This window comes from Xiphias gladius, chromosome 19 (assembly GCF_016859285.1).
Source record: "Xiphias gladius isolate SHS-SW01 ecotype Sanya breed wild chromosome 19, ASM1685928v1, whole genome shotgun sequence".
NCBI lineage: Eukaryota > Metazoa > Chordata > Actinopteri > Istiophoriformes > Xiphiidae > Xiphias > Xiphias gladius.
The window spans coordinates 19065629-19353986 of NC_053418.1; the positions used below are offsets into that span (position 1 = coordinate 19065629).

General features: G+C 40.1%; 13 protein-coding genes and 1 long non-coding RNA gene across 23 annotated transcripts in view; 7 read left to right on the forward strand and 7 right to left on the reverse strand.

Moving 5' to 3' along the window:
* Positions 1–3368: 3368 nt before the first annotated feature.
* Positions 3369–6309, forward strand: ela3l (elastase 3 like). Its single transcript, XM_040155459.1, has 8 exons — positions 3369–3413; positions 3638–3726; positions 3954–4051; positions 4434–4562; positions 4954–5090; positions 5467–5612; positions 6034–6186; positions 6292–6309. The coding sequence occupies exons 1-8, from the start codon at positions 3374–3376 to the stop codon at positions 6307–6309; spliced, it is 810 nt and encodes a 269-aa protein (XP_040011393.1). The 5' UTR covers positions 3369–3373.
* Positions 6310–19827: 13518 nt separating this feature from the next.
* Positions 19828–27765, forward strand: fam219ab (family with sequence similarity 219 member Ab). The gene is made up of 6 exons (XM_040155820.1): positions 19828–19975; positions 21229–21328; positions 23496–23601; positions 24132–24212; positions 24336–24390; positions 26363–27765. The coding sequence occupies exons 1-6, from the start codon at positions 19898–19900 to the stop codon at positions 26519–26521; spliced, it is 579 nt and encodes a 192-aa protein (XP_040011754.1). The 5' UTR covers positions 19828–19897; the 3' UTR covers positions 26522–27765.
* A 1924-nt stretch (positions 27766–29689) lies between these two features.
* Positions 29690–34683, reverse strand: klf9 (Kruppel-like factor 9). Its single transcript, XM_040156138.1, has 2 exons — positions 33854–34683; positions 29690–31934 (listed from the first exon to the last, which is right to left on the reverse strand). Exons 1-2 carry the CDS (start codon positions 34254–34256, stop codon positions 31657–31659), a joined length of 681 nt encoding a protein of 226 aa, XP_040012072.1. The 5' UTR covers positions 34257–34683; the 3' UTR covers positions 29690–31656.
* Positions 34684–45360: 10677 nt separating this feature from the next.
* Positions 45361–173722, reverse strand: trpm3 (transient receptor potential cation channel, subfamily M, member 3). 2 transcript variants are annotated; one of them, XM_040155150.1, is made up of 27 exons: positions 173519–173722; positions 103086–103165; positions 101544–101745; positions 100606–100819; positions 98946–99070; positions 97630–97801; positions 86389–86563; positions 85626–85749; positions 77629–77701; positions 73578–73678; positions 72919–73053; positions 72632–72682; positions 69582–69617; positions 69270–69410; positions 67226–67255; positions 63807–64099; positions 61157–61385; positions 58387–58590; positions 55981–56121; positions 54070–54198; positions 53117–53368; positions 51746–51924; positions 51078–51196; positions 49286–49436; positions 48339–48532; positions 47924–48056; positions 45361–46981 (listed from the first exon to the last, which is right to left on the reverse strand). In XM_040155150.1, the coding sequence occupies exons 1-27, from the start codon at positions 173720–173722 to the stop codon at positions 45361–45363; spliced, it is 5508 nt and encodes a 1835-aa protein (XP_040011084.1). The 2 variants fall into 2 exon arrangements, with proteins under 2 accessions (XP_040011084.1, XP_040011086.1); XM_040155152.1 differs by lacking the exons at positions 51078–51196; positions 69582–69617 and having other exon boundaries at positions 51750–51924.
* A 16642-nt stretch (positions 173723–190364) lies between these two features.
* Positions 190365–216220, reverse strand: cemip2 (cell migration inducing hyaluronidase 2). 7 transcript variants are annotated; one of them, XM_040155661.1, is made up of 24 exons: positions 216054–216220; positions 213130–213481; positions 212792–212932; positions 212049–212616; positions 208265–208434; positions 207003–207194; positions 205704–205873; positions 204111–204323; positions 203232–203437; positions 202050–202119; positions 201281–201409; positions 200674–200762; positions 198960–199091; positions 198390–198425; positions 197924–198079; positions 195969–196146; positions 194612–194827; positions 194292–194503; positions 193796–193978; positions 193229–193448; positions 193042–193143; positions 192788–192933; positions 192482–192588; positions 190365–192392 (listed from the first exon to the last, which is right to left on the reverse strand). In XM_040155661.1, the coding sequence occupies exons 2-24, from the start codon at positions 213461–213463 to the stop codon at positions 192193–192195; spliced, it is 4170 nt and encodes a 1389-aa protein (XP_040011595.1). In that variant the 5' UTR covers positions 213464–213481; positions 216054–216220; the 3' UTR covers positions 190365–192192. The 7 variants fall into 7 exon arrangements, with proteins under 7 accessions (XP_040011595.1, XP_040011593.1, XP_040011594.1 ...); XM_040155659.1 differs by having other exon boundaries at positions 215971–216220; XM_040155660.1 differs by having other exon boundaries at positions 215925–216220.
* A 4302-nt stretch (positions 216221–220522) lies between these two features.
* Positions 220523–233788, reverse strand: abhd17b (abhydrolase domain containing 17B, depalmitoylase). The gene is made up of 4 exons (XM_040156344.1): positions 233194–233788; positions 230453–230929; positions 221543–221722; positions 220523–221004 (listed from the first exon to the last, which is right to left on the reverse strand). Exons 2-4 carry the CDS (start codon positions 230917–230919, stop codon positions 220785–220787), a joined length of 867 nt encoding a protein of 288 aa, XP_040012278.1. The 5' UTR covers positions 230920–230929; positions 233194–233788; the 3' UTR covers positions 220523–220784.
* A 164-nt stretch (positions 233789–233952) lies between these two features.
* c19h9orf85 (chromosome 19 C9orf85 homolog) lies at positions 233953–236138 on the forward strand. Of its 2 annotated transcripts, XM_040156345.1 has the most exons (4): positions 233965–234337; positions 234500–234606; positions 235051–235164; positions 235789–236138. In XM_040156345.1, the coding sequence occupies exons 1-4, from the start codon at positions 234236–234238 to the stop codon at positions 236018–236020; spliced, it is 555 nt and encodes a 184-aa protein (XP_040012279.1). In that variant the 5' UTR covers positions 233965–234235; the 3' UTR covers positions 236021–236138. The 2 variants fall into 2 exon arrangements, with proteins under 2 accessions (XP_040012280.1, XP_040012279.1); XM_040156346.1 differs by lacking the exons at positions 235051–235164; positions 235789–236138 and adding an exon at positions 234703–234777 and having other exon boundaries at positions 233953–234337.
* A 3763-nt stretch (positions 236139–239901) lies between these two features.
* gda (guanine deaminase) lies at positions 239902–248548 on the forward strand. Its single transcript, XM_040156277.1, has 14 exons — positions 239902–240056; positions 240316–240404; positions 240619–240790; positions 241076–241163; positions 243456–243561; positions 244226–244253; positions 244400–244507; positions 244799–244906; positions 245029–245126; positions 245294–245361; positions 245814–245960; positions 246254–246372; positions 246515–246542; positions 246639–248548. Exons 1-14 carry the CDS (start codon positions 239928–239930, stop codon positions 246710–246712), a joined length of 1362 nt encoding a protein of 453 aa, XP_040012211.1. The 5' UTR covers positions 239902–239927; the 3' UTR covers positions 246713–248548.
* Positions 248549–250060: 1512 nt separating this feature from the next.
* si:ch211-214j8.12 (uncharacterized protein LOC100000539 homolog) lies at positions 250061–253618 on the forward strand. Its single transcript, XM_040155032.1, has 4 exons — positions 250061–250331; positions 250760–250926; positions 251018–252285; positions 252812–253618. The coding sequence occupies exons 1-4, from the start codon at positions 250082–250084 to the stop codon at positions 253203–253205; spliced, it is 2079 nt and encodes a 692-aa protein (XP_040010966.1). The 5' UTR covers positions 250061–250081; the 3' UTR covers positions 253206–253618.
* On the reverse strand, positions 253139–255036 carry LOC120805130. The gene is made up of 3 exons (XR_005709517.1): positions 254935–255036; positions 254096–254189; positions 253139–253239 (listed from the first exon to the last, which is right to left on the reverse strand). It is a non-coding gene; the product is annotated as an uncharacterized LOC120805130 (long non-coding RNA).
* On the forward strand, positions 254194–261231 carry entpd4 (ectonucleoside triphosphate diphosphohydrolase 4). Of its 2 annotated transcripts, none has more exons than XM_040155035.1 (13): positions 254194–254396; positions 254757–254884; positions 254991–255188; positions 255278–255483; positions 255674–255824; positions 255981–256084; positions 256382–256441; positions 256653–256783; positions 257416–257582; positions 257695–258019; positions 258468–258553; positions 258667–258828; positions 260064–261231. In XM_040155035.1, the coding sequence occupies exons 2-13, from the start codon at positions 254877–254879 to the stop codon at positions 260296–260298; spliced, it is 1833 nt and encodes a 610-aa protein (XP_040010969.1). In that variant the 5' UTR covers positions 254194–254396; positions 254757–254876; the 3' UTR covers positions 260299–261231. The 2 variants fall into 2 exon arrangements, with proteins under 2 accessions (XP_040010969.1, XP_040010967.1); XM_040155033.1 differs by having other exon boundaries at positions 254196–254396; positions 256653–256807.
* A 3024-nt stretch (positions 261232–264255) lies between these two features.
* slc25a37 (solute carrier family 25 member 37) lies at positions 264256–271294 on the forward strand. Its single transcript, XM_040154338.1, has 4 exons — positions 264256–264570; positions 268775–269003; positions 269345–269401; positions 270499–271294. The coding sequence occupies exons 1-4, from the start codon at positions 264376–264378 to the stop codon at positions 271026–271028; spliced, it is 1011 nt and encodes a 336-aa protein (XP_040010272.1). The 5' UTR covers positions 264256–264375; the 3' UTR covers positions 271029–271294.
* A 9615-nt stretch (positions 271295–280909) lies between these two features.
* On the reverse strand, positions 280910–281853 carry nkx3-1 (NK3 homeobox 1). The gene is made up of 2 exons (XM_040156141.1): positions 281661–281853; positions 280910–281310 (listed from the first exon to the last, which is right to left on the reverse strand). The coding sequence occupies exons 1-2, from the start codon at positions 281851–281853 to the stop codon at positions 280910–280912; spliced, it is 594 nt and encodes a 197-aa protein (XP_040012075.1).
* A 5842-nt stretch (positions 281854–287695) lies between these two features.
* Positions 287696–288358, reverse strand: part of nkx2.7 (NK2 transcription factor related 7) — a 1821-nt gene continuing 1158 nt past the window's right edge. Inside the window, exon 2 of the mRNA XM_040154714.1 lies at positions 287696–288261. Within this exon, the coding sequence (XP_040010648.1) occupies positions 287696–288261 (566 nt within the window). The remainder of the gene's footprint in view (positions 288262–288358) is intronic.

Genomic DNA, 288358 nt, shown 5'->3' on the forward strand with positions numbered 1-288358 from the left:
CAAGTGTTTTATAAATATTTTTGTTTTTGTTTGAGGTATTAACATTTAAAATAGAGTAAAGCTGAGGCATAACAGAGAAATAAGGATAATATATATATACAAATATCTTATTGTGGTTGCTAAATTGAGTTACTTTATAGTTCATTTATTTGCTACAGAAATAAATGACAAAGGATATTTTCTGGTGAAAACAGACACACTGAGTGACTGTAAATTACTGGCACGTGAATATACAAGGCACAAACACCAAATCAGATATATAACATGTTCAAGCAGTAAGCGGTTATTAATGCACTGTAGCCCTGTATGTGGTGAGACAGGCTGCACCTAGTCCCACTACTCCCCTGCTACTCTCTCCCACTCAACATGAAAGAATAGAAACCTGGCAAGTACATACAAGACCTGTAGGAAGACCAGTTGGGTCATGATGTGCTAATGAGATTTAATGAAATCAGTAGTTCCCAACCTGGGAGTTTCTAAGGGATGACAAACCAAAAATTGTTGAGAAGCAGAAAATTAAAACTGCTGTAAACAAAGATATCAAAATGAAATAAATATATCCATTGACAGTTGGAAAGCGAAGGCAGGGAAAGCCTTCTGTTAACATCAGTAGGAGGGATAATGATAAAAGCAAATCAGCAGCAGACAGCCGATGTTTGGATTTACTTCAGCCCTCCGGCTCACAACACACTGCCTGTGGCAAATAAAGCAGCCACTGGGAAATACAGCAGTATATTTTTTAAAGGCAAAAAAGCTTAACAATATGGACATTAGTGGCCTCAGAATGGGCTAAACATTAGACTGTTTCTACAAACCGCAAGATCCAGCCCACTTTCCAGAGGCGTACTACATACCAGTGGTGGTCATGTTGGATACAAAGAGGTATGCAAGGAAAAAAAGTTAAAAACCACACAGCTGAGGGCAGCCAAAAGCACTGACCTGTCAAAATAATATTTATACATTATTGCAAAATCGCTCTCCTTTGCTCCACATGGGGAATGGCAATGGCCGGTACAGTGTTTACTGGCCGAAAGAGACATAAACCAACCATAAACCTCACACAGAGTGTCATTCAGAGTTCAGCTGCTGTTCTGACAGGGAAAACAGGTTTACGTGTAAGCTACCTGTTACAAACCCCTGGGGGGTTTCAGTCATTGCTCAGCCATGAATCTAGTAAACTCATCTCAGAATATGACAGACTACATCTGACTGCTTATAAATATATACGTATTTCAGTGGTAAGGAGCAAATTTTGGAGATCAGAGGTTTTGAACTCAATATGAATGGTTGGTGATATTTCAGGTCAGGCTGATATGCTTTGCTACAAAAAACTGCATTCGCTGAGATAATTTACTTATTCTATTTTCATCTTTTTTTCCTGTTTAATGTAGTTATATACACTTCAGTGCATACCTCAGTTCATTATCTTGTGTCATCTGGCCACTATAAATTTAATGAATAGGATTAGCTAGAAAATGGGAAAGGGAAGCATCTATTTTGGACACTGCCCTGTAATAAGCTTAAGAATGTTTTACAGAGTTGAAGAGTACTTTTGATTAGCATTCAATTAATTGCATACCGCAGCTGTAGAGAAGCTCACATACGCAGGGCAGGGATAGAGGCACACGCACACATTAGTACATTTAGACACACACATACACACACACACACACACACACACACACACACACACACACACACACACACACACACACAAGCTGAGTGTGTCTAGCTTGTTTTGTTGTACTTGCCTTTCAAGTGTTTTTCCATCCTATCAAGTATTTTTTCCTGTCTGTAAACTATAGATGGGTAGCTCTAACCAAACTTTGGAACAAAACTTTAAAAACAGCACAGTTTTGTAGATTCAGCTATTATAAGTTGTAAAGAATTCTCTGTGGTGTATGAAGGGCTCCTACTATCATTTTCAATGTCAAAGTTTTGTCTGACCTCATTTTGAGGTGCTGCAGCCCAGTTAGATTGAAAATTGATTTCCTAAATGACTCACTTTACAAAGTTTGGATGTAGTTTCTTTTAAGCAAACAGACACAAAATATAAACCTTAATTTTTATCTTTTGTAAAAGAATGTAACTCAGTTCTGTGTCCTAATAGATAAATTGTCCCATCTAGTGGTGAACTGGGAAACTAAATGATTCATGAAGAAGAAGTCCAGTCTGTCATCGGAATTAGTCTGATGAAAATGTTCTTTTTATCTCTGAAATACTTTGTATTACAGCACAATGTTTGTTTAAAGTGGTCACAGACCAGTGATGAAGCTCTTATAACAGCTGAAAAAAATTTCTGGCCTAAACGACCTGATTTTTGTATAAACTAATGTCAGGTTCTCTCATCAGCCTTTTTTTCATCAAATACTGACATTTCCTCAACATCTTTTCTACTGACTCAACATGTTTATCGCACCGTTACACCTTTATTGTGTCAGTGAATATTACTCAGGCTTTGACAGATTTACAATGTCTACATGCTGAGTCACCTCAGGCCTGCACACACTGACATTTTCATACTCAGGAGTTTTGTCTGTGTCCTCCAAGTCTCATAACTTATTCAAGTTCTGTTCATTCAAGTTGTTACTAACAACCTCATGACACACTGGGCCAGAGTTTCAAGCAGTACATTTGACCTCACAGATATACTGCATAGAAAAATACCAAGAATGTTTGAATATGAAATATATTGACTGAAACGTTTGTTTATATATACGGTCATACAATATGTCTCACACCGCAGAATTCACTCCAGAACTGTGCACATTGTAAGATGCCAAAAAGATTGCGGTGTAGCTGACAGTATTTTCTGCACCAATGACACCATCTGTTACTCATTGTCCTGGTTATTTATCATAGTCATGCCTCTTAGTTTGATTTTCTGTTTTACATTTCGGAGAAAATGGGTCACTGCCAGTAATCCAGATGCTAGCTTCCCATGCTGTTATGCAAGCATTTAATTCCAGGTTTCAGGGAAGAGACTTTGTCATGGAAAGGAGTAAAGGTAAGTTAAAATGCAGATCATGATGTGGAGGTTTTCTGGAATGTGCCCTCTGCAATCACAAACATACATTCGCTCTGCATATATACATCTGAAAGCTGTTGAAGACACATATCGGATGCATGGTAGTGGAGCATAGATTGTCGCTCTACATTAAGGTCATGGGAAATGTTCCTGAAAACACACCTGTGTGATTCGTCAGCCGCCCGGTGGTACTGACCCTCATTGCCATTGGTCCATCTTCATCCCCTGGAGGCCTTGACAAACCAATAGGAGTGTGTGTTCCCACATTCAGAGCGGGCGTTGCCTGTGGTGGAAAGTTTAAAAGAGACTGTGTCGTGCTGTCCCTCAGCGGAAGCATCAATCAACATGATCCCCATTGTGCTGGCCTCAGTCCTCATTGCTAGTGGTAAGAACATCAGGCGTTCTCTAACTCTGTGTGCAATGTTTCTGAGTGTTTTCAAGTTTCTGTGAGTGATTGTGCATGCTCGCCCATTACCAGTACCTGGCACTCAATCCTCTGCAATTCTTTGTTGAAGAGAGAAAATTATGCAGTTTGTGCCTGATGTGGGAATCAAACTATTTCCAATCTCTCATGTCCATCACACTCATAACTGTCTCCTCTTTGTCCAGCCCTTGGGTGCGGCACCCCACCCATTGAGCCCCTGACTTCCCGTGTGGTCAATGGAGTAGATGCCAAGCCCTACAGCTGGCCCTGGCAGGTATGCTGATATGTACACGTCTGTCAATGTTTTTATATTTACTGGCAAACCTTTTAGGTCCAGCATCTGGTCATTAGATGCCAGACCCAGTGGCGTTTGAAAATTCTGTGTTTAAAGCTTCTGTGTTTTAGTTGTTTTTGAATCAAATCAGCAGATTATGCCCTCCATCTACACATCCACGACCTGCTTCTCACTGTATCCTTTACCTTGTCCTTTTTCGTCTCCAGATCTCTCTGCAGTACGAGAGGGGTGGTGTATGGAGGCACACTTGTGGAGGATCTCTGATTGCTGCCAACTGGGTCATGACTGCTGCCCACTGCATCAAGTATGAGCAGCAGATGAACATAAGCACACAAACACAAAAACACAACCACTACACACATCTGCAAATCGCGCCCAAACAGCTCTCTTGTTAGCTGTACTGTACTTACTCTGTACTGCACTACTTGCCTTATTCCAGACCCTAAACCCTTATTAACCCTGGTAAAAATGGAGATTGGACACGTCATGAAGTCTAAAGGCTTAAAAACCAAGGGTCACATTCAAAAAAAAAAAAGTACACTCAAGGTCATCTGGACTGCTGCACAGTTCAAATTTCTCATCTTGCCACAACTAATCATCAATTTGAACTCATCAAACCCTTCATCTCTGCACCAAATCGTCTGTCTGGTTTAACTTGGGCCTCAACGGTCTGCTCTGTCCCACAGCACCAAGCTCTCCTACAGAGTGTTTGTGGGCAAATACAACCTGGTTGAGGAAGAGGCTGGCTCCCAGGCCATCCTGCCCGAGAAGATCATCGTCAATGAGAAATGGAACCCCATCTTCGTGGCCCTCGGGTAAGACCAGCACCACCGTACAAAGAGCGGGCTCAGTCTCCTGCTGTGACACACAGTCCACCATTATCTCAGCTGTTCTGTGTCAGGGTGGCAAAGTCATAGATTTATAAAAAAATTCTATTTATCCACTTCGGTCCAGCCCTAGTTCTGCATCTTCAGCATAAATAAAGGCAACAAAAGTAAGAGTGGATCCTTTTTTAATCATACTACTACTGTATATTGTTCATCCTCAAATAAGCGGCTGGGCTTTTTCCACAGTGAAAAGATGTGAGTGATTAGACTAGCCATTAAGTTGATTTATTTCTATATTGCAACATGAAAACCCTATGAAAGAATGCAGAAATACAGATTGCACTCAGTCCTTCTCTCTCTCTTCCTGTCTTTCTTGCAGTAATGACATTGCCCTCATTAAGCTGTCAGAGTCTGTGACTTTGAGCAACCAGGTGCAGTTGGCATGTATCCCTCCTGCTGGCAATGTGCTGCCCAACGGCTACCCCTGCTACATCACCGGATGGGGCAGGCTTTACAGTAAGTCACTGTTTGTGGAAGGCTTGGCTGTGTTAATGTGCCTGTCATTGTATTTTTTTTTTTAAGCTTAGCATCTCCGAAATGTCTTCGTGTTACTGTCCTTTAGGGTGTTCAACTTGTGTGCAAGTTTGAGGTTTGGATTTATAACCAGCTGTATGTGAGCGTGTGTGATCGGGGTACCCAGGGAAAAGTTGGTATGAAAATCACATGCATGAGATTTTAGCTGAAACTTTTTTTTTGGGGGGGGGGGATTACTCATAAATTGAAAATTTGGGTCAGACTGTGAATTTGGCGCTTGGGGAAATGCTGTAAAGCAGATTTGACAGACGGGTAGTGTATGTGGATGATGGTAATAGACCGTGCCTGTTTGTTTTAGCCGGAGGCCCCATAGCTGATAAGCTGCAGCAGGCTTTGATGCCTGTGGTTGACCATGCCATCTGCTCCCAGCCTGACTGGTGGGGTATTGCTGTCAGGACCACCATGGTCTGTGCCGGTGGGGATGGACTTGTGGCCGGATGCAACGTAAGTTTACTCTCTGTGTGTGTTTGTGTGTGTGAGTAAAAAGAAAAGTATTCTCAGTTATGTGTTTTTAGCTATTTCTTTTTGTTTTTCTAAAAAATAAACTGAATTATTACTTACATTGCAAAGCTTATACCATCTGTTTTGGCAATAATGCACTCAATTATGCCGCCAAAGTAGATTTCAATATACGTAAATGCAGTTAGTCTCTTCAAATGAAGACATGTCCGAGGAATCAGAGGGGGATTTTTTTCATCACACTCAAGTGTTATCTAGCTGCCAAGAAACAATGTCTCTTGTGTTCCCATTATACTTGGAGAGACAAGGATTCTGATTGTGATTCTCACAGTTGTGCCTTGCCAGTCTCCCATGCATCCACCGAATGAATAAAACATAAGCCCTCCTCCTCTCTTTCTGTGTCCAGGGCGATTCCGGTGGCCCCCTTAACTGTAAGAACACCGAGGGTGTCTGGGAGGTCCATGGCATTGCCAGCTTCGTCTCTGGCCTTGGCTGCAACTATGAGAAGAAACCCACAGTCTTCACCCGTGTCTCCGCTTTCAACGAATGGATCGACAAGGTAAAAAAGACCTACAAACAGAATTAAGCTCTATTTTGAATTAACATCTTAAAGCTGTTTCCTTATTTAATTTTTCAAATAATGACTAAATCATTGTCTTCTCAGGTTATGATGAACAACTAAAGAAGACGAAGTTTCAATAAAAAAGACTCATGAAACCGCATTTGTCTTCTGTGTGATGTGTGTGTTTCATTACCCACGAGATTATATCAAACCTCACATCTGATAAACTACATCCAGATGACCAGTAAATGAATCATGGGCCGTATTTAGCCACGGTACAGAATCTGATTCTGCCCTGTACTTTGAAGTGTGCCAGAAATGGAACAATGTCAGCAAATTTCCAGCAGGTGTCCTCATACACTCATGATAGGGAATTGGTTCTGACAGCTTTCCAGAACAGGATACTGTGCAATGTTTCTGCCTGGAAAACAGCAACAATAAATAGATGTGATTCACTACAGATAGGCGACATAAAACAAACATGTGATCCCAACAAAACTGTCCATCCCTATGTGTAATAACACCGAGCTGCATATTGGATGATTAGAGTGAATGGTGCATGTGTATGTGTGTGTGTGTGTGTGTGTGTGTGTGTGTGTGTGTGTGTGTGTGTCATTATGAAACAGCTCCTTCGCATAAAATTTGAATGTAATATCCCTGCTTGAAACTGACCTGGTTTGTCTCCGTGCCCTCTCAACAGGAGGGCTTTATGAAAACCATAATACTCAGGGGGGAAGTCTATCTTTCCTTATGATAACAGCACTCAGAAGTAGGCTAGAATGACAAATTTGAGATTAACATTACTGTCAGTTTTTTTTTTTCCCACACTGTGATGAGATTAGGATGAGAGAGTAGAGGGGAAAAAGTTAAGAAAGAACTTAAATTGACATTGACTTTTTTCCTTTCTATCGCACTCTTTCTCCTTTCTCTGTGTCACATTTGCAAGTTGCAATTTGTGTGTCTCACAGGAAGACACAATAGCTGAGAAGTTTTGACAGGGTAATGGAGGTGTGCAAGGGTGTTTTTTGACATGAGAAGCATTGATCAGACATGTATCGTCCTGCAAGAGTAAGTAATAGTGACTGTTTGTGTGTGCCAGCATGCACGTGTGTCTGTGTGTGTGCGTATTTGTATATATCAAGAGCAGACAGAAGGAGAGGCAGAGAGACACAGCGAGTTTCACTGTATCTCCACGATTCTCTCAGGCTATATTTGAGCGCATTTCTCTGATATGATGAATCACACCTTTGAAGCAGCTTTCTTAGGAGTATCGGCCTGTGATCAGTGATAACCGTCCCATCTAAGCTGTCATGTAGGCTACGGCGCAAGTGATGCTCCCCAACTAATTCTCTCTGATTGTGACAAAAAGTCAAGGAATCCATGAGAACCGACTATCGACTTTGAACTGCATCCATAAAAAATAAGCCTATACAGCACTTTGCTTTGTTACAGTGCACAGTACTGATAACATAAAGCTGAATGAATATTTAATAATTTATTATTGAGTGCAATAATTCATTAAAATATAATAAAGACAACTAGGTTAAAAATATAGTTAAACCTCCTGATGTTACTGGCTAGGTCTTGACACCATTCCAACTGTATGGCAATCTGATGTTTCAAGTTTAATTACATTTTTGGCTCAGTTTTGCTGCATTCAATTACATTTATCGAGTTAATACATAATTTGGCAGTTATTACATTGTCAGTCACTATAATTAAATTTAATTCAATAATTCAGCCTTTGAATTACTGCAAACATGTGCAAGAGTGTCTGCAGCACTTTCATAAACTGCTGTTCCTTAGATCTGATCCCCCGCAAAACTTTTGTCTCAATCCAGTGGAGAGGGTGAGTGTGAGGCCTCGAAAGAATGCTGCTTTGTCTCTGTCTGAACTCTGTGGGTCAGGGTACCCCACTCGCATCACACACTCTCACACACATACACAAAGAGAGGGAGCGAGAGAGAGCTGAGCATAGTCCCCGAAGGGACACCCTTCTGTGTTGCTGAATGCAAATGAGGGAAAAAGGGGGCAACAAGTTTGAAGTTTGTGCAGCTGCTATTCAGCTTTGTGCAACTCGGATTAAGTGTAGTAGCAGGAAAGAAGGTGTTTGTAATTCACTGCACCTTCAAGACTAACATACTCTCAATGCTGTGTAGTTTTCAAATGAGTCTTTTTGCATTTAATTTGAAAAAATTCACATTGTTTCATAAAACTCTGTATTTAATTCAAAGGCATAAAGTTTAACCAATTACTGCATCTGACATGTATTTTCACATTTTTTCGCATATTTTGAAACATACCTCATACACACTGTATATTCTGACTGCATAAAGGGGTTTTACTCAATGTGGTATGACAGGGTGGACAGGTGAGAAGAGAAGCTGTATCTGGAGTATATAAGTAAGTATATGGAAAATGCCTTCAGCTGAATCCAACATGTTCCTTCAGGATCAAGGAAAATCACATTTTTGTTAGCATTTATAGATGCGCCCTGTATCTCTTCAACCCCCTTTATTTGACCCTTTTCTTGTTTAACGTCTCTTTCTTTTCCAGGTTGAATAATGCCTTGATGTATGGTGTAGGCTAACGTATCTTTTATTCTGCCGGTCTGTACTTTTGCTCACAGTTTTGCGGCGACCTTTTGCGCTGTGCAAAAGTCTTCACAGCGGGATCTTCGCAGAGGTGAGAGGAAACGCCCTTAATGGGATGTTCCAGGAGCGTCTTTATATAAACAGCACAGCAGTAACAGACTGGGATGGGTGGGGGAAGGACCGGGGGATGATGAGCAGCGACACTGACGGCAGTATCCCCGCTCTGTCGCCCTGCGCCTGTCAGCAGTCACTGGGAGCCGGCCGGGACACCGCCAGCTGCCGGCGCGACTTCGTCAACAGTCCGGCGCCGACGCCCCCCGAGCGCTGCTGGGCCCCTTCCGCCAAACGGTCGCTCGTCGTGCGGCACCAGATCGCGCTTCAGAAACGGCTCGGCGAAGTTCTCTGGAGACTGGGGTTCGTTCTGGAAAAAATGTATCTCAGCCCGCCTTGCAGCTGAGGCGCGGAGGATACGGGGCTACAATCGCATGGACACAGGACACCGGAGGGAAGCATTAGGTAGGCTGCTGTAGGAGGTGTTCATGCGCTTGAAGTACAAGTGCAAAAAGTAAACAACACATTTGAATGTAGGGCAACGGCCACCATCATTTTTTGATGTTTATAATTTCGAAAAGGACTTTAGTTTGTGTTTGCGTGACTAGATGTTTTTATATTTGTTACGTATTTACAACATAATACATCGATCTTATTCATATCGAACTAAATGTGCTTGTATGGGTTCTATGTACAGTATCCAAAATGAAAGCAGCACTAGGCTACTGGGGTGTAACCCCTGTAAGGACAACCTATAATTCACCATTTGATTATGCCCAGGTTGACAGAAAAACCAACAGTCAAGTGTATTAGGTAGTGTCAGCAGTCTCCAACTCATGGTGAAGTTGTGGCCATGCAGCTGGTGTTTTCAAATGAGGAAGGGAGGGAGTTCAGTCACATGAGATGGAGGCCACTCATTCTGATAGTCCACTGCAAAGTGATGCATTATGCACAAGTCTCTGCCTGCTTTCCATGTGGTCACCGCAGGTTCGGGTCTGTGAGTGTGTTTGTGTGCTGGCATGCAGTGCCCATATGCCTGCCCCTGTAATAAAGCAGTCTTTGGCACATGTAGTATTTGCATAAATTTACATTGGATTGTTTTCATGCTTACACAAAAGGCCTTTCGTCGGTAAATGACACCATTCACAAATACACACATGCAAGCTCAAGTACACGAGCATGCTGCAGTTTGCTGTTGTACGACTCCAGTTTTCGGGCCTAAAGCTTAACTATATCCTGCTACAACCACAGAGCACAGACTCATTACGTAATAGATACACTGAAGTTATCTTTGTATTGACCGTGGCATCAGAGAGTGCGTGTGTTTGTGTGGTGGGTCAGTCATGTGCTCTTCTCATCCTGATCTTTGAACCTCTGAATCTACAAAGACAAATATTCAGTGATTCAGTTAACTGAACTCAGAGCAATCGCACAATAGCAATAGCAGTGGTGCATTATCAACTTTGCTAGAGTTCAAATGCACAAAGGAAAAGGATTTTCTTTATATGTAATGCTGGGATGCACAAACATGTAGGTACCCTGACTGTGCAAAAGTAACATAATCCCAGTTAAAACTTTTATTCTAATTTAGGTTGTGCATGTTCTGTTTGACTTTGGAATACATTTGGTCCCCTCTAGTGTGGCCAATAATTGAAACATAGCTATTGCAGTGTTAAGAGAAAATGCATATATATTGCAAATGAGCACAAATTATTGTTGGAGTTAATAAGACATGAATAACAATCATCTTCTCTGGGAAGTATAAATTATTCAAATGTTTTATAATTGGTGTTAATGAATAGTTAGTGTGATGGTTGTGTTTTTTCTTGTTATATGCGTCAAAGATTGTCTGAAATCAATATAAGTATGCAAACATTCCTCTGTTCCAATACATTACTCACACTAATTTGATTTATTTCTCTCTCTAGCAAACGCGCGCACACACACACACACACACACACACACACACACACACACACACACACACACACACGGAGACTCTCCCCGTCACATCTCTCTGTCATCTAATAGCTTACACATTCCTCGCTTTTGCTCTAATTGAAATTGCAAACTGAATATGCTAGATTTAGTGTCACCTGACTTCTGCAAGTTCCTCAGGATGGTTTGGAAATGTTCAGCAAAACTGTGAGGGCAGTTTTATTGACAGTAATCCCAGTTAGTGATTATGAGCTGAATTTTCCCCACAGTGATGCCACCAGCATTTTGAGAGGGACCCATCTGGTACAAACAGAGACCGACAGCATAAGCTGGAGAGCAGATCAAATGCATCACTGCCACCTACTCTGACTAGTACCTATCCATCTTTATGTGGCTTGGTGATAAAATGCCTATAAAGGGAAGCATAAGTTTGAAATGAGTTCTCAACGGCAGGTTTGGACTGTTGCAGTATATCCTTCAGTGGGACAGAGGAGGAAATATGTGGTCTCATTAGAAGTGCATTAGAGGTAAGGGAGACAGGTACAGAAGAAAGGAGATGAGCTGGAGTTTTTATCTGTTAAACTCTGAGAGGGAATATATTCACACTCTATATCTCATGCTTGAAGTGACGTCTCTCTCTCACTCTCTCTCTCGCACACACACACACCAGTACACGTCAGTGACCCATTTAATATCAGCTACAAAAATGGCCCTCCTGTAAACACATTACTGCTGGAACTCATTCAACATAATTCAGTGACAAAAGTGCTTACTGGCACTTTCTTTATCAGTTTAATAACTTCATAGCTCTCTGCCAGTATAAAGGAACCAAGAATTTAAAAAAAGATGCTTCAACATGCAACTGCAGCCAGAAAGTACTTTCTTGTTCCGTAATACTCTCCTATCATGCACAGATTATGAGACACAATGAAGTCCGTGGAATTAATTTTTCTCTGCATCTGATGGTTTTCTTGTGCATTACTAGTACTGAAATATTATATTATTACTCCATTGTGTAGCTTTATTAGAGACCCTTGTAATGCTCTGTATATAAAACCTACTCATGCAGGTGCTGTACTGGACATACTGTACATAGGTTCCTCCATATATAGCATCAGCAGGGATAAAGCTATCTTGGCCCAGTGAATAGCTTGTCAGAGGGAAAGTAATCTTTACTGAGCTGACCTCACCAGTGGACTCAGCAGGCCCATGTGACAGGCAGGTTAACTGTGGCCAAGTATACCAAACTGTGTGTGTGTGCAGGGGGTTTGTGAGCAAGTGCCTGGAAATTCTATGCTCAAGAGAGACATTTTCTTTTCTTTCAGGGACATATGGTGGAATTGAAGTGACCGGCATCGCACCAGGTGCAGATCTCAGACAACCCCTCTGAAGTCTGATGTGAGTCTGGAGGCAGCCATCCAGTCTGCCATGGAGCATGATCTAAGAATGGGCCTATCTGTATGGGCTATCATGGCCATCGTTTGTAACTCTGTGGTGGGCGTCCTCATCCTCATCCTCTTTGTTATCCTCTACAAGGCCTGCAAAGTGCCTTCACACCAAGAGAAAGTGCCAGTTTTCACAGCGGAGCCGCAGCAGAGGAAGGAACAGAGGTACCTGCTGACTGCAGCCTAATCATGACTTGGAGACACAGACTTCTGATGGAAACAAAATTCAACTTCCTGGATCCGCGGGTCAAATGATGACCTTCAGAATGTCAGAAGACCAGCTGGACTTTTTCTCTTCAACCGCTCTTGTCATTATTTTTGCTCAGTCACTCACCTTTTGTCTTACATCTTACTTTGTCTTACATCTCTCCACCGTCAGCCCCATCTCATCTATGCAAGTGAGTGGAGCTCAGAGTAAGCTATCTGCATTAAGAGTTGCGGCAAGACCAACAACAACAACAACAAGTGGTTCCAATCCTCTTATCTCTGCTGTGCGTCTCTGGGACTGTCCATCTGTCAGTCTCTTTGCTTTGCTCTACACAGGCAGAACGTGCTCTCCTCCTCTACTCGTTTCTTTTTCATCCATTCATATGAGACAACTGAAAGGATATGGAGGGGAAAGAGCAAAAAACAGTGAATTGGAATAGAAGAGTTTGGGGTCACGTAGTTGGCTGAAAGTTAAAATAACACGTTAGAAAAGAGAAAATGTACCTCTGCAGAAGTGTTTGCCAGCTGCAGCAAACAGACAACAGGTAGAAACCAACAGCCTGACAGAGTCAGGAAGGAGAGCGATGCAGCTGAGAAAGTGTGTGAGTCAAGACAGATGGAGATAAAGGGCATATATGTGTTGGGGATGATAAAGCGCAGGGGAAGAATTGCTTTGATGTGTTCTTTACAGAAAAGGGAGCTTGCGGCTCTTATTTGGCAGGCTCCCGTGTCTCTGCTTCCACTGATCGAACTCCCACAGGGTTAAAAGTTAACAACATAAATGTTACTCGTTTCCCGCGGTGCCTCTCTTTCATTTTGTCAGCTCCTTTAAAGACTGAATAAGATATTTATAGACAGCCTTAACCAGAAATGACTGACTGAAGACTCACGGTCTCATAGTAACGAGTGAATATTGTATTTATTGTGGTGAATGTACTGCAGCTACTACCTGCTAGATATCAAGATTATTGTACCGGTGGAAGAGAGATGAGAAACACAAGACTTACAAATTCATGAGCCAATCATAACTTCATCTCCACATCATTGGAATAAAAAGAGCTCCATATATGTTTTTGTCTCATATACAGTTTGATTTTAATGAAAGGGCTTAGGAAATTTTTCTTACTTTTGTGTTGGAGAAACATCAGTTTAAATTTGATCTCAGGTATTTGTTAACTTGCCTTTAGTCCGATAAGATAAGAATATGCTGATTTTATTTTCCTTGCAGCACTTTATGCTCTGCTTCATTTATGTGATACTTCTGGGAAAATTAGCGCGTAATGATGCTCACAAACCTAATGCAAATATGTGGAGTCATTTATTGATTAATCTGTCAAAATAAAAAAATTATTGATAACAAGTTTGATATTTCCGTAATAATTTAAGTCATAGTTAAGGTACAGCTTCTGAAGTGTGAAGATTTGCCTCTTTTGTCCCTTTCATTTCATTGCAAATTGAATATCTGGTTTTTTTTTTTTTTTTTTTACTACTAATGGAACAAAACAAGAACTTTGAAAGCATATCTTGGGACTTTGGCAACTGGAGGCAGTGGTTTATCAATATTTTTTACTCACAAATTTGAATACAACAATTAACAAAATAACTTACCTGCATGGCACTGTGGTAATTGGTATTGAGCTCTGTGCTTTGCGATCCTGATGACGGTTGATTTTTTTTACTGATTTAATAAAATTATTCACTGTTGTTTTGGACTAATTTGGTCCACAATCAATGTTGCCAGGCCCCTTCGGTGAGTATTAGCATTAATAGGCTTCCAAAGTCTTTACACATAACAGCTTGAATTAAAATAGCAGTTGACGCCAGCTTCCTGCACTGAAGTAATCAATGTGAAACATATTGACCCAATCGGTGACCCACATCCTGTTTTTAGCAAACTACAGCCATATAATCCTTATCTGCTAACCATGAGCCACCATCATTAAAAAGAGGGGAGGGAGGGACTGCAGAGTGTTAACTGCTGGTATTGTTTTCTCTGACTGACAAGCAGCATCTTCATTATACAGAGTTTAATTGATTTCATTCAGTATCTCTTTCTTTCTTGAGCACACTTAAAGGCAGAATGAATCTCTGTTCTATTACTCAATTTTTAGGTACTTGTACTTCAGTATTTCCATTTTATGCTATACTTCTGCTCCACTACATTTCAGAGAAATTTATTTGATACCTATAGTGACTATAGATACTATACTATACAGATTTCAACATATATATAAAAAAAACATGAGATTATTTTATAAAATACAGGGAACTCTGGTAGATTAAATTACCCAACAGTATACAGAATAAATAAGAGTAATTCCACCTTGACCAGCTGCAACATAAAAAAACGCAGCTTAGATATTAATACACTGCATTCAATTTACAATAAAAATGATAAGAAGGGGCGACTCTGCCTGCATAATGAGTACTTTTAGTCTTGATTCTTTAAGTACATTTTGCTGATTGGTGGTATTTACTTCCGCCAAGGAGTTTATGTTTCCACCCATGTCTGTTTGTTGGTTTGTTTTGATTTATTTGTCTGCAGGATTATGCAATAAATATTGAACCAATTTGCAAAGAACTTGGTGGAGGGGCAAATCCGGATCATTTACAAGGAATTTCAATTTTTTTTCATTGAAGTCTGGTGAATGTTGTTTGACATTGATTTTGGCAGAGGTATAGACTCGACTGAGTGCCATTCTAGTTACATACCATAACATTTTGAATGCAGAATTTTGATATGTAATAGAGTATTTGTACTTTTACTTATGTAAAGCATCTAAATAGTTCTTTCACCACTTCTTAAAGGCAGGAGATTGGTTTTCAGTGATTTCATTTGTTTTAGGGTCCTATAGATGTGAACTACTAACAGGAGTGTAAGAGTCATGGATTTATCACAGATCTTATACTAAAGAACTGTGTAATGTTATTTGTTTATTGTAGAGATACAGTCTACCAGCTACATTTCCAGTGAGTGTGTGTGACAGAAACAGTACAAATACATGTATGCACATGTGTAAAACAGTGGTTTATAGCAGACAGATGGTTCGGGCCTTTGATGGGCTGTTGAGTCGAAAATACTCATCAGAAAGGCGACTCTACAGCTGTTGAGTATTTATCTGGTTCCCTTCTATTTATCTGCCTGCCAGTTTCTCTCTCTCTCTCTCTCTCTCTCGATCTATTTGGCTGTCTTCCTCTTACTTGTTTCTCTACTCCCATCAAGCCAGACCACTGCCAAAGCCATACAAACTGGCCAGCACAGATCCAGTGATCTACTCTGCAATGAGCTGTTTGGATGTGAAGGTCAGTATGTTCTGACTCACAAAATTTATGAAAACCCATCTTCCTGATCTTCTATTCAAGACAGCTAGATTAGTTTATTAAATGATCCAGCATGATACTAATGGAAGAAAACACTTAATAAGGATCAATGTAGTTTAACAAACTGTTGACCAGAGGCTCATCACTCTTACATTGATCCCTACATTTTAGGAGACTGTTTGGATGATGTTTACTGTGACTTCATCCAGTTGAGATTAGACATGGCTGCTGAACTCAGTGTCAGTTACTCCAACCTTCCACTTCAGGGAGTGCATTACACAGCAGCAAAGCATTATCACTGGTCTTCCAATGCTAACTGAGATGGAACAGGGTCACTGAACTCAGTAGGGTGTTATATAATGATCAGTACAAATATTACAGAGAGATTACTAATAAACATATGAAGGGCCAGTAATCTGCAGCTCTATCTGCACCGCTTTAGGGGTTACATAACCCACATCAGCCCAGACTGAGTCATGGGCATTTGTGTCTGCATGTGTGTGTATATATATGTGTGTGTGTGTGTGTGTGTTTGTGTGTGTGTGTGTGTAGATTTTTTTTTTTAAATATTTGAATCTTATGTAATCTATAATTTCATTTAGTTGCTCCAAATAAAGCATTTCAAGAGTGTGCGTGTGAGTGTGTTTGAAACAGAGAGAGAGAATCAATTCACACAAGTGCTATTTTGAGGCTGTCAGTGATTAAGTATGAATTCATGCAGTTTTACTGTGCAGGTGTCTTTGCTCAAGAGTAATGCAAAAATGAGCTGGTATTTTAAATATGAGTCTGTTGATGTCTTACTACTCTTGTGTATGAATTACTAATGAAAAAATTCTAATCACACTTGACTAGATGTTCATACCAGAACCCCTTATAGTCACAAGCTATCATCACAATTACACACAGACCGACACACAGTCATGAAATCGATTTTGACAACAGTGCAGCTCTGATATTGAAATCATTATTATAATTCAGTATAATTTAGTGAGTATGAATATTTATTCTGTTAACAGAGGTCTTATCACAGCATGATAGCAGGAATAATGATGGTGACAGGAAAGCCATCAGCGTGCATGAAAAAAAAACAATAAAACATTGTGAGTGTGTGTCAGATACAAAAGAATAGGAGAGTGAAAAAATTGAAGAAATCAAGTCCTTTAATCTGTAAATTCTCGTTTCTGTCTTTCTCTCTTGCACAAATCCAGTGCCTCACAAAAGACTAGTATCTCACATTTCCCAAACTTAGAGAGCTTCACCTCCAGAAATGCTGCTATAGTCATATCGAATGCATATGTATGACCAGAAGTATGGACCTCAAGCTGCTTGCATTTAGAAAACTGAAACACTATGACCTACGTGACCGTGCACACATCTCATTGTCATTCATCCTCCATCTAGCCTATGTCCCTCTTGTTGTGTAGAATTAGACTGCCACCTGCTGGCTCCACCTTAAACATGTGCTGCCACAAGTTGTAACCACCTGGTGTTGGCTGCAGCAGAGGCCCATTGCTGCCAAAACCCCACTCTATTATTGTGCAGCAGAGCATGCCATTGCTGCTCTCTGCTGGTATTCCCAGGTAAGGACATTGTGCAGTCAAACGTGTCAGTGACTTTCAATGACAACAAGTTACACCGTTGCAGATGTTCTTCCGGTTGGTCATCATTAGCCAGGGGCTATGTTATTTTTCTCACGAGTTTATAATGATGTTCATTTTAATGAACGTCGTGGAGCACATTAATTATTATGTTTAACTTAGTGTTTGTTTAGAGTTGTATGATGAGAGCAACTGTTCATTCTTCTTGTCAAATGTGTGGTCATCCCAAAAATTGTTAGAGACATACTCTGCACAGCTGTAATTTAAAATAGAAAGAAGATTTAATTAGTTTTATAATTAATTTACAGAACTATAATATAGAGAGTAATTGTTTTGTGGGGTGGAAACCCCACAGGTACATACAGGGAATGGGTGGAATAGTGCAATACTCCAGCAATAAATCGAATTTTATGAAGTTTATAATGTTTTCTTTTGTTGACACTTTCAGAGAGGTGCGAATCAACTGTGTGGTCATTTTCCAAGTCATAGTTGCTGTAGTTCAGAGGTGGAAGAAATATTACAAGTAACACTACAGTGTAAAAATACTCCCAATTAAAAATCAAAGTCTTGCATTCGGAAACTCACTTGATTGTTTATTCTATAAAAAGGTTTTATATTCTATAAGATGATCATATGTTTATGTTTTCTAAATCTGCATCTGCAAAGTAGTGGAGCAAAAAGATATTTCCCTCTGAAATGTAGTGGAGTAGAAGTATAAAGTAATATAAAATGGATGTACTCAAGTAAAGTGCAATACCTCAAAACTGTACTGAGGTACATTTACTCTAGTAATGGTATGTACTTTACTTGAGTAAATGTACAAAGTTACATCCACCACTAGTTAATTTGGATTGTGTTGCTGTATATTGTAAGTGTCATTTTAAAAGATTTTGCACCAAAACGTATCATTTAGAGGTATCAATTACAAGGTTTCAAATGTTGATTTAAACATTCATACTGTCCCTCTTTGTTTTTTGTTGTATCTATCATTTATTTACTGTTTTTTAAACCAACTTAAATGTCCCAGCAAGAGTCTTATAGCTTGTTCATAGCCCTTGGTGGAAGAAGACTGAGGCTCTCATATGTAATAGAAGAAATACCACAATGTGAAAATACTGTGTGAGGCAACTATTGTACTTTTTATTCCACAAGTGCATTCAAAATGTACTTAAGGAAAACTACAGAAGTATTATCTGCAAAATGTGGCCTACCTAAAAAATAAAAGTACTCATAACACAATGACCAATTTCAGAATGCTACATACATGTATAGTTTAATCTGTATCATTGCATCACATTTTATGAGCTGATCATATGGTTTTATGAAAAATTTGAATCTATAAAAGTAACTAGACGTCAGATAAAGACAGTGGATTAAAAAGCACAGTTCTGTTGTTGAGTTGAATTGTTAAGGATCAAAAAGGGGAAACAGACCCACTCAAGTAAAAGGTATCTCAAATTGTACTTAAGCTCAGTACTTGAGTTAATGTACTTAGTTACATGTACTTGTACTTGTACTTAGAGCAAGCAGGATGGAGAGTGATCCCATGTGGCAGAAAGCTATCACGTCTGTAGTGTCGTTTTTTGATTTCTTGATCTTGATTGGATTTAAGTTGATTGTAGTCATAAGCAAGTGCAAGTGTAATTGCTAATGTAATGTGGAAACGAAACATATTAGACCTCAGTAAAACTCTACTGGAATTTAAAATTAATACTAAAGTCTATAAGACGGTGATAATTGAATCATTCACTACCACAGACCACAGGTTGCAAATCAGGGATTCATTACACACGTCTCTTTTTTTTTCTTCGTCATACTTATGTTTTGTCCCAGATCAACTGAGAATTTCTGGCGCTGTAATTAATGGGTTCCAAGTTGTTCATTTGACTGAGTAATTTAATCAGTTTGAGCTGAAATCCCACCGGGGAGACGATTGTTAATTGACTTTCCCGAGTGATGAGTATTTAGGAGGTCTGTTCCTTGTCTTTTGTAGTGTTTTGTCGTGAGCATTCACTTGTCTGCGAGGTTTCAATTGAAACATTAAAAGCTGTACTTCAGAGAGCCCCAGAATGGAACCTCCTATTACAGAAGATTTATCAATGGAGATGGTCCATCTTCTGATCCTCTGACTTCATTCATGTGATTTGAAGGTCCTTAGTTATTCTAGCTGTGCATTAGAGAAACAAAAAGAACAAACGTCCTCACATAAAGAGTTCTATCGATATTATGGTGATTCCCTCAAAACTAAATTATATTGGCATTCCTGTATTACTCACTTTGCCGGGGACCACCTTGATCCTCTTCAGGCCCCTTCTGGGTCCTCGGACCCTAGCTTGGGATACCCCACCCGGAAGTGGGTGGCAGAGTCACCGTCACCCAACTGGTCACACCACCGTCGACATACTGCCTGCTGGGATGAGGCTCGCCGCCGGAGCACCACGGAGACTGCTAAAAATCTGAGAGCTCTCGCAGCCTCGGCGATAACTCGTCGGAACGAGCAGTCCCCATCATCTGGTTTCTGGAGGAGAAGGGAGGAAGGAGGCGCGTTGCCAACATGATGGAAGAAATAGACAGATTCCAAGTTCCGAGTGCCGTGCAGGAGGCTGAGATGCAGGCTGAGATGCAGCCGCTGGTAGGTCCGATGTGTTGGCTGTTGTCCGTTGGAGATGATCGGTCGGTGTTTGGGTCTTGTTTTCTTATTTAAAATGACCTTATTAGTCCAGGATGCCTGGTGTATCGGGTCTGCCATTCATCATGTTACGCTTTGGGATCCCAACAAACCCCATCGCCTGCCATGCGTGATACTGGCTGATGTACCAATAGAGCCTTTTCAGCAAGTTTTTTTTTTTTTTTTTCCCGGCTACCAACAGACAGCCAAACGTTCAAACGACAGTGTAACGAGCCAGAGGATGATTGATTTGCCCGTAACCCGGCGTTGTTGTTCCTCTGTGTAATGCGAGCAGCGTCCGGTCTGCTGCGTAGTGAGCAGCATCCGTCATGTCTGGCGAAAAACAAGCATCCCATCCCAGCGCCGCTGCTACATCCTCAGCATCCATGCAGCAAGTTGCTCCGGCCTCGACGCCACTTGCGCGGCCTTAACGTGATGAGTGAGCGGCTCTTAATCTCGAGTAAGTGCTTGTACGGGCCGTTGAACCACTGTCTTTTGAATAATAATTTAAAAAAAAAAAAAAAAAAAATCAGTGGGAAGGATTTGCGCTCCGTGGCCTGTAGCGGGGCCCTGGGTTACTGCAGCCTGCAGGGCGTCCTCTGCTGCCCACGGCCGGGGACAGTAGAGAGCCAGACCAGACCCAAAGCAGCCTGACCTGCTATCTCCAGGCGTCCCCGTCCCTCCTGATTGATAAGGTTTTTGTTTGTTTTTTTTTTTACCGTCCTTACGTTTACCCTGTGGATAGAGGATGTGCATTATTAGGAGTGTTTTCTAAACTGGGATCCAGGAACCGAAGGACTACAGAGCAGCCCGAACAAATCAAGTTCAAAGTTTTGCGTTCCCTTAAAATGTGTTCAAATGAGAAAGTGTAAGAGCTATTTTGATTCACGTTTTCAGTTTCAACCTTATCGGTTGGAGGTACCAATGACAAGACCTAGTTTGTTTAAAATGGTTAAGGTAATCCAGTTCTGGGGAAGTATGTGTATGTAGGTCTAAACATTTTTGAAACAAGCTATCCACATTATGCTTCATACACCGGCATTCATGAGATAGAGAGAGAGACTCTTCCGCACACGTTTTATCTATTTATGAACTGTTTATTCACATTGTCTGGGCATAGAAGGGTCTATTATGCATCACAAAAAGAGATTAATTATTCATTGATTCCCTCAGTAATGCACATCTCTGCTCCATGTGGTCTTCTCATTTGTCTCCAGGACCCGGCCTCGTCCACGGCCTCAGAGGCAGACTCAGACACCAGAGAAGGGGAACCTGTCACCATCAACTACAAGCCCTCACCCCTGCAGATGAAAATAGGTAAGGAAGAGCTACCCTATCTGTAGGCCAAGTGTCTGCCAGAGGGAATCAGTGTATCCTGTAAGTGGCTGTAAATTTAGAGTCCTGAAAAGAGTAAACAACTGTCATGTGTGGATGTGGCATAAATTCTAGACAAGACAGAGGTACTAGGGCAATCAGTTTTCAGAGAACTTTCCTATCACAAGGCAAACCATGAATGTGGTGATATGTTGATATATAATCCTTCTTATGCTCCTAAATTATCGGATAAAATATTATTTTCATTATCAGTTTATCTGATAATTTTGGTTGTTTTTTTTAATTAATCCACTAATTATTAAGTATATTATATGTCACAGAATGGTGAAAAACTAAAATCGCAAGTTTCCAGAGTAAGGTGTTACCAATGTGATGCCGTCAAATTGCTTTTTTCCCCTCAACAACAATCCTATAAAACAAAAACTATTCAGTTTACGCTGAAATTAAATAATGGAAATGGAATAGAAATGGAATAAATCCTCATATTTTAGAAGCTTGAACAACCAAAGGTTTAACAGTTTTGCATCTTAAGTGACTTAAACAAAATGACTTGATTACCAAAGTTGTTGTCGATCACTTAATCAACTAATCGACTGATAGACTGATGGTTTCATCTTATTGTTTGGCTACTGGATATCCATGGAAAAATACATTAGCCACTCTGGCCTGTTTTATGTTTGGGAAAATGAGTCTCTTGTTTTTATGAAAAGCCACAGTCCTTAAAGTCTCATATCAGCACGGTGGACAGATTCCAGTGGTTAGCAGCAGCACTTCTCTATTTTTTCACTCCAGCTGTAATAGCTAGCCTTTAAAGGGGCTAGTACCTCAAGAGGCGGTAGCGAGTCACTGTAGGGTCCAGTCTGCCCTCAGTCCAACATGAGAGGATGAAGAAGTAGTAACTACGTAACTACTATGTCCGACTGTGGCATTTCAGTGTATCTTACGATGGGGTGGACACCCCAACTTTCTAGTAATATGCTGCCCCCTATTTGTTTGGAGTATGAATTGCAATTGGCCAATTCCTACATATTGCCCCTTTAAGAACCAAAACTATTCAAAACAAGTAATGTATTCAGTGACAGAAATGCCTAAGATGTAACTCCAGCGCCCACATGTGCAGTACAACGTCAGCCACTGTATAATTTCTTTTCATTCTTCATCCATCCTGCATGTTGAAAGTGAGACCATAATGTTGACTACAGTAGTACTTCATATAATTCAGTTTAATCTTACTGGTTGTTCATTGTGTTTTTATGACATATAAACACTGTCATAACATTTCCTATCTTTAAAACACAGTCTGAGCATATTCTTTTAATTATACATGCTTATTATAGTAGTCACTTTGCCTTTGTGACCTTGAGATGGAAATGCACATTTTATGTCCTTTTAAAACCCTTTTTTGGGTTAAAACTGTAATGCCATTAATTGGTGGCACAATATAAATTAAATACAACGTTTTCTATTGCCATTTCTGCTCTTCACAACAGTCCCTTATGCATTATATTTAAGTTCATCACTGGCTCAGACTAGAATAACAGTATTAGTTTAGTCATTTGTGATCTGGTCACCGTTGAGAATCAAACAAATGAGAAAGGGGAGATGAGAGCGTTTGATGTCACATTAGGATTCTGTTGTTTCTGAATATATACTCTCATGCTTTTAGGATTTTAATCACCTCAAACACTGCACTCTGTATTGCGTAAACAATAACTGATCTGCCCTGATGTCATTTTCAGAAAGAAAGGTTACAGTCCTCTTAAAATGAAAATTGACTTCAACCAGAAATAAGCCCAGTTCCATTCCCTGATCATCACAGTACCTTATGGGTGTGTGTTTAAATTCTTTTTTTTTTTTTTTTTAATTTTCTTTACGACCTGATCAGACTGCCACGGAGTTTGCAGTGTAACAAAATGTCATGCAGCAGAAATTTGAGAATATGTTTGTCTTATCTTATAGTGTTTGTCTCTAAGCAATGCCATGCTTTACATCAGCTAATTATAAAGGATCCCTGGTTACTTAATTGCAACAGTTAAGTAGATGACACAGGCATTAGTTAAACCTTATTCTATCACCGACTGTGCAGTTTGTGTGTCATTTCAAGCTGAACTGATGTGTTTGTTCCTGTGTCTGCTTGCATATTGTGCAGAGAAACAGAGAGAGCTTGCTAGGAAGGGCTCGTTGAAGAACGGCAACACTGTCGGTAGTCCAGTCAACCAGCAGCCCAAGAAGAACAACGTCATGGCCAGAACACGGTAAGAAGTGAGCGCTGTGGTCTTTGGTTAGTGGAGATTTTGTTTTATGTGGTAAATTCAATTTCAAGTTCTTATTCATCTAAATGATTTGGTTAGCCACCGATAGCTCTCCACAAACAGGCTAATTTTATTTTTTTTTAAATGCAAAATGAAGTTTTTGTGTTCATAAATATTCATGAGAAAATTCCAAAACATGATTTAATGGGCTTGAATAGATAGATTTAATTCTCATGTCCATTGCTTTTCTCTGTCGGTAGGGCTCTAAAGAAAAAAATGTTTAACTGATTCAGGGTAAGATGTCCAAGTGATTACACCTCTTTCACGCTTCTGTTGTTACCTAGTTCAGCTGTGATGCTGTCCCCAGGCTCGCCTTGCTTTTCTTTCAACACCTCTACCAGTCCGTAATCACCTCTTCTTGTTTGTGAATCTTCAGTATATTCTCCTCCACCTCGTCCCCTGTTACACCCTATCTCCTCTGATCATTTCTCCTCTGTCTTCTCTCTCTCTCTCTCTCTCTTCCCTACCCACAGGTTGGTAGTGCCCAATAAAGGCTATTCCTCTTTAGACCAGAGCCCAGATGAGAAGCCCTTGGTGGCCCTAGACACAGACAGGTAAACGCCCAAACACAAACACAAATATAAGTATATTTCTTGCCTCCATTTTTTATTTTTATTTTTGCTAGAGAAGCACATAAACATACGAATGATACATTAACTTATGTTTGTCTTTTTTAGCGATGATGATTTTGACATGTCTAGATACTCATCGTCAGGATACTCCTCTGCTGAGGTGAGTTGTTTGCAAGAGCACTCTGCTTCTCTACCTCACATTTACTCTCTCATTTGCTCCCTCCTTCGCCTTCTTCCTTCCATTTTCCTCGACTGTCAAGAGGCCAAGAGTCAGGATTTTATAAGGCAGTTTTGAAGCAAGTCCATTTTTATCCATCTTGCTCAGCCATGTTAATTCTGTAGGCGTGTGCTGTCCCTGCAAGTGCATGATTACACTGCAGATGCACCTGCACACAAATATATATGAGACACAAAGCAGGCAAACAAATGAAATGTCATCTCTGGGTGTCTGCTCCTGCAAATCCTGTTTTCACCACCGCTGCAGAAGTGCAAACCACTGACACGTGGTCATAGTTATTCCCCAGAGGATTTGTCATTCCCACCCTCTACATCAGTTTTCTGCTGCTGACAAGTCCAGGCTCAAGGATATATTGTAGGTTATATTTACAAGCCCACAAGTGTTCAGATCCCAGAATGTTAATGCCAGCATGTTGTTAGGAATAACCATCTAATACACAGCAAATGTAAACCACTTAAGCATTTCTCTCCTCTTTCGTAGAACAAGCTAACAACGGCATGTAGTGAGTTGATGTGCTGTAGTTTACCAAAGAAGGGAATTGTGGTTTACACAATACATTATAGTACACAGTTTATCCAAAGTAAACTAGACAGTTAGTGCATAAAATGGTAAATGTGGGGATTTTAAATGAAGATATTGCTTCTGTTTTGCAGGCAAACAAAAGAATTGTTTTGCTAAAAAAAAAATCACTCTAGGACAGAGTAGTCATCACATTCATGACAAAGTTCCAATTGAGGATCCTTACATCCATCTGCGATGGTTACCACTCTGACATCTAGCTAGTCTCAGTCATGAGCATAGACAGTCTTAATATTTATACGTAGTACATTGTCTAAATCTGATAAAGTCATGAATGTGTTTTTTGTCATGAAACAGTGACACAAGTCATGGAGGGCTCGGTAAATGAGGCCTTTCAAATCCACAGAAGATCTAATCACAAATTTTGCATCTCATTACAATCAGAATGCTTGTTTTCTTTCCTCTGCCTTTAAATGGCTACCTGTCCTTGTGTTTCCATCTTTATTTTACCTCCCTCTAACCCATGAGTTCCCAACCTTTTTTTTGTGCCACGAACCATCGCTGTTGTTGTCATTGTTGTTGTGGCGCAGCTGATGAGGTGGGGGATCTGTTATGACCCAAATAAACATCAATCTTGCACCTAATATGATATTAAAACACATACAAAAGCACTTTTTTCCTCCAATACCATCTCCGAAGAGACTCTTAAATTAATAGTTTATCAGTTTGGGAATTATTGGACCAGTTGCCAGGCAACCATAGGAGAGTCAAGGAAGTTACTAGCACCAGCCAAGCAATAGTGCCACACTTAAACCTCCGTAATACAGTTTATACACTTCAATTTTTGTAAAGGTTAAACAAACAACATATAATCATGTTAATTTTTGAATTTTAGAGGTGTTGGTGGCTGGATTTTATTACCTTTGGACAGAGCCAAGGTAGCTGTTTCTCCCAGTTTCCGGTCTTTAAGCTAAGCTAACATGTAGCTGGCTCCAGCTACAGACGTGAGAGTGGTATGGATCTTCTCATCTCACCAGGCTAACACAGCAAATTAGCTACAGTATGTACTGTCTCTTTGACTCTTCCCACCGATAATTGTGTATCTACTTTGAACACATGACACAAATTGGCACAGACATGAAACAAATTGGCACAGACACAGAGAGACATTTGTTAATAACCAAGCCTGAACCCGACCTGGGACTCAAATACCATGTAAGCTTATATAATTAGTATGCAGATTTTATTGCACAATCTTAACTTTTTCTTGTGGCCCAGGAGCAAGTGCTCTTTAGCCTGGTACTGGTCCCTGGCCTGGGGTTGGGAGACACTGTTGTTATCCATCAACCTCTTCTGTCTATCATCCCTTCTCCAGCAAATCAATCAGGATCTGAACATCCAGCTGCTGAAAGATGGTTACCGCTTAGATGAGATCCCAGATGACGAGGACCTGGATCTGATCCCACCCAAATCAGTCAACCCTACCTGCATGTGCTGCCAGGCAACCTCCTCTACCACCTGTCAAATACAGTAACGCTGCCCCTCTGACCTTCCACACCCTACCCCATTCCACACAACATAACACATCCGCTCACATCCGCTGTGAGTTTACTTCTCCGCCAGAGCGGCGACAGTGAAACATTGGTAGAATATTGTAATGACAGTCAAGTGCTATGATGATAATGACAATGACAAATAATCAGATTAACATATAGAAACTTTGGTTTAAAATCTAGGAGAAGGAACATGTGAAAATATTGAATATGTATTTAAAATATGATTAAAACTGGTGGTTTCCTCCTATGGTAGGAAGTGCACTTGTGTTTGAGAGCCTTTCTCCTAGTGAACATGATGTAACTTAACACACTGATGTTAGTAGACAGAAAACAAAGGGTAAATTGATGCTGTAAAGTGATTTCAATTTCCCTGAAGAATAAGTAACATTATCATAACTGCCGACTCAACAGTTCTGCTTACCTGATTTCTGGTTTAGATTTTTGCATTTTTGTAGTTTTTTTTTTTTTTTTTTTTAAGTTTTTATTTAAATGTTTACTTTTTTAAACCTGAGGGATCAGTATGATTGTATGTGTTGAAGTGGAGATATTTGAGAAGTGTGGACTGCAGTCTTGGTACCCCAAATTGAGGATATTTGGTACTGTATTAATTTTACTGTACAGGGTTGTTATGTAGCACAGGCCAGGTCATTGCACTCATTCACACCACCCTCAACACTTTTGCTTCCTTTGCCCTACTGGCTTGAGGTGTTTCATTACAGAGTTTAGGGATGAATGTGTAGACATGAATGGCTGAGGAACAAAGTGCATGAAGAGCACCAGACTGAATAATTGAGTTGAAAATGATAATCAAGTAGCTTGTTGCACATTTGATTTTTGCCCCATTTCTGTCGTGCAATCACATGCTACTGTTGTGGCACTAGCTTGACTGGTATTGTTTTGAATTTGCATATTTTTGGTTTTTATTTTTAGAGGCCCATATCTGTGTACTCTTTCCTGCATAACAGTGACAGTGTCATATCTGAAATGAACTGTGTTAAAAGGGAAGATTACATATCGTTGCACCCACCCTCTAACAAATGATGCTCACATGATTCCCATGTCCTCAAGGCCAAAGGGAATGAATGGGGGGCTTTACATACATTTTTCAGCACAGTCTGTTGTGTTACCCCGCGCTGTATATTTTCTCAGTGTCACAGAACCTGACGATCGTTGGACATTCCGTCCTCCCCATTTCTATCTTCACTCCACAGATCATTTAGAGAGCACACATGTTCAGACAGAAAGATTTACCCTCTCTTCTCTCTCCCTCTCTTTCTCACACACACACACACACACACACACACACACACACACACACACACACACACACACACACACACACACACACACACACACATGCATATGCATGCATACAGACATCCAATGCCAAAATAAATAGTGAGATGACATCTATTTGTCTCTTTTGACTTATAGGTTGGACATTGTTTTTTAACTGCAGCATCAAGGATCATTGACTTTGAACACTAATATGCTTCATTTAAAACCCTTCCTTAAATCAGCTGATTACTTGCAATTAGAGTTTGCCTTAACTACAGAGCATTTTAAAAGATGTGTATTTATTCCCATTTTGATAATTTAGTTTATTTGAAGGGCATTTGCTGTCTATGAAGTTGTGTTTCTTTTTTTTTTACATTTAGACACGGGTGATAATTGATTTTCTTTTGTTTTCCTTTTTTAAAGGATTTTCTTGTATTGTAAACACTTCCATTACAGTATTTAACAATGTTATTGTTATGTGCAGTGTATGAAAACAAATAAACACAAAGCTAATGGAGCACTTGTTCTACCTTAGTGTTTTTGTTACACCTCATTTGCACTATATTATCAATTATGGTATTAAAAGATTTCTTTATTTATGAGATACAGTAAGCTCTATGTTCATAGTGTCAGATATGGGTGTTTTATGTGGGAAAGAAGTGATGATCACATGTTTAGGAAGAAAAAAATCATTTTAATGTTAAAACTTTTGAGCAGTGATTATTACACAGCTACAGACGGGTCACATAACTAAATTAAAAAACAACATAAATTGTCTTAGTAAGGTGTTGGGCCACCACGAGCTGCCAGAACAGCTGCAATGCTCCTCGGCATTGATTCTGCGAGTCTCTGGAACTCTACTTGAGGGACGGACACCATTCTTCCAAAAGATATTCCCTCATTTCCTGTTTTGATGATGGTGGTGGAGAGCGCTGTATTAACACATCGGTCCAAAATCTCCCATAGGAGTTCAACTGAATCGAGATTTGGTGAATGCGAAGGTCATAGCATTTGATTCACATAATTTTCATTCTCATCAAATCATTCAGTGACCCCTCGTGCCCTGTGGATGGGGGCACTGTCATCCTGGAAGAGACCACTCCCACCAGGGTAGAAATGTTTCATCATAGGATAAAGGTGATCACTCAGAAAAACTTTGTATTGATTTGCAGTGACCCTTCCCTCTAAGGGGACAAGTGGACTCAAACCATCCCAGCAAAATGCCCCCCACAGCATAACAGAGCTACCGGATTCCCTCACTGTAGGGGTCAAGCATTCAGGCCTGTACCGTTCTCTTGGTGTACGCCAGATATGCAGTTGCCCACTTGTCGAGAACACAATGGAGGATGATTCATCTGACCATATCACTTTTTTCCACATCTCTGTGGACCAGTGCCTGTGGTTTTTGCACCACTGAACTCTCAAATGTGAATTCATCTTTGTAATGAGGGGGCACTGCAACCCTACCATATCCCTCTCTAAGCAATTTTCGAGGGAATGTTTTTGCACACAGTCGGATCAAGTCCTGCATTGACATTCTCAGTCACCTGCAGAAGAGTTGCTCTTCAGTTTCAGAAGAGCATCACGGTCCTCAAATGTGCGCAGTCGACCACAATTTCCAACCCTATTTACTGACGTCTTTCCAATAGATCTAAATGCAGCTGTCATTTTAGTCAATGTTCCTATTGAAACACCAGTCAGTTTAGCAGTCTTTGTGATTGAAGGTCCTGCCACCCGTTCCCCAACAACGAACCCTCTTTCAAAGTCACTTAGATCTTTTCCTCTTGCCATCTTGATACAAAATCAGAATCAACTGGGCTTGCTAATTATTTTTATACATGCCACAGAGCAGGATTGGATGGTAATTACTTAATTGTACCATGCAGTGAACCTGTGTGGAAGCATCTGCATGCGCTGTGTTTCTCCACTCATTTATTCAGGTTTTTTTCTTTTTCACCCGTCTCTATAGATATTGCGATAACATGGGGTCTGTATTGACAGTCCCTGATTACAGTACAGTAGCATCAGAAGTTAGGGCTCTGACCTGAAAGGCACCAACATCTAATCACAGTTGTCATAATGCCAGAAAAGAAAAACAGCATTTCACTTTACAAATGCATGTAGTTTGTGTTCTAAGAGGTTAACTACACCTAACTTTACACTCTATCTGGTTTAATGTTTTAATGCATTATGTGGCAATTATAAAAAGAACACTAATGACATCAACCATGTTTCTGGCTCCTGTAGTGGACGAATAAGACCTCTCATCCCATTAGTATTATTATAAAAAGAATACCAGACAAATAAAAAATACATTGTACCAAACAAATACATACAATCATGCTACATTATGGAAATCATTGACTCACAAACAAACTAATCAAGAGAGTGTACCGTGTCCTAGCGTTAAAACGCTAGGACAGAAAAAAAAAGGGTTTTATGACTTTCACTTGTGCGAAATGTTGTGCTTCCATGTCACCACCAGGGGGTGTATTAATTGAAATGACCATGCATCACATTATTCCCTGATAAAATGCAGTCCAGATACAGAGTAAACAAAAGTTAGTTTCAATGTACAGCAACTGGCACTGTTGGTATATATAATAGACAGTCATTGATATTCAAAGTATTGAATATCAACATAAATAATCTGACAATGTTCATTCAGGTAGTATATCCAAAAACATTGAAAATGTAGAAATTCCCCTCTGCTACAAAACTCTTAAAAGGCACAGACATTATTGTTTGCACGCTTTTACTAAACATTAATAACTGTAGTCATAACACAGAGAAGTGAAAAAGTTACCACTTTACCTTTTAAAGGCTTTACCCTGTTATGTTTTCCTGCGCTACTGATGCAATTCAAGCCTGAAAAAGCAACACGAAAGATGACATTTATTTGCCTATGATGTATTATGGCCTTGCCAAAGTACTGAAAAGGTATTTTGGTGTGATTATTTGCACATTTATCATGATGTGACAATATGCATGATTCAACACAGGAAACACACTGCCTATACCTACAAGCTTACAGTATACCTGATTTACTAAGTCCATGGCCAAATGTACGAAATTAAAAACCCAAGTTCTGTCATTCTCTATAGTATAGCTTTGTCTTATTACTCTCTAACAACACTTAACAACAGTATTTTGAGTATATCATCCACCTGAAAGGTAGTCTGTTTAATCTATTTACATGATAATACTGCTGTACATTTGCCTTGTTCTGGACTGAAGAATAACTGTACAAGTAAAAGTATGCGTTTATGTGTGCAACAATAACATAAATTGAAGGACTATTCCCAAAACTTTTTTTATACACTGGGAATATCTCAGTTATCTCAGGCGTATCTTTATCTAAGATTTTGCTGACTCTTGTCGTCTTCGCTTGTAAAAGAAGTCCGTGGTGCAAAGTGAAAACATATAGTGTTTATGAAAACTATATATATGTACATGAATACCACTTGGATGGCAGATTCTTTCAGAAAAAGAAGTCACACAGACTAACACAAATTAAAATAATTGGCAAAACAACTAGACCTGTCTGACAGGCCCAGAATAACCCTCAATGAATACCAGTCACCTTAAGGAGTAAGAGGGGGAAGCTCTAGTTTGATTACAGTCGGGTTTAAAAAGTTTCTGTTTGCTTTTGGACAACGTTATATGCATAGCAGAAAAACTCTCTGAATTGTGGCCTGGCTGGTTGGGTTGTCTGACTTGAAGGGATTTGTGTGTAGGTGCACACACCACATGTTTGGGTGTGTCCACGTATGTGTATGGCTCTGTATCTACTACATGTACCTTTATGTATATATTTACAGTATGTGGGTGTGTCTCACACCCCTGCAGGGCTTTGGTCTCCAGAATCAGAGGACACAGAAACGGAGCAGCGGCGTCTCTTAGCCGCACTGGAGCCCTGGAGCATGCTGGGATGGAAACCTGCATGTCGCCGGGCATGTTTAGTCAGGTGGTCGCTCCTCATGAAGCACTTGTCACACATTGGACAGTTGAAGCGTTTCTCGCCCGTGTGTGTGCGATAGTGCCGTGTCAGCTCGTCTGATCGGGAGAACTTCTTGCCACAGTCTGGCCAGGTACACTCGAAGGGGCGCTCACCTGAGGAAACACATACACATTTTATATTACCACAGTCTGACTGTATTTATACAATAAGATAACACATTGTTATTACACCAAATAAAGAAATATTAAATTTCTAATATGTTACATGTGCTTTGTATGAACAAATGTATTCATTTTGTTTTCCAAAACATCATTCACAGACAAAGGAATGTATTGTATGTTATTTAGTGATTTTACATAAGGCTTGGGTCAGTTAGCCCCATGTTCTTCTGAACAAACTCTTATAAAAGTCCAGTGACAGAAATACAAATACACTTATTTGAGATTTGGGTGGGATAGTGCTGTGTAAAATGTGCAGTCATCACCAATTACAGATACAGAGCAGATGAAAATCCACTGTATTTTAACCATGTGTTATAGCAGGGTCACTGGAGCCCCAAACAGAAATAAAATTTATAATTTATGTGTCTGAATCAGGTCATCAGGTCAAAAGTGGCAAGATGATAAAACACTGTTCAATATGTTTTTTGAGGTGTTAAAAAGGGCCCGGATATGGCAGGACCCCAAACACAAAATTAGGGTTGACCATCAGTGCCGACCTAAGCTATATCCTTCACTCTAAACTAATCCTTATGAACATTTTCATTCCAACTTTCATTTCAATTCTTATCCCTCGAAAATAGGGAGGGCTGGCAATAAATAGAAACTACACGTAGACAGAAAATGAACCACGTGAAAACAGGAGGAGAAAGTACAGAGCACAAGCTTCAGGAGAAGATTGTGAGTTTTTGTGCTGTTGTTTGTTTTGTGTGTGTGTCTGTGGCTAATCACAATTTTGGGAATGCCTGCATAAACAGTATTTTCTGGGAACAATATCACTGATTTAGAAATGGTGAGTCATGATAAGATCCTCGTGAATTTAAAAAAAAAAAACAAAAAAACAACCCCCACCCCCTCCTCCTCCTCCACGTGCTCCATTGAACCACATGTCCGCTCTTGTTTACAACACGGCGTGAGGGGAGTGGAGGGGGGGGGGGGTGACGTATGAGGAAATAGCGGTACACGGAGTGTTACCTCAGGACAAGAACATGTGGGGACAACAGTGTCGCAGTGACCTGCATGTGAATCATAAGCCCTTAAATGTCGATGTTTACGATAGAGTCACTCGCTGTTAGTACACCTCATATGCTAGAGGCTACATTAACACGAAAACCGATGCGTGTCCCATACGATAGCCCGCCATTAAAAACAATCTTTTGAGGCACGTCGTCCGAAGGCGGTCCAGGACGTCTTATCACAAATGACCGATCTGCCATGGATCACAAACATGGGCGGCGGCAAGCGGTGTTCCCAGCTCGCGGTCACGGTGCGTGTCAATAGCACATTAAAATAGCCCCCCCCCCCCCTCCATCTCACACACACACACACACACGGCCCCTCCTCTCTGTGAGCCAGCCTGTGGCCGGTACGGGCAGGTCAGTCACACACACCCCCCCGCCCCCAGCAGGGACAGATTCATGGGACCACCTTTCCTATAATCTGTTATTCATTTGTAAGAACATGTGGTCTCTCACTTAGACTGCTCGTGTCACATTTCCCACACACGACACGGGCTGTAGGCCGGGTCTATAACATTAAGTATCCTACTCCTAAGTATCAAATCCTGACTTCGTACTGACATCTTTATAAGAGCGTTTTTTTTGGTTTTGTTTTAAATCTCTTACAGTGATTTCTTGAGCAGACTGTTAGGCCTATGCCTCTCATCTTCTCCAACATATTTTGACGCCCTATAAATAGCCACTAAGATCTTAACAGTGATGTCAACGTGCGCCTGAAACGAAACATAATGGCAGAAGTGACGCAGAGCGGTTTCGCTGTCGTCAACAGAACCGAACCCACTGGGCTCGTGGGCGTGTCTCCCAAGCCGCCCACCCAGCGGAGCCTGCACTTACCGGTGTGGACCCTTAGGTGGGCTTTGAGGTGTGACGACTTGCCGTACATCTTCCCACAGCCGGTGAAGGGGCAGCAGTGTCTCTTCTCGGGGGACTCCTGGCCCCTCGTCGCCGCGGCCGCCCTCTTGTTCCGGGACTGTTTGGGTGCCACCGAGCCCCGGCTGTCCCCGGCGTTCAGCCGGCAACTCCCCCGCTCCACCTTCTCCTGCGTGCCGGTGTCGGTGCCCCCGAGACATCTGCTGGCTCCGGTGCTGATAGCATTGGGGCTGCATTTGTTCAAGTCCAATAAAATCATTGCCACCATCAGCAAAGTCCTGTTCTCCTGGTTCTCTTTCAACATGTCCTCTGTCCGCCCCAGTGGTCGGCTGGGGACACGGTCTGCAGAGACATCAACCTCCGACATCGCGGTAGCAGATTCGGACGGAGAAAAGAAACAATGTACCGGGAGTAGCTCTGTAACTTAAAAAAGAATCCGACTACACGGATACAATAACGTGATCAGACCGCAGGAAACATGTGGTCAACCATCCACACGTGTCGTCTTCAATGTGACTATTCCGCAAGGGCTGCGCTTTCTTGTTGTGGTTGCAGGGCGGATAAATTAACACCCCCTCAGGAAAGATAGCAGCTTGAATCGCGTCCCGGCTCTCTTCCTCTCTCCTTCTCCGTCGACTCCTTTTTTTTTCTGCGCGACGGATCAACAAAACACAGCGTTTACAGACTGAGCTATTGTGTCTGCTTTTTATTCCGCCTTAATTTGCAATCCCACACATGCGTCAACTTGTCCTATTTTACTGCTAGCAGCACTTTCTCAACTCCAAGAAACAATTTCGCGGAATCCCGCGGTGTCATAATAAAACAGGGCTGCGATTGGCTGAGAGAAAACGTGACTCGTTTTTTGGGAATCGCCTATTCACAGGAGTGAATGATGGCACAATTGACCAATCACAGACGAGAAAAGGGCTGACCCGGACTGATGCCGCCTTAAAGTACTTAAATCGACTGGGAAATGTGGGCACCGTAACAAAATGAAAGATTTTGAATTTTTAGCAAAAAATGTCTAGAAATGGGAATAGTTTATCTAGAATATGAATACTTTTTTTTTTAATTTTATCATCACATTTTAATAACTTTCACAATGATAATATTACAGTTTGAGTTACATATGGAAAAAGTGTTTGCTCATAATTCAAAATAAAACCTTATTTCAAAGCTGTATTTACAAATTGTTATTAAATGCATCGTCAGAAAATATCAGTTTAGATTTATTTGATGTCCGAAGTTAGTATGTGTGCTAAATATACGACTCATCGTCTTAGATTTTACTTCTGTATTATTATTATTTATTTGTTTGTTTTTGGAAGACAAGAGATAGAGTTACAATTTAGCTTATTTGAACTTTCTTAATTTGATGCTACTAATGGAAGAGTGAAAAAATGTTGAAAAAGTTATGAGCCGTTTATTGATTGTACAAGGAGGAAGGACAGGTGGAGAGCTAAAAAGATTCTTATCATATGTTCATTTTATATTTTTTTTTACCTTGTGTATTTTGTACTATTCAGTCTCCCACAGTATTTCGATTATATATGTTTCTTTACTGCTTATAAACTCCTGTTACCGGGACCATTTTGCGAACCTCCAGTCAAAGAAAAGTCATATTTTCTACGTGCTTTAAAGAGGCACTCGAATGCAACATCAAAACAAGGGAGAGTGGGTACATAACCGCATCAAAGCACGCCCCTAATCCCACACTGTTCACGCAAAACTTTTATGCAGGAGATAGTTGTATGTTGTGGAAGCCTACTTATTTTGATTTTTACATATGTTTTTAGTCTCATATTTGTATAGCAACTCGCTAGGGGATGAATAAGTGGATTTACATTTAGTGGATCCAACATAAGCAAGATCACACTGATTTGCATGGAACAAACATTCATTTTGTGAGGAACAAAAATATAAATAAATAAATAATAAACAACAATAGACTTTAGGATTGCTCAAGAGCATTTGCACATTCATATCGCACACTCAGCAACCCGTGAGACCAGCTTCCACAGGTCATATTTTTCAGTAATTAGATGCACTGCAGCATCCTACCACTGGTCACACGGACCAAAAGAGCTGTTTTTACTTTGAACACACAGGCTGCGGCTGGATGTTGGGATGATATCATTATTAAGAAGCCAGTGGTCGCTGTTGTTACTGAATGTCCCGCCTACGCTTCCTAAACTATTTTCTCTGCCGTTATCAGTGAAGGTCAAAACATGCAAGCAGTTCACGTTTAAGGCAGGGGCATATAATGAAACAGCTGTTTTTTACACCAGTCTTTCTATACATGTTTATATAAGCAGCGATTGTATAGGATTACCTTTGGCCCATAACTTTATAAAGATATAATTGTTATTTTTCATTTAACACACCCTTATAGTTTGGGCATTACATAATTATCAGGTTTATCGTTAGGTTACCATAATGCCCTGTTAAATGAGTAGAAGTTTATGATACCTACCTATTTGGAAAAAGAAACTGGGACTAGTGAGTCCCTAGTGTCAGTACCTAACAGATTACTTGCTTGGTTAATATCCACATATTAGCAGCTGCAGTGGCGTCCAACGAGAGCTGGCAGATCACCATTTAGGTGATAACGCATACATCTCTTTCATGAAGAGAGAGGCATGTGGTTTGTTTTCTTAGATGTAAACCAACCCAGCCACTGCGGCCCAAAACATGTTAGCTGTGGACAGGCCTCACTCTGCATCCCAGTTTCACAACTATGGTCTGATCCTAAATTAGCGCAGTCCTCAACTGCCCTCCAGGCTAGACTTGAACTCTTCATAGCTGATGCAAACTTACACTGTGCAATGAGGTCGGCTCAATTCAACAAGAGAGACAGAAGTGAAAATGTGCAGATGAAAATAAACGTAAAATTACATTAGCTGAATGACCCTATAAAGGTCAACCGGTGGCCTTTCTTCCTTTTCCCTCACTGGTAAAGACAATGTTCAGATGTGTTTGTGTGAAGTTGTATGAGTATACAGTCATACTGTCAATTTAATGTCTAAGATAAGAATAAATGAAAAATACATTTTATTATCACTTTCTGCATAATGTGTAGAAATACATGATATGGAAACCTGCATAACAAATTACAGTACACAAATCCATGTTGTAAGAGGTCTTGATAAGGCATTATGATGTTTAATAGCAACAGTTATAAAGCATTACAATCATGAATATAACAGAGTACTATTTTATGGCATGTATCACAATTACTTTTATTTGCTTTATCTGTTATGCATAAAACGTTATTATGTTTTATAAGCATCCAGGCTCTATGTAGCTGTAATGGGTAGATAGTTTGGTTATGGCTTGCCATAATGCCTTTAAGTCAGCTGTAAATTACATTTTTATGGGGTCTAAATATTTAGAGATGAATGTTTATCACAGTATATTGTGACACATCAACACATCTTCATCATTTTCATTTTTAGACAGTTTGAGTGGAAGAGACAGGAAGACGGGTATGGGGGGATTTGCAGTTAGTCATACATTTTGTATTTTGTGAAGTATCAGCCACCTCCACATGATGCGTTTCTTAATCCTGCCAAGCCAGTATTCCCACTCATTTAACTATAAAAGCTCTTTCAGCAAGGCTGCGGTTCTCTGTGCCTCAACACTTCCAGTCCGGGGGCCGGCTATGCACTCTCAAAAATTTTAAAGTATAGCCTGCTGTCAGGATCAGCAAATAGTACAACGGTCATATCCTGCCGCTATAATGTGCCCTATGCTGTGTTTACTCAGTATCAGAGGAGCCTCACTTCACCTGAAGCAGAAAATGACCTGCCATGAAGTTATCAAGCCATAACCACACTGTCGATTCAACATGGTTACAGGAAACAAATGTTCGCTAATAACTTATAACGTAATATGAAAAATGGGTCCATATAAATAGATACTGTAGATCAACTCTTATGATGCAGTTTTATGTGTTCTAAGGCAGTATTATAGGCTATAATGCATAATAAATGAAAGATTTATTTAGTGTTACTGGTCTTTTTTGCATTCATTTTTCAAAATATGTTTGATATTCAGATTTTAATAAACAACCTATTCTGGAAACTGTTTATTGTTGACAAGGCAGGAATTTCTACAGTTGAAAACTGTTGTCCCCCCGGCTAATCCTTTGTCCGACAGACCATACATGCACTTTCACAGCCTCTCTCTCTCTCTCTCTCTCTCTCTCCATATATATATATATATATAAATATATATATGTGTGTGTGTGTGTGTGTGTGTGTGTATTTATATATATATGTATGTGCACTCTGCAAGTGAGATGGTAATGCAGCCAGTCCACTTGAAAACGTAACAAGACACCCAGCTAAAAAAAATAGGACAGTTTCCAGTGCAATGGGTGCTTCATTCATGGTTCCTTGAAAATCCTACTCAGCACAGGGGGGTGGTGGGATTGAGCAATGCTGCCTAGAGAGTTTTTCGTTGACATGAACTATGTAGACATTATACGGATACATGCTCTTCCACGCGGTTGTTTATAAGAGGGTTCAGTGACTCAGTCACCCATACGCATAGGTGTTTTCCTGCACTTTTTATAGCACATGACCCAAAGCAAAGTAAAGTCCTCGTGTGCCACTGTGCTTCTCTCGGAGATACATCAATGTGTATGTCGATGTGGCATTTTTACATTTTAAACTGTGTGGTTACATCCCCCAACAGGCAGAGGAACGTGCCGCTCCTCTTCTATACAACTGTGCTCTTCATTTGAGGCTAATTCCTGTCTGCACTGCAGCAATGAGTCACTGCCTAAAAGCAGATGTATCGCGATCCCTTAATTTAAATGTCCACTGCTCACACGGCGTGAGAGGCGAAAATGTACAGGAAGGAGGGCTCATGAAGACTACAGGAGTGATAACACAAAGTCTCTATTTGACCACCACAGATGCTGTGTAAACCCAAACACTGCAGGGACTTTTCGCCCTTTTCAGGGGTCGTCCCGTCCGGAAACTCCGCCTCCGCTTTGCTCGATTTCGGTGGCAGAACCTCCAGATTTCCAGGAAAAAAAAAAAAAAGGGAAAAAAAAATGTGTTGATTCTAGGGTCTTGGCCCGACGTGTATAGCCCGCAGCCGCCCTCCTGCTCCTCCTTCAGCAGAGCTGTAAACATTTCCCTGGAAGAGGAGGTGCGTCTGCGGCTTCTGCTGTTGCTGCTCCACCCTTCCCTTCTCTCAAAAGCGGAGGAGTCAAAGAGTGCGCGGAACATCTGGCTGATGTTGTTGTGTTGACATGATATTGGTGATTGTGTCAAAGACTAAGTTTTTCTTTTTTTTTTTTTCTTTGAGTGTGCGGGCTCGTGCGCGTGTGCTCTAACATAGAGAAGGAGGGGGCACGTGCGCAATCTCAGTACAGAATGTACCCTTCCACGTGCGAGCGAGTACGAGCTGACGCACCGCCGCTGACCCGCTGCCTTATATGAACCAACTCACACACCCACAGGCGGACAAACTGGAAGTCCCAGTCCAGACGGGGGCCTTCTCTGTCAGCGCCGTCCCTTTATTCATGCAGAGAGGAACAGGGGGCAGTGCTGTGCAATGGCGACACAACAGACAGGCTACAACAGGGCGGTGTGAGGCCTTCACAGGTTTAATAACCTTGTGGCTGGTGCAAAGTCACTAAACAGAAAATATATAGAAATAAATCATAGGCAACATGCACGCAGTGGTGGAAAATAAGTGGGCATTTACTTAAGGTTTGTAATTGCGTGCTACTTGAATATTTCCATTTTATGCTTCTTTATACTTTTACATCGCCGCATTTCAGACAGAAATAATTGACGTTTTTACTCCACTACATTTATCTGACAGCTGAAGCTCCTGCGTACTTTACACACTACAAATGATCAGCTCATGTAATATAATGCATTGTTACAAATGAATCGAGCTTAGTAATGTAGGCCAAATTAGCTCCAGCGGCTAAAACATTAAAATGCTGGATAAATGTTAATGCATCAATAACAATCATTCAATAGTACACTATAGTAGGCCTACTCTGGGTACAGTATATAATAATACTCAGAGAGGCTGCTCTATATAATGAGTCCTTTTATTTTAGATACTTCAAGTATATTTTGTTGATTTACTTTTACCTTGGTAGAAATATGAATGGAGGACTTCTACTTGAAACAAAGAATTTTTAAAGTGTGTTATTACTACCTTTACTTAAGTTAAGAATTAAGAGTTAAGAAGTTAAGAATTAACATCCTTCCACAACTGTATCCATGAGGATGGTGCAGTTCAATAAATCACTGAAAATATGAAGCTTATAATTTGTGTCAGAGAGGTGTGGATTCAACTCCTAATGTGATTTTTGTGGCCATGTGTAGTATTGCTGATTGCATTATATTTTAGGGATATTGTGCAAAAGGTGAATCGTAGCTTGCATCAATTGTAGCCTGCATCATAAAGGGGGTCAAAGAAATGCAGATGTTCATAATGTATAGCCCCTATAGGTTTTAATTCATTGATCCAATAATTATTTCAAGCAACATGAGTCTTTTTCTCTCCGCCTCTTCCTCTGTGTTGGCTTGTGTGTCTGACAAACAACTCTGCATGTCTTTTCTCATTATAGTAACCTATTAAAACAGACATGATGGTAGTAGACACACTTCTAACTTTACAGACATTTCTCACATCTGTCAGTCACATGATAAGTCTTATTGTCATTGATTAGTTAAAGATCCAGGTGACGTAAAAACAGGCAAGACAGGGAGTACCAATCTATTTGTTTATTTAACAATGCATGCCAGACATGATCCTATTCACATTGAAGAATACAGATTTGTATTTGCATCCAAATACTCACTACTTTGATTTCATGTTATAGTCTCACTCTATCTTTCTCTCAGTCATCTTTACAGGTCTCTGTACACTCTGAGTGGAAGAACTGCATGCATTTAAAGGACATTACATAAAGTGTGACCAGTAGGGGGGTAAGTCCCTTTTGTTTGCAGAAGCACAACATCAGCAATTATTGCAGAAAAGACATGTGCGTGAAACTGTCTTTATCTTATGAGTCATAGGTCATCATAGGAGGGAAGCAGATCTGTTGATTATCATCATTACTCTTGATTCCACAAAACTGTAAGATACAGTATAGGAAAATATTTAAAAAATACTGTACATTGAGATTCTGTTGGGTTGTGTTGTGTTGGCATGCCCCCCTGTTATTGGTGTCATCTACATGTCTGGATTCACACGCAGTTCACGTACACGCACATTCACACATAGGCACACATGCACACCTCCTGTCAATACTTTCCATGACAGCCATGTCAACATATCACAAAACCATTAAAGAATCATGTACATGTGGACATGTATGCTATCTCATATTCCTTACTGTAAGGATAAAGAAATTAGAAATTTTTTTTTTTATTATTTCCTATCACAATAGGGCAAATAGCAGGGCCTAAACTTTTATTCCCACAGTCATGTTTTCATACTGAGCCATGCAAAACTGAGTTGAGCTGTACGACCTTTGCTTGGTTAACCCTGTTTGCCACAGCTGTGTGGACAACAGGTCAGTAGAGCAAGACTCAGCTTGTTTCCATTTGGTTTGGCAAATTTTGGTTTTCGTACAGTATGTAAGGGTCAACTGTTTGTGACCAAAGCCATCTCTATCACAACACAATTCTCAATGAACCAAGAAAAACGCCTCTTTATTGTTTCTACTGTTGGGAAGTGAACCTTCTATGGGTGAACAAGACATTCATTCATATACTATTGCCATTTCTGAAGACATAAAATACAAAATGTACAGCTTCCCTGTGACTCCCAAAGATTCTGGGTTAGACTCATAAAGCACAGTGTTTATACTGGAGGCCTTCTGCTGAAGACAAACTCCTTTCTTTTTTCTTTCTTTCTTTCTTTCCAACATAACTCCATGATATACTTACTACCTTGCATCACTGGGGTAACGTTGTCCCTGAGCATTGACTTGGGGTCAACCTTTCCTCTCTAAAACATACTGTAACCTACACATTTGTTGAGGAAACCTTTTGTAATCTGCAATCTTTTGTACGTATTGACCGGCTACAACACCCTATTTGTCATCTTATGGGTATTTAAATGTGTTACCCCCCAATCTGTCCATCCTACATGATCCATACTGACCATGTGTCCACAATGCAATTTATGTTGGTGTTGTAACTACTGGGTTATATGGGCATTCCCTTGATTTTACAAATAAAGGCCAGTTTACTGGCCATGGACAGTCCTACCGAGCCTTTGACCACAGTTGTATGACTTTCTTAGTTCTGGAGGGAGCTTTCTGAAGTCTGAGAAAATAACCCTGATGTTTAGTTAGACTTGAGACTTCAAATATTTCACAGACAACGTGTGTTTTTAACTGGGGACTAGGAGTTTGAAAGATGAGCACAGTCAGGGGACGTTCTTATCAAAAGATGCTACTGAGCTGCATTATGGGAACTGTAGAGTCGAGCATTTTTGCGGCTTGACCCATACTTAAGACTAAAAATTAGGGCATCTTGGCCTCTGTTGCTTCAATTTGACCATCCTTTTTTAAATCTAAACCCCAACTTTATGGAAGTACAGTAGTAAATCGCTGGTGCAACTCTTTAAGGTTAAGGTCAGGATTAGTGGGCATATGAAGAGTTTGGATCATCCAGCAGACTGGGTTATGACACAGAGATAAGTCAAAGCATTAAATTCAAGCAAGAATATAGAATTACTTCAATGCCACCAACCTTATGGGGATGCTACAGTATATCCTCATACATATGTCTCAGTTTCATGTGCAAATAGATTTTTCTCTTCAGCTATGAAACTATTGTTCTCAATCTGTGTTTGGGTGGATTCAAATAATCGTCCATACAAGCAATGATACAGTCTACTAATAATAACAGTCCTCCTACGCTGTACATCAGATGTGTTTAAATAGAACAACAAAGGTCTATGAGAGTATGCCAAAGCCACATGTTGAATATAATCACTGATATTTGGGCTCTGTGATTAGAGAAATAAAAAGAGACGAGAAATTTCACAGACTTTTGAATCACTTCAGTCCCCACATACTCCAGCGATGCCCACAAGGCACCCTAAGTTTGGTATATTGGCAACTGTGTGTTGCCGTGTCAACTTTACATTAGAAAATTCTCATAAGCTGCTTGATAAAACATACAATAAAAACTACTTTAAATACTCTAAATATGATTGAAATGTACAGTATATCAGACAATTCTATATTTAATAAATAATATAATACATCAGCATTTAGTGCATGTAGATGGTCATCTTTTATTAAATTTAAAAGTTTAATTAGAAAATACTTAAAATTTGACAAAAATATCACTGAGAAGATATAAATATTAATCTTGTAATTCAAACAGGTATTTACTGTAATGATCATTGAGCAAAAAATGTCAATAAATAGAATCAATCTCAAAATAAATGCAACATGATTCAAATGAATTGTAATAGTGAGGAAATATAAAACATAAACATAAAAAAAATCAGTAAGAATTGTATTAATTTCACCTATCTTATCTTCACAAAGCTATCAGAGAGGGACATTTTTTATCCCCTCCAGACTTCTTCCACTAGAATAAAAAAATGAAAAAATTTTAAAACACTGATCTGGCTTTCATCTTTTAATAATAATAGTTCCATTTTCATCCTCCATGTCACCTAAAATGCACACCTTTCTTAAATCTCAGCTAGAATGCATATACTTGACAGCTTATTCTCAAGCTTTTAAAAAAAAAAGTAAATTCATAAATGAGCGCGTTCTTTAGGACCTCTTCCTGAACTGTATATGATTTATAACGGGCTTAGTCATGGGGCACCTGCTTTCTTTTAAAGTCTGCTTTTGCAGGGGCTGGCTTTGAATATAATTTGAAAAACAGTAATGGAGAAAAGCAAATGAACGACAGTTATGGAATAGATGAAGGACGGATCCATTAGGTGTAGGTGGATGTAAAACCATTGCAATATAATGCCACTGCTAAAACCTGAAGGAGGAGGGCTGGGCCACAAGAGAGCTACAATGGATTTTTGGTGTCAGGTACAGGCAAAGAAAGGTTCATATCAGGTTCGCCCAGCAAGCGTTGCTTCTGACATGGGCTCACAGCGCCCTCTTGTCCCCATTTTTTGCAAAATTGCACTTGGTAAAGCTCTCTGGGATCAAGCCTGAAGTTAAGTTTATTTCCAAGTGATATGTAGGATTTCACTGGTCATGTATGTATGTGTGTAGACATGTAAATATACATGTGAATGTCAACTTGCACTTCAAAAACTCTAATATCTCCTTTCCTTTCTTATGCATTGGCCTTATAAGCACTGACTGCCCTCATTCACTTTCCTGATACAGACTCATGCTTCGAATCAGTGCCCCAAGCATGAGCTTCAAAACACTGGATATTGTCACCTGTGGATCTCAGTCTTCATGTCACATTTTCTTTCTCGCTTTTTCCTGATAGCTTTTAGCTATCACTCTCTTTCAAACAAATGCAGATTATATGTTTCCAGTCACTGCAGACACTGAATGCTGATTGGAGACACGTGACAGAGTGATGACCTTTTGTTTGGAGTATGTTTAAACCCTGCTTTCTTTTTGTAGCTGATCTGTCAAAAGAAACAAATACAGTTTTGTAGATAAATTATGCTACAATATGTGATCAAAAGACAAATTCGATATTCCTTTGAAAAAAGAGATAAATATTGATTATTTGAAAGGTGTATTTGTGTATCAAGAGGTAAGTTGTTGCCATGTTACAGCCATCATTTCCAATGCAACCATGAGAGGTTCCAAACACTTCAGTGATTCCTTTATGAAGCAGCCAGAAATGTTAGCTTCTTTCTGTTTGCTTGTGCTGGGGTCTTACAGGGTGGAGTTAGAATTTTATGAAGAGAGGAAAATGTATTTAAGGTGAAAGTTTTGTGACAGTAATGACTCTATGCTAAGACAAAACGACAAAATGAGGTGGTGGTTTTATCTTTCCTTCTCCTCTCTCTCCGTCTCTCAGATCTGACAGTTTCTACCATATAACGCAGCTAGGAGTAAAAGTATACTTTCGCTGACTAACCTGATTGATATATGATGTAACGCAGTGACAGATGTCTACTTGACGTAAAGGTGGTGGGTGGGAGACACCCCATTGAGAGTTACTTAGCTACAAGAGGAGGTCAAAACTAGTCTAGATTCATAGCTCTTTGTATTTGACTGGTGTACATTAGGACCCTTACATTTCCCAATCCTTTCCTTCGATTCATGATCCAGGGTAAAGTTGCCCTCCAGCATGTACTATGAATAAACTTTTATCACCTTTTTTAACCTGAAACATTAGTGAAAAAACTCTAAATCTGGTCCAGATTAGCATCTATAGGCAACTTCACCCTGCTTTCACTTTTGCCTATCGGCCCTTTCAGTTTTCCTCCCTGGTCCTATCAGTGTGTGAGTGTGCTGGCCAGCGTCCTTGTCACGTGTAGTTTTGTCTATCAAAGCTGCGGAAAGCTGACGGAGTTGCCAGCTTCCTCATGGAGAGGCTGTCAGTCTTGGCTGCTTCAGGCCGTGCTCCAGACTTGCTCCTGAGGAAGGGGTTTCTGGTTCCTGCCAGACCCCGGCCCCCCGGCCCAGGCCCCCTGTCTGCCCCCAGACCTGGTCCCCTCTCCATCCTCTCACTCACCGACAGGCTCTTCCGGTGCGGAGGGGCCAGTGTGAGGGAAGGATGGGAGTCATCTGAGGAGCAGCTGTTCGCTCGCTCCAGCCTGGAGAAGGGGGAGCAGAGAGGGGCCCCACTGGGCCCGCCAAGGCCCCCTTGGCGAAGGGTATCAGGGGCTGGAATCAGGTCCTCAGGGTCCTCTGGATCAGACTCTGTGTGACTAAGCTCTGCCTCTCTCTCTGGGTGAGAGGAACCAATGTCTGACGGCTTATCAAAGGGGAATGAGACGGATCCTCCAGGGGAGTGTGAGCGTTCTGCAGGAGTGTATGGGGCTGAGACACAGCGTGTATCGATGCAGTCAGTGATGCTGGTGTACTCTGCAGCTTTTACCTGGACTCCTGCCCCGAGTCCACCATAGCAGCCTCTTGGTGTGAACATGAGGCTGTGGGACTTGACCAGAGAAGGCTCATCCAGGAATGCTGTACCTGCCGTAGAGAGAAAGCGACTGCTCTTAGACCGTTCAAGCAGCCCTGCTGAGGGAGGTGGGGATGGTTCCATGTCCCAAGGGGCTAAGGTGGTGTCTGGTAAGAGGTGGGCTGAGCACAATGACAAATCAGCAGCCGCACTGTCGTCAAACATAGCTCCAGCTGTGCCGCTGCTGCCTGCACCGCCCTCCGAGTGCCTGTCGCCCAAGCCGCTGGTGGCAGCGCTGCTGAAGTCTCGGCCTCCTGGCAGCACCGTCTCCATGATCTCTGACTGCAGCGAGGAGTCTCTCTGGAGTGGTGGAACCACACGGAGAGGATCCAGGAATACCTCCGCAGGCCCCACCTCCTCAGAAGTTGAGACATAGATATCAATGCATGATGATGGACGGTGCTGCTGGGAGACCGACAGCGTCGCCAGGGGGAGGGGCTTAGACTCCTTGGGGGCGGCAGCTGAAGACACAGATTGTGAGCTGTTGGCTCGGTGGAGACTGAGCGAGCGCTCTTTGAAGAAGCTCTCAGCTCGTTCAGCTCCACTAGCACGTTCACCACCACGACCGCCACCTACATAAAATGAGTGGCTCCTTGTCCGTGTGGCCATGCCAGTAGGAGAAGGAGGGGACATGGAGCCCTCAGCTGTTCCCTCCAGTGCCTCGTGTAGACGGTAGGCATTCCCCTCTGTGCTGTTAAAGCTGCTTTGACGGAGGATGTATGCTGCTTCTGGGCACTCACCCTGGCGGAGTATGTATGCAGAGTCTGTGCAGTCAGATGAAGTTCTGGAGCGTGCTTTGTTGACCTCACCACGTTCGACCCCTGTCACACGCTCCAGCGCTACGGCAATTCGTCCAATCAGCTCCTCCATTTGCGCCAGACGAATATCAACAGTCTGCAGTGATGCCTTCATGAAGTGTTCCCTCTCATTGACTTCCTCCAGACGCATTGCCATGTTTTCCACCCTGACAGAGTAGAGAAGAAAGGCGAGAAAAGACATTAAAAGCACTGGAGAGAGGAGTGTAGCAGCGGAGAGTGGTGAAGAAAATAGGTGGCAGAGAGAGACTACCACACTGCAGCCTGACAAAATAATAGCAAACAAAAACAAACAAACACACACAAAAAAACTAAACAAAATACAATAAAAAAGCAAACCCAGGAAACACAGTTTCAGTCACAATATACACAGTATGCTGGATTTAGAAATGCACTGCGATTACACAAAGATATATGAAAAATAAGAAAATACAGGAACGCTGCAATGCACAAACAACACGACGGAAATGTTTCCAGGGACACAAACCGTGTACGCCATGGTATTTGGTTTAAAAAAAATAAATAGCTGAAGCCCCTATCATGCTATCTGAGTGTCAAAACTGGAGTAAACTCTCTGCTTAGTTTAATGACGCTATTGATCTACATACCTTGAAATTGTATGGTTTAGGCTGACAATATTTAGCTTTTCTGATAGGGAAAATAGGCACTAGTTTTATTTCCTGTGTACGTAGGCAGTCGCAGTCCAATTCTTTGTGGTCTTTTAAAAATGAAGAGCAGCAGTTCAGCCATTGGTGTCCCTTAAAACATTTCTGGTATGTGTTTTATCTTAGTTCTGTTGTGCTTTGTACATATTGCAGCATGTATCTTTGCTTCTGTTTACTGTATTTGCACTAAAATTCTAAATGCAATGTATGGGCCATCATAGAGAAAAGAATTGAAATGATACGTTTGAGATCTGCACTATATCACTGGGAGTGCACTATAACATATGATGACTACATTTCTGCTCTGTCACTTCCACTATCCACTATGCTACACAGAGCATTGGACTTATTTGTGTAACAGTTTCCCATAGGCTGAAAGCTATAGGTAGTACACCGACATCATTTTTTGGGGTAGCCATGTCTGACCTTTCAGAAGTGACTCTGATGCGCTCATCATTTGAGGAGTGGAATCTGTCATCTTTTTCTCTGAAGTACTCTTCTATACATTGCTCCTCAAAGTCATGGACTTTCTTCAGCTCCTCCTCTGTGATGAAAAGCTCTGTGGGTGAAAGAGTTTGAGAGGGATAATGCAACAGTGTCATATTTTTTCTGACCGGTAGTATAATAATAGCCAAAGCCCCCAATAACAAAACATATGCTAACTATTAGAGAGTTGGTTTGTGGTTTTTTTAAACAACACTGTTATAGCACTAAAAACAAAATATGAATGAAAATAATTAACGGTGATGTGACACAACTACAACTCTGAAAGTATTGCTGTTCATATTGTCCTGTCCATCCTGAGTTTAACAGGCCTGTTAATGGTTTCTCTGTCACTCACTCAGTCCATAGTCCCTCTCGTCCTCGTCATGCTTGCGCCAGCGACAACACAGGTGCTTGAGGACCATGGTTATGTGACTGAAGATGATGAGTGGTGGAGGAAGGACTGGCCGCTCATGGAAGGTCATTATGAGCTGGTAGCGCTGGAACTTCCAAACCTGGTTGGAGATGGACTTCACCTCGAAGAATGTATTACTATGATGACGGACAATCACAGACAGATATGCCAAACCAACCAAGGATTAGCTTATTGCAGCCAAACCATACATCATGACCTTTTCAGATATACATTCACAGATTTGATTGGTTGATGAACTGATTCTTTCACTTAGCATGCTGCTGCACTACAGAGACAAGTTCAGACACAGAGTATGGTGAGACAGAAATTAATGCAATGCCCAACACAATAAATGTTTGCTTTAATGCCTAATGTGATTAAACCTTCAGCTTAACTATTGTTTCATCCATTGTGCAATTTTTGGTAATTACTCTGACAAATGTGAGCAGGAGGACGAGGAAGAGGATGAGCCGTGTAGCAACATGGATTATTCAAAGGCACAATAACAGATCATTAGCATGGTAATGTCTCTGTGGAAGAAGCACCATCCCGTTATGATAATACAATTTGCAACCAGCCTCTAATGACTGTGGCTTAACAGCAGCCCAAACAGAAACTACTATTTCTCCTTTTCTCTCTCTCTTATGCACACATGAATCTCAAGAAAAGTCTAAAAGGCAGTTGATGTCTACTTTATCTTACTCAGTATAATTAGACACTGTTACGAAGTAACCTTAGTTCTTGTTTTTGTGAAAGTGTTGGAGGTCAGAGATGAATGATTTCTATAATCATGCTGCCAAAATAAGTGTGTTTCAAGTCTGTCTTTAAAGCACTATTTGCTATAGTTTGTTACAAGTGGACAAGCCAAAATTACTAGAGAGTTTACGTACTTGAACACAGCTATGAGAAGATTGACCAGCAGTATGTTGGCAACCAGCAGATAGCAGGCCATGATGGCGGGGACAATCCAGGCACCCGTCTTACAGGGAGGCAGAGCCACTACCACCCCATCCTCCGTAGTGATGTTCTGCCCACAGGGGGCTGCACACCGTGGCAAAATAAATACACACATACAAGTTAATACAAGGTAAAGTATGTCTTTAGACAGAGACTTGAATCCATCAAAATAATATTTTAGTAGAAAAATTTAGATGCACAACAAATTAGAAAGACATGCAGACACATTACATGAACAGAAGACACAGCATAAAGTCAAGAAAAATAAAACCTATAATGAAATAAAACCTAAGCAAATTAAAAGACAAATAAAACATTCAAAGACATGTACACTGAGTTACAAGACCACAAAAACAAAGAGACAAGCAGACCTGAAAATACCAAACAAAATGCATAATTACATATTCTGCAAACAAACAAGAAGCATAATTAATTTTTATGCTTCTTTTCTTAAAGAGGGGGCTGGCAAGAGTGGACACAATAATGGTAGGAGCTCATGTTCAAAAATGTGCATCTGAAAACAAAATACTCATAAAAACACATTCATCATGTGCCATCGCAATTTGTGTTTCCAATATATTTAAACATGTAGTCAATGTTTAAAATATATTGTCCCATATGTGTGCCATAGCTTCATTCAGCAATGGTGGATTGCTCTGCATCATTTGAAATGTATTTAGGATACATAGTATGTTTTTTCCATCTGTGATGGTTCAGTTGCTGTGGCTTATCTGGGGAACATTCAGCATTTGTTCTTTGTTTGCCTTTGAGATTCTTTCTAGTCATGCTCATCATTTCTTGATGTTCAATTGTTTCACACAATGCAGCCCAAAGACAGAGAACTGAAGTAATTTTTCTATTTTTTTTTTTTAATTTTCCCTTTAAAAAATTTGGATTTAAAAACTCTGACAACTGAACCACGTGAAAAAACAGGTTATAGATGATGAAAGGTGGCTGAAAAATATGTTCTGCTGTTGATGTTTGTATGTTTGTGTTTTATTCCAATATGATTTGATATTCATGTTTAAATCTGAATGCTTACTTATGTCAAATGTTGGCTATATTGGTAGAAGTATTTTAGCAATGTTGCAATTGCTCCAGTGAGAAGCTGAGCCGGCGTTAAGGGAGGGTGATATGATTTATGCGACAGACGGTGTTAACATGGCAGGGTCACTTCTTCAAGTAAAACTAACTGAAAGTAAAGAGAAAAAATGGGGGGAACAAACATCAATGGAATATCAAATTTCAAAACTTTGATAGTTCCTCTTGTTGTTTGAACATAAATTCACAAAATAAAGACCATAAATACATTAGAACACATTTGAAAAGTGCTACTGCCATGTAACAGTGCCATTTGCCAGCCAGTGCCAAAATTAGTCAGGGTAAAGTTGCTTACAGGATACAGCCTCAGGTCAAGCTACTTGTCTCATTCAAAGATTTGGAGAAGATAGGTAGCCCCACAGAATTGGGCCTTCTTTCACCTCAGATTCTCTTGCATGGTCTCTGTTATTTACAGAAAGTGCTGCTGATACACAGTAGCTGACCCAAGATACCGAACCATGAGGGCAACTTTAACCTTAGAGCATGTGGAGCCGCATGCACACTTTTGTCTCAAGTGGCCTCTAGTAGTAGGAGTAGGCATGAGATGGTGGTAATGTGAGGATGATGAAGGAGAGGTGGGATAGGTAGATGTGGTTAAACTGAGGTCTATATCTATAGATTTACTGGGATTTTGACTGCACTGGGCAATGTGGAATGGACCATTATTACGCCAGGTTCCGTGAGTTCGAAAGTAATTTTCGACCAGCCAGAGTTTTTCATTCAGCCTTTGCTGTAACTTCCTACTATGCATATCTGAAACAAAGAATGAAAACATTATTTCAGATCTCTTCTCTTTGGGCTACTCCTCGCATTCTTTACACACCATCATATATACTACCATACATATAGACAACAGAACAGCACACAGATACACTCTCATTCTCAGGACATTTTCTCACAGACACTGCTTACAGCCTATTTTTGATTTATTGAGTCAAAATGTCGCTCTGTCTACATGGTATAAAATAATGTGGAGACATAGAAGGTCAAGACAAAATGACAATAGACATTAATGTCCTTATGTAAGAGGCTAAGTTACTTCACAGAAAGACTATACAGACATGGTGGTGTAGAAACAAGATTTGTTAAGAATGTCCCTAATTCATAATCACTGTGATTGCAGATGCAGTTTGTCTTTTTGTAAAGTGTTTTTAATATGTATGTGTTACAAAAGATCATCCTCCAGTAATATTTCAACCTGTGGAAGAATGACTGAAAATTAAATTAGTACCACTGCACTTAATTAACAAAAATGAAGTTTATCCAATAGCTCTGACGCTCTGGCCCTGAACTTACGATCAATCTGGTCGGCAAACACCTCTCCGTAGATCATCCAGTAAGGCATGAAGAAGATGTTCCTAGCTAGCATCCAGGATGGGTCTTCATTTGGGTTGAGGATGGCCTGACGTGCCACCCCAAAACTCATCAGCACCACCAACATGATGATAACGAAATACATCATGTCGATCATCTGGGGGGGGGTGTCGAAGAGAGAAGGGAAGGGGCAAGAAAAAAATGAGGAGCAGTTGGTGAGAATGATTAGAGAAAGGAACGATGATAAAACAAGAAGGAATGGATAAGGCGAACAAAGCAGCAATGAGGCAAAACAGGGGAGCAGGAAGGGAGTGTGCTGGTCTGTTACAGTTGGAGATGTAGTTTAAAAAGTGTGATGAATGATGGTCTGAATTGCATTTTTTGATTCCTATCCCTTGGTTGGCTAATCAAGCCTCAGGTCAGTTTGTTCTGGAATGAAACCTGAAGTCAATATTAAAATGCACTTAATTTATGTGACTTGGGGGAAATCCCTTCCTCTGGGCTAGTTTATATTCCACTAGCCTCTATTACACAGTGTATTTTTTGATTAAAGCTCTCTTCTAATGTCTTTCTGGAGAGCTGAAACACATCTTAGATATATTCATATTTTGAAGCCAAAATTGAGCTACAGTTGTCTCTCTAACCATTATTACTTTGTTAAAATTATGAAGTGCTTACTAATTTGGCAGAAATAAGGCATTATATTGTTTTATTATTTTCCAGAAAGACAGGTAAAAGGCGCCGTTTGTGTAAGTGCAATGTGCAGTTAGCTAGTATACCGGTACTTCAGCTGTATTTACAATGCAGCATTAGTTTTCCTTTATTTCTCTTATCTAACTGCTTTGACTTCAAATCAGTTTATGGTGCTGTAACACCATATACAGTATGCCAATTACCTGACTAAGTCATTGAATGCTAATCCAAGTCTTCCTTTCTCTAACTAATTGCTGATTTTCATATCAAACAGAGTTTGAGTCCAGTGGTACACAGCTCATGTTGAAGCCAGTCAAACATCAGGCAGATACAGATTTGAGCCTTTGATCCCTCTGCATGTATCAGAGGCTCTGATCTTATTCTCTTTGAGATCAAACAATAATGTTTAGAAGCATAGAATTTCTGTTAGGATGGGGCATGCACACCCCATACAAATTAAACCTGTGTAATCAAGGAACCCCGTTAACCAATAATCACTATAAATCATGTTGAAAGTACTGTCAGTTGTAAATGAAGAATACATAATGGGGAAAAAATATATGAGTACTGTATAAACGCTGTGCTTCTACTGTAGAAAGAAAAGAAAGACTGACAGACAAACACACACACACATCATGACCCCTGCCTCTTCTCACCATCTTGCCAATCATCATCACATAGGGACCCAGGTACTTGTTGACCCCAAAGATGTCGAGCAGCCGGATGTACCAATAGATGATGTTAACACAATAGATGACCCGCCCATAGCTCATGAGCGGTGGCTCCTGGAGACGCAGAACCATGCCGACCGAGAATATGAGGATGGCCATGAGGTCTGTGATGTTCCAGTACTCCTGAAGCCACACTTTCACCTTCTGTAATAACTTCCCTGGCTCTGACATCAGGATCTGGAAGAGGTTTAGAGAACAATTAGTCGAAAAAGGAAAACAAGACATGGACGCTAAAATGCGGGAATGATGGTAAGAAGGGCTCATAAACACAGAAATTGAAGGGAAAAACTGAAGTGAGCCCAAAAACTGAATGTAACAGAATAGGAAAATAGAAATGCATTATATCATGACAACCATAGGAGGGCAGTATGAGTTCACCAAACAGAGAATCTAGTCAACTGTCTGAGGAGGCATTGTTGTGCAGCTGAGAACGATGTGACAGTGATTAATGTATTTCATACACTTACAGTACAAACACAGCAACAGAGTGAGACTGAACTTGATAGTCTCATATGGCCACATACCTGTACTTTCTATTTAAACTTTTTTTCTTTGTTTTCCCATCTCTATTTTCTGCCTTCATTTCCACCACCCTCTCCCGCTACCATTCTCTTTCTCTTTGACCCTCTCTTCTGCTTCCAGCTCAATGATCCCTTCACTGTTTTCCCTATTTCCCATAAGCTCTTTGATGATATGGACATAAAGCTTGGCATCTGCCCTCTGACACAGAACTCACAGAACTCAGCTGTAGGCGACATTATGGCGACAAGCCCTGTGTCTTCAGTGGGCAGTGATGATGAAATCATTATTGTGTGTTCATTACAGTTTTACATTCACTGTGCACATTTGCGAGAAGCCACTGCTTGGGTCTAGTGTACCTCTCTCATCTTCTCAATGCCATTGGTGAAGATATAAGCAATGACGATCCACTCCTGAGGAGAAGGCCACAGGTCCATCTTGACCAGGACAATGTAGTTGAACAACATCAGGTAGCCCACATATGCCATCTACATAAACACAATAGTAGAGGGAAATCAGCAGAGACACGTTTATGGTTATGTGCCTGTGTTTTTGTGTGTGTTTGTGCACTTTTCCCATATTAGCAAATCATCAATAAATCAATATACATCAATAAAGTTCAATTCTCTCTCTCGAAGGGCAAGTGTGCAAAGGGTTTTTGTGAGCAACTGCTCACATTAAACACTTATTTTGTGAATGATAGAACCTCATTACACCTCCCTTTAATGCAGTTTTTTCAGATCGGATAATAGAGATTTGATGTCAAGACACCTTATTGCTGTGCCTCCACACTTGGCCTGAAAATGTCTATGACTTGTCTCCCGTGGCTGTATCTATTTAAATCCATGTCAGCTGTCCACTTTCATTTTTCCTGCACCTAATGTGGTTCATTATGATCCAGACTACATAAAATTTTGATCACAATGCAAGCCGAACCATCCAAAGATTAGGCCTGGAAGGTTTGACACATATGCATATAAAATCCATTTTTACATCTATTTCTCATTCATGGGTCCTGAAATTACTGGATTTCAATTAGATATATGATATTTGATAACATTTATGGTTTTCCACAATTAGTAATTCAGTATTCTCTAGGACTATTTAAACTACATGAATATATATGAACAGTGATTTGGACAACTACCGTTAACTGTTTCTCCCTTTAAATTTAGAACAATCATGAAAAGCTTTAACATTTTTAAATTATTATTAAAGTAATAACCATAAGAAAACAACAACAACAAAAAACATGGACAGTTACTTTTACAGTTGTATATTAATAGAAGAGGTGGAGTGAAGAAATAAACAGGTAAAGGGATTTTAATAATGTGTGAGCAGGACTGTTTACATTCAGTCCCATATGCACAGTTGGTTTGTATGATAGTTTCGACTAATATTACTATAAATGGAGCAGTGCTATACAGCAGGAGACAGGTATGAATACTAATCCTGTAATGAGGTAATGACCCTGAGAAAAACCAGCAACTGTTCCACAAATGCACTAATGAAATTCACAGTAGAATATTTTTCTTTAACCTGAAGGGCAGAAAAGAGTGGTGGGGGAGAAGAGTAAGGGAGTAAATAGCCAGAGAAGAGAAAATGGGATGAAACAAAAAGCAGTCAAAATATTTTGTCAGCATAAATAAACAGTGAAATCCCTGTGTTAAAAAGCTGCTTTCACTGGGTAAGCAAATCGAAGACGGTGTATGGAAAACAAAAGATCAGCTTATGTCAACCATTACACTCATGCTCACAGGCAGACACTGTACAAAACACAAGCTACACACAGACTTCAAAGACATCTGCAGTGACGGAATCTAGATGAACGGTGCTGTATAGAGAGATGTAAAGGCAAACATACTAAACACAGTGTTTACCACACATGTAAGCACTCTAAAGCTTAACTTTAAATCAAATAATATTTACTTATTGAAATATTTAATCCAGTGGAAATGTGCTATGATTCAGGGGTTTCATTGTGTTTCAGTACAAAACGTCCTTCTGACTCACTTCTCTTCCTCACTCCCCTGTACTTTTCTCACCATGCTGCTTCCATCAGTCTCCCCATCTCTTTCCCACAAAACTTTTCCCCCCATATAAAGATGGGTAATGGAACAGGATGGGGTGGCGCAGGGGGTTAATGGCGATAGAAGCGGACGCTACACACAGGAAACCAGCAATTGATGCTGTGGCACGGATACAGCAATCATTGACAGAGCCAACAGGAAGCTGAGTATGTGGGTGGCGTTGCTGAAGCCGACACTGACCGTATGGAACCAGAACTTGACAATCGGAGCATTGTAGAACTCATATATCTTGCGTCCCATGGGGATGAGGCGGTGGCGGTTCTGAACCTCCTCAACATCCTTCTTTCTGGATGTCTCTGTGGTTACCTTACCAAGCATGGCCTGGGCAAATGCAAACCCCACACGGAGCGAGGGAGGAAGGAGCGAAAGGTGTGAGGGAAAAAGGGATGGAGAGTGTGGGAAGAGGGAAGTGTGATGGATTGGAAAGGCGGTGGAGGAGAAGTGGAGGGGGAGAGAGAGGATGGAGAGGAAGACAAGTAAGAGGAGGTGGGATGGGAGGCACCAAATAACAAAGAAAAAAGGAGAAAAAGGGAGAACGGGGAGAGGGGTTACATTATGGGCTACAACAAAGTATTAATGTCATAATCAAAGAAGCAAGCACAAGCAATGTTATCATTCCAAAATGTGCAATGTGTGTTTGAGGTGGAGTGTTGGGTGAAGGCTGGTAACACAGTATGACGCAGACACAGACACTCATGGATTGTGTCTCAGACAACAATAAAGAAGCAGAAGAGAGACAAAGATAATGACGGAGAAAGACAGAAAAAGGAAAGGAAAAAGATAAGTAAGACATAGATATCTCGTTTCAATGTGTGACACATTTCCTTATCCATGAGAGAGGGTTCGGAGCCCACTGCTATTATGGGTCATGGTCTTAATGTCAAAGCAACACCAGACCTCTGAGGGAGTTCTTTCATGGAATTGTATTGTATGCCGAGAAGTATAGTTGACCTGGGCAAAGATAAACCATTTCGAAGTCTGTCCAAATTTTTGAAATATGCGATGAGGTGTTAGTTTAAGTTCCCAGGCGGTTGAACAGTTACAATAGTGATAAAACCATTGCTGAGAAATCAGAAAGAAATCAAAGAAGAAATCACCATCAGTAAGGAATCAAGGGATTTCTATTTTTTCCGAATATGTGAAACATGTACAGCCAAAGTTTTGTCCAAGGCACACACGGACAGGGCCTTCAAGGTGAACAAATTCAGATGCCAGTGTGTAAATCACACCATGCCTTTACTGCACTGAACATGCACATTATCTGATCAGCAAGTGGACACAAGCTATCACACAAGCTATTGCATTCATCACAGTGTGGTTTATCTAAAGCATCTGAGGATAGGACAATACAATCTCCCTCTGTGGTGTAGCAGTCTGTGTATCTGTATGAATCTGTATGTGATTCATAAGTATCTGAAGGTGCATTTGTACAGTCAGAAGCCAGGGCAACAGGAAGGGCTCATTACAAATGCATCCTCGGGCAGCAGGATTCTTTAACACCACAGTGCCTCAAGGACTGCACCTGTAAAACGGCCCGTTATGTGAATTTTTTGCACTGGTGTGCTGGCTGTGCTCAATGCAGATGAAGAGTATGTACAGTGGTGCTGAAAGACGTTCAACTTCAGTTCAATCACTTAATGGGACAACCTTAGATCCAGTTTGTGTATTAAATTGCTTTTCAAATTCCAGTCTTAATTTAAACACACAAACTAGATCTTGATATCCTGCCCAGAATTGATTGGATTGAAATGGAACAAGTCCTAATCCTGCTGTACATCCATGTCTATGCAGATGGACCAACTCTTCCACTGTGAGCTGGGAGAAGGTGCTCAGACTCTGCATGATTTAAGCTCTGCAGCAGCAGGCGGACATGGTTATAGAGTATAATGCAAAAGCCTGAGCCTCCCATGCTCAGCAGTCGACATGCTGAGTGGTATGCTGCAGCAAGCCATCACTAATGGGAGAGAGTGAGGGGCAGCAATCGGCTAGCATACAGTACTGTACCTCGATCAGAACTGAGTTTGGAGAGAGGGAGAAAGAGAGAAAGAGCTAGAGAGAGGGGGAGAGCTGCAGAACAAGAGATTGAAAGCAAAATAAAAAAAAATTTAAAAGAAGAAGCAAAAAGAGAGAGCTGGGCAGAGAACAAGAGGGACCAAAGGAGAGGCAGAGAAATAGAGAAGGAGATAGATGGAAGAAGAAAAATACACGAGGGAACCCACAAGCGGCGACAGACTGAGACGCTACAACTCCACGACCATGTCTTTGCTGAGATGACGAGAAACAGGAAAAGGCCGATTTGGCTGGAAGGGTCCAGTTGGCCAGGATAGAGAAAGAAAAATGTGTGTGTTTGTGTGTGTGTGCATGTGTAGAGAACTGTGTGCGTACGTTAGTGCATATCATCATCTCACTGTGGACAACAACAACATTGTATAACAATGGTCCACAAGAGGTAACTACAAAGGACAAAGAATCTGGCCTATGTGGTCAGTGATCGGTTTTATAATCTGAACAAAGTGTATGTCTATTGTCTAAAGTTTGAATATGTGTATAAATTCTGAGATGCGGGGCTGAGGTGGGTTCTCTCACCACGGAGTTGTACTGCGCCTCACAGTAAGATCTTACTGTGAACTCCATGTCTTCTTCCTCCTTCTCCTTGACTGGTTTCTCAGGCTCCTCCTCCTCCTTCTCCTGCAGGTAGGCCTCCTGATCCTGGGGCATGTAAGACATTTCATCCTTGTTCTTGAACTCCAGACTCAGGATGGATGGTGGCAGAAGCAGCCCTAAGATTACCTGGTTGATAAGGGAGAGAGGGGAGTTAGGGAGAAGAGCTGGAAGCGACAAACCACTGATGTGATAACGATGTACAGTTTCATGAGCAGCGCTGCGGAAATTTGAACAAACCTTCATAATCGGCCTGTGACATGCACACGTGAAACTCACATAATATAAATTTACTGTCGTGAACAAGTCCCAATCATGTCCCAGCCTGCGCACGCCTGAATGACAAAGCTTTGGTATTTACGACAGCTCCGGCGGGGGTTCTAATCAATTACAAAAGCATTTGTCCAAAAAGTTAGAAAGGGCACTGTGCTGCCGCAATGGATGTGTGGGGCACACACCCGCAGCAGATAAAGGAGACAGGCATGCTGTAAATACTTCACATACATAACAGTCAAACAAAAAAAGCAAGAGCAAGGCTGCAACTGCAATGGGAAGGTGAAGAACAAGGGAAAGAGAAGATGGAGCACAGCATAATTGAGTTTCTTCTTATCTCTGGAAGCAGCTGCCTTTAACTAATTTAAAAAAAAAAAAAATCTAACTGTTGTCATTGCATTGATGGCTGGCTCAAAAGTAACCCTAAATTAAATCAATTTAAGTTTATTTTACATTAATTTGTGATGAGCTGAGGTATGAAAAAATGTTAAAAAATTGTATAATTTAATAACAACGGTGTCAGTGAAGTTAGTTGACTACGTGAGTTGCCAGGATGATTGAATATATGAAAAGAATAGTTTCAGGGTGAAGGAACTGGGGTAGCGACCAGTGAGAAAAACAATTACAACCAGAGCATAGAAAGCAGTGTTTGAGCTTCTTCTGTCATCAGTCATGTCAAAAGGTCGAGGCAAAGATGTCAGTAGTTTGTCAGACTTATTGACGTGTGAAGACATCAGTATACTCGTCATTGCAATTCATAGTCATTTGTAGCCTCCAGTAAGTATGTTCTGATATGACTTAGAGTGTTGCAGCTGACTGTCCTTGCAACTGCAGCAACTCAAAAATGTGCACACACATTATTTCGACAACATTTTGACAGTGTTATTTGCTGTATACCATGAACTCCTGGGGTCTCGGAATCTTGTTTGTTTCACTTGTGGTTTCCTTTCTGTCTTTCTTCTCCAATGACGCTGCCTTAGCAGCGCACGATCTCCCTCTCTCCTGCAAAGGCCAAACCCCACTCAAAGCACTTAGAGTCTGCCCCTGCTCCCAGAAGCTAGCCAGCCAGACGCATCATCCAGTCTCACTCTGTGTAAGAATGAGTGTGAACCCAGCTGTCCCTTCAGCCACTCCCCTGGCAAACTCCTGATTATAAAAAACCCCAACCTCTCTGATGTGAGCAGCTGCCTCTTATCGCTCTAGCGCCAGATGTCTGGATAACCCACGTGAGCAAAAAAACTGCTCAAAACTCAACGACCAGTCTTAAACGAAACCCCTTCCCTCCACTCAAAAGGATGTTCACCGAATTAATTTTCGGTGTAAAATATGTGGGACACAATTTCAGGTTTTTTCAGTAATTAAGGTCAGCTCTTCTGTCCCCTCTGCCTCAAGAGAAGGCTTTGTGGGCTTTTATTTATGAAGGTATTGAGGAAGTTCAACCACTCGTCACACTCCTAAACCTCTTTCCTCTGGCTAATCCTTCTCCCCACCATCACAAATGACCTTGATTGGCTAAGCTTCAGGTATCACAATCCATCATTCATCAAGTACATAATTTCACCTACATAAACCCATCTGCATTATTAATCTGTTACCAATAAATATTACTCTGCATAGTCCTGTTGCTCTCTGTTATTGAACTAAAGTGTGTATACATATAATTGTGGTATCTCTATTAAGTCAGAAACATGCTGGAAGACTTAACTGAACGAGAACACTTTCTGTTATTAACCAAACTAAAAGATTTAGTGTGTAAGTGTGATTATTTAATAGTAAACAGATTGAGTGCTCCATCAGGAGGCGGACGTGTTGAGTCGAAGGCTCCAACAAACTACAAGATAAAGTATTTTAACTTTCATTGGTGACCTGTCTTTTCACAGTCCAGTGCACACCCTCCACATCCTTGGGAATGAGTCATCATGGCCAAACCATAGTTATGCCCAACCACACTAGTGTGCTTCCTCCTTTAGCTTGTTAACTCCTCGTTACTTGAACGTTGTTTGAATGAAAACTCTTGTTTTTCACCTGTACATTTGGGGTCAAATATAATTACCGAAGATAAATAGGCATGCACTGTACAATAGATGGGTAATTTAAACTGAAGGCTTTTCTTTCAGTACTAGACTGGTGGTGCATGCGATTCAAAAGGGACATGACTATTGTGCTGTATATCTCCTAGTTAAGTGCACACCATTCTGCATTATTTCTATTTGGAACCTAACTGAGGAACTGTTACCAAGAAATGCACTGATTTTACATATTACAGTTACAGTAAAATAAACTTGTCAGTGCTCTCTGGTGGAAAAGCAATGCAACGGGAAATTACCTGCATTTCATACCGCATTTCTTGATGCTTATCTGTAAGTATCCTATACTATACTTTACCCACAGGTATCTCAAACATCTGGCCCACTTCTGTTACCTTCAGTCCGGAGTTCTTGCGCATGCGCAAGCGTCCCATCCACATGTCGGTCAGCAGCATCTGACTGCAGGTGTGAGCGATGAAATCTCTGTGTTTGGCCGCTACTGCCAGCTGCAGGCAGGTGGCGTTACTCCAGTTCTTCAGCTCATACGTCAGCAGCTTCATGGCCATCTGCTCATCCTGTTTATAGGACTGGTCTAGGAGTTCCACTGCCAGCTGGCCAAACTCTCTGGGAGATTATATGCAGGACATATACAGACACAGAGACATGAACAGAGACAGTAAGACACTTTGTCCAAACATGTCAAAATGAAATTAAACTGGTCAAGGTATCACTGACCATCTGGCCAAATTCTGAAGAAGATTAGATTTGCATACACAAACTTGAACGCACATACACATATACACAGATACAATATCATTTTGCATATCAACTCAGCACGTGGGCATGGTCAAAGTCTCACATGACAAGCATATCGTATATTTTTAGTAGATGCATACACATGTAACCAACACAGAGGGGTTAAATAATCACTGGTTATTATATCTGTATCTTTTTCAAGGTGAAGGGGTCTGGAATGCTTGTTTTTCAAGTTTATAATGTATGTATTAAGTATGATCAACAAGAAATGCTCTGAGTAGATTTCAAAGTTATGATTACAGAATTATCGGGCTACTATAAACTATGTCTTTGAGAATGATGCAGAAATATGAGAACAATGTGGAAATATGGGAACATAATATGGCACACAAATCCATTCATCCACACAATGGAGTTTAATGTGTATAACAAGGCAGTAACTCTGCTGGGGTTTGGAGGATTTATAAAACAAGGACTCACAATGTTATGGATACACAACACATGACACAGTTCAGCAATGTTGCATGAATGAATGAATGAGTTTCTGTTTCTGTGAGGTGCTCCTCAAATTACTTATAGGAACTACTACATGGGTGAATATTTCAAAAGTATTTGTATATCTTTTTTGCAATGTAAGAACTCCTTACAGAATTGAAGCATTAGTGTATGTACTTCAACACATACTTCAACACATACTTCCACAGATTATAAATAACAATTGTTCACACAAATATCCCTCAGGTTTATACAAATACACACACACACACACACACACACACACACACACACACACACACACACACGCACACACAACAATTATGTAAAGATTACATGAACGTATAAAAATGTATGTAGTTAAATGAGTTCTTCGAAGGAAGCCAGCCAAATTCTCTGTGGAAAGCAAACTCAAAATATGCCAGTTCTGATGCGGTCCTTGAAACTCTGTGGGCGTGTATGTCTGTGTGTATGTGTGCTGGGGGAGTAGTTGGGCTGGTGTGGCTGTGCTTAATTTATAATATTTGAAAATGTTTCCCCTAATTAACTGGTATTTCCGTAGCCAGTATTTTAATCTCTAGGTGATGACCTTCATTTAAATCCCATATCCTTGAAGGAGGAGTAAGCACTTCTGGAGAAAGATTGATGATATTTGAACTCAACAGCAAAACGAATACACCCCTCCCAGGTGTGCTCCTTCAGAAGCTCCACCCTCCAAACTCATGAATACGCATTGCCAAGGCAACCATACTAGCAACTGGGCTAGCTGAACAAAAGAGAAATATGGCAGAATCCAGAGCGTCTGCTGGTGGCAAAGGTTTTCTTGTAGTACTGGAGAAAGTGTGACAATAAGCCTGTCAATATTTAAATAGGTGTTGAAGCCAAATACTTATCCGAGCAGAAGTCTAAAACAAGGAGTAGCTTAACCTATGTATCGTAACATTATCGCTAGTAACTTCAACAGGAACAGTAACCTACACTCTACCGTCAGTGATACATGGAACAACATTTTTATTGTGAATCTCTGACGTTATTAAGATTTTCCCCTTACTATGGTGTAATTCCACAGAAGAGCATGTGAGATCTGCTGTAGCAGGTAAAATATTTTTATACCAGATTGGTAAGGTAATACCTCCGATGTTATTAACATTTCATTACTATCATGGGGTAGCTCAGTTCCTCGTGTAGCCAAAGGAGCAGAGAAAGAGGCAGAGGTCGGAGTGCGACTGGTTCCAGCAGCCTCTCCTGTGCACAGGTACAAAAGCCCACTGTTGCTTGTTTGCTGGAATAGTGTTTTGTGGCTCAATCCGAGGAACTTTGTTTGTTTCCAATTTACAGAGCCAGGGCTGTGTACAAACACCAGATGTTTTTTTCAGCACACACACAGAACGGACAGCTATTGGACCGTGAGGAAATATTCACTGAATATCTACACAAATTGTATTGGATTAAAATCACTGACTATGCCTTTAACTAATGATGATTCATGTTATTAGATTCCTGTAAGTATGTCACTTACATCCTGTGGCAGTCTTAAACAGGTCAGCTTTTAGAGGGAAAAAGGCACGGTAGTATGTTTGTGTGTGTGCATCTATCTATATGTGCTCGAGATTGGGGGTAAATGTTCTGGTCTAGACTCCCTACTCAACTTTGCATTGCACAGATATATTTCCATGAGATATGTCCTGATCAGAACACTCACTCAGGACAATCACACTCAATTGAAATACCATTTTGAAAAACACAAAAGCAGAGATGCTGTATCTGTCTATGTGCATCATTTGTGTCACTCACCTGGAGTTGTGGTTTAGTTCCTGGGAGATGTCATCCACCATGTCATTCTCTGAGGCTTCGTGTGCCATGGCCTTACAAAGCTTACAGGCTACCAAGGCCTTGGCCATGGCCTCTTCGCCATGCTGCCAAAAGAACAGGGCCATCTTCTGCCGTTTCATAAGCACAGCCCACACCATCAGCTCGTGGAAGGGGAAAGGGAAGTGGTTGATTTCCGGATCGTCCAAATCGATGTCCACCTCCTCCTCTCGTTTACGTGTAGTCTTCTGGCGGCCTCTGCGGATTGGCATGTCATCCTGGTGGAGATCCGTAACAAGTGAGTGGGGTTGAAAGACACAGGCAGCAATGAAGAGATTGATCAGGTGATTTTCCAATGATATTCATTGCCAAACATTCAGTAGAAAAGGACAACCTTAGAGTGTTGATCCTGTGCTGGTTATTGATGTACTTTATGAGGTCAGTGCTTGGGTTCTATCTGTAAATGGTGATTGCAAGTGGCACCCAAGAAAATTGGATTGTACGTATGACTTAAAGCTCTGAAATACTCCTGGTTCGGCCATATTAGACACATATCTAAAGTTGTCATATCCCCCAGTGTAGGTTTTCATACTATATTTATAAAAGGTGTTCACTTTCCGCATGCAGTGGGAAGGTCAGACAGAGGGAGGCACAAAGTGTTACAAACAAAGCATTTTAGAGGAAACATAGCAGGGATGGCCTTACATACCATATAAATTTTATACTACACTTTACTGTTACTTATGAGTAACAAGACACCAAAAAAGGTGAAGCACTCAGTGTCTACAGGTTAGCTCACTGTCTCTGGAGAGATCAACACTGCCAGTTAGGGTCTAAATGGCACGTCAGCAGGGCTGTATTGATCTCCAGTAATTTCAGATTTTAGCATCTGAGGCCTGCTGACAGTTGGTCAATCACATACATCTGATAAATGACTTTGCGACTAGAATCGCTACTTGCTTTGAGAGAGATTATCTGGACAAAGACAGATAATACGTCTGCAGAATATTATTCAGGCAGTGACACTCCATTGATATCCATTTATAAAAAAACAAGTCTGTGTGTTTGTGGATATTTAGAAATGATTGGAGCACTAAACATTTAAATCTCCAATAATTGCAGGTGAGCAGAATTAACAACAGTTAATTAAACATCCTCTGTTTCATGGCCAGGTTGCCACACTGATCGAATGATAAATTGGCTTACAAAAAGGGAGCAAAGCATTAAGGGAACTAAGTAGATTTTAACAGGCACAACAAAGAGAGAACACACACTGACAGGGAGATAGATTTCAAACAGGCAGACATACAAAGGAAAGGACACACATACTGTGTTAAAAGGTTTATGATGTAGATACTTCAAGGTGTGAACACCATGGATAGATCTGAGTACGCAAACCATCCATTATGTAATCGCGTCAGGTCAGACATTACCTATGCAGTTAAACGTAACTGGGCTGCTCTGACATGTGTCATAAGAGTTACAGTTACGTGCGTAAGTATTTGGACAGTGACACAATTTTTGTATTTTTGCCTCTGTACACCACCTCAAAGAATATGAAACAAAGTCATCAAGATGGGATTGACGATTAGACTTTCAGCTTTAATTCAAGGGGTTTCACAAAGATATCGCATTAATAGTTTAGGAATTAAAGACATTTTTACACATAGTCCCTAATTTTTGGAGACTCAGAAGTAATTTGACAATTAACTGACAATCTGTTTCATGGCCTGTCCTGGCCTGTTAAACCATTATTTTATGACAAATTGAGCAGATAAAAGGTCTGAAGTTGATTCGGTGCAAATGAGGGAGGCCATCATTAGGTTGAAAAAACAAAACAAACCTATCAGAGAGATGTCTGAAACTTTAGGAGTGACCCAATCAACAATTCGGTACACTCTTAAATAGAAGGCATGCACTTGTGAGCTCAGCGACACAAAAAGGCCAGGAATACCATGGAAAACAACGAAAGTGGATGATCGCAGAATTCTTTCCCTGGTGAAGAAAAACCCCTTCACAACATCTGGCCAGGTAAAAAACACTCTCAAGCAAGTGGGCCTATCATTGTCAAAGTCTACAATCAAGAGATGCCTTCATTAATGTAAATGCAGAGGGTTTACCTCAAGGTGCAAAACAGTGGTAACACTCAAGAACAGAAAGGCTATATTACACTTTACCAGAAAACATCTAAAAAGGCCTGCCCAGTTCTGGAACAAGATTCTTTGGACAGATGAAACCAAGAGTAACTTGTACCAGAATGATGCAATGAGAAGAGAAGAGTATGGAGAAGAAAAGGAACGGCTCATGATCCCAAGCACACCACATCATCTGTCAAACATGGTGGAGGCAGTCTTATGAATGGGCATAAGTGTTTATGGATGATGTGACTGCTGATAGAGGTAGCAGGATGAATTCTGAAGTGTATAGGGCTAAACTATCTGCTCAGATTCAGCCAAATGCTCAAAAACTGATAGGGCGGTGCTCCAAGGTACAGATGGATAATGACCCAAAACATACTGCGAAAGAAACCCAAGAGCTTCTCAATGCAAAGAAATGGAATACTCTTCAATGACCAATTCAGTCACCTGACTTCAGCCCAATTGAGCATGCTTTTCACTTCCTGAAGACAAAACGGAGGGGAGAAAGACCCATAAACCAGCAACCGAAGGCAGCCGCACTAAAGGCCTGGCAAAGCATCTAATGGGAGGAAACACAGCATTTGGTGATGTCCATGGGGTCCAGACTTCAGGCAGTCATTGACTGCAAAGGATTTTCATCCAGGCATTAAAAATAACCCTAATATTTATAACAATGCTGGTTTGTCCAATAATTTTGAGCCTCTGAAATTGAAGGACTATGCCTTAAAATGGCTGTAATTCATAAACTGTTAATGCAATACCTTTGTGAAACCCCTTGAATTAAAGCTGAAAGTTTAAATGTCAATCACATCTTGATGTGTTTGTTTAAAATCCATTGTGGTGGTGTACAGAGGCAAAATTACAGAAATTGTTTCACTGTCCATATACTTATGCACCTAACTGTATATAAATTTAAGCTGTCTGGAGTCATTAGACTTTATGTGGTCATAAGCATTTTTCCCATTTCATAAATCTCAGGAAATACTTTATACAATGTAGTGTTAAATTTGTGATAATTTTATTTGACAATGAGCCTTCAACTGGCTGAAATGTGTATACAGATTGCCGGCAAAATAAATTAAATATGCCTCTTGGTCTTTCTTTCAAAGACTGCGAGCACACACTTAATGACTCTGTTGCTGAAAAGATTCAGCAGACTGACTGTACACTCAACATATATTACGAGTGAGAAGCCTTTGTTTTAGACACGGGAGAGGGACAGTGAAGGAATGACTGAACAACAACCTTGATGAGATCAACACTCACCTCCATCCCCAGCAGTTTCAGGGCTTTGGGCTAGAAAAGCAACAAAAACATAAACAAACAGAACAACACCTTGGCGAATGTATTTTATAGAGCAATTTACTCTATAAGCACAACACAGCATAGACTGACAGAAAGACAGACTCACTTACATGAGACCGAAAATATTCTTTAATATAGTGACTCATCCATAGTTTAATGGTTTTCTTTAAAATAGCAACAACAATGAGAGATAGCATTTTTTTCTGGTGTGATTGATATAATACTATACATACAGCAATCTCTGATGGTGGTGTGTTTCCGTGTATGTAAGCAGAGTTTATTTGTACATTTGGTACAGTACTGTGTATCTGTATTAAAGCAGGGCATGTATGAATTATGCATTCATGAGCCATCATCTGAACTGGTAAAAATAGCCCAGGTCTCCTGTGGGGATTTTGATATCTGCATCTATTTCAAGGCTTTGTTCTTAGTTAACATGTGTTTGTGTGCGCGTGTGCGAGTGTGTGCACTAGATTATGTGATCGCACATTCATTTCATCTTGAAAATCACAGCTAAATTGGAACTGACTCTCCCTCTCTCTCTCTCTCTGGCTCTCTCTCATTTTGCCTCTTTGCTCGGTCTCTGTCCCATTTCTTTGCTTTCGCTTTATCTGCGTCTTTCCAGCTGCTTTGTGCCAAGGCAGATATTCAATGAGATAAACAGGCACACGAAGACTCACAAACACAAACTCAAAAACATACATACTCACACATAAAAACACAAAGCTGCACCATCAAGCAGAAATTACGGTGTTTCAGACATATCTATTTTCATCACACCTGTGGCCGTGTGTGACGTATTGAGGCAGAATGAGAGAAGCATATGTCAGAACAGCAGAACATGAACGTAAACCATATATATATGTGAGGGGTAAAACACACAACAACCAAAACAATACAGCACAATTTCACTGATAAGTTTCTCCACTTTGGTTGAAAGTGTCTTAATCAGTGAGGTGAGTCTCTCCATTGGTTGCAATGAAGTGTGCATATTCTTGGGTTTATGATGGCAGATGATGAAGAGCCACTGCTTTAGATGGATTATTTGTTGCAACAAGCTAATAATAGCCTGTACTGCCACTCTACTTGATGTGGAAATGAAGAATAATGTGAGGATGACTCTTAAGTTTGACCTCTGCTGATGAACAGATCACAAACTGTGTGGATTAAGTGACTGCTCCGCAGTTGAAAAAATACAATAAATGTCTTAACATTGTGTTGAGTTTTTCTAAATGTGTTTTCGGTGCTTGGGTTTTTCATTTGGGCGGTCAGGCTGAGATATGTAGACTTAGATCCCATCCTTGTGCAACACTAGTAAGCAGTTGCACCCTGAAGACAAACAGCTTAAAACTATTTGTTTACGCTTATATATTGGCTCACCATTACAATAGTAAGTTGATTTCCAAGTATTGCTTTTTTTTCTGGCTGTGAAGCACTTTCTGGTTTTGCTGACAATATGAATAAACAAAGTGCTATATAGATAAAGTTTTACTTACTTACTTGGGCTTACTTCCTAGACAAAGCATTTCTGTCTTGCAATTTCAGTCAAGCATCTTCGTCATATGTTTAAAAACGTAATCATCTGAGCAAAGAAATCCACCTGAAGTCTTAAAATCAACATACATAACAGTGTACTGAAAAGATTTCTGTCATCCTTGCTCCAAAAATCAAGTACCATGCTTCCACCAAACTGTATAATGTTTCATGTACTTCCTGTTCATTCAGTCATGTCACAACTAGTAAATTTATACGTGCATGCTTATTAACAACTTGCATCAGCAAGGTGGAATTTACCCTTGAGTGCAGAATCCCTAATATAATTTTAAATATAAATTAAATATAATTTGCTCATATTATCCATCTTGCCCTTACAGAGCAAATTTGATCGTGAGGCTCATTTCACTGATACTGTTCCTTTGATTAATGGCATTAAATATTTTCAGACATCAGTGTTAAAATGCACTAAATGGTGGGATGCTAATGAAAGTGACAATCATTCACTCACCCTTTTGGGTCCAAAGAGGTTGTGGTATAGAGTTCTGAATCTCTTCCTGGTGTAGTTACAGCGATATGCCCCGCCCATGAGGTATTCAATGACCAGTCCAATGTCGATGAGGCTAATGCGGTAGTCCGGGGGCAGGTTTCCCTAGAAATCCAGACAGTGTTAACAGCCACCAACCCACGCTAACTGATTAATAAAGGAAGGTAAACAAGAGGGAAACAAAGAGTACAAAACAAACCACACAGTCATACACACTCAACAAAATCCATATAAAAACTCTTTGGCTATAAAAGAAAACGTGATTATCGGATTCACCTTGAAGTAGATCCAACTGAACCCTGGATATTCTCGCTTGGAAAGAACACACAATGTCAGTGAGTAAACTGCACGATAAGCAAGAGCAGGGGAAATAAGATACTCAGGCAAGATCTCTCTTCCAGCCTCTTTAATAAATTGTTATCTCAACCAGACTGTGCTTCAGTTTATCTTTTTAGATTCTGAATACTTTAAAACTATGTGGATCTTGGTTTGAAAGCAGAAACTTTGAGTTATTCCTCTGATATCCTAACCCCAAAACTGCTCACAGTTTCAGGTATGGTGTTACTCCCGTAAGCTTTCTAGAACGTGAAACTTTAAAGCCCCCAGCTGTAACTTCTTCTCTTACACTTAATAGAGAAGTAGAAAGTGAGGAGAGAATAACAAATCAGGTGCAGTATGATTTATAAAGAGGATTCACTGTCTGAGGACAATTACAAAGCATGTAAAAAATTAAATGACTTGTCATAATTTGCATTTAGGGAAATAATGAGATCTTCTCAGTGAGGTTCAATGCAGTCTTGAAGAGAGAAAGGGATAGAGACAGTGGTAATGACTAGCCTGGAAGAGAGGGGCAATAGCATAGAAAGACAGACAGACAGCTATTAACGCTGGAGGGGAGAATCATTATTGAAACAGATGAAGACTATAACCATGTCAACACTCACTGCTCCTCCTCAGGCCCTCAACATCAACCCCTGATCCTGCAGTCATTATCCTGACCCCCCACTGCTCCTTTGAGATACACCAATAACGTTACGTATCTCTACACCTACTCTCATACCTTCTCCACCTCTCTGCGGTCAGATGTAATATCGTAGAAATCCTCTCTGTCCCACTCATCCCTAGCCTGACTTCATAGCCAAAGGTTCAATTTCAGTGGTTGCAAAGGTAAGCAACACTGCTGACAATCCCCTGTAGGCCAACTGATACAGCTTCTCTTTTCAACATCCGTGGTTCAAAGCACACAAAGCTTCACCTCCTCATCCTACTGATATATATAGTTCAAATGCAAAAGTCAACAGTCAGCAAAGGCCTCTTTTAATTCCCTGTGGTGGTGGAGCTCAACCTTAAACTGTTTGTTTACACCTCGTCTGAATACACTCTAAGAGCTTAGCACACTGAAGTTTTTAATTCTCCAGTGCAGTTAGTAAATCCTGAGCCCAGGTTGACTTACTAATGGGGAAGCTCCTCTACTGACAAACTCTTTAATTTCTTATCCTGCCTCCATAGAGAATAGCCGTGGCATTAACAGCAACTAGTTAAAAAGCTGACCAACCACTTGGTTTTGTTTAGGTGTCTTTTTTTTTTTTTTTGCTAAACTTTATCATTAGATAATTACAATACAGACAGTATTAAAATATATAATGTAATGTACACTAGGTCAGTATTACTCAACCCAGTTCCCCTGTCAGCTGATGACCTACAGTACTAATATACAACTCAAATATTCTGGCTCATTCCTATAATTTCAGTTAGCACCTTAGTTAGAAACCTTAGTAAAACTGTCCGGTTACATTTGGATTTCCTCCCAGCCCTTCTTGATATTTCAGACTCAATGCGCAATGTGTATTGCTACCAATATTTGGCCACAAAACATTGTTAATTGACTCTGCAGGAAAACAAATTTCTGATTTGGCATCTGCAGTCCAAAAGCCAGTCTTTGTGATTCTACCTGTTTTCTGACTCAACTTTCACACAATCTAATGAATGGACCAGATTAAGCCTGAGAGCAGCATTCATTGGCTCTCAAAGCTGTTATTAGCACAACACCTGCATCGGAATCAAAATAAGAACTGCCAGTTGCTGACAGTATGGCCCACCAATCTACAGAGAACTACGAGAAAAAAAACAGGAAACAGAGATGGTGACTCAACCCAAGCTATAGTAGTTAAATCTAATTAGCATCATACTATGATACAACAATGACACATCAACATTAAGCTACACTATGGCAATTACACACAGCTCTGCAAAAAGAAGATGGTAATGTTATGCCATGCACTACAGTGTGTGTTTTGCATGTTTGTGAAATGGTGTAGTGAGATGTCGTGTATTGTAAACTGCATTTTCTCTGCACCGACTTGAGATCAGGATTGTGTTTAAAGACAGAGAGGAGGTAAAGGACGGGCGATTACAACATAGAGCCTCTTCAGCAACTCCCAGAGGAGAAAACAGCATAACTGTAATCAGCAACAATTTAATTAATGAACAGCTCTTAGTTCTAATGGTGGTGTTGCTGACCTCTCCATCGTCTCTCAACAGTAGGATCACTCCTAATTGGTGTATAGACATGTGCTGAATGTAAAATTCTAGGTTGTTGTCTTCCATCGCCAGTATTTATCAAGCTGCTATAGGAGATGTGCAGCAAAATGTAACTGAGACTGCATAACATTGAAATTTTCTGGCTTTAATGCAGCCAAGACCTACTGACAGTCAATGCCACTATTTCATCGTCTAAACATGAAATGAACACTGTTGTAATACCAAAAAAAAAAAAAAATAAAAATAAATCTATTTCATGTTAGGAATTATGCAATATCACTATTCAAAGCATCAATGGATACTCCAAATCAAAAAGACTTCTATAAATTATGGTATTAATAAAAATAAAAGTTATTCTTTATCAGCCTCACGGCAGTTCCGTGTAGCCTCAGTTTTCTTAAATTCAAGCTCTGTGGATAAAACAATGTTTAAAACATGTAGTGTTTGTTTACCATGGTGGTGCATGCCTTAGAGAAAGAACAGAGTAAATTGCTGAAGAGTCATGGGAGGGATGAGAGTCGTGCATAGCTCTACGCAGCCACTGCAGCACGCAACTCCAGCTGAAAGAGAAAAGCCAGCTTCTATCTGCAGTTAACAGCAACTAGGGCTACCAAAATGTAGACACACAAGTTGATGCAAACAGACTAACAACACGCACTGCAAAAAAGCAACTGAAACGCTATATAGTCAAACATGTCCTCTTTGATGTACACATTCAAGCCAACATTCCCATACAGTGTGCCTGAACAGCCACAGAGCTAAAGGGACGGCAGTAATGCTCATACCTTTTTGACATCTCTGACAAGGTGGTACAGCGTGTTGGATGGTCCATGTCTCTGTTGGAAAATAAATCAAACACCACACATAAAGATGTTGTTATCATCACTGACAGTATCTACAGGTCCTTAGGACAAAACTGATCATGCCTGCTATACTGGTACACTACCAGCTCCATGTTTTTTCTGTGCAAGTAACCTTTCAAACTATTTTCTCAAAGAGGCGCTTCCCTGGTGTGTTGCAAAAAGATGACACAGGTTGCTTCTACAGTCCATTTATGTGCAATTGTTATTACCGTGTTGTAGAGCTCCTCCAGTCTGGAAAGCGTGAGGAAACGGTGCATACTGACTCCATTTTCAATCAGAAGCTTTACAAAGTCAACTCTGTCCAAAACCAGAGCATCCAGCATGGCCTGCTCCAAGGAACCAACCTAAGGCACATAGAATAGAGAAACCCCATAATGACGATAACATACGCAGAAAACACTAACATACTACAGAATACAGGAACACTGCAAGGAATTATTACAGGATTATTATAACAGGAGACTGCAACATGGCAAAGAACATGTCCAAAGTAGTCCTTGATTATTATTTGCAACCATTTGTCAGTTGCTTAACCTTTCACAGACGACTGATCCAGAGTGGCTTTTTGTATCCAAACTGCCTTTTAATTCTGAACGCATCATTTTATTGGCTGTTTAAGTCATCACCTTTCTCTTTCAAATTATTTTAAAGTTATTTTGACAATCTGTAAAGCACTTTGAGCTTTTTATTTCTTCTATGCTGTATCAGTTGTTATTAATATCAGCTGTTGAAGACAGTTATCTAAGTTATCTATACCAAAATGTTAATATCAGTGAAAATGCAGCTAGAACAAAAAGCCCTGTGAATAAAATCAATATTTCTGCTGCAGTATGTATATTCTTTTTTATATGAGGTTTATGGTTCTTACAGGCCACTGTTGTCCGTAGATGAAGATCTGACTGCGGGCAATGTCCACTCTGTTCCACGCCAGTGCTAAACTCAGCTGGTCAGGAGCAGAAGCGTTGGCACCTGAGAGAGGATGCAAGCAAGTTGATGGGCAATGTCATATTTCTGACAAACAAGATTTCTTAAACACAGATACAGGACATAGTAAAATATCCAAACTTGCAACCTGCTAAGATGATTTTTATTAGCTGTTACTTCAGTTGTTCGATATGCTGTGTTGTTTTAATATTTATACTGATAGCTCTTTAGTCCCTATCTTATATTCTCTTTACGTGCTCTCTTTACGTGCGCATCTGCTGGATGCTAACACTGTTCTTGCTGAAAATTATGAGCATGGTGTCATGTTTGATCTCTCTAATCTTGAGAGACAAATATGGAAAAACATATTTTGTCCTATGTTATGCAGTATTTCACAATGTTCATCTCTGTTGTCATCTCTGTATTTATGGGAGACAGAATCAATGTACAGTACCGTTGGGTGTGAGATATATGATGGTGGTTTGGCTGCAGCCTCTCCAATCGTTTAGTATTATTTTGAAAATGTCCAAAAAAATTCTATGTATCGATTTGCAGCTTTTGAGATTGAGGACTTCTTTTGTGGTCTACAGGGGCATCATCTAACTTCAGGTTTGGTGGCTCTTGGCTTTTTTGGCATGTGTCTGATCTGTTTCTGCCTTTGGCTGTGCCTGGTTTTTTTCTGTAGAGAAGAAGACGTCTTCGGAGAATGACAGCTTGTCCTTTGATGTATCACTTAATTTAATGCTCCATCTCATCTTCATAGAATGTGGACTAAAAGTGTACTCCTTTGATTTTCTGTGTTCGAGAACATCATTTACTGTACTTTGGTCCTCTACTAACATCAACGTGGCTGTAAAGTAATCAGCAGAGGAAGAACTAAAGTACATACACACACGAGACAAAACAGAAACATATTAAAACTGAAAACAAAAGATCAAAAAAGTGCCGTTGTGAATAGACCCAATTAGCTCAGAGTAATACTGGATGAGGTAGAGACAAGAAAAAAGACATGTTTTTTACAAGGCACACTGACAATAAAGATAAAATAAAAGTAAATTAAATCTGCTGAGATATTCATAATGCGGGGCTGTTTTTGGGAAACTTCAAGTTCTAAGATCTTATTAAAATAATGCTCGCTGTGGTGTCCTGGTGCCTAGTGATTTAGACAGATATCATATACTGTGATCGCAATGTCCGCGGTTTAATTCTAGTCAGGGACATTTGTTGCATATCATATCATTCCCCCTCTCTCTCTCCTCTTATTTTCTGTTACCTCTCACCTGTTCAATACTGCATCATTACATTTCAGCCATTAATTAATTAATACAGGACAGAAAAAGACTGTATATAACATAAACCTCACTATGTATAATTGATCCGCATAATCCAATGTGAAGCAGCAAAAAGAAAACCACTGTCAGCTGTTTAGATTAATAATTTACCTGTACACTGGGAGGAGAAAGATGAGAAAACAATTCAGGTCAGACTTTAGAAAAATGCAGTGTAATATAAAGTATAATAATACTCCCTTGTGTGTAGAAAAGACTGTGTAATTTTTAATAAGCACACCGGTGTCATTGCTTTACACAGTGCTCTCTCTGACTTAAAAGCCTGTACAGCATTACTGGAGCTTAACGGTGTTTCAGACAGAGCCCTGCTAATAAGATGCAGAGCACACTAATAAGAGCTTTAGTGGAGATATGTGTATATTAAAAGGCAGGGCAGCCTTGCTTTATCAATGGCCCGTGGCTTCACTTTGTCTGCCTACAGGGAGGTTGAACTGCAGGCAACTGACTGTATGGACCCAATCTTCAGGATATTGACTACCTCCGACAGCAAACCATCAATAACACGAATCTCCCCCTCTGTTACACCATGTGTGTTTAGCTGCAGTTTCCTTCCAGATCTGTCTATTAGCACTTCTCTAGGTCTCTCTTTCTCGCACCCAGGCTCACACTCTCCCTCCTTATATTCTTTTTTTCCTGCTCTTGCTGTGTTCTCTTCTCACCATGTATTCCTGACTGTGCCTTGCTTTGTTGAGCTTCAGGCAGTAGCTTAGTTCTTTGGTGAAGGAGTCTAATCCAGTGTTTTAAAAAGCTCTCAGGCAGGATGTGACAGATTTCATTTTACACCAAAAGCCTTAACACGTCTCATTCATTCAGCCACAGAATGAGACTTGCATGTAAAATGACCCTCATGCTGTTTACCATAAAACATTTTTTGCCCCTTTCCATAGTGTTTGTTTCTCATCCTTTCACATCTCTGATCTCTTCCTTTTCAGTCCCCTTTTTTCCATTTTGTCTTCTCTCTTTCATTGATTTCAATTCCTTCCTTCATTCATTCATCTACTGTTAATGCCAAAACAATCACGATGTGAAAAGAATTGAATAGGAAAGGGATAATCAAGTGAACAGAAATCAAAGATACATCAACAGATGAAGTCAACAGAATACATGAGGGAGATGTATATATAAGAAAAGTAATAGTGCAAGAGAGCAAGATAAGGGAGTGGTGCATGGGCCAAAGAAATCATGCATCTTCACTGCTACACATAAATTATGTAAATCAAGCTTCTCTTTACTCTCAGCCTCTCCAAACGCTCTAGCTTAGTCAACTCCTCACTCTCTGGGGAATTAAATGTTTCTCTGAGGAACAATTCCTGAGATAGTCAATCATATTCTCTGAATTGCAAAGCAGTCCCAAAGGACTCACTGTTTCTTTTTCACATGTGCATGAGTATGTGTTCACATGTACGGATGTGTGTGTGCGGGAGAGTATGCGTGCAAACTCCAATTGGGCTGGTTAATGTCATATTCCTTGAAGAGGCAAGAGCAACCATGATCAATACAAGCTATTGAACAACCAATCGAAAGTATGGATCCATGAGAGAGAGAGAGAGTGTGTGTGTGTGTGTGTGTGTGTGTGTGTGTGTGTGTGTGTGTGTGTGTGTGTGTGTGTGTGTGTGTGTGTGTGTATGTGTTTGAGTGTGTGTGTGTGTGTAGAGGGGTGGTTATGGGAGGATGGGGGGCATGGAATACAGTGGGAAATAGGGCAGAGGATGGGGAACAGTGGAGGTTTACTTTAATTTCTATGTCTGCATTGACGGACTTTCAATTCTGGAACTCAGTTTGGTCCCTTACTGGTAAATGATCTTTATGCTGTAACAAACTTACAACATAAAAATCACACGCTACTGCTAACTCTATATCTTCCTGTATATTTCACTGTGTCATACCTTAAGACTATACTAGACTATGCTAGACAATGGTGTATGGATAAGCAGCCTCAGGCTGTGGAGACTGTGAGACCCCAGTCACAATGTGGGCACTTAGAAGTTCCGAGATATGAAAGGCTCATATGGCATGACAGTATATGGTTAGGCCCCTCGGCCAAATAATTATTGACCTCATTAAAAATTAATTTCCTGAATACAAATTAAATTGAAATACATATCTCAAAAGACTTTCAAAGCCAAAGATTGCTGTAAAAAAATTAAACATTTAGCAAGCCAAAAAAGAGTCAGATATTTTTGTTAGTAGTTAGGGGACCAAACCAGTGAACGCTGGACTTATATCGGAAATGCAGTGATATGAGGACTCCAGAATTATGCCCACAGCACTCTGTTTCTGCTAATTCTGTAAATAAGCTTTTGTTTGATAGTCTAATATCAAGACTTGACTCTGCAAGTTTGCGTTGGAGTCTTCCTGCCCTGCAGTGATCAAAAATTGTTTAATGGAGCTTTAAGAGAGGAAAATAAAAGCACAGATGTCTGTTATGTTCCTCAGCTATGAACTATAAAAACAAAAACATACTTGAGTGCTTTGAACATACACCTAAACTAGGACACTGAGAGGAAGGCTTTCTGAAACGATCATCATCCTCCTTTTATGTACCAAAACTTCCAAATAACAACATCCCTGGAGGGTGGCAGTGAAATGGAAGCCACTTACTGTGCACTCATGCTCCAGCACACACATATAAATGCACACACGTACCTTTGAGTAATGCAGTGAGGATGGCAAGGTCTATGTCCTGATGACCCTCTGACCCCATCCGGAAAACTGTTATCTGAGAGACGATGATAGACAGAGGCAAAAAAGAGAGAAAGAGTGAGAGAAAGTTGCATTAATTCTACACCAGCAGCAAACTGTTTGAAAGTGACTTTAGTCTTGGGTCATTCTATTGTTGTTTGCCTGGATGTATTAAGGCTTATAGAAGAAAGAAATTCAGTCACAGTGAGTGAGAGCTCTCATTTGCTGGATTAAACTACTTCAATAAAACCACTGCTATCAAGGTGCTCAGAGGGGGGAAGAGGAGAGGAGAGGAAACATATCACTCTGATATATTATACTGTACTTTCTCCTCTCCAGATACTCCTCTTTTCTTTCGTCTTCTCCTGCAGGGAACACCACAAAACTCTTACATACAGGTTGTCCACCATAGGGAGGGAATGAAGGGATTTGCTGAGAAGGCAACCAAGGAGAATGAGAGCAAAAACCTGACAAAGGGGGAGCTCAAATGAATATGTACTAATTGTGCTCTGCAATTTCAAAAGTCATTTTGTTGTTTTTATTTTGCTGTGTCCAACATTTTTTGGATTAGGCTTTAAGGAAAACAGTTTACTCCAAGGCCAGTTTAAGGCTTCATCTGTGTAATCTGACCTGTCCATTAACTTCATTTTTCTATCCTGTGTGAGATGAACTAATGGTGCGATGGATGAAAACCAAAGTCCACTGAGAAGGAAATCTGACGAATGGCGCAGCTTTTCTGGATTGTTTTTTTTTTTGTGTATGTGTTGACTGGTGTTAACGTTTTTGTGGGCGTTCAAGCTCATATGTGTGCATGTGTGAAGGGCACCTTCTGGGAGCCGTGTACAGGAGAATGCGTGTTCTGAATGCCTGACGAGCTATTCCTCTAATCCTTCTATCCACCAATCCATCTCCTCCCACCTCCCTCTCTTCCCTGCAACCCATCTCCCTTCCCATCTCCCCCCTCTAAATGGCTTCATTTTATGGAATCAGTGGGCTTCGCTGCTGCTGTTGCTGCTGCTGCTTTCCCTTGGGCAATGCTGCAATGTTGTAGGCTAACCCTCCTCTTCCTTCTCTATCCCTATCTCTCTTTCCACACAATCTAAATGCACAAAAGTAATTCAATTAAGTTAGCTCATTCATCATTTGTACACATATGATGATGTAATGTTGGCTCCTTCCTGAGAGAGAAATGAGGAGTAGGGCATCAGGTTAATGCCTAAGCCCTGTGTCATGGATTGCAAATGCAATCACTAATAAGAGGAGCATCTAAGTATGTGTGTCTGCTTATGTGTGTGTGTGTGTGTGTGTGTGTGTGTGTGTGTGTGTGTGTGGTGGTCACATGCCTGTGTAATCAAAAGGTCTTTCTCCAGGTGAAATAGGAGTGCAATGGGTTGTGAAGGTATCAATGAGTTGTTGGGGCAGTGTGTAATTTCATCTGACTCTCTGAGTTTAGTTGTTCTCTCTCTGTGTGTGTGTGTGTGTGTGTGTGTGTGTGTGTGTGTGTGTGTGTGTGTGTGTGTGTGTGTGTGTGTGTGTGTGTGTGTGTGTGTGTGTGTGTGTGTGTATTTGAAAGGTGCAGCCAGTGGCTAGATTAGTATTTATTAGAATGCATCTTTGCCTTCACTCTAACACATTTAGGGAGCCCTCTGTTAAACACACTTGCTAATGTAATGTAGCCAAGCTTGTGTATGTGTGTGTTTAAAAGAGTAATTGTTCTTGTGTGTATGCTTGCAATTTGACTCTAAAAGGTCAAACTATAAGTATAAAATGCTGACTTTCTAACTAGATCCATTTTAGAAATAGCCAATCAGACAGACAAAGAAATAAAGGAGGGAAAAGAAAAAAAGAGACACAGAGAAAGAGAAAGAGAGAAAGAGAGAGAGAGAGGGGAGAGGGAGAGAGGGCAGCTACCTATACTTTTTAAGGGTGTGCTTGTGTGTGAGCTGAATTTCACCCAATAAGCACAGACTCCCAGTCTGGCCACTTACAGTCCCTCACACACAGACAAAAAGAAGTCTTGGCTGCCTTCAGGACTAAAGATGGATGACAGTGTGATAGAGGGAAGATGGTGATTATGGAAGATGTTTGCCATTGTTTCTATTCTCCCCTTTCCCTCCAGGCCTCTGCTCGTCCAACTCCACTCTCTTTCTTCCACCCATCATCTTTCAACCCCCACATCCCCCACCCACCCAACCACTAATCTTACAGCAACCTCCCACGGGCACCCCCCCCCCCCCCCCCCCAACCATTCCTCTCTACTTCTTCCTCCCTCTTCCCTTCCCCCTAACACACCCCCAAGGTGACCCTGTAGATATGCGCTACCTGTTATCGTAGATGCTCTACAATACGTAGGCCAAGCAAAGCACAGCCTCTGTGACAATGCAAGGTTTCTAATTCAATCACAACAATCCCACAGAGAGTCAACAGTAAGTGTTTGCGAAGGTAAACAGACAGCTCCTTCCCTATCTATTTTCATCATCTGGTAAAAGCAAAGGTGCTCTTGAGTGCTTACTGTCAGCAAACAAGTTTAGTCAAACAGCTTTATTTATTATATTTATATTTATTCTTTTATGTTTACTCATGGCATAGACTCATGATAAATGCTTGGTTAATACTGTAGCCTAAAATATCTCTAAAGGCTGAATTTATTTTTGACACCTCTCTGCCTCTACACTGACACATCAGGGGTCAACATCCAAGAGACAGGACATTGACTCGTGTCCGTCACACTCCATCTCTCTGTTGACAACATGGAGAGAGGAAAAGAGTGTCAACGTTAAGGAGAGGGAGACAAGTGGAGGCAGGGATCAGGAGGATAGACGTTAGACAGCCCAAAAGAGGAAGCATGTGTAAAGCAAATGAAGGCAGAAGGAGGGAGATTTGGTGTTGACAAATTGAAAACAGCTATAAGAAAGGAAAAGGGAAGAGGCAGTGCCATCTCCCTCAGTGTGACTGGGTTCCGTCAGAGGACTCCCACATCTTCAGGGATACTAAGCTACATGCTTTAGGGGATCAGAAAACTGCTCTTCATGCTGCAGTGAGCATAGCTGAATGGAAAACATTCATCTTCATTTAACAGGCAAAGACCGTGCTGATGCTGCTACATGTACATGCAAGACACATGGCAGACACCACACATGCACACGCGTATGCTTGTACAGTCCACAGCGGTTTCCAAGGCATCGTCTGCACTCTATACATTAACAATGGTAGCATTTCACATCTGACAGAAACTCTGCTAATGCTTTCATCTTTGTGAATTTGAGCATAAAATATTTAGATGTGTATCTATTACTTTCTGGGATGAACCATAAACCAACCGCTTTCTGTGTGACAGACAAAACAGAGGAAAGAGGGAAATAAGTTTCTCTATTAATGAAATTTTAAACTGATAAACTGCCCTGCTGATAATCAACCAAGGAGATTTTTCTCTCCTGGCAGATTTCTCTGTTTGAGGCTCAAATTCTCTACTGTACCTCATTTTCACATTTGCTCTTCATCCAAATCACAATTTTTTCCTTCTCCTACTTCTTGTTTCATTTCCTTTCACCCACCCTCTTTCCCTCCATCTGTCCCTCCCTTGCACTCTACCACTCTCTCTCTCTCTCTCTCTCTCTCATGGCCCATTTAAGTCACTCTTTCACTCTCCTCGTCTTCCTCCTACTCGTCCTTAGTTTCTCTTGTCAGGGAGGTGGAGGAACATTGTGGGTTGGTGGTTCCTCTTCAATATTTAATCCAAATTAAACATATAAGGACTATTCTACACTCAATTATTCATACCAAGCTGGGAGATACCAGGACAGTCATCTTGCCCCCTCCTCCCCCCACCCCCACTGACCCACAGAGGAAGAGTGAGGGATCTAGAGAGAGGGAGGAGAAGGGAGAAAGTCTAACCATAGAGTGGAATACTTCAAGAAATTTGTTTTATTAATCATAAACTTCAAAGAGCTAGATGGCAATGAAAAGCAACTGAATCTGTTATGAAAGCCACATGCAGCACACTTAGTTGCACAATATGTGACTGCATGTCACAAACTTAGGGACACATAATTAAAACAACATCACCGAATGTGACGTATAATTATCTTGACATAGCCTTATGCATATGGAACACACAGTTTTCTTGTTCTTTTTATCTATTCATTTGTTTTATTTTCCTTACTAATTAACTGTAATTTTTTCTCATCTCATTATTGAATTGTACTACACTTAACACAATATTGTTGACATGACATTCATGGCAAAAAATAACATATTGAATTGAAAAAAAGATGAAGGATGCACTTCTCTTTTAAATAGACCTACAGTAGAATTCACATTAGAGTCACACATTTTTAGCAGAAAAGAGCCTGATAATATTTAAATGCACTGATTGATGCACAGTCTGTAGTCGGTTCAATGCGCTTGTTTGACATTAATATGAAATTCTTCCACCTTTGTGTAGAAGGGTTAAAATAAACAAGATAAGCTATGTGTATATATGACGAAGATAATTTCATTCATTATCCAGACAAATTGATACAAATGCAACCTATGCTTTCTTTTAGTATTTCCTTTCATTGCACTTATATAACACATCATCTATATACTTTACATCTGTTACCCCTCTGTAAAATTCAAGAGCTTGCACATTATTCATTGATTAGCTCAGCAATTATTTCCCCCCTCCCTCCTCCTACTGACTTGGAACCTAATCCTCTATCATCTATTAGAACAGATTTTTTTTTTTTTTTTTTGCTTGGACGTGAGCCAGTAAACTCTTAAATTAGACCAAATGAAAGCAGAAAACAGATAAGTGGGATTACCGTTTGAAGCTGCAAAAAGCATTTCTTATTGTCTAACTAACTTAACAGCATTATATTAATGATAAAATTTGTCATGTGGCATCTGAAAAATGACTGATTTAAAGCAAAAAATGGGAATGAGGCTTGAATACAACTGCCTGTTCCACTTCTGGTAAAACAAAGATAAAAACATAAAGGACAGAGGTATACATTTCAGTGTGCACGCATTAAGGATTGCACGTTTATTGCCTCTTGAAATAAAACATAAACAGCCCAAAGTATGATAAAAAAAGCAGAGGCAACAGGGAAACAACTGAAGCTTAAAATGTCTACATGAATAAACCAACATGCTGAAAGTAAGGAAAAGGCAAGACACAGTCTTTCTTTGGTCTTCCTCCTTCTTTCCTCTTGCCTCTTAAGCAGACATACACACTCTCTTTCCCTCTCTTATATATTATCCCAGCCAGTCACCTTTAGTCTTTCTCTTTTCCTCCTACTCTCTTGCTTTCCTGCTTTCCTGAGCCAGAACAATGAAAGCACAGGCATACTGGCACCGAGACAAACACACACCTTCACTGTCTCTCTCTCTCATACACTTACCACTTTCAGACTGATGCACCAACACAGGACAAAACCCATATTTGCTGCCAGTGTGAATGGGTCACCACATGTTGCCTATCAGGCTGATAACTAAGAAGCTGGTGAGATCACCTCAGTGAGAGAGACAGAAAGGTGCCAGAAAAGACAAAGACAGCAGAGAGATGACACATCACTCTCTCTCTCCATGATCAACTTTGACGTTCTGAGACTCTCTGCATGGTGCATGGGCACTAATGATTGCTGTATGTGTGCGCTACGGAAAGCCTGACTTTTTCTGGAAGACATACAAGGAGTTAGATTAACTTACCTGTGCCTGCACTCTGCTATTTATGATCATACAGATGTATCAGTTATACAAGTTTACACACAAGCAGTATTACCCCACTACATCAACCTGAAGAGTAGTGTAGAGATAAGGGGCTGTCACTTTTTATCTGAAATTTGAACCAAACTGTTCCTGACCTGTTCAAATTCAAATTTGACAGTTTGTAAGTGCCACAGGCCTTTGAAGTAGTTTGCCTTTTGGTCCAGCAGAGGGAGCTCTTAAAAATTAACTATCAGATTGACCAATTGCATGCCCTATTGACCTATCAGTAAACTAGGTTAATAAATAAAAATGGATGACACAGGGCAGCAAAGCTGTGCTGATTGGACTATCATGACACTGGCGCATCCGAGAAGCAGTGTGTGGAAGTATTTTGGGTTTTTTGCTGTAGATGGCCTTATCAAAAGATAAGGATGTTTGTCGACTTTGTAAAAAGCAGCTGCCTTACTCTACCTCAACGGTAGAGTGGAGCAATGTCAGCTGTACAACCTCAGCACTCTTGCGAGAAGCTCGTAAAAAGACGTATTTTTTGAAAATGTGACAGAATTTGAATTATGGACGAAGAGGCGTACATTTTGTTCCCTTGGAAGTAATGGGATTATCAAAAACATACCAGATCGGCTTGTAAAATACAGAGATATTAATGCAAGGTTGAAATGAGATCTGTAGACTTCTATTATGTTGCCAAAACACTCTTATGTGCTCAGTTTCAGTGTGGCAGTGGTAACAGTTTTGAAGGTTCAGAGAGAGGCAGCATCAGATTATCTGGCCTCTACAGCTGCTCCTGCTGAATGATTCACATCCCATTGTTCTGCTCTGGTGTATTGTTTTCAGAAGAGCCATCAGTGTGAACATCAGTCAGCCACTGGAACCCCACTGAGGACACAATCAATCCACTTACATGCTGCGCAACCATGACCAGTGCTGTGCTGCTTGAAAAATACGACATGTACTATGTGTGCACATATATGTGTGCTTTGTGTGATTCAGTGTATTTTGATTATTATAATACTTAAACAAATATTAAAATGATCAACCTACAGTATTTTTAAGAACAGGGAAGAATATCACAGGACCTGGCTGAGACAACTAAAACATTCCAGCCATCATCATGATAAAATAAGGTCCAGGTGTGTATGTGTATGCTATCAATTACAAATTTATTAGCAAAATGTCACTGGCAGCCAGCAGTCCCAATAGTCACTGATGTGACATATATTCCCAAGACTAACAAAAGGCATAGCACACTATGTTCAAATTGAATTGAGGCAAAAACAACCTAGTAGTAAATAAATTAGTACTGCTGCAGAACTAACAAACAATAAAAACTGCTTGTTTGTCCTTTACAGAGGACATGTTGCACTATTATCTTGTGAGTGAATGTAAGGTTGTGTGTGGGTGTATGTGCACTGGATGCACTGCTTTGGTACACGCGTTCACTCATAATGTGAGTACCGTATACAACTTTGTTGACTGTGACAACAAAGCATCATGCCCCCTCCTACCGTGGTAAAAAAACGTGCCATGATTAACACACCCACCCACCCACACACACACACACACACACACACACACACACACACACACACACACACACACACACACACACACACACACACACACACACACCGTCACCCCACATCACCTCTACACATACAGTGTTTACCAGCAATAATAAGAGGTAGGTAGGTTTCACATGACTGAAAGTGCTCTAAGGGGACTGAGACTCCTGCACAGGGAAGAGGGATGTGTGTGACAGCCATGCTTGACAAGACGTGCATCTTGAATTAAACACTGCCAAAGCGGTACCGACTCTCAAGGTGGAGGTAATTTGGTCCCGAACTTCATCTGAATACATTTACATCCACTTAACATTATGTCATACATAAAACATGGGGTAATAATTGGTTCAATAAAAGTTTCACGATGAGCAAGCTTCATTTGACTAATTCATTTATTCTTCCTTCATATATTTTTCATTTTTGTGCTTTACTATACAGTAGAGATCTCAAAACCTTAATGGTGATATTGCTGTTATTCGTGATTGAATGGTTTGTCTGTGCATTTGTCTGCATCTGCCTATGTGAGCCTGGTCGTGCTTCAGTGTCTTATACATATATACTACATATATATACTGTTTATATGTTTGCTTTTTCTGAATCTGCAAATATACCCATGCATGTGCAAATATATGTATGTACATATGCGTTTGCCAGCATGTGTATGTGGACATGTATGAAACTGACACTCACCAGCTCCTTCTTCTTCATGCACTCCATGAGAATGATGAACAGATGTTGGGCCTGTGTGCGGCTGTAGGTGAATGTCTTCTGGATGGTCACCAGCAACTGGTCTCTTAGAGACTCATTAATTATGCTGCGGAGGCAGAGAGGTGTGGAAAAGAGTGGAAAAGACATGAGAGTGTCAGGAAGGGGTTAGATAGAGGTAAGGAGAAGAAAACAGTGATGGGGAAGCGGGTAAATTAGATTTATTTGTCAGTAAGTGAAACCAAGGTTGACTGGGACTCTCAGCAATATTATCTCTGAGTCCTTGGTGAGATGTGATTCTTCAAGTTTAACTTCATTTGTAACAGGATATACGAAGCGATATACAGGATATACGAAAAAAAAAAATCTGAATTAATTATGTGTCTCATTAGGACTGTTTACTTGTGTGTTATTAGAAGTGAAACATGAAGTAATGTGCCGATACACATTGCATCACTTCATGTTTGTATCCTAAATCCATATCCGTTTCCTCAAAAATTCATAGCTACAAAATTACATTGTTGATTCAGCATTAAGTAGATATGCAATATTATGCTTGTTATGTTTGATCTAAGGGACTTAATCATTTAATAATTTTTTTAATTGAATATTATCAGAAATTCTGATTACAAACAATCTTAGCAAGAAAATTTTCACGGTATAAGTGATTTTCCACACTGGATAAAATTTTTATTAGTAAGTGTCTTTTCCTCAGATTAAAGCACCAGGTGTGCATGTGAGTGCATACCCTCCCTCCTCAGAGTATTTGTGTCCAAAGGCCAAGATGTCTGAGGCTCTGCCACTGCCATCACACACCACCACAGGGACTGGAGGAGTGTCCCTGAGGTACTCCAGTACTATAGAGATTACATTAGGACCTCCCTCTACAATCAGAGCCACCACCGGCACACCCTGACCAATGCCTGCACATAAAGAGAGTGGGAGCAGGAGAAATAGGGTAACAGAGTGATTGTAGAGAGGGAAAAAGGGATGAACAATACAGAAAAGGGACAGAAAAGTGAAGAAGGAAAAGACGTGTTAAGGATAGAAAAAACAAAGGGAGGATAGTAAATAAACAGGCTTATTACATCTGCAATACTTGATCCATAAATAGAAAAACTCGATCCAAATTTGTTACAGACGAGGTGAAACTGTGACACCTGTGATGTGTCATGACTCTATTGTCAAGACACTGCACACTTTCTAATTATGGTAGAGCGGTTTTTAAAAAAAGCACATGTACCAAAAATAATCAGCCCACTTTGTGCTTTGTGCTTTGTGCTCTGTTACTGTGGTGTGTGTGCGTTTTTGTGTGAGTGTGTGTGAGAGAGAGAGAGAGAGAGAGAGAAAGGGAGAGCGTTTCACTGATAAATCTAATTTTTCCACACAAAAATGGCACATTGCCTGCTAATCACATGCTATTTAGGGTAATTATACATAATTAGCAGGTGGGTTTTTCTGCATACAATGAGGCTAGGAACGACAGAAGGTACTGCAGATATGAAAGTTATTGCCAAACCGTCAAAGCAATTTCCTATCTTATTCTTTTCCATATTCTGTTTCTCTTTTAATGATTTAACATAGTCTTTAGACACCATAAACCCTGCAAACTCCAGAGTTCCAGTCTCTCTTACCCCCTTATGTTCTTTCCCTTTTTAGTGGTCTCGGTCCAATCCTTTTCCTAAACCCTTCTCCCATCTCTCATCCTGCCCTTTCGCATTCTCTGTCTCACTTCCTGTCTTCCTCTCTACAGTTTTTCTTTGCATAGCCACTCTATTCCTGTCCTCTCCCTCCCATTCTGTTTCATGTGGTTGTGTTTTCTGTCGAGTATTTTGACTCTTCTAATTTAAAAGCTGTGTAACTGCGGATGTTCCCCGCCCTGCACCCTCATCCTGGTCTGCATAATTCACAGAGGAGAAAGCAGAGTCTGTCTCTCAAACACGCAGGCAGACGAGCACATACTAATGCATGCCTACATACTGTATGTACACGCTCACACAAACACAAGCACATGCACACATCCAGAAACATACCCACCACCATTATGCTTTGCCTCACACAGCCTCGTGCGGCCTTGCAACAAGGACAGTTACATAAGGATAATGTTTTAGGTAAAACGTCACTGTGCCACATCACACGACCATACATCAACAGGGCAGAATGTGAGAGAGAAGCAGACTAATGACTTGTATTTTGTGTCTGATTTTTCCATTTCTTTTGGACATCTATTTTTGTTGTTACTTGCATGTGTGTATATGTGTGTGAGTTCGCAGTTGTGTCGGATCAAGCATTGATATTGATGACTAGTGAGCTTTGGAGGCAACGCTGCAGTATCTAAAGCAGATTATTGTTCAACTGAAACCCACCGAGGAGCAGATGAGGAGGGGAGAGCACAGATGTGTCATGGCTAATTGGTGGGAGAAAATTCTTGTGCTTGTGCGAACAAACACACACACACACACACACACACAAAGACACACACACATACACGCACACGCGCTCAATCATAAAATAACATAAATGAAAATAACTGCACACACACATAAACCACCCACAAATGGAACAAGTTTCTCTTTTGCCTGACTACCCAAAAACAGCAGGCACATTGTGGGAGGACTTTTGACCTCCCATTTACAGTTGGTTTTTCTAATTAGCAACAGCCTTAACTAATCTATTTATTCCTGTGGAAACGTGGATGTATTAAAACATGGATGAGGAAGCCAAATATGGAGGCCCATTCATTCTAATTAAAGCTGCCCACCCAGTGGATAAACTGAAAAGGTTTCTCCTGCCTCCAACTGTGGGTGCCAATAACACAAAGGAATGGCACCAAAATCATATTTTGATTCACTTCTTAATTCCTTTAAATTTTATTGGACCTTATGGTTATAATTATGATAATTTAATGAGTAATCTCTCTCTGTGTGATGCCCAGGAAACTCTTAGTTTTAGTTTAGTTTTACACACAATTGTATTATAATGTATATATGAAAAAAAAAAAGTTTTTCTGGCTCAATGGACATATTGTGACTCTAAAAAACTGCCAAACAGTCCAGGCCTGTTCCTGGAGGCTTGTGAGGGAGCTGAGGCCTTAAACTTACCAGAACCGATGCTCCATCAACTGCTACTTCTACTGAATTAAATGTTTTTATTTATTTATCTTTTTTTAAAATTGAGGTTCTGGCAAAAAATTACATCCAGTTCTGAATATGTACAGAACCACTATTCATAGTTTTTGAACCGTTAACAATATACAAAGACAGCAGGAGTCACAACTTTACAGACATGATACAAAACAAAACAAACAACAGGCACACACCGCCAGGCTGACATAATTACATTTATATTAGTAGGGTATGCTGTAGTCAGTTCCAGTGTTGTTAATTAGGCAGAGCGAAGTTCAGTCCAGAGGGATCCACCGTGTCCAAGAGGGATTGCCATATCTCAATGAATCCCTCGACATTGTTATCAAGGGTGCAGGTCAGTTTTTCCAGAGGGAGTATTCTCAGTACTTCCTTATACCAATTACCCAGAGCAGGGATGTCCTTAGAAATCCAGAATTTGAGAAAAGTCTTTCTTGCTATTTATAAGGGTACTCCAATCAATTTACCGTTTGCAGTTGTTCCTTGCACTGTCAACTAAAGCTGCCAAAATACACTGAAGAGGTGACAGCTCTAGGTCATATAAAATCAATGTAACCACCTCATCTTTCACGTCTCTCCAAAATGTTTGTATCTTTTCACATTTCCAAACAGACCCCAATCTTGTTCCATGTATTCAATGTGTTCAGGCCAGTAAAGTTATTTTGAACTACCAGTTTTACCTTCTTATGATTTACAAAAGTGCAGTCCTTTAGTGTCAGACCACCACAGTTTCTAGAATCAATATCAATCCATGTATTTGTAAGTAATTTTATAATTTTTTTAATTTAATCTTGTTATTGTCAAAAAGCTGAGAGTGTTTTGAATTATTTAATCTGTGGAGGCGGATTTAGTGGTCCGAACTCTCCCTTTATATGAAATAAAACACTAAGTATTTGAATACATGTAGTGCAGTTACATGAGTCGGCACTTTCAGAGGAATACCTATTGTTCTAGTTGGAAATGTAAACCCATAGTTGGACAGCTAATACATTCAAGAGAATTTAGTGAGGATGAAACCCTTTTTACTGGAGTTCACAAAGTGTTTACCTCAACCAGAGTGCAACACTGTTATGGAGTGGACTGTTCCTATATGTCTGTGTTTTCTTCTCCTCATTTCTTTCTAGACTTTACTGTGTTTGTTGATGTTTCTTATGACAAGAGTAACATGGGACTCAGTTTTCTATTCATGGAGGAAGAACATGTAACCTCATGACAGAAACTCTTAGGTTAAGTTTAAGATGTTACCATGTGTGCGATGCTACTGTCTGGTTCTAAGCATTCTAACAATGCAAATAATCTATATTTACAGATATTCGCATGTGCACTGTGTGGATCACCGGCCACTCTCCTCTAAACATGTGTCTGCTTTACCTGTTATTAATCAAAATAAAATAAAATAAATAAAATAAACCGTTAAGTCATACATACCTATACACCTAACATAACAACAGTATTTACAGTATATTACATACTGTAGATACATGTTTTTGAAAAAATACGCATTGTGTCTCTCACAATGCATCTGGCCTTTCCACCACTTCTCCTGCTTCTCCTCCTGACTGCACCCATGCACCATTCACACGCTCCAACGTATCAGGTTACACAATCGACACACACCTAATCTCTCTTTTCTCTCTGTCTCTCATTCATAGTTTTGACCCAGAGCCCACACCTTATCTCTCAGGATGGCAACTACCCTGAAAAAGTGTGAAAAAGCAGAGGCAGAAAAAAAAGGAGAGAGGTGTTCGATGAGAATCCATGGCTATCTTTCTATATTTATCCAGCCTGGGAGACGTGGAAGTAACGAGGAACAGGAATTAGGGAGGGAAAGAAGAGCGTGTAAGTGAGACACACATAACATGCTTAAATGGTCCTAATTAAGCATCCAGCAATGACTCATCCTCTGCATGTGTCTGTGTGTGCGAGTGTCTGCAAGTTTGTCCTTGTATGTGTCAAATTAATATCAGCATGACTGGAGGACGTGTGCTACAGTATGTGGGTCATTGTCTTCGCATGCCCCCCCACCCCCAGCAAAAAAAATGAATGAATAAAAAATAACACTCTTACAAACACAGACACACACATACACACTATTATCCAAGCAACAACGAAAGCAGACAGGAAACATCAGATCCATGAAGGCAACATGACTTGACAAACTACAGAACAAAAGGTCAAGGGGTCCTGTACATTAAAAGGGCAAAGCTTCTCTCAAACTACTTTTTCAGTTCTGTTGAGACATCAACATATACTGTCGTTTTTTACTTACTTGCAGGAATTCTGAATGAATCGGAGGCCTGTAGTGCTACCAAGGCTGAGTGAGCCAGAGAGAATCAATCATGAATGGTGTCATTGACCAGTAAAAGACATTTACACTTCGGAAACTGGGGTTAAAGGAATTTTACCCCACTGATTTGTATGTTGATTTGTGTACGTGAGTCTGTGTGTGTGTGTGTGTGTGTGTGTGTGTGTGTGTGAGAGAGAGCTCTCTCACTATATGAGTTAAAATCGTGTACATTGATCTCAAATATTGGACCCCATTTACACGTAGTTACTTCCTGCATCCTGGACTGATCGGATAGCTACTGGATATCAAAAAAAGCTAAGAGTAAATGCATCCAGGAAGCCTTTGTAAGGGATTGGCATCCAGTTGCCCAAACCACCTTGGATGCTCAAATAGTGTAAATGAGTGTAAGCTTTGCTCCCCTAAGTGTATCTATGTCAGTAAGTAGTCTGTGGAAATAGCCACTTCAAGGGTGTGTACCCTGTGAGAATGCCATTACCACCTCCCTCTGGACCGGAGTAGGGCTGACCCTTATATGCATGTAGCCCCAGAAAACCAAGATGGATTGCAATCAGAATTGTGATTTGGCCAACAGGGACTCATAAATGTAGCTAAGTGTAAATGAAAGTGCATTAAATATCATCTACATTTTATTCTGATACCAGTCTTGAATCTGTAAAGTCTGTATGACAAAAGTCTGACTTGTCCTTCCCAAATCATTCTGGATTCAGCTCATATTACTTTGCAACAGCAGCTAATTAGATATGATAAACTGTATATCTCTACTCTGCACTGCCATTAATTTATCCATAAAAGCAACAGTAAACATTTTATTATGCTAGAAATGCTTAGCAACTGGAAATTCTTGAATGTAGTAAGTCAGGTTTATTGTGCAGCTCATTAACATAGCTAAAAATTTCAAGGGGTTGTAACACTTCTATGTGAGACAGTTAGGGAAAATAATAAATGTATTCCACAGAGAGAAATAGAAAGATAAAAAAACAACTTGCTATTTGACTTCTTTAATTGTTTAGTTGTGTACATAAGCCATCTACCAGAACATTTCTGACCTTACTAGTCATTTTTTCCACTCCTATTCTTCCAAAGGACATTTACCACAGTTCACACAACTGATCACGCACTCAGATTCTTTCCACACAACACAATATGTTGTCATCCATGCACAACCTCAACCTGGAACTATACCTGGAGCAGGTCTTGTATCCCACCCACTACTGACTCTCCCTCTTTGTTATCTCTCCACCACAGAGTTGAACACTCTGATGGTTCATGTTTATCATTTTGACTTTTTTTTTTGTATCATTTCGTGCATGAACACACTTTACCCCATTGACTTGATTTGTCCCCACACTGTCTCTGTATGCTTATCCTCATGTGCCTGCAAATAATTTATCTACTGATCCACACTCACAGTGTCAGTTCAACCCCTCTGATTTAACCAGTCATCAACTCAGCACAACCACAGGGTTCAACACCACTGACCAGAGGGCTCAGGAAAAACTAATATTAATTTATGTGATTCATAGTATCGATAGTCTGGAGATCTGAATTAAAATGTAAACATTTCAATGGCTTTTGAATATTTTTTTGAATAATTGCACGGCATAATTTAAAAGCTTTATTAAGATTTACTAAAATTGTCCTGCTATTTGTGCTTTATTTGATACAGTCACATTCAGCAGAGGATGACATTTCAAAGTCAGGTTCAAACTGTGACACTGCAGCTGTAGCTGTGATGTGTCAAAGAACAACAGCCACCAAGTAATCCAGTTGGTCACACATAAAAAAGGCACGACATTATTAGCTTTGTCTAAAAAACAAAAGTTTATCCAAGCATTTGTAGTGCTTCAAAGAAGAGTATTACAACCCTCTTGACTTCCCATGTACCACAGTTGAACTATAATCTCTTCTGTATGGGCTACTCCACAGTGGAGGTCACAATGTCATAGCTAATCTGCAACTCAAGGTCTTATGGCTTCTGGATTCAATTACTCCAGCTACTTCATCTTTGAAGTATGCTGTGATTAATGAAACCACTGCTATAGGAGGGTCAGTGAAGGTTACACAGTAGACACAGAGTTAAAACACACATTCCTACACCTATGCACACATTCAATATACAACGTACTTAAGTGCCCATCTTAATATTCCAAGTAATTAAGGTGAAATGATAGAGGGCACACTCCAGGTGCCTCATGCATTCTCACAGACTTTACCTAAACTTGCACAAATTAATAACTTTAATTCCTCTTTTGGCCTGGAATGTGCATTCAATTTTAAATTGTCATGTGCAAAAACAAAAGGATTTTCTTATTTTTATCTTGTTCAATTTTAAAAGATAAAACAAGAAAAAATACATGGATGAAGCCTATTGGTTCTTTCTCTCACTGCCTTTTCACTTTTTTATGCCTTTTCAGTCAAGATACCTCAAGGTAATATCTCATCTCACTGCCTGCATCCTACTCAGCTGTTTCACATTCATTTCTCTTCCCTCTCTGCTCCCCCTTGTCCCTTTTCCGTTTTCATTTTCTCACTATCCTCTCTTCCTCTTTTATTTTTCCTCTCTCTCTGAGGCAGGTGTGTGAAAAAAAAAGCATTATCGCCACTGCTGGAGACATGTCAAAAGAGCTGTGTGGTGGTTGAGTGAGCTGTGCTAAATCGTGTTAATCAGTTTATTGATTTCCTACATGATCATAAGTCTAACAATCTCAGTTAGCTTCAGGGGATGGTGGGAGATCAAGAGAAAAAAATGTTCCTGAATGTGTGTAATCTTAAAGACCATAATGAGAGTGTGTCGGGGTAGGCAATATATCCAACACTTTTTTAAATCAACAATTACATCTGTATATAATCATGCAATGAATGTTTATGATCACTGGTTATAAGCTCTGATCCTCTTTTCACATGTGAAGTGTCCTGAGCTGAATCCTTGTCATGGTAATCCAGGCTCATTTGCATCCGCATCTCTGTACATGTTCTATCAAGCTAGACCATGTTTGGCTGAATAAGTCATGAGGGGGCCATGCATGTACAGCGGGGCACAGCGCTGAGCATTTACTCTGGCATGGGAATGTGTTGGCTCCATCCACCATATTTATAGTCTCCCAACACCAGTTTCCTGACTGAAGACATTCATTGTGTTTACACCCTGCCAGAGCTGTCTCTTAGATATTCTCGCCCACTTTCCACTGAAGACGATACAAACCCACAGAAAGTGCCACCTTCGACAACATAAAAAATATAAAGTGGAGAAAGGACAAGGTACGCAGTGGGAATACACAAGTCCTCTCACCAAGGGTTGTGTTAAGAGTTATAGGAACTGCACAACTGCAGTGATGGGTTTTGACAGGTTCCAATGGTGCTGCCATAACTTGTGATGGAAATATGCAATGTGCAAAATGACCACAAAAATCTTATGGCAACAGGAAATCAAAATGTTGCAACGTTTGAGAAAAATTATCATGAGTTACAAGTGTGTTTCAGGCAAAATCACCTACTGTATACATTTGTTATATAGAATTGATTCCCATATTTAAAAACTGTACTGTAATATTTTGGAGCCAATTTGATTTGCTACAGCATTTGCGGCAGTCACATGGTGATAGCCGGTGAATGGAAAATTGCACAGAGGCACAGTTGGATTAGCTACAGGATTGCCCAGACGTTAGAAAAATACCACAGGGGGAGATTATGCATATCTGTCCACCACACTTCTTCCATCTTGTGTTTGTGTGCAGTGTGTGTGACTGTGTTTTAAGAAAAAAAAGAGAAAAAAAGCTTGTGTTTGTGTGTGGTTTACAACCAACATGTTAGGACATTCAAACTGAACTGCTTTCTTCCCTCTTTACTTTCTTTATTCTCCTTTCCTTGACAGGACCCCAGGCTACACTTGGATGCCATGGAAGCCCTGCTGTGGAAAATTGATGCGCTCCTTGATTCACCGTGGACAGGTAATCAAATCAAGAAATGGTCCTTGTCTGGCAACCCTACAGCAGTGAATGAGGAAGTAAAGAATGCACATGTACAACAAGGTACAGTATATCATACAGACACAAAAACATACAGTAATCGAACATTGGGGAAGCTGTGCGTATAAATTCACACTACAAGCAAATACATTTGTGGCTTTTTGTCAGTAATGTGTTAGGTCCTTTTGGTAAATGTTACCCTCTTTTGGGGGGTGAAGCTCCCTCTGTTGATATGCATGGCTTCAGGATCAGAGCTGCTCTAGTTCTAGCTTTTTTCTCAAGTTAAGAAGCTTAAAATGATTCATGGCCCTCAAATCTCACAGCCATTAAGATTTAAAACTTAATATTTAATAACTTTCTATGATTTCTTTTCAATGACACCTCTTCTTAATGAGTGCAGTTGCCATACCTGTATTTTTTGCAATAACAATAGAAATTGTTATTCTATTGGCCATGGCCAAATGATCGATATTAACCAGTGGGATGATCATAAATTAGCTTTATGGTTAATGTTGAGGTTTTTGTAAATCTACGAAATTCTGGAATATCTAACCTGGGCACCCTGAATAGCAAGATTTATCACACGATCTCAATTTAAGTTAAAACCAGACAAAAGTAGGTAAACTTGCTTTGATTGTGGAAATGCACTCACTACACGGGTCAAAGATACAAGTACCAAATCACTTCATACTATACAAGCACAGGTATTACAATGATTTTGATTAGGGCTATAGATCAATTTCGGCTGATACAGCACTTCACCTCAAGAGGAAACGGTTGCCAACCCGAGTGGCATGTTATAAAGCTGAAGCTGATTATCAGTGTAACCGCAGACAATGTTATTATGTGAGAGAGTCTGGATGATGGCTCTGTGTTGGATGGTAAGCAGATAGAAATAGTACACTTAGTTACCTATCACCTTCTTTCACTAGCAGATCTTTGTATGTATTAGTGCTCACCTTGGATCTAAACATAGGTTAAAGAAAATCACGTGATGGATATAAATTAGATTTATGTTGGATGCTTGTATGACGACTGGGCGTCCCTTTGCCTTCCCAGCCCCTTTTGTATGAGTCCAGGCATAGGATGACAAAGGGAAGTCCATAGGTCACATGACTGGATGATAACAGGGAGGAAGTACATTTGTGTATCCTGTAAACCCCAGGAATATTTTTTAAAGGCCTGAAGTAAAGGCTTAGGAGGATAAAGTTTCAATCAGTGAACATTAGTGACAGTGAACAAAAATGGTGTTGACAAAGGTAAGGTTTGACACTGTCATGGTACTGACACTGTAACAATCTATCCATTTGGTAACACCTATTTCCTGACACTCAGTTTTTAAAAAAGAACTGGTGGTAAAATGTGTGCATTCATGTCAACCAAACCCAGAGCAAATTACTATAAAAGGGCTTTATGCTAACAACAAAAGAAGACAGAAGAATAAATCATGGCTGCAAACAACATTTCTCTGACTCAGGTTTGTTTGCGGCTATGAAACATTCTAAATAATGCTGCTCGAGGCTATTGAAAAAACTATTTGAAGGGTATCAGATGGTTTTGTGTATGCTTGTGTCTTTATTTGTGTCTGTGTGTGTGTGTGAGAGAGAAAAACACAGAGAAATACATGTTGTATTCATGCAAATCCATTTGGTTTTTAGCTAAGGTATAATGTAGAAATTGAGAACGGAGAAATGCAATGTGAAAAGGACTCGATGTTGGATGAAAACTCCACACGAAGGCAAATATGTGGACATGTAGACTCACATACACATTAATATACAAACAGTACATAAACACCTATGACACTCAAGCATTGGTCAATACACTCTTGCTGCCCTTTTTTATTGCATAATGTACTTCTGATGCAACAAATTTTAAAAAGAAGAAATAGAGAGCTGCAAAGGAATACAGAATAAAGCAAGATTCTGTTGAGTTTCAACATCAGTGTGTTATATATCCTGCTATTGTCTGTCAAAATATTAAAAAATATTGGTTTGTACTATGAAAATAAAAATACTATAAAAACTGCCGGCAAAAAACACATCTGATGTACTTTTCATTCCTTTATGTGTGTGTACCTAAATGCAACTGAATTTACTTAGTGTGTCTGCAGGATACTGTGTTTGCACGTACAGTGGTCGTGTGCTTGTCATTATGTTTGTTAGCTGGTTTGGAAGTTGTGCGCAGTGCCCCAGAACAGGAAGACAAGGATTATCAGCAGGTTTATTTGTGGAAGGAGTTCAACTAAGCTGTCAGGAATCTTTGAAAGAAGATATAAACAAATCATGAAGGGAGGGATAGTTTCAAAGGCTCATTTAATTATGTCACAGCTGGCTAAAAATACACTGTCTGACAGCATGTGTTAAGTATGAAGCAGGTAATGATAATTTAAGTCTGGTTGCAGCTGCAAAATAGACTTTGAACCCAATTAACCCACAGTGGTGTGGCTGATAAAACAAGGATATTGGTTTCATTATGCTGTTATCACTCACTGTATTACTTTAAAACACCCTCTCTAATTTAGGGTATGTAGGTCAGTCTGGTATAGGCCATATCGGAAAGATTCCACTCACGTGTGTTGATCTTCTGCAGGGAGATGTGTTTCTCTAGCTGGCGTCGCAGTTTGACCTCAGCGCCGTATTTTCCCGTGGTACCATTGTCTGCCAGGATGAAGTGGGAATGGAGACTGTTTAGAACGGTCAACTTGCTCATCGGGTTGGACATGGTCTGGTATGGACGCACCACCTAGTCGAGAGAAGATAACTTTTAACAATTATGCAAGCATCAGAGAAGCCCATGGCTGACAGTGGTATGTGGCAACTGGGCCAAGGAAAAATGGATTGATTCATGATAACAAGCGCATGTAAGTTTTGGCAAACAATGTATCTAGGAAACATTACAGTGTTTTTCTCATTTTTAAGTTTTTATTAAAGGAGCACTCCACCAATTTCCTCCTTAAGTTCAATTTACTTGTCATAAAGAACACTACTCAGTCCTAGAAAACAGCTGTATAATGTCCTCTGTGGCTCTGATTGACGTTTTCCGAAGTTTGAGAAGGGGCTTGAAGGCTTAAAAGTTTTCAGGGTATTCTTAAGTTACAAACTGGGACATAGAGTATGAGAGGCATAAGCATTCGCCAGGCAGAAAAAGAGGAATGAACAGACAAAGGTTGCATTATGGGAAATGTAGGCTCCAGCATAGTGCCCAAGTAAGATATCAATATTTAATGGCAGATCTTTTGTCAGGGTGATGAAAGGTGTTTGTTTGGTTATCTATAAATAATTCCCAAAAAATAAACTTTCAGCTTTGCATTTCCAATAGCTGCATGTTAACTTTTTTTTTAGTGCAGGTTCTAGTGCAAGAATAACAGACACCCTGATGCAATCAAACGATCCATCATTTTAAACAACACATTTATTGTACTGGTTTTAAAGCAGCATTATCGACAGTTTCTCAGAGCTTGGATTTGGTCTACTCAGGCATTGCTCGCTATCTGAGGTAAACTCATCTGGTCATTAGGCATACAGTTGAGACCAATCAAGCATGAAAAAACTGCTTCAGCACTTAATCATCTCATTTCAGCAACCAACATCAATCAGCTCTGCTTGACTTGTTCAGTAGGACAGATTTCAGCACATTCTGATGAAATTTTAACTAACATATAACATTGATTCCCGAGATTTGAATGAGTCAGCATGTGATCCTCCAGCTGTCCAACTCACTTTCAACGAGTCTTTATCAGAGACTTGGTTTACTCAGCACCTTAGTTAGTAAGCTGTCATCTGCAATTTACAGGCTATGGCAACGTGCAAACATGTGCAAGAGCATAGAGGTGCCCACTCTGTAACTATTACATTATCGTTTTGTTGGTTTGTTCTCCGAGACTTACATCTTTGCCCACAAGATCCTCCTGATTTTCTACAATGCCCCATGGAGCAATGCCAATGGTGCAGATCTTCCCCCTTGACTTGGAGGCGTGGTCCTTCAGTGCATCACCCACATGGCGAATCACCCCTGTGTGTGTACATGTGTACGCATAAATGAGTGTTTGAAAGACGAATAGAGGAACAGATAAAAAAATCAGTTTTATCATGATCAATACACAGCCTAAAATTAGATAATGATACACTGCTGTGAAAGATAAATATAATCTGTTAGGCACAGAAGACAACAGCATGGGAGCTGATGTGAAAATACACACACAGAGACACCGCACACACACACACACACACACACACACACACACACACACACACACACACACACACACACACAGCTTCAAACATAGACAGGTCGTATCTCCAGGCTTCTAGTTGTCCTCAGGGGAGCAGCAGTCAGACCTGGGGGCCATCTTATCCCATCTCTCCTCCTGACATTCATTCTTTCTCCACCTCTACCCTCAACTGTCCCTCCAATCCATCCCTCCATCCATTATTCAGGCCTCTCTCTTCCTCTTTCTTGTACGTGCACCCATTCTGTCAGTAAATCTTACTTTCTATTCCTTTCTGTATTCAAGTGTGTGCACTCCACAGCATCCAGCGGCGTGTCATTTCTTTCTATCTGTTCTTATCTCACCTATTAAACATTATTATCCCATCTTTCTTCTTATTTCAAGCCTGCTAAATTTAATCAAAGTTACTAAAAATGCTTCTCTTTTTTTGTGACCTAAAAAAAATACAAGAACAATACAAACTGTGATCTGCTATATTGAAGACAAATTTAAACGGGATTTAATAGAATTGCACTATCGCTATTGATGATGTTTGACCAAAGCTAAAGCTAAGAATTAAGCGATCTATATGATCCAAGTATATATAAATGTATTCATTTTGCAACACAGTCAAAATTTTTATATTAGTGCAATATAATTGTTGATACTAAGTTTCAGGATACTACATTTACAGTAAAATGTAAGATGGGAGCAACAAAGCATTTACCAATTTTAAAATTTAACACCACTATCCATAACTTACCAAGATCAGAAACATAATGATGCTCAAGTTCAGTCACAAAGACTACTTTCCGTATGCACGATAATTCCATACTTATACATAATTCATGTGCTGTCAATCTGTCAGCTGACGTTTCGGTTTACACTATTTTTATTTCAACCAATTTTATTTTGTCACAAATACTGTCACCCAATCCTCTTGTTGCTCTCAGACTTTGAAACTGTTTCTTTATGGACTGCTTTTACACTTCCAACCCTCTACCTCCTGTGTTTAAGACCCAGTCCACTGAGCCCCTCATAAATCCTGTTCCAGGCCAATTTCATCCAGCTACTCAGTGTCCCAGGCAGAGATCTTTTGACTAAGCCGATCTTTTCCACACCGGTTACTCATCTAAACTATATACAGGGGAAAATCCCATTTTGCTCTCAATGGGCTACCACTCCTTGAAAAGTAGAGTTCCTGAAGGGCCCTAATTGCTTCCTCAGCCTTTACTGTCATGCAACTAATAAAACATTAATAACTCTTCTCACTTTTTGTTCAAATAGTGTTCCCTGCACGGTCCTCAAAATAAACTGGCCTATTTGTACTGTACTTTACCTGTGTTCACACCTCCAGTGAATATCCAGGCTCCAGTTGTCATGGCAGCCTTGATGAGCCCTTTCCCGAAGACCTGTTTGAGTTTCGGTTGTAATTCAAAGTTCTGCAGGCCCCCATGGACTGAGATGAGCAGCTTGGGCAGGTCCAGCTGCCATTCCTTGGTCATCAGGTGGAGCAGCAGGTCAGGCTTGGTGTCATAAGACACTCGCACATACTGCAAACAGTAGGGAATGTGTCAGTGACGTACAGTAGCACATCTGCTTCACCCTCAGGCACATGGTTACTTAGGGTGTGCATACAGACACACATGCATACAGTACACACACAGTATGATGAAGGTAAAAAAAAAAAAAAAAAAAATATATATATATATATATATATATGAAGGTAAAATTATGAAATAAAAAAAAATATCACATGGACCAGGCTTTCATTTTTCATGCTGCGAAAAAGTATTTAGCAGATGTTTTCTGTAACTGAAGATTTAAGACTGGGAATAAATCAGACAGTAATTTAGCCTTAATCATCTGAATTCCAAGAATGTTGGAGTTGATGTGATTTTGTCACCATGCTTACCAGAGAAGGTGACCATGTTAATAACATGTACAATCATACTACTTTTGGGATGGATCAATTAATCAGCAGAATTTTTATCTGCTGCAGTCTCCAGATACTTATGTCTTCTAAATTATTAATTGTATGCAATCACATAATAATTACACTCTCTGGTTAAATTCTCCTTATCTTCAGGCATGCTGATATGATGCATTTTGTCATTCTACATATATGTGATGCCTTTTAATTTGACCTGTGCTACAACCATGTACTTCAAAGAGGAGCATGTATTACTTGACAAAAGCTTGACAATCACTGACTATCTTGAGAAGCAAGGTGTCTGCAGACAAAATGCACCACAGCAGATTTGTTACGGGAGTCACCATGGCTTTGTTGGAGTGTCCTCCTCCCTGGAACTCAATGGTGCCGAAGGCATCAGTGGGGCTGAGCTGTGTATGTTTGCTGATTGACCACTTCTCTGACAGGCTGTCATTCTTGGCCAAACGCTCTGCTTTATCATTCTGACTGGATGAGATGCCCGGGGGCAGGCCCACATGCTGACCTATCAGACGACCACAGCAGCACCTGGATGAGAGGAGAAAATAAAAGTAAATGTAAGATTGGTATATTACACACTCATTTCCAGAGAATAATTGAAACCTTGAGAGTTCTGAGGACCAAACAAAGCCATTGTAGCACTGAGAGGGAAAAAGGAGTGGGTGAGAGAGATTGTGTGTGACTGAGAGAATAAGAGAAAAAGTGTGAGAGCTGCTGTTGTCATGTACCTAGCAGTAAGAGGTGGCCAAGGCTGAAGTGACAGCTTGTCATTTCATCTCCTGATTGGGAGGAGAGTAGGACATAGATTTGTGGGCCCCTTCATTTCTGTATTGGCTCTGTCTCTTTTTGTTTTCCGCTTTTGACAAACCTCCATCTGTCTCCCTCTCCCTTGTTCTCCTCTCCTTCTTCCTTGGCAGCTCAAGAGTTAGCAGAATGACAATTATATGAATTGTAGTATTCCTACATGAGTACATACTTATTCAGATGTACTGAATGCGGCTTTCATATTTTGTGTTTTAACCTTACAGGATGGAGTAGGAGCCCTAGGAGGAAAGAAAATCAGGAGGCTTTGATTATCACTTCATGTTTCCGTCATCTCTCACCAAAGGTACTATGCCTCCCTCTACCTTATGCATCAAGACAAGTGTTTCTGACTAAAAGGTGCAAAGCTGATTTGATCTTAAGGAAAATCTCTTCCCCTTGCTCCTGCTCATGGCTTCCACCAGCTTCCCTCTAGTTATTCTAATTCTGTTTACCTAACAAACAGTGGCATTTTCTGTGTGTCTGTATATGAGGGCTGGTACTGCAGGAAGTAGACTTGACTTTCACAGTTTGTCACCCTAAGCAACATCAACTGCAGTATTTTTCAACTGCAAGATTTTTGATAACTTCACCATGACGGTGACCTTGTAGAGCAAAATGAGAGGAAAATTGGTAATGGAAATAGTGAGAGTCTTCTTTTATGTACTTGATGTACACTGTATCACGACAATGGTGTTATAGTGTTAGTATTATACAAACAGAGCCCTTATAAATGTACTTTCATATTTATCCTTTCCCATACTGAGTGGATAAGAAGCATGCACCTGTGGACTCTATCATGCGTGTTGCTTAAATGAATAACTTTTTAAAATATAATGTGTAATATTTTACTCTTTTTATGTACTGGCCTGGCCCTGTATTTCAATAATGTCACTAAAGCAGCTAAAATGCTATTTGTGTTTTAATATGTGTAATGGCAGTTTCTTTATCCCTATAATAAAGATGAAGAGCTGGGATTAAGAATATAGTAATGTTATTTACATGTATACAAAATAATGTAATAAACTGAGATTTTTCCCATTTCCTCTACATACATCCTTACTCACCTATGGGGGTCTTTGGCGCTCACTATGATATGAACACATTCTCTCTTGCTGAATGCTCTTTCTATCCACGATTTCTGTGCCTGCAGAAAAGAAGACAGAAGAACGCAGTCAGTCTTTGTCAGATAATGGAGCTGTAACCTGAGCATGCAGGAGTGACAGCAGACAGACAGCAGGAACAGGCTCATATCATGTATAGGCCCGCACTTTACTGTGGAGTTCACCTGTGAAAGAAAATGTTTTCTTGTCCTTCAAGGAATAAAGCGTTCTGCTTAGCAGCCATCTGTCATGTAAATTTAAACAGTCTGAGCCTTGTTATACAAACTTGTCTGCCAGAGTCTATTTCCAAGCAGCAGTCCAGTTTTGAAGGATGGAAAACAGAGCGTACATTGTGAGATGTTGGATCTAATGTCTCAAAAGTACTATGAAAAATTCAGAAATTTAAAGAAAATTCAGCAATTTCACATCCAAAACTGTTACAAGAGAAAAAAATAACAGCACTTTGGGAACGGCATACACCGAACACACAGCACATATAATTCAAACACTGAAGACAATCTGACAGAAATGTTTTATGTTGTTCAGTGACTCCAGCCCAAACCGGATGAGATGAAGAGCTGGGAAAGAGAAAGCGGATGTTAAATGCACCGAGGCATTAAATTACGTCAGAGTTCCAGTCCTTAGATACTTTTATGTGCAGCAAGCTGAGTGTGTGTGTGTGTGTGTGTGTGTGTGTGTGTATAAGCATGTATGTGTGCACATTTATATGAGAAAGTGTGTGTATGTATCTTTGTATGTGCTTTTTGTTATTATATTGTATACAGTATATAAAGACTTCCTCAGCATAATGCAGCCAGTGGAGTGGTGCATGTGTGAAACTGTGATGCTCTGCATTTGCATCTGCTGCAGGTCTGAATGACAGAATGACTGACTGGAGCCAATTATTTTGCTACCGACACAACGAGAAAGACACTGTGGAGCCACAGAGCTATCCTGGGATACACATGTAGAACAGGATTGGAGACTAATACACATCTGTGTAGATGTCGCCACACATACATGCATGAAGCCTCAATATATACAAACAAGGATAACAGGTGATATGCCATATGCCATATGTAGCAAAACCCTCCCAGAGCTAATAAGAAATGGCACTTTGTCCAGAGTTTTATGATAATAGTAAGAATAATATCAAGTCTGCTTATCTTAGTCAACAGGGCATTATATACCACCAATGTCTCCGTGAGCTTTATCAGTTACCATGGAGTTGTGACAGCACTGAACCGCCTCTGGCACAGTTTACAGTGACCTGTAATTAATAATGCTCCCATCACAATAGACAAGAGTACACTAGCTAATAGGCTACAACTGAATTTTCTTTGACATTTGCTTTATATATCCCACCACAACGCTAACAGACAAAAGTGTTGTTTTGGTAGCATCTGCCTGTATGTGTCTGCTTTCTATCACAGATTGCTGCTACTAGAGAGATAATCTTTACATTATAGACACCTGCCTGCATGCATTTGCATATGACATAAATGTGATTTTTAAATACTGTAGCACATTAATACTTTAATGGTGTTGTAAGTATAACTGGTTATGTTCTGGTAATACAGAATATTACAGTGGTTATGGCAGGAAGCCTGGAAGCTTACAAACTAGATACATTTTATCAAATTAAATATTAAATTTCACTTACTGCATCATTAAGAAAAGTTCCTTTAGGGTTAGTGTTGACAGGAGGAAATACATAAACTGCAGTTACTAGTTTGAAATCTGGATTTAAGTTAATAGGCAACCCCCAAAATCCTGCGAGATCACGAATTCTCATGTGAATGTGAATTTACCAAAATAGAAACTGAGAAATCAAAGAGATCAGGTAATTTATACTGTGATCAGCGGTCAAAGGGGATAGAAACACAGGACAAATACAATAATTTTTACACTCTTACTGACAGCACATCGCAGCTTACTGTCAGCTCACTGTTTTTGGACAGTTTTGTTCTTTTAGTTTTTTGTCCTGCTCATACAGTTGATTACAGTTGTAAAAATCATACATCTCCCTACTGCTAACTGACCCAGATTAGAACGGACTTGGTCCAAATTGTTGTAATTGTAAATCATATTTATATTAAGTCAAACATTCATAACATGTATCCGTAATGTGTGATCAATATCTTTCAGTTTCTTCACTTGTCTGTAATACTTTCATGTGTTGTTGTATACTGATTAACTATGGAAATAAAACAGAATACAGTAAAAAAAAAAAAAAAAAATTATGTATTGCATCCTGTATGATGTAAATGATCTGTTTCTGTGATTATGAGAAAGTTACCATTAGACATTTAAATGCACTACTTTTGACTCAGCTCTTTGTGGTTCAAAGGTTGAACTTCCTGGGTTGACACCGCCATTCCAGGAAGTGGACTATGTCTGTGTGAGGTTTTGTGGCGACGGAGCACAGCCCCAGAGGTCCAGAATAGGGCCGAGTGTCACAACGGGACATTCACAGACAACCAGGAGGACACACAGACCAGACTCCCAAACCCACAGCAGAGGGAACACAACAGCCATGAAAACAAAAGGACAGAGTTTTTTTTTCCTGCTTTTTATTCTGGGAGAGCTGCCCCGGCTCTTCTCCCAGCCAGCAGAGCCGAGAGCTGCTTGTACAGGGCTTTCCCCACCGCCACGGCTACAACAACACACGCCCCATCCGCCTGACTGGCCCTGTCACACCACGGCATGCCAAAACCCACCGCATCTGGCCACAAACAGGCTGAGCCTGCACACAGGCACACTTACCCTAACACCAGACTTCCCACGATTAACCATTCCTCTAGGGGGCTGGGGGGCTGCTTTTAGAGATCACCCTGGCCACAATGACTCAGCAGGCCACAACAACGCCCCCAGCCCCATTCTTTCTCTGACATGCTAAAACTGTGTATTCATCCGCCTGCTCATCCTTTCACAAACTAGATCCATTCATCCATTTCAACAGTTATAGTATACACATTTTCTCCCTCTCCCTGTGTCATAGAGTTGCATCTTTTTCTCCCACACTTCCTCTCATGCTCTGTAGTGTTGCTTATGAGATTTGACATGGTATGATGAGATGGCACATGGCCTGCACTCCATTGTGTAATTAAGATTTATCGGCGGGGTGCAATCACATGCACGCCCACACCGACACAAACACACCTCTGGATAGTGTCTTGTGCAAGTGTGTTTGTGTGTGTGTAAAGAGTGACTGTGCAGTAAAGTGAGCAGCATCTGACAGCTTATTAGGGGTCTTGACTCCATTATACTCAACCTCCACCACCACCACACTTTTTTCCCTGTTCTGGCCCCCCCCATACTATTGCAGGTCCTCTTTGTTATTGGCACTGGCAGGGAGCGGAATTGAGAACCATATCCAATCAACAGCCTAATCTCTCTGCTGTCTTGCTTTTTTTTTTCTCTTTTCCTTTTTACAAACTTAAATGACTCAGCTTTTATATGGGCATATAGGTGGGCATATGGGCAGCCTGTAGCACTTTTACATAGAGCATGTTTTACCATTATATATAAATTTCCTCATCAAGAGTTTAACACAGGTAATATACATTTAACACAGGTAATATGCATATTATCACAACACTCTCCGTTTGTTTTCTGCTACATCTATTCCAAAAAGTGATGAAAGCTAAATTGTCAGCTTTCCCTTTGTGCTGCTTTAAGTCTTCATCTTCTCTTTGTACAACTCTTCACTTGTTACACAGTTAATTTGCTTTTACTGCAAGACAAGTGATAAAAGTAGAAAAGAAAGCTGCCTCCTTTTCTCAAATGCATCTTGATTTTCTATTTTTGGTTAACTTTTATTTTAACTTTATTAAGAATGATATCGTGACTCAGAGAGCTATTGAATTTTTAAACAATCAATCTCAGTAGATGGTGATCACATACATGATAAATCATTGATGGTCCAACAATAGACCATGTTTTTTGGATGAGTATCACAAAAGATACATTCAAGTTACAAGATACAATCTTCTTATATTTGATGCACGTTTAGGGTAAAAAAAAATAATGAAGTCAAGAGCTAAACAAAAGACAGAACCAACATCTTAATGCATATTTAGCTCTTATTCCTATGTGGGCTCCAAATAACTGATTAAATCTTTGGTACTGTACAAGGAGAGATTTTTTCTGTTACTTCAAATTAGTCATCATAAAATGAAATAGATGACATACTACTACTGTAAATACTGATAAATAGATATTTAAAAAAAAAAAAAGAGTTATTTCTCTCAAACAGAGCATCCAGATACATACATGAGAGACTGAGACAATAAAATACTCTATACTATCTTAAACAGAGAACATAGTTTTAGATTTTTCATTTAGGTGAATTACTGTAATAAATACCAAGCAGTTAAAAGTAAAATTAAGAGATGGAAATAGATTGGAGAGATCCTAATTAAAATTTAGAATAGAAATAGTTAGTTTGCCCGATTAAGTGTCAAACAAATCAAAAACAAGTTGTGGTAAAAGGTCTTGAGGTCAATACGAAGTCTGAGCAAAAACTGTAAAGCTCATGTGTCTGATGACTCACCTGTATTTTGTGATGTGCTGCATGGTTGTGGTCATCATAATCAAGGTTGACGATAGTGTTAGAGGCATGGTCCTACCTAGAAACTAAAAATGACTAGATGAACCTGATCAGAGCAAACCTGATCAGGCCACCTCTCAGTTCACAGGCAACTGGTCTACTCTGGAACTATTAGCACTGCTGGAATGTGTATATGTGTGTGTGTGTGTGTGTGTGTGTGTGTGTGTGTGTGTGTGTGTGTGTGTGTGTGTGTGTGTGTGTGTGTGTGTGTGTGTGTGTGTGTGTGTGTGTGTGTGTTAGTGTGTTTTCGTGGTGCTGAAGGTACACACTAAGTATATCCTGAAGCTCTCCTACTAAACTACTCTTTACTTATCTCTCACAGTCTTCTTCCCACTCCCAACTCCAAACAGATAAGCCAAGACGTAAAAGTATACGTATAAAATAAAAAATCTCACATCATGACTTAGCTAGTTAACAATCTATACGTAATACCACAATAGAATCGGACCTCTCCTAAATATATAAAAGCTCTGTAGCCTCTCCAGAAAACAGCGTGCTTAGAGAATGAACTGCTGTCCTCTACTTCAGCACCTCACCTGTTTTACATTTAAATTAAAGTTGGACTGTCAGGCTGTGCGTGTATGTGTGTGTGGCTAGGTGTGTGTGTATGTGAGAGCGAGAGAGAGAGAGAGAGAGAAAGAGAGAGTCATCTCCCTCAGCCACGTTTCTGTTAGAGACCAAGACTGAAGAGGGAGTCTGAATGGCAATAGAGCCTATTAGGTGGAGCAATATGACATTTGTCGAGCCTGCTCACCATCCTTATTTTGTCCTAAATGACAGACGCACATACACACATTTGTGTAAATGAGCTTTTGCCATTGCACTTGCGGTTTTCCTGCTGTTATTTCGCAGTATAAGGGTAGTTTCCTACCTGTTTTCTTCAAGGGGATTAACAGACTTGTAGATAATACAGACCAGTCTTAATTAGCAGGAGCAGTGGGGGAAACCAGGAACATAAGACTGTAATCTGAACTAAATGAAGTCTAACAATGCAAAAGCAGGAAAATCACAGAAAGGAGAAAGAATGTACTTTCCAGAAACTGTAATCCTATTTAATGTAAAAACACACACGCACACACACACACACACACACACACACACACACACACACACACACACACACACACACACACACACACACACACACACACACACACACACACACGCACCAACAACAAAATGTGAATGTAAGTGCAATCATCAGAAACAAAACTGCTTCCCCAGATCTGCTGTAAATCTAATCCTTATGTATTCAGTGACCTACTCTGTTTAGAGGAGTGCACCTGAGCACATGAGCTTATACACATGCATATTACCGGTATACAAACGTAACAGCTTTGTAAAGACTGCTCAGTGAACAGCATTTGCACACAAACACACTCCGTTCGCCATCTAAGACAGTCAGCTACATACATAGCATAGTAACGTGTAATTTCAGAGACAACTTCGACATTTTGATATCATTAATCAATGCCCCTATAAATTTATTGCTATTATGTGATGAACCTGATGAAGCCAGTGGTGAAAAACATTGTTCGCATGGCTGCACTCGGGGTATTGTGATATGCTTTCTTTTCTTTTCTTTTTTTTTTGAATGACATAGGCCAGATCTATCCTCTTACCAACAGTCAAACATTTCTGACAGTATTTTAATGGCCCAAGATCAAATCAGTCCCCTGACATCAACTACAACCCCAAATCTTCTGTTAAGTCAGAACTGTTTTGCAACACATCGGTTGTGTTGTGTATATGGAAATATACAGGAAAGTCACATAAAATACCGTACAGAATGACATATGGCCTGTACTGTATGAACACTTGTGCTGTAGAAAGCAGTTTTTGCTGCCATATGCAAGCAAACAGCATGTAGTGAAATGAAATGTCTCTGGTAAGTAGTGTATGTAGTATGTTGTTTTACTGCCAGTACAGTTATCACTTAAAAGCTTACCCTCAAAAGCAGGCTGTCCTGCAAATCTACATTTTGCATGGAACCAGAAATGTATGTTACTGGTAAAAGCACATAGCAGCTACTTCTCTTAATAGCATTTGGATAAGTGACAGAAAAATATAACATATTGAGGTACAGTTTGCAGTGTAAAGATGTCTCTTGCACACAATACCCTGTTGAGCCAAGTTGTTGGATTTTACATAGAAAGAAAAGATGCTGTCTTTCTTGATACTTGTGTTCTCGCCTTTACAGCAGGTTTATGTAGACACCACCGGGTTAATTCCAGTGAACTGCAGCAATTTACAAAATGGACACATAGTCAGTGACTATGTGTTCATTCAGTTCATTCAGTGACAGTTTCACAAACTGTCATGACCAAAAGTTTACAAAACAGTTTAGGCAAGAATTTTTAAAACACACTTAATCACATGCAAATAATCGGCTTAAGTCAGGTTGAGACAACTCAAACTAAGGCTGTACAACAAAACCAGTGTACGTTCAATCCAAATATACCCTCTCATACAACTCCTGGGGATTTCACTTTTCAAATAATCAAGTTTGAACAAAGTCAAACTAACATGAATGCATCCCATATAACATAATGCGCCCACCTTGCGATGTCCATGCATCAGTGGTCAGATAGTGTCTTATCTTTCAGTACAGTCTATTAACTTTCTAGTGTGGCGTCATACCACTGCCACTGTCAAGACACTACAGCCTTACCTTTGTTTGGAATTTAACTGTCTGAGGTGAAGAATACACAATAATTCCACACACCCTTCTTCTCAGATGCTTCTGTGTCATGACTATCCAATCTGCATGATTTTGCTTAGTGTCCCTCTGCTGGACCACAAGGCAAATGGTCTGTTGCACTTATAGACTGTTAATTTTGAGTTTGAACAGTTCAAAATATTTAATTTTTTCACGTGTGAACCAGTATTTGAATTTCAAATACACAGTGACAGCCCTATCAACTCCTGATGTCGAAAACACGCTCAGTTTCTAGACTACTGTCTCATTCATTTCTTTTTGCCTCATTTTCACTGTGAGGAGAAGCACTTCCCTTACTTTTAAGCCTATAACACATTATTTTCTCTGTATGGTATTGAGAGTATTTTTTTCATGTCTAACCAACGGGTATGGCACTTTCAAATTCTCATCTCGTGGTTTAGACCAGGTACAAATAACATAATTCATGGTGACAAATACTGCAGTTAATAATTATGACCATAATTTGGCTTTAAAGAAATTAATGTTTATATGTGAAGAAAAAAGAAAAGAAATGACTGTTGCTTTTATTGACGGTTAACGGTGGTTCGCTAAGGTAAATGAACTTACTCCCTAATGAGCGTTTAATGGACTTGATGGGCACCCTAAACTGATATTTACGATCTAATAGATGAGATGAGCTTCTCAGCAGAGGCCTTTCCTCTACCTTCCACTAAGTCTACTAGATGTGAGCTAGGTGCTTTTATGCACTGATGAGATCCAGATGGAGAAGTTTAGGATGTGTGACTTGGTTAAAATATGGAAATGGCAAATGAAGAAACAGTACGGTAATAAAGAGAAGACATGGCTCTCTATCAGTTCAGACTAAAGCAAATCAGAAGCCCGATAGATGGTTTTACTGACTAGCCATTCTACAACCCAGCTGCAGAACTGTTATTTAAATCCACATACAGTGAATACAAACTGTTTATGAGATTGGTATGCAGAAAAGAAGATCTACTTTTGTTTTGGCCTTGCTCTGGACCCAGGCAGGTCAGAGCAGACGTGAACTGAACTGCACTTGAGTTAAAATAGATTCGCACAGCCATTTCACCTTTCATCTCAATCATACTCATTTACTTAATGTTACTGTGCGTACTTCTCTCTCAGTGTTTATCCCTTCTCTCTCCATCTTTCTCCTCTGTCAAATCCCTTTTTAACCCTATAGAACAACAGCTAGAAGCAAACAATGCACACCATGTGTAACCCCACAGATGGGTGATATTTTATACGATGACCTTCACAAGATATACTGTCTTGGGCAAGTAAATGCATTGGTGAAGTGCACTAGTTTATGACTCAATGGTTGATCCAGAACCACAAGCACTTATGTCAGCTCCATGTACTTCCCTACATTAAAGGTGAGGTCATTGCCTCTAAAGGCAACCTTATGAATGGGGAGAACCATTTATGCAAGTGAACACTGAATTTACGTTCACACATACACGCACACGTTCGTGCTCTCTCTCTTCTCCCTCTTCTCTCTCTCACCCTCTCTCCATCTGACACACACACACACACACATGCGCACACAAAATGAATTTTTCCACTTGTTTCAGCACTTTTCCGCTTACGAGAGATTTGAAGTATAAACCAAAAATGTTTTACAGAACCCACTTATTATGTGTGCGTGAATGTGTCATGTGTGCATTCATGGGTCAAGCGGGCTTATCCTGTCATATTGAGGTACTTTCTTACAAAATTACCAAAACACAAAACAACCAACTATGAACTGCAGGCTCTTTGCCAGTTACGCACCATAGACTGAGTCTCAGTCGAAACCAGCATTTTCCACCTCTGCTCACCAGCTCTTCTCCAGTCTGGTAGACGGGAGGACAGTTGTAAAAAAGGATAAAAACACAATACAAACAAACAAGACTCTCTCAGTCAAAACATTTCTTTTCCTTTTGTGCTAAATTACAAAACAGCAAATACACAAGATAACCAAGCGCAGATTGGGGGTTCTATAAACATGTGTATGTGTGTGTGTGGGTGTGTTACAACTGAGAAAACCTTCAATCCCAGCCAACCTTTTCCACCTCTATTCAGCAGCTCTCCTAATGTCTGGTAGTCTGTTAGACACACAAGATAACCCAGTGCAGCCCAAACAGAACCCTGTCAACTCTCTTTTCCCAATTAAGTGTAAAATTCAAGGTAAGCAGCACTTTCGATGCAAACACCCAGTATAGTCAAACTTCTCATAGTACCAGTGACAGAAAGAATCATGAACTTATAAACACAAGATTTAGACTGAAGACTTCTGCCTCCTGCGGCAATTGCCCACAATTTCATCATGCATACTATGTCGACCAATTACAACCATGTAAAAAACAAATTTAAAAAATGTGCTTAGTTAAATGCCAAACATTAATAAGCACTAAAAATACACATGGAACATTTATTTAAATCTTGTAATTTGTTAAGTGCCACTGGGGTTCTTTGTTTTAATCTAACACTGCATGAATTCACCCTATGCAAAATAAAGCTGCTGAATAACAAGCCTGCCAATGTTCTCCCTTAGCGCTTAACAGAACATATCGTATTACCTTCTTAAAAATGGCAAACAAAGCACTTTACACTTAGAAGACTGGCTTTTATTTTCTCCTTAGATGTTACTTTCAAAGAAATTCATGCAGCTGATTTAAGGAGGCACAGTTCACATAAATATTGTAAGAGATTACAGAGTTATCATTTTAATAGATGAAGACTGGGTAACATAAGATGCTATAAATCCTCTCCTCAAACTTAAACAGCCTTCAAAGGCTGCTGAACACATTTACATTCAACTTCACTGTTTGGGTTTTCATACTGTAACTCAATGATCTATAATCATTCACCACATCAAGGACAATGTCAGTGTATAGTTATCTGTGTCTGACCCTTCCATTCAATGACCTTGAGGTAACTTTCATTGAAATTATCTGGAGATTTCTGTTTTCCTGATGGAAGTTTTTATGGCAGTTGCACTGAGGTTTATGGAGTGACTTAAATGTAATTTATGGATTTCACTGCAGCTATATAATGTCATACAAAACAAAAGAGTATAGATAGAGTAAAACCCTTAAAGTAGCATTTCTATTTCATCAGCTCTGTATGTACTATCTGATTTATATAAAATTTAATCAAAACACTAAATACCCCTCAAAAAATAAATCACCCTCCTCAACATTTCATACATTAATGGCTTTCTACGAAACAGACCTTAGTGCATTTCGCCATTGTGACACGTATTCTTGGAAAATTACTGTAAATCAAAATGCAATATAAAAAGGGTAAATAAAGATTGTCAGAAATCCTATGGTGAAGTTGTGTGAGGGTGGTGGATAGAAATGTTAGAGAGAAATGGAGATCAACAGTGAGAGAAGAATAAAAGGAACAGTGTAGTTGAGTGTGGCAGAGAACACCCAAGTAAATGAGAAAGTGATTTATTTATTTTTTTTTAAACGGACAAAGAAGCATATGCATGTAGTCTTGTCACCTGTAGTTTGGATCGCACCAATTTCATCCAAGGAACTGGTACTGGCACAGGTACTGACCTTATTACTATAAGCCTTGTGGGTATCTACCAAATGAGACCCCTCTACATAAAATACACTTTCTCTGTCCATGTTGTTATAAAATACAGAGTTTCAACTATCAGTTACATTCAGTCAGTTGTGGCAGTCTTTAGCGCTATAGCAATCTCTGGCCTCCTTTTAACTTACATAAAAATCATAGATACAAGCTCCATTCAGTGAGGTACACAGATTTAAAATTTGTGAAAAAGAGATAATTGGTATCAGATTGGTATGGTTTGGATCAGTGCCTCCCTAGCTGTGATCTGCAGAAATTTTGTGTTGCAAATTTGTACTTTGTACTGTTTTTATGATAATGCATGGGGGATATTGTCTTTCATGTAGATAAATATTTTATGCACTGTTTGACACTAAGGCAGACTATAATAGAACAATGGAAAAAAATTCAAAGATGCTGACAGAAGAAAAATCCTGTATTACCATTTTTCCTGAAAGGGTAAACAAGATATGTAAGTTCATCACATAACACTGAAAGTATTTATGTATGTATACTGCACATTGTTGCTCAGACAAGATCAATCCTCAGCAACAACAGGTCATTATCACACCAGCTGAGCACCTTATAATTCAGCACACAACATCAAATGCAAAGTGAATGAGGGAAAGAATTGTTAAAGAGTATGTTTTACAATGTGCTTGCGCATGCATCCGTTTTCTTCTGCTAGACTGCTGTGTATTAATACGCGCTTACTTTTGTACTTGTGCGCATGTGCGGGTGTTTTGAATGCGTGAGTGTAATGAGAGAATGCTTGCTTGTTTTAGCTCCCGTCGTTTTCAATCCATCTTCTAAGGCTAGAATAAGCAGCTCTCTTTCCCACAGGCCTCCGCTAAGCCTGGCTGAGCATCTGGCCATGCGGGCTCTAATCAACATTGGCATGGCCATTCTGTCTGTGACAGAGGGGGAAAGGGGGAGAAAGGTTCACACTTTGGGGGGTTGGAGATGGGGGGCTGATGTCAGCATGAAAGGAGATGAGGAGGAGGGAAGGGGTAGGTAGAAAGTGGACAAGATGGAAGCAGAGGTAGGTTGGAGAGATAAGAGATGAGGGAGAGTTGAAGGTGGGTGAGTTGGTGGTGAGAACAAAAAAAAGAAGGCACAGAGGGAGAGAAGAGGGGAAAGCTTGGAAGATGTGACATAAATTGTGTTGTATCGGTGAGATTGTGTGAGAGACATGAGGGGTAAAATACCACGTGAGAAAGAGAAAATGTAGAGGTCAGGAAGGGGAAAGAATGGCAGGAGAGAGAACTGGGAAGTGACAGCAATTGTCAGAGTTAGCTGAAGTGGACAAGACTGAAGACAGATGAAAAAGAATAAAAGGAAGAGTCAGGGGCCAGGTTCAAGCAGATTAGGATTTTTTTTTTTAAAGCAACAGTAATAGAAAAGCAGTAGAAAAGGTGGAATTAGAGAGACAGAGGAGTGAGCAGGGAAAAGAAATAGACTGACAGAGAGGAGAGATAAGCTCCAGTATCCATTCTGTCTGTGTCAAGATATGGGCAGAGAAGTTTCAAACCTCACATCAGGAGAAATGAGAAGCCAGCAGAGACGGAGAGTGATGAAAGAGAGAGTGAGTGGCAACGAGTCAACCAGCCAGTGAACTGCAGTCAGTCTAATGATCACACGGCATTTTAGTTAACCATGGTTTGAGTGACACCTTTCAAGCAGCCTGTAAGAAGGGATGGTGGATATTGTAATAGTCAGGGGCCAGTGAAATGAAATAGAAAGAAGAAATAGAGAGGTTGTGTTCAGGTTTTTTTGATGGTGGTGTTGTTAGGTAGGTGTGTTAGCACTAAGCTTTGATGTGCAGTTTTGGATAGCGTTGTTATGTTGGGTTGTCATGTTGTATCTTGATGTGTTTTCTGTTATGTCATTTTGACTTCCATTTCCATTGTGCTTTGTAAGTTCATATTTCATTCACTCATTTCCTTCACTTCATTCATTCAGTCTGACATTGTGTTTATGTTAACCAATTTTTTGTTGCGGGGGGGGGTGTTTTGATTTGTTTTGCCCTAACCAATCAGCAGCGAGAGACGGATCTATCCGACTAACGTCATTTTCAGTCAACCTGCAAGTTTTGGACAGGGTTTCTGCAGGGTTAAACAAGGTAAAATTAAAACTTTGTATAGCTCTTTTTAACACCACATAGGATGCAATTTAATTCTTGTTTCACAGTCATACTGTTCAATGCATGAAAGTACAATGTAAAACCAGTAAAGATGGTATGGCCTAGAGTTTACTATTATTATATCAAGTTTTTTCAGTACTTACCAGAACTATATAACATTAATTCCTAATAATCTAACCGATTAAAGAGATCTGGACCCGAATATGTGACAGAAAATGGATGGCTGGATTAGCATTAATGAAAAATTCTAAATTACACTTGCCCACTGCGAGACAATGAGCTGCCTAACTACTGTAGCAAGCGGTAGTGAGTCTTTGCTACAGGTCTGATGTTACTGACTGACACTCAACCAAAAAAGATTGAAATGCCTCCTGCAGCCCAATCCAATGTCGAAACAGTCCCACTTTCAATTTAGAGATGTGTAACATCTCCCAACAGCCAATCAGATACAAAATTTTTTTATAACTCACAGTACCAACTATGGCAGGCAAGAGAAAATATTAAAGACTTTTGCTAATGAAATTCAACACTTTTTAATACATTTTAAGGCCTTTCTTGAGGAAAATAATTTCAATGCTTTTTAAGACTATACAAGACCTGTAGACAACCTGTACGGAAACGGTTTCTAGGAGCAGTTCACCAAACGGTTCTCATGAAGGTCCAAGAAATATGTCGACATAAACGCTGTTATTTCCATAAGTTGACTTTCTACAGCGTATACAGGTTTGTCAATGTCTTCCAAACTTGTCACCAATTTACGGCCATTTTTCAGTTGCTATTTTTCACAGATGTTGCTAGCTTGCTAGTTAAGAAGGAAGTTGAGGTCACCATTCTTAATCTTACTTGCCCCGCTCCGATTGGTGAATTATTTCTACAGCTTGTGGTAACAGCTGTCAATGGTAACAACAACAACAGACCCATTTGAATCTCTGAATTAATAAGAGATGTGGGAGACAATTCAGATATCTGGCGCCAGGCTATGCCACCCATTGTACTTTTACAAAATTTGCTGCTTACATTTAGCTGTTTTCTTTCTCTGTATTCTTTTTAGCTTCATATTGTATCTCTAACTGTCCAGCACTGTTGTACTACTACTACTCATCATTCTGTGGCTTTTGCTGTTCCACAAAATAATCCGCTGTTTATCACACCACCTGCAATATGACTTGGGCACTCTGCATTTTACTGCCATTATCATGAAGTGCCACATCAAACCCAAAACAAGAGCTGTTGCAGTCCACTGTGGTGTGTTATGAGTGTATCTGTGTGTGTGTGGCAGACCAGCACTAGAGCACTGTGGTGAAGGTGCAGGTGCTGAGGTGGCTCAGGCCAAGGGCTGTGAAATTGCTTCTCGTGCAACCACTGTATTCTAGCAAAAAGGTAGACTTAATGTGTGTGTCTGTGGAAAAGACAGACGGCAAGAGAAAGAGAGAAAAGGGGACATACTACAGAATCTGGGAAAGGCTGCAATAACGTGATTTGTGCCATAAAGGCTCACATTGACTGACTCTGCCCCTGTCTGTTCTCTTCCACCACATCTTATATTGTCCTTCCAAGCTCTCACTCTTTGTTTTCGCTTTCACCAATTTATGATGGATGTATTTCTCAGATCAGGTGTACATGGCCAATAATCCATTTTTAATATCACAACCAGCAGAGTGATCACATAGTGATTAAGATGTGGTTCCATTAGCACGACTCACATTCTTTCTGCGAGGAAGTCCAGTGTTCTTCAGGCAGCAGTCAGATATGTCAAATGGCTTTCTGAAATCTCTAACACAGTCATAGATATTGTGAAGCACAGAAGCCTTTTTTCTTCATTGTCATCGATAGCTGTTTGAGATCTAATGGTGCATAGTTGTGTGATCAAGTGCTCTGACTAAACAATATTAACGTAGTTGGAATAAATGAAGGCTCCAAAGAGAAAGAAAAGATCTTCTGTTCTGAAATAAATGTCGGAGAAATTACTCCTTTTTAAGTGTAGCAGAGTGTGCCTGTGTCTAACCATCCAAGAAAAAAAGAAGACATAATTTCCCACATTCAACATCTCCTTTTTGCAACACAAGTGGAATATGGATCTCAATGTTTTTCAACAGAACAGAACTTGTATTTATGGTTACTGAACTGAAGCAGAAATGAGCAGTTAAATCCATTTATCACAATTACAGAGAGGCATACACAGCGTGGTCACACAAATATACGGTACAAGACTCACACACAGACACACAAACACACACAATACTTGACTCTCTTCTCTCTCTCTGTCTCTCTCCCTGTTGTTTTTAGCACAGCGGGAACAGCTGACAAGTTTCCTCTTCTGGCATGCAATCCGTATTATTTAACAAACACACACATGCAAAACACACAAATAAAAAAAACCTTCTACCAAAGCCAATAGTAGTCTACCCAGGCCTTTTCATTACACCAAAATAAATTCAACCCTCTGTCTTATTAGAATCTAATCATTAAGCCTGTATTGAATTATAGATCTCCTCCTTCGTATGCCTCTCGCTGGAACCTTTTTCCAATCAATAAGCAGTTTGGCTGCTTGGTAAACTCAATCTGACTCTCACAACTGAGAGGGACAGAGCGAGTGGATCCACAGATAGGTAGACAGGATGGGAGGTAGGGAGAGGAAGGAAGTCACAGCTCGTCCCCTCTGGCCAAAACGCATTGTGCCAGTTTTGGCTGTGTTGCCAGAGAGAGAGGGGTGTTTGCTGGGTGTGGGGGTCGGAGCATGTGGGTGGAAGATGCAGGGATGTAAGAGGCATTCATTACTGTCTAATGAACTAGCAGGTAATACTCAAGTCACTGAACCTTTTCAGTTTTCCTTTTCAGTATCCATTCCTCACTCCCACCTCTCTCTAGTTATTTGTCCATTTATCCACTGACAACATCCCCATAAACTCCATGATCCACTCCATGCCCCTTCTTTTCACTCCCTGTTACACATTGTTTCAATCCCCATCATCCACTTCACCTTCCACCATTATTCTCAATACATTCTCCCGCCCTTTCTTTTCTTTTCTTTTCTCTCCCTCCCTCCATCCCCTCTTCGGTTTCTCTGCAGACCACATCAGCACCACTGACACAGATCCCGGCAGGGCAGGATGGTGTTACCATGGATACTGAAAACTAGGAGGTACCCCCCCCCCCTTTGCTTCCTGTGCCCCCTCCCCTAGCCCCCCAGGCATAGCTGGGAACTGGAGAGGGGGTCTCTGGAGCATGCCCATGTGCATCAGCACACTGATACGACAGCAAGCGCACATACACATTCAGAGAAAAAGATAACAAAGAATAATTATAAATTTGCCTAACAATGTTTCCCTGACAGGCTTATGGAAATATATGAAACATATAGAAATAGTGTGAATAGTGTGAATATTAATGAAAGGAATATTAATGACAAAGGATCAGACCGTTTCTGTATCTGTTCATCTGTCTATCAAACATGATTCTGTGTGTCAGGTGATATTTGACAAGCCTGGGAGGGACAGTGCCCTATCACACTGTATCCCAGCATTTATAAAATGACAGCTGATTGGCATTAAGAGAGCAGGTGCTGAAATTAAAGGTTAAAAAATTTAACTTATATCTCAGAAAGAATTGATTCTGATGATGGACAGACAGAAACATTTGTGGAAAAGAAGTTAACAAAAGAGAAACTGATCACATATAACAATGACACACAATTGGTGATGTTTTTTACAGGTGTCTTATGAGTCTCATATTTCCAGTTTATTTTAATTGTTCTTCTGTATATTTCTAAGATTGATCATGGAGGCTAGACTTATTTTAGTTGCAAGAGGATTTGTGAACTGAACTCTACATGTAGGAACCACAAAGATACTGAGTGTCTCCAACCATTTCATTTTTTGTTTGTGCTGTACTGTCACCTTAAAAGTGCTACACAATGCTGTTATCATGGCAACAGAGGCTCAGTTTAACAAATTATTGTATGCTGACATTTCTGAGACATGCTCTTTTCCATGGAAAAGCTGTCTGAACAGTAATGGTGCTGTCTATCAGAGGTGTGGGAAGATCAGGGTACATATGACTATATCTTTGCTTTGCCAACTGTTGTTCACAATTCAGCTTTTTCTAAATAATTGGTCAAAAAAATGCATATGTGTTTAACAACCTAGATCTCATGGGAGATGATCTTTACACAGACCTTAGCAATTTCAAAGAAATAAACACTCAAGTGTACATTTTTCTACACATTTCTACTGCTGCTTAATTAAAAAAATTTTAAAAATTCATTTTTTACATATGGCCTGAACAACTGGAAACACACACATACATACTAAAATTTCATCCAGGTGAATCCAATGAAGCCATATACCATAGATGATTTATAGACATTGTATTCACTTTTACATGTATTTCAAATAATACCTGTTGTTTGGAAGATTGAAAGTCTACAGGAGGACTGTAGCATTAGCCAGAAACTCATCCGTGGGAATCAGATCTACTTTGTCTGTGTTTGCACACAGACTCAATCATGTACTGTATCTGTGGTCAAAACTACACTGACAGAAAGTTCTTCACTGAGACTTGAGCATTAATCCTATTGTCCCTCTCCTAGTCTCTCTACTGAGGGAGAGTGAGGCATTAAAAAGCCTAAATGCCTTATACTGAGACAGTGCGCCAGCATGGTACAGAATGAGATACAAACGTACAGTTCGGTACAGAAGGCCTTGTTCTAAATGTGCTTAATTACTAAGGTAGTTAAGATTAAGAAAATGAAGATGAGCTAAATAACAGTTTTTGTTGTTTGCTAGTTCCACGGACACATCACAACCTCTGATAACAGTTGCTCATGGTGCCACATGTTACATGTGTCGCAAATGTGTGGAAATTTTGGATTCGACACTCAACAAAATTATTGTTACACACCCACTATTCACTGGGTTGCATATACTATACTGTATAGGAGCACACATACAACCACTCTCCCTACTTTTCTGTTCATCTGCCTCCCCATGTGCATGTCTTCTTTCCTGTTTCCAGAAAGTTGGCAGTACAACAGAAAGTCTAAAAAAAAAAAGAATTCTACTGTGCTTATAGCATCCAAACAACTTTGACTTTCGAGGAGCTTTGCTTCACAACTTAATGAAGTATAACTTTTTTTAATCACAGCAAGGGGGAATTTGCCTAAAGGGAAGCTGATAACCACTCTACAATATCTTCCGCATTGTCATTAGCAGGCCCGTTCTCCTGGGTCTTACATGGCAGGTGACTTCTTAGTCGGCGGGAGAGGTTGTTATTTTACTAACTGCTGTTATGTGTGCCTTGTAGCAGTGCTACATTGCTTTCAGGATGAATAAAAGGTGCAGTGATGTCTCTGACCCCAAGGTCCTTGGGTGAAAGGTTTCTGGTCTCACCAGTAGCTGCTATTGACCAGAGTATCACATAAGCCTCAATCCATTAAATATGAGATTCTACCTGTACAGTAGCTCTCCTGTTTTTCACCACCAGCTCTCTGCAAAGACTCAGAGTAAAATCAAGTTCAATCAAGTAACTCTGTAGAGAGGTATCTATGTACATGGCAAGAGCCAGTCAAACTTGGTCAAAAATAAATCTGGTGACAGCTCTAATGCCTTTCATGCCAGCACAGACAACTTCCCCTGTTTTTAGACAGAGGGGAAATACCGGACATAAGAATTGATCTTGTCAGAATTTGAAGCAGGCTGACAGTAGAGATACCCTGAGGGGTGGTCACTGTTTAACCACTTGGGCTGGAGCAACAGGCACAGGAGAGGACATGAGAGGAGGCTGCTCAAGCTGAAAGAGGATAACAAGATGACCAGCTTAGGGACAATAAGGGGAACTAAGAATGAGAAGGATGGAAGAGAGAATGACTAACTAGTTTGTAAAGGTAAGACCGCTGCAGGGGTTGGTTGCAAGCCTAGAAATATAAGGGGCTGAGGGAGCAGCAGACAGCATTTCTGACATGAGGGCAGAAGTAGTAGAAGAGAAGTTACGCAAGAAACAAGGAAAGGGGGACTTGTCCAAAGGAGTAAGAGTGATGAGACTGGCAATGGGAAGGAAAATTAAGCTGGAAGCAGGGAGGCTGGAAGTGAAATGAAGAGGTCTTCCATATGTAAAACTGTTGCAGAGGGGAGTGTGGTCTCTAGAGGACAGGATAGCAGGAGGAATAAAAAATGACAGAGACTGTGGGAAAGGAGTAGAGCAGTAGAGAATGGTATACATTAATATGCAAAAGAGAATAATATGAATGATATTTGTCAGAGTGCAGATTTTTTCTTTATAGATGATCTGAGAGTTGAGCTGAGAAGTAAGAATCTAGTACTGTTTAAAGTTTCATAGCACACATTCAGCAATGGGGCTCCCACTTTTTGTGTTAATGCCCCCCCCCCCCCAACGGAGCTAAACTCTGACCATGCAACATCTGGTTTGTAATAGTTGTAATGCCTGGAAAAAAAACTAAAAACTGTGTGGCAGTTACGACGCTTACGTTATTTGTTAAAATGATGTATAAGATTGTCTCATATTGAGACATGATGTGTATTGGGGGTGGGGCTTGGGTGGTGCAGGTAACAGGCATTTACGGCTGCCCTGTTTCAGGTGTGTGTCACCACTGCTGTGTCTAATGAGGAGGAAGTAAGAAGGAAAAAGTGCAGCTGAGCTGGGCCTTAGATTGATAGGGCTATACAGTTCAAAGAGACTAGGGCATAGAGGGCGTACCTTAAGCAACTGAGGCTAGATTGTCTCAGTAGAAGTTTCCGTTCTCTCAGCTGCCACATAGAGGAAGAGTGCTGATAATTAACGACTCAGTAGCTTTGTGGTTGTTACAACTCTAGGTGGTGAAAACATTTGGATCCAATATCAGACAAATATTAGGCTGGACCATCAGCTTTTATCTGAGAAGGCGGAGGAGCTGAGCATTGACGCAGATAACTGAAGAATCTACTATATAAATCTGTTCTGAGGGCTGACCACCTCCTACAGCACACATGTAATGCCAAACAGGCCCCTCTTTAACAACTATTTCTAGCTGAAGAGCTCTTGCACCCTAGCTAACACCCGCGCACCCTAACACTTGCAAGGGTACATTCACACACGAACATACACACACCCTCTCTGTGGTTCAGGGTGACTTGATTCGTTTATTTGCCTGTATATTCTGTGCATCCAGGATCAGAACTGTTACAAGTTGAGTTCCTCTAATCCTGATCCAAGGCCAAAATGGCTGATATGGATGGTGTATATGCATTTTGGATACATATTCTATTGGGAATGGTACAATCTCTTTCATGAATATTTGGTCTAATGCAATATGCACTGTAGGATAGAGTTAGCTGCTGCCCTCTCCATTTCAGAAAGGCTAAACACAAACAAGACAGCAGAGAACTTTACATGATTGTCCCACAAACCGCACTACTCTTCTGCAAGAAAAAAATAGAAAATCCAAAACATAAAAACCGACTCATCAGATCCATAATCATCCATTCACAAATCCATTATTCAAAATCTATTATAAAGCATTTGTAATGTGGTTATCCACAAATGCCAGTGTGCATGACAGTGTAGCATCATGTTAATCAACACCAAACTGACACCAAAGTGAGGTGTTAGTCTTTTGAAATCTTGCAACCAGACTTGTCACAGCAGCTCCAGTGTCAGTCGCATCTAAGCTAATGACAGAATTTTAATTGCACTGCAAACAGAATTCATTAGCTCTATTATGAATCATTATTGGTTGTGTGTGTGTGTGTGTGTGTGTGTAAGAGAGTGGTTGTGACAGTGAGTGCACATTTGTGTACTGATCTTATTACTTTGCAGGTCCCGTAGGCTACTTATTATAGGCAAACATGAAAATCAAGCAAGTGAGACTTGAAACATTATGTGAAGTGCCAGGCAAAAATCAGCCAAATTCTCATGGCGATATTCAGATCTCTGCTCTCAGTGGCTTCACAACTTGATTGACTTTGTCTGCTAATGATGCCTTGAAAGGCAGATTTTTGGAAAAAAGCTAGAGGAAGGACAAATGTCTATCCCTTCGCTTGTCTCTGCTCCCTCCCCATCCATCTCTATCATTATTAATGGAGTGTCTCTTCATGTGTTATTGGTTGTGTGCTTTGGGAATCTGAATCTAATTGGATGGGCAGGGGCACTGGCTTGTTTAACCACAGACATGACAGGATAAAAGGACAAAAAAGGACAAAACCCTGACACAAAATGACCGTGTACCTGATGATACATAATAACGCATGTATTATTCCGTATTATTTTCTTCAAATTTCATCATTAATTATTTCTGAGTCTCTATCTGACTCTCAAACAGCCAACTCTAGGAAACTGCACTCTATGAAAACCCTACACAGACAGATGTGTCACTCATAAATTTTTATTATGTATATTTATATACTGAGTTCATCAAAAGATGGTTTTGACAACTGCCCAGGCTTATCTCCATTCTCTTCAAACAATCACGATTTCTCAGCAAGCAGCGTTTTGCCTGCTTTCGCTGATAATTAGCAGTTTGTGTGCTATTTGTCCTGGCTCAGCAGGGATTTGTGTTATGCCCCCTAAATGGACAAAGAGGAAGTAGATGGTACGGTAAATGGCCTGTATCTACACATCATTACTTCAGCAAGAAAAATCTCCTGCAGTGAAAACATACATACGCCTATTAATTACTGAGGAGCCAGAGAGGGAGCAAAAGAGAGAGAGAAAGATAACAGAAACATAAGTTGAGACAAGGACAGCTCCACAACTTAAGAAACAGATATTGATTATAATTTGTAATTTAAATCACAGACACAGACAAAGATTCAATATGGAGTTGCAACATAATGTTCTAAAGGAACTGAAATGAGTAGGGGTGGATAAAATAATTGATTTTCTGTTTAAATGTGATTTTTATTTGAACGATCCACTACTGATTCTTAAAATCCTAAGATGGATCTTTGCATTTGCACCTTTTCTCAGTAAACATGCGCTAAATGTTATGTGTAGGCAGTGGTTAATAACTGTAAGGGGTTCATTTAGGGCTGCTTGATGTGTAAAATGTCTACTTTGTGGAAATTGAGTTATTACAATGGGCACAAAAAGTTAAAGAGTGATCCAGATGATAGCTGGCTATATGAGCCGCCTTGATTCATGACAGTCTGATAAACTGTGACATGAACAGTTACAGTCTCTGCGGACACGCTGCATTTGAAGGGACTGCCGGGACTCAGGATGGTTAGCTGACTCTGGCTACAAGAGGGATGGAAAATGACACTGGACACTGATCTGAGCCTTGTCTGTGCTTGTTGAAGCAATGTTATGTTTGGCTACGAGATGTGAGGCTGCGGAAGTTAAGTGAAGAGTGTGTGGACTACTATATTCAGTCTGTCCCTGACGGTTAGCTAACTCTAGCTAGCAGATGTCTGCAGTTATCAGGCTGATGTCTTGTCAACACAAATGGTGCAGATGAAATAGTGAGCAACCTTTCAGATTCTGTCCTGTCTATGCTCAAAGTGATAATTACAATGGATATTATGTACTTAGTTGAAGCATCTGCTACTGACAGTCCACCAGCAGCTGTATGGCACAGCATTCATTTTTTAAAATATGTATAATGACGATGGCCTAGTAAGTGGTGCAGGTTTTTTATTCGTTTCAGTCAACTGTTTTCCAAATGTAGGCCTAATAAATATAGATGTGTCATGTTCTAATCATTTTGCGTTTGTCGAGGAAAATAAATCCATAGTCTACAGTTTTATAACCGTGAAATGTGTTTACATTTTATGTTGGACTTTAGATATTTTTTATTCAAGGAAACAGCAGTCCCCAGGAAAAATTCGGAGGCGCTTGGCGCAACATGGGTATTTATCTGATACTGTATGACTGAATCATCAAGAATTGAATCGAATCGAATCAAATGAATTGATTTTAGACTTTGTGAACCAAAATTGAATCAAATCGGGAGGTCAGTGCTGACGTCCAGCCTTACAAATGAGTATTGGCACTGGCCAGTGGCTGAAGAGTTGAATAGAGAGTTAGCAGTGTAATGATACAGCATAATAAGGTTGCATTATGTAATTAGTTATATAATACCTAGAGGGGTTCTGGATGTATGTAGAGGCAACAGTAACATGAATTAGTGCCAACAAGTGACAAATTAGGAAAGGATCATATCATAGTTTTCCAACTACAAGATTTTTTTAACAGAGCAGGGTTAATAAGCAGGATTGATTACACAGCCTCCATAGACCCATTCTCATTTTCGGGCTGAGTTTAAGTTGTAATGAATGGTTCATCACATCAGCATATAATAAAAGCGTGTTCACTTTAGCCTCTTAAATGAGAACTTACACTGCTAAGCTGAATGCTTAAAATCAGATCAGTCAGATAAGCTTTAAACTGTGGACACTGTAGGCAAGAGCATGCTTTTATTTGTTTTACACTTATAACAAAAAAATGTAAGGCTAAAAAATATGCATTCATTTAATCAGCATTTTGTGTTTTGTTTAGCATGCAAGTGTTGGTTTGTTGAGATTAATGGTTTCAATTCAACGCTGTCCAGTGAAATGAACTGTCAGAAGAGCTGGGTCTCAGCGGCATTACCTACATAATCAGACAATCAGCACCGCCCCCAGTCACGCATACACACAATCTCTCAGGATAGCAATTACGGTGCAGCTGGTGTGTTATTGTACACTTTGAATGTCTTTCTCTCTCTTGCTTTCCGGTGGACCTCACCTAGTTTGTGTTAAAAAGCAGGTGCATGTCACAGTCTGATTTCCCATCAAAGGAGTTGGTTTTACACCTCAGGTCAGTCACAGGGGGAGCTAAATGTCAGTTGAGTTTACCCACTGGTCTGTCAACTGAGCTCTACTAGCACCACTTACCCTGAATGCACACACAGACACAAATAAACACACTTACATCCTGTATGTAAGTGTATTCACGGATTTATCTTAACATCTTTCACTGACAGTAGATCTCTTTTTATATAAAACATCTCATTTTCCAGCAAGACCAGTAATACCATCGCACCTGCTCACTACTTCCAACAGTGATAGCTACACTCATATGGGGAGTGATATCACTTCAAGTTATACACACGAGGTTACCCACCACAATAAATAACAAAAGTTTGGCTCCTTTCATTTGTGGGGGAAAAAAATGCAATTAACTAGCACTGGTCCCCTTCTGAAGTCTGAAGATATGCAAGGGATATTAGGCTGATCATATGCTCTTCCTGTTAGTAGAGCATCTAACCAGTACCAGTACTGATTTAATGCCTCTGAAGTTAAAACCTATAGTGCCAAAGCTCAGATAGCCCTTCCTTTATTATTTGTTATTTTCTCCTAAATATAGAGAAAATAATGTCTAAAACTATATAAACATTTATTTTAGAAATTCATGCTAAGGACAGGCATAAACATGATATAATCGAATCATCAAAAATTGCCATTTAGTCCCTCCTCAGAAGTGACTAGTGACTTTTGCCATGTTAGCTTGTCAGAGTAGTCCAGGTGTTATGCAATTTAACCCAATCATCCAAATGCTCTAGAGGTCAGAAATAAACTTAAAATAAAAGAAACATTTGACTTTCTACTTAAGCCCATAAATCATTTATAAACAAGTCTCTTCAAAGTAGGCAGTATATTAAATAAATGAAGCAGTACTACATTTTTTCAGATACCTGTAGGGCTGCTCCTCCTTTGAGCCTTCTGAAAAATCACCAGTCAACCACAATAAAAAACTTGATAAATTAATATTAGTGTACTTCTCTGCTTCTCTATAATTTTACATGTGCTTCTCTAGTTAGATGAACTGTATTTGTCATGTATATCAAACAGGAGTGCTTTAGTCAGCTCCTTGGGAACAGACAGTAACATGTGGCTCACAGGATCGAAACAAGGCAGGTTCATCTGCAACAGATGGACAGAAACAACACGACATAGAGAACTCACTTGTCACAAATACACACGATGTCACACTGATCAAACACTTGGGTGAGATTTTTGTATATGCTGCAGTCATCTGGCAAGTAAATATTTTCAGTGATAAGATTGGTAAAAGAAAGTATGTATATAGTGATGCAATGAATGAGTATGAGTAAATGAAAGTGCAGAAGCAAAGAGTCACGTTGTTCCTCCTGATGTATGTCCACATGAAATTTTTCAGTTTTGTATAACTGAAAAATATGCATAACATTTTTTTTGCACATTGCTGAGGGGGAATCTCATCTCATCTCATCTTTCATCTGGGAGTTTAAAGACACTACATTCACCCCCTTGCACACAGTGCATAAGTCACTTTCTCGCCCCTCCATCTCTCTCTGTCTATTTCTCGCTCTCATACCATGCACAATATCTAATTTCAAATGGAAGAAGAATGATTTGAAAGGCTTTTTATGTTGATTTTTCACGCCTGTGTCAAGTTGAAATGACATCACATTGTCAGCCGGCTTTTACCCTTGGGCTGAGGAAATGGCTTCACAAACTCATCAACCATCTCATCAATGAGAGTCACACTTACTAAGACCTACCTGACAACACACAAAGGGTAGTGTGCACATGGGAGTTAACACACATGTACATACACACGTCTGACTAGTCTCGAAATGCACATAAGGTAAGTGTGGACATTTCACTGGAAAGTATATGTAATCCATGTGATAAATGTAGTGGAACTAAGTAATGTGTGCATTTAGATACCGCAGTCATCACCTTCCCTCAGTATTGCCAGAGGTTGTAGCTCAGTGCAGCTGAGTTCTCGTCCTGACTGACTGGTAGAAATGCGTACCCATTTCCATTCAGGCATGTGAGTGTGCAAAATTTTCAAAAGCCATTTTGGCTGCATGAAAACCTCCAATTTTTCCACTGGGGAGACCATCTGCAGAGCTTTCATTTCACTTGAAATTGATATCAACAATAAGTACTATCTTGAAACAAAGAGGGAATTTTCTAATCAATAATTCACAACCTTTATGCTTGGGTTACATGTTTGTGTTCCTTTTTTTGCAAGTGTGTGTCTGTATGTCCTTGTGTTTGTGTTGTGTTTATGCATACTTATGTGTAAGTTACATTTTCTGTGTCTCATGACTGAACTGCCAACTTAGACAAAATTATGACTGTGATGTGAACTGGGCTCATCTTATGATTGCTGATGGCTGAGTCTGAGACATACAAGTGTATTTGTGTACGTTGTGTGTGTGTGTGTGTGTGTGTGTGTGTGTGTGTGTGTGTGTGTGTGTGTGTGTGTGTGTGTGTGTGTGTGTGTGTATGTGTGTGTTTGAATCCAGAGATGAGGAGCCACTGGCACTGGCAGCCGACCTCGAGCTGATAGGATGGGGTTAGGGGTTCTTTCCAGGCAGATGGGCAAGAGCCACAGTGAATTGTGGGTACATGTTTTTCTCCCATGTCTGGACTACCCTGATAAGGCAAAAAGAGCTGGCTATGGATCAGGGCAAGTGAAACCTCTGTCTTTCCCTCCCTCTCTCTTGCAGCCCATCTTTTTCACATTCATTACCAGGTTTTTACTCTCCATTTCTGACATGTCTCCCTCTCTTATTCGCTGTCCTCTCCTTCTCTTAGGCTCTCTTACTAATTACATTGTTGTCTTGTTCTGGTCCTGTTTTTCTCTGCTTTACTTTGGACTCCTTCAATCCTTTCCCTTTCCTGACTTATCATCTCATTCTCTCAGCAACTCATTATTGCCTTCAGCACTCAACCTCTCTCTATTTCTTTTTTTGAAAATGGGATTTTATTCATCTCTTTCCCCTGCTGAATCACCTCATCACCTTCCAGCTCTCAGCTCTTCCCTCTCACTCTCTTTGGCTTTCCTTTTCCTCTCCTCTCTAGCTGTCAGGCTGTCAGCCCACAGACATGTTCCTGTAAGACAAACACTGAGAAGTAAGGACACGAGAAGGAGGACTTGGGGGGGGGGGCAGCAATTGAACAGAATAGGGATGGAGGGAATGAACTAGGACTGAAAATCTCTGAGTTACCTACAATGGGATTTAATTTAGATTCAGGGTGCTACAGTTTGAACATTTCTTAGATGTAGCCTTGTTTTTTCTTACTGTATGATTTATAAAAGAATAATCATTAATATTCATCATCAACAAAGTCAGATTTTGTTTATTTGAATTATAATTTATCATCATTACATAAGTAAGACAACTTGTATGCTAAAGTTGATTACATGCATGACCAAGGCCGAATATTTTCCATCAATGTAGATACTCAATAGCCTCTAAACAAACATCTGTGATTCTGCAATTTAGTTGTAATACCAAAGAATTTTACATGACACATCTTGCGTACTGTATGGCTTCTTTCTTCCTTCTTCCACTAAGTGTGACTTCACCATGGGATATAAAAGTATCTGGTCAGACAGAGGTGAGTTTTCAGCCATGTAGCCTACAGCCTGCACTTGGGGAACACATTGAATTTGCACATCAATGTGTAATTGTTCAACGCAGAATCACCAGGTCGCTAATGTTAAAAAAAAACTTCCGCCACCAGTATGAACAAAAGATAAGTGCACAGAAGGTGACTTGGATTAATGAGAAGTAATGGATTGGAAGAGAGTGTGCGCCTGAATTAAAACAATTTTAACAGCTAAAAAAAAAAAAAAACATAAAATAATATGGTTTTTAGTTTCCTCCATTCAGCGAGCAGCCACACCAAACATTTAGAATCCTGACAGATTTCGTCCTTCCTTACAATATCAAGTGTGTGACAACAGAGTCAGCTCGCACATTAACATGAAACCTGACCACATGTTCCTGGCTCTTTGGGTGTGTCATGGCGACGCATCACGTGGTGCGGGGTAAGTGTAATTAAGCCAGGGACTGACTCCATCCAATGCTCTGCTGCACCGCTACCATTTGACTGCAACTTTAATTGCTTTTCTTCCCCCCAATTCCCACCTCGCTCGCTTTCCCCGTTCTATCAATCTATTCAATTCCATGGGGGAAATGCCCTCATTCAAACATGCAAATATGGGAGCGATGGAGAGATAGGAGTGTGTGCCCATGTCTGTTTGAGCTTGTTGGTGAATGCACACAATTTTAACTTCATATATACCATCACACGCACATATACATTAATGTATGCACATGTCTCAGTGGATGTGTACTTTGCATCCTCATGCATCCTCATGAGCTGGTGTCTGCGCATGAAATGACTCGTGTGTTTCTCCCTCACCTGTGGTGCAGAGCTGTGGAGTGTGAGGTTTCCCCAAATAGCTACTCTCATTTACAGCCTCTCTGTGGTCTGGGCTTTCTTTGTCTGCCTGCCTTGGCAGCAGCTACTCTGAAGCATCTGACCGTCTTTACCAGATGCACACTCATACACATACTGTGCATACACATATGTAATACACATACATTTCAGGACAGGAAAGCTGGTTCTGCAGGAGTATGTCGTGTAAAAAGTCAAGGTCAAGGTCTGAAATTCAAACATACAATATAGATATGCTCTCATGGGGCAATAAGGTAGCCCACAATAAAAGCATAAATGAAATGCCGTAAGGGATGGCGGGAAATGGACCGACACTGTTCTTTACCGACTTTACACACTCCTCAGTATGTGTAACACACTAGTGAACCAAATTTGCCCTCTCCTGATTGACAAGTAAAACAAGGGTTGTTATTTCAGTTTCAACGCAGCTCCACTCAACCGTACTATGTTCGCCTGTCCTCCTGACCCTGTGACTTTGACCTGAAATAGAACTGTCAAAATCTGTGTACGACTGGTCCTTGAGAAGAAGCATGGAGGACAAAGCAGCAAATGCAGCAACAAAGAGAGCAGGCAGAAATCCTGAAATAATACACCATTTACATGCAACTTGATCCAGATCATTTTACGCATTGTTGTACACAATCTGTGTATGGGAAATTGAAGTTTGTCAAGCTAGAAAGCATCTCAGTCATTCCAGAACAACTTGGTGCATGTTTTACATTACGTAAAAGGCAGTGTCTCATTTAACTTTATAGTTAATCAGAACAGTTGATAGTTTTTTTAGTTAGCTCAGATGACTTCATCTTTCTACAACTAGATTAACAACAGTTAAAATCTTTGAAAGTCAGAAAATAAAATAATCCGTCAGAATTTAATTCCTGTTTAGTATATTTTATACTTTCTTATGAAAAATTTGCATACAAAAAGTATAAAAAATAAAAATGTATTAAAAAAATGTAAAATAATTGTCATGACGAAAGATGAGTACAGAATTTTACATTTGTAATTTCAGGGTTTAGGGGCCTCCTGGTGGCTGTAGGGCCCTAAGCAGCAACTTATTTGCTTATCGCCATTTAAACAGCTGGCACCATGCTGAAAGTAAGAGCCAAGGAAACCATTTTTTTTGCTAAAATATATGAAACTTTTAATTCCACACCCAATCTGCTGTAAGTCACATTGGCCAGTACTTTGCGCTGATTAGCATATTAATGATTCAGGAAATTATCCAACTGAAATGACCCTTAAAGTCAAATGAACAAGACCAATGTTACATTTGAACAATTTTTTTTGGAAGAAATGTGAGCACAACTGATTGTGTCACAGCACAAGATATAATCTACTAAGAACCAAAAATGAGAAGCTGAGCAAGCATCTCCCATTCATGTTCTCCAGGTCAATATTTATCTATGGCCCTTATGCAGACAGAAGGCAATGTGCCACTGTACCTCTCACCCTCATGGAGTGACAGGGATAAAGCATCATTACATAAGGCTGCTGGAGCTGGTACTGGAGCTGGTGCTCAGTGGCACAGCACCTGCCAACCATCCCACAGAGCACAGGGCAAGCATTCACCATTATACAGACTTCCTGCACCCAGTTTTCTGTACCTCTCTCCGTCTGCTCATTCACTCAATCATTTCTCCTCACTTAGCTATTTTCTTTCTTTTCCATCTATTATTGTTTCAATTGTTTTTCCTTCCTAATTTTCTGCCTACCCCCCCCTTCTTGCTGGGAACGTAATGGAACCTACTTTCCTCCTGCCTTTTGGGATCAGGCTGAAAGGCAAGCAGAGAGAGTACTGTACTGTCTAAGTCTCCGGTTGTCCTCATAGACTGTATAATCCTCTTGATGTTCTGCCACTTTTGTTGCATACTCTAGAAGGAGGCACAGTGTTAGAAAATCCATACTGTATGTATGTGCTGCACAAAGCATCTCAGAACAGAAAGAAACACTGTGGATATACATACAGAAATATCACTATAGCTGTAAAAAGTGATGTACAAGTAAAAGGATGTATAGGTTGCACAGAATTGTTTAAGCAAATGACAATTCATGCTTTGTATTACATTTCCTTTGCTTTCTGTGTGCATGTGGGAACAACCATTGACAACAATTCACGCTGAAATGCCAACAAGCTGTTCTGTGAAACGTTTATTTGTTCTTTAATAAACACACACCATAGAGTAACAAATTCTACAAATGACCTTCTGACTTTATTTGATCTCATTCTGTATCTTTCCTGTCAAACAAACCCCAACCTTCTACATATCTGGTCAGCCAGAATGACCCTGATTTTTCCTCGTTTGAAAATCCTCTCCTACTGTGGCTGAGGCACAAACTGAATTTATATAGATACAGATCCATTAAAATGAAATAATCCACTGACTTTTGGATGCAGCGTTTTACAGGACATTTAAAGAGCTGTGAGTGGAGATGATTTATGAGAGGAATGCAGGGATAATTTTAGACTTACTGTTGTAAAAACTGCTCTTTGGGAGCCAATGTGGAGCACTGCTATAATAACCTCTTAGATGTAAAATGACAGTCATCCCTTCAGGGTAGGGGCTGTAGCCACAGTCTAAGATGGAAGTGTGACTGGTGTAAAGGAAATGGGATATTGAAGGGTGGATTGTTTTGACTGGGCTGATATGGCTACAAATATATCAGCTATACTGAACAAGAGTAGAGAGGGAGAGAAGACAGGGAGAGAAAAAAGGGAGGAAGAAAGTTGGGAGAAGGGGGGGGGATCCAGAACTGAGAGAGCGTGAGAAGGACTGAGAGATGGATGGAAGGACAAAAATAGCCCTGTGTGGCCATGCTGTTCACTTTCATTTTCCATGTCCCAATATCCAATTTACAGCCACACATACACACACACACACACAGGCACAAATGCACGCATACTCATACATCTCCTTTTAATGACTCTCACATACAAGATTTTACCCCAAATTACACACACACACATGCAGAGATACACAAATGCACATATAAAAGCCTGCATATACACAATCTCATTAACCTTTGTGATAAAATTGGTCTGCTCTCACATTCTTTTACACCTCCACCTGTTCTTTTTGACAGTCCTGTTCCCACCTTCATCCTGTATATTTCTAACAGATGGTAAGTTGTACCTCACAAGGCATTAAGAACAAATTTATACTGAAAGGTACACTTATGCAACGACATGTACATGCACACACACAGATGCACACACACTGACTGCAGCTTGTAGAACTCCCAAGGGTGCTGTCCTATAGCTGTTCAATGAGATTTAGAGCTGTTCATCCCATTTAAAGGGGACAAGAGTTAGAGTGATAGATGGTAAGAGGTTGGGAGGATATATAGAGAGTAAAAGAGACAGAAGCATGGCGGGGTGATGGGTCTTGAAATTAGCTTTTGTGTGCAAATGAAAGTGTTGAGTGTTATAAGTGTGTACATGTGTGTGCATGATATGTGGCAGCAAGCATAGCAAGCGCACGGCAACATTTTGGAGAAGGCATGCAGGGGTACTAAAACTGCCCACGCATGATTTAAGACGCCACCACTCACAGCTAATGACCTAAGTGAGATCACCAGCACTGAAACAATATGCTGTGTGAGTTAGTGTTGGTAGGGGGATGGATACAGAGTGAGAGACAGAGGCTGACAAAGAGCTAAGGACAGAGAGCAAGAGAGAGGGGAATTATTGTACTGCAACAAGGGGGGAAAAAAAACTGGAACAAAATTGTTACAGAGTGAAAACATCAACAGCCAGGTGTGAATTCCTCCTACGTAGACATCATTAATAAGAGGAGCACAGAAAGAAAAAATGCTGCTATTCCTAAGTGTACTTTTGAATTGCTGAAACACTTTCAAATTCTTACTGAAGGCCACATATTGATTATCAATTTAAAAAGTGTAAAAGGTGTAAAATACAGATCTGTATACAGAGACAGAGGAGATCATTAGGGTATTGACAAAAATGTGTGTGTGTGTGTGTGTGTGTGTGTGTGTGTGTGTGTGTGTGTGTGTGTGTGTGTGTGTGTGTGTGTGTGTGTGTGTGTGTGTGTGTAGCATAATACACTACCAATGAACTGTCCCACTTCCAATCACTGGAAAACAGCTGGACAACAGAACAAGATCAGAGCATAATTTGTTCCAAGTGTCAGAATCCAAAATTAGGAATTTTGTGAGCTGGCCAGTCAATCAAGCTCTTTCCATCTTTCCATGCGACCACAACATCATTAATAAGCAGTTACCCATTATATACACTGCAAAATTATTACAATGTCATGAAGTCGCACAAGTCAGCAGAGAGCTTTTAATTTGAAATGACAGATAGAGGAGAGGAGACTCGCGGTGACACCCGGCTGAGGTGAGAGGAAGGGAGAGGGAGAGAACAGAAAAAGAAAGAGAAGACAGAGAAAGGTAGATTTAACCAGCTAACATTAAGTTAAATAGAATATTATTAGCTATTGATATTCACTCTGACTGCCAGTGTATAATGCGCGTGCACCACCCAGGTACAACAAAACCCTTCATAGTTGGACTGGTCGTCCCAGCAGAGACACTGATAAGAACAGCCATAATAACTGCAATGTGATTACGTAAGATGAAACCAGATGTTTTTTGTATGAATATGCAGTACCTCCTGATGGCTTAGTTTTTCTTGATCGAGATACACAGAGTTGAAGTGGGTACTTACAGTGACGTTGATTGTGGTAGATGGTGAGGCAGGAAGGAAACATTGAGAGGGAACAGATAGAAAGGTACAGATAGAGAGAATGATCAAATGAGACATTACATAAGGCCAGGCAGTCAGAGAGAGTGCGCGCTCTGTTCCAATGCACTCTCAGATCAAAGCATTTTGTTAAAGGTCTCTTCCTGTCATAAAGAATCTTATTCTCTTTCAACACTTCTCATATTATAAAAAAATCTTTGATTCACTTCTCTTCATTGGGCTGTCACACTGCAGCACCAGCCCTCCAACACAACAGACAAAGTGCATGGAATGCTATCCTTTCCTGGAAAACAGATCATTAGCAACCAACCACATTGCTCACTTTGTCTATTTGTGCAAAATAGGCTTAGAAAAAAGTTTTTTTTCGTTGTACTCTTCAAATTCAATAAAAAACTTAACAATGATTAATGTGTACTCCACAAATCTGTGAGGCAGAAACAACCATAGGTGCAATCAACAATAAAATGAGGGGGAAAAAAATAATAAAAAACACTTTTAATTTTATGTGATGCCTTAAAATGATAAAGACCAAACAACTGTAACTGTCTATCTAAAAAATACCCCTGTGTGCAGCTCCCAAATGTTTTATCTCCTTCAGTGCTAAGGAAAAATATTAAAATCAGCAAATGGTCATTCGGTGTCAACTCATAAAGAATCCAGGATCTTTTGTCTCTTTTTTCACGTTTTTATATATATTTTATTTACCTCTGTTATTTTTTAAATTTTTACACTCTCAAAAACATCTTATCGGGGTAGCCACGTTTGGGCATTAATATCTTGAAAAGTATTATTCTTAGCCTCACCAACATATTTTCAGTATGACTGAACCCTTAAAAGTTTGCACTGCATGCCTATTGATTTTCTACAAGGCCCTCGATTTGGAATAAAAAGTCAAAAATTCCTAAACAAGAGTGACAATGTAGGTATTATAAACCCATTTTTTGCACACATATGATATCATTTATCAAATGCAATCTTCTATTAATTTTGTGCCAATATTTGACGTCTCTACCAACAACTGACATGAAGATACTAAGAATAAAACAAGGCGTGGTAGCACTTTTACGTCATTTTCATAGGAACCAAATTGGTATGTGGGAAAGCTTGAAGGAACAGGAAAATGTATGTGGAAATAAACTAATTTATGGTCATTAAGGCAAAAAAAGTACCAATGTCCTTCCATGTTCCCTTCATAGATATATACACATAGTTAAAGGCATTGTTTTACTTCTGGGGAAAAAAACGTCCATGATGTAGAAGCAGGGTCTTCCCTTATTATCTCTATTTATGTGTGTCCCAGGCTCTAAAATACTGATTGGAGTAAAGAAATAATGTTCTCTGTAGGCTCATTTTACTGTAGGTCAATAATGCAAGCTATATTCTTTACTATCAGGCCCTCATTATATAAAAAGGCATTAACTCTGACAGATACTATATGCAATGGAGTGGTTAAATTTTATATTCAATATTTAAAAAGAATAAGATACTCAATAAAAATTCAAATAACTTACAATCATTTAACCACATAACTTGAACAACAGGACTGAATTAGGTACATGCTTGTTGTTTTCTTGATAACATGTAAGGGCATATACTGATGATTTCACTGTGTAGACATGTTGAGTATCAGTACAATTTCCATAACTTTCTAACAGGCACACAGTGAAAATATATGTATAAACACATCCAACCTTTTCTGTGGAAACACATTTAGATACTCCCACAAGAGAATTTTAGATACCACTTATTCCTTCTTATACCAGAGGTTTTATCAAAATATTTCACTTATTTTCAATATCCAGGACCTTACAGGAGACACAATTACCATATCAAATGTCATCTATTCAAATGAACATACTGAAAACATGTTTATCCTTTATTTCTTACAATTCCTATGACACAGGAATTCAATAATCCTGGAAATTCTGAGGTAAAAAAATGCAATCCTGAAATGGACATTTGTCTGCCATAGGTTAAATATCTCTCAAATCTTTGTCTCTTTTTGTATGAAGGAAAACAGAAGGACATTGGTACTCTGATATGGTTTTTAATAACATACATTCATCATACATGTAACATATATATATATACATATAACATACATCAATTAATTTCTATGCACAATTTTATGTTCCTACTAGCCACCCCACAGTGGTATGTGGGGTATTAATAGGAGATTGTATTTGAAGAAAAAATAATGATTGGTATCATATTGGTACAAACATGTGGGTTTGTAGTATGTTCAAGATCACTCTCGTTTTTACTCTGGTAAAAATAAAATGGCATGCAGCACAGGCTTTTAATGGCTCTGGCATACAGAAAACATGTTTGTCTTCCAATCCTACAAAGGTTGGTGAGGCTAGGAATATTACTTGTCAAGATATTAATGCCCAAACATGGTTCCCAGATCAGGTGTTTTTCAGGCACTAAAAATGAAATAATATCAAGGGCTGGAAAAATATGAAAAACATAGGATTTGAACCAAGATATTTTATAGGCCTTGGTTTTGAGACCCAGTGATATATGATACAGACAAGGTTGAAACAAAATCTGAGATGGTTCTGCAACAACCTGATCTGATTTGAAACAGAATGACCCCAATACGCAAAGAGTGAAAACAATAATATTCAGTCTTCTCAGTCTGCCATCTTTGCGTGATGAATGGCACCTCAGTTTTAGCAATCAGGCAGGTTTGGGTGAAAATTAATAATTTTCTGTCAAGTTTTTGAGCGTCGAACTGGGTAAAGAATCGGTACATTTATAATAGGTTTGAATCTTGAGAGGTTATATCATGACTCCTCTTTTATACGCACACACACAAACACACGCAAAGACACCACAATTACCAAGGTCATATCAATTATTCACAGACTACCACATGCGCAGACATCTGCAGACGGTGATGGCTATCTGTCCATTCCCATGATCCATAACAAGTTTGGCTGTGGTTGAAACAAGTGAAACTCTATCATTGCAGATTCTAATAAGGGCACATACTGTATGTAATCTCATGTCACAGACACTGAAACACACACACACACACACACACACACACACACACACACACACACACACACACACACACACACACACACACACACACACACAAACACACACTGCTACAGAGATTTGTCCTTAAAAGTCAAATCTGAGTAAAGGAACAAAGAGTATTGCAAACATTCAACACTATGCATTCAGCCTTGATAGTACATGAACTGTTTGTAAAACACCATGGGTATTACCAGAATAGAAAATAATCACTATTATAAATATTTTATGTTTGTTAAAATGCTGAGGAACTGTTTACACCATATGATGACTTTTGTCACTGAAGCTATTTGAAGTTAGTCAAAGTTACAGTTCAATCAAGAATAGTAGTTTGCTTTGTTTTTCAATGAAAAATTCCAAACCTGTAAAATGTGAATATCTGCAGCTTTTACTTGTTTTTTACATGATGATAAACTGAATGTGTTTCGGTTTGGACGGTTAGTGAAACAGAACAAGACATATTATTACAAACATTGATTATTCGAGGAAAGTCATTGGCAGAAAAACTGATAATTGAATGGAAACAATCAGTAGGTGCAGCCCTAGTGAATAACACTGACTGTAGTGAATAAAAAATAAAATTCAAACCAAATCTGGCCGGGACTTGGAATATCTCTGATTTCAATGTCAGAGCTTTGAGTCTGACAGGCTCTACAGTCACTGTCCATGGTGCTGATTTTGAAACTTGGAATAATCTGGCCCCATTTCACCACACTGTCAAAGTAGCACCGATTGGCTGGCTTCAGTTCAACACGAACAACAGCGTGATTGATTACACACGCCTCAGTAACAATATGGCTGCAGCTCTCAGATGATGAGAGAGTCTCTAATTTTAGTTTCCTAAGCTCGGGGATTCAATTTGAATACTTGTCCCATCCTCCCCTCACACTTCAGTGTGCCTTTTCATTATCTTAACAGCCCTCACAGTTACATGTGAGAGTGATTTAATGAAATTGTATGGATTTGTGTATTTATTGTTTTATTGTTCACCTATTGATTAGCTGTAAACTATCTCCCAAGGATCCATGCATATATGAAAATCCCATAATGTACTAAAGACAACCACGACCAGCCCATCCTATCACACATACAGACACACACACACACACAGTCCAACGGCCTTTAGGAAATAGCTTCATTCCCCACACTAGAGAGCCCACACTAAACAGAACCACTTAACTAATTAAAGTGATCTAATATGATGGTTTTCTGTATCTAAAAAGTACAACTTCTATACTTTAATTTGATTAAAAATTTGAATTTAATGCTTTTGAACTTAATGGAGTATTAACAGAATAATTCGACATTCTGGGAAATTCGCTTTACTGAAGTGTAAAAGCAACAAGTTGTGGTGCTCCGGGGGGGCTATGTGTGATACTATTTCTTGGCCAGGGGCAGTGACTTTCAGAAGTCTCCACTGGTTGTCTGGCGAGCTCACATTGATGATGAGACTTCAGAGGGTACAGGTCCTAGCCAAGAAATATTATGCCACCAAACCCCCTATAACAGCGTAGCTTATCGTTTTTACAATTGACAAATGTCGATCCTCTCATCTAACTCCAAAATGTCAAACTAGTCTTCTAATCCACTATGGTACTGATACTCTTACTTGGTTAAGGATTTGGACTTTCCTGTTCAACTTTCTGGAAAACAACCCTTAATGGTTTTCACCAATATTCACCAGTTCTAGTACTGTGTTTTTAATGTTTGGGTCTGAATTCAATTCACTTTCTGTGGCAGTATATAGTGTTCATAAGTCATATCAGTAAGTCAGCTATCCGTATACACTATTAAACAGCCCTCCATCACCAGCATATATCTCCTACGACAGTTTTCAGGTCAAAGGTGAGTGGTCAGAGTTCATAACTCGACTGCTGGTGTCATGCAGCCTGCGGCTCTGACTACAAGGTGGGAGCTGTGGGTGGATGGATATGGAATTTGAAGTTGCAAACCTACTGTGTGTGCCACTGATGTTTGTACACTAGCATGTGAGAAATTTCCACAGTGAAAGCTAGAAGTGGTTTGCCAAAATATACATTTATTCTAAAACTGCAGGTCCTTTCAGCATCGATTCTCATAAATGATTCAGCAGCTGACTAATAGGTAAAATCATTCTGCATTATCTGTTGCGTTAATGCAGGACAGATGCATTTAGAAACAAAGTGTACGAAAAGCACGTTCCCTCAAGCTCGTTTCCTGTTTAAAGATCCAATTATTTTAGAAAGCATTAAAAACAAATTTGCAAACAGCTTGTTTCACTTCCCATGATGTTGTGTGGAAGCGTACCAAATAGGAAATATAAAGTCTTTGTATGCCCAAATAAAGGAATGAGGTGCTAATTGGCAGCTTATGTTCTCATTTTGGCTCATTAGTGAGATAATGTTTTAATTCAAATCTCATAAATGCAGTATTTGCTGGTTAACTGAGACATAAACAAGCAAGCATTGAGACATTCTGTGAGTTTGAGGCTTGTTCACACACCAAAGAAGAAGAAGAGGGGGAGTGGGACCTTTCCTTAGGTGTAAGTGTGACCACGCGTTTCCTCCGGTTTCATTCAACGCTCAAGTAGTATTTGTTCCCAACATGTTGGGATCTGTCAGTAAGTGTGGAAGTAAGACAGGAAAAGAGTGTGGTGTTTTCGGGAGAAACAAGACACACCTCCGATGCACTGCAAATAATAAGTGAAGAGCATGAAGAAATATTGGATAAGCAGCTAGTTTTCTCGCTACTGTACACATGTTGAATTCCCTTCCACATAATGATGTTTTATGTTTCTATGTGTAAATTGTGTTTTTTTAATTTTTTTTTTTAAATTCAGTTTTTCATTTTAGGTTTGTAATTCATTCTCTTATTTTTGACCCCATTGTTTGTTGTAATGTTGTAGCCTATGTGTAGCTAACATGTTTTGTAACTATGTTTTTATGTTTACCTGCACAGGAACTACAGATAGATCGTAGCTGATATTATTCTGTGGAACATTACTGAGTGGAACATATAATCCATACCATTGTTTGGGATTTATTTTATGTGCACTTCTCCTGCAAAAAAAACTCAACCACAAAATGCACACAAACACACATGCGTATTATGGGTGTCATTATCATGCGACATGGAAAATTTAATCAGATGATAAGTGGTTTATGGGAGTTTGGTAACCGGAACAATCCTTGCCATCCAAATAGTAATGATTTATCAGAATTTGTAAATGAAGCACAACATGTGTTGTACATAGTGTGTCTAATGCAAAGACTCAGCTCAGCGTAAAATGAAAAGAAAAAAAGAAAAATTCAGTTGCAACAATTAAGCTGCTCCAACAATCCCATTAGATCAGATTACCAGTTCAAAACAGTAATGGGATGTTTCATGGATGGTATCATATCAAACTAAACAGAGTTAAACAGACTTAGTGAATACAACATATGAATGTATCAAATTCTTAAGTCAGTAAAAACAAAGATACAATGAGGTGCAGGTGCTGTGCTGGGTCTGGTGCAACATCTGTATCACTTAAAAGACCCCACCCCCACTCCCTAATAGAGATCAGATACACAGAAAAAAAAAAAAAAAAACATCCGTTTTGAGTTCTGGTAATATAAATTATATGACACTTAAAAAATATGTGATATATACAAAAAGAGTGTACATGTATGGGTCCTTGGAGAGAGAAAAAATGTATATAGCATATGCAATATGTATATGTATATAAACCTTTGCCAGAGCTCCAGGGTTTTAAGGTTCAACAACAATCGTTTTGCTCTATCTGTGTACCTTACTGTATCTTCTGTAGATGCAAAAATGGGTGGTGCCACCTATCGGTGAGAGCATGTACTATGCTTCTTGGTTATAATGTATATTGTAGTTATCAGAATTCACATCAAAAACAGATGATTTTTATAAGTATCATTATGCAAGATTGCCGCGTAACTTACACGGATACAAATTCACTCTTCACAGCTAAACTAGATGATATAAAGCACTACAACAGTGTATCTTTTTATGTAACACATTTATTTTTAGCATTAGGGAGCTATATTTATTATTTTAGCAGCAACATCCCGTCCCCCATGTATTTTGCATAAGATGGAGTGTTATCTATGCTTTATGATTACAGGAAACATAGAAGGAATAGAAGGAATTGAGAGAGAGACAAAGAGAGGAGATTGTGACAAAGAGAGAAAAAGGCAGTGAAAGATGATGAAAGAGAAAAAGACAGACAGACAGCACAGGACAGAGAAAAGATGAAAGGTAGAGACAAGAGAGGGAGGGCAGAAAATGAACGACTTCATGAAGAGAACCAAAGTAAAGGATTATTACTGTATTCACTGTATGCGGCATTTTCTTTACACAGTTACTGCATAGCACCGCAGGGCTGTGATTTCCTCAGAGGGTGAGGAGATGTGAAATAAATTTCCCTTAAAACTGATAGGGAAGAGGCAGTTAAGACAACTTAATGTAGTATGATGATCAAATGTAAGATATGAAAAATCACAAAAAGTGTGGAGTGTAAGAGAGGCTGTCATCTTAACCGGCAAAAGACAAGACAAACAAATAGAATTTTGGTGAGTATGAAAGAAGTGTTAAAGTCATCATGAGAGGATGAAACAAGACAGATTTTCCATTTTCTTATTCTCTGTCCAGTATTGTTTCCCTGTTTCACACTTGATCCAACTGAGTCCAGACAAACTCCCAGGCTTAAACTTGTGAAAAATCTCGGCTGTCAATGTTACAAATGTGCAGTATACGTTTTTAGGAAGAAGACACAAGCTCTGACAGAGTGGAAATTTTGATTGAATCTGCGCTGTCAAACACATTCAGCAAAGAGCACCTTTGTAAAGGTCCGGTTAAAAGGAGCACGTGGTTTCAAAGAGAAAATAAACTAAAAACTGTATGACTCTATTTGTGGAAGGCTTTCTGGCTAGACACACAAGATGAGAGCACATGGACCAGAGTGAAACTCCAGATGTGCTTTCTCTCCTTTTTTTATTTGTCCTGGTTCAGGAAACACCTCTTTCCCCCTTGTCTAACACAGGTATTACTCCTCTGTGAAGTGGCACTTGACCAATGGCTTGTCATTTTAAAGGTCAATAGGAAGCTATTTTAATGAAATGAATTACTTGTTGAACACTCATGTCAGTACAAATTTGATTCGTTGTCAGTTTTGGATCATTGATAAAACTGAATAAGTGTAGTTCTACTGCCCTTACAAACAAAAAAAAGTATTGTGGGTATATCTTCAGTCAAAACAAATTTGTATTCTGTATAACTTTACAGGAAATCTTCCTCACTAAATTCAACTTGTGAATCCACTTAGACTGAAGTCCATTCACACTGACACAGAACTCTTGAGCTGAAATAGACACACAGACAAACAGACCATAGATGAAACGGACAAAAAAGAATAAACATCTTTACACCAGGTTGCACTCAAGAACATTTGCCACGCAAACACAAGCAATTTTACACGTTGTTAAACTTGCTTCCCTAATGGATAAGACGCCAAACAGAGTCAATTCCACATCAGTGCTATGAGCTACAGGGCCTTGCCACTGTGAAAATGATATCTTCAAATGATCAATACGTGAGCACACACACACATATGTATACGTACACACATTCACTTGTTTCGTGGTCAACTTAAGGGTAATGAAGGTGGGCTAAGAAGATGGTGAAACTGGTAATAGATTTTTGATTAACTGTATCAAATCATACAAGCGGGATAGGTTGGTTGCGTATGTTTGCACTAAGACTTGAGATTAGATTTCTAATTAGATTTAGACAGATATGGTGGTAGTGCTTACATGATCCAGACAGTAACAATTCTTGGTGGATTATCCATATTTGCAATCTCAATTTAATATTAAACATAAAGGTTTCAGTTCTTATTAAATGTACTTTTTGCAGCTGTTTTTCCCACTCCAAGCAGGGTTCAAATCACATGCTTACATACTGGTTCTTGCACTGTACATGTTTGCTGCAGCATCAACTGTGCCTGTAGCACTGCATTATAAATGCACATACTCATAGAAGAGCATGTGCACAGACACACGCACACTTATGCACAAATGCGCACACACAATCTCTCAGACATATTTTCCTGCCATGGTAAGACAGAAACATCCCTGTCCGCCTATAAATTGCAGTCACTCAAATGAACACACAAGCATAAGTGTGTAGTTGGCAGCAGTGGGCAGGTAATAAGTTAGAGGGACATGGGAGGAAAGTGCTCGTCGTGCAGAAATTTCACACTAACAGTTTGATGTCTCCCTAGGGGGATTCGTATACAGTAAACACAGTTTCAGGAACCGTAATCCTCCATAGCTCCCCCCACGGTGCTAACACAGGCAAGGCGTCAGGTTAATCTGCTACTGCCAATTCCAAAACTGTAAGACTTTAACCTCAAAATAAAAAATCAGCTATTCCAAAGCAACAGTTAAAAGAAGGAGTCATCTTGAAGCAAAGGTCCACCCTAGCGTCCACCCTAAACGAAAATTCACACTATTTTTTAAGTAATATTTTATAACTAATTTTCACTTAATTTGAGCAATCTACTGAGCCAAACAGCAGGCTGGTAATGATGTTGTTAATTATGGAGCTGTGTCATAAACAGTCCTTGGACACATTGAGGGAATATGGGACGGGGGCTCTTTCTGTTTCACAGTTGGGAGCCCCAAGTTCAAATAAAACCTATTGGGGTGTAGTTATGAGCCCACGGATAGATGTCCCTTGTTCAGTGTCAGTGGAAATCCAAAAAATCTGACGTGATAGCATTATCTGTTCAAGCCTTAATGCTCCGGGATCCAGTTTAGGGGAAAAACATTCAAATTAATCTAATTTGCATAAATTCACTTAAAGTTTTCGGGGTGTTTGGAGTGGATTTTTCAATAGCTTTACTTAATAAAATCACCTATAATTTAGAAATGTTGACTGGTGCAATTTAGGAGCTTTTTTTAATTTTAAATGGAATATATTCCATCATGTTTACAGCATTTTGAATGCTCTAAACAGACACATGCATTGAGACAACACTAACAAAATTGCATCCTCATGTATAATTCCAGAGTAAAGCACGTGTAAGCAACCACACCATGTGCATCCTGAGACATGCACTCACACACACACACACACACACATAGACACACACACACACACACACACACAAAAACACACACACGCAAACACACACACACACACACACACACACACCCACCCACACACCCACACACACCCACACACACACACACACACACACACACACACACACACACACACACACACACACACACACACACACAGACACACTTTCAGACTCTATGCACATTTAATCAAGGATTACAATGCCATTCATTTGAGCAGGCTATACAAATGCAAATGCATGACATGTGAGCCCAGGCACGCTGGTTGTGTGGTTCAACATCACAGCGACACTGTTCTGTGAGACACTTTGACAAGCCATATCAAAGGAGAGTGGAGAAGAGGCATTTTAGACCTCCAACAATAGCCCTCCTTACAGAATGCCTGTAACTGGCTTATAAAAGCACATGAATGAATAAAGATGAGGTTTTAGGCTACAAATCTGTAAACAAACCATATAAAGGCTCTCTGGATTTACAGAGGCTATAAGACAACTACACAAATGCAACCACACATGCTCAGATACACGGATGAATATACACCCGTTCATGCAGATCGTGATAGACACCTCTTCTCTGGTGATGAGGTGAAAAGGTGTGGTTTGCCAACTTAAACTGACTAACTCTAAGAAATGCAGAAGTCCAACACAAGGCTTTACTTTGAGATGCAATGTTGAATTCATTTTAACACCTATCTATTGGTTCTACTTTGGTGATGCACATCCACCTCTTCCTAAATCTCCTCAGTCCTGTCCATCATTTCCAATGTAACATTTCTATTTACCCATGCTTTTTCATTCACCATCTACCTTTCTTTTTTCTCTTCTCTCTTTTGCTGATTCTCTTTAACATCTACATTTCACATTCACCTTTCCTGTAACCCTCTTGCTGTTTTGACACAGAACCCCTATAATCCACTCTCACCCTCTGATTTCTTTTCATCTCTTGTTGTCTGTTCTCTCTCCTCCTTCATTTTTCCTTGCTCTCAATCATTTATAAATCTTTGCTTTTTCTCTTTCAACACACTTTCGTTGTTGCCGCCTCTTCAGTTTCTCTAGCGCACTCTATGTGCATCTTTCTGACATCATGCTCATGCTTTACCCCGTCTCCATTTTTATCCTCTACTCTTTGCACATCCCCACACTTCCAAACCTTTATGCTCCTATCTCAATGACTTTTTGGCAGTTTTGCCACACTTATCTTCATTTTCGACTAAATCCTTCATCTAGCCCTTCTTAATCCCTGCCTTACATCCACTGGGTTATATACTAAGTACGCTTGAAGGAAGCCAGAGATGTGGCATAGCAGCTCTCCAGCATTCATTTTGTATCCTCGCACCTTTTTTTTACCTATCTTCCTATCCAGCAGGATAGCAGGAGGGCTGCCTGACATATTTTACAATACATCTCCCTTGGCTATCTGTTTTTTAGTTAATTCCCACTCTCTTGTTCCCAGTCACCCTTCCCCTGTGTTGTTTTACCTTTAACAGGCGTACAGATGGCAGGAAAGCTGCATGGCACAGTTTTCTGATGGTCCAGTTGATTGGCCGTGGTGCATCCAGTTGGTTCATGGTGCCCACTCTTCACGGTGCAGCCACTGGTGCCCGGCGGCTTTTCCTGGCACCAGGATCAATGCTGCCCCACTAGGCGGGCAAAAATGGGAGAAGGTCTCCGACTCCAACTGCCGAAAAGGACGCAAGTCCCAGGGCATGACCCTCGACAGACAACCATCAACCACTTCCGCCACCACCACCGCCACCACCTTGAAACCTTTACTTCCCAAAGCAGATGAAACTCTCACCTGGGCAGCTCTCTGCCCCCTCTCCCCTCCTTCCCTGCCCTCTTCTCCACTCCGGCCAAAACAGATCCAAAGAGTTTGAGGCAAACCAAACCTGGAGCACCAGGAGCATCTGATTCCTCTTCCACCAGTAGCTGGACTGTACTCAGCTCTGGCGCGAAAAAACCCAGAGTGTACAAACAAAAGAGCAGAGCGCAGCAATGCACAGCAGAGAAAAGAGCTTGTAATGTGAGAGGGATCCAGGTGGAGAAAAAGACAGAAGAAAGAGAAGGAGAAGGAGGAGAGATAGAGATGTGAGGAGAGGAGAGAAGAGCAGTGCAGTGCAGTATATCGCAGAGGGCAGAGGAGAGGAAACGAGAGCAGCACAGAGAGCATAAATGGAGCAGCCTCACAGGCAGCGGCTTAGATTTGAGGCTGCATGCACACTACTGTCTCCAAGATGAGAAAAAGAGAGAGAGAGAGAGAATGGAAGGGAGAGAGACGGCGAGAGACAGAGAGAGAGAGGGGGAGACAAACAATAAAATCCAATACAATTGATGAACAAGCTGAAATTGAAACTGTGGGGATAGGATGCAAGAGAAAAAGACTGCTTCTGCACATGGGGAAAAAAAAGGAGAAATGGGGAGAGAGAGAGAGGGCAAGACGGAGAGAATGGGAAGACAAGGAAGAGATGGGATGAGGCACTGTATGGTGGTCAAAAGGGAAATGTGTAAAGCAGAGTCAAAGCTCTTATAGAGTTTATCCAGATGCAGCTTGAAGATAATGAAGAGGAGTACGACCTACTTACCTATTTGCTCATTAAAAAGTTCTAAAGTGGTTAAAAAAAATGCGCTAAAAATAGGACTGTTGATATGACTTTCACACTGCATTAACTAATTTTTAATGCCCTTTAATTGCCTTTGATGTAATTCAGTTGGCTGTATTGGCATGAATGTTAAAATGCAATTATAATAGAAAAGACTATAAACTTTCCTCTTTTTCTATGAATTCCTTCAACCTCTAAGACCCAAATAGCACTGGATTGAATACATTACAAGTGTATTCAAATATGACTGAAGCGTTTTATCGATGACAAAAATAGGCATTCCTCTGTCATTCCTGACTGATACAATGAAAAATATAGGATTAACAGCATCAGACATTAACTAATTCAAGTAAAATGAATTAACAAGATTAATTAATGAACTGTATTAGTCCAAGTTGATGTCTTTAAAGGCAGATGTGTGTATGTATTTACACCTTACAATATGTATGATATCAGTACTTTGCATTATCTACTACAGCAAATTAACTACTTTTTAACATCTATAATAACTAAATATTTTTAGTTTCATGCTGTACCTCCTTTCAGAACCTTAAGAAGAAATGCCTACAGTCATCTCATTTAACACTAAGTATACTCTTAACACTAAGTATACACACATATGTATAATATATGTCATCTATTTCTACAAAAGCCTGAGATTATCAGAATGATGATAATGAAAGGCTAACCGATTATTCTCGCTGTTTTAGGACACAAGGAGAATTGCCTTTTGTAAAAACTATTTGCTCACAGCCAACAACCATCCATAGAGCTGTTAAGTAGCAACCTCAAGTATATCAACAATGGAAAAACTTAACACCATAGCTACTGTTCTCAAAGACTTCAGTGCTTGATTATGAATCAAACTGACAAAAATGACCCAGTTATTTTTACTTCATCTTTGTTGGTGTTCTGAATTTGGTGCACCTTTATTTCTATTTCTAGTCACTCAGACTGTTTGTCTCCAGCGAATTACTGATGCACAATATGCTCAAACACCCAAATGCTTGTCAAAACAAAAGATATGAGAAACAGAAACTAACAGCTCTCTTTCTGATAGATTTGGCATGTTTGGACTGGTGGAAGACTGATTCAATGGGTTCTGATTATCTGATGTAGAGCTTGAAGCACTGATGGTTCAGAGGTGTTGATGACAAATATAGTCATCAACACTATAGCTGTTGCAATGCAACGCTATATCACAAAACATGAATGATGCATTGCCATATTGCTCTCAAACTGCATCTTGCTGGCATGCTATTCTAATACCTGGATGACAGTATAAAGCGTGTTACTGTATTAGTAAATGACTCTTGAGTCACCAGCCCACAGTTTGCGGGCGTTGTGCCCTCACTGTCAAGGACTGACATTAACAATATCCACCTCACTGACCAGCGGGTCCCTGAGGTATCTGCAAGACCTCTGGGAGATCAGTTTGTCAACCGTACAGCCAGTCCCTGTGGGAATGGTGTGTGTGTGCGCGTGTGTCTGTGTGTGTGTGTGTGAGGGAGTGGCCATAGGAAGTGGTGGCAGTAATGGAAGGTGTGAGAGTGTGCGTTTTTCCTCCTGACCCCCTCACTTCACACTTCTCCATCTCACCCCATGAACTGGTTCTGCTGAAACATTTCCAGTTCAGTGCGTCACTCTGCACTGTCTGCATCCCGACTCTAGATGGCAACCTTCTAATGCACAATATCCTTCTCAGCCGCCGTCCCAGTATTCGAGCCTCACTCCAGCTATTATGCTACAACAGCAACTCCGAATCATTATCAAACTACCTGTTATTTTACTACCATCGCAGCAGAGTGACCGCCTTTTCATTACTAAATGTATCAGGATATTACCGGATAAGTCTGCATTATCTTCTCGCCAAAAAAAAAAAAAGCGTCGTACATACTTCAACCACCAGAGGGCAACAGTTCAACACGCCTGATGTAGACAGAGAGCGTCTTGTTTGTTTTATCCTCTCACTCTTCTCAGCTACACTAATTATCACAGCTTTAAAAGCTATTAAACACTGGCAAAGAACAAGACCAGACAAGATGAGATTTAATTCTCTCACAGTGACTCGTTTTTTCCCCGGTGGGAGCTTAACTTGGCAGGTGATGGTAGCAGCGTACTGTGAATCACTTGAGCGCTTGAGCGCCGAGAGCTCGTGTCAGATGGGGAGAGCAAAACAATAAATCTCCAAAAAATGTTTTGCCACCCACGTTTTCGCACCAAGTGGGGGGGAGGAGTGTCATATGGCCATTTATCACAGAGCAAGTTGCGCTTGAGGTGAATGGCATTTTAAAGAGAGACCATTCCATCAGATAGAGCAGATAGTGTCCCTGTACTCACAGCGTGATTAATGTGCCAACTGAAGTCACTTCGCTCTAGTGCCCGTACATTTGGATTCATGCGGTATTATTTCAAATTAAGAATGTGCGTGCACGTCGGTGAACGCCTGAGCAATTTACCCACGACCCACGACGTAATTGTGCGGAAACCGTACATGTCATCATCTGCGCGTGCAAGTGAGCGAGGGTTCGAACGCATATCCGTGCGTGATCAAACTTGACTGGATGTCCCGGGGTCCGTTTCCTCTCCGGGACACCTCTCTTGCAGGCAGACCTTGTGGCATCGCCTATCTGCACTGGGACGAGGGGGAGAGAGGAGCCCATTTCCACCCGTCATTCGAGCAGAGCCCGGAGCTCCCGAGAAGCCGCTCGCTCATTGAAAAGGGGGAATTCTCTCCGCTAGCGTTTGTGCGGAAAATGCCCGTGAGAGTGGAGAGTAGTGAGTGTATTGGATTGGTGGAGTATTATTGTTCCATTTCACACACAACGTCCTATTAATTGATGAGTAGAGAATACACATGTAATTGAAGTCCCGTCCAAAAATGTACTGAATTGAACGACCTGAAATGACTCAGGCATGGGGAAGAAAGAAAAGAAGCAATATCTGTCAATTATCTGTCTACAAGTGCCTGTAATTAAACTGCGCTATGACAAACTAGGAAACAGTAAAGATAGATGAAAAAGATGAATATTAAGCTTTTTTAATATTAAGCATGCCAATACAGGTGCCTTGAAACTCGGCATGTGGATCTGCATGTCAGGATATATCAATACAACGTTGCCTGTAAAGATTATGCTGAATAAATGATGTGCCAATATGCTCATTTTTTTTCTCAGTATGTTTTCTTTGAACTGAAGCTTTTCTATGTACAGAAATGCAACCACTTGATTCCCCTTTGAAAGCTGTAATTCAGCTGACAGAGTATATGTAATATGCAATATGACATTCCCATTTGTTGTGACTCATGGCAGTTAATGTCCGCTAATTGTAATGGCATTTACTCAAGCGATAGTATCCAACCGTGTCTACTTTTTGTTGTAGCAGTTCTTTTTTTTTCTATGAGAACTGAGTGCCACAATTAGGGGTTCAATTCCCAAATGGTCAGCCACATTGAAAAAAGTACATATGGTACCGTAAAGCGTTACAGGCCATTGATCCAGGAAACGAACACACAGTTACACACCGACAATAACACTGTCAGTTTTTCAGTAAAATAAGTGACTGAAGGTAGGTGTTAACAAAGTTGTCTGTTGTAGATTGATGAGGCCAAAAGCCTTTATCTAATTTGGCTTCCTCTCCCTCTTCTCTATGTGATCCTCATCCCCTGGAGGATTCTCGGTAAGTGACAGTTCAATACCTCCCTCCATATGCACTACAACACACAAATGCACACACACACACACACACTATCTCTCACCACACTACTACCCCCTACTTCCCTTGCCCTGAGGAAGCAGGAAGACTTCTGCTGAGTCGGGTGCACTCCTCCATCTGGAGCGAGGCAATGATTATTAGCCTGCAGGATGGAACCACGCGCACACACGAGCGCACACACACATTCACACACACTCAAAGACACATTATAGCTCTCAAAATGTGTTGTTTTCTCCACATTTTTTGCTGCTCACCATCACTCACTATCAGCCACCCTGTTGTGCGTCCATTCATACAGTAGTTGTGTCAATATGCCGATGTCCCGTTGCAGCTTAATGCTTCCTAAAATGTCAGTAGCATGTCTTTACCCCTTCTAAAGTCAAATTTGTTCTCCATGCCCCACAAGTTGTCAGATAGAGCCCCTGTCGTCACATCCCTGAAATCAGGTCCACATAGTTCAGCTCTGATGCTTAAGCCTCTAGCAGTACTGCTAAATGTTATTGGCAGGTGCAAACAACTGATGACAAACAACAGCGCTATCAGTTAAACCAGAGGTAAGAAGGTGTTAATTGAAAATAATGACCTGCAGGGGTTGTCCATGTGGCAGTCACTTAAGCCATCCTTATCACAGCTTTACATAGTGTTATTTCATATCAGTGCATTTTCAGTTTACTATATAGGATCCATCATCCTCTTTTTACCTTGCCATACAGCTTAATCTGAGTAGGGATCAAAGGGTCCAGTATTTTCTTAAAAATAATGAAAAATGTCTCCTTGCCCTTAATATTGGCTCAGTTACAGCATTTTATTCTATAAATATCTTACCACACTTTAAATTTCCTTAATTATTATTAATTATTACAAGTGAAAAGTATCATAGATTATATGTTCTATAATACACTAGCACTTGTGTTGCCGACTTAGGGAAATCATTTTACTCTGGCATCATCAGCGCCATTTCACCATTCTCAAACCAGCAGGCATTACTTTTGCCCTACTATATCAGCTGAAGGTTCTTTACGCCTTCCTTCGTAATTAATGTTTGGTAAGAGAAACTCATGTGACACTAATAAGACAAGGGTGGAAGGTAGGGCGGAAGACAGCAGGAGAGCTAAATAGCAAAATTTGTCGATAGGTAAATGGTAAGAGTGAGGGTAGATACAGAATGTATAACAGGAATACGGTAAGCCAGGGTGTTAAAGACTGGATGAGAATAAATGAGACTGAGACAAGACTTGCAATGAGTGATGAAAGTCTGGAATCATTGAAGGAAGGAGGAATTTAAAAATCTTTCTTCCAGATAAATTCAAACATTTAGTTTAGCACATACAGTATTATTTCAGGCTGTGAGTTAGTCTGACAAAGGAGCAGCAGGAGTCAATCTTCTTTTTTCTACAGTAGAAATTATTTATACTGCATTTTACATTCCCCATAATAGACAGTAGTAAAACCACAAATATCTCAGAACTGCATAATTGCAGTAGATACTGGATCTTACACTCACCATAACCACATGAAATGCGTCCTTACATTTACATCCTTAACGCTTTAACACGCTGCCTGAGGTGCATTTAGAAAGCAAAGAACTTCAGGTAACACTGTATTTGGCAAGTCTCAGCTAGGTGACAGATAATAGATGTTCAATTCTCTGTCTAATGTTTTAGACATAGAGTTGTATGCAAAGGTTTTGGTACTACTGGGTAAATCACATATTTTGTTGATTATATTAGTGAAAAGTAGTAAATACAACCCCTGTACAAATAGACATGAACCTAAAAATAAAAAAAAAACATTAAACAGTAACTGTGGCATGTGCTAAAGTTTGGGCACCTTACAAAGTCAGTACTTAGTAATTCCCCCTTTGCCAATTGTTTAGCATGTGGGTGGAAATATCTTGCTTTGGGGTTGTGTGGCAGCCAGTAGCAAAAGAAACATTGCACGGATAGAGGGAAGAATGGATTCCACTAAATATCAGCAAATTCTGGATGCAAATGTCCTGCAGTCAGCCAAGATAGTGAAACTGAAAAGATGCTTCTACAACAAGACAATGATCCAAAGCATGCCTTAAAATCCAACATGAACTACTTTGAAACTAAGAAACGCAAGCTGAAGCTTTTGAAACAGTCCTCACAGTCCCCTGAGTTGAACATCAGTGAAAATCTGTGGGTAGATCTTAAACATGCTGTGTGTGCAAGACAGCCTAAAAATATATCAGAGCTTGAAGTGATCTGTGAGGAAGCATGGGTGAAAAATCCTAAATCAAGAATAGAAAGACTCTTAGCCGCTACAAAAAGTGTCTGTAAGCTGTGATATCTGTCAAAGGGGTGTTACCAAGTGTTAACTTAGCATGTTGCCCAAACTTTTAACAATCATTGTATATTTATTTCTACTTCATTAAATAAAAAGTACCGGTACATTAAGACTGGAAGAATATCTCAGTTTTTAATGTCTGTTTGCTTCAAGGGTTGTATTTACTTCTTTTTACTTCAAAAATCAACAAAACGTGCAATTTTTATGCCCAAACTTTTACATGCAAAAGTATATAGAAACTGCCTGATTGAACACAGTGACTTTGTGTGTGTGTGTGTGTGTGTGTGTGTGTGTGTGTGTGTGTGTGTGTGTGTGTGTGTGTGTGTGTGTGTGTGTGTGTGTTTGTGCATGCGTGTGTGACTCACACGACTCAGCTGAAAAGCATCTTCAAACGGCCCCAGTACTGAGGATTGTATAAACAGCACCCAGTGTGGCCCAATTAAGGGAACTTTATGTACTGTACTGTATTTGGCAATGAATAATGTACAATGACTACTGCTGGTCCCTGGAAAAGGAATCAGTTTGTAGCAATATGCCTCTTAGGGTGTGAACTGTACATTCAGATTCAAATAAAACATCTACTTAGGTTTCCAACACTGAGGGTCAAATCATGCCCATTATTTATATTAGTTATGATGGGAAACCATGTATTATGAATGTAATACCAACTAGTCACCAACTAGTCCCTGTACAAGTCAATAATTTTAAGTTTTTGACTGTGATCAACTATTCTTAATAAGAAAGCTTGGTCAAAGATCAATTAATGACGAAAGAGAAGTTCAGAGCAAACTCCACTGTAAATTATGCTGTTATTCTGTTATTCTTGTCTTCACAAATGCAGCGTAATACTTTAACAGAAATCTAATGAAATACCAAGTACTGATTTTACAATGTACTCAAAAAGTCCAACTACATGAAAAACTACTGCTTTACAGCCGTACTAAAATTAGTTAATCTTAAGTTATCTTAAACTAATTTCACCGTATTATTATTATTATTATTATTATTATTATTATTATTATTATTATTATTATTATTATTATTAATTATTATTATTATTATTTCTTCTGGTATGTGGTACTGGTAACATACCAATGGTGGCCAAATTAACATAACATTGGACCTCTGATGTATTACATATGTAAATCCTCAGTATGTCTCTGTGCTGAAATCACCCTCTCTTCTATGAATGAATTATCCACAGCATCAACACAGCAAGAGTCTCAAAAAAAGTGCACTACTGTCAAGCTTTCTTTTGAAACCTATTTTCTCGTCTTTTTTCTTTCATATAGCTCAATTTTGACCAAAATCATACCTATGTACAATATTATACCGTATATTGCTTTCCACAGTAGTCTAATATTGAAAGTTATTGATACTGTCTGAGAGGGCAGAGTTAGAGAAAAGAGAATGAAGGCAAAGAGTGAAGAAGATAAAGAAATAGACTAAGAAGAAAATAATAGAGAAAAGAGTTATTCGGACCAACTGATTGTCCTTTTATTTGTGCCTTTATGGTTTCAGGTTTTTGCGGGTTCACACCATCAGACTAAACTACAGAGCTGTAAAAATTTGCAGGTAAAGAGTTCTTTATTAAATAAGCTGTCAAGACTCCAGAGTCAGTCAATGACAAAAATGAAAAACTTTGGTGCAGGTATAAAAATTCTGGCATTAAGCTGCAGTTTTCAAGCTCCCAAGTACATTTGGGGAAAAGTGTTTAGTGTCTCCCTTTTCTGTTCGATGAAGAGAGAAGTGTGACAAAGAACCATGGCAAGAGAACATCTGTGCATTCCCGCGGAGACACACCAGTCTGATACTGACTGAGAGGGCAGAGCTAGAGAGAGGAGATTGAAGGCAAAGAGTGAAGATGATAATGAAATGGACAAAGAAGAAAATAACAGAGAAAAGAGGTCAACAGAGCGGGCATGGCAGAGAGAGAAATGAAGGGACAACCATTTAAAATAAACATTGTGTTATACTCATTTCATGCATATCACTGTTGGATGTCAGCACCAAATTACTCTTTTGCATAATTTGGCTGCATTAAAGCAGCTGAAGCAATTCAAGCCCTCACATTAAGGTTTCCATCTGAATCACCCAGTAGAAATGAGGCTGGGAAAGAGATTGTCTGTATTTTAATTGTATTTAACCACAACATTAACAGTCTACCAGGGCAATTTAGATCATATCTAAAACAATGGCTATTTTGAAACTAAATCAAATTTGATACCCACTGCCTATCATTAAGCCTTTAGAACCAGCACTAATAGGCCGTTACATAGTGTGACCACATTTGGTCACAAACTCAATTGTGTGTAACTTTGCTTGTGTATTTTCTGTCTGTCCATATTTAAAACTGCACATTTAAACTTGTACACAGGTCTCTCTTGAAAAAAAGCTCCCATCTCAATGTTTATAAATAACTACTTATAATAACTTAACCACCTCTTAATAAATAAGTCAATTGAAAAAACAATTTTTGACACTAGTTAATGGGGGTTCACAAACTGGCCACTTCAAAACAACATCAAAATATAATGTTTTACTGTAACACAGGCTCTACTCGGTTAGATTTAAAGACAGTTGCCTGCAACTGCTCGCATTTAAGTCTTTCCCTTTCAGTTGAACATATGCAGTATAATACCTGTGTCATCATAGAGCAGCAATTATATCTCAAGAAGGGAAGAATTAGAGAGCAGTCACTTTATACAATCATGTAAGTGTTCCGACTGCTTTTCTCACTGTATTTGCAGTAGTGGCATTATGATGTGAATACTATTGACTTTTAAAATAGCTTTGTTTGAGCCATTACGCTAAAGAAGGAATTACAGTGTGTCCAGAAATCTAAATATACCTTAAAACAAACTACAATGTTGGTCCTCGGAAGCAGCTGGTAATCATGTTTCAGGTGCTATATGCAGATGTTTTGTGCTCTGTGGAGAAGTCGACTTGGATTCTAGTTGTGGTCCATTAGCAAAGTGCTGCTTTTAAAATTCCATGATATCATTGGTCTTTGATGAAGCTCGCCCAACTCTATATGCTGAGAATGTATTCCTCCTACTAATATTGTCTACATCCTGCTAGATCCCTTTCCATATATCACTGCACTGAGCCTGGATTTCACTGGTAACTCTCCTTTGAAAATCGCAGCCACCTTGATCTTTTGAGCGTATTGTTTTCTAGAGAAGGAACGATGAGATTTGAAACTAGAATTCATGGCCAATCAATAACAATGTTTTTTAGAAAACAACTTATAAGGAGATGGTAAGTGGGCCGACTAGAGCCCCTTCGGCAGATTTTAGAGCCGGGGGTTCCTGACAGACGAGACAGAGTAACTCAGAAATTAATCTAGTGCCAGACCATTAAGTGTCTTAAAAATAATTCAAAAGTTAAAAAAAAAATTGGCATGACACAGAAATAAAAACAAGTCCAGACACAAGGAAATTAAATCTGTATGAATTTTAAGATACAGGACTGCAAAATCAGAAGTTTTTCTCAACTGGGTTAAGACCCAGGATGTCACATGACCTTTGGACATTTAAATTTGTCTGAACCAATTGTATGAATTTTTTCTTTCTTTCAATGGTGGAGTCATTGTTGCCTGTGGAGATGAAGATCTTGCCAGAAAGAAAGAAAACCACTGGAAAGCTATGTCAAATGTGCCGACGCACTGCTGGACTCCGTTTATCGGTATACTGCTGTCAGTTGTGTCAAAAGCTGCTGTTAAAGTTAAGATTCCCAGGACACGATGCTTGCACTTACTGGAGATGATGCAGAGGACAAATGCTAGCGCATGCCAGCCTTGGCACATATGCTGAAGACAGCATTTGATTAATATTTCAATTTATTTTATGTTTATTGTATTTGTTTAATCACATCCATTTTAAAGTTTCTTGGTAGTAGGTAAAAAAATCGCCACAGCCCAATCTATGATACATCAGTGTGATTTCATGCCCCGCGGGAGTTGAGAGCCGTTCCATTCACTGTCTTCATTTGCAACTCGGTTACCTCACTGTCATAGCAGTTAAGACTATTTCAATTTCTTATCAAATACAGAAAAAAGCATACGACATGAACAGAAAGCAGTGAAAGAAAATGGAAGTCACCTTTATGCAAGAACCTCTGTTTAAATCAGAGAGGAAGATGATCCTTCTGCACAGTCATTTCATAAAAAAGGTAACTTTTGTATGAAATGATGAAAGGTGATGACTCCCTCTCTTTAGAAAGACTCACACTCTCTCTCTCTCTCTCTCTCTCTCTCTCTCGACAGGAGATCAGAGCAGTGCCTATCTGGTAATACCTGAAGCCCCCAAGTCTCTGTCGGCCCGGTGCTCAAAGTAGAAATAGAGCTAACACACACACACTCTCTCTCTCAGACACATACAGAGAAATCTATAAATGTCAGATTAGCTTTAGTGCTTGCCGATCTAATCTTCGGAGTCAACAGAGCAATGGAGACGTGGCTCAGTGTTGGAGGCCACAATAATGAACAGTCATTCATTTCACCCCAATACTGCACAGTAGACTGGCATCTTTAAACCCAAAGCCTTATTCTTCAGTACTCACTATGGCTTTAGATTCTTTAGATTCATTAATTCAATCCAGGATCAAGTTGGAAAACTTTCTGTGAAACTATCAGAGGCAGAAAGATTTTCAGAGACTTGGGTAAATAATGTTGTAAATGTATTAATCACATTTCTACCTTTGGAAAACACCTGCTTTACTAATCTTAAACATGCCAATAATAGAGTATAAAAGACAAGCAGAAGCCATAAGGCTCCTGCAATTTTGATGACATCATTTCCCTCTAGCCAAGAAGGCAGAGTTTGGATCAGTCTAGTTCAGGCTAGTTGTAACTGAGTGTACTGAGTGTTTGACGTAGTCATGTGTGTCAGAGTGTTTCCAGGTAGTCCTAAAAACCGGGCCTCAGCGCTCAGTGCTCTGGATGGAACCAGTGAGGGGAAATAGTGGATAGTACAGCTAATGGGTCAACCTCCTCCATTGTGTCCCTCCATCTTTGAAATAAGCCCCCGCTGAGAGGGCGGCACACAAACACAAAAATGTACAGCCACAAAAACGTACCCAAACACACACACACACACACACACACACACACACACTCTCTCTCTCTCTCTCTCTCGACAGGAGATCAGAGCAGTGCCTATCTGGTAATACCTGAAGCCCCCAAGTCTCTGTCGGCCCGGTGCTCAAAGTAGAAATAGAGCTAACACACACACTCTCTCTCTCAGACACATACAGAGAAATCTATAAATGTCAGATTAGCTTTAGTGCTTGCCGATCTAATCTTGAGTCAACAGAGCAATGGAGACGTGGCTCAGTGTTGGAGGCCACAATAATGAACAGTCATTCATTTCACCCCAATACTGCACAGTAGACTGGCATCTTTAAACCCAAAGCCTTATTCTTCAGTACTCACTATGGCTTTAGATTCTTTAGATTCATTAATTCAATCCAGGATCAAGTTGGAAAACTTTCTGTGAAACTATCACAGGCAGAAAGATTTTCAGAGACTTGGGTAAATAATGTTGTAAATGTATTAATCACATTTCTACCTTTGGAAAACACCTGCTTTACTAATCTTAAACATGCCAATAATAGAGTATAAAAGACAAGCAGAAGCCATAAGGCTCCTGCAATTTTGATGACATCATTTCCCTCTAGCCAAGAAGGCAGAGTTTGGATCAGTCTAGTTCAGGCTAGTTGTAACTGAGTGTACTGAGTGTTTGACGTAGTCATGTGTGTCAGAGTGTTTCCAGGTAGTCCTAAAAACCGGGCCTCAGCGCTCAGTGCTCTGGATGGAACCAGTGAGGGGAAATAGTGGATAGTACAGCTAATGGGTCAACCTCCTCCATTGTGTCCCTCCATCTTTGAAATAAGCCCCCGCTGAGAGGGCGGCACACAAACACAAAAATGTACAGCCACAAAAACGTACCCAAACACACACACACACACACACACACACACACACACACAAGCGCGCGCGCGCTGAACGACAGCCTGCAAAGCTGTGTATGAAAACAAAATGCCACACTCCCCTGACATAAATTCTGCATTAGCCGCTGAGAACCTCCATGTTTCCATAGCAACATAGACATAGTGTAATTGCCATCTTGCGGGTCGGTGTAATAAAGCTAGACCCACAGCCCAGTGGCCCCGGGGCCCCTGGTAATGGCTTTTATGGCGATCATTATTGCCACACCGCTACACCAGGAAATACATACGAGGATATGCTTAACCTCAAAGCTCAGAGCTCATGGCATCAGACACAAGAGCTTCAAAGCAGAGTTCAAAGAGGGGGTTTCAGATCAACAGATCTCTATTCAAAGCTCTCTAAATTTACATATATAAAAAATATCTACATTTACATTAAAAACAGAGCTCCCTATTGTAGGGTTTGTTGTTTGAGATACTATGGTGGAGGTACACCAGCTTTCCCTAAATATAGAGTGTCTCTGCTAATGTCATAAGAAATTATTACACTTTTTTGAAATATAATATGAAGCTTCAGGGACAACCAGTAGGCGTGCTACATTACACAATAAAGGCCATGTATTTAATGAGTGAGGAGAATGTTTAAACCATCAGAAGGTTACTACATTGATAATGAGAGGAGATGTATCAGGATCTGTCTGATTCAGCTCAGCAGGGGACATGACAGATTGATTGATTATTGCCCAGTCTTATTAATGACATCAATACATAGCATCGAAATCAGTGAAAAAAAAAAAGCTACAGATTTTTCTGAAAAGAATGAGGGAAATTAAAAACTAAGACTTATCAATTCTGTCTCTACAAAAAAAAGTTGCAATCTAATGGAAACTGTCTAATGGAGGCTCTTTTGGCTGAGGCGTGACCGAGCATCTCTGAAACATTTCTGTCTGTGTGTCTCTCTCTCCACTTCTGTTCCTCTCCCCCTCTGTCTGGGTGAGGATAAATTAGCAGAAGGAATTCAGAGGAAGGCTTCTTAGAGGAGGGTTTAAAAAAGCTTTGATCAGGACCCATGCCAGTAATCTGACAAATCCATAAGAGGAGCAACTCAAATCATGTTCTTTTGTAAGAGGCTATAAATTGCTTTAGCAAGTCACCATGCCCTGTTTATTTGAATATGTGTTTACTCCAGCCTGCCCTGGTGATAATGAACACATCTTTAATTAAATATTTTAGTAATTTAGGAATCCTAGAACACTACATACCTTCTGGTCTTGTGTGTTTGTACGGTATGTGTGCATGTGTTTGTGTGTCATCCTAGCTCAGCAGCTGTGGAGGAGATAAGAAATCCCTGGAGACACTAGTTTTTATAATCCTGCACTCCAGGTAGAGCAGATTTCACTGTTTCCTCCACTTTAGCACAAAGATGTGCACATACAAGTCATTTTGCTTCTATATCTTTCCGCAACATTAGTGCACTGTCGCGGACAGCAAGGAGAGCAAGTTTGGACAAAACTAACCTAAGGACAATAGCACACTTCAATCACTGTGCTATTATGAAAAAGAGCTTTTCTGTTTCATTCATTAGCCCCTTCTTCAACAGAGGGAAAGGTTTATAGAGCTGTCATAATACCTCTCCCTCTCCCTCTCTTATATCACATGGGGAAAAGAGAGGGGGATGAATGGATTTGACGATTGGTATAAAGAAGATGCGATGAATAAAAGCCCAATTAAACCTAGAATTTCGATGAGGTCTGATCACATGTTTTCTGACGCCTATGCATGTGTTCTTGTCAGCGTGGCATTTCCAAGACTAGAAGAAAAATTAGGAGCTCTTGGTGCTGTAGGATGTGGTATTTCATCTACAAAAATCTGTCAGCTCGTTTTTCCTTTTTTTTTGTGATTTAACCAGATAAAGCCAGACAGTGCAGGCAAACCCACCAGTACTTCAGTGAAACTTGGCAGGCTGTAGCACAGAGAGTCAACTAGAGTCAAACTGCAGCGATGATGATGAGTGTTTTTAAGGTCAGAATACACCTTCCATCAGACAGACCATGTTTGCACACACATATTCACACAAAAACACAGATAATGTCTGTCAGGTCAAATGTGGTCATTACCTCAGCAAGGTGAGTTGAGGAATCATTGCCACAGCAACAAAAGTTTGCCATGTGACCTTATCAAACCTTGTCCTCTTGCTTTCCTTTTCCCTCCCTTTTCCTTTTCATGGCCACAGTTCATTTTGCCCTTTCTATTCCCCGGCCCGAAAAAGTTCACCATCCACATCATCTCTCTGAATGGTATTTAGAGAAAAGATCTCCTTAGTTAGGTTTCAACAAAAAAGGGCTGTGCCACACCTCAGCATGTGTGTGTGTGTGTGTGTGTGTGGCGCATGTGTGCATGTGTGAGAGAGAGAGAGAGCAATCCAGAGAAAAAGAGAGATTAAATGTACCACTTTCATTTGTATCACTTAACACCCTGAGACATATCAAAATTATCATGCCTGCTCAACCCCCTCACACTTTAAGCTCCATGCGTATCACAAGCTTGCTCTCCCTCGCTGTCTCACATACACAGACAAACGCAATCACATAAAAATAAGTTCTTTCATCCACCCAAAAGATGCTTTGTCTCCTCAGCACGTTCTCCCACCATCTAACACCTCCCACCGCGTTCACCGCTTTAAACAATCTCTACATTTCGGGCTGTTTCCAAGCTACTGTTGCTATGGATGTTAGTCAACACCCTCCACAGACATATACACACACTCACACGCTTATTTGTACTACTGGTATTCCAGTAGTAGTGTGTTAAGCAGATTACAATGTTGAGGACTAAGCTGCGTTGGCATGCCAGCAGCCCAGCCTCAGGTTTGGTATGACTCAGCCCCACCAGCATGGTTACAGAGAGTGAAATGAAAGTCTCAGGCGCGGTATGACAGTTACTGAGATTACTGAGTTGTGCCAGACCAACTCTCAAATCAAAGGAAAAAACTTTTTGATAATCTGGGTTTTTGTTTTGCTGCTGGTACTCCCTGGTTTATTCGGTAATGTGGTTACAGGACTGTGTGTGGATTGGCGTGTTCACATTTCCACACATCTGCCTGTCTGTCTTCCACCCTCTACCCTTTCTCCAGATTTCTACTGAATGCGTACTCCTATATAATACTATAATTAGTACAGTTGTAATTAAACACAGGAGATAATGTTAGAAATGTCCCGATCAGTCATCACAAATGATCTTTGGCTGAGTACAGACACATACTCGACAATAGCCAAGTTTAATTTTGTCCTATTATCCAGTTACTCATGGAATTAACATTAATGAGTGACATGAGAAGCTCCAAGCTGAATGTTTGTGCACTGTTACTCTTTGCCAAAGAGAAAGAGTTGGAGGTAAGCAAAGCTTTGTTTTTTTGCCAACATGGACGTGAGAATTGAATGAGTGAGTCTCTAACACTGATGCGCCCAAAAAATTTTTCCCATTCATACACTCTAATTCTCACTTCCATATATAGTATATACAGTAAAGGAGAGCAGCGCTGCAACAGTAATAGGCTAAGGTGGACAAAACACAAGAAAGCACAATAAAGGAAGTATCAAAAAATGATCCGATTTATTTTATCAGTTATCGATAAAAATGAAAAATGTGCCCAAATGGATCCTTATACCAAGCCTTTGGATCGGCCTCAGGACATCTCTAGATGACATCCAAACATCAAGAGTCAAGATCATGAGAAGCAAGTTATTACTGTGCATATTACTTTGTTACAACTGTGCTATGCAGCAATCTGTGGGTAAACTTTTATTTAGATGGAAAAAACATTAAAAGGTGGAGATGGTTTTACAAACTTTGCTTTTCTGTTATCTTTTCCGTCGTGTTAAGACAGACATTAGCACTGCTTGAAAAAACACAGACTCATTGGTTCAATGAGACGATTGGATCTGATAAGCCATTCATCTACTCATGGTACCTGTGGCCACAAGTTTTTTAAACGCGATGCTATTTTCAGTCTGTATACCTGGTTAGCCTTAGACCGTTGACATGACCTGACACAATCACACTACACCTCTTATTCTGTCACATTTCCCTTGAAAATCACATTTTTTTGGTTTTGCAGATGCATAACAGAGATTGAGCTGAAAATGGAAAGGTTACACACTCAGCCGAAAAAAAGTGTGTGTTAAGACACCATAAAATCTTTAACAGAAACAACACAAAGTTTTACTCAGACATTAATAATCAGGATTCTAGCAAATGCCATTACCAGGCAATCTGCACTGTGGATCTTTCTTCACACTTGGTTTTAGCACTACCTTGCAGTGGCTTACCACATCACCCACGTATGTAAGTAAACTAACTATTTTTAGTCTCCCTATCTAATAAAGCTGAGCTTTCAGACCACGTCCTGTTCATTTTAATGGTCTCATTTAATGGTTTATTGGTCTATTAATAAATAGTCCTCCACAGCAAGAGCCACAAGGGGGTACTAGAAGCTTCGTGTCAGCATAGCAGCAAAACAATAAAGTTCTAGAAATATTTTTGTATGACATTCACAGTTTTAGACTTGATTTTTAGGGAACTGATTAGTTGGCATTAGATTATATTTAGTCTAAGATATATAGTCTCGGGAAAAGTAAATTATAAACATACAAAGGTCCATGGCTATCCTGCAATATTCAAAAATATGAATCTAACTACTTTGCATCAAGTATAAATTTACACAGCAGAGAAACAGCAGAGCTTCAGGGGATAGACCTAACCTCACCTACATAGTCATTCAACTGCAATTAAGCGGCAAAGGGAGTCCTGTGTGCCTCTTTTTCATCCTGACATCATACTGTCTGTGCAAAGAAACCATACCGTCATATCCTGCGTGCTGCCAAATACAAAACCCGGAGAACTCTGAGTGATGAGGCTGCTGGGAAAGTTGGTACAGTACCACTCTTCAGTTTCAACTTTGGAGCAGGTGAGAGACAGACCATATTTTACTTGACACTGGATGAAAGCACAGATGCAGCCAAAGATTTACTGCTGTTTATATTTGGTTTGGCAGTTTAGAGAAATACAACATGTGGAGCAGATACTGGTTGGGAAAGCACTCAATTTTTTTCTTTTTTTTCCCCCTTTAGTCTCTCACTCACATACTAGGCATTTGAGAAAAGACAGAAGGACTGAAATTAGCAAAATGATCCTGTTATATTGTGCTGTTACTAAAGCATGGGTAGGACCCACAGCCTGAAGTATACAGAGGACACTGGATAATAGATGCAAATTGAATCACTGTAAGAATAAAAGTCAGTAAACTAAACACAATGAAAGGAAACAAGAGCAACACATCATATTTGAAACCAGTACTACCCAAATCAGATTGTGCTACACTTTGCAGCACAAGTTGTGCGTGTTGCCGCAGTAAACACATTACATTTAACATGACATATTGATTATAAGACATTTTTATCATGAGATAATATGTTCTGCCCTCACTGTACCTTTGTATAAGGAACATTATCAATATTGTGAATCATTACAAAAGAGTATTTTATCATTCTTTTTCTTATTATAATCTTATATAATTGTAGCAGCTTTCATTTCCAGTGCAGATTTTATAAAGTTTATCTTTATTCCATAGTGGCATTTTTCATAATTTGTTTAATATTGTCTGTGTTAAAGACTGTGTCCTTGTTAGTCAGTCTTTTTTTTCGATGTAACAAGTTGACTGCCTGGCTAATCCTTTGCTATGGTATTGTGAGTTTCCTGAATGTGGAAGAGGGTGAACTTTTTATAGCACTAATGTATGAGACTGTAGTAAAGAAGTCACCAGGGACAGCACTGGGCTGTGCAGCAAACATTTCCAGGCCAACACACGTTAAAAAGCAATTCTTTCACACATAAGGCCCAATACTTTTAAAAGTCTCCCACATTTTCCTTTCTCTGCTCCTTTTGCATCATATACCCTAATAAGTTCTTCCCTTGCAGGTGACGTGGCTCCTTATTGCTCACTATGATTACTGTTTGAGTTTTTTTGTGCATTATGTTTCACGATATGCTATTCCTATCTCCTCTCAGTTATGTATCACCCTTGCCACAGTTATAAATCTTTTATTTATTTTGGGGGATCTATCCTATCTTCTATCTTCATATGGGCCTACGCTTAAAGATGCTTTGCATTGATGGAGTTCAATCGCAAAAAGTCTCTCTGTTGCTTACCTCAATAAATGTTGTTATTCACTTCCATTTGATATTTCCTAATAGAAATGGTGAAAGATCAATAAGGAAGATCTCTTCCTTCACCTTCTGCCCTGTTCCTCTAAGGTTTAACATTGGCTATATACTCCTGATCTCTCATTATTGAACTGACAACCAGATGTAAATTCCTTGTTTGTGTCTGCATACTTATATACTTCTGATTCTGAAAATATGCGTCACTGCCATGATCCAGTGGCTTAAATTCCAGCTTTGCAGTGAGAGATACAGTTGTTTCCACGCACCCAACAGGGCTCTAGCTCTAAACAAATCCCTGCTATATAATAGTTGTGTCACTTGTTTTGCTGTTTCATGTCTTTGACTGTAATGATCTTTCTTGTTTTTTTATTTCTCTGACAACTGCCACAGACAGAAAAGAAATTTCCAAAAGGATAATAAACAAAACTAACTTTCTCTGAACCTATATTTATGTTCTTCAGAACTAAAATGTGTAGAAAAGTAAACATTTGCCTGATTGTGGTACCAAGCAACAAAAGAGAAAATGCCAGATTTCCTATCTCACAGAAAGAACTTTTAACAGATCTTTGTTCTAAAAACATCCCTTTAAAGAACACAAATCGCTGAACTATGCACCGTTTCCATAGGAACTGACAAAACTGCTTCTTTCCAACCTCTGCCTCATAAAGCAATATCGCACTTGGGTTTATTGTAGTGACAATCCAGACCAAGCATTCACACATTTTCAGTTTTGTTTCCCCTGGGTATAGGGGATTCAAAAAGAACAAAATGAATTTTCGACAAAAACGAAACCTGCCCTTTTTCTCATGATGAAGGAGCAAAAAAATCAATAGTACTTAGTTCACTTGTTACACAAGTATGCGTACTGTATATGTGTGAAGAGAGATTAGAGGTTGGAGAGAGCGGTTGTTATGTTTGAACTCTATAAAATGTATGATATGGTGAGATATATTTTAAGAGGGCTGTACAGTGGCAGTGGAGTAGTACCAAAGTGTCCAATCTATGTTACGATCATTAAACTAAATTTTTTTTTTTTTTTTTGGCCACTTGAGGGCAGTGGAAACAAGTTATGAACACACCATTGGCATATCATCACCTTTTAAGTAATATGAGGAATTTGTTAGCAAGTAGTTGTTGATTTACACATCCATCCATTTTGGAGCATTAGTATCATTCATTTTGAGTTGTGTTTCTGGCCACCTGGTGAATTTAATTTAATTTTTTCTCAGCTGCTAAATACTTCACTATGATCACCAGCTAGTCGGTAGCTTTGTCTCGCTGCCGTTTGGTACTAAGCAAGCAGTGTGCAGTGAGTTTTTAGAGCTGACCGCCGCAGCTGAAAATGATGCTAAAAAGAGCAGTGAGACTGGACCAAAATTCACTATAAAGCTCAGTAAAGCTGAGGGAAGCTGCAGATTCAGGTGATAATACTCTCTAGGTTCACTAAAAGTCTCCCCATTCACAGTGTCACATTGTTTTCACATTGTTATTTAATACATTGTTATTATAAAAACTAGTGCAATGCCCTGAGTGGACACATTTAAGTGTTTAGATGGACACATGAATTCAATTAAGAAGGAATATATTTTAGTCACCACACGTCACAGTGTACTTAATAATGCCTTATCCCAATATCAACATCATTAGATTCAACATATTAGTTCAGATCAATGCATAATAAATGAGCAAAAAAAAAATGTCCTCCGATTATGTTATTGACCAATATTGTGACATGTTCTCTTGTGATAATCACTCCCTTTGCTCAAGCCTTTTTAGCTTGGTAACCGTTCTGCTCTGTGACTGTCCAGTATGTTGTTAGCTTATGACTCGTTTACATTTGATTGACGGTACATGCGTACAAGTGGCTGTGTTTCAGTTAAAAAGGCTCCTTGTAGTTTGGTGCAACTTTTATCGATTATTTCTTTTTCATAGAATTAGCGAAAGTCTCAAGAAACACATAGTGAGCACCAGCGAGCCTAATCAGGGCGACTAAAGATCACAGAGGAAAGGAGGCAAATGGGCTATGGGAGCTTTTTAAGACATGCTCTGGTGCTGGCGGTGATCACATGGGCAAAAAGTCTGTTTTCAACACCATTGTGTTCCCACTGTGACATGAGATGAGGCTCATTACAGCCACAAGCATCAGGGTTATAGTCTGAACTGCAAGGCTCTGACACTATCATCCTATCTCAAATTGTCATATTCTCTACGGGAAAATCTTCATGACATGCTGGTTCACACACAATAAAATGCACACACAGTCAAGCACACAAAACCCACACAAACAAACAGTTTAACCCTCAAAAACATTTGTATCTTTTCATAAAAGGGAAAGGGGATTTCTCTAGCTGTATTGAGCAGAAGGTTTACATGATCCACAGATGGCTTCATGAACTGCAGGGCATTCACATGGCAATAAAGAAAAAAGCAAACTGACACAAACTAAGACACAGGCTTTATCATACACTCAATATCTGCAGACTCTCACAGACTTCACAGACCTTCAAAGAAAAGGTACAGCAAGAGGCAAATACAATACCGTAGGATTGTAAAGACGAACTAATTCTGAAAAATAAATACAGGATTCAGATACACTGTATAGCTGCACAGATCCAAACCAAACCATTGAGTAACTTTGTCTGTATCAAGTCTTTGTGTGTGTGTGTGTGTGTGTGTGTGTGTGTGTGTGTGTGTGTGTGTGTGTGTGTGTGTGTGTGTGTGTGTGTGTGTGTGTGTGTGTGTGTCAGAGAGAGACAGAGAGCGAAAGACAGCACGGCCTTTTTCACAGCAGACATTTCTAGTTGTCATAGTAGGGAAATTTCAGGTGTAATCAATAATATCACTTATTGCACTGCACACTTGGTTTACTGCAATGACTTACTGAAAACATATGTAGCTGTGCCATAATTAATGTTACTGGTTGAGACTGGGCTTTGCCTGCTGTGACCAATCAGTGTTTCTGCTGTGAAAAAGGTCTCTTAAGCATTTGTACCTATGATCCTTTCACACGTGTGTAACGTAGACCATAACTGACTGACATGTCCCTGACTCTGCAAGTTCTGCAGCACCTGTGGTAGGGAATAAATGGCTCTACCCAAATTGAACCTGAGCAGAGGTCAAACCTGTGTGAGTGTGCCTATTACAGTGATTACTAACTTTTTATTTTTTTCTATTATGCTGCATTTACAACATTGTAACAAAAAACATAGATTAAAAAAAATCTTAAAATTTTGAATCACAGGATACATATTTCTAAGTCTCCTCCCAATGTGTTTTTCTTGCAGGTAAATTAAATAAAAACATTCAGACTTCCACTTTGGATTTAAGGCGACAAACTTTAGTCCAAAGTGCTGAATTCTCTTAAAGTTCTTCTCCCTTACTCTCTCTATCGGTCTTGCCCTCTAATTCTCCTTGTCTTTCACTCATTCAGCATTTTCACTGAGTATTGGATTCTCAAAGCGCTTATGGAGTAATTCTCCATCTCTCACTCACTTTCTCTTCCAAATTCTATCCTCCAGTCTCTGTCTCATTCATTCAGTCGGTCACACACAGGGTCGCTCACTCAATCAGTACACACACACACACACACACACACAATCACACACACCTGGCCATTACAAATGACTAATGACTCAAAGTGTCTAATGATTGGAGACTAGCAGCGGTGTTGTTTTAGTGTCATTCTGTGGTTCATATCCAAGCAACACAAAGCCCAGAGGACCATGCTTAGCTTCTCTTTGTGCACACAGACACACACACAAACATAAACGCAGCTAGAGACACGGACAGGAGCACACGCACTTGTTCTATTGTTATGAAATATTTTGAGTCTGTTTTACATTTACATAGTCCCTTATCCCACCTGTGACAAAACTGGCTGACAGGCCTCTACGTCGCTGTAAGTATTGCTTAAAAAACACTTCCTCTGGTATTCTTAAATCAGAGTACATGTGCAGTACAAAATAACACTGGTTACTGGGGCATAACTGAAAGACCAGAAATTGATCTTGTATCGGCAGACGTGCATATCTCCCACACATCTCTCAACTCCGATATCGCTGCCAAATATCACCCCACAGATTGGCTAAGTGTGATAGTCGATGAGCACTAGCTAGCAGCCAGCTTTAGGCATTGTGACCTTGATCCATAAACATGGGTGAAGTTCTAGAGTGGGTGGGACCTGAGATCCATCAGACCTATATTACAGAGGTTTCATCGTTGCCTCAATGACGATGGAGAATTTTTCACTTTTTCCCACTGGCAATTTTTCCCACTAGCCTGACAGATGCTGCCAAAAGACATAGAGTATACATCACTTTGGAAGCACTACAAACCACCCAGTACCTTGAAGCTGGTGCAGGAGACAAGAAAAAAGATGGGAATTGAGTGAAATGACCAAAGAGATGAGTAACAGATAGTAATTCAGAGTCTGAGTTTCCAAAAATTCTGTGATTCCACTTTTTTCACATTTCTCTCAATAATTCCAAATGGCTTTTTATGGCAAGTCTTAAGACGTAATTTCACAAATACTTACAGCTGTGCTGTGTCTTCAGATGTACCACTCACAAGTTTTGTAAGTGCAGTGTTTCTCTTCTAATCTTGCAGTTATCCTCAATCTATTACTACTCCTTGATATTACTACAAATGTGATTTTGCACTATGCAAAGTAGCTTCAATGGAGCAATTAGCCAAAGTCATTGAAAGTCTGCCAGCTGTGACTTTCTCTGTTGACATTCAGTTAATGTTATTTAATTACCCCTACAAGCAGGTAATGTTTATTTGACTATAATAATTCTCAATGATCTAATATTTCTTGATATTTTCTTTTTCACTTTTTCACGTGGCATTTCACAATGCATTGTTGCCAGTCACTGGATGCCACTGATACTAGCTGGCACAAGCAAACAAATATGCCCTCATTTACTTGGACAAGTTTTATAAATACTGTGATGGCAGAATTTTAGCTGAGCTCCAAGTCCATAAAAATTGTAAAATCTAAGCCACTCAACCACTGTTCATTATGTATTAGTTTATAAAACCATAAAACCAACAGCTACCTTTCAAAAGACGACTAAAGTGCAAATGGCACACATTTTACTTGAGGGCCATTTCATTGTTGGTTCATACTCCAGATAGGTTATTTCACAAGTGGAATCACAATTGCATGCTACAGTTGTGACTTCTATTTTCCATTAAATATCCACTGGGTGCTGAGGGTTTTTGACAGACTGGTCCTTTGGACAATTTACTCATTCTGTACAGGGAGTACAGACCGCCTAATCACCAGTAGTCTTTGGTCGATAATGTGTTATGGCGACTAGCATTGATTACCTAGCATTATCTAAAAAGTTAGAGAATAAGTACATGTAGCAGCTATAAAATCTAAATGGTAAATAATCTCCTACGTTTTATGTAGTCAAGTTTACAATATAAAGTATATGTATAAAACATCTCGATATATGAATACAATATTCTGTCCTGACTACAGTACCTGGTTTCCAAGGTAACATGGATGGAAGACTGTGTAAAGCTAAAAACAACTGCACAGTAGCAAAAACAGTGTCTTACTATGGGTAATGGTAGATGCCTACCTGTTAGCAAGGGGAACCACAGAGTGAATAATCTACTGAAGATTTTGATGTTTAAATCCTTATCACTAAACTGGGAAATTAACCAACAATTTAGTCTTCCAAATTCTTCGACCCCATTTACTAGAGCCCGACCGATACTGAATTTTTGGGAACGATGCTGATAACAATTTTAGGGAGTAAAAATTCCAATATCGACATATCGGCTGATAGTCTTATATCAGCAGAAACATATATCTATATATCTATATATCTATCTATCTATATATATATATATAGATATAGATATAGATATAGATATAGATATAGATACATACATATATATATATGAATATATGTTAGAGTTACACTGAAAAGGGAAATGATGGGCTCGTTGTTTATTAACCTTCCAGCAATGTATTTCACAATCTAGTTAGCAACTTACCGTGAAGACACTGCTTGACTCCGCACCACCATCTGCTCAGCTGTGGTGTGTAGTCTGCTACATGCATTGTAGACAGGACTAAGAGTATTGTAAACAATTGAGTTGGGAGTGCGCTCTGCTAGACAAACTATCTGATGACACCATTTCTAAATTCCCCCAAGCATCTTTTTCGGCATTATGTTCTTTAAAAACCAGTTTTCATATTGGCGCATATCGTATACATATATATATAACATATACGCTGATACAGATATATTTATGATAGGCCAATATATCGGTCGGCACTACCATTTACCCCGTAATCCCCCACTGCTTCTTAACTCCCTCCCAGTAAAGGTGCTATCTTGACATCAGCATTTCCTGTCAGGTTTCCCTCCAAGCATCCAGGTCATCGATTAATCTTTGGGGGAACATGTTGAGGGGGCCTATGTATCCTCGAAACATCTTACCGGTGGCTGCTGAGAGTTGAGCACCCCCCTCTTGGTAGACCCCCCTCTGGAGCTTAGCCTCTTCCACGACTCTGAGAAACGCCCCCTGGTGGTGGGACGCCCTGGCCCAGATGTCCCAGATGCAACAGATGAATCATCCCGGGTGGAGAAGGGCCGCTCCCTTCGCAGCTCCCTCCGCTCAGCCCACTTCTTCTTGGAAGCCATTGGTGTTAAAAATTTGGTCAAGAGATGTAGGAAGTAGGGCAGCCAGGCTTTGTCGAGGAGACTGTTATTTAATCAAACTAGTGCCACAGTTGGCATCCTCAGTTCATTCTTAACTCTTCTGCCTACTGAACTAGCCTGATTCGCTCAGCCTCTGTGTCTCTCCTCTTTCTTTAAGTCTTCTTTTTCACTTTGAAAGATTGTGCAAGAGAAATTTTTGACCCCCTTCTCCCTGTTTCTTTTACTTTTTCCTTCTTCTGAGCTCTTGCTCAAAAGGAGTGGGACAGCAGATCTTCACCTGCTCAGCTGCCCTTCTGTGCTCTTCTTTTCTTCGCTCTAGAGAGGAGAGGTAGCGGAGCAGAAGGTGCTGTCTGCACCCTGTTGCATGTGCTGTTACTGTGGCTCAGCGGTTGATGCTGTTTTCCCTCCTCACAGAGAGAGAGAGAGAGAGAGAGAGTGATACAGTGAAATAAGGCAAGGGAAAGAGGGAGGGAGGGAGGGAGGGACAGAGAGAGGAGGAGGGGGTTGGAGGGCACGATATTCAGATCCGGGTGAAAGGGGCTTCAAGACAGAGACAAAATAATATCAAGGAGCTCCCAGAGTGGGCAGGGAAAGAACAGGAAAAGACAGCGAGACAGGTGGAGAGAGGGAAAAAAGAAAAGGCTACAAGACAAGGAAAGCGAAAGTGACAAGCAAGAGTCTCTGGAGTGCAGGGTTCCTGTTGAGCATAGCGCAGAGCTGCTTTAAGCTGACTGAGAGGCACAGACATAGACACCCTGTTCAGTAAGTCACTCTCTCACCGTGAACACTGTGCCTTGAATACAGCTACTAGAGCTCCATCTCCTCCCTCTCTTCTTCCTCTGGCTCCCTGAGCTTTCATTCACAATCTCACTCTCTCCCTCTTTTTTTGCGGGGTACATGTCTCCCCGTCTTTTCTTCTTTCTTTTCTTCTTCTTTGATGTACATGGTTCACAGTTCATGAGTTAAGCCAGCTGAGCCTCAGTTTCTCTGATACAATTAAAGGGTAAAGGACGATACCAAATATAACTGGCAGTTGTGGTTTTCTCCGATTTTTCAATTTTCTGCTCTTCCACTCTGTGACTCTCTCAAGTCTCCTGATGTTCTAAAAGGCATGCCATGCTGTGGAGTTGTAGATTTGACAGAAGGTGAGAATTTTAGTACTTTCTTCACATGCAGTGGTGAGAACAAAGTGGTGCTTGTTATTTTACAGTTGTATGATAATATAAAATGCTTCCAATTCTATTTTGTCCACAGAAGAAGAGAAAAATATTTTGGGACAAAAGAACACGAAGAGAGAGACAGAGGGAGAGATGTTCTGAGAGAGAGAGAACAAGTGAGATAGCAGGACAGAGACAGGGAGAAAGAGTAAGGAGAGGTGACAGTGTCTGAACACCAGGGACATTGTTGTCGTCGCTCCCAGCAACTACTCACCACCTGGGAGTACCCTCTACTGTGTATTTGTGTGTTTGTGCGAGTGTGAGAGAGAGAGAGAGACAGAGAGTATGACTGACCAAGTGAGAGACAGAGAAAGTGAAAAAGCGAGACAGAAATTCCCCGGAGGATGAGAATAGGAAGAGTGAACAATGACTGTGAAGAGCGGGAGAAGGAGGGAGAGCCAGTGGGAGTAAAAATACATAATCACAAGTTATGATCGAACACACAACGACACCACAGGGAAATTAAAGTCAGCCCTCACTTTTGTATTCGATGACTGACGGCCACATAGTTAATCTTTTGCTAATTATTATGTATTGGATCAGAAAAGCTAGATGGAAATGGAAAGTGCAAATACTGGTTTATGTTGTAAAATGCGTCAGAAATTAACCAATTGCGATAATGACATAGTCTAAGCATGATCAGCCGGACAAATGGCTCAGTCACAACAAAGTACCAACTGGACACTATAGCTGAAGCAATGAGTCAGTTAATCAATTTACCAATTGATAGACAATTAATGGGCAACAATTTTAATAATCAATTAATAGTTTATGTCACATTGAAGCAGGAATGGCAAACATTCACTGGGTCTAGCTTCTCCAGTGACAGGATTTACTGTTTTATACAATTCCAAACTGAATATCTCTGGGTTTTTGGACCGTTGGTCGCACGTAACACATTTGAAGACATCATCATCTTGTTTGAGTGGAAACTGCGATGGTATTTTCACTATAGACAAGATCATTAATAATCAGCAGATTTACCGATAATTAAAAAAATAATAGTTGCAGTCCTGTAAATTGTGCTGTTTGTCCTATGTACAAGTTTTAATTATAATAATTTGATACATAAAATACAAATGCATTTCATGTAAGAAACAAAATGGCTGAGCTGGCACTACAGAGCAATATGAAAGAGTTTCCAATTTTGACAGGTTCCTTTTTTACAGACTCCAGCCAGCTGCACTGGCAGGAGTTAATATTCAGCTTGATAATTAGTTTTTAATCGGCTACATTACATTTTATTAAGTAAAATTTAAAATTCAACTGATAAAATAGCCTATAGAATGCCAAAGGTGGGCCACTAGCAATTAGCCTGCAGCACAACTTAATCACTTGATACCCGGTAAATTGTGTTCAATTAGCCTATGCAAGGTAACTTTACAGGTTATGCTAGATAAACAGTACGTGCTTTTACTGGCCTGTAACATTGAATAAGTCAGTGAAGGCCTGGCAAATTTGTAGGACATTTTGGAAGAACAGGTTCATGGAAATCTTCTGTTGGGCGGCTGACAGGTGTTCTTCATATCTCAATTAGTCAGTACTAGATTTTTCTAAGGATAGCCTATAGCAAAACATCACAGCTGAACAACAAAATTATACATAACAATGAGTACTCTTCTTACCATAAATACAATGTGTGTAAGTACTTTACTGTCACCATACCTGACAGTACAAGGGAGTGTGCGGAACGAAACGATGACCAGTCAAAATTTTTTGCCGCGACTTCTCCGTGTGGGAGCTCATTAACTGATGTCTGTCACTGTGTCTCATAGCTGCTAAGGTCAAACATTTTCAAATTGTAGCCATAGGTTAGCCACAACATTTTGCCCCTTGAGCGAAAGCCGAGCTGCATTTATCTTTTTTTTCCCCCAACAACTCCATGGAAAAATATCCATGTATAGCTGCTAGATGTCAACTTTCAGATGCAGGTGGTCTATCAGAGCCTATTAGCTTAATTAGAATGTAAAAATAGTTTATGCAAAGTTATTGGTTAATATAAAAACTCTGATTATGTCCAGGTGTGCTGGCCATTTTGTTATTTTGTTTCTATTTTTGCTATTGTGGTGATTAATGGAAAAATAAATTCAGGGTAAGTTTTTTATTCAGACTTACAAAACACGATATGTGTTGTTTATGATATGGAAATACTGTATGTGTGTTTTTGTAGGATATGTATGAACTGGAGTTGGCTGTGACAACTGTTACTTCATTATGTGAAAGGTCCTTCAGTTCAGCCCAATTTATGGTAACAACACACACATGCACACATAGTATTTCCAACTTTTTAGAAGTTTGTCCAAAATTTGTTTGACAGTAGGACTATAACAGTTATATAAATTCTACGGGATATCAACACACAGAGAGGGATGTAAGAGGTAGGACTGATGTATTAATTTTTCAAAATATATTTTAATAAAAAAGCAATACAAAAAGATAGAGGTTATCCCATATCATTTCTGAAAAAACAATTTGGGGCGAGCTCTTGAACACAGAAAACCAAATGTCAAGCTAAACACAAAGTTACAGTATTTTACTCAGAAGTTCCTGGGTTCATGAGAAAAATGGGAAGACAGGATGAGAAAAGGTTGAGGAACCCAGTGACAGAGGGTGGAATAACAGACTCTGAAAAGCAGACAGGTAAAAAAAGAGTTTTAGATTTCGCCCAAGCAGCTATTAGACGATTTGATACGGTCTGTCTAAAGTTTGGACTAGTCACTGTGTAGACTACTAGCTGACATCTGCCTCCCTCCTGTTCCCCAATACCACCCCTTTTCTTTAACATCAAAGATCCACCTACACAAGGTTGTGTGGTTGCCATGGTAACTAACCTGAAAACTTAGATGTTGCATCCTCAGAGCTTCATTATAATCCTCCCATGTATCACCATATACACTCAGGTACGATTTCACACCAGTATATCCGCACAAAACACACATTCCCCCACACCGGCAGCAGACACACGACCAGTCATCTGCAAAAATATTCACACACACACACAAATTACGGTACACTCAGACACACACACACACACACACACACACACACACACAGACACACGAACGAACACACACACACACACACACACACACACACATATATATCACATATATATTCATAGACATGCACACTAATATGCAGCTGTCTTACAAGATCACTTACTGATCCCCTGAATTGCCAGAAATGTTTCCTACAAATAACATGACCTCATGGTCTCACGCACAGCATGGAAAGGAATTTATAAGAAATAACAAAAGTAATTAAGTACTATATTGAGTCTAGCTAAAGATCATAAGAAGATATCTGTACGGCTTCAGCTAATCTGAGACTGATATGTACAGTACATGGCCCAACACCAAATAATAGTAATTAATTTATTAAAGGTCCTATAATGTAGAAAGTGAGATTTCCATGTCTCTTTTGATTATAAAGCAGGTCTAGGAGCTATGTAAATACCATGAAACTATCAAAACGCTCAATCCACGGAGAAATGCACACAGCCCGTATTCAGAAACTGTGCCCTAAAACGGGCTATCAGGAATTCCATTACTTTGTGATGTCACAACGAAACAGTCACCACCCTATGCCATGCCCCAGCACAGCCCATTCAGACCCACCGTCCGTTTCTCTGAGTGTTACTGGAAATCTGCTATATTTTTATTTATTTTGCTTTGTTTCACTCTGAGCCTCTCTTCTGATCGGCTGACTGACACAAAACACCCCGATCTCGGTAGTGCTCCAGAGAGAAACATGAGAGAGGTGATGTAAAACTACATTGAGATGGTTTTTGGTACTTAAAACCACAAATATATCTTCTTATGGATATCAAAACCTCTAACAAAACACTGGAAAAGTTTAAAATATAGGCCCTTAAAAGAAACACTTACACAGTTGCTTGCCTGATCACATGTATCCCTTCAAGTCCAGGTCATTTCATGAAACAAGTAACTTTTTTGGATAGGCTTTTTAATTGGCTGTCTGATTAGGAGAATATTTTTTCTCGTGTTGTGTAAAGTGAAAAGCTCAGACTCTAACAAGTTACAGAAAAAAAGACCATTAGCCGTAGGAATAACAAAATACTTAAAAAAAAATTGCTCTGTTTGTTTATAATCTCTCAAACAAATACTAATTGCAAGACTTTCTGAACAAAGCATTCGTCTCTGGTCTGGAAGTTTGTTGACGATCAAAGTGTATCTGTTTCCCACAGTCATCAATACATTTATTGAAATGCTGTATAGTGACATCTGACCCATAGTGGCAGAGCTGCCGGTGTAGTGACTGTCACCACAACACAACCATGTCAGAGGAAATTTCGTACATGTTATCATTTCATCCACATTTAAATACACAAATTGAGTCTGTGGAACAAATTATTATCCACTGCTGAGTGCCAGTTTATCTTTTAGGCATCCGGATCTTAGGTTCTTTTCTAAATCCGAGCTTTTGAAATCATTGCACATAAAATCTTATCCCGAGTATTTGTCATCAAAAAAAGCACTTCTCTGTAAGGTACCCAACTTTGACTGAACATGAATGTAAAAGTTAGAAACCTTTGCACTACAAATTGTAGACAAAACTGTGAGCCACTCTGGTTTGAAGTAAAATCATACCGTAACCACTTCTTTGTTATAAGTATTTCATTATTGAGTGTTTCTGTGCGGTTTGTATAGAATTTGAGGTCAGGCCTTTTGGCTTTCACATCTCCTTGACCTCACTATGCTCATACACTTGTACTTACAATTCAAGAATAACATTACCTTTAGAGGTGGACAAATTATACAATATTGTAAACTTTTTTTATCTATTGAAATGTTGGTAATTAATTATATAACTATGCATTCTACTGAAATTATTGAGCAGCAGTAAAAGCAGCTGTTCAGACAATTTTGCAGGTGAGCTTCTAAAATAATTTCAGAGCCCAATCAGCTTCTAGTGTGTATAGAAATACACAAGTGTAAATATAAATATGTATAGTCAATATATAATTGTTAACTGATCCATGTCTGTCTATTATGCTGAAGATCCTGGCGAAACAGGAAGTGTGTATCCTACCTTGATCTCTGTGCACAGCGGGGTCAGAACTCTTCTGTTGTGAGATTTCCTCGTCATTTTCCTCTGGAGGACAAAATCAGAGAGAGACACAGAGAGACAGTGAAGAAAGTAAGAAAATATCTGTTCTTCATAATGATATGAGTAGCTATCTCATCAGAAAGTGGTTAAATTAATTAAAAGTTAAAGTAAATTAATAAAAAAGTTTTATTCTAATTTCAGAATTCCTTACATTTGTGGCATTACTAACATAATACTAGTAATATCAACATTATTAAAGTGTATGAACCTTTAAATTTGCATTTTTCTGCCACAGACATGACTTTTTCCAAACTGCAATCGATTAGTTCTTCATGTACTTATTATACAAAGGATCCGTTGATTTTACTGCCTTTATACTGTAAACATGATGCAATGTGGTGAAAACATGCACACTGGACATGGCTGCATAAGACGACTCTTGGTATACAGTTACACTGAGCTTACACATTCCTTCCGATCTATCCCTTCAAGATCCCACAGCTATCTGATCACAGTTGTTTTATATTCACTGCATTTACTAAATTTACTAATTGGCTTTGTAAACAAAGTTAAGGTCATGAAAATCAGTGTGATATGAAGTTATTGTTTCATACAGTTTTTTTAAGACTAAGGTGAAGGTCAGTTTTGTTGGTCTGTTAGTTGCCAGCTTTAAATTTGTCAAATTTTAAAATAAAAATTTAAAAAAAAACAGTGTTTTTCTCAAAGGGCATCAGATGAAAAAAGTACAAAAAGGGATTGGCTCCAGCCCCCCCACAACCCTCAAAGGATAAACGGTATAGCTAATGGATGGATGGATAACACAAGGACGGCCTCCTTGTGTTTTCTTTCTGCAGAATATGGATTTAATTGTTAAAAAGGCTAAGTGTTACAAGTAGTATTGCAAGTATTATAAACAAACAATAAATGTCTTTATTAAAAAAAAATAAATAGAGAATTTCACCACTGTCATGACCAGATGTTAAGGTTGCAAAGGACCAAAAATCTGAGAAAATGAGATGAAAGTCTTAGGTGTGCAAAGATTTACTCCCCCATCTTTATTATTTACAGCTGATTTTTATCCATTTCTGTTGTACTGGTAATCGGATTACTGCTGCTTTAGGGCTCTTTTCTCATCCTTATTCTGAACAGATATACACCGTATATAGTCTCTGTTCAGAGTGGGGATCCTTAAAATTGGATCCATCCAGGAGCTCCACACTAATACCAAATAATAGTTTTAATGGCAGGAGGCAGGTGTGACAGACTTCAGCACAGTTCAGCTCTCACCCTTCTCTCCCGTTGCCTACACAAGATTTGACCATCAACTTCTCGATCTTCATTACAGCCAGTTAGACTTGAGCAAGCTGAGCTGTTTCTTGTTCTTTTGTCCGTATCTTTCTCCACCTACTCAGTATTTGCCCCGATCTGCAACAGTTCCCATTCCCCATCAACCATACCTTCCATCCGTTTTTTATTTATTCAGCTGTGAGTGCTGCTGTGAGTCAGAGTCTGGCGTGTAGCCACCTCACTCAAATGAGCAAATCAATGTAGAAAACTGGTGAAATGAATTCAGTATGGCCTTGTCCTTGAACATGGAATGGTCTGTGACAAGAGGCTCATCCCAGTCTTTCCTCCCGAGCTGCTTTTATTTTTCCACAATTAGACATCACGACCACCTCTTTTTTTCACTTTACTAAACATTTGTGTAAAGACAAAATACATATCTCTCTTCTCTCATCTCCCCTTATTCTCATACCCTTTCCTCCCTTGACCCAAACCAGCTGGATCATGTGGTGAAAATTAGGGACAGTAATTCACAATACGGCATTTTCACAAATATGTAATTAATATACTTGCAAATTCTATATCAAATAGAAAGGAGATTTACTCCAAACGTGGGCTGCCATGTTTACCCCATCGATAATTAGCCTGTCTCCTCTCATATCCTAACACTAATTACTGCTTCCTCTCTCTGTGCGACAGAAAGGTTGGGGATGCATTTTTAAGCAGGCTAATGCCATCAATAATTCACGCATAGCATCCACAGACAATATGTGTGTTTCTCTTTGCCAGAATTGGTGGATTTCTCTCAAGTACACTTGCTTTTTGTATCAGATATATATTTACAGATAATACTCTAGCGGAGCATTATTGGCCAGAGAGAAAGAGATCTACAAAATCAGCACTGCAGCTGTAATATGTACTGTCCGAGTTATCATTTGTGAGCATCCTGCAACAGAGGTACTACTACAAAAATCAATAAACCTACCCAAAAAAAGACACGATAAGATTAGAACCATATTCTCTCTTCTTCCTTTCTGCAGCTGTCTGTAAACTCAGCTGGGGAAGACTCAACTAGCTGTCAAGCTGTAATAGTGGATGAGCCAAAAGCAAGTCAGCCTCCTGTAGAGAAGTGTCACCAAAGCTGTCCATACCGCCGCTGAAACTCCTACACATTTCACAGGCTGTTTGACAACAGTCTAAATGACGACCAGCAAACCCATGATATTCTCAATATGCTCAGAAAATTACGCATTTGTAATTTTCATGTGTGTGTGTGTGTGTGTGTGTGTGTGTGTGTGTATGTGTGGGTTTGAAGATTCACAGGTGCTGGCTTTCTGTCCAAGCAAAACATACACTAATGAGGGACAGCTCATCTGTGTCAGCCAAAGACTGCTTTGGAGACAAGTCACTAATCACTGAATCATGAAGAAGAGACTAAATCATGTGCACGCTCAGACATAGACACAAAATGACCAAATCTCCAGTCACTTTTGCATCATGGAGATAAAGCTCTGAGAAAAGAAAGACTTAAAATTGTACAAAACTATGCCGTGGCTTTAGTTATCAGAGTGGCAGGGAATTCTGTCATGTTGTAGTTGAGGCTTTATAGGCGTGAAGCAGAAAACTAAACATCGCATAGGACAGATGATTACATTATTCTGCTCTCAATCTCTCCAAGAAAAGCAAATTTAAATATTTAAGGAAAGACAAAGCAAAAAAAAAAGGGATATCTCTGATTAGGGGACAGAGAACCCCTCAAAGGTTTGTCATCGAACAATCGGCCAAATCCATGTTTTATCAGACTAACAGAGAGCAACCTACTGTGGATGATTTATACATAGAGAGCATATGGTTGCTTCAGAGTCCAATGGCAAACAGATGGAGGGGCAAAGCAAGAAAGAGAGGGAATATAGGGAGATGACTATCATTTATTTAGCATACCAGCAGCCGACCATTTCGCAGAATTGATCTGTTACTACAGCTTACATAATGCAATTTTTATCATCACCCAGTAAAATTCAACACATGAAGAAATCCCAGAACACATTGATCCCAAAAGTAACACTTCTGCTATTTGCCAAATCACTGCGTCCTTATTTCCACTACTTTTTCCCAACTATGATTTCATCAAACTTTCTGTGAATGTTTAAAATTGCCCTTATGATCAGCCTTTTTCTTACATTTTTATACACTACGCCCAAGCTTCATCTTCCAGAGAGCATTCAAATCCAAAATGTTCCAAATGTCTTACCACTCTGAAAGTCGCTGAGTCTCCTTTGGGAATCGCTTTCCTCCTCCCGCCCTTACTTCAATTGAGTTTTGAACTTCTGAGTCTTCTGCTGAGCAAACCTCACTCTTCCCTTTAAAGACAGAAAGGTGTAAAGCTGGGTAATTTCACATACAGATGAGGACAGGGGGAAAAAAGCCAGATGATTGGAAGGAGAGAAATGGTAGCTGAGAGAAGATGGCTGGCTCCAGGAGTCAGAAGCCACAGGTGGGCAAGACGTCCCTCTGCTAGTCAAGGCGTGTTGTAAGACAGGGCATGACGCAGTCAGTGTATGTGTGCATGTGTGTGTTTGTGTGTGTGACACTGTCAGTCTCTATTAAAACACATCTATAGGTCCAGGACAAACACTGGGCTGAAGACAAGAATTCCAGATATTCCACAATCATCTCGTTACAGCCTCAACGCCAAAACCAGCCAAACCTTCCTCCAGTTATTAGCATTACAGGCATTGTAATAATCTAAAACTCTGATCTCACACTCTGATTTGGTTTGCTGATTTGCTTAAGTGCTTATTATGGCAAGCCTTGTCTGTGTTTGAGCCTGAAAAGTGAGAAAGAGGAAGGAGATGAAGATTAAGAGGTGGTCTTCTTCTGTTGCACCTCTATGCAAAACATCTCTCATCTGGCAGCCATGAAGATTAAATAAATGTCCAAGGTGATGAAGATGTCCTTGTTACTCCAATGACGTGGCATGTCTCCTCAGCTCTTCCTCATTGGATGATCAGTCTGTGCCTTGTTTCCTGTAATGAGCTGGCAAGGCCTCATGTTTCAGCAGAGGTGAGTGAAGGAGAATGAAAATGGGGGTGATAAGGAGGACCTGTTTCTGCAGATCTGGCCACTGTCTGGGTCTGATGAGCATCTAGCAGGTGGAACGTCATCAACAAAAGCACCTGAGACACAGTTACTGTGAGGGGCTGCGGGGTGGGAGACTCAGTGTGGCTGTCACCCCAGTGATCCAGACCCTTTGAGCATCTCACCAGGGCAGGTTGCTAGGTGAGGCTGTTATGATGCCCCCCCCCCACACACACACACACACGCACGCACACACACACACACACACACACGCACGCACACATGACTACACACACAGTGCACAGTTTGAAGGGAGCAAAGTTAATGATAGCAAATAAAGAAAAGTAAACAGCGGGTGGCTAACAAGTGCTAATTTAGTTCGGCACTCTGCTATGAATTAATGAAGAGATCACTCAGATGCCACAGCAACAGAGGGGAGGAGTTGTCTTGTGGGACGATAGTGAGGGGCCCCTGTCAAGCTGCTGATCATTTTAGGGCCCTGATATGCCTCTTTGTTGTCTGGAAACATGAGCATGACATAACATCTCACTTGACTCCCTGGTATCCATCCATAATAAATAAGTTAAAAATATTTTCTCTCACTCTTCAATATCTTTCTGCCTTGGACTTTTTTTTTATCCCAGTTTATTTAAATGTTTCTCTTTTTTCCTCCTCTTTGCAATAATTTGCCTTATGATCCCCCGATACTCTTCTTCCTTCACTTTGTCCCTTCTCCTGTCATGGCCTGTCTGCGCCTATGCAGTGGTGAGATCATAAAATGGCTCGTCCAATCCCGGCCTGTCACATCAGGTACAAACTGGTACTGATCAAGGTCACATTCATTTCCACACCGCTCCATCATGCAACCTTGCACACCTGCTGCACACACACACACATACAAATACATACACGCCATAAACGTAAGTTTCCTCAAGCTTTACACTCTTAAATAAACCTCAAAACATACCACACAAATCACAGAAGAGAGACAGGTCTTAGAAAAGAGTGCGTGAACAAGAAAAAACGATTAAAAGAGGCGTTGCATCTTTCACAATAGGTTCACATAATAGTGTAGGAATTAGTGATCAATTACCTGACTGTGAATAACAGTGAGTGGGTGGTTCTCTTCAACAAACTAGTTATTATAAATGTGGCGTGTAGTTCACAAATAACAAGAGAATCTACTGTGGGAAAAGGAGCTGGATGATGAGAAAGAGGTTGTGAAGGAGGATGATGAGCAGTGTGGATGGTAAAGTGAAGGAATAGAGAGGACACAGAAACAACTCACACAAGGCAAGACAGTTGACAAAACACACCTCAGCTGACAAGTCTTTCCATATCATTGTGGTTTTAATAGGTGTTTATTTCGTTTAGGGTTTCATATGTGATCGAAGGACAAGGACGTTACAGAAAATGAACCAACACTGTGCAGAACAGAAACAGAAAAAAAATAAAGCCTCTCTCTTTGTCTCACATAAGGACACACAAAATCTACATCTAATCAGACAATGTAGTGGTGCTTTTGGGTCTGGCTGATGGCACAGCTTTCCCTCCACGACACAGAAATCATACAGTTAGCTGAGCTTGTGTCACATAGTGAGCCGGTGAAGTTGAAAAGGAGTAAAAAGGATTCTGGTAGTAACGGTAGGAATTTGTATGTATTTAGGCTGTCTTCTGGCCAACAGGCTAAGTGCTGAGCAAGCTGCACAGAGGATTTACCATGTGATCTCTCCACATTTGAGCCTGGGCCCCTGGGGGTTGACCAAAGTTGGTTTCAGCTTGGTTACAGGATCAGATGTATCAATGACAGCCTGGAGCAGTAGTTCTCAGCAGAGCAGCAGGCCCTGATGCTTAGTCAGTCACAGCAGACAGAAATCGGGTACTGTTTCTCTAGGCAACGGTGATTATCTCGGTTTGGTAACCACACTTCATGTCTCAACTTGATTTGTCTGAACAGGAAAATTGGTTTCACAGCAAGAATTAGTTTAGTTGGTGATTGAAGCTGGCAGCACGATTGATGCCACCACTATTATCATTTTCATAGTAATCACCATCATCATGATAGCCACGACACTAATGATCTCATATTTCATTTTGATAAGAGCAGAGTTTGTTAAAACCAATAAATATGAGCTGTAAAAGCTTTCAGTAAGTCCTTTAGCCGGAGATTCTGGAGATACTCTGGAGATTCTGTTGAAAGCAACACCTTTGAGCCTTAACAGCCTCCACATGTCACTTAAAAAGCCAAACAAAATGAACATTATAAGCAACCAAATTAAAGAATCTTTTAATGTTTGTCACACAAATGGAGCAATTTCATTTGGAGTTTTCTGTTTTATCAACCAAGCCATTCTAAGACCCAGTGCACTCACTGGAAGTTTGGCTTTAAAAATCTCCTGCTGAGTTTTAGCATTTAAACATCTCACGGCCCCTTCGAGTCCCCAAACACAATATGTAGCCACATATTAACTGAGTGAATGATTAAAATACAGAATAAGCACTTTTGACAATAAATAACTGCATCATAATCCTTTTTTTATTGCATTTCTCTGGGCCTGATTAGCCAGTATCATGCTGTGTGGAAAGTACTTGGCATATTTTCTAGTAATAGCTCTGACTGGGACAAGTCTATAACTGTCACACTCATACCTCTTCATCTGCAGGTAGATAAGGTTAATTCACTGTCTAATGGGCAAGGGAACTGATGAACCATTTGATGTTAAAGGGTAATTGACTATGTCTGAGTAGTGTTGTGTGTGAGGGGAGATCAGGAGATTGTGTGTGTGTGTGGTGGAGGGAGTATCACTCTCAGAAACACAGATGTGTCAACATGCTGTCAGAAAAGATTACGGACATCATTAAAATATTCCCTCTGTGACCTTAAAGTCATCCCGCCCACCTCACCCCCCACGGACGCTGTTGTGGTCAGTTTATATACTGCCTGCACTGCTACACACAGTCGAATGTTGGAGGGATCCAAACACAAAGTGTATTTAGCTTTCTCCACCAGCTGTGTATTGGAGGATTATGCTACATCTTGTCTCATCAGGTCCCTGAAAACCCATTATAGTTGTGTGACAGTGTATGAACCTCTTCCTCATGTGGTCACAGGTTGCCCTGTGTGATGACCCTGCGCAGAGTGGAAACTGAGGCCGGACATGTAATCAAAAGCTCCCACTGACCGCGACCTGCGTGTCTTTGCGTGCCGCTGTTACTGTGACATTAAGCAGACAGGAGATTTACATTACTCCTCAGGGCAGCAAGGACACCGGGAGTGGGGCTGTCATGGAAACAGACCCCTACATGGCTGTCAGAATTGGTTAATTATTCAGGACCACCGTCACTGAGCATCAGCGGGGAATCCACTGGAACCACTCAACTGACCGAATGATGAAATTAAAAAAAAAAAAAAACTTACCTTGACTATACTAAACTGTTGGGCCAAAGCTCCTGGGTGGACTCGGCTAATGAGTATTCTCTGCTCTGCACACACATTTCATTTCTATGCAAACATGCACACACCAGTAACCCACTAATCTAAGGACGGCAGGGAGCTATTCTTTCAAATATCAGTGGTCGTGTCAGTTATTGCTACAGATTTATATGGCTCTGAATATAAATCTGCTCCGGCCTTTTAAGGGCCATGTACATGTTCTTACTGCATATTTAGTCAAAGTTTAGTTAAGATCAGAATCTGATTTATTTGCATTTGTTTTAATACACATCTTGATGCTAGAGAAATGTATAGTTTCAAAGGAAACAGCAAAATATCATTTGCAGTTACAACAAAACACAGCTACAAACCAAACCAAACAGTCAAAGCAAGAGAGCCAAACCCAGATAAAGCTAACTGGTTAGATGGCTAAAGCTAAATATACTTATGTTTCTCCCTAGCTGTTTCCTGTGATTTAAATATAAGGTAATGTAATTTGTCATCCCACATAAATAAGTTATTAGCCGGTTATAATGGATAAAAACAACCAAACTTAACACGAGACATGCTGAAACTAGTCTAGCTTAGCAGAGTAGCATTGACTGCCATTTCACCTTCTAGAGGAGTTCACGATCAGGTGCGGTGAAGCTACTTTTAAATCACATATTTAAATGTATTCTATTGCAAATTCATTTAGTATACTAAGTTCAATGTGACTACCAGCAAATGGAAGCTGAAAACCTAAAGGACAAATTTTGTATGTTGATACTGCGTTTTCCCCTCATATACTCCCACATTTTTTCCAAAGGCAGAGTGCAACTTTTAGGTTTTAAATATGGTCTATGTCAATGATTGCCAATAACTGATTTTTCTTTTACAATAATCAGTCTAAAAGACACAAAATTAAGGCATTACATTTTATACATCTGTTCCAGTTTATCCAGTGGCCCAAAAACTTTAACCCCTTTCTTCTCAACTTCAGCTTTTCTCTACTCATTTTCTCTGCCTTGGTAGGGGAGATTTTTCTCCTGTTTCCCTTTTTCTGCAGTTTCTTCTTCTTTGTCTCCTCTTTCTTATTTGAAATTCACAAGAAGGGTTGGAAAGAGTAGAAAAAAAACCCACAGGAAAGAAATCATACAGTGATGTGTTGCCATAGCTATACCCTTCTCATGAAAACAATATACAAGATAATGCTAAAGGCTACCGCCCACACTCCGGCATATACGAGTCTCTACAGTGACATATTTTTAGCTTTGGCATTTCTGAAATTGTATTTGCACAGTTCAAAAGCCTGAGTACTACATGATTAAAACTCAGCTGTAAAGAAGCTCAGTCCGTCCATGCAACATAGAAACAATCATCAAAGGATTAAAAAAACAAAAAAAAAACAACAAAAAGACATAAAATATGAAATGTGGCAATAACAGATCTGATGGAAATATTCTCACTGCCCGCACTGACAATGTCTAAAAATGAAATTTTGAATGTGTCCAGGCCAACCTAAAGCTAAGGATTCTACAGAGACAATTACTGAGAAACAATAAAAAAAAAAAAAAAAGAGGCAGTGTTATCCCACCACTATGTGCTTTCTTTTCTTTTTTTTTGGTTTTCCCTAGGCTGTCAGAGGGAGCTGCTGTCCTTGTGCATCGTTTTGCCTGCAAAGTGCGTCACACCAATCTGTCCTCACTCGTCTCCAGAATGGTGTGAAGTGTGTGGAAGCACCCGGTCTTCATGGTCAGAGACCATTTTATGGACAAGAAAAATTCACTATCTGAGCCATACGGTGGGCTGTGGTGTGTGAGGACTAAACTGTATTTCTTTAGGCAGCTACAGTTTTTATATCCTTTTCTTGTCAAGGAGTTCCCCACACACAAGCACACACAGAAACAAATCAGTCTCACTGGGATATCAACAGTAGGATCATGACAGTACAGGTTCATCTGATTTAAGAAGGCAGCTCCCTGAATCTATGTGAACTTTTATTTATCTGTTTACTGTGCATATGTGGCTGTTTGCTTTTAGCTCTAATGCTGACATTAGAACAAGTGGCCTCTTGTGGATGATGAATTCATCATTTTCTTACTGCACTCCATGACACCACATATTTTCTCAACATCTAATAGTTTGACATGTTCGATAGAAGATGTTAACTGTGATCTCCAGGGACTCATTAAAACTCTACCATATCCCTCTGGCCACTTCCCTCTGTGTTGGCAACTGATGGGTTGAAATGAACAGAGATGGTTATTTTCAGGCTACAGTTTGATGGTGATTTTGTTAGTTTACTTCAAGCTAGTCATATCATCGATGTGAAAATGGAGATTTGTGCCAAGACGAATTTCAAAGTGATAGCAGGACCTCCTCAAAAATACGAGGGTGCCCCCAAGTGGTGAAGTTGTATATTGGATCCAGAAAGCACATGATTATTAAGACTTATTTGCATTTGTTAGACCTATAACCCAGGAGAGGCCATTCTCTTCTAGCCACTGGTGTAAGAAAATAATGGAATATGATTTCATGACAAGGCATATATGTTTATTTAATTGGCAATTTCATAAAAAAAATGCTGAGTTTCCATGTTGAAAGAACTGACTTAAATTCGTCAAAATGACTTAATTGACTAAAAAACAAAAACAACAGTAAATACACACTATTGAAAACCTGTTTCCCATTACATGTACAGTTTGAGTTAAACATTAAGCACCATATTTACAAAGCTCACTTCTAATTGAAAAAAAAAAAACTCTGGTTGTGCATCTTTAAAGCATCAATTGAACAAAAGGTAAGGGATGGAAACATCTTTCTCTCATTCTTTTGCTCTTTTTAACAGTAGAGTGGTTAAAAGGCAACAAGGTAACTGTCCTCTCTATATCTCACATGGTCAGTCATATACTAGCACACACACACACACACACACACACACACACACACACACACACACACACACACACACACACACACACACACACACACGCACACGCAAACAGGTACTTGTTATTGCTCAGTGGGGGAGCCCTGCTCACATCCAAACACAGCAAAAAAGGTTATATACTGAAAGTCCCAACATAAAGCCTTATACCTTAAAGCTGGTATATGATCTGTATGCATTTTGCTGCTCACTACTGTACAGTCAGGGTGCCATCTCTAAAAAAAAAAAAAGCACCCTGTAATGTATCTAAACACGGTTTGGCAACAATGAACGCTAAAAGATCATGAATGAGGCAGATGAAAGTTTAAACATTCAATCCTGTTTAAGAAAACAAAAATAAAAAGAAAACTTACATAATATGTACATATATTTGTGCTGCACATGTGGCCAGTAATCGAGACACCATTACTGCAAAGCGATAAATAAAAGATATGAGCTAAAAGATCCAGTAAGTCCATGTAAGAATCCATTAAAAAGGTGCTTAAAGTCTTTAGTTGTAGAGCTGCACGATGATCAGAGGAGGTTTTCCAGTTAAAGATTCAGTTGTTAGAGACCTCAGCTACAAAGCTAAAAGATGTGTGAGAATGAATGGAAAGAGAGTAATGACCTATATAATAGTGAGTTATCTACTTAATGGCATTATCATATGTTAGAAAGGCAAGATAGCCAGATTAATTTTACTGCAAACTACTGTATGCCTATATGACTATTTAAATATTAATATGCATATGGCTTGTTATAACTTGCTTTTAAAATGTGTTTTGCATCAAATAATAACTAACACATCAAACCCACTGGCTCTTTTTTATTATATTACACGTTAATTTTTCCTTAATATAGCTGTTTAATTTTCATATTGCAATGGCACTTATTTTTATCATTTCCTTCTGACCTGAGCACATCTAATCCATCTTTCATTGTCAGTTCAAATAGAACATGTCTCATTTCAGGGACAATGCAATTTATTTTCATAATTTAGTCCTGGTCTGTGTGTATCTAATGCATTGTGTTTTATTTTCACACTCAATCCAATTCATTCTGTTTTCATTTACTACATAATAAATAATAACATTGGTAGGTAGATGTTAAAGGTTGCTTTGGGTTTGTTTTTTTCTGTTGTCGAAGATAAACTATTGAGTTACAGTATCGCAAAGCTCCTTTTGATCACTTTGGCTGATAAGTTGTGTCTTTAAAAGAAAAGTGCATTGACTCTGCGGCCCCAAGGCATACTTGCACATACTTACGCACCCACACAAACTAATCACAAAAATACTCCCCCTCTTCATAATAAAATACCTTCTCTCCACTCTCCAATTGGTAAACATCTTGGCTATTGTTAATAAATTAAATTCGGCAGTTCACATTCATCAGCTGGCTGTGTGTGTTTGTGTATCTGTGTGCAAGAGTGTTTTGGGTAGGTAAGTTGTATAGTTCACATTGGTCATTGTAGTCCCGTGGCTTTTTTGAGTAACTCCAGGTCTTTGCGCATTGGAGCTGCAGGTGGCGTACAGCCGTATGCCTCCAAACCCAGGGGTAAGTAGCGCTCCTGCAGCCTCAGGAAGTCCTCCCCCTGCCCGGCAAGTAGAGAAACCCACGAAGGGGGTGAAGAGCCACCCTGGAACCCCCAAAGTGCCAGACTCTCTGTGGTGAGAGGCAGCATTAAGAGTGTGAGAGAAAGAGAGACTTTGCCCCAAAATATAGAAAGGGAAACTATTTCGTATGTCACTAACCTTTACTATGCAGATCGGCAGCTTTGGCCATACCCAAGGAGACAAGATATGGTGCGACAACAACCAGGCCTTCTGGCTGACCTCGTGTTGCCATGAGCACTATTGACCTGTTGAGGAAACACACAGGTCTGTAACTTAAGCATGGCTCTGAAAAATTCTGCTATACTTTACTGCTTATGTGAAAAAGAAATAAAATAAAATGTAAACTGGAAAAAAGGGGGAAAAAAAGACAGCAAAGTTTCTCCCGATGTCAGAAATGTAAACATATGGGGTATGAACAACAATATCCTATTTTCCCTGGCTCACTTCTTTGGTATTCCGCTTTTTAGGTACTGCTCCATTTTTGCGTCCATTTTGGAAAATGAAGTTTTCTTTGTGACTTTTCCAGAGCAGGCATCCACTGAGACCAGGAAATACCCAGGCTGAGAGAAGGGCATGGTCACCTCATTCACCTGGCAGGTGACAGGAAAAAAATGGGTTGAACAAACCCTGATTCACAGTCATATAGATGACATAATGTGTTTGGATTTGTTTTTGTACTTGAGGTCTGGTATACTCACAGTGATAAAGGAGCTGTTATCTCCTCTCTGCTGCTCTTTACTGCTGAGAGACTTGATTTGTGTCTGGAGGTAGAAGGTCCATGGCTCGCTGGAAAACACCAGCTGAGATAAAAACACACTGGTCAGCAGTGGTGGCTTGAGTTTTAAGCAGCTGAACAGAAGTGATCTTAAATATAACAACACAAACCTGTTTAGCACCACAGCCTTTGCAGGGGTCTGTGTTTAGAGCTGGCATAGGCACCACTGCTGAGGGAGTCTTGGAGTACTTGGGGTAGGCCTTAGCTGTACAGTTAGAGGTCTGTTTGGAGGATGTGGTGGCCATGATTTTCACTCTTTCACAGCCTTTCACTGAACAGTAGCTGTGACCGTCACGACTATGCCGGGCGCGAAGGTAGAGCCACAACAAGCTAGGTGTAATGGGAGGAAAACAGGAGAAATAGACAGAGTTTAATAACCTCTCATAAACTAGGGAGCCTCAAAGAGACAAAAGGGGATGAAAGATGAAAATAGTTGGAATGAAAACATAAGACATGTACAAATGTTAACCCACTTCTGCTTTCGCATAGGATGTGTGTGTGTGTGTGTGTGTGTGTGTGTGTGTGTGTGTGTGTGTGTGTGTGTGTGTGTGTGTGTGTGTGTGTGTCTGTGTGTGTGTGCGTGCGTGTGCGCGTGTGTGTGTGTGTGCGCGCGTGTGTGTGGGCTTAAAGAAAAACAAAAGAAGGGAACTGACAGGACTGGATTTTGGTTTCCTCACCCAACAGGTTGGTCAAAGAAGTACTTCCTTTCCATCATTCTTTTCTCCAGCTCTGCAAGGGATGACACAGTGCCGTAGTCTGTGATATCATCAAAGGTGTTGCTTTGCCTGTCGTTGATGTCGGCCATGATCTGGAATGTGGTATCTGATGGGTAACAGAGTCCCACCAGCCCCCAGTCATTTCTGAGTGACAGAAAGAGAAACATAAAGACACTTCAATACACAAGTTCTCCCCTTTAGGGACCATTTAGGGTTGTTTATGAGGTTTTTCAGCTGAGAATAGTTCTAATGTGGTCAAGACAATACACAAAAACTTTTGAAAAACACAATTTAATGCAGTGATGGTGAGAATACTGGTATATTTCTGCTTATTTGAAAGACAAGGAGTTAAAAATATGTTGTTTTTCTATGGCTTTCTCAAGGAGAAAAATACATCCTCATTTGCAGCAGCTTTGCTCACATACACATACACACACTGCTGACTCTTGTGACTCACTTATCAAAGTTGATGAGAGAGAGGACAACCTCTCTGGGTGCAGGTCCACTCCAGTGCAGAGTGTAGCTCTTGCTCATCATCAGGATGGGCTGATACTGCTGAGACAGCGCCCCCTGGCTGTTAATCCCCCTCAGTACCAGAGGAGATTCAGGATATTCATCTCTGCTGATGGATAAACTGAGGCTGGGGGCTCCCTGGGTCTGGATGTACACCTGAATAAGAATAGGATGTGGTAGAGGGCAAGGGTGTGGAGGAGTGGGTATTTTTACATTAGAAGGTAAGGATAACAAGAATGAGGTGTAGACCCCGGCATGCTCTACCTGAGAGTAGTGGCCGCTGCAGATCACTCCATTCCACCGGGACATGTTCACACAGCCAGGATGTTGGATCAGGTAATTGTCTGCTCTGCCGACGTAGGTGTCTCTGTAGCCTGTTACTGACCCGTCCACATCGTGAAAGATGGAGTTTTTGTCACCGTCCAGGTCATTCTCTTCAAACCACTGCCCGGGGCGACCAAAGAACGTCCGCAGACCCACCTGAGGATATTAGCTGATTGTCAAGAATGTATATAAATTTATACACATATATAAATTTTACCACTATTTATCAATTTGAGGTATAACTGCTTTGCTTAAGTGCCACCTCTGGTAAATGTTTGTTTGGTAGTGCTCTCTCCAGCGCAGCCGCTATTTACTCAGTAATTATTTTTCATCAACATAATGTAGCTATTTGCTTGACAAGAACTATCCATATTGATATTCGATAGTACAAAAGATTTACAAGCACTGCAGAAGGACAAGACATTGCTCTCTGATGACTGCCTTTTGACAGAGGATACTAATTTAGCCCCCTACAGCCCCCTTTACACATCAATTTCCACTGGAAATGTTTACTGTGTGCTTAGGATGAAAAGAGCAATGACATTATGGTTTAAGAGATCAGATTTGATGAGCTGAAGACATATAAAGACAATTATAGTAAATTGGGGATTTAGTGTTAATTAAGTTAAGGCAGCACACTGTCTAATACCACCACTAGAGGGCACCAGCGATTTACAATGGTTTCACCACAGCCCTGAGTCTGAAAGTGGTCCCCTTTTCCTTTCCTCTGTCTAACCAATATTTCAAATAACTGCAAACTTTATCATTCTGATCTTATCTAATCAATATGAGGGGATGGTTATAGTGGTGAAGAACAAATATGAGCAAACTACCAAAGAGGAAACAGTCAGACAAAGTGTACCAGGAGGATGGACACAAAGTGTGGTAGAGAGAAAAGGTGAGGACTAAGATAAATTTAAAACAATCTGTCAATCCAAGGAGTGTTCACAACTACTGTACTACATAAAAGCAGTGAATCTGCGGACAAGAAAAAACACAACAATGTAAGAAGCAACGGATGGATAAAGAGGAAAGAAGAGAGAATGGAAAAAGAGCTGACCTAAATTCAAGGTTTAAAACAGGACTTTAAGAGTCACATGGGGGAATTTATCCTAAAATGTCAGTTAATGTTAGTTGTTATAACCTATTAATAAATAATTATGAGCAGATTTCAATATACGATAATAAGGTATGTGTGTCTGAAACCCCAGGGCACGTATATTTAGTACACATTGAACTGTAAAATGTGGTTGTGATGTCTCATGCAAAGTCTTCTCAAACCTGGATGTTTACTCACAGTGGAGTGGAAGCTGAGCTGGGACAAGTTATTTCGTGGAGTCAGCTGCCAGGTGTTCTTCAGGTTGAATCCCACTGCACTGGTGTAACGCTCTGGTGTGGGGATGAATCCACGGAATGTGCTCTGTGTAAGCCGCACCGGACCATCATAAATCTGGAAACCTCGGATTGGGAATGTCCTACAGTTTAGACGGAGAGGGAATAGTCCATGTTTAGGCAAGACAACTGACAGCAATAAACAAAACGGAGACAAAACAGATGAAGCAAACAGAGTAAAAGGACTATCATTTAAATGGATCATTTATAGTGATGGACTGGCTAAAACCCAACACTTGAAAAGGGTTTAGGGAACATGTTACTACAAAACTCCAACATGATTCAGCCAGGCCATGAGCTCACTAGGGAGCAGGACATCAACTGCCTCAGACATGACATACTCAATAATTCTTAGTTATATAGGCGTTTAGTCAATTTTACCATTTCAAGGGGTTTCCCCAAAATGGACTCAATCTATGTTAGGTAGTAATTTAGACATTTTGGTCAATGTAGGACAGTTGTTAATTGTTATTTTAACATATGTTTGTAAAAAAAATTAGAAGAAAAACAGACCACACAGTTCAGGCAATCAAAGTTAAAAATTATATCTTTTTCCAATCCAAATATTGTGTCACACAAAAAACATGTTTATATGGAAAAAAGTTGATTATGTTAATAAGACTGCTGCTCTTGTATAATGTTGAGATTATCATTAGAATTTTTAACTTGCCCTCAGATGATGATCTAAGGTTGAACTGTTGATTTCATTTCACCCACAATGTTGGTGTTTCAAAGTGATTTAAGGTCACATAAATAAATAATTAGACTTGGCAGTCTTATGTAATTGCTGTTAATGAAACCTTATGAGACTTTTTTTTAAATTAAAGGATCAAACTGCTCATCTATTTTAGCGGAACTATCCTCTTTCTGGTAAGAAAAAAAAAAAAAGCGTGTCAGCAGCTCTAGCAGTAACCATGATGACGACAGACAAACCGACTGAGCCAGATGTCACAGTGTGGTCAGGAAGCCTGTAAAATGGTTGTAAGGTTGTACACCATGGTGACAGTGCTTATAAACTGACATAAACTTTAGTTCTTGAAACTAAAAAAGGCAACTATTTGCCAATCTTTAGTTTATGTTGCTCTCTTTTTGTATAACACTCTCTGTAATAAGAGAGAACGACAGAAAGAAAGGGGACTGTAAGAGGGCATGAAGCTCAAAACTCTGCTCTCATTAGGACTGTCCATTTAGTCTGAAATGGCATTACAGCAAGGAGAGACCCCATAAACTTCCTCATAGTGGAAGTCCAGTTGTCATTGAGGCATAAGTAATGCAAAACTGACACACTTTTGGTCTTATCAGACATCTGTCTGGTTTACCTGTCAGTGGGAGCATTATAAGTGAGCTCTTCATGTTCCTTTCCAAAGACGATCAAAAACTCAAAATTATAGAAACAAAGGAAGGAAAAGATGACATCTAGAAAATGGGGTGTCAGAAATGGGAACTGTGTGTCAGAAAAGCCTGGAAACTTGATGAGAAAAAAAACAGCGTTGCTCTAAAGTAATCAAGTGCTACAATGACTAATCCCTTTCTATGGAATCACGTAGGTGTTTCGACCTAAACTGCCTAAACTATCCCTGGAGGGAAGTTAGTCAAAACAGAACTTCCTTTCACAAGTCCACCTACAGCTAAAAGCAGCTGTAGCAGCCTCATGTGTCCATCTGTTAAACTACCTGATTGCCCTGCTGGCTCTCTCGTCCTTTTTTGTTTTTCTAAGTATATTTTTTAAGGAAAATGTGCCTACACCATCCCCTGCAATTCCTGATAAAACATAGTTTGATTTGGACTATACCCCTCAGATACTCAAATGTATCTTTCCTCCCTTCATCAACTTATTCCTCCCTGTTTGCTCCTTCTCACCTGTTTCTGGGCAGTGTTCTCATCTTTGCATCAGCCCCTCCTAGTCCCCAGTATTTATTCTGGCCTCCATTGGTCCCTCTGTTCCGGCTTTCACCCACGAACAGGGATTGCATTACCTCCTGGCTGGAGCCTTCATCCTTGGGGTAGCTGCCGTCACTGGAGAATTAAAAGGAAATAACGGTGTATAGTAATTAAAACTACATATCATACACACATTTAAATATGTTTATAAAGCTGTCTGCTTTTTGGGAATGAAAGTAGAAGAAAAAAAATGCATGTTACTGTGTTAAGTAAAAAGAGATGCTTGTGACCACACAGGAAATTTTAAGTATCTGCTCTATGCTCAGTATCTATCAATCACAAATTGTTTTTGGCCAGTTCATCTGGCCAAGAGAGAAGAAAAGCAAGTCCAGCTGAATAAAATCACAAGACTGCAAGGACAAGAGTGATTTGGATAAGTACACACCTGGCAAAGGATAATCCCACCCCATTGTCTGCAAAACTGAAAGTAGAAAAATAAAAGACATGTTAGTCTTACAAAATGTCTGTTAATGAACGACCAGGACCTTGCCAGGTAACAAAGCAGTGAGACATGTTGAGAGTAGTTTGCTATTGATCCAGCATCCAGGAACTGAATAAAAAAGACAACGATTGATCAAAGTACATATCAAATAGATTGGAATCATCTGATAATGTATTCAAAATTAAATCTGCTATTTCATAAAAAGAATCATCTGTCAGGTCACTGTTACTCCCTCAAAAACTATGGGAATCAATCCAAGGTTGAACATAAAGTTGGGTCAAATGGTAAGTGTGGAAAAGTGCAATTTGTTACATACATTAGATGATGTCATCACAGGGAGTTGTGGTGGGATTACATAATTCATTATGCTACACGCACAAATTGTCAATATCCCATTTTTTCCCCCTTTTTTGTTTGGACCCCATCCTCTCTCTTTTCCTTCAGAACAATCCCAGTCACCAGTTCTCTTTAAGACATGACATCAATCACATCACAGCCTGTGAGTTGACTCACCCAGAGTTCTGGATGACAATGTCACCACCCCGTATCCACGCTCCCAAATCATTGTTCTTGAAGGAGATCAGAGTGTCGATGACTGCCGCCACCCGAGGACGGCTAGGGTCAGCATTCTGGTGTGGTCGGAATCTGACAAGATAAAAGAATAAAAAATAAAAAAAAGTAAAACACACACACACACACACACACACACATAAATACATGCATGATTTTTTTTCTGACCTTGTGACTTTCCATCAACTACATTCATTTCCTCTGAGGTTTTAACCCTTACCAAAATGTCAAATGCCTATTTTGTCAACCTAAATTTTCTGTACATGTGGTCCTCAGACAGACAGAAAGACAAACACACACCAAATAACTTTTAAAAGGTATATTGGTGACTATGGAGCTGATAATTATAACTTCATCATACTGTAAATCTCACAGACATAACTTATAACTAGACTAGGCTTCATTGCTCACTCCCTCCCACAATGTGCACTGCGAGGGGCATTGTAGAAGAGTACATTGTGTCATTAAATACAAAAAGGTTTATCCCCCTTGGGAGCATGAATGTGCTTAGAAAAGTTTTATGGGCAACTTTCCATTATAATGGGAAGTATCTTTTGTACAAAGTTGAAAGAAACCAAACACGATTTTTTTTTTTTTTTGCAGTTTTCTCAAAAGGACAGGCCTTATCCTTCTTTCCAGCCTAATTGTGGCACTCAATTCAGATTAGGGCTCACCTTAAACATCAGTGTTTAGGCTCTGGATACCATGAACATCTACAAATGTTATGCAAATCTGGCTGTTAGTTTTTAAAATACCTTGTCATGGACTAAAGCCTTGGTCAAGGGGGAATATTAATCTAAATGTGGCACAAGATTAAAGGACAGAGCATCACTTAAATCAGAAGGAACCATCTCCGGGAACAATTAGTATCTAATATCCTCTTCCTAGAGTTTCTTACAATCACACAACAAAAATCTTACCCCCTCTCTCTCTCATGTAAGATTAATAGTTAGTACACATTTTAACATTTAAAATCCTCCCCCTCATAACTCTGCCCAAATACACACACACACACACACACACACACACACACACACACACACACACACACACACACACACACACACACACACGGCCAGTAGTCTCAGTGGACACGTAAGATTTTTTCCGTCTAGTTGAGGGCTGTATTTGGGTAGAGAGCTACAGAGTGGAAACTGTCTGTGAAGCCTTGTTTTCTCTGTCAACACAAACCTGACAGACCTTCTACTAAAATGCAGTAATAGAGTAAAAGGCCATCTACTGTATCTATCCCAGTCAATGGCCATATCCTAGTAGATATAAAGCAAGAGGCTATAAATAACTTAATTTATAAGAAATCATTGACAGTGGCATTAAACAAACATATTAGTAAGCCACAAATACCTTAATATTTACATAGTGTAACTGTACACCCTGATGCATATGATCACCCACCACAGACCCTCTAATCGTGTACAGTTATAGGCTTTGTGCAAAAACGTACACAGTATACTAGTCAGTTGTAAGTCACTATCCATGTACATACATTCACAACTAACTACTCGAGATATCCAAATTAATAATAAAAAAAACAGAGCTCTTAAGAGTAATAAATGTCTTTACAGAGTATAAATGACAGACTGTACACTTCTCAAACTGTAAACTGCTGTTGCAGGCACATTTGTACACACATACACACCTGGCACTGTTATCTAGACACAGGTATTCCCGAGGATCGGCAGCACTAGCATTGGTGGTCTTCACCCCTTTATCAATGAACAGTCCTGCCTAGGAAGAAGAAAGCTTGATTAATTCCTGTGAATACTGTATATACCCTATGTATATGAACACGTAATGCCTATTTACATACTCCATAACATATGGCTTAGTTTTGTCTGTTTTAAAAATGAATTGTAAAATAAATTAAACCAGAAGTAATGTGTCTCTGTGTTGGTGTTGGTTTCTTATGTATATGGAAACCTGTGCTCTGAGTTGGTCTTGTGGTATAAGCGAGGTATAGTCTTAAACCTTGGGGCTCCTTCCTCTATAAGAGAGGCTGCTGTGGTCAGACTGGACAAAGAACTTACAGTTCACCTGCCTGACTTCTGTCATTACACAACAGAGCACTATTGTAGAGCCTACTCGTGTGTGTGTGTGCGTGTGTGTGTTCGTGTCCATGTCCCAGTGATTAGGCAGAGAATTATGTGCAATCCTTTTTTACAAGTTATAAACACTGTATGTTTAAACACTGACTTGAACATACCCTGTTAATAAAAAAGCTTAAAGATAAGCAACACTGATGATACCTTAAAGTTGGAGTGTACACGGTTGTTGTAAAAAATCCCCAGGGGAGTGAGCTCTGCCTTGGTCTCTGGTACCAGCCCATGAGAGTCTCCAGTGGAAGAGCTGTGGAACACAAACCATATGCCAGTGTCCTGGAACAGGAAAGGAGAGTAGAAACAAAAGGTGATAAACAAGACAAATCACATTTGCAGTACAACAGCAGGAATTTCGTTATCTGAGCTTATACAAACTCCATCTATAGGTGGTTGTAAGTAAAATACAAAAACAATAAGTAGAACAGGGTAGGATGTCGTACAATTCTCATGTTGGTCAAGTCCTACAGCAAGAACAAACCAGTTGTAGGAGCTGATATGAGCTTAATTGCTCATTAAAGTTTATGGTTCATCAGATATTGACAGACAACATAAATATCACACACATACCCCCTACCAGTAAGAGCCCCCCCCCAGACTTCCACATTGTTTATGCTGAAATGAAAAAGAGATGGGATACACTTTCATATATTAGAGGTCTCACGATGTTATTCCACCCCATATAAAATACTAAAGCTTTTTAAATCCCATTTTATTGATGGATCACTTTTTATGAGCATATAAATCTTATATTTATTTTATGTAAAGTTCAGGAACAGCAAATCCACTGCAGCTTCACATAATATACAACAGTTCATATATCACTAAGGGACTCTCCTTATTAGCCTCTTATTTTTTCTTAATCACTTGTAAAAAGTTATTTTGAAGCTGTTTTCTTATATATCTCTGATTTTATTACCTGAGAACCAGCAGCTGCATTGTTGATGAGGTTATTGTTAGGGTTGGCAATCCAGAATGTTGAGACTGCCCTGGAAAACATAACACACACAGATCGGGACAGACAGACAGGCAAAAAAAGATATTAAAAGGGCAGTACCTTTGCATATCAGAGACTATGACTAATAAGCAGAAGACATGTCAAAGAATACCATGATCTTTCAAGAATTCCCTCAATAATCCACCTCTCCAGCATAAACCCCGCCTGGGGTGAGATCTGCCAAGACTCACACACACTCATCACTGAAAGCCCTGGAAAAAGACCTTGCTGCTTCCCTCACAGAGGAACTTTTCTTGTTCTTGCTATGGCATAAAAACATCCCACAGAGAGGAGAGATTGTTACTGCATGGATAAACCCCCCCCCCTGCCAATATCTCTATCACACCCTATTACTAACTACACTATCTCTGGCTCATGGACACTGACCTGCTGTCTTCTCTCAAAGTAAGTCTGCACTATCTCACCAGGTTTCCCACACTGACTCCACGGTAAAAAGATCTACTCTGACACAGATACATTTAAAAGTGGCACTAATCATTTGTGTTTAGAGTCGAGGAGTTGGCTTATTTGCAGCTTTCAAGGCTTGCCAAGTGCCTGAGCAGTGTCCCTACTGTTATCTGTCATTACAATTTTCCTCAGACTAATGCTTAACAAGACCCCAGGGTTTCTGAATTGCAGCTGTTGCTGATGAATTGATTAGGTATTTTATATTAAAAGGAAACTACGACATAGCCTTTCTTGTCGGTGCTATGAATGAAAATGGACCTCCATGTGTGCATGATGATGGTCCAGAAAATCTGCACTGTCTGAACTAGCTATATCAATGCAACAACTGCCTAACATGTGACACAGTAAAACCCTCACTCTAAAATTCTGGTATAATGTGTAATAATTTTAAACCTGTGTGTGTACCCACAAAGCAGTTATGGATGGAGTTTTTACACCCACAAGTAAGATATAATCGTACAGTTTCATAAAGTGAGAAAACCCAAGTCCTTATCCTAGGTTCTTGACTTGCAGTCTTTGCTAAGCAATGCATTGTAACTATTCATAGATAAGTAGTTGAGGATGGTGCAGAAACTCATGCCTCTTTATTCATATCTCTAACTACAGATATAGCATGTCATTATCCTGATTTCTTACTTGCACTCTGTGCTGGGTGAGGGAGTGTAGCCCTTGTAGACTTTGTCCTTGATGCTGGTGCAGAGTGTCTCATTGCGGTCAGTGGGCAGCAGAGTCCCAGGTCGAGTCAGCAGGCCAAGGTTGTGGTAGAAAGTGTTACGCTGCTCAATCCCATCCTCAAGGAAAAAGCAGTGACCCAAGGTGTCATAACCTACAGTGTTCTTCACCTGGGTCAAAGAAAGACCACAAGACACAAAAAAGAATAACTAAGAGCCAACAGAGCACAGGAGGACTTTCACAGCAGAGTCCTTGGCAGGAGAGAAAAATAAATACAGTACTATATCCCATTCATGAATCTCTTTCCTTTTCCAAGGGGTAGGTAATTCATACCTTATGGAAATATGCTGAAAGTCCTGGTAAACAAGAGGGCTAGGACAACATTTGTTAGTCCATCTTGGATTCCTCAAAATACCCACAGGGAAGTACAGTACATTCCAACTACTAGATGCCTGCCTCCTTAAATACTTTAAATTTCTGACAGAATTTCCTACTAAGACTGTCTTTAAAAAATTAAATCCATCTGAAGCTATGTAGAGAATCATGGTATCAAGAGAGCTTCCGAAGAAGATACGAAACAAAAGAATATTCACATGGTCATTGTGCCAAAAGGGAAACAGGAAAAACAACTAGAAGAAGAAAGGAGTGGAAGAAAAAGAGTGGAGGAAACAAGCCGTTACAGTAATGCAGTGATGGGAGCTGTAATTGATGAGTATTCAACAGTCAGTATCACATGGTACTCATTTGTAAGAGCTGTCTGTGTGTCTACATCTGTCATCTCTGCATTACCGCATACATTATAGACTTACTCAACACAGCCACACACATACACAGTTTACTAACCAGCAAACCATTGGTGGCGTGGATGGTGAGACAGCGAGAGAAGGAGTGGTGAATGGAGACTCCGTCCACATAGGTGGGTTCCCAGTAGCCTCCCCTCTGGTCAACATCCCCGCACATGTGAAAGTGGAGGGGGTAACGGCCCATCTCTCCCTGCTGACCCATGTTCTTCAGCTCCACGTGGGACAGATGCACTGACGAGAAGTTACCAAAGATCTGATGGTGTTAGAGAAAGAGAACAAAGAAAGGCTTAGAGTGGAGGGTAAGTTGTAAAAGAGAGGGAGTCTTTAAAAATTGATCAAGCATGAAAAATGAGTTATTATACACAGCAAAAATAAATTAAAATGGCCCTGTGGTGGGAAATGTGGTGGCTTCATATTTTACCACAAAAAAAGGCTGACTGTTCAGCCACTCTGATCCAACTACAGGTTTAGGTCTACAATATGATTCCCTGGGATTCTGACTAGGATTCCACTGACCATGAGTTATAGCTGTGTTGGCACCATGCTAAGGTGATTCAAAGTGCTCCAGAACTACTGATGTTACTCTTTATGAAAAAGAGATGTGAGTCATAGAGGCATAAATTAAAAGATACATAGATATGCATACATTCAAAACACGAATTTACTGGGTAGCACATTAAGTCAAACATGAAAATCAACAAATAATCCAATAAAAATATGCTGTACAATGCTCTCTAGGAGGTCTTTTTGTGGTTATGGCATAATCCACACAGTCTGGTTCCTGTTAAAGAGGTATTGGCCAATCCCTCCCACTAACTGTATCTCATCCACTTGGCACACATAGACACACACACACACACACACGCACACGCACACACAGACGCACGTGTATCATGGCGCTGTTGCTGAGGTCACTTAGTTTGGTGGTGGGGGAAAAAAAAAAAAAAAAAAAAAAAAATCACTTTAGAGGCAGATTTTGCAGTATGACTGAAAGTGTTTTTGTCTGAGACAGTTAATGTGTTTTAAAAAAAAATTAACATGGAAACAAAAAAAAAGTGTTTATTTTATTTAGCACAAGGGGGCAAGTTACATAGAGCCTAAGGAATGTTATTGTGCATTTTCCCTAAATGTGAATGGACTCATGCCATCATTAATCAAATTACAGTGAACTTGCTAGATAGAGACCCATAGAGGTCAAGGGGGATATAATGTTCCAGCTATGATGGTCCTTATGATGTCCTAATTTGTCTTCAGTGTTTGTTCAGATTTATACTGCATGTCTTCTAAAGAAGAAGTGTCAGCCATTAAGTCATAAAAATAAAAGCTTAACATGTAGAGGCAGAGGGGAAAAATAGAGAGAGTAGCAGTCAGAGAAGTAGCAGTTCTTCATATAACTAACTGAACTGGGAACATGAATAACCCCTCTCACTTAGGACGGCATATAAATACTGAATGTATGCACACTTGAGCTCTGCAGTATGGAAACTGTTGCGCAGATTGCTTCAGACATAGTGACCTTTAGCGAGAATGTAAAGCCATGCTGAAACATGCAGATAAATACATCAGCAAGTACACAGTTCTAAACAAGAGCCACTGTTATAAAACTACAAAGGTACACACAAATAAGATGCACCTTGATATGGCCTCCGTAGGTGTCATGGCTGTAGAATTGACACATGTTTTTTCCGTAGCAGGAGTTTTCCATTTCTCCATAGATGAGAATGTTCCTGGAGAGCAGAGCCACTTCAGCACGCATGTCGACTCCATCTATGATCTCTCCGACATGGTTATACTGAGGCTTCCCTGAGTAGCACAAACATGATTCTTGGTCATATGCTACTACTAGGTAACAGTGTTAAAGAAAAATCTGGTACACAATTGGAACCTGAAAAAGGTGCAAGTGATTATTTTGTAAGAATACAAATGTTATTACATCTAAAGAAAGCAGAAAAGAAACAAAAGCTGAGGGAGTCATTTAGTTTTACTAAATGCATGGCAACACAATTTGGCTTAAAATTCTTGTGTAAGCTTTCTGAGGTGGCACAAATCATACTGAAATGCACAACTTGGCTTAAAATAATAGCTACACACACAAACAACTACCCACATCCCAAAACCAAGCACTCAAAATAAGAGACACGTAAAAGCAGAAGTAATCAAATACATATGAAACACAAAATAATCAGCCTTTCGTCAGTGGGGAAAATACTTTTGCCCACAGGGTGCAAATGCCAATATCAACACACAACAGTACTATAGCTGCTCAGCCCTTCCTCACAGCAGCAACACAAAAAGAAGGCGCACACACACACACTAATAGGAAGGGAGTTGGCACTTGTCGACAACATAGGAATGAGATCAGGAAACATCTCTAATAGAGAGATTGTCAGAGAATGAAATTAAAGGAGCAGAAGAAGGTAGGAGGTTGTGAATCCAAATCCATACAACCACTGTAGTTATTTTAAGATGCGGTTACTGTCAAAACGTAACCTGACAATCTCTTTTTAGCCTCCTCCAATACTCTTATATTTCCAAAACACCAGAACAGGAAATGCTTTCTCTCTGGACCCCAGGATTAGTAGCCCTTCATCTGCTAATCACATATATTGATTATAATGGAGAATTATTGTAAGATGTTATTTGACGACTTCTGCTCCTGGCACAGTATTGGTCATGAGTCTTCTCACAAGCTTTCTAATATGAAATATGTTTGTACTGCACTTCCCATGGCTCTTCCTTCCTTTTCCTTTCTGTCCTTCTACACAATTAGCAGGGAACTGTGTAGCTCAAAATGGTAGCCTGCAGAACAAGCTTTGGGATAGATTACAAACCACACACACAAGATAGGATTGAACGCACAGAGGAAAAACAACAACACAGACATGTTCAGTTTCAGTTTGCACCCCGAAAAACCAAAGCTATTCTTCCTCACCTTGTATCCTGACCTGCCTGCTGGTGCAGTGAGGACATGGCAGCAGGGTAAACTCTTCAGCCTGGTGCATGGAGTAGTCTGTACTGGCAACTACAATGCGATCCCCTTGTTTCCAGGTCTGCTGCACTTCATCCTGCAGGTTTAGCACCACCTGGTCCAAAGCATCCACCTGGAAGCCTGAGATGGGGAAACCTGGAGGGACATAACATATCACTTCATTTTAAAGAAACATGAGGCACAGCATCACAACATAGAATGAAATTCTTGTGGTTTATTAATTGTCTTTAATAAATATGTGTCATACCTTATTTAGGCATTAAGGATAGCCATAATTTTAAACATGGACAGTCTGGATTTTTGGCATTGTTCGACAGTTTTTTCAATGGTAGCAATAGAAGATCTTAAAAAGGCTTTCTACAAATAAATATAAAATATTCCCAATACATGGACTTCATAACAACTATAGGGAAATACTATTACTCCATCTATTCTTACTACCCCCTCAAAGTAGTTTTTTTCCACTGAAGAGTAATTCAGCTCCTGGCTTCTGAATAGCTCAATAACCACTGAGAGATAGTGAAGCAAAGGTTCAATTCTTAATGGATGTCAGAAATATAATATTTGTCCAAAGCAGTTAATTCAGTTCAGTTATGGGCAATGTCAACCAAAATAATGATGCAGAGAAAGCAGAGTTATAGTAGGAAACCTCATTAAACATAATCATTTGACATCTACCTTTCACAGTGAAACTGAGTCACTGTCAAAATTTGCTTTAAATGGCGTGGGAGTGTATGGTGGCAATAAACACACACACACACACACACACACACACACACACACACACACACACACACACACACACACACGACCAACCAACCAACCAACCAAACTCCCATCTGCCTTCAGACCATGTATTTGTCATAACAGTATGGTCACAAAAACACTGTCATACACACGCTCACAAGAATGTCTTTCATGTTCAGAAGATTGATCTGTAAAGCAGTTGGCATATGGTAAACCTCAGTCCTCACCCTGACTCCAGACCCTTTACCTCAAAGCTAGTGAAACTTGTCCATTCTACCCAGACAGCTTCCACAATACTGGCCCCTGTTATTGTGAATAACTACAGACATAGACGACCTACACAAAATGACAGAGGACACATACTAAACACTAAAATAAATGGCCAATCATTATATTTTAATAGCTGTCAACACTGAACCATATACAGTAAATTACTACCATAATAAGCTGTTTCTCACCGTTCTTCCATTCGCTGTAGGCGCTGACCGAGAAGCCCACTCCATCTACAGTGGTGAAGTTGCGTCTTGCCAGAGCTCTACCTCCTGTGTCGTGGTTTTCATGTTCCCTAACGTCCTCTGAGCATGACACGTTGCCGCCATCTACCACAGAGACCAAAGCCCAAGCCTGTCTGAAAAGACGAGGGGAGTGAAGTGAAAAGTGGGGGAGAGACAGAAAGGAGCGGGAGTCATTTTCAGACATAGAGTAGTTTCACACATCCATATCAAAGAAAAATGAAGGATCAAGTTCTGGACCTCAGTTTTCAATGGACTTTCTTTGGATGATGAAGATAACCTTGAAGTGTAGCTAAAAGTTACACATAGTTACTCATTACTGATTCATTATTATGTCACTTGTTGCTCACATTTGGACATTCAAACACCCACACAATCACAAATATTAGTGTTTTAATCCTTTTATAGGCTCACTGAGAAGATAATAGTACTTCATATACAGTAGCCTAATTAATCATGGCTCTGCAGCTTTATTTAAAATGCTATTAATGAGAAAATAACTTTGCACCAAACATAAACCATTATATGTGACAGAAAACAGAAAATGCGACAGCTAGTCACATAAAGGGTGTGACCTGGAATGGAGTAATAAAATTTCTGTGTTTGAGTGAGGCATCAGGGTGAAAATGCGTCCATCGCACACACAAACCTCTTCCACTGAGACTATATATACTACAAATCATAAGAGGCAAGGTATCTGAAAATGGGATTAAAGTAGTCACTAGTGTAATGCCCTGGAGGCAGGACAAATGCCTGTGATGAGCCTGAAGCAGGTTAGTAGTTGAAAGAGGAGCAGGCAATTGAGTGTCATGTAATAATAAAAAGACGGTGAGAGGAGGAAACCTAAAGGATATCAGAAAAGTCGAGGGATTATTAAAATGAGGACAGAAGATTTCAGGAGGGTTGTTCATATGGCTCAGAGGAATAATGGGTGCACCTGCCACGTCCAAAAATTAATTTTTTTCTACTTTTGATACAAGTCCTCCCTTCTCACTCCATTGCACAGCATCTTATAAAAGCAGAAATGTCAAAGAAATATTTTCAACTGAGATAACAATGAGTAAATAAGAAGGAGAGGCTGAAATTATTTGAGCAGAGGAGCCTGAGGGTGTGGATGGCAACAGGGATTGGTCATGTTTTTAAGGGCGTATCACCTAAAACAAGACTGTGTACTAAGACTAGAAGCTCTAAATGTTTCATATCATGCCCTTATGTTCTTAAGAATGAACTCTTGCTTTTTTTGTTGTCCAGCATTAGCTGAATGAGTCCAAACAAGCTTAAAGCCTTTCTGGTATTTATGGATTCAATAATATTTTAAAACCAGTGTTCTAAACTATGACCTTACCTTTAATCTCTTAATCAGCAAAAACTCACCCTGTCCAACATGACATTCTCCCAGAATTTACCCATTCACAAGCCTATTTTTAAAGCAATGGAAACATATCTGGCCAGGCAGCTCTACATTCGGATAGACTGGAGGAAAGTTAGTATGCAGAAGTCACCTGTTTCCAATAAGTCACTGCTTGGTCAGCTCCAAATACAGTAAACAGTGCCAGAGGCAATTTCCCAAATTCACCTTTACATTTACCTCTCTAGCTCTATTTCATCAGGTACTGTGATGTATGTACAATAAAAGCCTGCAACTCGTGGCACATTTGAATACCATACAAAAGTAGTAAAACGCTCATTCTACTCCTTAGAAAACCATCTTTGGAATATTTAAAATAACAAAAAATAAACCATGTACACCAGAGTGACTTCATATTCCCAATGTTTACCTACAATATCTCCCTGAATATTAGCCAGTTTCTGATGCTATTAAGTCCAACATGCCTCTGTATTAATATCTGTCTCTGGCATAATCATAATCAAAAAACATATTTTTTTGTCGATGAAAGCGCCTCTGTACCATATCACTGTGCTCCCCACTGATACATGAACAGGATCCTTCTGGAGATCCACCCTTTTCTGTCATTTCACCCCTAGTGTGTGGCTTTCTGTGGGTTTTCCTGTTGGGGAAAATCAATAATTTTTTTGTCCTAAGGCTGCTAATATGCAGCCTGTGCAAGTGCGTGCTTTATAAATTAAACAGAGATGAGTCCAATAGTTAGAGGCACACAAAGGAAATAAGAGAGTGTGGTTGTTTCACTTTTTCCTTTTGCCACATCCTTGATATGATGTTCATCAGCGTTTTAACAACCTGTTTTTAAACCCGATTGTTTGACCGGAAATGATAAATGTCCGGAGGCCAGAGGTGAATTCACTACAGACCTGCATGAACATGTGTTTGTATGTGTGTGTGTGAGTGCTCTCACAAGATGCAAAGATGAAAGACAGAGAGGTCAACAGGCACAAGGTGGGAGCCAACAGATTCATGTATCTGTGCTGGGAAGGATGGTTGAAGCCACTAAGACCAACCTATAGAAATTTGAAGGTACTTTGGGTAATTTGGTAATTTGAGGAGACAAGGGTTTTTTAGGGCTCCCAGGAGTTACAGCACTGATGCGAAATATTTTTAAAAATGTTGAAAAAAGAAGAACCACAATTGTTTCCCAAGTATGTTCCAGCAACAGTCCCTGCTGTTTCATGTCATAAATTGATCCACACCATCATTATGCTCAGTCCAATAGGTTATATGCCTTTACCCCCCAACTTTTTCAGCCTAAAATCACTCAACCTAACATAGTGTGACTTTAATGAGACATTAAACGGCATGCTGTCTCATAAATACATGCTATGTGTTTCCTCCTACCATAAGTAAATCCACAGAAAAGTAAGATAAAAATCTCCACTCCCATAAACGGTGAAAGGATTAGAAGAAAGTGCACACCGTTAACTTATTGCTGCACACGCATACAAGCACGGGCTTTATCGTCAGATCCATTAAAACCACTGTGCTTTAGATTTGAAGGGATTTGTTCGAAGACCTTTGTGCTGCCTTGGCACCCACCCCCAGAGGCGAAATGTGACACTTGCGTAGAATTTGGCTTTTCAGCCAACCAACGACCAAACCAGGACAAGCTACAAATAACTCAGAGTGAAATGCTGCATTTAGGATTTCCATTGAAAGAAACACTTTTGCTTACATGTTTGAGTAACAGTGGCCGAAGATCTAATGTCATGTAAAGCTAAAATCCAATTCTCTCAGTTCATGAGTTTAAAGAGTGTGTAAGCCCATGAGGACAGGACTAAACTTTAAACCTATATCTAACTTTCAGTATCTGTTCTTTTGCAGGAATAAGAATGGACAAAAAAAAATCCCCTTGAATTGCCACATTTTGCACAAATCCTGGAAACTCTCTAACCATAGCCCCATTATCCGGTACATGTGTCCTTTCCTGGCAAAACACGATAGTGCGGAAACATGGGAAAACAGGAAGAGGAATAACTAAGGAACGATTCAAGGGAAGATCCCAAATGAAAAGAAAGATATGTGAAAGAGGATAATTTTCCAGGGAGGATGGACGTGGAACAAAATGATGGTATTGTCACTCCAAGTACTGAGGCTTCAAAGGTGAGAGGCCTTACTTCGGTGGTTGAACGAAAACACATTAACCTTCTTTAGCAGCCCCAGGAGACCAAGAACAAGCAAAATACTCCCAAAAACTTGCAGACACAACACACCATGGAGAACCAATACAAACTTGATTTTCATTTGTAGTCGATTTGAAAAATACAGAATTTACAGGTCTTTAAGACATCTCTTATATTCATGAATTGGCAATAATACCTGTATTTGAGATCATAGACAAAGCTGCTGCCGAGCTTCTCTTCAATGGTCTTCTTGGTTTCATCTAAAAGACTTTTGACGGCCGAGTCTCCTACAGCCAGAGTGACAATGCGGCCTGCCGGCAGGGACCGAAGAAGGTGGGTCAGTCGACGACTGTCGTTACGGGACTCATGTGTGTCATAGCGTTCAGACAACAGTACAGCAGCTGTGTCCTGGTCCACCACACGCAGGTTGATGCCTCGGCTGAAGTTCCTTTGAAACGCATGACCTCCTGTGGCCAGCCCGGAGGCGGGAATGCTTTGGGTCAGCAGAGACCAGGAAACTCTCTCAGTACCATGTAGCTCCAGAGTTCCACCACCCCGAACACCAATGAACTTGCGGCCCAGGCCAGGAACCTCAGGATCCGCCTTGTTGTCGGAACGGCCCACAAGGGCAATGGTGGCACGAGAACGGTAGCGACATTTGGGTGCACCGATGTGAAGGGCTCCACCTTCTTCTATGAGGATATGGCGTGTTCTCAAGGTTATGTTTTTGGAGCCATCAGCACTGTCTGCAAAAACTACCCGACCTGTGAGAAGTCAGAGGAAGATAAACATGAGTTCTTGCCTGCTGTATGTTACACCCAGAAATCAATAAATTGAATTTGATATGCATGTCACTTATCATATCTAATAAATTTATATACATCAATGTTATACTTTTCAAATTACTGCTTAATGAATCATCGACCTTCAATTGTTTACCTCCTGACTGTATGGTTAGTGAATAGAAGGTAGCAGAAGAATCCAATCTAAACAAATGTCCCCTCCTGACAACAACAGCCTTCTCTGGTTGGTGGCCTGGATTCCAGCCACTAAGGGATAGGTTGTGGTCCGGACAGTTCTCTGTAAACATAACTAATTTGTAACAAATCAGAAAATCTCCTACTTTCCATTAGATAGGAATGTCAGCAATCAGCGACATCAGCGATGGTGTATACAACAGGGAACAAGTCTAGAAGCCACGGGTTACGCAAAGACATTATATATACACATAGAGAAAAAAATCAAAATCACTTGAATCACTAATTTGCAGTACTGACCGTCTAACACATCTCCACTTGTGAGACTAAGAATAAGGATAAGCGTGAGGAACAAAGCACCCATCGACACTCCAAAGCAGATCAGTGTGTTCTTTCTTTGCTGGAGGCTCTGAGCACGCTCCCTGCGCTGGTTCTCCTCTGAGAGGTTGGAAGTGGCTAGTTGCTCCGGCAGCACGCCACAAGGTTTTAGCGGTAGAGGCGGTGGAGCTTTGGCAGGTGGCGGCGAGCGGACTGGAGCCACTCGCCCGGGGACATAACCTGGGGACCTCTGGTGGTTGCCGTGCGGTGGAGCCACAAAGACGGGGAAGTGACTAGGGCCATCACTCGTCGGCATGGTATACGTGTCTGCTACCTGAGAGGAGAAAAATGGAGAAAGAGTTAAAGAGGCAAGACATACAAAACATATTCACAATGTGGACTGAAACAATGGGAGTACTGAGGAATGACTGGAACCACTGTCAAAATGCTTAAGACTTCTTGTTTCAATTAGATGTTGATCCAACATCTGTTACATCCAATTCTGTATTGATTCATATTAAAAAAAAAAAAAGTGACTTTGATGGGAATCTGTAAAACAGATTATTTTCAAATCGAAGTCACTGGATTTATGTTTATCTGTTAAGAATTTGTCGTAAAACAAAACTGACTTAAACATTTATATTTTCTTGTAAAGACTGCTCAGTTGTAAGCACAACTGTACAATAAGACAGAAGTTGTTAAAGTAGCAAAGTGTTAAGGGATGACACAAGAGAGTGAATGAAAAAGAGTTCAAACAGAACAGGTCAAAGAGGAGGAAGAAGACACTAAAAGAGCACATAAAATGAGAGTTCAAACAGTAGGAGGTGAAGGAAGAAAAGGGCTGATTATGGGGAAACAAGCAATAAGCCACCAAGCCTCTCACTCATGGATCTCCAGGTAAAGATCCTAGGAGCGGGTCTTAAAAAAACTATAAATCTTTTCCTCCAAACAGTCAACCTATCCCCTGGCTGATTTGGCTTGAACAGAGTGAATAATGGATCATAACATTCCTCAGACTATGTTAACACAGCCAAAACAGATGGCACCAATTACAGTAGGGAAGGAGGAGTGTGCTCCAGCTTGAGCCTGTGCGGCCTTTATTTCACACAAATGGAGAGCCTAGCACAAAGTGAACCTGCGCACACAAGCAAACAGGACTAGGGGAAATGACACTGCAGAAAAAAGGGCTTCAACGGCACTTTTTTCTTTAACACAAACACTGTGAACACTGCAATGACATCACCACATGCTTCTATAGGTCTTCATAAACAAAACGTCAGCAAGTTCAAGTTTTCAAACATCAGAGTCAGGACATATGACTAGAAGAATTACCAAGTCTCTTTTAAGAGGGTGTTAAAAGCGCAAAACTGCAACACCTGTCCAAGACAGGCTCAGTCAAACCAAAGACACCCTGAAAGTGAGGACTTTTGGCTTTTTAAATCATCCGAGGGTCTATCAGTACTTCACACACACACACACACACACACGCGCGCACACACACACACACACACGCACCTGCCAACCCACAGACACACACATCCATTGTCTTGCCTTGCCGATTAGCCGTCATTTTAGCCGGAGCACAACAAAACCTCTTCAAGTCATAAACAAAGGAATGTACAATCAAGGACTGCAAGACAAGGGCTCAGTCATGTATCTAGGCAACAATATAAGCTAGGCCTAACAGCAGCTGTCTCGCCCACTTCAACCTGAATGATCCCGTTACATTGTCTCTCTGGACCATTATCCGTAGCTGATAATTCTCTATCTAAATCTAAACTGGAATGTCGTCAACACAGGCATGCCTGACCACATTTTCTTTCGGACGTCCACGATCTCACAGTCTGTGCTCTGCGTTAGACGGGCTCATTGGGAGCCCTGTGATGGGATGATCGCCCAGGCATCGGTCTTTACAACCCTATCTCGGCCCGTGTTTTTATTCACATTCCTCGCCATAAAAGAGGCCAGGCTGCTCCTGCTCCCGTGCTACTGACTGACCTGTCAGAGCATGAAGGGGCTGTGTGGACGTACTCATTTTAGGGCTGTTCGCCGTCTGGGACTGACACTGATCACAAGCCTGCACGGCTCCTCGTGGACCGGGAACTCGCTCATTCCCTGCCTCTCAAATTTCCCCGATTTCAGAAGCCACTGTATATCAAATAGGTGTGGGGAGAAAACACGCCATGACACACGCCTCGGCCGTAAAATCATCCTTTACTCTGGAAATTGACTGTGACGGTGAGTTAACAAACAGTAAACCATGTGTTTCCCATATTAAAACTGTAAGCGGAAACAGCACTGTCACAACTCTTACTACTACACTATCACACTTATAGTAAGCGTGGTAGTGCTCAGTGTGAGCTAGCCCACATTGAGCGATATCGTGGTTGAAGGTGTGTTAAATTGATAGATTTCACGGCTTCTTATGATTTATGGGCCTTTTTTGGCCAAAGTGACTGCTTCCACACCACCTTTCCTCTCCATGAAGAAACGCTACTGCGTTTTTCTGAGGGCTTAGTGCTTAGTCTCTTACCGACGTATCACCCACCATAAAGGAGGAAGGTAGAGGATATCATATGGCATAATCTAGCAGGAAGTTAAGTTAGTAATATTAAAACAGATTTTTTGTTCCCATTACAGTGGATTTTCTCCCCGTTGACAGTTAAGGTATGGACGGGACACGTAGCAACACACCACTTGCAACTTTCAAACACTAGCTTGTACCCCATAAAAAAGCACTAATTGTCGCTTTTTTTTTTTTTAACAAGCCCACTGACCCTCAAGAAAAGCTTCTTCACAAGCCAAAACAGCTCAAAGACTCACCCGGTGAGTCCTCTATCACCCCCAACAGCTGACAGGGAGATGCAGACACAATGCAGACGGTCGGACGTACGGCGAGGTCGTACCGTTGGTGAGACTGTCCTGCTCCACTCCGGCTCTGTCCATTCGCTCTCCGCCGAGCCGTTAAAAACGCCGACACGGTAACGGTGGTGGTGAGACGAATGAACAAGTTGTCACCCTCCTAAGTTTGCTTTCCGTGTCCCTTTTAATATACTTTTTCTTCACATGGTGTTTTTTTTTTTTTTTTTTTTTGTGCTGGTGGGCTGTCGTCCGACCGTCGTTCAGCCCCCAGTCCCACAGAGAGGAAAGCAGGCGCGGCTTGGGAGGGAGGAAGTGGTGATGCGTTCAAATGCTGTCGATAAAATAGCGGTGACACCCAAGATACAACCTCCGAGACACAGTGTATTGAGAGCACATGATAAAGGTTAGAAGCGATGATAACGTTATAGTATTTTTAGTAGTATTAATTATCACTACGTTATTATTATAAGTAGTAGTAGTAGTAGTAAAGGGCCATAGCTTGGATTTTAAAATACTAAGATCACGAGTCCAAGTCCTCAAAACACATTTCTCTACACAGAAAGATTTCACGAGGCACCAATTAAGTATAAATTATTTTTTATTTTTTGAATTTTTTTATTTCTAAATCATGTCCTAATGTATATATTGTGCTCCGTTTTAGTGTTTACTCCATAGTAGCAGTGTTGTTACCACAATATGCTACTATGGAGCAAGTTGTTATGTTAGTACATCTTGATTTACAGATTGACAGTTTGATGGGGATTTACCTCTACTGCAGTGATAAATAGACACTCTGTTCACAGAACCCCAGGAGAAAGGAAAGAGATGTGAAATGAACAGAGAAGTTTGAAAACACCACAACACAAACAATACTCTAAACAGAAACAGCAGCATTCTTGCAGAGCACACTTTGTCCTTGCACTTCTGGAGCTGAAGTACTAACTAGCTGTTATGTATACCCATATAATAAAGCAAACTCTTTAGTGCTATTAAAAGGCATGTGTGTTTCTATTCCGAATCTGGAGTATCTGAGAGTGGGACAGGTCCCTTTATTAAGACTTAATAATGAAATAGGGGTTTCCGAGCAGTCGTGAATGGGACACCAGGAGCACTGGAGAGGCATGGACTGCGGGGAACGGCCTAAACCTGAGCCACACCGCCGCCTGTTGGTATTAAAGAGAAAATACCAAACTCCGTTTTTTGGAGGCGGACCGGACAACAAACCAGTTGACTTTATCTTGATGTGTCCACATGATGAATTCTGAAATATTAAAGCTTGATTATAGTATTACTAAAGAAAGAGTTTGATGTGTCAGAGAATTAGAGCATAACTCCCATAACTTTTACATCTCTCATTTTCATCGTAGTCACACTGCAGGATTTTCCCCACATCCTTTGCTGTAAATCTCTGTAATCTTCCAAACCATTTCCTGATCCTAAACCGTTGCTGTCTGAAAGCACCTCTTGACCCGAGCAGTATCAAGTTAACATTTTTTTCCTTTCAGTGAGGTCTGCTTTAAATATATAACTTCTCGTTTGAATGTGGAGAAAGTAGACTGTATGCTTCAGGGCCACAGAAACACACTGCGCAGAACTTGATAATCTCTATTATCTAAACAAAGGTGGTGAAATATTAATAACAGACAATAATACCGCAACATACACCCTCAAAAATGACCAGCCTCTGACCCCCAAAGATAAAATTTGATGAAGGGGTATGGTGTTGGATTTCATGACATTTTACAGCTTTTTGACAGTGTGCCCACTCAACATAGTTTCTCACAATTTAAAGTTATGAATACACTGAAATGGTGAAACTAGGGAGCTGCAAACTTCTCACTGCCTCTATTTAAAAACAAGATGAAAATCAGGTTTTACAGATTTTAAAGTAGACCAGAGATTTTATAATTGTTCTTAGGTATGAGATTTCAACTGCTTGCTCATGCGATCATCCTGACGAATGGAGTGCAGGGTGTTTTGTTGACCGCAAATATTAACCTGCTTTGGTCTGGTAGAGCCAAGTCACATCTCTGTGAATAGATGTAGTCTCTTGTCGTGAGGACAGGAGCTCTCTCCCATCACAATTGGAAACGAAGCCTCCATTATACCGTATTGTGCCATCTTAATAACATGCAAGAGCATGCAACTAATTGTTGTCATTGCAGGAGACGACCCATCTCTATCTATAACACAGACGTAAAAATGAATAATAATAAAAAGTTTCCCCCCAAAAATCAAAAGCTCAGTCACAAACCTGGTTGCCTCTTAAATAGCATTTTATTTTCTCTATCCATGTTAGAATTATTATATTAATATTATTACACATAAGTTCCTTCTGTATTGAAATATGCTGTACAAAATTAATCTAATCAAACCAGAGATGACATTAGTCAAGGTGACCAGTACAAAGGTCATGTGAAAAGTCAAAATGATGGCCTACCTTGGTCTATAATAGTTGTCTTACCAAGAGTTAGAGAAGTAAGAACTACAGCTGAGAGATAATGACAAAAGGTTGAGAAAGCAAAATAAAAATGACAACATGTCCAGTACAAATACTATTTACAAATTGAAAACAAAAGAAAGCATAACCTTGTTTATAAGACAAATGAGTTTTGTAAAGTAGTTTTCACAGACCATCGCGGGACAAACAACACTTACCAATCCTGATCTGGATCTTGGTCAATCTGACAAACATCAAGCTGCCTTTGCTTCCTCTTAACCTGTAAGTAATCATACCTGAAGGTTTACAGTAGCACCCATTGGCTTATTAGTTAAATGTCACTTAACAACAGCTTTTGACTCATTTTGTGAACACAGGTTCAAGTGTAATACAGGTATTAAAAACACCCCTAATAAAATGATCCATTGACATTTCCTAAGTAGTTGTGTATTTGTTATACAGGCCAAAAACATAAGAAACTAGCCATTTATGGCATGCAGTAGCACTTTGACATTTGCTTTTCAGGGCCCTGACAGTGCCTTAATGGAGTCATCAGCTGGCTAGTGCTTTGTTTTGCCTCACTCAGCATTAAAAGGGCAAATCAACAGACAACAATGGTTCCAGAAATACCACGGAGACAGAAACTTAAAAGTTGATACAAAAAGAAAAAGCAAAACATTCTACCCATGATGGAGGCCTTTAATGCTGAGCCACTTACACTGACATAACCCATACTGCGAGTGAGTAACCAAGGTTGGAGTCCACTCATTTTCAGCTCAAATGTACTGAAATAAAAGCTTCTCAGTGACTTAAAATACAACACTGTCATTTCTTTTAACCACTTCCTGAACTGAAAATGAAGCAACACCAGCTGCATTAATAACGTTCACTGGTCAGTCCTGATTGGCATTAGTGGTGTAAGTCTTGATCAGAGCAAAGGCTGTTAGCTGCTGTCACAGTAGTTACATTTTTATCATATAAAAAGACACATTAGGAAGATCTGATTCAGGTACATATGTGAGATTTGTAATAATAACTACATACATTATTTAATTTGATATCCTCAGAACCAAAGACAGAAAACACTGGTCAACACTGAGCTTCTTAATAGTCACTATATCAAGGTGAATACTTGTTATTTCCAAAGAGGGGTCATATTTTGTCCACAAAATGGTCCAGCATTTAATTTTTCTGAAAACACTGAGTTTATCGACTACAGCATAGTGATATTGATTTTATAGCAACCATATTTCAAGATAAACTCAGATGTAGGAACTGTGGAAAGGTTTTTAAAAGTCAATGTGAGGAAATAACCCACACTTTATTGGTCAACGATATACTGCCTCAGCCTTTTAACTGGCTACATGAGCTGCTGGCTGAGCCCCATCTTTCATTATATTCTTGTAGTAGATTGTAACCTCAAATTGTACCATTTTACGACTACAAATATGTAGACACTGAATGCAGCTAACAGAGCTTTGGAGATGTTTCTAGGTGTTATTTGTACAACACACACTTCTTTGTGTGTCTACGTCTCCGCAATATATTATGCTAAACATTTGGCAAAACTGGCACAGCTAGGCAATATGTCAGTTTGTCTTGTACAATTCTTCAGTGACAGCTGATACGTGCAAATATCATGTATGATGTATAAAAAAATATAATAAACAGTAATTCAAAAAAAAGAAAAAAAGGAATTCATGGTAACTGCAGTGTGTAGGACCAAACCTGACCTCAGAGTCAGATGGCGCTCAGTTGGATTAGTGAGAGTCAGGTCCACTTCTGGTACATTCCAGCTTAAAGCAAGGCTATTTCTCAGAACCTCAAAAGCCTCAGGAGTTGACCAGAGGTCTTCATTAAGAACTGTGGACCATGTCCTTCTCAAAAGGCAGCAAAAATGTGATACCAACACACGCACACACGCACCCGCACTCTCTCATATATTGCATATACACACGGTATGTTGTCTGTGCACATGCCTACTTCCTCTTTCATTCACACTTTCACAATGTGCAATTTTCAACATTTAAAAAAAAAAAAAAAAATCTAAAAATAAAACAGAATGATGGGTATTTGTAAGTTCACAGCTGCAGCATATGGAGTGGACGGTACTGGCAGGCCATGGTCCGGGTGAACTGGAGCTCCAAGGGGGAGAGGTACTCAAATGAGAGAAGTCAGCCACCATAAAGTCAGTAATACATAGACAAAACATCACTTCTACCTGCATTACTTCACGAAATAAGAAAGAAAAAAAAAATAGTTGTACCCCTTGTCCATCATCCATCCTTTCCTGGAAACTTCTCTTCTTCCCTCTCCACCCTTATCTTTAGTTCCTCTACAAGTTGACTAGCTCATGTGCCACAAACTGTTTGAGTCTCTCCAGGTACTGTCCATAGAGCTCCACGTCGTTGTGTCCAGCCCCCTCCACCCAGAGCGGCTCCACGGGGCGCTGACAGCGTTCATACAGTGCCAGGCCATGGGAGAAGTCGATGACCTCGTCCTCCGTACCATGGATCACGAGAACTGGTGATGTTACCTTGGAAATTTTGTCAATGCTTTGAAATGAGAAAATAAGGAAAGGGGAGTTATGCAGGGATGTCAAAATGCAGACACTACATGAAGACAAACAGAAAAAGTGAGACCGGGGTTGAGCTGTTGTAATGAAACACTATACAAAATCAACAATAAATGTTGAACATTTACCAAGGAAGAGAAATGGAGCAGAGCTACATAACTGACTGGCCACCAGAGGGTGCGTTTGAGAATATTTTTATTTTAAGTGCTGTAACTCATTGTCTCAGTGAATAGTTAAGAATAAAATCAGTTACTGAATTTTTTTTTTTTTTTTTTTTTTACTCATTTAAATTTATAAGTCCACGTTTGAGAGCTTTTGTGTGTGTGTGTGTGTGTGTGTGTGTGTGTGTGTGTGTGTGTGTGTGTGTGTGTGTGTGTATGTGTGTGTATGTGTGCGTTTTCCCTGATTCAGTCACACAGCGTTTTTTTAAATGCATGTGTACTCTTGTTAATTGAATGTCAGTGCACACAGACTGTGTGCCTTTCAGTGGATGTCATCTCTCCATTGAGTGCACTCACTTTGGGAAGGCATCAAAGCAGTAGGTCTTCTTGGTGTCAGGGAAGGCCACTCTCATGCCAGAGGTGAGTGGGGAGTGGAGGATGACTGCAGCACTCTCATAGCGAGAAGCCAGGTCCACAGAGGGCACGGTGCCAATGCTCTGGCCGTACACGATCACGCTCTCTGGCCGGATGCCATACCTGTGAGGAGGACACCGACTATCTGAAAAAACACGCTTTCGCTGATCATGGAGAGGATGTTTACACTGCTAGTAGCCAGACATATTCAGGTACATTTTGTGTGCTCTACCAGAATCAGGCAGGTGTCAAGTCAGGCCTTTTGTCAATCATAAAAAGCAGTTTTGGATGTCAAAATAGAAAAAGTAAATGCTTTATTTTGTGTTATTTTGAGTTCAATCATTTGTTTTAAAGTTGAATTTCTTAAAATGCTCTTCATAGGAAAAGGGAAACTTGCTTTAATCACAATTCTTCAGGTAAAGTCTGCTTTATATACACATCACATAGAAAATATACTCAAACTTCCAATTAGTCCCATCGCTCTCTCATTTGCCCCACATGCTGCTCATAAGCAAACATGCACCTGTGTGCAAATACAGACTTACTCATACTTTATTATCAGCTGAAAAGTCATGCCACAGTGACTCAGTGATTAAAGGCCTTCATAAAAACAAGCACACAGAGACTTGATACAGCCAAGGTTGAGTGGCTTTCTGCTGCTTTTCGAAGCAGCCGAACAGAGACAACCATCACGGAAGTCTTGTGATTCAGAAGGGAGGAGGAAAATAGGAAAACAAGCAGATAGAAAGCTAAAGAGACACTGATACTGGATCGAGGCTGAGGGAGAAACAGAAAGAGAGAGGGAAAACGGGGAAGAGAAGACATTCCTCAGCTGATTAGGAAGAACGTGACCCACTCTAGCAAGCAAGCAGTCAGCTGACGAACTAAGACCTAGTCTGAGCACACTGCATCACTGTCTCTACCATTGCACTGCTGGATAGTGCATAGTAAACAGCCACAACCAGCTTCACTAAAACTCTGCTCTACTCTATTATTAAAATTAGGAATACTAACATTACAGGTTTAACATTACAGTCTCTGCCATTGCACTACTATAATACACAGTAGTGAACAATACATGAGCACCAAAGTCTGACACCACTCTACACTGCTGTAATGGATTATTATAATTAGGAACTCCACACACACACAAGTCTAACACAACCCTCGCAAGGGAACAATCTGCAGTAATTTAGGCCTACTGCTACAAAGAGCAGTGGACTTAAGTGTAGGCACATCCACTTCAGACAGAACATGGAAATGTACACACACAGACACAGACTAGTTTGTAGACAGTCCTTGGCAGGAGTATAGGATCTGTTTACTTTGGTGTGTCAAGCCAGCTGACACACCAACTGTATAAATAGGGGTGAAAATACTGGCACAGCATGGGAAAGTACACAATTCATTGACTGAAAGCCTATCTCAATGATACAACATAATGTAGCTGTTGAAGGGAGATGAAGGATAGTGAGGAGGAGACCAAAATCTCAATTCTTTTTACAAACTGTATATAGTAAAAAAATGACACTGTCCTTCTGATGTGGCCCATTGGAAACCAACAGCTAATGTTAAAATAGAAAGCTTAATCACTGAAAGCAGAATTTAGAAGATGTTTGCAGGAACCCAACAATGACCTACTTGCCTGATGTTTAGCATACAAGTTGGATTCCTACTTTTACCTGGTTCAGTGTTAATTTGACAACGGAAAGAAAAAAAACAAAAACATGATAACTGGTCCTTTTTGGCACACCAAGTTTTAGTAAAGTGAGGTAAGAGAATAATAATCTATAATAATCAAATAATCTGGAGATGACTGCCACTGTTCACTATTAACTTCTCCCAGGACATATAAAAGTAAAGTGCTTGGTACAACAAGGGGACTGTAAGGTTGTTTACTGCTCTTACTCATAACTGTTGACAGGCAGCATCTGATCATTAGAAATTCTGAATGAGTGTGTTTAATTAGACCTCATAACTCAGCAGTGCACAGCAATGCCTGTAGTTGAGCTTTGATGTCACAGAGTTTGTGGTTTGAGTACTGTTATGAACAGTTTCATCAGTGTAACCCTCAATCAGAGCTCTATCTGCTGTTACCTTTTATTACCGCTTGTTGTTGTAAGTGTTTATCTTCTTTTGCTTATGCTTATTTAGTCAACGTTGGTCACCATATCAGGCCACTAAAGACTGGCCAATCCTAAAACACAAACACTCATCACATGGATGTGGCAACAATGTCAAGCTTATGTAATGTCAATATAGAGAGGGTAAATTGAAACTATTTGACAGCTTATTCATCAAGTAAAAGGCTTAGGATGGTAAATGCAGCAAGGCTGTCCCCAAACCTGGTCCTTGTTTTGCTCAAAGACACACATATAAACACAATTAAAAAAATCCAAGGCTTGAACCCATGACATTCCACTTCCAACGAGGTCACTAACCGCTATCCCACCCTGCTATCTTGGCACTGTTAGATGAACTGATGTGGTTTCTCCTCACACATTCAGGAAAGAATGTACAAAGAGGAGGACAATGGCAGTGCAGATCCGCAGCTGCACTCGTTAAAAACAGCACTATGACAGGCTTTGACTAACCCAGATCCACACAAGACGCAACCCCCCCCGGACTCGCTATCACTAGTCAACAATTTACTCCATTGCATTTCAGCTTGAATAGACCTCAGCAAGCCATAGCCAGCCGTGCTCCATGGTTATACCCCTCCCCCAAGCCTTAATCAATTTAGACTCCTGACACAAATCCAATCTATTATGCATCACATCCTCCCTCGCCCCCCTCTTCTGTCCTTGGCTCCTTCTTGGCTGCCCACCTCTTGCTCTCTGAAGACCAAAAATATTCTCATCCCATAGCAGTCACTATGACTAATAGATATTTTAGGATATCCTGTACATATGTACAGGCATGTTCAACAGATCAGAGTACAATCTGAACGAGAGCAGGGGGATCCTTCACCAAAGTGCTCCAGTGCAACTATTAACTCATGTGCTTCCATTGAATACCTGCCTTTTCAAATAGGTCTTGAAAATTAGTAGACGTTAAGATCTCTATTTGTAGCTCTATGCTCACACACGTTTCAAAAGGTCAATAGTAGTAAATTAAATATTAAAATGTGAGGACAATAAGTATATAACTAGCAGGAGCCATGTTTCTGCTGTTCTGTGTTATGGAGTGCAGTCAGGTGAGTGATCGCACTCCACCCAACTGACTTGACAGGACACAGCAGCCTACAGACTACAGGCTTCATCAGGCTAAATGCCACTGAAATTTCAGGTCAGGAAAAGTAAACAGTCATCTACTCGGTGGGTTGCCTCCCTGCGTCACCATCATTGTGAGAATTTCTCTCCACTATTGAAGATCTGAGAAGACGGATGGCATTTTGATTTGGATCAATCAGATGACTGACCAAGAAGTGACCAGTTTTTCCATAGTGTTGGAAGACCTTGGTCTAAATGCTCACTGGAAATCGGTTGCTAGGCTACCGCTCAATATTAGACTAGCAGGATTGAATGCTGGCCCGCCTCCATGTCTGAGGGAAAAGAAAATGATACAGTGCCATTCTGTAGTGGAAAATAGACACACGGAGACACACAGACACACACGGTAAAAGAGAGGAACTGGGCTAACAGCTTTCATCAGCTTGATCACTCTTTAGTCAATACCTTTTTCTCATGCTCGATTTCTTTTAGTGTGGTGCAACAAACAGTAGACTTGACACATTCTTCTGTTAGTACGTGTAATATTTTGTATGATAATGGAGGCCGTGTTTGAGTGTGTAAACCCACTGACTTGTACAAGTGAATCATCGGACCCACTCCCTGCTCAGGTGAAGGGAGTGCCTCATCCACCATGGCTGAACAAAAGAGGCAGGAGGAGTGTGTGTCGGTGTGCCTGGATCAGCAGCTGTGGTGAGATTGTTAAAGTGACAGGTGGCTGCCCCCTGTCATATGACTGTGGAGGGCAGTGAAAGCCGCCATCACAAGTGTCTCAACACTCAGGAGAAGGTGAATTTGCTGACGGCTGACTCATAAAAAAAGAAAAAGATTGGATGACACAGAAAACAAAAAAACGGAGGCAGAAGAAGTAAGGATCTGTTTTGTTCAAAATGTCAAATAATCAGAAACAAAAAAAAAAAAAAAAAAAAGAGGCACTGACAAAGTACAAAAAGCAGAGAGAGTGAGAAAGATATTAGAGCCGCTCCTTTCTTCAGGCTGTGCGTCTGATCTAACATGAGACATGCACAAGGGATGTAGGCAGCCAACTAGTGTGAGGCCATGCAGAGAGGCCTTTTGATGTGATAAACACAATATAGTTGATTCATGTTCAGCAGAGGCAAAGGCCTGGGTTGTACCCTCTTTCTACAACACAGGCAGTAAATTATGAATCTGACACAGCCCTAAAATCACCAGACGCAGTCAGCCGAGTCAAAAAGGCAGAAAATATATGATAATATTATACAAGGGCCTTATTTACTCCAAGCTTTGAAGATTCTACACTAAAAGGTTATGTACATACAAAAGTGGAAAAGTATGCGGGGCCAAAGATATTCATTAAATTGTGCACATGATTTCCATCACATCCATTCTGACTGGCTAGCAATTAGCCTTGAAGGGTTGTGAGGAAAAGTTGTTGCACCAGATCAATTGGAACCTGAAGTGCTTGTTGAGGTGATATAATGTCAGGGGTTTGGAGGCCTTAGCAGAGTGTCACCAACCAAAAATGTTTGGCACGTGGCATCATATGCAGTTAGTGCTGACAATTCTGGCAGCAGGACCATTAACATAATACTGTCACTGGAGAGACAACAGAGGTCTCACAGACAGAGACAGTGAGACACTGACATGGCGATAAAGGAATAAGACAGAGATGGTTGTTAGATACCGAGGTTATCCAAACCCCAAACTTAAATTGAAGCTTTTCGTTTGGTTAGGCATTCAAGTTAAAGTATGCAAAATGGGTTTGGGGAACTAACCTATGGTCTTATTTTATTTTTTTGGTTATATGTAAAAGAGTAGAACATCCCACACAGGATGTCGTTGTGCATTGCGTGCCATAAAGGAGCCATACATAAAGTCCCAAATTTATGGATTTCTCTAAAAAGGTATATTTGAAGACAAGCCTTATTCTCAAATAGACAAATGAGGATGCCACCATAACCCATTGTTCAGGCAGACACTGGCATGAGTAGAGCAGGGATCCCCAAAAGAAAAGTCATGCCAACCTGACAGTGTAGTTGACATAACAGGCCAGCACCATTGACACAACATTGTGGGTCTTTTCAGATGTTCTGAAAGTGACAATATATATATTTTATGTGTTTAAGTTTAATGTTTAAATTGCTTTTGATGTGGATGAGAAAACCGACCAAAAATGAATATAACTCAATGTCCTGCATCTCTTCTCTGTGGCATACAGTATCCAATTGTGACATTCACACACACTTCTCCATTACAAAGATACTGACTTCAGTGAGAAGAATAACAAACAAAAGGTAAATCCAAAACTTTAAATTGCCTCATTACCTCAGGACCTGCTCCTAAACGGTGGCCTGTATCGTACAGAGGCTTAACGCTTTATTAGTGACTGTGTGAATCTGTGCCAATAGACAGTGTAATTCCTACTGTGTGAATGCGTTAAAAAAAAAAAAAAAAAAAACACAGAAAGAACAGCAAGCACACAGATGTGTAACCGTGTTCAGCTCGTCTTTACTGCGAGAGCTAGAGGGAACTCTAAGAGTATTCTAACTGTGCAGCATGACTGTCCACCATGGGACTATATGGCATGGGACATGCAGCATGCAAGCAAGCTGCAGCTTCTTGAATATCAAGTCATTTCCTTTTTGCTGAAAGCCTCCCATCTGATTTTGAATAGGTTTCTTCCTTGATTAACCTTACAGAGGAAACAGTGTCTTAGATTTTTGTAACGTCAATACCTGCTCTGCCTTTTTTAAATAAAACAGCTTTAAAATCAGGTACAGAAACAGTTAGTTTTTTATTTTTTGCAGCTATTCCATGCCCAGAGTCTTCAGTAACACCAATAGGTAAATAGCCACCCCGTCTGATCAAAGTGCAAAAGTTTAGTTGGCCTTTGCCAATTATTTAGAAAAAAGAAAGAATGTGATTCTGCCCAGAAGGCCTTTCTTATGGTTTTGTTTCTTTTTACTTTCGATCACATTCGACATTTTAACTCAAGGTTTGGTAAAACTTTTTTGCTGCATTCCTGGAAATGAAGCATGCTAAACTGACAACACCAGTGACAGAAAGGTTACAACATTGATGTAAAAGACTGTATTTGATTCTACACGCAAACACACACACACACCCACACATATACATACAAAGTGTCTGGTCCCCAGAAAAGCAGGTTCGTCTTCACAGCAGTGGCCCATTTCCTGTATGCAGAACCTTTATGATCAAGGATTTCCTGTTTAACTTGCCAGCTTCCTTATTTAAAAAGGTCCTTATTTACAGAGGACCACTCAGTATATTCTATGAAGTAATAGATGGTGTAAAATGTAAAAGAACTACTGACAGACATTCACAGCAAAAGACAGTGCCTAAGAAACAGTAACAATATGTTAGCAGTGGCTCTTCCAGTGTTATCCATCAGCACTTTGAAATCTCTGCAGTGCCAACACCTTCATTTACCACAGAAAGAACAAACACCCACATCAGCATTGACAGAGTATGAGCACTCCACACTAGTATTTCTCTTTGTGGTTGATTTACACAGCTTCTGCTCTTTTCTTTCTGCCTTTTTGGTTTCCCTCTGCGAACGTTGCCCCTTTCCTTTATTAGCCATTTGTTTTTCTTCCAGCAGAAAGTATGCAGAAACAACCTACTGGCCTACTGGATGAACTTTTATTTCTCCCTCATTCACATAAACAAAAACACATAAATATGATGGACACATTATTTTCACACACACTCTCTCACACACACACACACCCTCCTCATCCTTTCCTCAAACAGAACAGGTGTGTGGCGATAGCATCTGTCTTGAATGCATGTGTATAGGGATGCAACTAAAAGTTTATTTCATTACTGCTTAATCTGTCAACCATTTCCTCTATAGAATTTCAGAAAATAGAGAAAAATCGCCATCAAAATTCCCCAAAACCCAAAGTGTCATCTTCAAATTGCTTGCTTTGCCCTATCAATAGCCCAAATCCCCACAATATTTCATTTACTATCATATAAAATATTTGAGAAGTTGGAACAAGCAAATTGATACTTCAGAACTTACTCAAAAAAATAAATAAAATAAAATAAAATAATAATAATAATAATAATTGATTATCAGAACAGTTGCTGATTAATTTCCTGATGCTCGACTGGAGTATGGAGTGTAATTTCTATGGTGTTACAAAGGACAAAAGTAGGAGATGACTGGAGGGTGGAAGACAATGAGCAGAGGTTCTTAAACTTAGATGAAAGGAAGCGAGGAACACAGGGTCAGACACACAGACTGATGAACATTGCTTAAATGTAGAAAGGCCTTATCTGGGGAAAGGGACTGAAGCTGAGAAAACATATTTTTAGAAAATTTAGAAAACAGGATGAAATTAAAATTTGTTTCCCTAAAAGTTCACTTGTAAATCTACCTTTTTTTTTTTTTTTTAATTACATGAATTAATGCACTGCAATAGAGCAGGAATTCAACGGCTAATTCCTCTAGGCCATGTGCACTGTAAAAACCAGGAGGAGTCCAGGGGTCCTTGCTTGTTTCATTTTCATTACAAAGCCATGATATAGATTATACAAGGATCATCAACAAGAAGCACTGAATAAGTAAGTTTTATCAACTGGAATATCAGAGATACTGATAAATATAGCATATACAGATGCTGCCAACCGGTAGAAGTCTAATGTCGTCCGATAAAGATGAGTAAGACTGCAGAACAAAAAGATGCAGCAGAGCACCCACTCACACCTACATATGGCTAGCCAGCATGCTCATAGAAACCACGCTCTTTAATCTCGCCTACGAGAACATCATGTCATTCCTACTAAACCTTCATTCCTCGTCATCTCCGCTCATGGTTTTATCAGGTCCAATCTAATCAAACCTCCAACCAGCTCCCTCCGCAGACTCTTCACATCTTCTTACCCTCACTCTTTTTGTTATGGCTTCATGTCCCTGCGATTTTCCCTGTCCGTCTACATTGACGTGGTTTCCTCTGATTTTATCTTAAATTTGCTTTCATTTCAGTGATCCCCATTTAATTTAGCAATCGCTGCAGACATTCACAGCAGAAGAAAACCAAGAAAGGTTGTTGTTGTTATTCACAAAGTTATCTCCCAATACCAATGCAAAGCTGTCAATGAAAATTACACGTACAGAGAGTTGCTATTAATATGGCTCTTTCGTCTCTGTTTATATTGCTGACAGCTTTTTGACTTGCAACATGTGCAGGAAAAATTGCAAAAACTATTCAGGAGAGAACTATTACAATCCATTGCACAGGAAGCTTTTAACTTTTTTTGGCTTATTTTGTGTTATGCTACTTCCCCTAAAGATCTGGGTTTGACACCAATTCCTGCATTCAAGTTAAAAATCAATCATTGCTTGTCAAGCCTCATCTACAATCATCATTTAGGTTTATTTTACTCTCAAGTAAAGATGCTGTCACTAATTAGCATGTTCTGAGTGCCTGCTACATAGGAGCCACACTTGTGAGGCTTATGTCTCCACTCTTATAAAAATTGATTACAGGGTCTGTGTGCATTTCAGTTACTCTAATATCACTGCATCCATCACTGCTAATTGATAACTCCATCCTTCCTCTCGTATACAGGTCCCCCCTTTTCCCCTGTGTCCTACATCATCTCTCCTTACCGTGACCGAAGTGCCTGCCAGGCGGCGTCTACATCAGCATAGAGGTTCTTCTCCGAGGGTTTCCCAGAACTGGCTCCGTAACCCGAGTAGTCGTATGAGAAGACATTGCAGTTGATCCGTGAACCCAGGCCAATGTAGAAGCTGCTCATCTGGCCCAAGTCCACTGCGTTTCCATGGGAGAATAATAGAGTGTAACGGGCGCTGGGTGAGCAGCGGACGAACATGCAGGCAATGCGGTTCCCTCTTGAGGTGCGTGTCATGAAACACTCAATGGCGTCCTTCTCTCGGGCTGAGTACTGCCAGTCGGCGCGCTCAGAGAGGTGCAGCGTCCATCGGCTGCCACTCTCATCACACATGAGACTGTAGGTTGGCTCTGGGGGCAGGAAGGCCAGCTTAGAGGCAATCTTACTAGGACACGGTGGACAGCAGAACAGGCAGCATAGCTCGCTGAAGGATAAGTGATTCATCCTTAAAACACTGTGACAGGGAGAGTGAGAATGGTTACAACAAACGAATATGTTTAATCAGTAGATTAAATGCAAGAAGGGCCTTTCAGAACTAAGAGAGAGAGAAAACATAATCTAATAAAACGAGAGCTGACACTAATGTGTCACTGCTTCCCCCGTTGATTGATCACAAGGAACACACCACAAGAGCAAATCTGTGCCACACTGCTCTTGAATGATGTTGTCTCCGAGAATATAAACACTTGTCTTTGTTAAGTAGCAAAGCAAGGGGTTTCCAGGACTAGGATGCTGATGTTTTCTTTTTATCAATACACTATCAATTCCCCCTCTTCAAATCGCACGGTTCTCTTCAGCCAGGATTATTAAAAAAAAAAGACAGTCCTGTCCCTGATTGAGTGTTTGTTCTGTCTGTCTTCCTCGAGGCTCCACAGCCACTGAGACATAACTGACTTAAAAGGCTTTTTTGTTTCACCCTGCCCCTGGACCCACACCTAAGGGTACCTCTTAGATATTCCAGGTGCTTTTGAAATGCAGTAGCCAGCAAAGAAATGTCAGCAGAGCTTGAATTAATGACAGTGAAACTGGTTGGTCAAGATGACAAAACACACAGTACGTTTCTGAAGTCATTTTCAAATTTATCTTTGGGGCCTGCTTTGTAATTTGACTCCTTTTAGCTACACAGGCCTTTTTGAATAGGGAGAAATGCATCCTAATGTCAGGTTATGACACTGTGTGGAGAACTGTATTTCCGGTGAAGGTACAAGAAGAAAGACATTACACCTTGCTATTACAACTTTGCAATTACATCCTTGAGTCTGTGCAAATATGACTGTATCACTGTGATACAAAGTGCTTTTTTCCCCCACTCTTATTGACAAAACTCCTAAAGCTCTGTCACAGTTTCAAGGTCACAACTAATTTCAAGTCCTGCCATAGATTCTTGATTAGACTGGCCAATCCATGACATTACAAATGTTTGAAACCATTGCTTTGCGGGTTTGGCTTAATGTTAGGAGCTGGTTTCCTGCAGGGAAAAAAAAAAAAAAACCTCCTCCAAAGTGGCAATTCTCTGGCAGTCTGCCGCAGCTATTTTCCCCAGGATACATCAGCATGATGCTACTTAGTTACATTTTAGCCTCTACAAGCTTTCCAGGTCCTGCTGCAGAAAGGCATCCAATAGGATAATGCAGCCAACACACGCTTAAACATGAAGATGATGCGTTTCCGCTGATGTGCAATGGTTTGGCTTATACAAAAAGCTGGGAGACCAGAAAGTTTAATTTTGATGTCACACTTTGGAACCTTCTTCGACTTTATTTTAGTCTCCCACATGGCTTCTGGCAAACACTATCCATGGTTTCACGTGAGTTTTTAAAAAACAAACCAACCAACCAAAAAAAGAACAACAACAACAAAAAACCAGTGCCCTACCCCTGGATAGGTATGAATGACCAAAGACCCAAACAGTTGTTGCCTGTCTTCCATCCCATTCATAGACTTCTGGCAACTTTGAAGGAGCTACAGATTCTGCATGTGCTTACCGATGGCCGCCACGGCCGGGATTCTTCTTGCGTACTTAATTTTCTAAACTACACTTAGCAGTTTAGCTGTTTTTATTCCATTGCAATTATTCATACTCCACTCTGGGGGACTTTCATAGTCTTGGGAAGTTTCTTGAATGTCATTCTCCTGATATTTTTCAACAACAATGGGTTTGTTTGGTTTGTCATGATATAGTTTGACAGTACAACTGGTTAAGCAGCAGCTGGACTTCCCAGATACAGGCGTATTAAACTTAAAGAATCTTTGTGGCACCCTGATTACACGCAGATGACTTCAATTCAACTTCATTACCTGTGTGCCATTCATACGAACAGTTGGCCGCACCAGAGATCATTTAGGGTGAATACTTTTTATAGCCGCCTGTAATCTATGAATGCTACTTCTGCAAGATGCTGTGACATCCCAAAGGAGCACGCAGAGGAATAATTCATTGTGGACGCTATTTGCTTCCCATATTCGCAAAAATAGTCCATAATTCCCCTGCCATGGGGACAGAATGGAGCCCCCCGGGGATTTACTGTAAAATGGTGGTGGAGGCAGCGATGTGTTCAGCGAGATTACCATTTCCAGGACGGTTTGTGGAGGTTTCATTTCCAGAGGCTGGACATAAATGTATGGCCAAGAGTGATGGGCCGTTTAGACAGCAACACTAAGCATGCAACGTGGGTTTCTTATACACACTGAATGCATAAATGATCACAACAACATTACCTGGACGGTGGCTGGACGCTTGTTTTTTTTTTGTTTTTTTTTTCTTTGTATTTTCAGTTGACAGCGTTGGCCAACGTCGGCGAAGTCAGTTGTTTTCTTCGCTCCAAGCCAACTAATTTGTCTTCTTCTCGGCGACAGGAGATTCACAAGGCTATCTTCGGCCAGATTATCTTCTGTTCCGTGTCCTATTTGTTAGCGATGTCACTTTGAGTGTGGATATCCCTCTTGGCACCACAGCTGAGAGTTACTATTAGCTAGTCGCTTCTCGTCCTCGGGTCCAGACAGCCTCCTAAGCCGTCGTTTCTTTTTCCTCCGCTCGGTTTTCTCAACATATGGTCCTGAATGATAACGAGGTCAATTCATTCAAAACGTTCAAGTCTACACAGCTCAACCGCGACATGGGTATTTTCGATAAAGGTCTAAAAATGTATTAAATTCTTGTCACACATCCGCAGGGGTTTAACAAAAAGTTCACCGCAGTACCACCGGCCTCGGAAACATCACCACTTTAGTTGTGTATATCACTCTGCTTGTTATCTTGGCTTGTGAGTTATCTTGGCGGCGATTGACAGTTCCGTGGACCAATAGCAAAAAGGTTGATGAAACGAACCCGCCAATGGCACAAAGTGTTGATATTTAAGGGCGCGCCTTGCGGACGCCGCAGAGTGCTGAGCTGATGTGTTGTTTGACGTATATGAGAGCCAATAGGAGATTACTATTGCGAGACACAGTCCAATCAACGTCGATCGAGGGGTTACATCCCAGTAGGTGACGTCATTGACCTGTACCAAGCATGTTCATAGATGTAAAAAGAGAGTTGGTATTTTTTTTCCTATTTTCACTCCAACAAACAGCTATTTTTCGTGATTTATTTTAACCACCCCCCCTTTTTTTTTTTTTAAGAAAAAGTGGCTGCTTGGTGTTTTGACCTCGGTGTCGTTTCATGACGTAGTCGCACGTCTTCCGGGTCAGCGTGCTCTGTGGCATGGTTGTTGGATTTGTAAATCCACATTACATGTGTAACTAAAAACTGGAAAGCAAGATGAGCTCTCAGAAAGGTAATGTATCTCGGTCGCGAGGCCAGAAGCATCAAAACACCACTGCCTACAAAAACGACAAGTACGGAGCGACCGCACAAGTGAAGGTGTGTTAGCAGTTAAGATTTTTTGTTCAAGCAATGGGACTTTTCGACCCCTGTCGTCATTATTGTCAGTGATAATGCATTTCCTTTGCCAAAGCCATGTTACAACATTATTGTTATTATAACCTTTCCACCACGTCTCTCTTTATGTGATCTTAATTGTAGAAGGCAAAATCAAAGATCCATGATGGGCTCTGTCAACACTGCAAGGGTGTTCTTGAGTGGAAAGTCAAGTACAACAAATACAAGTCACTAACCCAGCCCCGAAAATGGTGAGTTCACTTGGGCCTTAGACACAGAAAAGTATCTGTGTCACCTCAAAAACTGCTCATGGCTTCACACATCTGAACTTATCTCTTCTCTTACAGTAGACAAGCAAGTAATAGCGTGGAATCGACAAAGCAAGAGAATCAACATAGATTCTAATTAAAGTTATCGGTTAGTGATAAGTTTAGTCAGTGTGTTCATTTATCAACCACAACACTTACAAGGCACAGGTTCACAAAAGCTGAGATATTTCATTCTTTTCCTCTTTTCATATTATTGTAAAATTATCACACGGGGAAAACTACTGATGTCCTGCATGTGTCGCATGGCAAAACCTCTGCTTTATCAGCCGAGTTCGCGAATACAACAGTCAGACTCGTGCAGTCTTTGCAGCTGTTCCACACTGTGAAAATTGATGGCATCTGTGCGTTCATGTTTTCTCCTTTCAGTGTCAAATGTTCTCAAAAGACTGTGAAGGATGCCTATCACATCATTTGTAAGACCTGTTCTCTTCAGCTAGAGATCTGCTGCAAGTGTGGGAAGGAAGAGGACATTGTTATTCCGTGAGTGGTCCTGTGCTATTAGGTGTGTGTGCGTGTGTTTGTGCGCGTTTGTGCGTGCGTGTGTGTTTGTGTCTCAAGATTCATACATACAAATTGTTAATGACTATGAAGTCATTTTGTGTCCTGACCTTCAACAAATTATCAGCTTTTCTGCTGACTATTGAGAAAATCAATCTCTATTTAATGTAGCCAGTTTAATGTTTTTCATGCCCACATTGCCGTCAGCGACTCAAAAAGAAGCCATTCATATCACGTGTCCTCACAATGAATATGAATAAACTGTAAGAAATATGGCATGTGTGTTCTTCGTCTGGAGGAAGGATTAAAATTACATTTCATGTTATGATGTTAATCTTTGCATTTTTCATCAAGCACTTGCAGTAAATTCTACTGCAAGACTGCAACCTTGTGGACAATAAGATACATTACAACTGGTTCTTGGAAATTTGCCTAACAACTAACTGACAGTATGTTGGCTTCAGTCTATACATCTCCATTGTATTTGGTTGCATTATGACATTCAAAACAAGGCTTGAGAGATTCTCCCCCTTGCTCTTTTAAGAGTACAAAGCAAACGTGACAGAATCTGACACTGCCTCATGTTTATTTGATCTCACTGTGTAGGGTAAACTCACATCAGGACAAGAAAGAGCTAGAAGATGGTGAACAGACAAAGGAAGGATGTGGACAACGGAAGAAGGACATGGACAGGGATGATTATTATGATGATGATGATGACTTTGGTGACTTTGAAGAAGAGGATGATGAAGACTTTTACAGTGACTCAGGTCCAAATAAACCAGAGAACAAGTCTGCTGCGCTCCCAGACGTGTCCCGAGTTAATCTCAAAGACTAAAAACAGTAAGAGGGTTGTACCAAGTGGACTTTTTAAAAACTTATATACCCAACAAGTTTTCTAATCAATGTACAGTAAGTCATTAACTGATGCAAATAAACTAATATTGCTGGTTTGATGTTGATTTCATGTCATCATCTAGGTAGTTGAGTAGACAAAAACTCCCTGAGGATTCAGAAAGACTTTAGATGGTTGCGCTTCCTCTTTTTATTATTTGAGTTTTCACAACACTTTTCAGAACAATTCAACTAACAGAGGCCTTGAAATATCAGCATCACTAAAAGCAGAAGTGGAGGCTTTGCAAAGACATCACGAGATGACTCTTAATAGACACCGTCTCACACACTCGTTTTATATTTATACTCCGTTTTCAGGTTATTAGGTTGACCCAGCTAAAACTGATTTCAAACACAGAGGCAATTCAAAGTGCTTTACATAGGCAAAAGGAAGTATTACAACAGCGTTGAAAAAATAAGCAATAAAACAAGAATAAAATAAATTAAGACAGAATAAAAATGGGAATTAAAAAATATAGAAGATTAAATAAAATACATGTAAATGAAATACAAATAGACAAACGTAAGAGTAGACCAGAAGTACGGTTACACTGCTGTAATAAGTTGTAAGCTGCCCCAAATGCAATTAATCAAAGGCAAAGGGAAACATTGAGGTGGTGGAGGCATCTCAAGTGGCTAGAGTAGTCTGTCTCTGTGCAGCACAGTAGGGAAAAGCAGGTTCGCCCTTTTTGTTTCTGACTCGCGGTTCTACCTGCTGCGTAAAGATCTAAGACCCGTACTAGGTTTATATTCTTCAAGAAGATCAGAAATGTATTCATGACCCGTATTATTAAGGGATTTATAAACTAGCAGCAGTAGTCCACCCTGCTGGAGATGAAAGCATGTATGAGTTTCCCTAACAAAGACCACTTTTTCTCCACGTGCATTCCCTTCTCTGACTTGTGACAATCGAGGTATTGTTTTAACCTTTTCAGCTTCAATGGCATCTATAAAGTTCAGCGTTTTACAATTTATCAAAGAGCGAATCAACACAATCTGATGTTATGCCTACGGACACAGACACAGCTTCCAAAAAAGACAAATAGTATGTTCATTGATGTACCTTTTTTTTTTTTCTTCTTTATTTTTCTTTTTTACAGAAACTGATCTTCTTTGGATAACAGGAGAAACTGGCATATCAAAGAACACACAGAAATGGTCATAGAGGCCTATGGCCATAACAACAGTTTTGAGAAATATCAACGTTGAAATGTTAAAAACTAAATTTATGACAAAATAGTCTAAATCCGTCTCAATAACAACAGATAGAGTCTAAAACAAAAGCCCTGCAATAAATCCGACCTTTATTAGTTCATCAATTTTTTGTTGATACTGTTTTAGAAAGGTTAGGTTAGTTTATGGTGCTGTTGAACTGTATTGTGTTATACTGAAAGTAATATTTAGTCCACCCCATTTATATTAGTGGGGTGGACTACATATCTACACGTGAAGGGTAGAATAAATATCAGAAAAACACATATTAACATTTCGAAAAATAACACGTATTTTGTGGTTAGATAACAGCAGCTCTAAGTGTTTATATTGTGCCTGATGAAATGGCAAATTTCAACACCCTTAACATTTTAGGTTATACTAAATGTGCCAGAATGTTTTTGGCTTGCCCCTTACCCAGACTTTTTTATCTTCCCCTTTACAATACAAATAATTAAATACAGCTAAGATATTCAGTTGATTTTCCTCACAGCAACTTCAGACAGCATATTTCAAATTCCTAATTAAAGCAGGCTACCCCCAACATCTTCCTTACTTCTCATCAAAACTGCCGTAACTCACAAATATTGTAAGGGTGTTATAAGTTGAGCTATAACTGCTACACCTTTACAGCTTTCAGCTAAAATCTGTTAAAATAATTACCACTTTCAACTCCCATTTCATTCAAATTTTACAAAAAATGCGGCACACTATCTGTAAAATACCAAAGTAGTGTTTTCTTAACACGTTCACTACTGAAGGCTACAGCTGAGAGATACGGATATTTTTGAATGTGCAGAAGTTCTCCTTTTTCGACATTATTTACTTCCTCACTTCATCACTTGATAACCGTAAGTCATATGAAAAATAGTGCGTTAGGGTCATGCTGGTGTAATCGAGAATGACAAATTTTCGGACCACACCCTGCAGATCTGCCAACTTTGCCGTGTGCTGCTGTTTATTGTTAAACACCCTGTCCTGGTGTTATTGTCTGCTATAATGAGCACCAAGTGTCAAGCTCAGGGTTCATCTTCAGTATTTGGTTGGACATATATATGATTTTTTTTGGTGGGGGGGGTTGACGCTATGAATATTAGTCATAAAGTGAAGACAGAAAATATAAAATGAAAAATTAAGGAGAAATGGGTAGTTTTTCCTTTTCTAGCAGTCATTCATGTTTAGTGCACAGCAAATACTCTCAGTTTCCAGGTAAATCACTGTGTTTAAAGAAAAAAAAAGGAAAGAAATTTGTAATTTAAAAAAAAAAAGGAATGTTTCGAATGGTAAGGGGAGAGAAATTTCAGGTATTTTTTCTACCCCATTACACTGCAATTTGGCTATGACACTATTAACATGCTATTACTGATATGTCCTGCCAATTTTTTTACTTTAAGATGTTTTAGCTCTATTATTACCTAAATTACCAAAATGAATCTTTAACAATGGCAAAAACATTCTCCCTATTTTATTACCTGGATATTATCTCTTTATTTATCTCATCATTGCTCCGTTACTGGCAGTGTACATGTCATAGATACTTTTTTATAATGAATATTTATTGCTAAGTGCTGACAAAACATGTTTAATATGAGGAAATGTACCTAACATTATGACAGCCTGTGCCAAACATAGGCAAACTGCACTGATAAAGAGGAAGCAGTAACCACCCAAAATACACAATGGGGGTATGTGAATACAGTGGTGTCCAAAAAGCCTGAGACCACTTTTATAGCAATGTTTGCAATATTTAAGTTACTGTGAAATTTCAGTCCACTTTAAGAAAGAAGCATCTGATTTTGTGTACCCTCTTGTATGTTCGGCCATAGACCTGCTGCTGTCACTCTTGAAAGACAGATGGTCGAGCATGTTCTCTTTCAAGGTATCGATGTATACCCTTCTCTCTCTTGGGCCAACCACCCAAAATGCAGTTTGAGGATTTCCAGGAGCCAGTGTTGAGTCCTGCAGGAATTCGAAAATAATTGTGTTCACACTAAAGAACATGCAGGCCCATTTGAACTTGAACCTCCTCTGAACTGGATAGATACCTGCTTGACAATGACAGGGAGCCTCTCTGAATTACTCCTGAGATCTCATCCTCCATATTATAGGCCTACTAGAACCTCGAGAGATTTAAAAGTGATACCGGGACATTAACACTCAATCTTTCAGATTAAAAAAAAAATTAATTGATGTGCATTTTATTTCTCTTTTCTTACACAAGAATGTTTAAAACCAGAATATGTCATTACATACATTTACACGTGGAGAACTGGACGGTCCATTGCAGTTTCCCTGCATCTGTCCTGAAATTATTTGGCCAATAAAAGCTGGTGAGCTATTACATTTCTTGGCACAAGAGCAGCAGCACAGTAATTCATAGGTAATTTAGGCAAAGTTCAAAGGCAATTAGAATAACCATAACAACTTAATGATCAGGCAAACCCCAACACACGCAAACACACACACACACACACACACACACTGTGTCTTCTCATTGGCTGCAGATCGTCTGTGCAGTCAGGTGGAGTCCTGCTGCGTGATCCGTCGGGGTGATCTGCACTTCGCGAGGATAAAACCCCCCTGCGCCGTTGCTGCTGCGAGTTATCCCACTGCTCGACTCCGACTGATCTGGTGAGAGGATGTCAGGCTCTCAGAGACCCACCGCCGCAATTTCGCACGTCTTCAGGGGAACGTTTATCCACTCGACGCAAGAAACTGCGGTGCAGATCCTGGAAGATGCGCTCCTGGGAGTGGATACGGGGGGAAAGGTCTTTCAAACTCTAAGACATCTAAAACAGCTTTTGATCTGAGTTGAAAGTATTTGAAAAAAAAAAAAAAACATAAAACAAAGAACTCTATTATTTGTATTTTTGAAGCTAAATGTTAAATATACTGTATTGTGTATTTTTTTCCCTCAGGTTTTCCTCCCTGTAAGCCCAGTCCTGGTGACAAATAAAGTCCATGCGAACAGTTTTGTTATTGCGTTTCATACCTGTAACGTTTGTTTCGCTTTCATTCTGGCTTCAGATTGCTTTCATCGGGAAAGCTCAGACGCTAGACAAACTCTCTAGGACATTTGGATTCAGCCCGTCGCAAGTCACTCAACTGAAACAACAGTAAGTAAGATTAATTGCTTGGGGTGTAAAATTGTGCAATAGTAGTTCACGGGAGTTCATGTGTAATCACTGTAAAGACTTAGAGAGTAACACTGTCTAGACTTGAATATAAAGGATGGGCAGGCATCTTTGCATACTATGAGGGCTATTTATTGCCTAGAGCATAAAAACAATATACTGTATGTAAACCATTTTCGTGCTTGCGCCACTGCAGTGAATTCCTCATGCCAGGAATGGTGGACACCCACATTCATGCATCCCAGTACAGCTTCGCTGGTACGGCCCTGGACATGCCCTTACTGCAGTGGCTCAATACCTACACCTTTCCCGTAGAATCTCGCTTCAAAGATTTGGAGTTTGCCAACAGGGTCTACACCGAAATAGTGGTGAGTTTGCTGGCATCGTGAAATAAGGGGCTATCAAAGTTGGTGCAGTTGCAGCAGTCAGCGGTTGTGGCATAAGTATAACAAGTTTAAAATTTTTATGATATTGCCAATAGCATTACAATCTGTCCTGGGCCCAACAGGAAAAGTGGAACATTCAATAAGTTCCTCTGACATGTACAATTTGAGAAGGATGTGAAAAATTCAGTGGCTTAACAACGGATAGAAAAGGGAAAAAAATGTGTAAATGTGAGCTTAATCCTGTAACATGATCCCTGTGCTTTACAGAAAAGGACACTGAGAAACGGAACAACCACTGCATGTTACTTTGCGACCATACATACAGATGCCTCTCTCCTGCTGGCCCAGATTACAAGTAAGATGTCCTAAGCTCAAAACACACACACGCACGCACATACATTTTGAAATCTTTTCCTTTTTAAGCACTCTTCAGTGTTTTCTGTCTGAAATGTGAACTGTGGACTGGAAAGTTAGAAACTGAAGTGTGTTGTGTTGTGAGACCATTTCAGTCAAATGCTACTGGTATAGGCCATGATACAGTAAAATATCCAGCCCGTAGTTTAAAAAGATCACCCTAGAGCAGTATGTGACCTGTGGGTGGTTGTGAGGTTGCCAATTCATACATACATAAGTTTTTGTACTTGGAGTTGATTGAAGGCTCTGCCCGAAATTCTAAATATACTTTAGACATCTCGGTCATAAAGAGAGTTTCTCCACAGTAAATGTTAAGTCAGCACTTCCGTTATACATTGCCTTCACAAACAGAGCAGATGCATATGCTTTGTTTAAATGTCTTGAAGATACATTGTAAGACCTGAATCTGTCAGTAATTGAAATTGAAAGTTAAACTGACAATGCCCCACCCAGCTGATATATTGTTGGTACTGAATACGATACAGCTGTTTTGTTCACCTTTATGCCTTTTCTTTATCATTTTGGTGTCATGTTATGTAATACTGAACACACACAGACACACGCACAGACACGCACGCACGCACACACACACACACACACACACACACACACACACACACACAAATGTGTACTGATACAATGATACGACCATACCGAATTGAACACAAAGCACCTTTACATAGTCATTTTGTGTACTCGTGTTCACTGAACCCTCACCTTTGTCCTGTTCTGAGCAGCGGTTCCATTTAGCAGAAAACTGTTGTTATCCAATGTAAGCATATGCATGTTTGAGTACTTCCAAATCATGCTTCACTTCCTCTTGGGTATATTGAATTTATTACTTTATTTTCTAAGGTAAGAATCTTTCAAAGTCCAAAGTTCAAGGTCCCAGGGAAATCTGATATGTAAACACATTTTCTGCCTAACTTGACTGGAAGTGTTTGGTCACAGTAGTTCAAAGCTCTCTCACAATCCTTGAATGACCTGCTGATCATTTCCAGTGTCTGTAATACTCAACTTGTTGAAGCAAAGCATTATTACTATACATAACATGTATAGACCCTGCACATCCGCACAGGTGATTTCAGTCATTTTGGCCGATGGACTTTTTTCACGGTAGGCATTTTGAATGGTCATAACAGGAAAAGCATGGGTGAAACAAATTTTGTTAACACCGTCCCTGTTAATTGAAACACTAATGACGACAAAGAGTAACCCAGTGTTTGGGGAGCATAAACTCAGTGCTTCTCAGTGCTCCTGTACAATTCTCTTTCAGCTCCGCCTTCAACCCCAGCAGAAGTCTAATCAGCCAGAATGATTGAAAACACCCGTCTATGAATGCAGGGCCTTTTAATAAATGTGTATTTAGCTAAATTACAACAAACTAACTGACAATTCACAAACGTAGTTCCAGGTAAAATTCCTATGAGTACTAGTCAGTTTCTGTGTCTGCTGTGTGCAGTGTATCTGATGGTTACTTGGAGGCAGGGTACATACACAGTGTGTAGAGATAGAAAGGAAGAGAGCTGAGCTGATTTTTAATCATAAACCTTGCCCTGATGTATGGGATTATTGTGTTCTGGTGACTGTGCAGCCATTAGGTCTTTTTATTCTTCCCTCCAGCAAATTTCTGTTTGCTTTTGCTCTTTGTCTACAGTATGTCACGCATTCTGAAGTAGTGAGCAGCTGGGTTAGATAAGTATATTTGTGGAAGGACTACATGTAAATATATGAATGTCCTGTTTTTCCCCCTCTGACGTAGACATGCAAGACAAGTGTCATGTAAGGACGCACAGCAAAACAATTTTTATTGGTCTACTTTTAGCTAAAGATTGCTATGCATACTTGTACAAGGAAAGAACAGAAAAAATTAATTATAGACTGAGAGCTGTGGCTGAAAGTGCTGGGAGAATAGTTCGAGTGCTAACTTTTTATGTGCATGAGCTCGCATCTGTGCGTGCGCTTGTAGGTACGTGTATGTGCCTAGCTATGTGTAACGTACCCAGAGTATGTATGGTATGTGCATCTGTGTGTACGTTCATACAAGTTGACTGGGATTGGGGCTTGTGAGTGACAGCAGGATTTGACTCTGACATATGAAGGACAAACCTGACGCAAACGCAGGTGACATCATGAAGATCGTTGATTAAGTGCGAGTTTAACAATTGGACGAATACTGCTAATTCAATATGGAGTGATGGTGTGAGCTCAGTCATCCTTATTTTTCATGCAGATGACTTTGGACAGCGTGCCTTGGTGGGTAAGGTGTGTATGGACAGGAACAATGCCGTGGAAGATTACAAAGAAAACCTTCAGGAGTCTCAAGAGGAAACCTGTCGGTGGGTATCAACTGTTCCACATATTATATAGCAGATGTAGTGAGCTGGAAGACCTTTATGCATGTGGTGGCTCAAGCTATACAGTACCAAGAGTATCTTAAGCAGCGTCAAACAGGATATAAGGCTTATGTGTGCCCTTTCAAAACTTTATGTAACATTAGTAACATTAGTTAGAAAAGTTCATTGACCATTTTATTGTACTTGAATGAGAACAAGCATATTATTGATGACATTTTCAGAGAAGAAAAATTCCCTGGGGCAAGAAGTTTAGTCACAATGAATTTACTCAGTGTGTTTTAGAGAAGAGGCAGTTTTCAGTCTTAGGACGCAAAATTGGTAAAACAAAAAAAATGTTTTAGATAGCTACATATAGCAACAGATGTGTCACTGATGTTAAGCTGCAATGTAAACACCATGATGTAGGTAAGATACAATCGTTAGGGAATTGGTTAAGTCTTTCTGAGTGAGGGAACCTTGTCAGCATAACTCTTGTGGCTCCAGAGAGGTTCTTGTATTAGCATATCCTCACACACAGGTGCACATCCCAGAGAATGCGTGCCTGATTATGAAGTAATATTTGCCTCATAAACCTTTTTTTTTTTTTTTTGGATAAAACTATGAAGGTGCTCCAAATGACTTATAATCATTGTTTTGTTCCCTCAAGGTTCATTGCAGAGCTCTTAAACAAAAAGGTAAGATTCAAAATTATAACAAACAGAACAATAAAAAAACCATAGGTCTGCGTAGTTTTTTTTCAAGAATCTTTTTTAATATGCTGTTACTCCACTGTCTCCTCTCTTTTTGTTTGTATGCTTGTTTGTTTTTGGTTTTTGGGCAGTACCCCCTAGTGAAGCCAGTGGTGACTCCCCGCTTCGCTCTATCCTGCTCCGGAGCCATGCTAGGACAGCTGGGAGCACTCGCTAAGAATAACCGCCTGCACATTCAGGTGATCTCACTGTGGCAATCAAACCAGTGTATGTCCACAGGGGACTGCTGCCATAGACACCGTTTAGTATTATACCTGTGGGGTTTTGGAACGATGAAATAAATACACGTGCAATTTTCAGAGGAAAAATGCTGACAGGGAAGAATGGAAAGGAGTAAGAATTGCAAAATAGCATTTGGCATTAATTATTCCGTCAGTGCATTCCCACTCCTCAGGCTCTAATTAAATGCCAAACCCCAGATTGTCCTAAAGTAACAGTTTAATGTCCGACATATGCGTGTTTATTTCCAGAGTCATATCAGCGAAAACGAGGAGGAGGTGAAGCTTGTGAAGGAGCTCTTTCCTGAATCCGAGTCTTACACGGACGTCTATCACAAATACAACCTGCTCACTGACAAGGTGACTCCACAATCACATCCCTGCTTGCACACACTCCGTTAGACATGTCTGTAAAAACAATAGGAATGCTCATATAAATGCTATACCTGGTTGCTTTTATTTGTAATTGGGATGATTCACAGACAGTGATGGCCCATGGATGCCACCTCAGTGATAAAGAGCTGGATCTGTTCAGAGAGACGGGAGCCTCTTTGTCTCACTGCCCCAATTCCAACATTTCGTAAGTCTCTCCTCAGATAGTAGTACTTGAATTAATCAGAAAAGAGAACACTATAAATATTCCGGAACCTGTCACCTGACAGGAAAATAACACGAGGTAATTTTGTTTCATTGCATTAGTCATCTCTCTCTCTCTCTCTCTCTCTCTCTCTCTCTCCATCTACCCAGGTTGTGCAGTGGAATGTTAAACGTCCGCAACGTCCTGAAACATAAAGTGAAGTTGGGGCTGGGAACAGGTGTGAGCAGAGCAACCGTGTGCACATGTTCAAATGCCAAAACCGGTTTGACAAAATTTGTTACATAAGGAAGTAGTCCCCTATACATACAAGCATGCATGGGAGCAGGGAGGGCAGTGAGCAGGGCCTGATGCAGCAGTGAGATTGGTTGGCATATTTACATCACATCATCTGGTTTTTTAGCAGTCTTTTATTTTAGTGTTTAAGTGAGTGGAGTCAGCTGATAGGTAAGGCACATTGGTCACCCGACCACCATCTGATCACTTTATGTTGCTGGTTTCAATATCCACTGAAAATAAAACAAAACATCTGACTTAATGCTGTAGGTATTCCAGGCCTAATGGCAGAAGAGAAAGTCTGGAAATCTGAGTTTGTGAATGCTCGTGTTTGTGTCCGTGTGCATGCCTGTATTCATCTGATCCATCTGGTCTGTGTTTGTGGTGCTGCATCAGACGTGGCGGGGGGCTATTCGGCCTCTATGCTTGATGCTGTGAGGAGAGCTTTGGACACGTCCAAAGTCCTGACCATTCAGGACCCAGACTATGACACGCTCACCTTTGAGGAGGTGTTCAGGCTGGCCACACTGGGCGGCAGCCAAGGTAAGACACAAGCCCTGCTTTCACTCAGAAACAGAGCTAGCACTGTGTAGAAGTTACAATGACACATCAAGTGTTCAGTCTCGTTATTTATATTCTCCACCAGCGGGCAGTTTTCTTGCTTTATATTCTTTGCCTATTCTAAGTCATTCTATATTAGAGCACTGCAGCGTACGAGCCTGATTCAAAACACCAGTAGCTGTGGTAACAAGATAATTTTCAAGATAACTGTTGGTAATTTTAAAACGAAGGGCAGAGAATACAACAGTTCCTTTGACGATGTGTTTCGTCTGTAGCCTTGTCACTGGATGAAAAAACAGGGAACTTTGAAGTTGGCAAAGACTTTGATGCCCTGAGGGTGAATGTAGCTGCTCCTGGTGCACCCATTGACCTGATCGAGAATGAGGCACCAAAGGTTGGTTGTTGAGCATCGTCTTGTTCTACTGGTTGGCAGAAACAAACACATGTATACATATCTTAATAAGATAAGAAGTTTAAAAACAAAAAAAAAAAACTAATCTCAGTGTTATACTAATTTACCATCATTTTAATTTCAGATTCTTTTGGAAAAGTTCTTGAATTTGGGTGAGTGTCCATTTCAGTTGACTTGTCCAAACTTTTCAGACTCTCATGCACCACTTACTAATGCCTGTATGTTTGTCTCTGTTTTTCCTGTTACAGGTGATGATCGTAACATTGTGGAGGTGTTTGTGGCCGGGAAAAAGGTGGTGCCATTCACAGGGCCAGCAGAGTAAACCCTTTGGTCCTCAACACACCTCAACCTATCTCACAGCCTAACATACATGTATATCCCAGAGATACAATATATGCAGCAAAAGAAATGATCAGCTTGTAGATAAATTAGCAGGAAATTAAGTATCACGTTAAAGATATTAATGTTAAATCCAGAGGTTCAGTGGGGGTCACACAAAATTGTGGTCAGCTGCGTTTGAATTCAGCCTGCTCCATAAGACTTAAAGGTAATTATTGGGCTTTTAAACAAGGACTAAGGATATTATTAAGTGCTGGGAATATTGTACTTTTTCTATTAGTTATTGCAGATAGTTAGCTCTTTGCTTGTCATTTTTGCTTACTGAAATATATCCATGCTCTAGCACTTGCTGATTAATAAGTGAATGATCCTATTGTAATGCTTGTGTAGCTAGAAAATGCTTTATACCCGGAAGACCAGGACTGCTTTGAGTTATAATCATAATTCATTCCGTTTTTCACTGTACACTCCATACAAACGCATCCATTCAAGTGTTTAAAATGGCAAAACACGATTATGTTCTTTGATTTTTTTTTTAACCGTACAGTCTGCTTCATATTGTGGCGCTCAGTGTGGTGAAACTGTGGACTCAGTACAAAAGTTAAAAAGTTACTATTCCAGCTGCAGGTCTGTTCTGTCAATGAGCTGAAACAGGAATCTAGCCGTACTAACATGGGTCTGATTGACCTTGAAATTCACATACAGATTTGACTCAGTAAAAAGTGAAATGAACCTGGTGCCTAATTATCAAATAAGTTCTCTAGTTTTGTTATACTAATCTTAGATTTACTCATCAATTACAATTCAAATGCTTTTACTACTCAGATGTTTGATTTTAAGGACAACCCAAATTAAATATACATATGAATTTATATTACTGTTGTCAAACTGTCATAGAATTGATTGGAAATAAAGAGAAATTAAATGGATTGATATCTGAATATGTATTTGTCTTGATAAACACGGATGTATTTAAGACAAAATTGCTTCTTTTTTTTTAACTTACTATAGCTAATTTTTATCACAAAATATCACTTTCTAACACCAAATGTTATATGCTAAAGATACTAAAGAATCACCAAGTCTTTTTTGATTTTTTTTTTTATGCCGTTTTCCTCTGATCCGCAGCTAGTTACTCAGCAGTTACTGATCAACAATCATTACCTAGAATGTAGGTAAATGTACGTGAAAGATGAACAAAATGCCCACTGGCCCTTCCCGCCCACTAACTACAGCTTCCTTAACGACGATCTTTGCCATCTGGACCAGACAGCTCAGAGGGTGAGACGGCAAAAGAGAGACATGTAGATGTCTATTGTCATGTCCTACTGACAGCAAGGCTTCTGCTCCCCTTTAAATAAACCATCACCATTATGTGCACTGAGGCGAAGAGATCATGCCAACAGTCACAGCCACTACAGCCAGAACCCCCAATCTTCCGTGTTCCTCTCACTTACCTCTGGTGGTATCAAGTCATGCAGATAGCTTGGTGGTACCACCTACAGTATCATATGGGAATTGATGAAGACAGTGTGATAATCATTTGGTCAATTGCTCTCAAATATTTTGGAAATGTGCATAATCTACAATCCTATGACCTACATCTACCATCTTCAACCAACCTCATTGGTTAGAAGTAATAACATATGAAGTCAAGCAGGTCAGAGACGAATGGTAGTTTCAGTGAAAATAGTCTATCGGCCAAACTTACAGCTCATGACAAATGGTACATTAAAAAAATATATATATAACCCACCCACTTTCATCTGTCTCTGCTTTGAAAAATGAAATAAACACAATTTTATTTTAGTTTTTGTTTGTGTTTGGTTTTGTCACATGTATTTTTAAAAAAAAAACAAAAAAAGAAAACAATGTTATCATCATTTTGTATGTCTTGTATGATTTTTCCCCTCTGTGTCACTGTAAATGTTGCAGAAATGTATGTCATACTGCATATGTGAAGTTTTGGTGTTTTTGCAGGACCAGCTTTCTCATGTCATCTCTAGGCCTATAAGGAGTGGTAATGGCTTTAAGCCACTTTTCTCTGTATTCTCAGAGGAAGATATTCACAATTTGCATTTTCTGTGTTATATTTTACAGGTATTTATGAGTTTTAAAAAACAAAACATTTTTGTGTTTGCTGTTGCGTTAGCTTAGAGGACTTGATAGTAACACACACAACCATTTCTCTGACAATGGGAAAGTAACCCTTAACATCATAGAGTGTTTATACAGACAGCCATATATAATAGCTATACGTATAAATATATTTATACAGTGTGTACATATACCGTCTCTACTTATCATACAGTAAGACTAAATATGTATGAAATTAAGTGTTACCCCTGGTAACCAAGTTTGTTATCTTTTGATTTTGATTAAAGCATTAAACCAAAGCTATCAGCATGTCGTTATACCGCCTGAGGTGAGTGAAAAAGTATGTTGCTGGCTTTTAATCTAAGCACCCTTTACGTTTTAGGCAATCAGGGAAGATTTTTATGTTTTCAGTTTTGAATGTTATCTTTTTATTTACACACATAACATTAATGTCTCCAAGATGCCATAGAAAAAGAAAAAAAAAAAACATTTAGCCTGAAAAGTGCTTTCAGGTCGTTAGACAGGCTGTTCAATGACGTGAAATGTTTTGGAAAACGCCTATTGGCCCTGCGCAAGGCTCCGTTTTAGCCGCTCCATGGCCTTCGCCCTATATTTTGTCTTTCAGGAAGACATTACCTCTCAGGCCGTGCGCTGCAGCATCGCCAGTCACACCGTCGGTATGCGGTTGATTTAGGATCCGGCCCACGCGTTGGAGTTCGGGACGATCCACTGATTTATTCGCCGCAGCCTGCAAAGCCTGAGAGGGAGCGGATCCTATGCGACCACCCTCAGGGTCCAGTTACCCGCTGCACGACTCGCAGGAAGTGGTGTTGAGACACAAGTAGGTTAGTGCCAAGGTTGGCCACGTTTGCTTTTACTGTACAAAACACTGGCATTAATAGTAATCAGCTGTGTACAGTATATATCAGTAAGGGAAACTACACGTTATAGTGTCCAGCAGTAAATAATAATAATGAAATAGTAAATACTAATTATTTGTATTTGAACATTGATCTACAGTATATGAAAAACAGAGAGACAGGGATCTTCCGAACTTCCTTCTTCATACACAAGTGGGTTTTTTTTTTTTTTGCCCTTTTCTCTTCCTTTTCCATTTTTGATGGAAATGACGAGGACTTCCTCTCTGTCCTGTTGATCGTCTCATCGCCGCCCAGCGGCATCAGCATCTGCCTCCGCACTTCACCGATCCAGCGTCCACCCCGGCGCTGCGGCCACAGACGCCGCTGCCAATGCAATGCCTCTGTTTCGGGCCTCACCTGAACTTGTCGGGGCGAAGGCTCGGGCCGGGCGGAGGCGGGTGAGGAAAGTGGAGGGGATGGGGAGCTGCGGCGAGACAGATGACGGCGGCTCTGTCCCTCCGTTGGCACGGATGTGCCTGCTTAGCCTCGCTGACAACATGAAGGACGTGTGGGTGAAGGACTACGCTGTCCACTACCTGGATCAGTATTCATTCAGGCACATTATGGGGCCTTTCAACTTACTGCGTGAGTCTGTGAGGGCGTATTTAACAGGCAGCCGTAGAATACATACAGAAACGTCCCCTGCCTGCTCCCGCTTTGGCACTCCGGTTCGGGACGGCAGCACACCGGTGTGAATGTGAATAGTTTAAGTGACTGCACCATAAGTCAGTAATCACATCTTTGTCCATTAGCCACGTGAACTTTAGCAACTGCTGTATACTGATTCACCATATCAGCAAAATGACCGAGACGCAGTATAAATTAACATTAGAGTCTGTCTATAAAGGGAATTGAAAATTTTTTACTACCATGCAGATTGAGCCATGGTTGAGTATTAGACTCAACCAGTTCCCTTTTACAACTTCTCTCTGTCCACATATGAAATGATTTAGAGAGTGATTCATCACTTCTAGTCCTGCTACAATCCTTTCTATCTTTTACTCTCCCTGTAGCAGGTGAGCTGGTCGAGGAGCTCACGAGGCTGCTGTGTACCAGAAAGCAGTTGTCCCGGGCAGCTCTCCACCTCCTTCTGGTCCCCCAACTCCGTGGCCTGTCTCTGCAACGGTGTCCTGGTCTGGTCACCTCCGCCCTCTGTGCCCACATTACTGCACGTTGCCAGGTCGGATTGAAACCACTGTTTCCAACCAATTGTTTTTCTTCTGATGTGTTTGTGTCTGGTGCGTCTTTATATTTCTTCTTTTCTGTCTCAGGGTCTGTGGAGTCTGGATCTATCTGGAGCGCAGCAGCTGCCTTCAAAAGTCCTGTCTGAAACTCTCTGCTGTCTACCTGCCCTCCGCTCGCTCTCCCTGGCTGGGATGCCTTGTGACAGATCTGTCATCAGGACGATTGCCCAATGCTGCCGTTTGCTGCGCCATCTAGATGTATCTCACTGTCATTTCCTTTCCCCTGCTTCACTACTTCCTCTTGGAGGTGGGTCTTTCTGCTCATCATCTGCTATTCCTTCTAGCTCATCTTCTTGCTGCACCGCTACATCTCAGTCTCCTCTTTACCCTTTCTCCTCTGACCCCTCCTCCTCCTTTTCTGCACCCCTGTCTCCTCTCCCCCTCATCAGTCTAATGGCTCTGGATACTGGGTTTGGGGAACAAGATGGAGACCCTGTGGTGGCAGCAGCCTACCTACTCCTCTCCCTGCCTGGCCTGGAAAGAGTGGCCATGGAGGGCCTTGCCCAGGCCTGCTGTCTCATTGAGCACAAAGCGTTTAGCCAGACAGATGAGTTCACTGACAGAGAAGGAGTTCCGAGGCTGAAGGATGTGTGGAGGGAGAGGAGACACAGGCAGGGAATGGATAGTTGGACGAGGAAGAAGAGAGGAGGAGCAGCGGCAGTGGATGAGGAACATGAGGATGATGAGGAGAAGGAGAGGATATTGTGGGAAGGGTATGGTGGTGAGAGGGAGGATGATGGAAGTGGAGATGAAGGGCCAAGTTGCTCTTTGAACCAAGCAGAAGAAAAAAGGAGAGGGAGAGTTTTGTCACAGTCAGGTGACGAACAACTGATCTTGCGCCTAAAGGATGTCAAGGGCTTAACTTGTGACTTTCTGGACAGTTTAGGCCATTTATGTCCAGACATCTACTCCATATCTGTGACCGCTGATGATCATGAAGATACTAGAGGAAGAAGCCAGGGGACTGTGTTAGCTGCAGGCCTCCACACCTGGTCAGGCCAGCTACAGAACCTTTCAGTACACTTCCCAGGCGATCTGGTGGATCTCCTTCCTGCCTTGCAAGTTGCAGGCTCCTCCCTGGTCTCTCTCACCCTGGAAGAGGTGAAAACCAGCCCTCACACCCCTCTACTGGAGGTCATCAAGGCCTGTCCTAGACTCAGAGATCTGCTCATCTCTGCCGAGCCTCCCACCATGCCACAGGAAGAAGAAGAAGATCACGATCGGCGGGATAATCACGATCGGCCGGATGATCGGGATCTTCCACGGCTGCCTAACCTCCGCTCTCTCACACTCAAGTAAGGTTACTGTTGAGGTACACTAGATAGTACACTAGAAACTATTTGCCCCTGGTTGGGATTCCACATCAAAAATTGACCTACTGAGTCGGTGGATTTATTCGTGATACGGACTTCACATGGTGTCATGACTTTGACACAGCTGTGATGTGGCCCTGCAAGGGAACTGCTGATGTTTCTCACAGACCTAATACAAATCTTAGTCACGAGAGTAAAATGAAAATGGAGGCAATCTGGCATCAAACATCTATGTGCTTTAGTTTTATCTCTCAGGCTGATATGGCATCTATGTCATAGGGAATCGAATTAAGAAATTTCAATCGAATTATTTGTAGTAGGCTTCAAATGTTTTATGGGCACAGCCCATTGCATTAAACTCTGGCCTCACTTGAAGAAAGGGGGTATGTCTTAATTCTTGTAACAGATCAGTGTAATAATTTGATAAATACAGCAGATTAAAACTAGCTTGACTACCTATCAAAGTAATCCTCTTTGTATCCTTTGTTTTTCTTTCATATGTCTGCAGTTTCTCCTACATTCACAGCCAAATGAAGCCTGCCATGTCCTGGATGTCCCTGAAGAAGGGGCTCAGGTGTCTACTGACTGGTTCTCCTTTACTGGAGAAGCTCTCACTGGTCTCCCTGCCGTGCCCTCTGAACTGCGTCTTACGGGACGTACTGCGCATAGGGGACTTGGACCTGTATCTCTCTGCGGATTCCACAGACTTAGCTCCAGTGCCACTCGGACGGCTACAGCACATTGATTTGCTGCGGACAGATGTGAAGATGATAACAGTGAAAAATATAATGCAACAGAGCAAGAGACTCAAGTTTGTAGATGTGAGTTACTGCTGGCAAATCAGTCAGCTCGATTGGTGGGACTGCATGTCGTCCAGTAAAGTCAAAGTTGTCTGGGTGTAGTGAAGAGATGGCCAGCTTCCAATACAGGGCAACACTGTTGAAGGTGGATAAACAATGCTTTAAATTATTGAAATAAAAAGATACAATGCACACTTTCTACAGAGTCGATTGCAGTAGTATCTCAGCTTTTGTGACTATAACTCTATAGCTTTTGTTATTTCTGTAACACAGACACAGATTGATCTTTCAGACTGTTTTTGCGCTGATTGCACGTGCCTTTGATTCTTGTCTCAAATCAAAAGACATTGGACCTATTCCTACAGTGCCTGGGATGAATTGCAATAATTTTGTATCATCTGTATTGTGCTTTAAATCTTTTGACTATCATGTTTTTCTGAGGTAATGGTGCATCGAACAGACAACATGTAACTTATGCCTGAGAAACCCCATGGTAGGAACACTATCAATAAAGAAGTGGCAAATCTTTATTTCCTTGACTGTTGTTGTTCCTCTGTAAAGAAGGGACTAGTAGGAAGGAGCACCAGAGAAGAGGAACTAATTACAATATTGAGGTTAGATTACACCGGACTGGATAACACTGCATTTGGCAAGCATCAAAATTCAGATGTGCTTTAGTGGTATCATTAGAATTGTACACTATATCCATAACTCATTGCACAAGTTGTACAATGTAAGTATAATAATTCCGAATGTAAGAGGCAAAATACAACACCACAGAGCTGCATTACTATACCATATAGTATATTAGAATGTAAGAAAAAAACTGCATACTGCTAATTTAAGTATATATATTAAGTGAAACAAGGGATCCATGGAAAAAAAATGAGATACACATCAATGTCAGTTAATGGAAACAGAAACACTAAAGAGGGACCACTGGAAGAACGAAAGTCTGACGAATTTATTTATTTTTTTCTTCAGTTACTTACGAGGAACTTGGGACCTATCAAGTTGTTTTTGCCTGATTCACGTTCCACCAAGTGTCGGAAGTAAAGCCATTTAATCCTGGTTTGCAACTCGCCGCTAAATGGAAACGAAGGAGAAGAGAGGGTGTTGGGCGGTTTGCGTCGAACCATTTTGTCGCTCGCTATCCGGGCGACGCAGAGACGAAAATCGAACACACCGTAGACGGGACAACCACGTCACTCGGCGGAGACATGCCACATACTCGCTTGACGTTAGCCAGCGGTTAGCACCTGGCTGCTCAGGGGGACTTTCACTGCTTTGTTAGTAAGTACTATTAATCATTCCAAGGCCACGAACATATAACCTAACTGTGTGGACACTGACGATTCGTAAATATATGTCACATTCAGGTCTCTTGGCTGGCTCCTACAGTCACTCTCTACAGCTAACGCTAACTGCGTTATTTTTAACAGTAGTATATACCTGCGGTTCTTCCAATTTAGCTCATTGCCGTTTACAGTGTAAGTACATAAAGACTGCACATTACAGCATCGATAGCGAAGCGAGACCAGTACCGTCCACTAGTCCTAGCACTTCGTCTAACCTTAGGCCTTTCTCATAAAAGAGCGTAGAAGCTGCCTCGTAAATGTTAATCGAACGGCGTTAAAATTTCCCCCTCGAAAGGTCATGATGATAAGTGAGGAGAACGGGATGGAGCCGTGGAATAAGCCTAATCAGCCTCCTTCAGCCGACTGATTAATAAAATACGTTGAATAAACCCTCAAGTTGAAGACAATCCACACCATGGGAAGGTTGGTTTCATGTCATTTGTGGTAATGGAGTCCACACACCTTCCACATACCTGTGACATTTTAGGCATTCTTTGCTGAGGCTCTCCTTTCTTTTACCCGCTGACAGGATCAGCTTTTCGTGCCTTTTCCCAGCTTCATGGCATTTCAGCCTGTCATCCCAGGTTCTTCCTCGGCTCCTGATACCTTCCCTCAGACAGCTGCTCTTCATCGGCCTGGTGCTCTGCCTCATAGGACTACTTTACCTGCTGCTCGTCACTGGAAAGGTGCACGGCAGCTGGATCAGAAAGGAAAATCACTTCCACAGGTAACGTAACAGCTGCTGTTTAAGTGGTGAGCTCATAGTGAACGCAGGCAACGTTTCGTCAACATTAACAATTCTCTCCGGTTCAAAAGGCACTTGGCCAGGGTGACTGATGTGGACACAACGGACACAAGCAACCCCAACCTGAACTATGGCCTGGTGGTGGACTGTGGCAGCAGTGGGTCAAGGGTATTTGTGTACTGCTGGCCCCGGCACAATGGTAATCCCCATGAACTGCTGGACATTCGGCAAATGCGAGATCAACACCGCAAGCCAGTGGTCATGAAGATCAAACCGGGTAAGCTTCCCAGTGCTTGGCTTCTCATTAATCAAAGCATTATTTAAATGAGAGGGTATTAAATATTCGACAGTTAGCACAGTTTGGTTAAAGACTCGAATGATCAAATGTAATGTAAGACAAGCTGTCATAAGCGAGTCCATTCTAATGATATTACAATAAATTTGGTGTTTATTTTTATTCCTTGTAGGTATCTCTGAATTGGCGAAAACACCTGAGAAAGCCAGTAACTATATATATCCCCTGCTGAGCTTTGCAGCCCAACACATTCCCAAAAATAAACACCAAGAAACACCCTTGTATATCCTGTGCACAGCCGGAATGAGAATCCTTCCTGAAAGGTACAGTTCAGCCTAATGAGAATAATCTCTTAAAACTGTGTCTCGTAAAATGTAAATAAGACTGCATGAAATTTTCAGACCTCAGGTTTAAACAACAATGACTGAATTATACTGGAAAAAGGAAAACTATTATTGATGAAGTTTGTTTAATCTCAGTCAACAAGAAGCACTTCTTGAGGATCTGCGCACAGACATCCCAGTCCACTTCAACTTCCTCTTCTCTGATTCCCATGTAGAAGTGATATCTGGAAAACAGGAAGGTAAATAAAAGGAATAATAAAGATAGACAGGAATGAAAAGCAGTATTCTCAACTAAAATCTATTGCAGTTGCAGCTTAATTCAGCTTTATGACTTTAAAAAGAATTTTGATTGTGTTATAAAATATTTAATACAATGCAGTTGGTTCATCACTTCATGGGCGCTGACAGATTTCTAAGGGGCAGTAGGATTCTTCTCTGAATTGTAGACCTAATTTTTAATTTAAAACTGGTGCCACATTGACAATGCTGATAAAAGCTTATGCAATTACTCTGAAAATTGTTTTCATTGGTTTTAGGTGTCTATGCATGGATTGGCATAAACTTTGTCCTTGGAAGGTTTAACCATGTGCACAATGGTAAGAACCCAAGAAGGCAATATTTCATTGACACATGAATTTAAAAAGGTTACATTTTTTTGTTCTGCTTTTGCCACTAAACAGGCGATGTGCTACATATTAACTAATACAAGGACACTTGTGGGGAAAACAGGTCTCTAGTTACACAGTAATCATGTGATGTACCTTCCCTGCCTGACTGTCTTTGCCTCTCTCCTGTCGATCGTGCAAGATGGGGCAGCTGTCGTGGAGGTACATGTCCCAGGCAGCGATCAGCAGGAGGCGCTGGTGAGGAAAAGGACTGCCGGTGTCCTGGACATGGGCGGGGTCTCTACACAGATCGCATATGAAGTGCCCAAAACTGTAAGCTTTGCTTCTCCACAGCAGGTTATTATCCACAACCAATTCTGTTTTTGTGCTGTCTTTGGTTTTTGTCACTCACCCTTTGTTCTTCTCCCTCCTTCCAACCTCTGTCATTCCCTGGTTAATCCTGTATGCACCATTTTTGTCCCGTGGAGAGGATCTGCTCTCCATTCATCACTATTGAAGGCATACTGTAAGCCTGCTGCATGACTCCATAGCAGGATTTAGGACAGAGAACATTAAGTCATTCATGTAGAGACCATCAGATACAATGGAAGTTGTCAGTGTCAACATTCTTTGTTTGTGTTGTAGTGATTTGTGTACCGTAGCAGGTTTGGCATACACTGCTTGTCCTTTCTGCTATTTTTTTTTTTTCTTTACATCACATGAAGCTCAGCTGAATTTTTCACTGGTATGTTGTTAGGCAGTTTTAGCTTCTGCTCTTTGATATGTTGAAGTACATTAAACTAGACATTAATGTGGCCTCAGGCATAGGTGACCTGCTGTAGTAATCAATTAATGCGTTACATGTCAGCGCTGCTGTCATTTAGAAATGTTAAACACAAATGAATATGTGTGGGTTTATTAGAAGAGTGCCATCATTCCCAGGCTGATTTTTGTTTGTTCTTCAGGAGGAAGTTGCCAAGAACTTACTGGCGGAGTTCAACTTGGGGTGTGACGCACATCGCACAGAGCATGTTTATCGTGTTTATGTGTCCACCTTCCTGGGTTTTGGTGGAAATGCAGCACGCCAAAGATATGAGGAAAGCCTCATTAGAAATACTGACACGCGAAACAAGTGAGATCTGCAGCCAGACCTAATTGTTTGATTGACAGTTTTATTTCAAATGCTTCCTACCACTCAGTACACAGTATTTTGTGCGTTTACACTGTATTACTGGTTTATTCAGGATGTTAGGTCAGCATGTTGGTGAGACAACAGAGTCTCCCTTCCTGGACCCTTGTCTACCCACAGACCTGCAGGATGAGATTGGTCCATCTACGCAGAAGCTCTATCTGCGGGGCACAGGAGACTTTGACCAGTGTCGCCAGATTCTCCAACCATTCCTCAACCGCACCAATGAGACCCGAACCTCCCTCAGTGGTATCTACCAGCCTGCCATTGACTACAGCAACAGTCAGTTCTACGGCTTCTCTGAGTTCTACTACTGCACGGAGGATGTGCTGCGCATGGGCGGGGATTATAACGCTACGAAATATGCCCAGGCAGCTAAGGTAAAGCTGCATAGGAAATGCAGTGTTATTGCTGTTAAAAGAACCATTCTCTATAAGTGCCTTTTAAAATTTTTAAAATAGCTCGTTATCACACCACGACTGGCTATTTTTATTTTGCTGTGTTCAAGACATACAGTTTTTCTTTCTCAAACTTTTTTCACTGACCATTTGAAATAAGGATTTTGAGACCATCATGGCTTTTATGTTTTGCGAGGTTGTTGGTTTACTTTCATTGAAGTAAAATGGAAGTACAGTATCTGATTTAAGCTAGGGGTTAGGATAGTTACAAAACAATGCTGTTTTTCACCACCAATTCATACAGTATTCTGTTAATACATACTCAATTGGTGAATTCCATCCCTGACTGGCCTTTGAAGTATAATGTTATTGTAGTTTAATAGTATAAATGTTTGGGAGCAACAGAAGCTAATGGATTATTTATTTACAGAGTTACTGTGCCACCCAGTGGAAGACTCTGAGGGAGCGCTTTGACTCTGGCTTGTATGCCTCACATGCTGATCTTCACAGACTGAAGTAAGTCATACAGGATTGTTGAGCTCAACTAACCACCTGGTCACACGCCCAAAAAAAGCAATTGCAAGTTTGGACAAGAATGTTTATCAATGGCTTTATGTTTATGTCTACAGGTACCAGTGTTTTAAATCAGCATGGATGTATGAAGTATTGCACTCAGGCTTCTCTTTCCCAAACAATTATAAAAACCTTAAGACTGCCCTATTGGTCTATGACAAGGAGGTCCAGTGGACTCTTGGAGCTATACTTTACAGAACAAGGTTTCTGCCTTTGAGGTAAGATAGTTTTTTTTTAATCACCTGTGGACCATTCTCATTCCTTTTACTATTCAAGCCTTAAGTAATGTTAGCCAGCAAAAATGATCTTCTTAAATCCCATCTAGTTAAGTCTATTCTTAAGTGTAAGCGGAGGAGTTATTGTTTAGTCTTCAGAGTTGCCTTTGATAACATCACACTCTTATTTTGAACATGAGTGAAGAGTTGAAACAGTGGATTGGCTAGTTAACAGGCACAGCACTAAGGCTTGCAGAAACGGTGGCTTTTTACTGCCTTTGGCATTAGGACGTAAATTAGACGTGAGGATACATATCCTAACTGTGTAGAGAAACTCTGGTAAAGCCTCCTAAAATGACAAATTATGGACACTTACACAAGAACCACCTGTGTCTATCAATGTAATGATCCTGGAGACTTATTAATGGACTATTTAGAAAAATTAATTAAAAAAAAAAAATTTTAAACAATCCTATACATGGCAGTCTAGCTCTTCATTAAAAAAGAAAAGAAAAAAGGAAGTAGTCTGATAACTATTTATTTATTTGTCATAAAACATAGTAAGTACAACTCTGTGTGTGTGATACGAATTCAGCATTTTCTTCCACCAGATCTAGATTATTATCTGGATCTGCACCAAATTGTAAAAAGTCATAGATCTCAACACCAAAAATACATCTTGATTTTTTTTTTTTTTTTTTTTTTTTTAAATGTCAAGATCCATACATTATTTTACTGAGGGAGAAAAAAAAAATCCTGAATCCGCCCCTTTTACCAGATCCGCACCAAAATATAATGAGTTCTTCCCTGGCCTGTGCCCCATCCCTCCACCAAGTTTGGCGCAGATCAGTTCAGTGCTTTTTACATAATCCTGCTAACAAAACAAAAAAAAACAACAACGGCTGAAAACAATCTCCTTGGCAGAGGTAATAAGTTCACATGTGTTGTTACCATTTGGGGGAAAAAAAAAAAAAAAAAAGATCCAGCTTACTCTGAATAAGTTTGCAGTTTAGAAGGTTTGAGCCTAATCTCCTGTTGCTCAAAGAGCAGCTCAACAGAAATTTATCAATCTTAAAAAAAAGATCATCTATCAAATCAAACTTCCTTAGGTCTTAACATATAATGAACAGGGCCCTAAATTAAACTTTTCTATGCACATTATCTCTTTGTTCAAAGCTAGTCTAATATGTGTGGGCTCTTGTTTGTTTGTTTGTTTTGTTGTCTTTGGCCTCTTCCAGGGACATCCAACAGGAAAGCCTGAAAGGAGCACACTCTCACTGGCGGCACAGCTTCTCCTTTGTCAACAACCACTACTTATTCCTGGCTTGTTTTTTCATTGTGCTGTTGTCTATAATGTTGTACTTACTGCGACTCCGCCGCATCCACCGGCGCACGGCACAACGCTGCACCCCCTCCTCTGTACCGTGGCTGGAAGAGGGCCTTGGCTCACCCACACTCCCTATCAACCTCTAAACTTTGTAGAGCGTAAAGTCTGGGCAGCATGTCTGACTTTCAAAAGCCAATCTTCACTCCTTTCTCTCTGAAGCTGTCTGCTTGTTCTTTCTTGAGAGATTGTAGTTAGATTTGGACAAATGAGGAAGATCTTATGTGAGTCTTCAGGCTTACCTGAGCCAGTGTTTGTGTCTAAGTTATTTTATTAACATTGACGTGTCTTTTTTAGAATTCTTGTTCTTGCCTGTCACACACTCCTTTGTCAATTTCAAATGGCAGCTGTCTCCAGGTGTCTTCTATTTTATTTCTAAAAAAGACAAACACAGCGGTACTTTTCTCACTAGGTTATATTCCATACCCAAATACATATGTAATCTATACTTTGACTTTCACAAAGTTGGACAAATACACTTAAGTGGCAATGTGTTTTATTTTGAATGTGTGGGCATTTACCTTTCTTTATGCCTTTTATATGTGCATGATCAGATTTTTCTTTTTTTCTTTTCAAAAGAAACCTCAAATGCAATACTATTTATAATTAGTGGAAGGAGCACTTTGTAATGCAGTTGAGAATGACACTGCACAGCACTTCCCAGCTGGTATGGTCTTTTTTTGTGTGTGTCTTTCCTAAATTGTTATGCCTCTAGTGCAATACGTGTCTTGTCACTGTTGGGAGGTTCTTCAAAACACATCTGCTCTTTTGTGTAGAGTATCAGTCTCTCTAAAAGCCCTGCTGAAATTCTTATGTTGGGTTATCTGACTATTATGTTGGATACCGCTGCATATATTATTTTGGGCTTCATTTTCAGAAGCTGTCATATCACTGCTGTGAGGGGATTGTAAATGAAAGTACATGCCCCACTATTTATATGAAAATTGTCTAGTGAAATGTTTGCACAGATGAATGCGAAATAAATGTCACATTAAAATTCAGTAACAGAAGGTTTTATGGAATACGTTTCTGGCTGTTTATTTCATGAGGAGGAGCTCAGGCTAAACCAATGGTGTTTGTATTTCCCTGAAGTGAATCTGAAATGAATAAGCACCAGCCTCTCTGTCACGGAAATGGTAAGAGTTTATCCAAATGTGCTGTAAAGGTTTTGGTAGTTGGTATTTGAGATGAAATGCTGCATGAGAGCATCAATCCATTTCAGTAATCTGCATGCAGCTACATGACCGCAGAAGCTGAGTACAGGTTCCGTGTGTGATAGCTGTGCGGAGGCATCCTAAGAGACGTGTGCTTAGACCGCTGCCTGTCTTTTCACTGGCAATCTGACCCTAGGCAAGGCTGCTGGCAATGAACATGGGACAGTAATAATTTAAAATGTACAGCATGTGAGGGTCATCAGCTGTGGAAGAAAACTGCTGGATTTAGATGAGTGAATTTCTCCTCCTAGGCTTCTCACAGTATTGAGTTTTTGCCATCACTGGTGCGTTTTTGTGACAATATGTAAAGTGACCAATGCATTATCCCGGTTATCCAGTCAAAACACAATGCAACGCCAGTTGGTGTGCTGTGCGAGGGAAGTGTTAAAACTTGATGCACTGCATGTGGGACACAGTAGACCATCCTGTGTGGTCTCCACAAGATGGTATTTGTAACCTTCATACATTGCAACTTCTACAGTAAATCGATTTATTGTTGCACTTACAGATTGTCCACATACAAAATATTAGGTAAACAACTCACATATTTGCTTGTTCTGTTGTACCTATGATTTGAACTTAATACATGGTCTATTTCACAGCCAAATGGCAGAGTATGAGCCTTGTAGTTAAGGGTAAAGAACAGGGTTTTAACGGTTTTACCTCAATCATACCTGTGTGTCAAAGTGTATGATAAAGTGGCGATCATAGACAGTAGGTAACTTTCACTATTAGAAGGTTTTCACGGCCATTCTTACAGCTCTTGACTGTAGCTTCCCTTGTGAACACGTGAGTATCAACTTTAACAACACTGCTTGAACAAGTGGCTCTTGAGTCAGTGCTGAGTCACTGATGTGTCACACTGGTTCGCCGACATACCCACAGAGACACTGCAGTGTGCTTTGTGTGTAGAGGTTATGTTTCCGCCAATGCTGAGTGACACAGGATAGTTAATAGATCAACTTCAACTCAGCCCCTGTAAAGATAATTAGTACAGTTTACTTTCAATATAATAATATAATTCACAAATCAAATATTCTGACTAACAGATAGTTCCCAAATGGAAGGAGGCAAATGTTCAGATCTCTCGCTGTTGTGTAAAATGGAGAATGGGTTGACAGAGAACCACTAAATCTTTAGTATGTTGAGTCTAATTAGGCGATATCCTAAACACAAACTGGCATCCAGTTGGATATTAGGGTGAAATTTAAACTTCAAGCCTGCAACAATAGAATGGATGGCACGGCCAAAAAAAAAACAAAACCCATAAATTATTGAGAATAAGATGTAATGAGAAAAATGTGCAGACGTTCATTTAATCTTATAAAGATGGCTGGTATCTAGCAGGGTCCTTGAACTAATTTAATTGGACAATTAACTTGAACCTGTGAGGCAGGATCATCTAATGTACAGGTCTGAAGGTGTAGTAACAGTGTCCTGTTTCTTATTCAGGAACTGAAACTAAAGCATGAGTGTAGTGCACCCTTTTGCTAAGAGGCTACCGTTTTCACTCTAGGCTATTTCATACGACTGTTCACAATACGTGAAGTTGGGATGATGTGTGCAGATCAGCATGTTCTAATTTAAGAGGGTTACAGGTGAGAGAGTGGTGTAAGGTTGTTGTGTAAGCTCACTTCATTTAAAAAAAAATAAAGTGAACTTAACCCCAGTAGCAGCCGAATGTCTTTCTATTGATTTAAAAATGAATATAGTTCAATACTGCATAAACTAAACAACAAATTAAAAAAAAACACTACACATGCAAATTAGAGAGAGAAGGTGTTGTATTTAAAAGGTGTGTCTAGACAAAGAAATAAGCAACAAAACAATTGTTTAAAAGAAAGAATTCTGTCATGTCTGTTTATGGGGGGTTTTTTTTGTTTTTTTTGGGCTGTGGGCAGATGTACACTTTACAACCCCCTGTGATGGAAAGTAACAAATTACATTAACTTAATATATGCACTTTTAGCTACTGTATTCTCCTTCAGTATTTCTGCTTTTGCCACGTTATATTTATATTGCACAACATTCCAGAGGGAAATATGGCACTTTTTGCTCCCCCACATGTATTTGAGAGCTCTACTTACTAGTTACTATGCAGTCCTTTGACATTTTATTTACATACATACATAAAATACATATGATCAGTTTATAAAATATGATGCAGTGTTCTTGATCAAATAATCAGACAATATAGAAAGGAGTTAAAACTGGCTTCATCTTGACCAACTACAACATGATGCTTACATGTTAATGCATCAGTAATAATACTGCAATACATTATTAATATAACTCTCTGGAAGGGGCCATTCTGCATAATGCTTACTTTTGATAAGCAACTGATAATTCATTTCACCTCTGTACTCTTACTTGGGGAAGGACTTTTACTTGTAATATTTATACTGTAGTACTGAAGTTTATACTTTTGCTGAAATAGCCTAAGAATCTGAGTAATTTTCTTTCACCACTGGTAAAACCATATTCAATATGAGCAAACCACAAGTTGGAGATATATCCTAATGAAAAAGGAAAGTTGTACAATACCTCTACAATGTTAATGAACAGATGCTGTCTGATAAGGAGACCAAACCTACTTATCTATCCAAGCAGGACTGTGCGATTACACTTTAGTCAAACCCATTCAAAAACTCCCAGAGAGAAAGCAGTAGCAAGCAGGGATGCAAAGAAACCGACTTAAAAGCAGGGCTGTGAAGTGTCAGAGGAATCTACCACGGAAACTTCTCATTGGTTGCCTCGAATCAAGAGCCCGCCCGATTGTTGAATATCTGGTACATGATTGGACCACATTCGCCTGGGACGCGCCCCCAGCTGCTAACGTCACACGGGCGCTGGAACTCCACTAAGTAGTGGTGATGTTGTGGTTGTCCATGCCGCTAACACCTCTCTGCGCGTTATCTTGCACAGAAGAACCAATGTGAGAGCTCACCACGCATGGAGTTGACCTCGGACCGTGTGGTGGCAACACTTGAGATGTCGCAAATCAAAAGCGAAGACGATGAGCCTTTTAACAGTGACGGTGACTACGAGAGCTTGCCACCTCATGTCTCAGTGGCGACCCACATGACAGCGGGAGCTGTGGCTGGCATACTGGAGCACACGGTGATGTACCCCGTGGACTCTGTCAAGGTAATGCACACGGAGGCGGCTCAGCAGTAAATCACGCTTGTTTTGCCACCATAGCTCATTCACTGACTAGCTTCACACCACTGCTGACTGTGCCGACAGTCTGCTATCGACCGCTAGCAAGCGTTAGCTATAAAATGTTCAAGCAGTCCATCCATAGTTAGCCTCAGTGTTAGCTAATTCAAGCACGACAGCCTGTTTGCGACAAGTACACTTAACAAATGAATAAAGCTTGCCAGTATAAATTAAATCGGAATTAAAATACCACGTGTTGGCTAAACCGTGCAATTAGTGGCAGTTCTACTATTTTTCCCTTCCTTTTTCGATGTAACCGTTAACTTTGTTACCATAGCAAGCTTGCTGAACGCCCACTGTAACCTGAATTTACCTAGTTTAATCTAGTTAAAAAGGTTAGAACAAAGTTATCGCCTTTTTAATCATGGGCTCATTTTGCTGTGCTATCCCAGTTTTTTTGTTTTTGTTTTTTTTCCCCTCAGTCACAGTTTGGTTGTTTTTTTTTTTTTTTTTGGATCATGCAGTGAAACGAAATTAGTTATCCAGACTTTCTCTATTACTCACGTAGGGTAAGTGAAGGTCAAGTACGCGGCTGGACTGTAATAAAAGCCTTGAAATTTTAAAACTAGTTTTATCGCCACGATACCGCCATTCTTAAATGATGAGCAATAACTTTTTACAGTGGGGCTAAACTCTGTAGTGCAGTTACGAAGTGTATTTTTTGGCCACTTATACATGCACTGACTTAGGTCAGCTGTATCCCCGTTCAATAGAGACTCATTACTTTAAATTCCCATGATTGCAATAATAAATCAACACTAAATTTAAATTGTTTATGATCTAGACATGTTATATTTAATGGATTAGATTTAACTTAACAAATAACAGCAAAGTGAATATACAGTAGATATATGTAAAAATAAATGAATGTAAAGAATTTGATAATAAACCAATGGGTTAGTACTAGTAAATAGGGGTGTAATTCTTGTTATGTACAAAATAAACAAAAATGCAATTTAGAAAATGTACAGTGTAAGTGATAGGGCTTTATTCTGTGCTTGTTAGAGACCAACCAATGCGTAGCAGAGCTGAAACAGTTAGTTGATTAATTGATTAGTTGATTGAAACAAAAATTCATCTACCCCTATTTCTCCTTTTTTTGGTTTTTTGTTTTTTTTAAATAATCGTTAACTTAATATCTTTGAGATTTGGACAGTTGATTAGTTTTAACAAGACATTTGGAGACATCACTTTTGGCTCTTTGAATTTGCAATGGGCTTTTTTCATTATTTTTTGACACAAGGATTAATCGACAACCAAGAAAATAATATGCAGAACGATCGATAATGGAAAAAAAATTGTTCGCTGCAGCCCTAATTCAGAATACATATAAATGTGCTTCCGATTTTGGTTTATCACTGAGGAACTCATTCTTCTTTCTTCAAATGCGATGGGGTTCTTAAATATTTTGGAGATAGGAAAATAATGAACATCCTATTACCATCTGACGTCAATTATACTCACATTAGTAACAAGGAAGAGAAAAGTTGATTCTGAGTATATTTTGATCAAAAAGTCAGTTTTGATGTGTTGACTGAAACTTTTCACAAAAAAAACTTGCGTGTCAAGTTGCAAACATGTGACAATGCCCAGGTGTGTTTTTTAAGTAAAATACAGTGGTTTTCACAGAGGTACACAGATCATGATTTACATTTTGAATTGTTTGACCAGAATTGATAATACAAATTCTTGGCCGGAATCACATGAGTTCATAAACAGAGAAACCCCTCCTGACTCCAGCACATTGTATGGCTGGTGTCTCAACAAATTTGTTGACTAACGAGTGCCATATTGAAGTTAAAGGCTGTTGTTGAAGTTAAGTAACTAAATGAAAATGTTTTTTTAAGCTTGTTAAAAATTGGCATGTGTCTGCAAAGTAAATCGCAAACTGTTGATTGTGACCCTTGCCCGTGCAATCCTCTTTTTTTTTTTCTTTTTTTTTTTCTTTTCTTTTTTCTGCTCAGCTATTGTTTTTTTAACAATGTAGTGTTGTTTTGATAATTCGGCGTGCTGCTCTACCCCAACAATAATCTTGGTGTGGCACAGACAACTGCAAATATACTGCAAGAAAAAAAAGTCATTATATCCTCTTTGCTTCAGTGTCAAAGTCTTGACAACTTTCCAAAAAAACCCATAGACCTTTATTACACAAACCACTGTTGCCATTTCCTCTTGAGGTTACTAAATTTTCACAAGCACCTTCCAGCTGCTCCCCATTTAGTTGGATCAGTGTGTGTCTAGAGTTTAAACATAACCTGTTGTGAAATTTCAGCGGATCTAAACTGATGAAAGAGCTAATCATGGTTCCCATTTTTCCTATTTATATCGACAACTGCAATATATGAAATAGAAAAAACCGACATCTAAAACACAAGAGACAGACTCAAAAGCATTTCTTTCCAGCTTGAGATCCTAAATTAGTAGTCTGGTTGATGAAGTAATGAAATGATTTCTCACATAGAAGTTGAGATGAGTTTAGCAGAATGTCCATTTTTATAAGACTTGGTGTATTTATTTTGAGTTTCGGTGTTCATTGAATAGTGGTAACAATCCACCTAATCTATGTTTCAGCCTCCCAGTAAAGATCAAGACACGTCTTGGACTCAGGGAGTAGCCTGTGCTAAAGCTAGGAGGGGGATCTTATCGGTGTTGTGCACATTTGGAATCAGCCTCGCACAGTGAAGGGTGTGTGTATGCAATTGCTCTTCTGTCGTGTTGATTAGTAAACGGCCATAGAACCACAACTGCCAAAGCTAAATTAAAAAGAGGATAATGTGTTAGGTGAGAAGGTTTCCTTTTCAGGATGCTTGAATGGATACACTGGTGTTTGCTACCTGTTGTTACCTCACCTGACCGTGACAGTTAAAAACTGGACCAGGACTTTATTTTTAAATCAGTAGCTGAAAAACTAATGATCATCTCATCTGCCTACATGTCCTAAAGTTAGTCCTCAAAGTACTGGACTTAGTATTTCACTACGTTTCAGCTCCTGTCTTAACAGTTTCTTATACTGTCGTGTTAGGTCCCTGGCTAAAACAAATCTTTCACATCCATATTTTAAAGCTGATACCGATTTCAAATTTTTAAAGTTAAAAAAATCTTCAAATGATATGTCAGCCAAAAGCCATTTTACGAGTGAAAGATGAACTCAGTGCTCTCTAGTGGTCACTGTCAATGCAATGTGCCATGTGCAGTGTTAAATCATTCGGCCATCACACCCTGCTTTAACATCCCATCATAGACCAATAAACCAGTAATGTTGGCTCTTTTAAACCATAACCATAATCTCTCCCCAAATTTCTTTTATTTTGAATCGTTAAACTTTGAGTATTAATCTCAGGCTTTTGGTTACTGAAGAAGTACCTGTGTTGTGTTTTTAAGTACATGAGATGTCTTTTATCATCAGGCATTCACTGCTCACTAAAAACAGAGCACAGTCTGAGGATACAGTTGGAACTGCCTGTAGGTTACATTGTCCCCAGCATAATTTAAGATTCAGATTTGCTGTAGAGCAAACTGATACTGGCATTTTTAACTAGTTTCATCTGTCGAGGACCTCACTGATAGGCTTGAATATAGAATTCATATTAATGCCTCTGTCTTCAAAAGAACAGTGCAGAAATTCAGCCACAAAAATTTAAAATGTAAACTATGCTACCAGGTTTTGTGTGCCCCAAGTTCCCAAAGCTGTATCAAACGGAAACGTAATTGATACTTTATTGTCAAACCAAAGGAAGGAAACACATGGGAACATGCTGAGGAAGATAGACTTGGCCTATCTCCTGAGTCAGCCCCAGATCTCCTCGCAAATAAAAACATGCTTTGTGCTGTCCAGATAACTTGGCATGGTGGAGTAAAACAAAGAGCTGCCACAGCCTCCCACACCAGCCTTGCGAGAGACACACATCACTCAGACAGGCCCTCACTGCTGCCAAGAGCACTTGGAACAATGTGAGACTATTGCAAGGAACAATGCATCAAGAAATCATAATTGGTGCCCACTTTAAAGCCACTCACGGTGCCGTTCATGCAGAGCCCTAACTTTTACGCTTGGGTGCTTTAACTGTCATCAAATCTAACCAAAGTGGAACAAATGAAAAGCAGTGGTTTAAATATGTCTTAATTTTCCCAGACGAGGATGCAGAGCCTGCAACCAGACCCGAATGCACAGTACAGGAGTGTGTATGAGGCTCTGAAAAGGATCATCCAGACAGAGGGGATCTTCAGACCGCTGAGGGGCCTCAACATCACCATGATGGGAGCGGGACCTGCCCATGCGCTCTACTTCGCCTGCTATGAGCGGGTCAAACGGTCACTAAGTGACGTCATTCAGAGTGGAGGCAACAGCCATTTAGCCAATGGTATGGGTTCCTACGTCTCAACACAAATCACTTCATTGTCATATTAACTTCTTCACTCTAGGCCAAGCAACATGGCCTGGAGGAGTGTAGTAAGGATAAGTCATGTTAATGCCATATCCTGTTTACAATGGCAAGGACAAAGCCATATCCCAAAAATGAAAAATCCAAACATGATATCTGGGATGTGTGGCTGTTTTTTTGCATGTGAACACCAGGTCCTCTACCAGAATAAGGCTCATGTTTTTGACAAAAGTTGTTACAGTTCTTTTTGTTTGTTGTTAAACTTCTTCTAAATGCAGTCACTGGTTTAGACTAGACAAAACCTGTTTATCTTTTAACAGGTATGGCAGGTAGTGTGGCCACTGTTCTCCATGATGCAGTCATGAACCCAGCTGAAGGTAAGAAACAAAATTCTAAGAAGGTTCTTCCTTGGTGGACGGCACGATGGTGCACTGCTCAGCACTGTTGCCTAGCAGTAAGAAGGCTCTGTGCTCAAACCGGTGCTCCGGTTATCTCCCACAGACCGAAAAACATGCATGTCTGTTGGCCTTACTTGGTGATTCTAAATTGTCTGTAGGTGTGAATGTGAGCAGGAGTGGTTTTATGTCTCTCTGTGTGAGCCGTGTGATAGACTGGCAACCGGTCCAGGGTGTATCCCGCCTCTCGCCCACTGTCAGCTTTGATAGGCTCCACCCCGAGACCCCTCCAAAGGATAAGCAGTATAGCTAATGGATGGATGGGCGGCCTTTAAAGGATAAATGTGACAATATTCTATTATTGTTCTTCTCTCAGCAAATCCCATGAAAAAACAAAACCCACAATAAATCAGTGCTACAAATGATCTATGAATTGATGGCACTATCTGTGTATCTAATGCCCAATATACTTTATTCTTATGTGCCATACAACTCCATTGTTGTCCAAAAACATCAATAAGCCACACTGTTGCGCTGTGGGACATGTTCCTTAGTTGTAGTTTATCTTGAGACATTCCCACATACACCGTCCTGCTGCAGTACATGCTCACTAGATGCACCAAATGTGTATTAATTTCAGCTCCATTAGGAGCAAAAGAGCTTGGGGCAGGTTGCCATAAACAAGTTAGGTAGGTCAGACAGACAAACGAACGCATTTTCGGTTTTGGTCTTTTCGTGGGACATATTAACAGAATGTAGAATAATGCCAGCTCTGTCCCTTTGAAAACAGGGAATATTAACACTGTCTTGGACTGTACTGGCCAGCACAGTATTATTAGTGAAATGATTGATTTGGTTCACACTTGCCAGTTAGATAAACTTTGGCATCATCCACCTGCAGAGTTAAGTTGTGTACTTTCATCTCTTCTTGTTTCACACATGTCTTTTGGTCAAGTATAATGATGATCGTTGATAATTGTCTGACTTGCCAGTTAACCTATTTAAAACATAAAAAATACTGGTTATTTTTCAAATATAACAGTTATTTTTTTGGTTCTTTGTTTCCTTCCATAACTCAGTGGTAAAGCAGAGGATGCAAATGTACAACTCTCCATATCGAGGACTTTTGGACTGTGTTCGGACAGTAACGCGTACTGAAGGCATTGGGGCCTTCTACCGCAGCTACAGCACACAGCTGACCATGAACATCCCCTTCCAGGCCGTTCACTTCATCACCTACGAGCTGATGCAGGAACAGTTAAACCCCCAGAGACATTACAACCCTGGCAGCCACATAGTGTCGGGAGCAGCAGCGGGAGCTGTTTCCGCAGCAATAACCACTCCACTTGACGTGTGTAAAACGCTGCTCAACACACAAGAGAATGTAGCGCTCAACTCCATGAACATCAGCGGCCACTTAACAGGAATGGCTAATGCCTTCAGGACAGTCTACCGGCTTGGCGGTCTGGCTGCCTTCTTTAAAGGTGTCCAAGCAAGGATTATATACCAGATGCCCTCCACTGCCATTGCCTGGTCAGTGTACGAGTTCTTCAAGTACTTCCTGACGAAGCAGCAACTGGAACAAGAGGCAGGACCTGGCCCGCTGTAATGGAAACTGTGTTGGAGCAACTGACACCTAGACTGATGAAAGAAAGCTCCAACCTGACGGTGTGCGAGCTCAATGTGTTTTTTCCATTGTTAAAATAACATCAGTTATTGAGTAACCCAGAAGTCATCGTGGTAGAGGTGTGGCAGAGAAGGGCACTTCTTGCTACTCATTTACCTAAGTTTGTGTGTGTTTTTGAGTTGGGATTATATTGCACAGTAATATAATATGCAGACAGATGACCTCATAAAAGTGTGTGTGTGTGTGTGTGGGGGGTATATATATATATATATATATATATATATATATATATATATATATATATATATATATATATATATATATATTTTTTTTTTTTTTTTTTCCTCCCCCCACACAAACACACTTTTGAGTATCATCTTCCTCCTCCACAGACCCATCAACCACAACTCTCCAAACTCTTTTCTACATGTGGTGACTGTATAATTGAGTTTGTCTTGAATGATGTTTATAGTTCTTAATATTGGAACTTTTTATTTATTTTGTTAGCTTTCCGAGCTTGTATTTTATAGATGCGGAAGAAACACAGTGGTGTTTGTTTTATTTCGTGGTGTATTTATAAAGAACCATTGCAACGCATTCCTTATTTCCACTCCACAGCGGACAGGACAGTTGCACTTTCCAAGTGCCTCATAAATATTAAACAATGCTTCACCTTATTTTTTTTATTTATTTTTTTTCCTCGTTTTGCACCTGTTTTTGAACAAAGAAATCTTTCCCTATTTCATTTTTGTTTGGTCCACGTTGTATCCAAAAAGCGTACAATTCTGTTATAAGATTAAATCTTATTTTGGCTTTTTATGCCATAATCGGTCATACTTGTCAAATCTGAACATGCTAAACTGGATGGTGCTTTGGGTTTTTTTTAATAATTATCTCTGCACCAAATGGTCAGAGGTCAGTCTGCAGAAACTGTCTAGTCATTTTGTTACTGTTTTTTTGCATTAAATGCAAAATACCATGTTTCCCCCACTGAGAGACTCTTCCTCTCAGCATCAAGGTGTATAGGCCGTAACGGTCCAGTTATTTGCCTTATTAAAGCGCAGCACTACAACACTCCTTACGCACAATAACCTGTTGCAGAAAGACTGCAGCTTGTTCATATGTATTCAAAACCATGAATATATATTTTGAAGGTGACTATTTCTTAGAAACTTCATAATACAGGTCAGATGAGGTTGTTACTTGAGATGATGGCCATGTCTCAACCTTTATTTGCATTTCTATTAGTGTGATGTTTGTGTCATAATGACCTTTAACCTAAAGGTTGTAGACTGAATATAGAATATTTTAGTGCAGAATTTGTGTGATCCAAAATGTAATAACTTTAATTTTATTTTGAAACTGACCAATGATGTTGGGCACTCTACGTTACCATGAGACCAGTAAAAGCCTGATCAGATCAGCTGGTCAGCAGGAAATGCTGATTCTTTTATTTTCACTTGTCCTGTTGTAGTTACACATTTCCTGTCCTGACTGCTCTCTCTAGCCTATTGTCTATTTTTGATTCAGTAGTCAAGACATTCCTCCCGATATTGATGTAATCCAGCAAGAAGCCAGATTTATTTGTTTTTAATTATGGGGGGTTTTTTCTTACTCTGGAAAAGTTCAGAGAGTTCATTAGATTCCAGTGATCTCACGAACCACTTAACAACGGATTTTCTTTGTGCTTTTACAGTTGGGTAATTATTAATATACCAAAGACATGCATTATATTCTATGCATCTTACTTTGAACTTGTAATTAAGATGCTGGGTGCCTGCCTGCTGTGAATGTCATTCCACTCCCCTCCCCCAATAGTTCCCACTCAGAGTAGGGTTAAATTGCCTCTTTGCATAAATTCTTCAGTATTTTTCATTTAGCTCTAAAGGCTTGGTTTCTGTATGTGTTTGGAGCTTGATGTTGTCAAAAAAGTCTTTTCTGCCTGAGCATTTACATTTGCTCCCCTGACAAGTTTCACTGACTACTAAAGTACCTGAGCAAAAGCAGTTAAAAGTGGAAATTGTATGTTCTTATGAATATATTGGAACGTTTTCATTATGTTTGGAATTTTACACTGTGACCTAATTTTCATTGACTGATTAGTTGGTTTAGACTATATAAACTACTTATATTGAATATAGTTACACGTGCAATATGAATTTCACATGAATGGACAAGGTGTTCGGCTTGAATATAAAAAGCGGCTTAATTAGCATAGGCTCATACAGCTGTTTTATTCTATCTAGGTCTAATCGCAGTTACAGTGGGTTAGTCTGTTGCCCACATTGTGTTCATTTTTTCAGTTTGTCCACTGACAAAACTCTACTCTTCAGATCTTTAGTTAATCATATGATAAACAAAGGCAAAATGAAGCCAGTCAGAATAGTTTTTGATTTATTGCATTATACTCTTAAGTCAACACTGCTTTACCTCCTGCATCATTCCTTTGAGTTGTCAGTTCATAATAGAAAATAATAATTTCCAAAACTGTGTGTCCAAGTACTTTTAACATGTCAAAGTAGTGTTTCTAATAGATGATTACATTTTGAAGGAGACAGGAGAGCTTATATTCTATGTGGGGACTTTAATAATGTAAATATTTTTATGCTATTTACGCACAAATGATTGAAATGGGAGTTGGGATGATTTTTTGCGGAGTGCCATCTCCAGAACAGGAATGCTTGGAAGTTTGACAATGCAAATATGAAATGATTGTAGTTGTGCTGCTACAGTATGTAACACTGGAGCTGAAATAAACATGCAACTGAGGAATGCTGTGGCTTTGTTTCTTGTGTGTGTGTGTTGTTTCTGAACTAATTCAATATTTGCTTTGATAATCTATGTCCTGTCTCAGTCAATCTTTTAGATGTTGGGGAGGATGTTGTTTTTATTCTTTGAAACGCCAAGAGCTTTACAAGTTAATGGAACTTTAGTTTGACATTACCTCCTTTCCAGTCCAAATATGTGATAATTTTACCTAAAGAAACAAAAAAAGATGCAACACTGTATCTAACAGCTTTTGAGACAGATTATTCTTCATTACAAAGAAATGGCAGTTGGGATCAGTGCCACCAATTCAAAAGAGTGAAAGCTCTGAGCCAAACTAACACGAATGATATGGGGTTGATACTGAACTCAACTTTTAAGGTTAAATAATCAGAAATATTTGACTCATCAACCTTCTTTCCTTTGAAGGCAAAATGGCTTATTTCATGTTTTCTAGGCTTTAGTGTCAACGCTGAAAACGAGCGATTAATTGTTTTGGAAGGATCCTAAGAAACAGCATGGACACACCCTGCTGGAAAATGAGAATGCAGGAAGGGGAACAAGCTCTGGGCAAATATTCTTGCTGAATACTTGTACTTTGGTCCTGTTTATAGGGGGTGAAAAGTTTTGCTCCTGCTCAGTGTGGGTGTGGCCATCATCATCAGTTCAGTCATCAACATGTGCCGGGAAAAACACTTTACTCACAGCACTGAAAAATGACTTTACAAAAATTGAACAGCGATTTGTCTTCCCAGAATCACTGTCCCTGTTACTCCACTGAATACGCCATAGACGGCGTTCATAGGGGCTCTTTCTTTAGCAGAAAGTAGCTCAGACGGATGCTGTTCATAACAACCTTTGGGGATTATCTTGAGCTACCGGTACACACATCTATACAACTTTTGGGAAAGAGAAGTTGCAGCAACATTTTAAAATTTAAACATACTTTTTCAGTGCTGTGAGCACCACAAGCCAAGAGGCCAGTGTCTGAATTCAAAATGATCTGCACTGCTGAATACCATCAGTAATAAGCGACAAAATATGTTTATTGGAAATTTGTGTGAACCAACCCTTTAAAGTATGTGGCCTGCAGGAGTCATACCGTTCCTGTAGAGGGCGCTATAGTATTGTTTAAAGGCTGACATCACAGGCACGTGGGGGACAAGCCTCCAAGTCAGAGATGATGTTGACATGCGTTGTCACTGTGGCTCTGCCACCCAACATTAGGTCACATGATGGTGTCACGATCAGTCCAGCACCATTGGCTCTGCTCCTCAATTTGTCTCATGGAGAGAAAAGGGTTTGAAGAAGCCCCTACAAGTCTTGAACTTGGATTTAAAATGATGTGAAAGCTCATTACTTTGCCAGTACTGATAACTCATCAAAGATTAAAAATATTTATTACATATCAGATGTGGGCTTTGAAGTTAGCATGTTGATTTTCTGCTCCGGCCTTTTCCTTCTTCTTGTGAGGAAAATCTATTTTACCTGGACTCAGGTCAAGTTTCTCTCATGTACTGGAGCCCTTTACACTGGGGGCACCACAAACTGCATCTCTGAAGTTATCAAAGAAATCAGTCTGCTCTAACTCTCAGTATTTGATTGCTAAAGCCACTCTTGTTACCTTGCACAAAAAAAGATATTTAAAAAATGTCAAAAAATATCGCACTTCTATCTCATCACCAATTTTTTTTTTTTATCCTACATGGAAGAGACAACGCTTTGACTGCAAATGCTCTTCCTCAGGTATTGGTGGGTATGTGAAGACGCCTGCATACACAGATATACAGATCAACTGCAAATTGGATGACTGATAAAATACACATAAGTACAATAGGCCAAATCATTTAATTACTGGAAGTGGTCCCACGTGAATATCACATCAACATTGCATAAAAAGTGCAGGATTAGATGCATACCATACACAGTCCCATTTTGAATGCCCTCATCGACCTCAAATTGTTCTCAAGTTATCCGTGTTGTATGTAATCATAAAGTTTTGTTCCTGAGTTCTACTTATTCTGCTGTTTATATGAAGGTAAATGCTATATTTCAAATGTGTGTCCTGTACATAATACAGTGTGTAATGACAGAAAAACCAGACTGATCTGATTTTTTGTGGAGATGTAGACAGTGCGGAGCTTTATTCCAAACCAACATGCCTCTGGACACGTACACTTGTGCTGTAACGTTGTTGTCCCTGATGTGTTTAGTTTTCGCCCTTGTCCATGAGCAGGTTGTTTATCCGAAGCGCACAATGAACGGCCCCCTCAGCCCATGTCCTCTGTCCTTGTCATACTTTTCTCTAATCACTTTAATCTGCAGTAAACTATCCCACTACTTTCTGTCTTTATCCCACAGATAAACATGCTGGAAAATGACTCTTCTCTCTCTGCCTGCCTGTTTCTTTCCCTTTCTTTCTCTCTCTTTCCCTCTCTCTCTCTCTCACACACACTCACACCCACACCCACACACACACACACACATGCACACTGTTTGTAGCCGCACAATCAATGTTAACCATCAGCTAAGTTGGATGCAGCAGTGTATCTGCTGATGAGAGAAGTAAGGCAGCTGCTCTACTGGTACCGTAACATGAGGAATCCAGTTACACTAATCGAGGAAGTTTATGAGTGTTCCCATGTGAAAAGATCAGGGCTGTTTTAAACCTTCTTATCAACTCCAACAAATTTGTCAGACAGTCACGGCATATTGGAGCACTGACAAAGGCTGTCTTTGTGGTCGGGCTTTGGTTTTCTTCTCATCTGTTATGAGGATCTGCTTGTTTTTCAAAGCATCATTGGCCACCTCGAAGAGCATGACGACGGCTCCACGACCGCACTGTTCACTTCATCTCACAATCAGCTCCCTAAATATATAGACAAAGAGGATAAACTCTTGAGAACGGAGACTTAACATTGTATTTCTTGGCGTTTATGCCAGCCTCATTTCCACATCCCAGAAAATCTTTATGTAGCCATGCACTGGCAAAATCTATGATCCCAGTATGGAGGAAGAGATAATGTTGTAAACTCCTCCTCACTTGCTTTTCATCATTCACTTGCCACATCCAGTTAATCCAGGTGGTGTAGAGACAGATTTAGAGACACTCCCCGAGCCTGAAGAACGAAAGAGACAGTAACAGACATGAGGATGTTGTTTTTAGGTCTTCTGTATTTGTGAAACCCGTGTCCTTTTGAGTCTGCCTCTTTGTGGAAGTGCAGGTATTACCATGGCAAGTACAGTAATAATAGCTCTCGTAACCTTCAGCTTCACCCTCCAGCAAGCCCCTTTATCTGATGAACGTGTTCATATACGGCCTGAGAGACACTGAGAGATACTGTCAGATTTTCAATGCCGTCAAAACAGATGCTATCTGCCCTCTTCATGTCTAATTACCTGTTTACTCCAAGGGCCAAGAGTGAATGGTGCAGCCGCTGGCATTGTTGATAAAAACTTACATTAGTTTAAGGAAATGATTAAGATGTAAGTTTCATGCTTGTTTTCGTTTCTTCAGCCTCTACATTGTAAGACATGTCACAGTAAGTCCAAGCTTAGTATTGTTAAGTATTGTAACTAACTTCATATAGATGCTTGTTTGAAGAGGATGGTATGAGATTAGCGTCATATAAGACAATCAAAGTGAAATCTCGTCACAGAAGGGTTATAGAAAAGTTAAAGGAATGATCAAGAAGTGTGTGCAGACAAACAATTTATACTCGTTAAAGAATAAGAAAAATAAGATTCAAATAAACTTTTTTGACACTTCTTGCCTAGGTACAAGACAAATCCCTACGAGGGCTGCGACGGGCTACTGGCGTGAGAGCTCTCAACTCGCCCTCTATCAATTCCATCAGTCCTCTGCTCACACTTTGGTTGTGTTACTACAAACTTGCCCTTCTTAAATATGTAAAGCTCTAAATCCTGCATGCCATCTTATCAGCACTGTTAGGCACTGCACTGAGTCAGCTGAGCATACCAATCTGCAAGAGGCAGGCAGGCTGAGGCCACATTGTCGGTATACAGCTTTTATATAAATCGTTCAAAGTTACTCGAAGCAATTAACTAGATTCTGAAAGACTGGGTGACTTAACTATAATTTCTGGTGAATTTGTGAATTATTTTCCTTGACAACTCATAAATCACAGTAGATGAGAACTCTCCCTTTTCATTTGAGGAAGCGATGGAAATCTCCAAAGGACATATTTGATACCCTTACACCACACTTTATGCTTGTTCATAGAGGCACACTTGGCTATTGTGAACTTGAGTGATTAAGAGATCCTCTCCATACATACTGGAGATACTGCGATAAGGGGAGAAAGGCCTTGTTAAAAAAAACGCGCACCCTGCAATGCTTCAAATATATAATATGTGTTGATTCTCTGTGATTTTTTACAGGATATAAACAAATGCCGAAACTGGTGATACGCGAACTCAATTTTGGTTTTGCTCCTTAAATTTGACACTTTACAATGATATTTCAATGATATTTCAATGCAAAAATTTGTGTAAGAAAATTGGATACATCTCGGTTTACTTCAGCCGCTGAAGCTCTGATACAGTGGTTTTCATTCACACCAAATACTGCACCAGGTCCAGTCATAGACACGCTCCTAGACTGGCTGAAGGTGTACAAATCTATTTTAGTTTCTCCACCATCTGGTCCTGCATGCTTACAATTCACATTACAAACAATTCACAGTACATTAGTCTGAATGATGCACATCCTTCTCCTTTCTACTTGCTCAAAACTTTGGTAGAAAACATAGTAATACTTTGTAGGTGTACATTCATCTTGAAAATAGAAGTGGCCCATATTGTATGTTTTATTCATATTTAGATTCTGAAAATTGTAATAATTTGACTTCACAGTATGTTTTTACATGCCCCCTGTTGTGGAAATACAGCATAACAATGGTCAGATGCACTGAGTGGAGGAGGCTTTTGTCTGAAGCAGCGGCACACGGATTTACGCGAAGGCCTTTGAATAGCTGTCAGTTGACACAGCACGGTGTGATGCATGACACACTGTAGGGTATCCTTCCAGACCTCATTCATAATTTCACTTTCTTATGCAAAATGGATTTTTTTCTTTAACCCCAAAAACCATACCATGTAAATAATTAAGTTACAATATAATGCTATCATTATTTTCTCAATACCAAAATTGAAATTTGAAATGATCATGACAATATTATTCAGAAAAATGTGTTTTTGTGGTGAAGAATCTAACACACGTCAGCAGATACACACAATAACAACAGCTCAGACACAATCAAACTCCATGAAACTTGAAGGTTCAGCCTTGTGATGAAGGAGGCAGTGACCTTACCTGGTGAGGGCAACATACATACAGGAGGCTATCTGATAACAAAAGGAGACAATGTTCTATATTCAAGGCATGGATAATATCATTACTCTAAAAGATAACAAACTTCATTCCATATCTGAAACCTGTGGCAGGGCAGTTCAAGGACATATTGTGTCTCATAATGGCGCACACCTGCAAGTGGTTAAACACGCCCTGTAAGCTAAAGGCTAAATGCACATAATTAAAATGATTAAAATGTAGGTCTAAATGTGCTTTGTGCTCTGTCACATTTTTCCATTAAGGTTGACGATGGAATCATTTGAAATAGTTGTCACAAAGTCTAAAGAAAAAGTCTGTAGTGAAATATATTTGGTTTACATACATTATTTTTGTATAATTCTGAATTTTATTGTTATTTTTACCGATAACCAACACTGGCTGAGGTGTACTACAATGTTGCATAGCATTCCACTTTCTTATCCCCATCACCCTCTCTTTCTCTCTCTACGTCCCACAGTGGAAGTCATGTTAACAAACAGGTTTTGTTAGTATAATAATCCATTCATGTTCATGAGAAGAGCCACATGATTGGTTCACTTCTTCGTGCCCCAGTGGCACAAGCAAAACTGAAAAGCTGAACTTTAACCAGTTTTAAAACGTGTATTTCATGTATTTGATCATCTGGACACCGAGATGTTGAAATGGTCATTCTCATTCGTTCCTACAGCACGGTGCTGCTTACTTGCTGCTTGCACTTTGTGTATTTATTTTTCTGTTACTTTTCCTAGCTTCAGTCATCTAGATTTCTCTTTTGGATCACATATTGTCGTTTCATATCTTTTTCTATTTTAATCCTATTGTTCTTTGACCAAAACACTGTTATCTGTCATTTCTCTATGAAGTCATCAGTTTATAATTTTTGTTTGACTGCCACACTGCTTCATTTTAAGCTAAATTCCCCCAAAATGCCTCAGATAAGAAATTGCAGTGTCTTAGCTTTTGGCATGATGTCACCTAAAGAAAGTTGAAGTGCAGTTTATCTCCATGTAATCAGGTCAGGGGCTCTTTAAAGGAATCAGGTCTCATTCTTTTGCCCTCATTTACAATATCACCGTCATCTCTGTCTAGTCTTATCTTCTCCTGTAGTTTTTCCATATTAACTCCACACAGTTACATTAAATGTTTGCAGTATACAACACTCAAATTGTCAGTATTGCAGTGTTTTTCTTACAATACAGTTTATACCGTACTGGCGATTTCAAATTCAGCTACATCACAACAACTAATTGTGTATTATTAACTATATCCAAGTTATATTTGATATACTGTCATTTAACAATTTGAGCATAGCTTACGAGAGAATACAGCATGTCAAAAACATAGTTCAGCTTAGTTCTATGCCATATATTCCCAGAAACTGTAAATGATTTATTTTCTGTTTATTTTAACACAAAGCTTTAAAGACAGGTAAAATTTATCATTAACATTAACAAATTTAACATTAATTTATTAATGAATTAATCAACAATGCCACAATTGAATTCAGTGATCGAATGGTTTTTTTTGCGAAACCACATCATGACCAACATTTGTGTGTTGACTGTATAACATGCTTTTAGGAGCGAAGCCACTTTAAAAGGCAGACTGGTGAAGGTAACACATGGTCATACACTGGATTCAGTGTCAAAGAATCAACTTTTATAAGGAACATACAGCCTAAATATCAGGAATACTAAAGATAGGTTTATGATTATAAATCATAGCTTCATACATCATTTCACTTTCACCATAACGTTGGCCCCCAGGGGCCACTGTAGTCCCACAGGTACGGTCTGTATTGGTAAGCTTTGCAGAAGGAGGCGATTAGCGATGATCGGACCAAATCCTCTCTCAGGCCCAGTCCCTCTGCTTTGTACACATCCTTACAGAACTCTGATGTTTGCTGCTTTCGTTTCGTTTTATACCTCCGGTTCTGAAACCAGATTTTCACTTGGGTCTCAGTTAGTCTTAAGGTGCTGGCAAGGTGAGCCCTCTCTGGGGCGGACAGATATTTCTGGTGGTTAAATTTCTTCTCCAGTTCAAGCACTTGGAAATGTGTAAACGCAGCCCTGGAGCGCTTCTGTTTCCCCGTGGAGGAAAAACTGCCGGACTCCGAGGTGCTGGGACAGGTTGTGTCCAGAGACTCTGTGAAGTACAAATGTGATCGAGTCATTCAGGGGGAAAATGACGCTCTTCTAATCAGGATGGTGTACACTGCATATCAGGCTTTGAAGTGGTGGCTCATAAAGAGGTTCATGATCACAGGGTAAACAACCCCATGAATAAAAATACTCTCCAAAATTTTTTTTCCACCTTTAGAACCTATATTTTTCTATAAATTGCTGCAACTTCTAACGATACAGACCTACAGTTTATTTCACAAAGATGTATTCCATTTTCTAACACATTTTTCTGTAAATAAAATTCAAACTCACAGAATTTATTGGGTTATCTATCCAATGTCACAGTCCTGTCATTGACAGTCTGCAGCTCACCTGTCTGCGCTCCAAACGCTGTCTCCTGGAGACGGAGTTTCTCTGACAACTTTTCAGATTCTTCTCTCCACTGTGAACGTCTTTCCATTTTCTGTGAACAGCATTTGCCATTAAATCTTGTGTTGTCCTTAACGGAGAGGATGTCCTCTATGAGGAAGGAAGTCGGAGGTTTGACTGTATCAGACATTTCCATCCAGTAATCCACAAACCAGAGGGCTCTCAGTGCCAGATAGCTAGAGTGGGGGACAGTGTTGAAGTGGTGTGTCTCCTCACACACTCAAACAGTCTGAATTTATACGAGAGCGGAGGCGGGGTTCATCTAGACTGCACTGACAAGTGAAGAAGGCGGGACAAGTGGCTCACTATGTACTCTGTTAAGCTCTGTTTCGCCTGTTCATTTCAATTTCATGGAAAGTTTTGCAGTCACATTATAATGTGTTATGAAAAGTAGTAGTGCAAACTATTAATAATATATTTTTAACTCAACAAATTTGCCTTTTTGAAATGATGACATTCATATAAATTGCCTAAATGAAAAAAACAGACGTATATATGTATGGAAATGCACAATTTATATACGTTGAACTGTATAAAACCACATAGTTTTCATGGATTTTGTCATATATGATTATGGCTTCTTTCGTCCTAATTTTATACTCCACTACATTAATACAAAATGTTTTGTATATTGTATCTTGACATCCGATGTATATAATTTACCTATGCTATGCTGTATATCTAGGAAGTGGACTATTTGACATACACTAAACGTACAAGAGGGGAAGTAAACTACCAATACACAGCAAATATTTTTAAGTGTAAAATAGGCAAAAAGTGAATTCTCAAATGTGCAGTACTTTAATTAGACACTGACAACAATCTCAGAAATGTGTTTTACTTATATCGAGAAAAAAATCTTTATCTAGAGATTTATTATCTACTATATACATAATAAATACTGTAAATTATACATCTACAGTATTGCTAGAAATATGGTGCTTCTCTGGAGTATAATTTAACTGTATGACATAGAAGACAGATCGATTTTTGTGTCTACAATTTCATGCCTTCCCCAGCTCAGGGCAGGAACCCAGTTGTCTGCGGCTGCAGGGAGACAACGCTGCCTGCGTTGGTGGGTGGTCATACCTACTGGAGCACTAATGAGTTTGACACATTCAGGCTGGCTCCCGCACAGACACAGTCATTGTTCTGTGGCTGTTTATTTGTTGTTCTTCGTGGTTCAGTCCGACCTTTCTCCAGAGATTGAGACATTTCCAAGCAGTGTCTGTGTTCCCCTGGGAGTCCATGCTTCATTGGGAAATGCGTTAATGGAGGAATGATAAACATGATCCTCTCCATGCTCCCCTGGCCCTGCTGACTCCACCCGCTTCCCCGTACCAACCACACACCAAGGAGTCACCAACCCCACAATGTCACATGGAGGAGTGGGGGTATTTTCATTGCTTTAATGTGATGAAAGTGCAGCAATTCCCTTTCTGTCATATTTCCAATAATGTTAAGTGCTGTGTAGATTATGTGCAATATGAATATGTATATAAAGCGTAATAAAGTTTAACGTGTTCTGTCCTGTGTTGTGGATCATCATTTATGAAAACCCATCTGTTTTAAATCTACTGAGATTCCTCTTAAGCATTAGATGCTGTGTTGTCAACAGAGTATTAAGATCATCAGTATGATATGCTTCACCTTGAATTCTTTGTCTGCAACCAGCTGTCTGCCAAAGTATGTTGAACTGTAAGCACAGAAAGCTTTTATCCTTCTGTCTAGACACAGTTTTTCTTTCTGTTTTTAAAGCCCTTATGTGTATTTTTGGATCATACAGTAGTGAATATGGAATAAAAAGAGGACATTCAGTGAGAAGAAAAGTGAAATTTTAAGAACTTTTCGAGTCCATTGAAATCTCAAAAGGTTACTTCAAGTGTACCATCACTTCAATATACAACTCATGTTAGGGCCAGTGAGGACCTGTGTTGTGCTATGTGGGTCTCTCATCCATTTCAAAAAGCTCTTTTAACGCTCTAAAGATGCTGTCATCCCCCTGCCCTTATTCTGAGACAATCTACATGATTGCTCGTGGCTGAAAACAAAGACAGTTCTTTACCACATTAATGTATCCTGGGCGTCCATGACAAAGATATTCAGCTGCATGCTTGTGCATCAGACATGACATAGTAGAACCTCTAACCCTTTAGCCCAGAGAGGCATTTGTCTTCCACAGCAGATAACGTGTGGTGACCATGTTTTCTTTGAGTCACAGCTAACCATCAGTCTTCGGTTGTTTTCCTGCCTTTTCTTTGTCTCAGATGACGAGCAGTGAGACTTTGTTGTAACAGTTGAGCTGTCAGAATTTTATCTGCTCAGCATCAGTGTTGTATTATACTGCGTCCTTCACCTGGGGAAATTCTACAGGTTCCTCACTCCATGTACTTGTATGACGTCACAAATATGTCATCGGGCTGAACAGGTCAATTTACAGACAAACCTCTAACATAACAAAATGATTAATTTTACTCTTATTTTGTCTTAATCTTTTTATTACATTCTTCTCAAAGAACGTCGAGCTGAAGAGATATCGAGAAGTAACTATATAACCCTCTAGTCTCCCCACCCACCCCTACCCAGTGTCCATTTCCTTCCTAACCCCAATATAATCTGAGAAAACTTTTGTAAAGAGGGTTTGAACATATTAATCTGGCAAGCAGAAATAACTTTTGGATTGTATTGTATTTATTGAATCTGAAGAAAAACATCCTGTTACTTTTTTTAAAATGTTCTTTGAGAACTGTTGAGTTACTTGGGTAATTTTTGTTAACCACCGTATTAATCTCATTCACTTTGGTTTTATATATTTGGTGTGTAATAGAAGAGCAAAATACAGTATATTCAATGAGATCGTTCTGGTACAAAGGAGTATTTCAACTTGTTAAAGTGATGTGGGAGTCTTCCCCTAGAGGGAGCTTTTAAGCGACACATCAAGTCCTCACAGAGTAAACAAACCAGCAGCCACTTGAAACTAAAGGAACAGCCACACAAAAAGCTATTTTACCAGTGATTTAGTTTAAAGAGAGTCAGATTATGCACCACCAGTTCTTATCTTTCATGGATAGTTTCATCTTCATTTAGTCCATAAATACAAAACCAACATTCTCGTATGCTGAATTAGTTGGGTGGATGGTTGGACAGAGGAACACTGATCCTGGTTTTGTGGATTCATCTCAGCTCCAGTCCTTAACACCAGAATATCAGACTTGCACTTACACAGCCATAGATGAGACATCTGCCTTTCTGAAGTTGACGTAAGGCAGTGTACAGGATGAGTGAAAACCCTTTTCAGAACACCATAATGGCTCTTTCACTGATGGCCAGACTCACGTCATCCTCTCTTTAAACTGACCCTGAAATCTGAATCATAACAGTGTAATCAAGCATCTTTATTTGGGGTTTTTGCTTTCATTCACACAGTCAGACCCCCACCCACCACCACCACCACCACCACCACTACCACCACCACCACCACCACCACCGCCACAGGAACACACGTACACACACACAAACACACACACCGACACGCCCACACCCACACCCTCTCTCTTAAACACTCTCTAAACAACAGACAGCTTGTTATTCTACATCTCTCTCAGCCCACTTATCAAGCCATTTGCACCTCAATGACTCTATCTGTCATCGTCTTGTGTGCATATCTCTACATGACAACAGTTATCAATACACAGCTAAATGTGCCAAAAGTGTGAGCATTCCTATGGAAGCCCAGCATTCTTGTTAAATGATGTTTGATCTATCACTGGGTCCCGCAGTAGGTATCAGGCCGTGCCTGATCATAAATCTGCCGGGCCTCATGACAGGAGGCCCCTTCCTCTAGCTCTGATCTACAGTACCTTTAAGTTGACCAAACATATTTTATAGCTGATTTTAATGCCTACCATGACCCAGGCTTAATGTATATCTACATTGTATCTGCTTAGGCTAAGCTGCTGTGGCTGGCCCAGCTGCCTTGATAGGCAGTTTCATCTGAATGCCATGACCGGCTCCATAGCACAGCCATTATCCCTACTTGTGTAGCTCAACTAGTCTTACTATTATTTATCACTTATATCAGAAAATGACCACTCTCTGACCTATTGCACCTTTTAAGTCTTCTTGAATCTTATCCTCACCCAAGCAAAGGGCAGATAGCTTGGCGGCATGACTCGCCCTTATATCTGCATTGTATTTCCTCAGGTAAAGTTACGGTGACTGATCCAACTGGTCTGGTCTGGTCAAATTCAGCCGAATGTCACGGCCTGCTCAGTTGTCCAGTCACCGTCACTGTATAATTCAACTAGTCTCACCAATAGCCACCACTTAGTAATAACTTGAAAAATAACTGGAAACACGGGAATGCTCTAAAACAGTGTACACACACACACACACACACACATATATTCATATGTATATATATATATATATATATATGTATGTATATGTATGAAAACCAGGGCTATAAATTTCAGTAGTATAAGTAGTACACACCAAAGTGATTACAACTGCATATTTGTGATTGTAGGTATTTATTTTGCATAAATAAGAACTATTAGATTTTTAAACACACCCATTAACATAACTGCTGCAAAGTCTTCTTCACACACACACACACACACGCAGACACAAAGGCATTATCTGATCATTTGAAGTGTCTCTGGTCTCCTCACTGTCTGCAGCTTCATCCTTATCTGTGCAGAGATTCCCCCTCAGCTCTTCTCTCCCCCCCAGAGGCGTTTCTCCTGCTCAGGCCCTTTCGCTCGGTTTCCATTTCCATTAAAAGTGTCGCACTGAAACACACGCTCATTTTTTTCCGCTCATTTCGTTTATTTATCATTTGGATAAAATATCAATACACCGGCTTCGTGGCAGTTTTTAAACCTTGCCCCCCCTTTTTTAAACCTTGTCCATTTCATTGTGGATTTTGTACCGTTTTTTATCAGTTACTTTCAGGTGCTGGGCTACCTTTAATAATAACCAAACAGCACGATGGAATTAAATGAAATCGAGAAATATTTTTTTGCATTGCAAGTGAATTCAGTCTTATCTGTGGCTCATCGATGAGTGACAGATCAGGCTGGAGCTGTTTCCCGTTTGATTGAAAGTTTGAAAAAGTTAAAGAGCCACTCTGTCTGCGGGTTTGTTTACCAAGCAAAGCTCCGACACAGGACAAGCTCTCCAGCCTTATCAGCGGATTTGTGAATGGGACAATAATGAGCTCAGTTTGATAGAGCAGCGAAGTCAGGTCAGATGTCACTTCATTCATTAGCTTTTTTTTTTTTTTTTTTGATGGCTGTCTTTGATAAACGTTACAGAGAAAAAGCTCCATGGCCACTTACCAAAGGGTTTTATTAATCAGGCACGTTGTTTTTAACTGGATCTTAAGAGGAACATTACACATTTGAACTGGAAGGCGTCTTGTCAAACTTGCTATTATTGGGTGACAGTTTCTTATACATGGATGACCTTTAAAAGCCTTGCAAGTATTTATGTTGTAACATCGGTCCTTGTAAAAGGAGGAGATTGAGTTTCAACATATTCATCTTCCCTGGCGCGACGGTGAACTGATCACTTTGAAAAAGCCTTGAGATCAGATAAACAAAAATATTCCAGCTGTCATAAAAAGAAAACAACCACAGGATTTAATCTTGGCCCAATGAAGCAGAATAGTGGCGTTTAAACGTTTTTAGTTGACATCAAATAACAGGAACGTTTGATAAACAATATGAAATTGTACACCTTTAATGAAGAATTTGTATCTATTTAAACTGGTAAAACTAAAAAAGAATAATAAAGAATCAACGCTTCAGCACAGAGTGTGGCAACCAGTCAGCTGATTTTCAGTTTGCCTCGGACTTTTAAAACAAGAGAAAACTGGCAACTGATACAATTCCACGCAAAATATACAATAAAAAGAAACGGACACAGAAACATTTGATCGCTCTCTGGCGCACAGGCCATTCATATTCCTCTCATCACCAGCCTCTTACGCCCTGGAATGAAGCCTGACAGTGTCCGTGGCAGAAGGGCCCCTCGCCGCCGCCTGTTAAATCGACCAGCTGACTGTTAGACATCTGCGCGGCGCCCGCATTGGCCGAAGGAGACACGCTGTGAAAACTGCAGCCGCACACGCCGCTGCGTCCGTATCCAAACACGGGGTTATAGTAATGTCCAAGGGCAACGTCGAAAGGTTGCGACTGCGAACCTGCGCCGCAGAGCTGTCCGTCCCGCACCAGCACCGGCACCGCCACCCTCCTCGGTGCGGGCGGGTAGCCCGCCAGCTCCAGAGACTTGTCCTGCCGTTGACGCTTACATTTGTACCTCCGGTTCTGAAACCAGATTTTGACCTGGGTGGAGGTGAGCTTGAGGATGCGGGCCAGGTGCTCTCTCTCCGGGGCGGAGAGGTAGCGCTGCTGCCCGAAGCGCCGCTCCAGCTCGGACACCTGGGACTGGGAGAAGAGGACCCGGGGCTTCCTGCGCAGCCTGGCTCTGCTTCGTGCGTTGTTGTCGCAGTCAGGTGAACTGTCAAGACCGCTCGCATCTGCAGGTCAGACGACAGTTGAGTAAAATCAAATTTAGAGACAACAAATTTCAAAACCTGCAAACCTATATATTTTTTACATTTAACTATACAGGTT

Coding starts and splice junctions, on each gene's coding strand:
- ela3l (XM_040155459.1), top strand. CDS start 3,374: ATGATCCCCATTGTGCTGGCCTCAGTCCTCATTGCTAGTG. Junction 3,727..3,953: donor CCTACAGCTGGCCCTGGCAG/GTATGCTGATAT, acceptor TTTCGTCTCCAG/ATCTCTCTGCAGTACGAGAG. Junction 4,563..4,953: donor CCCATCTTCGTGGCCCTCGG/GTAAGACCAGCA, acceptor TCTTTCTTGCAG/TAATGACATTGCCCTCATTA.
- fam219ab (XM_040155820.1), top strand. CDS start 19,898: ATGATGGAAGAAATAGACAGATTCCAAGTTCCGAGTGCCGTGCAGGAG. Junction 21,329..23,495: donor ACCCCTGCAGATGAAAATAG/GTAAGGAAGAGC, acceptor CATATTGTGCAG/AGAAACAGAGAGAGCTTGCT. Junction 24,213..24,335: donor GTGGCCCTAGACACAGACAG/GTAAACGCCCAA, acceptor TGTCTTTTTTAG/CGATGATGATTTTGACATGT.
- klf9 (XM_040156138.1), bottom strand. CDS start 34,256: ATGTCGGAGGTTGATGTCTCTGCAGACCGTGTCCCCAGCCGACCACTG. Junction 31,935..33,853: donor CCACCTAAGGGTCCACACCG/GTAAGTGCAGGC, acceptor GTGTTTCCTCAG/GTGAGCGCCCCTTCGAGTGT.
- trpm3 (XM_040155150.1), bottom strand. CDS start 173,722: ATGGCTTCCAAGAAGAAGTGGGCTGAGCGGAGGGAGCTGCGAAGGGAG. Junction 73,054..73,577: donor TCTACGGACAACAGTGGCCT/GTAAGAACCATA, acceptor TATGTGCCTTAG/GTTGGTTCCTTGGAGCAGGC. Junction 69,411..69,581: donor TCAGTTGGATCTACTTCAAG/GTGAATCCGATA, acceptor CTGGATTTCTAG/GGAAACCTGCCCCCGGACTA.
- cemip2 (XM_040155658.1), bottom strand. Junction 193,979..194,291: donor TCTCTCATCAACTTTGATAA/GTGAGTCACAAG, acceptor TCTGTCACTCAG/AAATGACTGGGGGCTGGTGG. Junction 193,144..193,228: donor AAGGCTGTGGTGCTAAACAG/GTTTGTGTTGTT, acceptor TTTTTATCTCAG/CTGGTGTTTTCCAGCGAGCC.
- abhd17b (XM_040156344.1), bottom strand. CDS start 230,919: ATGAATCACTTATCCTTCAGCGAGCTATGCTGCCTGTTCTGCTGTCCA. Junction 221,723..230,452: donor TGGCAGGCACTTCGGTCACG/GTAAGGAGAGAT, acceptor TCCTCCTCACAG/GTATGGCATCCGGCCAGAGA. Junction 221,005..221,542: donor TGCTTTGATGCCTTCCCAAA/GTGAGTGCACTC, acceptor CTCATTTCAAAG/CATTGACAAAATTTCCAAGG.
- c19h9orf85 (XM_040156345.1), top strand. CDS start 234,236: ATGAGCTCTCAGAAAGGTAATGTATCTCGGTCGCGAGGCCAGAAGCAT. Junction 234,607..235,050: donor CTAACCCAGCCCCGAAAATG/GTGAGTTCACTT, acceptor TTCTCCTTTCAG/TGTCAAATGTTCTCAAAAGA. Junction 235,165..235,788: donor GAAGAGGACATTGTTATTCC/GTGAGTGGTCCT, acceptor CTCACTGTGTAG/GGTAAACTCACATCAGGACA.
- gda (XM_040156277.1), top strand. CDS start 239,928: ATGTCAGGCTCTCAGAGACCCACCGCCGCAATTTCGCACGTCTTCAGG. Junction 243,562..244,225: donor TCTCAAGAGGAAACCTGTCG/GTGGGTATCAAC, acceptor TGTTCCCTCAAG/GTTCATTGCAGAGCTCTTAA. Junction 244,508..244,798: donor ATAACCGCCTGCACATTCAG/GTGATCTCACTG, acceptor GTTTATTTCCAG/AGTCATATCAGCGAAAACGA.
- si:ch211-214j8.12 (XM_040155032.1), top strand. CDS start 250,082: ATGCCTCTGTTTCGGGCCTCACCTGAACTTGTCGGGGCGAAGGCTCGG. Junction 250,332..250,759: donor GGGGCCTTTCAACTTACTGC/GTGAGTCTGTGA, acceptor CTCTCCCTGTAG/CAGGTGAGCTGGTCGAGGAG. Junction 252,286..252,811: donor CTCCGCTCTCTCACACTCAA/GTAAGGTTACTG, acceptor ATATGTCTGCAG/TTTCTCCTACATTCACAGCC.
- entpd4 (XM_040155033.1), top strand. Junction 255,484..255,673: donor GGTCATGAAGATCAAACCGG/GTAAGCTTCCCA, acceptor TATTCCTTGTAG/GTATCTCTGAATTGGCGAAA. Junction 258,829..260,063: donor ACAAGGTTTCTGCCTTTGAG/GTAAGATAGTTT, acceptor GGCCTCTTCCAG/GGACATCCAACAGGAAAGCC.
- slc25a37 (XM_040154338.1), top strand. CDS start 264,376: ATGGAGTTGACCTCGGACCGTGTGGTGGCAACACTTGAGATGTCGCAA. Junction 269,004..269,344: donor CAACAGCCATTTAGCCAATG/GTATGGGTTCCT, acceptor ATCTTTTAACAG/GTATGGCAGGTAGTGTGGCC. Junction 269,402..270,498: donor AGTCATGAACCCAGCTGAAG/GTAAGAAACAAA, acceptor TCCATAACTCAG/TGGTAAAGCAGAGGATGCAA.
- nkx3-1 (XM_040156141.1), bottom strand. CDS start 281,853: ATGGAAATGTCTGATACAGTCAAACCTCCGACTTCCTTCCTCATAGAG. Junction 281,311..281,660: donor AGCGTTTGGAGCGCAGACAG/GTGAGCTGCAGA, acceptor TGTACTTCACAG/AGTCTCTGGACACAACCTGT.